The following is a 288,358-nucleotide window of genomic DNA, read 5'->3' as shown; positions in this document are numbered from 1 at the left end:
TCAAATTGTCTAAAAGACCATACCACGGGTCAAATAACTATTTTTATTATTGAAAGTTTGTGTCCAAAGCACAAGGACATGCCAAGTCTTGTATATAACCTTCTTTACTCAATGCATTTCACACTGAACTCAACACATGGTACATAATGCATGTTAAATAAATCCAGTGTTAATTATACCTTCATACGTTAGCAGTCTTGTGGCATGAATTCACATGTATTTAACATTTTTGTTTGTTTTTAAAGGAACTATTACGTGAAAATTACTATATTGCGTTTTTTACCTTAACCTAATCCACTGGGCAAAGTTACGTCTAGTAATCCACCGGAGCTCTTTGCAGACATTGAAAAAACGTCCACTTAGTTGAGATGTAGTGTACACTACACATCTTGATTGTAATGGTGACAAACTATAGCGAAATAAGATGTTAATGTATTGTTGCGACTATGGATTTATTTTTATGGATAGAAAAGTTGCAGAAAAAAAAAAAAATTAGAAAACTAATCCTGACGTCACAAACAGACATCAAGATTTTGGATATGCATCACATCAATGGCGACAATCAGAACAAAAAAGGCTGTAAAATAAGGATGAGTTTGTGCTATGGAGCTCTTTTGATTGTCACCATTGTTGTGATGCATATGCTAAATCTAGAAGTCTGTGTGTGTGAGTACTTGATCCTTTTACTCAAATTATTTCCAACGCATTCATTTTGTCCATCTTCAAAATAAGTAGCTATTATGCTCCTGGTGCGTGTTAAAAATATCAAACAAAACTTATTTTATGATCTCAGATACTTACTATGTGATGATTTTCTCATCACCAACAAAGAGCTGATAACACCTGAGCTCTCTTAAATTAGTATTTCCTCGCCAGGAAAACAGCGTTTTAAAATACACGGTTAAAGCAGCAAAAGACAAGCTAACACAAGAAGTAACTGGACCAAGATCCCTACTAACCAAACACTTTCCACCACAATGGTGACTTCAAAATAATCAAATATCAACATTTAAACCTCTGTTAATTCTCAATAAGTGCTTCTCTAGATGTCTGACAGAAATAAAGTCACAGAACCTTCTAAGGAGGATCTGTGAACGTCTATATCGGACGTACAGAAGACATAAAAAAACATTTAATTTTTTTTAAATTAAAACATTTAATTTAAAACGGGTGCTGCAGCATAAATGATGGTGTGTGTGCAAGATGGGTTAAATGTAGAGCATGAATTCTGAGTATAAGTCTCCATACTTGGCTGAATTTCATGTCACTTTTTTCACTTTAAAATTGTGTATGCTTATAGATAATAGGCCTTGTGTTCAGTAAACAAAAATATTTTGTTCTGATATTTTCTAGGTTAACATGACTATTTTTGTTGTGACAACTTGTGATATTAAGTTATTATTTTAAGTTGGGGGGACTTTAGTCCCCGTTTGTTAAGTTTACTCAAAAAAGCGCTTGCGATAAGTTGCCTTATTTTTTTAAGTTGATCCAACTTTTTTTTTTTTACAGTGAGTCAAACTAAAACTGAAATGAGACATTGTAAAATAAATAGTACAGCGAATAAATTAAGTAATCATAACAATCATAAAAGGCAAAGAAAACACATTTTTTCTGTACATTTCTAAATAAGTTGCATTAAAAGTTAACAAATCTTTGATTAATATGAACATTTCAATTAAAAATGTGTCTACCTGTATTATTAAATACAATTCTAGTGCATTTAATCAATTAACCTTTTCGCACGTAAGTTCTAAAATAGTCAGACCAGCAGTCTGGCGTGAGTTTTTTTCTGCGACCATTATTTTGCAATCAGTCGCGTTCTAATTTCCATGGAGACGCATGAACCTTGTCATGTGACATTTCAGTCAAAATGGCGCGCACACAATGGATAACCGTCTGCAGGTGAGTAACGTTAGCTTGAATATTTCGCTTTATTTAATTTTTTTATTCAAAACCTCTCAAATAATTTGTTAGCGTGTACCGATTATGGTTGAAATGGTTCTGTTTGCTGCCCCCCCCTCCTTCCACTGCTGTGAACTTCGCTTGCACATGGTACTTTGCATCTCCCCCAGAAACGCCGCGTGACAATTGTTGCATCTCCCCCAGAAGTGCCGCGTGACAATCGGTGCATCTCCCCCAGAAACGCCGCGTGACAATCGGTGCATCTCCCCCAGAACAGCCGCGTGACAATCGGTGCATCTCCCCCAGAAATGCCGCGTGACAATCGGTGAGTATTAGTATTTAGTTGTTAATTTTATTCTGAAGCATCTAGAATTATTTACAAGCATGCAATAAATATGAATAAAGATTTTATGTCATAAAAATTATCTTGTAAAATGGACTGCTCAAAAATGTGGTCGTTCACGTCATTACGATTTGTTTGTCTATTTTGCATAAGTTATTGCAAAAATGTTCCATAATCCGTGCATTCAGGGGGTAAAGTCAGGGTTCAGTTGAATTGATACGTTATACATAACGTGAATATAACAAAGCACATATTTGACGTTAAATCAATTTTCTTGTTTGTTTTAGTATATTGCTCACCGAGTTTTATATCTCTCAATTGCAAAGCAAATCAAAAGATGCCATGTTAAAGCAGAGTAAAGCTACATGGCATGACATTGTTAAATGATATTTTCCTAGCCTACAAAACATTTGAGTAAGCTAATAAGTGAAGTGTGACCATATAGTCTATACAATTATTATATTAATATATGTTCACACACATTTTTTTTTTGTTGTTGTTTAAAGCGCTATATAAATAAAGGTGACACCTCACTTATCAGCTTGCTCAAATGTTTGTATAGGGAAATATAATTTGATGATGTCATACCATGTAGATTTCATACCATGTAGTGAGAGATATGTATAGCATATGCACAGCTGCACTACTTCCTGAACTTCAGCTAGCTCCTTTGTTTTCTGTCTGCCATTATTGGACAAACTGATTAATCCAGGTGTGCCTGACCTAAGGAATCACAGCAACAATAATCCGACAAACCTGGATTAATCAGTTTGTCCAATAATGACAGACCGGAAACAAAGGAGCTGGCTGAAGTTCAGGAAGTAGTGCAGCTGTGCATATAGCCCAAAAAGAATGTATGTTTTGGGCTTCATGTATGTTTTATTAAAATGTAAGGTAAATGTTTAATACAAACTATTATACAAAAACGTTTATTATTACTATTACAAAACAGAAAACAAATATATTTACAATGACTAACAATTAAAATAGTATCATAAACAAACACAAAATCTGTAAATATACTCTGACTTTTGGTAAATGTTTTTGTTTAAAACAAACTATATTATACATACTGGTACCTTTTATATTTAATAATATAATTACAATAAATTATAAAGTATCATCATAAATTCATTAATATAGGCTACTCTGACTTTTTACAGGCTTAATAATGCTTCATGAAAACCAGTCATCATATCAGCTTTGTAAACAAATATATGTACAATAAATATTAAACAAAAAACTATAAATATACTGACTTTTAATAAATGGTTTTGTTTAAAGCAAACTATTATACACAATAATATGATTACAATAAATAATAATTAACAATGTATCATCATGAATTAATATACTCTGACTTTTTACAGGCTTAATAATGCTTCAGTGTGTGGTACTCCTCAAAACACGGGACAGCACACAAGGGAGTGTTGCATGGCACACACATGTGCTTGGTGAGGCGCCTCTGCTTGCCCTTGCGTGTGCTGGAGAGGCAGACCTTGCAGTGCCGCCTGGTCTTGCTGCCCTGGGAAGAGGTCTGAGGGACTTCAGATGGGAAATGCCTGGCTGTAAGGCACAGAGGAGTGTCCAAGGCAGGACGCCCGCCTTTGGTTGGACCTCGCAATGTGCTGTACTCCTCCAGCAGCCCTCTCATCAGGTTGGTCCTGAATTGTAAGGAGGTGATTTCCTTTCCTACTCATAGTAGAGCACATCAATAGGAAGTGAGGAGAAAATAATAGTATGTGACCGTGTGGTCTGTTTATTATTGTGAATTTGTTAACACTTTAAATTACATTAATTAAAAATGTTAGCACTTTTTATCTTGTTTATATTTATTTGTATCCATTTCTCACCAGTAATTTGCCGGTAGACGATGTGGCTGTTGAGTAAAACCGTGTCGAGTACATGAAAAAATACTTTCTTGTACCACTTGGTAGACTTTCTGGTGCATTCATGAAAACCAGTCATCATATCAGCTTTGTCCACTGCACCCATCTTTTTGTTGTACTCCAGCACACAGACTGGCTTCATCATTGGTTGCCCAGTGAGGTGATCCAGCTTGCCTGTGGCTGCCATACCAGTTGGATGGACTGTGGTAAGGACATGAACATCCCTCTTGTCATGCCATTTTACTGCCAACTGTGACCCATTCTCTTCGAATTCCACCTCACCTTTTTTCATCTTGCAGGTGAACTTTGGCATCCCTTTTCTGTTTCCGCGCACAGTCCCACAAGCTCCAGTGCCAAGTGACAAGAGGTGCTGGAAAAGTGTGGGACTACTGTACCAGTTGTCAACATATAGAACATGACATTTGCTTACGTAAGGTGCTAAGAGTGTCATCACAACGGACCCAGAAATCCCAAGTCCTGGGTAATGTTGGATGTCAGTGGAGGATCCGGTGTAAATGATCATGTCCTCCACATAACCAGTTAGCACATCACACAAAACAAAAAACTTGATCCCAAATCTGTGCCGTTTGGATGGAATGAACTGACGAAATGCCAGCCTGCCTTTCCACTTCATCAGAGACTCATCCACACACAGATCCCTGTATGGCACAAAAATGCGACGAAAAGAGGAGGTGAGCGCAGTGAATATGTGTCTAATTTTTTTCAGCGGGTCATTGGAAACTGCTGTCGCATTGTTTGCAAAGTGAAGACAGCGGAGGAGCAGAAGGAAGCGATCCTGTGAGAACAAAGACCCAAAAAATGGGGTCAAGAGCATGGGGTCTGTGCTCCAGTAATCACGAAGTGATGGTTTTTTGATCACACCCATTAAGAGAACTGACACTAAAAATGTGTACATTTCAGGGATATTTGTTGGAACCCATTTAACCAGCTTCCCTTTCATTTCCTTCTCTTGCAAGTCAGAGGCATAGCGGTTTGTTTCCTCCACAATTTCTCCCATGACATCTTCCGTTAGAAACAATTTAAAACAATTTACCTCACTGGGTGATTCTGGTGGATTTTGCACACCACAGTGCTGGTTGTTAAAATTGCCTGGGCCAGGAGGATAAAAAAGGTTGGTTGCCTTCCACAACGAGTTTAACGTTATCTCTTCTGCCTCATTAGGAACTGGTGTCATCTCTTCATCTTCAAAGTTGTCTAGAGCTTCAAGATTTGGGGGAAGATCCTCATCACTGTCACTCTCTGCCTCGCTGTCAAAAATCTCCTCATCAGAATTAAAAAAAATGTCCTCAATTTCCTCATTTGTCAGTTTTCTTCTTTTAAATGTATTATCTGTCATTTTCTCTTATGTTGGTGAGCTGGATTAAAGTTGTGTCTTTAAATTACAACAAAGGCGATTGTGAGGTAACGGTGACGTCAGCTTTACATCAGTTATCAGCGGGAAAAAAAGACTGCAATCCATGACAGTTAAAATATTTTTATTTTTTTATACAAAATATTTACAAACTTGTAGTAATTAACATCGTTAAATATATTTAAGTTAACTCCTAATGTGGTATTAATACTTGGTGAAAAAAAACATCATGTTTGTTGATCGGTAAGTTATCACGTGACGGGCTATGGGCGCCGCCATTATTTGTTTACAACGCTGATGGAGAGTTGGACTTAGAGCCTGCTGGATTTACAACATGCAAGATCATCCATGTTTCCCGGAATAAATGACTGTAACCCCCGCTTCACTGCATCTCACGCGACGCTCCTGCTTGACGCTCACACGCTGCTCCTGGAGTGAATGCACTCATTGATTAACATGCACGCACGTCTGAAAAAATACCCGCTGTTCACGCGTCGCTGACACTTGTGGTGTGAAACAGCTGTTATCTACAAGGTATGTGTTTGACTTGAATAAATATTAATATTACATGTTTAAAATGTTCTTTTACTGTTATAAATATGAGTGTGCAATAACAACCTGTATTTCTGTTATTGTGTAGTGTAATTTAAAGTGAATGAAACATAAAATAAACATTAAAATACACTGAACAGTTGTGATAATAATTGTAGCTGAGCACGTCTGTCTCTGGCTCAGTGCCAGTCAAAGCGGGAAAGCAGTGAAAGCTAAAGTTTGAAATTTTGAATTTAGCAGTTGATCACGTGATTTACTGAACGTTCTAATCACACCGGTGTGATCATTCGCTCCAGGGACCAGCCAAGACTGATCACACCGGTGTGATCGTACGTGTCAAAGGGTTAATAGCAGAGTGAGCAAGTTTTTGGATATGGTAAGTTTACACTTTTTTAGTGAATAAAGTACCACATTCGTATTCGTATTCGTATTCGTATCGTATTGTTAGGATGGATAGACAAAATGTTATGTTTTCCTTGCTTCTAGAAAATCCTCAATGTCTGCTTTCTGACAGCTTAATTTGTCCGTAAACATTTAATTTTAACATGGCTTTTAGCACTATGCATTGTTAAAGTTTTGCTTTCACCATGGCTAAGCCAGTAAATGTGGTGTTTACATGAATAATTATCATATGAGTTTATCTTATGGTACAAACCCAGAGTATCTGTATCATGTTTTTTTTTTTTTTTAATCACAAGAGGGGTGTATGGTGTTTTATGTCCCAGAATAAAACATGAAAGTATCTTGAGCTTGTGTGAATCATGGACCTTATAGGACTATACCTAAAATATCATTAAAAAACCCATTGACTCTGGACAATGGAACCGTAAGTGCTAAAATGCAAACTCACTTCCGGGTTTTTGCCTGCAAAGTGACATTATAGGTCCATTAGCTCTGTCTAAAGACAGCACAGCAAGAGCTCAGAGCAAATGTGTTTATCTCAGGTCTCAATCACTGAACAGCACTTTGAGAAGCTGAGCTCTCCTATACAAACCACAGTTGTCACAGTGATTTAAACTAGTTTGCCATTCTCAACAACACAACGCGGAAAACAGGAGAAGCAAGTAGAAACAATGCATACTTTTCAATCCAAAAATTAATATTTGCAATGGATTTACTGTAGTAACACTAAATCTACCTAATTAATAGTTTATTATGAAACACTCGTTAAGCAATTAATTTCCATTTTTCTGTGTATGTGTATGGACTCAAACCCATTAATTTGTATCATGCGCTACTACTCGGTGCATTACCCCAACCAAACCCACTGCCTGCACTGAATAACACTTGAACATGATACGAGTGTTAATTATCAACTTTTTTATTTTTTCAAAGTTAAACATAATTTTATGAGATTATTCTCAACATTTTATCTCAAGTTATTTTTCTCTCACACAATTTAACATATTTTTTCATAATTTAATGAGTTTGTTATTAACATTTTATGAGTTTAATCATTATTTTATCTTTAGTTTTTTTTCTCAAAATGTAATGACTTTATTTTCTAAATTTTATGAGTTTAACCTCAACATATTATATCTACTTTTTTCTTGAAATGTAACTTTAATCTCAAAATGTGTTTTTATTTATTTATTTATTTTTATTGCTTGACCCTAATCTTTTTCTGTACATTTATGGTGATATTTTTGTTTGTACTACTTTGACGAATCGCCTGCTGCAGATAGAGAGTTCTCAAAGGGTGAGGCAGGTTTTGCTCTGATTATAACAGACAATTCAATTATTCCTTCAGTTATAATTCCTCGGCAGTCACCACATGTATTATTTTATGACATTTGTTAGGTTTAAATTCTCTTGTGTGTATTTATTTCTTACACATCTCATTTCAAGCCTCTGCTGTTAATTCAAATTTTAGAGCTAGTCTTTTATCTCAACTGTAACAAACATAAACCTTCATTTATTTCCTTTACATTTACATTACTAATTTTATTAATCTATATACAAGTTGATTTTCTGTATTCAAGTATATTTTATAGACCCGGGTAGTTTTCATCAGTCTTCTAGATGTGTTGAAAAGTTTCACTTTTTTTCCAGATTTATCCAGATCTGGTATGATATGCTGACTTTTATGTGTGTGTAGTCTTATTGTTTATTCAGACCACTATTCTCTTATTGGGCTTCACAATTTAAAAGTGCACTATTCTGTTCGAAATTGTTTTTGTTTTTTATAAATATACAGTAGTACAGTATAGTTGATAAAGATTCTCATTATTATACTGATGCAATCTAAGGTGGATATGAGCTTGCTCATCAGAACACAACTGCATGTTTTTCTCTAATTAAAAACTGTTATTTGTTTCTTCTTCAGGTGTTTCTGGTGTTGATACAGACAGAGTGCCAGTGAAGGAGGGAGATTCAGTCACTCTACACACTGGGGTTAAAACAAACCAACAAGAGAGAATTAGATGGTATTTCAATGACACTCGCATCGCTCAAATCACTGGAGATCTCAGGAAGATCTGTACAGATGTTCAGTGTAATGAAGGTACTGAGAGATTCAGAGACAGACTGAAGCTGGATCATCAGACTGGATCTCTGACCATCATGAACATCAGAATCACAGACTCAGGAGTCTATAAACTTCTGATAACCAGCAGCAACTTCGACATTGAAAAGATCTTCAGTGTTATTGTAGATGGTGAGTCAGGTTTGAAAGGAACTTTCGTACATGTAAATCACATCAATGATGTGTTATTAGTTATCATTTTGTTGTGAAATTTAGCAGTGATGTTTGTTCTTCCCTGTATATTAATTTAAATAGAGTATATAGATGATTTAATCAAAAACAAATTTTCTGTTAAAGTGGAATGTGTAGGCTTGGATATACATTAAGTTCAGTTTCATTCACATTTTTTCCCCATTGGTTGTTAGTTTTATCAGTTACTTTTTACTAATCATCGGTTAAAATAACCAAATACTTAATTGCACAAAATGTGAATAAATGTTGCTTTGTGTTTCAGATGTTCCTGCTGCTGGAGGACATGAAATGAAGAGAAAAACAGTGAAGGAGGGAGAATCTCTAACTTTACATTCAGATGGAGTAAAACAAACTAATGATTTAAAGATGTGGTATTTTAAAACCATTCTCATTATTGAAATCACTGGAGATCAGAGTAAGATCTGTACAGTTGATCAGTGTAAAGAGAGATTCAGAGACAGACTGAAGCTGGACAATCAGACTGGATCTCTGACCATCATGAACACAAGGACCACAGACTCTGGAGATTATAAACTTAAGATCAACAGTAGAGGATTCAGCATCATAAAGACATTCAGTGTTACTGTCACTTGTGAGTATCATTTTAGTCATTAAGTGTTTTTTCACGTCAACCAATTTTAGAAAACTGATACATTTAAATCGACCCAGTAAAGGTTTTCATTGTGGCCTGTTTGAAGAAGTGAACATTGATTCAGTATATAACTGAAATAAAAACTGTTGAAACTAACAACACACAGGAGTGTCCTGATGGAGAGAAACCCACTGAAGAAACTAACAACTAACAACACACATTCAAAAGTGTTTCATTTAATAAACACTGCTGTTTCTTGTTTTTCTTGCTGTTTTAGCGGCTGTCTTTACAAACCCACAGAGACACCTTTTTCAAATAATGAGTGTCATATAACTTTTTGCTAAATATCAGTCAAAGGTTTTGAAATCGTTGTTTATCAGTCCATCTCTAGTAAAAATGGCTGTCTTCAGCTGTTTCAGATTCAGCTGCTGTTGCTGCTGCTGTTGCTGCTGCTGTTGTTTCTGTTCTGCTGATTGCAGTTGCGTGTGTGCTTTACTGGTACCACAGGCGACCTGCTCAGGGAAAAAACAATGGCAAGTACTGCATACCGATAGTCAGACAAAAATAAATAAATAAACAAATAAAAATGAAATAAACGTTTAAAATACATAAAAGTATGAATTTTTATTATGATTGACCAAAGTACATTTTTGTTTTAGTTCAAGCAGAAAAATGGGCACAGCACAATGATAAGGTAAGATACTATGTACACAAAATCTGTCTCTAAATACCTACACTATGAATTTACACCAGATAGACTTATTTGAGAATGGCTAAGGCTCTGATAAAGTTAAACCAAAATTGAATAAATAACTAATGATGCCATTTTGAACAAAATTAGACTTAAAGTTTGTTTTGTTGTAGTTTGGGAATTTGAAATGACTTACTTTTAAATGGTCTGTTGCAGTTATGCAATAGTTAGGTGTGGCTTCTGGGCTCCTCCTTCTTTGATGTAGAAATCTCCTCCAGTTGATTTATTTTGTGCAGTCATTTGAGATCAGATGTCCGTGGGTAAAACATGAATACCCTGGAAAGCTATTTTATATAAACTAAAGAAATTATTATATTTTGTAAGTATGGAAGAACCTCAAATACTTTCTCCTGAGATACGGACATCTGTTTTCATGTGGGAAGCCTCTTTCTCAACTATATATTTGTAACTCAGATGGGTCGGTAGCAAAATATGTTCTAAATACATATTAATGATATTCACAGTCATGTATCAGTTGAAATGTCTCAATCTTACAACAAGTAGACTAAAGTGTCATAAGTATTCTAAGAGTTTAGAGATATGTTGTTTATTATAGAGGGAAAATAACAATTTAGTCTAATTGAATCATCAATATTTTTCAACAATCATTTATTAAACCTTCTGTGAATTGCTGCTCTTTCTTTCAGGAGAATGGGCGAGACAAACAAAATCTTATTTATACTGATAAAAGGAAATCCACTAAAGGAATTAACAACACACTGAAGGAACTTGATGCAAACACACCCCCTCAACAAAACAAGGAGCCCTTGAAAGCCCCTCATGCAAACACACCCTCTCAAAAAAACAAGGAGCTCCCGAAGGCTCCTGATGCAAACACACCCCCTCAACAAAACAAGGAGCCCCCGAAGGCTCCTGATGCAAACACACCCCCTCAACAAAACAAGGAGCACCCGAAGGCTCCTGATGCAAACACACCCCCTCAACAAAACAAGGAGCTTCTGAAGGCTCCTGATGCAATCACATCCTCTCAACAAAACAAGGAGACCCAGAAGGCCATTGATGCAATCACACCCCCTCAACAAAACAAGGAGCCCCCAAAGGTTCCTGATGCAAATACACCCCCTCAACAAAACAAGGAGCACCCGAAGGCTCCTGATGCAAACACACCCTCTCAACAAAAGAAGGAGCCCCCAAAGGCTCCTGATGCAAATACTACCCCTCAACAAAACAAGGAGCTCCCGAAGGCTCCTGATGCAATTACACCCTCTCAACAAAACATGGAGACCCAGGAGGCCCTTGATGCAATCACACCCCCTCAACAAAACAAGAAGCCCCCGAAGGCTCCTGATGCAAATAAACCCCCTCAACAAAACAAGGAGCACCCGAAGACTCCTGATGTAATTATGCCCTCTCAACAAAACAAGAAGCTCCCGAAGGCTCCTGATGCAAACACACCCTCTCAACAAAAGAAGGAGCCCCCAAAGGCTCCTGATGCAAATACACGCTCTCAACAAAAGAAGGAGCCCCCAAAGGCTCCTGATGCAAATACACCCCCTCAACAAAACAAGGAGCTCCCGAAGGCTCCTGATACAATTACACCCTCTCAACAAAACATGGAGACCCAGGAGGCCCTTAATGCAATCACACCCCCTCAACAAAACAAAAAGCTCCCGAAGGCTCCTGATGCAAACACACCCTCTCAACAAAAGAAGGAGCCCCCGAAGGCTCCTGATGCAAACACACCCTCTCAACAAAAGAAGGAGCCCCCAAAGGCTCCTGATGCAAATACACCCCCTCAACCAAACAAGGAGCTCCCGAAGGCTCCTGATGCAATTACACCCTCTCAACAAAACATGGAGACCCAGGAGACCATTGATGCAATCACACCCCCTCAACAAAACAAGAAGCCCCCGAAGGCTCCTGATGCAAATACACCCCCTCAACAAAACAAAGAGCACCCGAAGACTCCTGATGTAATTACGCCCTCTGAACAAAACAAGAAGCTCCCGAAGGCTCCTGATGCAAACACACCCTCTCAACAAAAGAAGGAGCCCCCAAAGGCTCCTGATGCAAATACACGCTCTCAACAAAAGAAGGAGCCCCCAAAGGCTCCTGATGCAATTATGCCCTCTCAACAAAACAAGAAGCTCCCGAAGGCTCCTGATGCAATTACACCCTCTCAAAAAAAGAAGGAGCCCCCAAAGGCTCCTGATGCAATCACACCCTCTCAACAAAACAAGGAGCCCCCGAAGGTTCCTGATGCAAATACACCCCCTCAACAAAACAAGGAGCACCCGAAGGCTCCTGATGCAAACACACCCTCTCAACAAAAGAAGGAGCCCCCAAAGGCTCCTGATGCAAATACTACCCCTCAACAAAACAAGGAGCTCCCGAAGGCTCCTGATGCAATTACACCCTCTCAACAAAACATGGAGACCCAGGAGGCCCTTGATGCAATCACACCCCCTCAACAAAACAAGAAGCCCCCGAAGGCTCCTGATGCAAATAAACCCCCTCAACAAAACAAGGAGCACCCGAAGACTCCTGATGTAATTATGCCCTCTCAACAAAACAAGAAGCTCCCGAAGGCTCCTGATGCAAACACACCCTCTCAACAAAAGAAGGAGCCCCCAAAGGCTCCTGATGCAAATACACGCTCTCAACAAAAGAAGGAGCCCCCAAAGGCTCCTGATGCAATTATGCCCTCTCAACAAAACAAGAAGCTCCCGAAGGCTCCTGATGCAATTACACCCTCTCAACAAAAGAAGGAGCCCCCAAAGGCTCCTGATGCAATCACACCCTCTCAACAAAAGAAGGAGCCCCCGAAGGCTCCTGATGCAAACACACCCTCTCAACAAAAGAAGGAGCCCCCAAAGGCTCCTGATGCAAATACACCCCCTCAACAAAACAAGGAGCTCCCGAAGGCTCCTGATGCAATTACACCCTCTCAACAAAACATGGAGACCCAGGAGACCATTGATGCAATCACACCCCCTCAACAAAACAAGAAGCCCCCGAAGGCTCCTGATGCAAATACACCCCCTCAACAAAACAAAGAGCACCCGAAGACTCCTGATGTAATTACGCCCTCTGAACAAAACAAGAAGCTCCCGAAGGCTCCTGATGCAAACACACCCTCTCAACAAAAGAAGGAGCCCCCAAAGGCTCCTGATGCAAATACACGCTTTCAACAAAAGAAGGAGCCCCCAAAGGCTCCTGATGCAATTATGCCCTCTCAACAAAACAAGAAGCTCCCGAAGGCTCCTGATGCAATTACACCCTCTCAACAAAAGAAGGAGCCCCCAAAGGCTCCTGATGCAATCACACCCTCTCAACAAAACAAGGAGCTCCCGAAGGCTCCTGATGCAAACACACCCCCTCAACAAAACAAGGAGCTTCTGAAGGCTCCTGATGCAATCACACCCTCTCAACAAAACAAGGAGACCCAGAAGGCCATTGATGCAATCACACCCCCTCAACAAAACAAGGAGCCCCCGAAGGTTCCTGATGCAAATACACCCCTTCAACAAAACAAGGAGCACCCGAAGGCTCCTGATGCAATTACACCCTCTCAACAAAACAAGGAGCCCCCGAAGGCTCCTGATGCAAACACACCCTCTCAACAAAACAAGGAGCCCCCAAAGGCTCCTGATGCAAATACACCCCCTCAACAAAACAAGGAGCTCCCGAAGGCTCCTGATGCAATTACACCCTCTCAACAAAACAAGAAGCTTCTGAAGGCTACTGATGCAATCACACCCTCTCAACAAAACATGGAGGCCCAGGAGGCCCTTGATGCAATCACACCCTCTCAACAAAACAAGAAGCCCCCGAAGGCTCCTGATGCAAATACACCCCCTCAACAAAACAAGGAGCACCCGAAGAATCCTGATGTAATTACGCCCTCTCAACAAAACAAGAAGCTCCCGAAGGCTCCTGATGCAAACACACCCTCTCAACAAAAGAAGGAGCCCCCAAAGGCTCCTGATGCAAATACACCCCCTCAACAAAACAAGGAGCACCCGAAGACTCCTGATGTAATTACGCCCTCTCAACAAAACAATAAGCTCCCGAAAGCTCCTAATACAAACACACCCTCTCAACAAAAGAAGGAGCCCCAAAAGGCTCCTGATGCAATCACACCCTCTCAACAAAACAAGGAGACCCAGAAGGCTCTTGATGCAAACACACCCCCTCAACAAAACAAGGAGCTCCCGAAGGCTCCTGATGCAAACACACCCTCTCAACAAAATAAGGAGCCCGTGAAGGCTCCTGATGCAATCGAACCCCCTCAACAAAACAAGTAGCTCCTGAAGGCTTCTGATGCAATTACACCCTCTCAACATAACAAGGAGCCCCTGAAAGCTCTTGATGCAATCACACCCTCTCAACAAAACAAGGAGCCCCCAAAGGCTCTTGATGCAATCACACCTTTTCAACAAAACAAGGAGCCCCCGAAGGCTCTTGATTATTCACACACCCTCAAAAATACAAGGAGCTCCTGAAGGCTCCTGATGCAATTACACCCTCTCAACAAAACAAGGAGCTCCTGAAGGGTCCTAATGCAATCACACCCTCTCAACGAAACAAGGAGCCCCCCGAAGGCTCTTGATGCAATCACACCCCCTCAACAATACAAGGAGCTCCTGAAGGCTCCTGATGCAATTACACCCTCTCAACAAAAAAAGGAGATCCCGAAGGCCCTTGATGCAATCCCACCCCTTCAACAAAACAAGGAGCCCCCAAAGGCTCCTGATGCAAACACACCCTCTCAACAAAAGAAAGAGCCCCCAAAGGCTCCTGATGCAAACACACCCCCTCAACATTACAAGGAGCTCCTGAAGGCTCCTGATGCAATCACACCCTCTCAACAAAACAAGGAGCCCCCGAAGGTTCCTGATGCAAATACACCCCCTCAACAAAACAAGGAGCACCCGAAGGCTCCTGATGCAAACACACCCTCTCAACAAAAGAAGGAGCCCCCAAAGGCTCCTGATGCAAATACTACCCCTCAACAAAACAAGGAGCTCCCGAAGGCTCCTGATGCAATTACACCCTCTCAACAAAACATGGAGACCCAGGAGGCCCTTGATGCAATCACACCCCCTCAACAAAACAAGAAGCCCCCGAAGGCTCCTGATGCAAATAAACCCCCTCAACAAAACAAGGAGCACCCGAAGACTCCTGATGTAATTATGCCCTCTCAACAAAACAAGAAGCTCCCGAAGGCTCCTGATGCAAACACACCCTCTCAACAAAAGAAGGAGCCCCCAAAGGCTCCTGATGCAAATACACGCTCTCAACAAAAGAAGGAGCCCCCAAAGGCTCCTGATGCAATTATGCCCTCTCAACAAAACAAGAAGCTCCCGAAGGCTCCTGATGCAATTACACCCTCTCAACAAAAGAAGGAGCCCCCAAAGGCTCCTGATGCAATCACACCCTCTCAACAAAAGAAGGAGCCCCCGAAGGCTCCTGATGCAAACACACCCTCTCAACAAAAGAAGGAGCCCCCAAAGGCTCCTGATGCAAATACACCCCCTCAACAAAACAAGGAGCTCCCGAAGGCTCCTGATGCAATTACACCCTCTCAACAAAACATGGAGACCCAGGAGACCATTGATGCAATCACACCCCCTCAACAAAACAAGAAGCCCCCGAAGGCTCCTGATGCAAATACACCCCCTCAACAAAACAAAGAGCACCCGAAGACTCCTGATGTAATTACGCCCTCTGAACAAAACAAGAAGCTCCCGAAGGCTCCTGATGCAAACACACCCTCTCAACAAAAGAAGGAGCCCCCAAAGGCTCCTGATGCAAATACACGCTTTCAACAAAAGAAGGAGCCCCCAAAGGCTCCTGATGCAATTATGCCCTCTCAACAAAACAAGAAGCTCCCGAAGGCTCCTGATGCAATTACACCCTCTCAACAAAAGAAGGAGCCCCCAAAGGCTCCTGATGCAATCACACCCTCTCAACAAAACAAGGAGCTCCCGAAGGCTCCTGATGCAAACACACCCCCTCAACAAAACAAGGAGCTTCTGAAGGCTCCTGATGCAATCACACCCTCTCAACAAAACAAGGAGACCCAGAAGGCCATTGATGCAATCACACCCCCTCAACAAAACAAGGAGCCCCCGAAGGTTCCTGATGCAAATACACCCCTTCAACAAAACAAGGAGCACCCGAAGGCTCCTGATGCAATTACACCCTCTCAACAAAACAAGGAGCCCCCGAAGGCTCCTGATGCAAACACACCCTCTCAACAAAACAAGGAGCCCCCAAAGGCTCCTGATGCAAATACACCCCCTCAACAAAACAAGGAGCTCCCGAAGGCTCCTGATGCAATTACACCCTCTCAACAAAACAAGAAGCTTCTGAAGGCTACTGATGCAATCACACCCTCTCAACAAAACATGGAGGCCCAGGAGGCCCTTGATGCAATCACACCCTCTCAACAAAACAAGAAGCCCCCGAAGGCTCCTGATGCAAATACACCCCCTCAACAAAACAAGGAGCACCCGAAGAATCCTGATGTAATTACGCCCTCTCAACAAAACAAGAAGCTCCCGAAGGCTCCTGATGCAAACACACCCTCTCAACAAAAGAAGGAGCCCCCAAAGGCTCCTGATGCAAATACACCCCCTCAACAAAACAAGGAGCACCCGAAGACTCCTGATGTAATTACGCCCTCTCAACAAAACAATAAGCTCCCGAAAGCTCCTAATACAAACACACCCTCTCAACAAAAGAAGGAGCCCCAAAAGGCTCCTGATGCAATCACACCCTCTCAACAAAACAAGGAGACCCAGAAGGCTCTTGATGCAAACACACCCCCTCAACAAAACAAGGAGCTCCCGAAGGCTCCTGATGCAAACACACCCTCTCAACAAAATAAGGAGCCCGTGAAGGCTCCTGATGCAATCGAACCCCCTCAACAAAACAAGTAGCTCCTGAAGGCTTCTGATGCAATTACACCCTCTCAACATAACAAGGAGCCCCTGAAAGCTCTTGATGCAATCACACCCTCTCAACAAAACAAGGAGCCCCCAAAGGCTCTTGATGCAATCACACCTTTTCAACAAAACAAGGAGCCCCCGAAGGCTCTTGATTATTCACACACCCTCAAAAATACAAGGAGCTCCTGAAGGCTCCTGATGCAATTACACCCTCTCAACAAAACAAGGAGCTCCTGAAGGGTCCTAATGCAATCACACCCTCTCAACGAAACAAGGAGCCCCCCGAAGGCTCTTGATGCAATCACACCCCCTCAACAATACAAGGAGCTCCTGAAGGCTCCTGATGCAATTACACCCTCTCAACAAAAAAAGGAGACCCCGAAGGCCCTTGATGAAATCCCATCCCTTCAACAAAACAAGGAGCCCCCGAAGGCTCCTGATGCAAACACACCCTCTCAACAAAAGAAAGAGCCCCCAAAGGCTCCTAATGCAAACACACCTCCTCAACAAAACAAGGAGCTTCTGAAGGCTCCTGATGCAAACACACCCTCTCAACAAAACAAGGAGCCCCCGAAGGCTCTTGATGCAATCACACCCCCTCAACAATACAAGGAGCTCCTGAAGGCTCCTGATGCAATTACACCCTCTCAACAAAAAAAGGAGATCCCGAAGGCCCTTGATGCAATCCCACCCCTTCAACAAAACAAGGAGCCCCCAAAGGCTCCTGATGCAAACACACCCTCTCAACAAAAGAAAGAGCCCCCAAAGGCACCTGATGCAAACACACCCCCTCAACATTACAAGGAGCTCCTGAAGGCTCCTGATGCAATTACACCCTCTCAACAATACAAGGAGCTCCTGAAGGCTCCTGATGCAATTACACCCTCTCAACAAAAAAAGGAGACCCTGAAGGCCCTTGATGCAATCCCACCCCTTCAACAAAACAAGGAGCCCCCGAAGGCTCCTGATGCAAACACACCCTCTCAACAAAAGAAGGTGCCCCCAAAGGCTCCTGATGCAAACACACCCCCTCAACAAAAAAAGAAGCTTCTGAAGGCTCCTGATGCAATCACACACTCTCAACAAAACAAGGAGACCCAGAAGGCCGTTGATGCAATCACACCCCCTCAACAAAACAAGGAGCCTCTGAAGCTCCTGATGCAAATACACCCCCTCAACAAAACAAGGAGCACCTGAAGGCTCCTGATGCAATTACACCCTCTCAACAAAACAAGGAGCCCCCGAAGGCTCCTGATGCAAACACACCCTCTCAACAAAAGAAGGAGCCCCTGTAGGCTCCTGATGCAATCACACCCCCTCAACAAAACCAGGAGCTCCCAAAGGCTCCTGATGCAAACACACGCCCTCAACAAAACAAGGAGCTCCCAAAGGCTCCTGATGCAAACACAGGAGCTCCCAAAGGCTCCTGATGCAAACACACCCTCTCAACAAAACAAGGAGCCCCCAAAGGCTCCTGATGCAAACACACCCCCTCAACAATACAAGGAGCTCCTGAAGGCTCCTGATGCAATTACACCCTCTCAACAAAAAAAGGAGACCCCGAAGGCCCTTGATGAAATCCCATCCCTTCAACAAAACAAGGAGCCCCCGAAGGCTCCTGATGCAAACACACCCTCTCAACAAAAGAAAGAGCCCCCAAAGGCTCCTAATGCAAACACACCTCCTCAACAAAACAAGGAGCTTCTGAAGGCTCCTGATGCAAACACACCCTCTCAACAAAACAAGGAGCCCCCGAAGGCTCTTGATGCAATCACACCCCCTAAACAATACAAGGAGCTCCTGATGCAATTACACCCTCTCAACAAAAAAAGGAGATCCCGAAGGCCCTTGATGCAATCCCACCCCTTCAACAAAACAAGGAGCCCCCAAAGGCTCCTGATGCAAACACACCCCCTCAACATTACAAGGAGCTCCTGAAGGCTCCTGATGCAATTACACCCTCTCAACAATACAAGGAGCTCCTGAAGGCTCCTGATGCAATTACACCCTCTCAACAAAAAAAGGAGACCCTGAAGGCCCTTGATGCAATCCCACCCCTTCAACAAAACAAGGAGCCCCCGAAGGCTCCTGATGCAAACACACCCTCTCAACAAAAGAAGGTGCCCCCAAAGGCTCCTGATGCAAACACACCCCCTCAACAAAAAAAAGAAGCTTCTGAAGGCTCCTGATGCAATCACACACTCTCAACAAAACAAGGAGACCCAGAAGGCCGTTGATGCAATCACACCCCCTCAACAAAACAAGGAGCCTCTGAAGCTCCTGATGCAAATACACCCCCTCAACAAAACAAGAAGCACCTGAAGGCTCCTGATGCAATTACACCCTCTCAACAAAACAAGGAGCCCCCGAAGGCTCCTGATGCAAACACACCCTCTCAACAAAAGAAGGAGCCCCTGTAGGCTCCTGATGCAATCACACCCCCTCAACAAAACCAGGAGCTCCCAAAGGCTCCTGATGCAAACACACGCCCTCAACAAAACAAGGAGCTCCCAAAGGCTCCTGATGCAAACACAGGAGCTCCCAAAGGCTCCTGATGCAAACACACCCTCTCAACAAAACAAGGAGCCCCCAAAGGCTCCTGATGCAAACAAACCCTCTCAACAAAACAAGAAGCTCCAGAAGGCTCCTGATGCAAACACACCCCTTCAACAAAACAAGGAGCTCCTGAAGGCTCCTGATGCAAACACACTCTCTCAACAAAACAAGGAGCCCCCGGAGGCTCTTGATGCAAACACACCCCCTCAACAAAACAAGGAGCTCCTGAAGGCTCCTGATGCAATTAAACCCTCTCAACAAAACAAGGAGCCCCCGAAGGCTCCTGATGCAATCACACGCCCTCAACAAAACAAGGAGCTCCCGAAGTCTCCTGATGCAATTACACCCTCTCAAAAAAACAAGGAGCCCCCAAAGGCTCCTGATGCAAACACACCCTCGCAACAAAAGAAGGAGCCCCCGAAGGCTCCTGATGCAATCACACCCCCTCAACAAAACAAGGAGCTCCCGTAGGCTCCTGATGCAAACACACCCCCTCAACAAAACAAGGAGCTCCCAAAGGCTCCTGATGCAAACACACCCTCTCAACAAAATAAGGAGCCCCCAAAGGCTCCTGATGCAAACATACCCTCTCAACAATAGAAGGAGACCCCGAAGGCCCTTGATGCAATCAACCCTCTCAACAAAACAAGGAGACCCCGAAGGCTCCTGATGCAATTACACCCCCTCAACAAAACAAGGAGCCCCCGAAGGCTCCTGATGCAAACACACCCTCTCAACAAAAGAAGGAGCCCCCGAAGGCTCCTGATGCGAACACACCCTCTCAACAATAGAAGGAGACCCCGAAGGCCCTTGATGCAAACACACCCTCTCAACAATAGAAGGATACCCCGAAGGCCCTTGATGCAATCAACCCTCTCAACAAAACAAGGAGACCCTGAAGGCCCTTGATGCAATCACACCCCCTCAACAAAACAAGGAGCCGCCGAAGGCTCCTGAAGCAAACACACCCTCTCAACAAAACAAGGAGCCCCCGAAGGCTCCTGATGCAAACACACCCCCTCAAAAAAACAAACCTCCTGATGCAAACACACCCCCTCAACAAAACAAGGAGCTCCCGAAGGCTCCTGATGCAATTACACTCTCTCAACAAAACAAGGAACTCCCAAAGGCTCCTGATGCATACACAACCTCTCAACAAAACAAGGAGCTCCCGAAGGCTCCTGATGCAAACACAACCTTTCAACAAAACAAGGAGCCCCCGAAGGGGAAATCCACTGAAGCAAATAAGGACACACAGAAGAGTTCTGATGAAAAGAAATGCACTGAAGAAAATAAGGACACACAGAAGGATCCTGATGGGAAAAAAATCCACTGAAGAAAATAAGGACACACAGAAGAGTTCTAATGGAGAAAAAAAATCCACTGATGGAACTTACGACACACAGGAGGAACTTGACGTAAAGAAATCCACTTAAAGAAATTAACATCAAACAGAAGAATCCCCGATCGACAGAAATCCACTAAAGAAATTCACATAACACAGAAGGATCCTGATGTAAAGAAATCCACTGAAGAAAACTAACAACACATTGAAGGGTCCTGCTGTAGAGGGTCCTGATGGAAGTGCAACCACTGATGATGCTGAGTCCCTGGGGATGGGAGCAGCTGAAGGGGCAGAACTTAATAACGCTACAACCTCGACGACAAGTACTGCTAAAGGGGAACATGTTAATTAGGCTGAGACCAAAATGATAAAATAAAACATGTTTCATTACATCTTGAAGGTGTTCAGTTTGAGCAGATGGTTTTAGCATAACTGTCAGCGTAAGAGTGCATTTCCTCAGTACATTCAGCATCTGGACCATATTTGCTCTCAACATATTCTCAAAACTTTTGTCTTCAAAGTCAATATTGTGATGTCATCATATTATTCACTAGGGCTGTCACTTTTAGTTCGAAAATCGATTGCACAATCGATCTGACCGACCAAAAAAAGTTTCGAAAATGAAATAGATTTTAATGATATATGTACACTATTAATTTTAAATGAATTAAACAATTAAAAAATATATATGTAACAAAACTCACAAACAAGCAGAAAAAGAAAATAAAGAATTCCGAATGTGCAGTATGCGTTGAGAAAGCTAGACAGAAAAAAAACAGCAATTTTACGAGCCTATAAGACCTCTTATGTTGCGTTCACACCAAACGCGAATAGCGCGTCTGGCCGGAATGATTTCAATGTTAAGTCAATGTAAAGATGCGTTTACTTGCGTCTGGAGGTCTCGCGGCGCGGTAGACGTGAATTCGCCTCATTCGCGCATCTAGTTACAGGAGATTCTGATATATGAAAAGGACCATTGCAAGCTGACAGCGACCGGCTTTTGTGGTGGAAAATTGGCAGTAATACCCCCACCTTGCGCAGCTGTAACGTTACCTGAGTGTCCGTGGGACATCAGTGCGGTCGGAGCGCATCTTCTCAACAGCTGGACATAAAGTGAATAAAAAACACTCCCCAAAATGACCCCAAAAATGTTTATCGACTTGTTTTCCTGTCCAATAAATTTGTAATGGTGTCGGTTACGTTCAATAAAAAAAAGAAAAAAAAAGTCAATTTAAAGTTTCATTTTTTAACAGTTGTTTGAAATGGATTGAATCATTATTTAAAATAATCTTGGAGATTTTTGAATTGCCTGAATCATAAATGCAGCCGAGTTGAAGCCTGCACTGATGTTTTTCTTTTGTTATGGCAGCCGCCCCCTCTGCACATATTTATTTTTTTGCTGTTTGCTGTTTGTCATTCTGCACGAAATTTCATGCCAGTAAATGAGAAATATTGCTGACTTGTGCGTTTCCAGCGCTCTCTTTGCGTTTGTCCGTTATTTGACGTTGAAAAAGGAAATGTCTTTTTTTTTGACATGGAAAATAGATTTTACAATTGATTCAATGAACACTTATGTCTTAAAAATCGAAAATGATTTTTTCACAAAAGTGACAGCCCTATTATTCACCAGACCCACCATGAAATGATATTGACACTTAGAGTTGATCGCATACAGTAATTTCTTTGTAGTAAAGTCATTTAAGCTATTTCAAGTTTTGCTGATGATATTCTCTTGTTTTATGCCTGTGGTAATTATGAGTAAATCATCATAATATCATTGTGTATCAAACATTTCCACCTTAAAGAATAAAGCTGAATTACACTCATTGAGTCATAAGATATTTAATTAATGAAGAGAAGAAAATATGATTACACTATTGCACTATCCATTACACTTTTGTCTTCTTTTTTTCTTGTTGTTTTGTTCCCAATTAATAGATTGGGGGTACTCCCCAAAAAGAAGATGGATGTTTAAATAAAAGAAAAGAAAATGAATGAGTGGGAGGGTAGTAAATGATGTACCAGGTCCCTAAAGACCTGAGGTATGCATTTAAAAGTTAATCACTAGCATTTAGAGTGTAAGACCCCATAACACACTAATCTGCTTTAATAAGATTCTTAGCAATGCCATAATGCAAGATGCAAGCACTTTTAACAAATCATATGCACAAATGAGAATTTGAAGGCGATGCTGATGTGAATGATTCTGGATAAAAACAAAGTCACTGTTTTTGTAGTGAATAAAGGAAGCTGCTGTTGTTATATATTACAAAAAATGCCCATGTCTTTGGGAAGCAAAATACTTACTCCACTAAATAAAGTATGGGATGTGCTCAATGTTAAAGATTTATGAAGCACAACAAGCCACAGAAAAGATCTCAATGCACAATGACACAAACTGGAAGCACAAGCACAGAAAGCCTCCTCTTTATGACAGCATGTGATCCAAAAATTCAGTCTTTTATGCCATTTTGTACTTGAATGTTAAGATAAATTTCAAAATACTGGTTTTGGTGAGTTTTATAATTTAATTGTTAAACTCTGAATTGTAATCGAATTATGAGGCAAGTAAAGATTCAGACCTATAGTATATAGACCTTATTTAACCAGCAGTCCTCACTAATGTTTTCAGAATTCTGACACAGATGCTTTGGCTTTTTGGCTTGTTTGTTTGTTTTTGGTTTCATAGCTTTGTGTTTTCATACATGTAGAATATAATTTTTTGTCCTGACCACACATCTGCCTCTTTTCTGTTATTAAGGGCTCTTTGTGAGAAGAGAACTTTCCTCAAACATTAACAAGTTTAATGGACATTTTAGCTAGCTGGTTTTCTCATTTGGGCACTGCAAACACCCTATTGAAGATACCACACTGTACTGTGCTTCCAGCAGAGGAGAATGCCACTGTAACACAGTCAACTAAATGCAGTAAATGCAATAAGTTAATGCTAGCAAACATTGTATTTTGACAAGGCTATTGACTGAAATCTGGTGTGCTGAAATAGGTTTTGACTTAGTTGTTTAGTAGTTATTTTAAACTATAAAAGTTGGGTGACGTCTTGATTATAGGAGTCTGAGTCTGGGCAGGATATTGATACCAAGGCTCAACTTTACGACTGCACAGGCTTTTAGCTTTCTTAAAACTTTCTAAATGGTGAGCTGGCACCCAAAGTCAGGCTTTGAAAAAATAACTTGCCATGTAAAATGGACTTCCCAATAGTTATACTAGCATATACTCCATAAACTCCAGATCGCATATGGTTAATTTGTAATGTTGCTGTAACAATTAAAACAATTAAATTAAAATGGGAAGAAGGTGGTGGGAACCGGCGGACAATCCAATGACATTTTAATAATTCAAAATAAATACAAAACAGCGCATCAGCCCCTCACGGACGACTGATGCACACAAATAAAAACCAAACACAACTAAAAGCCCAGGCCTGGTCCTCTCTCATCCTTCACTGTCGTCGCTCCAGTTTTATATCCTTCCATCTCCTCTGTGGGACACTAGACCGGTGGGTCGAGCAGGTGTTGCTCATCTCCAATCACTCCACCGGCCTCGCTCGTTCCCACGACTCTCGGCCCCGCCCCACTCATCAGAGTTGCATTGCTTAAATTGGCAATGGTTTTGTGATTTGAATTTATTATGAGTTTGCTGTATGTTTTACTTTAAAATACAAATTTATTGTATTTCCCTCAGCATAATATAAGTCTACCTGGTGGGGTGGTGGGTGGGATTGTATGGTTACAGTCTAAATTAATATGTTGCATTTTGTGCTATACAGAACTGACTACTCAATAAAATAATTGTTCACTAAATAAATAAATAAAAGTGTCTCGTTCCCTACTCAGGGAACTATGGTTACATACGTAACCTGAGACTGTTCCCTTTCGAAGGAACTTCGAACTGCGTCCTGTAGGGGGAGCTTTGGGGAACAGTATACCCACGCCCCCGTGCTGAGGGGAATGCAGGCCAGAATCATGGCAAGCACTAAGTACCAACTCTACCATTTCCATGGGAGTTGCCCCTGGGATGTTTAGACGGCTGTATGTGACAGTACCCCTTTAGGCCAAAAGGCCTAAGCTACATACCCAACTTAATTGTTAGGGCCTCGGCCCAGGGTAGAGCTGAAGGCTTGGAATCAGGAAAGATTCCTTTAAAGGGATACGGCTAAGAACCTAGCATTTGTACCGAGTCTTTCCTGTCACACAGGGGCTACCGCTAGCTTATGCATAAGCTTGTTGAAAGAGCTGTCTCAATAGTTCTCTAGTAGCAACACCCTGTTTAGATAGGTATCCGAGGATACATAGCTGGAGTGGCGCCCAAGATGAACGGGGCTTTTAACAACTCAAGAAAGGGCACGAAGCAACCACGCAAAGCCCTCACCATATAGGATTTTAGAAAGAATGCAGAATGCTAGCGTGCGAACTTACCACAGTGTGGATTTCAGAAAGTGTACAAAGACTACACGTGCACACTTACCATAGCATGGATTTTCAAATACTGTTCTAAGGAGGGGCTCTCGTGGCACTCTGATAGAGCAGCTCATAGATGGAATGTTGCATCTCAAAAACAGTATGATTGAGAGTCATCAACTCGATCTATGGAAACAATACTGGAGCGCTCTGGGGAAAAAAAACTGAGAACTCAGTCTCATATGAGAGGAGAACTCAGAGCTCAGAGTAGTGCACTCATAGGCGACCCTTTTTTGGAAAAAGGGGAGCACTGCTAAATTACCACGAGAATTACCCAAATAGCCCCTCATGTTGAGGGAAGTGATGCTTGAGGTGTATAAACAAATACACACTGGCTGAATGGAGCCCAAGGAACCAAGGTCTAATCATCTCAAGAAAGGGAACGATGCGGAGCACGTAACCCGTATCGTACAAGATTTCAGAAAGTTTGCAGAGTCTTGCGTACAGATGCACGCTTTAAACAAAACAGTCAGTTGAAGATGAAGAAGATAATGACGTGCTCTCCCGGTGCTGATTTATAGTAGCGCCGGTAGTGACGTCGGAGGCTGTCGCCGGCCAACAAGTTGGTGTTTTTTCAATGTATGCTTCAGACACGGGTCACGACGAGGTGTTCCCCAAAGCGCCCCCTAGAGGACGCAGTTCGAAGTTCCCTCGAAAGGGAACCAGTGTATCAAACCAAATATTATTGTAAAAAAAAAAAAACAACAACATCAGCTTGAGTAAACAGATGTATCTAAACCAATATACAGTTGAAAAACAAATGTATACCTGAACCAACCATCTAAACCACAATGTACTTAAAGAAAACGTCTTAGGTTACGCATGTAACCATGGTTCCCTTTCAGTCGGTCACGTTCTACATTATGTCAGAAACAGACTGACAAATGGGATCTCGCCCAAGAGCCCAATCACCTTTGAGTGGTTACAAAATGAGCCAAGGGTACGCCGAGTACCTTGGTCTGTGCAGTTTGCATTGCAAGCTTTTTTTCTTTCTGGAAGTGCACCAGGAAGTGACCAGTTCATGGAGGGCACCTTTAACTGCCCTCGATGGCAGAGCGGCCAAGGGGTATGCTGGGATTCCCCCAGTGGAGTGTTCTGTTGCGATGCAACTGTGTCCTCCGAGGACCTCCGCAAGCTTCCCTCCAAAGCTTGTAAGTTCTCATCCACGCTGTGGCCAAGGCTTACAGAGCTGCAGGTCAGGCCGCTCTTGCCCTGCATGCCATGGCCACCCTTCAAGTCTACCAGGCCAAACTGCTCAAAGAGCTGCACGGGGGCAGTGCTGACCAGGGGTTTTGCAGGAGGCGCGCACTGCTACCAACCTCGCTCTCCGGGCAACAAATGTTACTGCGTGCTCCTTGGGTCAGGTGATGTCAACTTTAGTGGTCCAGGAGTGCCACCTATGGCTGACCCTGGCAGACATGAGGGAGTCTGATGGGACTCAACTGCCCGGTCTCCCAGGCTCCCTCCCTTCAGGTCAACTGGGAAAAGAGCAAACTCTCCCCTATGCAGAGGATCTATTTTCTTGGTATGGAAATAGACTCAGTCGCCATGTTTGCGCAGGTTACGAACGAGCACTCTGTCACTGCTGAATTGCCTGAGACAGTGTCCAGACATGTTGTAGTGTCAACAGATGCCTCTGCCACAGGCTGGGGTGAAATGTGCAATGGCTTCAATGGCATGTCAATTGCCTCGAGTTGCATGCAGTACGGCTTGCTCTGCAACGCTTCAGGGCCCTGCTGAAGGACAAGCACCTTCTGGTCCATACGAACAACACTGCGACTGTAGCATACATCAACTGTCAGGGCGGTCTATGCTCCTGTCGTATGTCGCAACTCGCTCACCATCTACTTTTGTGGAGTCAGAAGCATCTGAGGTCGCTTCATGCCATTCACATCCCGGGTAGGCTCAATCGTGCAGCCAACGAGCAGTCTGCCCCGGGGAATGGAGACCCCACCCACAGTCGTATCAGCTGATTTGGGAAAGCTTTGGAGACACTCAGGTAGACCAGTTTGCCTCTCCAGGAAATTCCCACTGCCAGTTCTTTTACTCCCTGACCAAGGGCACCCTTGGCACAGACGCTCTGGCACACAGCTGGCCACTGGGCCTGCACAAGTACGCGTTTACCCCAGTAAGCCATCTTGCACAGATGTTGTGCAAGATCAGGGAGGACGAGGAGCAGGTCCTCATGGTTGCCCCTTTTTGGCCTAGACAGATCTGGTTTATCGAACTTGTACTCCTTGCGACAGCCCCTTCTTGGCCAATTCGTCTGAGGAAAGACCTTCTTTCTCAGAGAAAGGGTCACCCTCTGGCACCCAAGTCCCGATCTTTGGAACCTACATCTGTGGGTTCTGGATGGGTCATGGAAGGTTTAGGTACCTTGCCACCTCAGGTGGTAGCTACCATCACTTCAACTAGAGCCGTGTCCACCAGACACGCCTACGCTTTGAAGTGGAACCTCTTCGTCACTTGGTGTTCTTCATGGCGTGAGGACCCCTGGAATTGCCCGATCGGGTCAGTGGTTTCTTCAGGAGGGGTTGGAACGAAGGCTGCCTCCTTCCAAAGTTCCCACCACTCCTTTAGGGATCAGGTGGTGAGCTTGCAAGTGCTGCCCTGGAAGAGGCAGACCCAGCCCTGGCGCTGCTCTGTCCAGTACCTGTGCTCCGCCTAACCTAAGGACCTCAGACCAGCTCTTTGTCTCTTACGGAGGCCAGCAGAAGGGAAGGGTTATCCCAATGGATAGTGGATGCTATTGTCCTGGCTTATCAGGCTCAAGACCTGCCATGCCCCCTAGGGGTGAAAGCTCACTCAACTAGGAGTGTAGGCCTTTGGTCAGCCCTGTGTGGGACTAGGTGCTTCTGAGTTTCTTCCTGGGCACTGTCGCATGGCACCTCACTAGCAGACATCTGTAGAGCTGTGGGCTGGGTGACACAGCGAGTTGCAAGATTTTATAATCTCGATGTAGAGCCCGTGTCCTCCCGGGTACTCGCCCCTTCGGGCCAGTAAGGACCCGCTCGGTGTCAATCCACTTACTGTGACATTCCACTCCACGGACTGGATGCGTGCGCTATTCTCCTCAGGTGAGTTCCTCAGTTCAGAACCCTGGGTTCCTCCAGCACTGTTGATGTCCAGCACTTGCGTGCATGCCCTTTGGTCAGCCCTGTATGGGACTAGGTGCTTCCATGTGTTGTGATTCCCCTTTCTGGACAATCCCACGTGGGTATTTCCACTGTAAGTCTCTTCGTAGCATGTGTCTTTCCCTTTGAAGCCCCTTGCCAGCTCTGTCGTTGAAACTTCTACCCTGTGGGCTGGGCACCTCAGAGTTCATGTGTGCAGACAAGCGGATCACTCGTACCGACCGGAAGTGCTCGGCGTCGGCGTCAAGACCATAAACTGGATGGGGAAAGCGTGGAGGGCTGCATGCTAAGCTAAGGCGAAACCCACATCAACCAGCTCTGCCCAGCATCTTCCTTGCCAATGTACGGTCTTTGATGAACAAGAGGGACACACTAAAGGTCTGGACCCTCACACAGAAATGGCTTATGGACTGTAATGTTATGTTTTTCACTGAAACATGGCTCTGCAACGATGTCCCAAACAGCGTGGTGCATACCCTTACATAAAGAAGTTTATTCAAGTGTGCTATTTAGGGGTGTGCCGGTACTAGTACCGGTACCGAACGGTTCCTGGGCAAATTCTAAATGGAAGTGATCATCCGTGACATTAAGTAGTCGTTAGGAATGCACTTTGCTAAAGGAGCGACATCATTTCCTCATTATCTTCAGCTGGGATGTTCCTGTGACAGCGCAGCATGTGTCCGTCAGCATATGTCGCTGTTTTACTGTTATAAATGTTTTTTTTTTTATTGTTGTTAGCATAACCGTTGCAAATAAACATACATTTTATATTTAAATACGTTTTAAAAATATGCTACACTGTAAAACCCGACAAGTAAACTTAACTCAAACCGTTTGAGTAAACAGATTGCCTTGATTTATACCATGTAAGTTTTAAAACTTTGCGATTAAGTAATTAAGTGATTAACTGAGTGATAATTGTGAATTAGTGATGAACAGCTGCTGTTAACAAACAGAATCACTGAAGAAAAGAGAAACACAAGAACTACTACAACTGACTTCAGACACAGCCTTAGATGAAATCAACTGAAATAAAATACATGAAATCTCTCAAGATCTGATTATACAACCCACAAACAGCATCACCAGCTCCACTTATTAATAACCAGACTGACTTTATTTCTGTCAGACGTCTACAGAAGATCTTATTGAGAATGAACTAAGGTTTAGATGTTGATTTATTGTTTCATTTTAAGTAACCATGTTAGAGATCAGTGTTTGTATTACTTGGTCTCTTGACCCGTGATTTCAGTTTTTGTATTTTCTCTGGCTGTTGTAACCACATGTTTCTGAAACATGTTAGTTGCATCTCAAAAGCCCAGAATAAATGTCATTAGCATTTTTTACTTAACCCGTTGATGATAATCATCAAACATTGACCTGTTTGCACTGTAACCTTTGATGAAATGATTGTTGTGTAATTAGTTATATAATATAGTAAAAGTGACTCTGAGCAGTGATTATGTGATAATCAGTTAATATGACGAACTTTCCAAACACTTTGGTCTTCTATGGTGTCAATCAGTCACCACAGACATCAACAATCAGCATAAGAACCTCAACAATGGTGAACATAATAAAAATGAAATGCAGCAGAGCATGCTGGGAGCCATACCCAGCATGCATTGCATGCAGCATGTGTTTTTTTTTTTTTTTTTTTGTCATCATTGTTGAGGTTCATATTCTGATTATTGATGTCTGTGTGTGACTAATTGCTACCATGGAAGAAAGATGTATGTGCATAAAGTGTTCGATAATATTATGTAAACAGATAACGACAAAGTCATCAGAGACTTCCATTATAATAAACTGAACTAATTACGCAGCACTCTTTAGTCAGATTTTGAACTATGAACAGCTCCATAATTGATGATTGTCATCATCAGTAAGCTGCATAACAACCAACACCTGTTAGTATTTTTTCTGGGTTTTTGAGTTATAACAAACATGTTTTAGAAACACACGGTTATAACAGCCAGAGAAAAGACTAAGACAGAAATCAAGGGTCAAGAGCCCAACTAAAGCAAACACTGATCTCTAACATGGTTACTTCAAATGAAACAATAAATCAACATCTAAACCTTAGTTCATTCTCAATAAGATCTTCTGTAGACGTCTGACAGAAATAAAGTCAGTCTGGTTATTAATAAGTGGAGCTGGTGATGCTGTTTGTGGGTTGTTTAATCAGATCTTGAGAGATTTCATGTATTTTATTTCAGTTGATTTCATCTAAGGCTGTGTCTGAAGTCAGTTGTAGTAGTTCTTGTGTTTCTCTTTTCTTCAGTGATTCTGTTTGTTAACAGCAGCTGTTCATCACTAATTCTCAATCAGCACTTAGTTAATCACTTAATTACTTGAATGCAAAGTTTAAAAACTTACATGGTTTAAATCAAGGCAATCTGTTTACTCAAATGGTTTGAGTTAAGTTTACTTGTCGGGCTTTACAGTGTAGCATATTTTTAAAACGTATTTTGCAACGGTTATGCTAACAACAATAAAAAAAATAAAATAAAATAAAACATTTATAACAGTAAAACAGCGACATCTGCTGACGGACACATGCTGCGCTGTCACAGGAACATCCCAGCTGAAGATAATGAGGAAATTATGTCGCTCAAAGTGCATTAGCAAAGTGCATTCCTAACGACTACTTAATGTCACGCACATGTCCTAAGTCCCCACTCCAAGGGGATAGGGATGATCACTTCCATTTGGAATTTGCCCAGGAACCGTTCGGTACCGGTACTAGTACCGGCACACCCCTAGTGCTATTAGTATACTTCTTTTAAACTAAAATGCTCTTTATGTACTTCTCAGAAATATACTTAAAATTACGTTTAAGTATACTTGACTTATACTTACACAAAGTCTAAAACATTTGAGCTATACTCCTAGAATCAGTGTTTTCATTGTTTTATGGTAGAGGGTGCTAGTATGCATATTCTGTACAAAATTTTAAAAAATACACAAGTGAAGAAGAAAAAGAAACACCACCCAGCAGGCACAGTACATCAATGTCACGTCAGGAAGACGTTGGATAAGCACCACACTGCAACAATGGGTGAAATGCATGGCAGCACATTAAATATCTCAAGATCTCAGCAGAGGAGGATTACAACTCCACAAACAGCACTACCAGCTTCACGTATTACTTACCAGACTGACTTTATTTCTGTCAGACGTCTACAAAAGCTCTTATTGAAAATTAACAGGGGGTTTAACTCTAATGTGTTTAATTTCCATAACAGCATACCAGTTAAACACCATAACAGTGATTAGTGTTTCCATTAGTTGAGCTCTTAACACTTATTATGTGTCTTGGCTATTATGGCTGCTGAGACAGTTTGTTTGTCGAGCACATTTGCAGCATCAAAGAAAGCTAACGTAACATGAGATCAAGTGATGGCTGTTACCTGTTAATGGTTTTATAATCATCATGAAATAACCTGATTCACTGATGTTTTTTAATCTAACAATTATGTTGTTCCATTAGTACATTCATATTACAAACCCTGTGTTTCTGCCACATGAGAGCCAGCGGTATGATAACAATGTTAAAATCTTTTAACAAACATGAGCTCAAAAAACCTTAACCTACGCTGACACACACAGACATCAACAATGCGCCATGCGTTTTATACTATGGTGACTCCCAGCATGCATTGCTGCATGAAGCATGTCACCATTGTTGAGATTCATATACTGATTATTGATGTCTATGTGTCTTGAAAGCTTTTCTCCCAAAATGTATTTAAAAATAAAAATCAGTCTGATCTGAGGAAAGAAAGTATTGTCTCTTGAATATTGTTCATTAATAATAAAACTACCCAACTAAAACAAACACTGATCACAATAATGGTGACCAAACATTTTCAAGTAAAACATCAACATCTAAACCTCTGTTAATTCTCAAAAATAACTTTTTTAGACGTCTGCCAGAAATAAAGTCAAACTGGTTAGTAATAAGTGAAGCTGGTAATACGTGTACTGCCATGCATTTCACCCTTTTTTATGTTTTTTTTGGGGGGGGGGGCTGGGGGGGTTATTCCAGCCAAAATTCAGCATCTGCCCAACATTGGAGCTTGACGTCAAACAGTCGTTGGATTTAGACATCAACCTGATTTTCTTTTTCAACCAAAATCCAACGTCTAACCGCTATTATTATGTTTGAGACATCAATCACTGGTCTATGACCATAGTGTTTGTATAAACTGTAGGCAACAACTGGTAAAATGTACATCTAGGTCATAAAAACCATAATAATACCTAAAATATTTTCTTCTCAGCCATGACATCAATTGCTCTTGAGCAAAATCTCCTCATCCGTTGCCTGATTGGAATTTTGCAAGGATTTCTGTGTAGTTAAAGTGTGCATAGCCTGCATCTATTAACTTTTTTTTGTAACTTACCCACATTAAAGTGTTTTAAAAAAGAATGCATGAAGCTAGAATGAAATGTTTTTGTTTACAAGCAGATTCACTGTTCTTTCTTTGTATGTTTTGCATGCACAGATATTTATGTAACACAATTTATACAAATTCAAACCTAAATAAGGGACATAATAGTCTTAAAGTGTGATATAAATTTAACTTAAAGAAAACTTATGGTATACTTGCAGTATAAGTGTACAAAGTATTTAATTAGTAAACTATCAGCAAATCAAGTTAACTTTTATTATAATTGCAGTACAAACTACAAACATAGAGGTAAACTAGTTGTGTACTCAAAGTTTGCTACTGTTATACTTAAAGTATATTTAAAAGTATATTTTATATACTAGAAAGTGGGCTGATTTAGTCCCAAGGAGTATTGAAACAGTACACTTACAAGTATACTACAAGTATACAAGTATACTACTAGAATACTAGAACACTTTGTATACTTGCTACATAAATTTACTTAAAAGTATACTTGAACTTTACTTAAGTAAATTTAAAATAAACTTGAAGTATACTACTTTTTGCTAAGGGTATGGATGGACGCTCTTTCTTCAGGGCTGACAGAGTAGCAGCAACCTCTGGTAAAAACAAAGGTGGTGGAGTATGCATTTATGTAAACAAATCATGGTGTAAAGACTCTGTCATTGTTGATACCTACTGCTCTGATGATCTGGAGTTCCTGATTATAAAGTGCAGGCCATTCTATCTACCACGTGAGTTTAATTTCATTGTTGCTGCAGTTTATGTACCTCAGGACGCTAATGCTAACGTGGCTATGAAAGAACTTTGTACTGCTATTAGCAAATTACAAACCCTGCACCCGGATGGAGCCTTTATTGTTGCTGGGGACTTCAATAACTGCACTTTAAGATCTGTTCTCTCTAAATTTCATCAAAATGTCTCCTGCACTACAAGGGGACATAAAACATTGGACCATGTTTATACTTATGTGACTGATGCCTACAAAGTCACACTCCTCCCCCATCTGTGTCAGTCTGACCACCTCTCTTTGTTCCTGCTCCCCAAGTATACCCCGGTCATCAAATGTTTGAAACTTACAATAAGGACTGTTAAAATCTGGCTGGAAGGTGCCAACTCCACTCTTCAACATCAGTTCCAGCACACAGACTGGAGTGAGTTTGCTGCCCAGGCCACCACAAACTCTCAGATCAACATTGACAATTACACCAACTCAGTCCTGGAGCACATCAACAGATGTGTGAGCAGAGTGACCACACACAAAAAAATAAAAATTTTCCCCAAACAGAAGCCCTAGATGAACAGAGAGGTTCGCCTCCTGCTCAAAGCAAGAGATGCAGCCTTCAGGTCTGGAGACCGGGAGGCTTAAAGCTCAGCCGGAGCCAACCTGAGGAAGGGAATCTGCCAGGCCAAACTGAAACATAAACAGAGGATTGAAGAACACTTCAATTTTTCACCCCCATCATTGTCAAGTGCTTTGTGAAACTGGTTGCATCTCACTTAAAATCCTGTCTCCCTGCTACATTAGACCCATTCCAATTTGCCTATCGCCACAATAGGTCAAAAGAAGACGCCATCTCAACGGCACTTCACTCTGCCCTCACCCACCTGGACAGTCAGAACACACATGTGAGATTGCTGTTCATAGATTTCAGTTCTCCATTTAATACTGTAATCCCCTCCAAGCTGATCTCCAAGCTCAGCTATCTTGGAATCAGCACACCCATCTGCAACTGGATTCTAGATTTTCAGACCTCAGTCTGTTAAGTTAGATAACCTCTCCTCCTCCATCATCACCCTGAACACTGGAGTGCCACAAGGCTGCTCACTTAGCCCTCTCCTGTACTCCCTATTCACCCATGACTGTGTTCCTGTTTATGGCTCCAACACCATAATCAAATTTGCAGATGACACCACGGTGGTAGGTCTGATCAAGCATGACGATCAGTCAGCCTACAGGGATGAGGTGCAGCACCTGGCTGTGTGGTGTTCCACCAACAACCTGGAACTAAACACCCAGAAGACAAAGGCGATTATTGTGGACTTCAGGCAGACTAGGAATCATGCACACACACCCATTTACATCAACGGAGCTGTAGTGGAGCGTGTTTCAAGTTTCAAGTTTCTTTGCATCCACATCTCTGATGACCTCACCTGGTCCCTAAACACCTCCAACCTGGTCAAAAAGGCACAGCAGCGCCTTTCCTTCTTACGGAGCCTAAAAAAAGTTCACCTGAGTCCCAGGATCCTTGTTGAATTCTACCATTGAGAGCATACTCACAAACTGCATCTCAGTATGGTACAGCAATTGCTCCGCATGTGACCGCAAAGCACTCCAGCGGGTGGTGAAAACTGCTCAACGGATCACCGGCACCCAGTTAACTTCCATAGAGAACATTTATCAGAAGCGATGTCTGGATAGGGCAAGAAACATCATGAAGGATGCCTCTCACCCTAACCATGGACTTTTCACCCTCCTTTCATCCGACAGGCGTTATAGGAGCCTACGCTCTCACACTAGTAGGCTCAGGAGCTTCTTTCCCGAGGCTGTGACACTTCTGAATGCCACACCACCAATCTAACCTGAACCTGCTCTTTTTACTGCACTGGTCACAGTACTTTACATACATGTATTTGCACTATTCATATTTTGCACAGACTGCACATGGTTAAAGCTATTACACTATAAACTGTCCATAGTTGTTACTGTACAAGCACAGTAAAATATTTCTATAAAAAATATTGCACTACTGCTATTTTGCATAGAATATATTGTTCAACAATATTTTTGCACACTCATCCAACTGTATTTATTACCACTGTTCTCACGTTCCTGCTGTTCATAATGTATATATAAACCTAGATTGCTCTGTTCATAATGTACATACAATCCCTACATTGCATTCATATTTATATTCTGTATATACTCTGATCAATATTGTATATAGCAACTCCACTGTACATTCTGTATATCATAGCTTTACTTACTCTGCACTTTTATGTAAATAAAATACTATATTCTTGCACTTCTGGTTAGCTGCTAACTGCATATCAGTACTTGTACTCTGCATAATGACAATAAAGTTGAATCTAATCTAATCTAATCTAATAAGGAGGATCATAGGAGGCTCAACCAGAGCTTAAAAAAAAAAAAAAAAAATCTAAAATTAAATTCTCAAAGGCAATCAGGCATTCTCAATGCAATCACATCTCACAGCATGGCTATCTCTCATTTGAGAACCATACACACTCTGTTCAGACATTCAAGAATCAGGCAAGAACAGAAGCCGCGAATGCATCGCATTAAGCTTGTTCAATTCCCCCGAGAGCGAACACGCTCGTGCAAACATTCTTTCTGGCTGCAACAGTGAGTGCATCCTTCTCTCTCGTGAGTCAGACACATATGTGCTTCATACACAAGGTCTCTCGAAGACAAAAAGAAAGAGTATGATGTGTTCTACAGGTTCCCCATTTATATCCGCAGTCGATAATTTGCTTAAGTCATAGACTTCCGCCTGCCAATGTCAAGTTCATTGTCGTTATTTCATTCATGCTTTAACACCCGGTCACGCTGACAGTGTTCCCAAGGCGCCTTCTAGAGGACACAGCGTTGAGTTCCCTTTCGAAAGGGAACAATATATGTACCAACCAATGTATACTTGAAGAAACCAGTGTATACTTGAGGAAACCGTTTATCTCAACCAAGATATGAGGAAACCATTGCATACTTGAGGAAACCAATGTTTACTTGAATAAAAACAATGTATACAGGAGCAAACTCATGTGAATCTGGTCAGACCGATGTATCTAAACCAATATGTGTCTGGTTATGCCAATGTATTATAAACGGATGCGTTTGTCATTAAACCATATATTCAACCAGTGTTTCTTACATGTATAAAAGAACAAACGTGTGTTATACTTATACAGTGTAATCAAGATTCTATTATATAAATATATAGCCTATATATATAAGAATAAAACACAATTGTAAATGACAAGCTAAGAAGCGCATAGGTGTGATTAATATTTAATAATGAACGTTAGCAAAATTTCCATGTGATGATAGGATTAATAAGAACATGTTAGTTGAGTTTATTGGTGATATGCTATTGGTAAATCCCTAATTTAATTAAAATAAGATTTTAGCCATCACAGTAACACCAAAAGATATGACACAGACAAATAGTGACATCCCGGAGGAATATTAATATGAATGAAAAGGTATAAAGTATTGTCCTGTATACGTCCCAAAAAAAATCCAATATTGGATCAGTGTTTTTTATGAACATTTCCATACACAGCTTCAGTCTTTGGTTTCTGCAAGAAAACACAAAATGAATCAGTCAGGAATTGTGTTAATATAATATAATTGTTTTCAGTAGATAAGTAGGCCTACTACTTTTATTTTTCCATCAGTTTTAAACCAAAAGTTGATCTTGTACATCAGGGTGCTTTTTTAAATGTTTAATGCAGCATATGTTTACATTAAACAAAATTACATCAAACACCCCATTCATTACAAAATCTGAAGTTCCCTTTCGAGGGAACTTCGAACTGTGTCCTCTAGGGGGCGCTTTGGGGAACACCTCGTCATGACCCGTGTCTGAAGCATACATTGAAAAACACCAACTTGTTGGCCGGCAACAGCCTCCTACGTCACTACCAGCGCGACTATAAATAAGCACCGGGAGAGCGCGTCATTATCTTATTCATCTTCAATGACTGTTTTGTTTGAAGCGTGCATCTGAAAGAACCGGTAAGGGCGATCTTTCTCTGTTTATCGTGGCGACAACTAGCAAGCGTTTAGACGATGTATGCATCCCTGTCTGCGTTATTTGACACCAGATGACACACGCGATCTTTGCGTCATTTGTTTGGGTGAAGAGCACGCATTTGATGTCTTTGAAGAGGCAATCTGCGTGCATTGTGAGTGTTTTTTCAATGGAAAAATCTCCGCTCTCCATTCGTCTCTCTTCTGAAAGAAAAAGGGAAAAAAAAGGCAGCCATCTTCTTCCCCCGGTTCAGGACATGTCCACGTTGAGGTGTGGAAGTGAATGAGCTCGAGAATACAGGTGGATCTGTCTGAATGGTTTAAAGAGAGACTTTCCCTTTCGCGTTGTAAAAAAAAAAAAAAGAGCGGCGGACCTGCAGGTGGGTTTTTACCAGGTTTCGCCTTCTGAGCTTTTCGGTATTTCCGTTGAGACGGTGATTTGAGAAGTTCAGGGAGTCGAAGGCGCACTGTACTGCTTTCAGATTCTTCATTCCACGAAGGTCCAGGTTTGAGCCCAAATAACATAGGGGTCCTGGCCTGTCTCGATCTGAGGATCAAAGACAGGAACAGAAGGCTAGTGTCGCAACTCGTGCTCCTCCTCCACCTGCGGGCAGGGGTTAGAGGAATCGTGGGTCACGAGGAGGTAAGCAGAACCTAAGGAGTATGATCTAGACGAAATCAACGTTCTCGTCTGAATCAGAGTGATGCCGAGGTATCTACTCATTCCCCTTGGGGATTTTTAACTTCTGCTTTTATCCTCCCCTTCCTAATTCCCATGTAACCACAATCTCTCTACCTGATCGAGGTTAGGTGGAAACCTCTCACATAACAGTTTCCTATGCTGGACCTATAATAATAATAATAATAATAATAATAATAATAATACATTTTATTTGTAATGCGCTTTTCTTAAACCCAAAGCGCAACAGTAATAAAGTAATAAATAAAATAAAACAAAACACCAAAAGCAATACAACAATTCATTAGAGAAAGACAGTCTTGAATAAATGTGACTTAATCAACTTTTTAAAATCACCCAACGTTGGTACACTTCTGACCTGCAGAAGAAGTACATTAGGGGCTTTATATGAAAAGGCTCTTTCCTCCATGGTCTTTAGCTTACATGATGGCTGGTGAAGTGAAAGAGAGTTAGTAGAGCGAAGAGAGCGTGATGGAATATAAGGACTGATGAGTTCACAAAGATACTCAGGTGCAGTCCCATGAAGTGCCTTGTATGTTAAAATGAGAATTTTAAAATCAATTCTCGCATTTACGGGAAGCCAGTGTAATTGTGAAAGAACCGGTGTAATGTGTTCACGAGGAGAAGTACAAGTGAGCATACGAGCGGCATAATTTTGTATATACTGAAGCTTGCTCAACGATTTAGCTGGAAGGCCAGAGAACAAGGCATTACAATAATCTAACCTAGTTGTTATGAGGCATGTATAAGCCTTTCTGTGTCTGCAAAAGAGAGAAAAGGTCTAAGTCGAGCTATGTTTCTCAGGTGGAAAAATGCAGGTTTAGAGATGTGTTTTATGTGTGCTTCAAATGATAATTGTGGATCAAAAATGACACCAAGATTTCACACCTGTGAAGTGGGGATTACCGTACAGGAATCAACAATCAAACTGATCTGCTCGGCCTTACGAGTAGCTGCCACTGTACCAATCTGCATCAGTTCAGTTTTGGAGCTATTCAGCTTCAGGAAGTTGTTATGCATCCAGATACTGATCTCTGCTAAACAACCACGCAAAGCTATTAATGAGCAATGGACATCAGGACTAGTGGTGATGTAAATCTGTGTATCATCCGCATAGCAGTGATACCCAAGACCATGTTTCCTAATGATCTGCCCAAGTGGAAGCATATAAATATTAAATAATATTGGACCCAATACTGAACCCTTAGGAACTCCCTGGCGAACAGGCACGGTATCTAATTTTTGCAGTGTGCACGTGAACACTTTGTGCACTTTCTAAAAATGCACAAGTGGAAAGTTTGCATGCAAGACTCTGCAAACTTTCTGAAATCCTGTACGATAAGGGTGAAGCGCTCCATTTCGTTCCCTTTCTTGAGATGATTAGACCTTGGTTCCTTGGGCTCCATTCAGCCAGTTTGTATTTGTTTATACACCTCAAGCATCGCTTCCCTCAACATGAGGGGCTATTTGAGTGATTGTCGTGGTACCTTAGCAGCGCTCCCCTTTTTACAAAAAAGGGTCGCCTATGAGCGCGCTACACTGAGCTCGGAGTTCTCCTCTCATATGAGAATGAGTTCTCTGTTTTTTCCCCAGAGCGCTCCAGTATTGTTTCCATAGATCGAGTTGATGACTCTCAATCATACTGTTTTGAGATCCAACATTCCATCTATGAGCTGCTCTATCAGAGTGACACGAGAGCCTCTCCTTAGAACAATATTTGAAAATACATGCTATGGTAAGTGTGCACGTGAAGTCTTTGCACACTTTCTGAAATCCACACTGTGGTAAATTCGCACGCTAGTATTCTGCATTCTTTCTAAAATCCTATATGGTGAGGGCTTCGCGTGGTTGCTTCGTGCCCTTTCTTGAGTTGGTAAAAGCCCCATTCATCTTGGGTGCCACTCCAGCTATGTATCCTCGGATACCTGTCTAAACAGGGTGTTGCTACTAGAGAATTGTCAAGACAGCTCTTTCAGCAAGCTTATGCGTAAGTTAGCGGTAGCCCCTGTGTGACAGGCAAGACTTGGTAGAAATGCTAGGTTCTTAACCGTATCCCTTTAAAGGAATCTTTCCTGATTCCAAGCCTTCAGCTCAACCCTGGGACGAGGCCCTAACAACTAAGTTGGGTTTGTAGCTTAGGCCTTTTGGCTGTAAGGGGTACTGTCACAGACAGCCGTCTAACATCCCATAGAGGACGCAGTGTCTCGTTCCCTACTCAGGGAAGTATGCTTGCATACATAACCTGAGACAGTTTTTTCACATCAGCTAAATGGCTGAAAATGGTTTTCTCACAAAAGCAACAGCAAAGACACACGTTGCAGCACATCTACAAATCAACAAATGGCAGCTGAAGCTTAATTTCCCCTCATAATTAGCAGATACAGCTCAAGATGAGAACAGGTAACATGGCTTAACGAATGTGTCGTAATTTCTCTAACATATCTCACATGTCTGTTCATGAGCATCTGATGCTGCAAACTACAGTGAGCAAACTTCAATCAGATTGACTGCAACACTTCTTTTTTGTAACACATTCAGGAATGATCTTACCATTTTCTCTGTTGCTGGTTTACACAGTGCTGAATCAGTTCTGTCTTCCTCTTGGGTGTGGTGGGCTGCATTAATAATAATACAGACATGTTAAAATGACACTTATATCAAAATTTGTGTCTAATGAATATCCATGCAACTTGTTCTCCTGACCTGTTTTTCTACATTTCCTGCAGATGCAGCAGATCACGACTGACACAATCAACAGAGATCCAGCAGCAGAAGGAATCAGCACTATGCAAAAGAAAGGTAAGCCCTGATCTGTAATGGACAATATTTAATAAGCAACAACGCTCATCATAAAAGTTGCTAGGCAATTCAGTCAAAAGTACAAAGGCAGCGCTCTGATATACAACATTAAAGTTGTATAAAATATAATCTTACGAGACTTTGCTCTGGAGCAAATAATACATTACTGACACAAATGACTGCCCTTTAGATTTACCCAAATCACCAGAATACCACATCACTGGAATAAACTGAAATATGGAAATATCTACACAGTAATTGTATTTTCAGTTCAATGTGTTGAGTGAGTGTTTATATGGTGTCACCTCAAACAATAAAATCAAGAATATGTAACAGGCAGAATGGATGATTTTTGCTCACCATAGACAGAAACACTGAATGTTTTTGATGACCATTTCACACCAGTTATATCCAGTTTATAGAGTCCAGCGTGTTGAGTTGTGATGTTTGTGATGGTCAGAGATCCAGTTTGATTGTCCAGCTTCAGTCTGTCTCTGAATCTATCATCAGGAACATCATCATATGTGGAGAAGATTTGTTTCTCTCTATTTATTTCAGCTAAGAGAAAGCTTTCAGCTCCAAATTTCCACACTATCTCATCATCTTCAGGTATTTCAGTAAGATCAGTGTTTAGAGTGACAGTATCTCCCTCCATCACTGACACTGAATCACTAAACACACCTGGAGAATAAAAATATTTCACACTGATTAAGGTAACTACAAAGGTAGACCACAACACATATTCCATTTCCATTAAAATATATATATATATATATATATATATATATATATATATATATATATATATATATTTTTTTTTTATTATTATTATTATTATTATTATTGACAAGCAGATACTTTCTGCCTGAAAATATATTTAGAGTGTAAAATAATGGAGGAAAATTGGACAGACAATCATGCCCAGTTACATAATCATATAAATCTCTTCAAGTAACGAAAGTATCAAATTACTTTTACTTTTAGCATTTAGTAAAAAAAAAAAGAATATAAATAAATAAATAAGGAAGGAAATGCAAGTAACTTTATTTTCGCATCTCTCCTGATCCCTTGCTGAGAGAAATTGGCAGTAAGTGTAGAGGAAGACACACTTCCTTCAGCCTGAGGCTTATTCATTTGACTTTTTTTTCTTATTAAAAGCAAATAAGCAAGCCCAGCCCAGTCCAGGTGACAAAATGTAACACAAAAGTAACATTATGTCTTACTTTCCATCAAAAGTAATTAACACATTTAGTTTCTTTTTAAACAGTAACACAACATCATAATGGATTGCTTTTAAATGTAACTCTCTCCAACAATATTAAGAACGTATTGGACCCTGCAGCTACAACAACCTTCAAGACCCCTCATAATAGCCTAATGACACAGTGTTTTCCATAAATCAACAGAGACCCAGCAGGAGCAACAAAGAGCAACACTATCGAAGAATATGAGACTGGAGGATATGAAGTAGAGTAAAAGAGAGACATTCTGATCTAAAACAATAGACAGAGATCAACTCAGCAAATAAATGCTAATATCACTACTTCCATACCTAGACATGGCTGACAGAGTTGAGTGATGTCCAGATGTGTGGTCTGGTTTCTGATGGGATTGTTGATCACACAGCTGTAGCTGTTTTTCTCCTGATATTCCACCTCCAGAGGTAGAGAGAGACTGATGCTGAGATCAGACACACTGATGCTGGACAATAAACTGTTTCCTTTGTACCAGGAGAGAGTCACATGACCCACATTCACCACTGAACACAACAATGAACAATATGATGATCCTGATGATGATGATGATGATGGTGATGATAAAGAACATTCTCTGGTAATGGCAGGAACAGGCAGACGAGCTGCAAAACATGAGACAATAAACTGAAATATGGATAAATGTACAGCATTTTATTTTCTGTTCAGTGTGTTAAGTGTTCGTATATGATCCAACACCTCAAACTATAAAACAAGAATTTACAAAAGAGAGGATAAATTATGCACCACTGATAGAAACTCTCAATGTTTTTGATGACCACTTCACTCCAATTATGTCTAGTTTATAGATTCCAGCGTGTTGAGTTGTGATGTTTGTGATGGTCAGAGATCCAGTCTGATTGTCCAGCTTCAGTCTGTCTCCGAATCTCCCATCAGGAATATTAAATGTGGAGAAGATTTGTTTCTCTCTACTGATTTCAGCTATCAGAGAGTTGTTAGCTCCAAATGTCCACAGTATGTCATCATCTTGGTGTATTTCAGTGAGATCAGTGTGTAGCGTGACAGTATCTCCCTCCATCACTGATACTGTCTCACTAACAACACCTGAATAATAAACAGATTGAGGTAATTAAATGCTAGACCACTGCAATTAAGAATCTATATAAATATTCCATTTCCTTTTTGACTGACTACCAGAAACTTGCATATAAAGAAAAATGCAATATCAACCTTCCATACACTGCTACCATTAACAGAGAAGAAGAGAAGACAGATAAAAAATTGCAGCAACACTTACATATTTCCTGAAAATATATTTATAGTGTCAAATAAGGGAGTAATATGGCAATATAATTTATGAATATAATGATAGATAACTAGTTACCATATGATACCTCTTTCAGACTGCTTTCTTCAAGTAACTAAAGTAACACATTACTTAAAAATTTTCATTGCAATATCTTCCCTTATGAAACAAAAATATATTGCAGTATATTAGAAAATATCATGTAATATATTAGGCATATATTCTTATATATATTTATTTTTTTCCAATATATTGCAATATATTGAAAGAGGCAATCATTTGTATATTTTGCAATATATTATATAATATATGTATCATCAATATATTATTAAATGTATTCAAATATATAAAATATTAGAAAATAAAAAGGGAAAATAATATATTACAATATATCACAATATATGTTAAGAAATATATTGGTAAATATATTTTCCTTTCGTAAGGGTTAGTTTCTTTTTCAAATAAGTAACAGGTTTCTTTGTTTTCCTCTCCTGACCCCAAGCTGACAGAAACTGGGAGTAAGTGTTGAGGAAGAGGCACTTCCTTCAGCCTGAGGATTACTCAGTTCACTCCTGGTGTGAAACGGCCTCCACAGATGACAAAAATATAACTGTTTGTTTGTTTGTTTGTTTGTTATTAAAGACAAATATGTAAGCCCAGCCCAGGTGACATAAATAACACAAAAGTAACACAATGCATTCATTTCCATAAAAAGTAACTAATCTACACAATATCATAATGCATTATTTTTAAAAATCACTTTGTGAAGAATGTTAAAAACACATTGAACCCCACAGAATCCCTTCATAGAAGCCTAATGCCTTCTACCATAAGTATTATTCTTATTCTTAATTTATCAAATTGTTCATGTAAAAAAGCACATTATCCAACACACAGTTATACATTGGATTCAACTTTTGCAGTCATGTGACTTCCTTTAGGAGATTACTTTAAAGTTATGGAGAGACAGGATTTATTTAAATGTAAGTCTAGTTATTTTTAAACAAAGGTTAAAGATTGGTGCAATAGAATTGTTAGTTAAAGCGTGATTTAATATAGATGTAAGCTTGATCATGAAACCTTATGTTGCAACACATGTAAACTTTAATTTGTTTTAAACGTATCTGTTTTAATGGGAAACCAATGTTCAACATTTATTAAATTAATACATAATAATTTTTACAGATTGAAAAAAAAAAATATATATAAATATATAAAATATATATATAATGAATATACCATATAATAAACACTTACCATTCAGATTCCACCAGCACAAACAGAACAAAACACAAATGAAAGACATTTTCTTCAAAAGTTCACCAGCATATCTAATAACACAATGTGCTGAAAACACGGTATAACTGTCAGTGTGTTGTGTGAATCCTCCCCAACACAGTTTGATCCTCCCACACGCTGTATTTGCATATGATATAATAACGGATAGTGGATCTATGTCCCAACATGCTTTGTTTAATATTGCATTAGGAGAGTGAATGTTGAAATCAGTTATTTGATGTGGTTTTCTATAAAGGTAAATATTTTTTGTGTTCAATGCATTGTTAGATTATGTTGCCAAGATTTTTTGTGATGGTTTAAACTGGCAACATCTACAATGATTATCATGTGGGCTTTTGAGAGTATATCAGACCATAAATATTTTCATGCATATTATACAACATATACACAGCAAAAAATCCAGAGTGAAATTAACTCTGCTGGGAGTACATGTGAGACCACACTCAAGAGTGTGAAAGTGTTAAAATAGGAGTGTTAAATTAACACTGAAGCAGAGTTAAAGTTAATGAGATAATTAAGTGATTAATTGATGAATATGTGACCATTATTGACGAGACTTGATGTTAACATGCAGAATTCAACAAAGATGAAAATCACTATTTTTATGTCACCATTATAGTGGTCAGTGTTTGGTTTAGTTGGGCTCTTGAGCCTTCCTTTTTTAAAGTCAGATTTGGTTTGGCTGTTACAACTGAATTGTAACAAACAGACAAGAATAAAATCAAAACATGGGAATTTGACCTGAATCACCAAACTCAATTAAAGCCTAAGCAGATTTGATTGACCTCATTGATTATAACAACCCTGTGATTGTACAGTACCTGGTAATTAAAAGGATTTCTTGAAAGTTGTTCTGATAATTAAAAAAGCTTGTTTTAGGCACACACATATACATCAAAAATGAGTGTAGGAATCTCAACAACGGTGACAAACAGCATATTCAGAAAAAAAGAACAACTCTAAACATTAGAAAACAAACTACTAAATGTAACATAAAAATCAATAATAGAATAGTAAGAATAAAGGAAATTACTGAAACAATTCAGCTAATAATTTATTTATGCCGCAATGCATCATGGGAGCCATGGATGAATTTTGATAGGTGGCACCCAGAATGCACTGCAACATGCTTTTTTGATTTTCAGCATTGTTGAGATTCACAGGTTGATTCTTGATGTTTGCATGTCTAACTGAAAGACTCTTTTGAAATATTTTTGAACTAACAACTTTTAAGAAATTCCTCGGATTGTATTAAAAATGCTGGAAATACTTTGTTGAAGAATCATAGGACTGCAATAATCAGCAATGTAACTTTAACTCCGTTATTCAGAAATAACAATAGTCTTTGCTTGTCCATCAGTTTTATAATTCAGTTATAACAGCCAATTAAAAGCTGACTTTAACGTTTCAGGGGTCAAGAGCCCAACTAAAGCAAACACTGACCACTATAATGGTGACATAAAAATAGTGATTTTCATCTTTGTTGATTCTGCATGTTAATACCAGGTCTTGTCAATAATGGTCAATCATCCCTCAATTAATCACTTAATTATTTCATTAACTTTAACTCTGCTTCAGTGTTAATTTAACACTCCTATTTTAACACTTTCACACTCTTGAGTGTAGTCTCACATGTACTCCCAGCAGAGTTAATTTCACTCTGGATTTTTTGCTGTGTATATGTATGCATGTATATATATATATATGTGTGTGATATACTCTCAAAAGCCAATCATTGTAGATGTTGCTGTGGATGTTTAAACCAGCACAAAACGTATATATATATATATATATATAAATATATATATATATATACACGTACACAAAGATTTTTTTTTCTATAGCTCTGGTGTGAATGAAGAAAGATTCTAATTGCATTTAACTCAGAGACTGTAAAGTTGTACTAGAACTTCCTGTACAAAGATTAGGTCAAAATCAAGTTCTTAACTATTATACTCTTTAGTTTATGTCTGTCAAAGATTGTTAATGTTTTAATTCCTTCAGATAATTAATTTCCATAACCAAAATACAGCACCAAAAATACAGGCTATACTATACGTCTTTAAACTTGTATACAAACTAAACCAATTATGTAGTAACAGCATTTACACAGCACTTAAAGAACAACACTAATAATGCTGAGAAAAGAATGCGAGGAAACGTCTTACTGCTCGTCATCTGGCTGCAGTGCGTATAGGGAGACTCCCACCAAACATCTCGGTTACGTATGTAACCTTGGTTCCCTGAATAGGGAACGAGTTGCTGCAATAATGTCATCGGTTTGGGGAACACCTGAGGTGTCACGAATGTCTGAAGCCCTTATACCATCACGCCAATTTATTGGCCAATAGCGCTTAGCACCGCCCATATGTACGTATGCTATACATGCGTGCTGAGCGCCATTTCATCAGATTAACACTATGACAAAGGAAGCGCTATCGAAGGTACGGAACGGCCAATGATCGCAGCATCTCATCCTATTCAGGGAACCAAGGTTACATACGTAACCGAGATGTTCCCTTTCATAGGTTCACTTCAATGCTGTGATGACGTCATCTCTTTGGGAACGATAAACCATAACGCCTGACGAGAATCTGCTCAAGCGGAAGAGACCAGGGAGCCAAGAGCCATCCTCACATCCAGATAATTAGAACTTCATAAAAAGTGCTAGGAGAGGACTAACCTGCCACAGCACAGACATCTCATCCAAAGCTCTTAAAAGAGAGCCTGAAAAAGAGCAATTGCTCTTATAAAACGAGGACGCACCTTAGGAGGTGAAGTCACACCCACCACCTTATAGGCTAAAGATATAGTACTATCTGACCCCGCATAGCAAGGGATAAAGCCTCCAACCACTTGCTGAAATGAACAATGTTGAAGCAGCCTAGGATATACTAGGCCTAGGAAGCAGTAAGACTTGACTTCAAAGTTATCTGACAAACTTAAACGGCTCAAATGGATGGGCTGCCAGGCCTTCCAAATCAAAATAAGTCCCATAAATGGATCTGTGCTGGGTGGAAAGGCCTAAGCTGTCACGTCCCTGCATAGTGGAAAACCAGAGGGTGACCTCCTTCTGAAACACCTCTATGGGTAATGCTCAGCAGATATGGCAGCCACATAAACCTGTGGCAGGTCCTTGAGGGTAATGGAGATGTTCACTCAGACCAACCTTATTATGAACAGAATCGTTTGGAAGCAAACAGGTCGACTGGAAGGCAAAAGACTGGTCCTGGGCCATTCTCTGCTAGAATGTCCCCACCCAGAGGTGACGGAGGAGACAAGGAAACCAGAGCGTGCAATGCGCATGCTCGAAGCAAACAATCCACTTCCGCTCAGCCGAACCTAGCCATATGAGACTCACCCAACTGAGGGTGCAAAAGTAAGTCCACTCCTGAGGTCAGGTGACCCTGGACATGAACTGCTCTAATCGACAGGAACCTGGTCTGCATCCAAAGAAGAACACATATCACCAACCTGAAAGGGGCGAGAGTGTAATCCTCTCTGACCAACGTATGAGACCACAGCCATGTTGTCAGTCTTTTACCTAATGTGACAGCCACTCAATTGGCATTCAAGACCAGTTCAATGGAATAAAGTATTGGCAAACTTATTCAAAAAGCAAACCCGAGGAACTCCCTGTGTCTCCTGAGGATCTGGATGCAGAAGCACGCATCCTAGACTGATGGTCACAAACCAATCTCTGGTTCAGATAGAGACAAGATGAGCATCTGAGTCCTTGACATTGCTTACTCCAAGCACAAGGTTTGGACGCAAATCCAATCAACCCAATAAGCTGGATGGTGTAACCATATGACAGCCTGATCCTCCCTCATGAGGCCCCGAGACACCTGAGTTGCGGGATAAACCTCTGAAACAGGAATGGATACTAAATCAGGCATGCCAGCACCAACCACAGAGTGGGGACTTGGATGTCAACATAGGCCCTGCACTAATGGCTTTAGGGCTATCCTCTCCATCTTCAAGCTAAAGCGCGGAGAACAGTAAAATCACTCCGAAACACAACATGCGGCGGAAAAACTGATAACGGCAACAAACTTGTAGGTTGCCCACATTTATACACAGTTCCAGCTCAATGCAACAGCGGAGCTTAAAAGAACAGAGTAATTAATCATGCAAACCACTGCTTTGTAGCATGGAGCACCCAACATCTCTAGTGCACAATAATGCATGCTGTAGTACATAATGTGGCTATTCATGTGAAGCGAGTGTTGGTAGCAAAAGCGCCGCATCAATTCAATTCAATTCAGGTTTATTTGTATAGCGCTTTTTACAATACAAATCGTTACAAAGCAACTTTACAGAAAATTATGTTTCGACAATATTTAGTAGTAGCTAGTAGTTTGTGCACGTTTGACAGGATTTTAGAAAAAAAATAAATAAATAATAATACAAGACGTAGTCAGCTAGACGATGACCTATCAATATTATTAATTAATAGTTATTATATGATGCAGTCACACATGTAGCAATAATTGTTAGTTCTGTTTGTTGATTCAAGGTTAGCATCATCTGGGGTCCTCTGAGGGTCAGCATCATCTCTTCTCAGGTGTTCTTAGTGTTTGGTAGCATGAAGCGCCAAAAACCAATGCGTACTACAATGTCAGCTGTGTAATCCATGATAAAAACGGGTCACATGTAACTAGAGTTGGAAGCATAGATGCCAATCAATGTACTTGCATTCATGCAGTGCAGGAATAGAGACAAGAAACCCCTGTTCAGCTCCAGTCACAATGGCATTAGGATTTTCGTAAAAACAGCTTGCCATAAGAATCTACTCAGATGTGAGCTCCCCCACTGATTTGTTCCAGCTCAAACATCAGCCAAGCTGAAAGACAAATTAAAAGCCGGGTCGACTTATGCTTGGTAGTATGAGGTGCCAAGACCATAATGCACGACAAAGATTGGCTGCAAAATTCTTAGAGTTTGCGCCTAGAAGCAGTACACAAAATAAGTGCTGGAAGTGTAAGCACCAATTCAATGCGCGTTCCTGCATCAGTGCAGCGCAGAAGTAGAGAGAGAGATAGGAAAACATGTCTGCTCAACTTTACAACCTGTGCCATTATAAAATTAATGTTACAACAGCTTGCCACTTAATATTTCAGCTCAATACAGCAGCAGAGCTGAACAAATTTTATATTACTTCGGCAGACCTACGCTCGGTAGCATGAAGCACCAAGACAATGGTGCACAATAAAATATCTGCTGCAGGAACTCCTCAGAGTCTGTGTCTAAAAACAGTACACGAACCAGAGTTGGAAGCTAAGCACCAAATCAAATGAACATGTCTGTATCAGTCCAGCGCAGCCGATAAGGGAGAGGGAGTAAAACCCGCCAGCTCACTGTTATAGCTTGCTATAACCAGGTGAGCTCTTCAACTTGTTTCAGCACGACGCAGCAGCGGAGCTGAAGGAAGTAGTCAGGCAACAAATTATTGGTAGCAGAAGCGCCAATATCACAGTGCACAACAACATCTGGGCAGGACTCCTCAGAGTCTGCGTCTAAAAACCAGTACACGAACAAGAGTTGGAAGCGTAAGCGCCAAATCAAATGAACGTGTCTGCATTAGTACAGTGCAGCAGGTAACGTAAGGGAGAAAGGGAAATTTTTGCCACCTACTCACCATTATAGCTTGCTATAAGAAATATTCTGAAGCACGTGATTTTTTTCACTTATTTGTTTCAGCTCAATACAGCAGCGGAGCTGAAATAAATAGTAATTAGTCAGCAAAATAATGTTTGGTAGCTTGAAGTGCCAAAAATCACACTGCACAACACGTCTGTGTGGGACTCCTCAGAGTCTGCATCTAAAACAGTACACGAACAAGAGTTGGAAGCATAAGCGCCAAATCAAATGAACATGTCTGCATCAGTGCAGTGCAGCCGATAACATACCCAGCTAACAGGGAACGTTCCCAGAATGTTCAATAATGTTCTTTAAAGGTTGTGTAAATGTTAGTACAAAACGTTATTAAAATAATGTAATGTAACGTTCTTATAACGTTATTAATGTTCTTGTAATGTTGAGAGAAAACGTTCTTAGAACAACGTTCTTGGAACGTCTTTTTGACGTTATTTGTGGTTGAAGAACGTTCTCATAACGTCAATAGAAAACGTTCTTAGAACAACGTTCTTGGAACGTCTTTATGATGTTATTTGTGGTTGAAGAACGTTCTCATAACGTCAATAGAAAACGTTCTTAGAACAACGTTCTTGGAACGTCTTTATGATGTTATTTGTGCTTGATGAACGTTCTCATAATGTCGATAGAAAACGTTCTTAGAACAACATTCTTGGAACGTCTTTATGACGTTATTTGTGCTTGATGAACGTTCTCATAACGTCAATAGAAAACGTTCTTAGAACAACGTTCTTGGAACGTCTTTATGACGTTATTTGTGTTTGATGAACGTTCTAATAATGTTAATAGAAAACATTCCTAGAACAACGTTCTTGAAACTTCTTTATGATGTTATTTGTGCTTGATGAACGTTCTCATGATGTTAATAGAAAACGTTCTTAGAACAACATTCTTGGAACGTCTTTATGACGTTGATGAACGTTCTCATAATGTTAATAGAAAACGTTCTCTTTATGACGTTATTTGTGCTTGATGAACATTCTCATAATGTTAATAGAAAACGTTCTTACAACAACGTTCTTGGAACGTCTTTATGACGTTATTTGTGCTTGATGAACATTCTCATAATGTTAATAGAAAACGTTCTTAGAACAACGTTCTTGGAACGTCTTTTTGACGTTATTTGTGCTTGATGAACGTTCTCATAATGTTAATAGAAAACGTTCTTACAACAACGTATTAGTATTTTCTAAATGTTATAGGTAGGCTATTTATCATAAAACTTTCTGGGAATATGTTACTTGCTGATTCTCATAATGTTTAGAGAAAACATTCTTATAACATTCTCAGAATGTCCTGATGTTATTTGTTAAGTTATCCATTAACATAATTTAATAAAAATCTTGCTTGGAACCGGAAAGGATATGATTAAAAATATAATTTAAAGGGTACCTGAGAAAATATTGGTTTGCATAAGAAACTGACTTTACCCTCAATGTTTAATGTACAGGCAACTGTTCTTTTATGCATCAGGGATTGTTAAAAAAAGACCAGAGTGGTTGTCCCTTACAATCAGAATTCTTTTTTCCTTTTGATAGGAAAATTGGACTTACATCGAGACCTGACTATAGCTATAGAAACACAGAAAGGGTGGGAAAAGTTGACAAGGAATAAGTAAAAAGAAAATTCATGTGCTGCTACTCGGTTTTTGTCTTAATTTAAAAGGATCCTAATTTTGAAATTACTCATTAAAATATAAAAAAAATTGTACAACAACAATAATGATTAAAAAATGTGTATTTAAAATTGTGTCATTTGATCACCATTCGCAAACGCTCAAGAGCACACGCAAATCAACCAACCATGGTACCTCGACCAGACAGCACATCACAAGAAATGGTAAGAGTGTGAGGTTTGTTTTCTTACATGAAATGTTAGCTTTATTTATTTATTTATTTATTACCGTGGTTTACAATGTTTATATTTTGTCAGCTAAATGTAGCCTATATTGATTATTTTAGCTAGAGGATTTAATTGCAGTAAAATAGGTAAATCTGGGCAAACCACAGCTGTACAGTTAAAATTTTAATTATGTCTTGGTTTTCTACAAGGATAAATTGCTTGATGCAAAAAAGTGATGATTAAAAAATTGTTTGATGATTAAAAAATTGTTATAACCTACTGGTTATGGATAAACAAGCCAATGTTTTATTTCTATTGTTGAAATATATATAAAAAAAATAGCTTAGTACACAGTGAAACCAAAAATCCCATAACACCTGAATGATTACAGCTAGGCCTACACTTATTTCCAATAGCAGAGACGATATAGAATATTATTAACAACATGAACAAGTACCATTTCATTTTATTTGCTATATGCCAGCCTGGTTCAAACTGAGCATCTTTCTGGCATTGACATAAAAAAATAAAACACATAATTATGAATAAAACAGTATAGGCATTAAGCTCAAGAACACTTCTCAATCAAAAAGTTAAAAGTTTTAATCTAAAATTTAATGCATTAGATTTTTTTTTGCTGTATAGGCTAAATCAAATTATTTTATGAACATAAAATTGGTTTCTTCTTTATATTTTGCTTATATTTACAAAATGAACAAGAATTTAAGAACACACCATTAGTCCAAAGACACATTTATACATGTTTATTTCTGCATTCAACACATGATAACAATTAAGAAAATAACTGAAATTAAGTTGAGCTTGCTATTTATTCTATTACACGAGAATGCCTGCAGGGGAACGGCAAAAACGAATAAAACAAAACTGTTACAAAACAGGCATAAAATTGCGCCACACCGAAATTATATAGGCCTACGCCTACCCTATATATTTATATTTTTAAATAATCCACAGCTGAGAATTGTATTAACTAAAAATCTGATCACGCGCTGTCTGGGAAAAGCTCCGCCCACTGAAAACTAACTAAGATCACCCAGATCACCTCTCGTAACAGACGCCATTTTGTGAGGGTTTGCGGTGTTTCGATCAATTAATGGTAGGTCCAGTTGATTTTGGAAATATCTTTGAATACTACGATGCTATTTGTCTCTGGATACCAATAGCATATTGTAGATGAAAATAATCTACAATATACATTTGAATTGGTACCCTAAGTTTTCCTACGCTTATCCAACGCGTTTGGCGCCATTTCATGAGGCGTTAGAGAACAACCTTGTAAAGTTAGCTATTTTTTATGATGTGAATTATATTAATAAGAATTTGGCTAGGTGGTATATGATATCATGGCAACGATAACTTTGTCGTTGTTAGAGATTTTTCTGTTTCTATCGTATATCGGTACACTTTAGAATAATTCCACACTTTAGATAAACATGCATGAATGAGAAAATTAATAAAAGGGATCGTGTTACCAAGAATTATTAAGCGCACATAAGCTGTTAATAACGATCTCATGCGTTCTTGACAAATGGGAAATCCAGGCCGCGGCTCAAAGCTGGAGCCGGGCCTTCATCGTGTGATCCCGAATTCAAATCTCGTTTGCAGCTTCCACATAAATACAGTGTCAAAATGACCATCGTGTAGGTTTTCACTTAAACACAGTTGGATGAAAACAAAATGTGTGTCATCTGTGCATGGTCTTAAATTGATTGCAGTCAAATAATACACCTGCTGCTGTGGTGTCTGTCTTTAATGTTAATCAAACAACTAGAGACAAATAGACATTATTATTATAACTTTTAAATCTTTAATAAGAACCAGTTTATATTAAATTCGTACAGTGGAGACTAGCCTATATTGTATTATTTTTACATTGTTCCATATCAGCATGTTTACAACGTTAAATAAATCTATTGTACTTTGAGGAACCTAGATATTTAATATAATTGTTAAAGGGACTTTTTTTTTTTTTTTTTTTTTACAAAATTAAGATTTTTATATACCATTTAGAAAATTATGTTGTGTATATATATATATATATATATATATATATATATATATATATATATATATATATATATATGTAAGATTATTTTAATATTAAGGGCAATGGCATAGATACTAGGGATGTCAATTTACACAAATTCCCATGATAGATCGCTTAAATTAACGATCAGTTAATCGATTAATAGCCTTAATACTGCAATATGCGTAAACAGCAGTGGTGTCAAAAGCAAACGGCAACTAAACCCAATGAATTCACAACGATTTATTAAAATATTGTTCTCATGAATGCTATGTAATATAACAGTTCCAATCATAGTTATTATTAATAGTGCATTCAGAGCCGATCCTATACTTTTGGGGGCCTTACGCTAAATTTTAAAAACAATATTACAACTTACATTTGCACAAAACTAAAGGCTGCGAATGCACACACAAACTTAGTTATGATGAAGGTGTAACTCTAGCTGTAAAATGGTCCCAAACATAACTGCGACTCGCTCACAGAAATTTTCCTCATGTCTGCTTTAAATGTTTTGCAGTTGAGCATGCTCGATAAGTTTTAACGATTAAATGTATTGTCAACAATTAATTGATCATCGAATAATTGTTAGCATCACTCTTTGATACACAGCATTCAAAGGTGCACAGTACTTAAGTTTACAATTTCTCTTTTTTCTCATCCACAGAGAGACCGGTGTCCAGATGGAATCTGACTTGGTATGTTCATGACTTTTTTGTTACTTTTTGTGAATGAAATGATTAACAATGTCTTCAAAACAAAAATACAACACACTCTGGAAAAGAGTGAAAAGAGATCAGCAGAAATCTGATTTCTCTCATGTAGACCACACCAGCTCTACTAGTCTGGAGAGCTTTAGTGAGCCCCTTCAGCAAGCACAGCCCATTGAGGGAACACAGAGTGAATTTGAGTGTGATGTTGAAATGCAGGGGGCTCATGCAAAATCAGATTCAAATTCTAATTCAAATTCTGATGATGCAGACTTAGATGACATGCCTTCTTTAGGAGTTAGACTTGCACAGTGGGCCAGTGAATTTCAGGTAAAACACAATGCAGTGGATGGTCTTCTTAAAATTCTCGGTGAACATCACCCAGAGCTCCCAAGAACTGCAAGAACTTTACTTGGAACGTGTGAAAATGTGAACTTAGACATGAAATCTGGGATGCAATACTTCTACTTTGGATGCAAAGAACAGCTCTGTAGGCATTTAAATATGTACCCCAGTGATGATGTTTCCCAGTTAGATTGTCTAGACATTTCGTTGAACATCGATGGCTTACCACTTTTCAAAAGTAGCAGTCAATCACTGTGGCCAGTTTTGTGCAAAATCAATTTGGCTCCTTCCATAGTTTTTCCTCTTGCTCTCTGTTTTGGTGTGTCAAAGCCTAAAAACCTTGATTTTTTGACAGATGTAGTGCATGACCTTAGAGACATTTTACAGAATGGATTGGAGACTGACTGGGGTCGTTTAAGAGTTCGTCTGCGCTGTATCAGTTGTGATGCACCTGCGAAAGCATTTGTCAGATGCACAAAGCAATACTCAGGTTATTTCTGTTGTTATAAGTGCACACAGAAAGGCTTCTGGGATGGCAGCCGGGTTATATACCCAGAGACGACTAATGTAGCTCTGAGAACCGACGCGTCTTTCTGTGAGCAGCTTCAGGAAGAGCACCACCTATCATCTGGGGTGTCTCCTTTTTGCATGCTCCAAATAGACATGATTCAGCAATTTCCTGCCGATTACATGCATCAGTGCTGTCTTGGAGTGATGCGAAAACTGATTGTTTTGTGGTTGCGTGGGAAGCTTAGAACCAGATTATCTTCTGGCCAAGTAAGGGAGATCAGTTCCAGGGTTCTTGGTTTGAGACCATTCATTCCAGACCTTTTTGCAAGGAAGCCACGAGGCCTAGAAGACATTGATCGGTGGAAAGCTACTGAACTGCGACATTTTGCCCTTTACACAGGCAAAATTATGATAAAAGGTGTACTCTCTGATGAACTTTACAGACATTTTATGCTGTTCAGTGTGACATTGGCCATCCTAGCGTGCCCACAACTAGTGAAACAGTACACCTCTTTTGCAACAGATCTGTTGGTTTTCTTTGTAGAGGAAGGCCAAAAGTTGTATGGGGATGAGTTCCTTGTGTACAATGTGCACTCTATGGTTCACCTTGCTTCTGATGCACATGTGTACGGTGGGCTAGATGAGTGTAGTGCTTTTCCCTTTGAAAATTACCTGCACCAGCTGAAGAGGTTGGTACGCTCAGGTAGAAACCCTCTGTCACAAATTATAAAACGTCTTGGTGAAATTGACCAGCACAGAGAGGAACTGAGTAACAAGCCTGCAGCTGTGGTGAAAACACAAAAACCCAACAATGTTTTTGTTCTCAGTGACTTACAGTGTTGTGAGGTAATTTCTCTGGTGGATGCTACAGAGGAACTGGATAGAATGGTGGTTTGTCGTGTCTATGACAGTCTTGAGCCGCTTTTCATGCAGCCATGTGACTCCAGGTTAATTGGTGTTTACAAGGCCCAAGTGAGGCATAGCAGAATTAAAAAATTGTCTCAAAGGCTGTTGGTCAGAAAGGCATTTTTAATTGATGCAGAAGATGATGTCCAGATTGTCCTTACAGTGCTCCATTCATTTTGAGCAATTATCTAAAATCGTTTTCACCTTTTACACATTAGACTGTTACACCTGAATGCTGATTTTTACATTTAGTATCAGCAAATAACTATGCTGTTTTCACAAAATTGTTCAGGGAATCATTTGCCTGAAAATTTAAAATCTTATCATTTACTCACCCCTTATGATGCTCCAAACCTCCAAAAAATTTTCTTCTGTAGACCACAAAAGGAAAAATTTTGAAGAACAGGAAAAAGGAAGTACTCCATATTTGTACATTATTTTCTAAATGTTCTAAAGCTTTACTGTAGCTTTATGAAGAGCAACAAATCACTGTTTCTGAAACCTCTCTAAAAGTCATTAGGCTAATCAATACTGTTTTGCAGTTGTCACAGTTGTCATCTTATTAGTGGATGAGAGATTTAAGAGCAATAGCAAGGTTGGTATTTTTAGCTAATAATAACCAAACCAAGATTTGGTTTAGGTTCATAGAGGCAAAGAACCACCCTACTCAAAGTGGAGACTGGTTGCTTTGTGTTATGGGAATCTTTCCCTGCATATTGTGTGTCAAAATCACTGATTAAACATCTTGGTTTTGGTTGGACTTGGTTTGCGCCTTACTGGCTTTGGTCTGTTGCTCAAGCAAAACTGTCATGTGGCTTCAGAAGATTTGGTATAGTGTACACTTTAAAGGGATAGTTCACCCAAACATGAAAATGATTCCATGATTTACTCACCCTGAAGCCATCCTAGGTGTATATGACTTTCTTCTTTCAGACGAATACAATCTGAGTTATATTAAAAAATGTCCTGGCTCTTGCAAGCTTTATAATGGGAGTGAATGGGCACCAAGTCCATACAGGTGCATCATATCCATCATGAAAGTGTCCCAAACAGCTCCAAAGGGTTAATAAAGGTCTTCTCAAGCGAAGCGATGCGTTGGTGTAAGAAAAATATACATATTTAAACTTTATCGACTAAAATAATTAGCTTCCGGCAGATGGCCGTACTCATCGATTTACAATGGATATGATGCACTTGAATGGACTTCAAAAAAATGGTGCCCATTCACTGCCATTATAAAGCTTGGAAGATACAGGACATTTGTTAATATAACTCAGAATTCAACTCTATTCAACTGAATGAAGAAAGTCATATACACCTAGGATGGCTTCAGGGTGAGTAAATCATTTTTGGGTGAACTATCCCTTTAATGGAGTATTTTTATGGTACTTTTTTCTCTTTATGGAGCTTCTCCCTGCTGTCATTTTGTATTCTTAAAATTATCTATTTATTTATGACATAGAAGAAGGTCATGACGCATGAGGGTTCTTAAATGATGAACATTTTAATTTTTAAAAAAATGTTTGATTTGTTTTGTAATTAGTTAATTGGTAAATGGTGAATTGTAGAAAAGTTAGAGCGGAGTAGAGGCAGTATGCTATAAGAAACTGGCGACACTGAGCTAAAAACTTGTTTATACTTGTGTATAGTCTAAATGTGCAGTATCTCACTTATCAAGGGTTTGGAGCCAAAGGGGTTCTGAGTGCAGATGACTTCAATTGCACTTATGCCCCTTTGGCTCCAAACCCTCAGTATGGTTTCTCTTTCAGAAATATGCTGTGATTAAGTTCCCTCAAGACAACACAGTTGATGATGTGGCTTCCAACTGGCTTGAAGTAACAAAAGAGGTATTTATAATTGGTAGTATATCTGAATACTGTAAATGAATAGTTCACCTAAATGAAAATTCTGTAATTTACTCCAAACCTACATAAATGTCCTTGGTCTGCTGAACACAAAAGAAGATATTTAAAAAAAATGTTTGTAACCAAACAGTTGTTTGGCACTATTGACTAACATAGTGGGGCAATAGTACCCCATACGTTTGTATGAACAACCTTTACTAAATCCAGCTTTTTTCAGCTAATGTACATTTTGAAGGGTTAACATGAAGATCTGCTCTCAACAGGGTATATTTTGCTACTGGCCAAGAAAAATTTTTACTGCCAAAGCAAAAAGAAGAGACACTCCAGATACTACCTTCTGGTCTAAACATGTTGCAGTGGTTCTGGTGTATGCAGGTATTTAGGATGTATTTCAAGTTTTCTAATATATGTGACATACATGGTTTATGTAAGGTCTCTTACTGGTCAAACCAAGCTACCATGTTCCTTCCAGATAGCTATGAGGAAGCCAGACTGAAAGCCAACCAGGCCACAGTGACGTCAAACCTAGAGAGCGATGAGGAACCTCCACAGAGACCAGTACGACCTCCAGCTAGATATATGAGACAGCTGGATAGTGGTAAATACTTTTCTGAAAATTTGACAGATGAGAATTTAAATAGTTTTTCTATGGTTGCTTTTAGGTCTCGACCGGTGTGTGTTTTTCTCTGGCTGATGCTGATGCCAATATTTAGAAATCAGGGTGGCCGATATGTTTGGCCGATTCCCCCCCAACCCCCCTCCCCTTAATCTCATAAAATCTAATAGTTAAGTAATAAGAAATGATACAGAAAATAGCTTAAATTAAACATTTATTGAACAACACAAGCCTCTCCAATCAGTGCACTTATATAATTTAAATAAAAAAATAATTTATACGTTAGATATTAAATACACAAAACAGGTAATCAATATAAACATTTGGATTTATCAAATAAACATTTGGATGAAAGTTTTAGTGCACAAAAACTTACATAAATAAAATAAACAAGAGTAGTGTTACACACAGTAGCACCATGCAGCATTTCTTACTTTTTGGTCTGAAGTGAACAAAAATATAAAATAACATATAAACTTCACTTGAACACTTGTTTTGAGTTATTGCAGGTTACAAGATAGTAATAGGCAATTCTAGTGTTATGGACATGACATTTGCAGTCAAAAACTAAAATATAAATTCTTAGAGAATGCATTTAATACCAATATATTGAACCGTCTTTTTTATAAATTCATAGTGCAGACGTTAAAAATATCAGTCTATACACGCGTTTTAGATGGCAACATATTTTTTTAGGAATTCTGTGAATTACATTGCGCACACCAAAAAGTAATACTACCCACTGAATGAAGAAGGGTTGGATCTCCACAGAACATAAAATATTCATTTTATTTTTCATGTTCGCATTTATGATGAAAAAACAATGTTATGGGTGTGACAGATCTTCGTTATGGACGTGACCGCTTTGAAAGCGGCCCTAAAAGACGCATTAAAAGTTTTCTGTTTTCGGTTTACTCGGTAGCCCCTTTTCGGTATGAGATGTTGTAACAATACCATTATATACTGTTAACTAGGTGATGACGAAGACCCACCACTACCAAAGATGCCACGCATTGTAAGCACACCTAAATGTGAGTTAATTGTTTGAAACATTTTCGCTATCCCATTACATAGCTGCTTTCAGTGTTCAATTAAATATTTATTTAAAGGTTTTTAATTTTTTTTTAGTCACCCCAAGACCAGAATATTTTGGAGAAAGAAGAATGACAAAGTGTGAGTTTTTTGTTCTTTCCTGTCAGCAAATACATTCAGAGAAGACAGAGAATCCTTTGATAATACAGCATTGTGTTCTGTTACTTAATTGGCTTGTCAGTAAATACATACATATATTTCAAGCTGTGGCACCACTCAACAAAATGAGTTCTACTATTACACCACCATTTATTTTTAAATAACAAAAAAGCATCCCTGAATAATTTCCAGGAAACATATTTTTGTATTCTTGTATTTCAGGTCTTCAAAGTGCCCAAGATCCAGAAACCCCCACGTCGGACAGGGAAACTCAACATGAAGGTGGAATAAGACATTTAAATGATTATACTATTTTCACGTGTAGTAATGTAACACTGTTTGTTACTATTTGATGAACATTTTTATTAATTATCTGAAAATAGTTGGTTTATTCTTTTTAATGATAATGACTCTGAACTATTAAAGGTTTATGAAACCCCCTTTTTCTAAAATTTTTGAATTAGTTTTCAATAAAAGACACCTTTGAAATGTCAACACACTTTTATTATGTGAGGATGTTTAGCTTAATATCTCACAAGTTAGTAAAAATGCAATGATGTGTTCATGTATATTTTTGATGTTGAGTACAAATGCAAACATATGACTTATTTGTGCATAAAAATAAACAGATATTATCTGTGTGTACTGTGGGATGTATTATGATCTTGTAAATGTATAATATATTCATGAACTTGTTATTGTATTTCTCACTTTCAGCTGATGTGGCCGCAGTTCCTGCATCAGCCGGGGAAACCAATTTGTGTGAGTACAAGTTACTTATTTTTTCTTTCATTCAAAAGTTTGGTGCCAGTAAGATTTTTTTTCATGTTTTTTTAAAGAAGTCTCTTCTGCTCACAAAGGTTGCATTTATTTGATAAAAAATACAATGATATTGTGAAATGATATTTCAACTTAAAAATTTAAAACTTAAAAACTATTTTCGATATTAATATATTTCAAATTTAATTTATTCCTGTGATCAAAGCTGAATTTTCAGCATCATTACTCCAGACTTCATCCTTCAGAAATCATTCTAATATTATAATAATATAATAATGTACTGTTATATGTTATATATTAAGTCATATCATATTTTACAATGTACAAAATAACTGTCATGCTGTACAGTTTTATACAATGTATAACAAAGGTCCCGCTGTTGTTTATCGCATTCTGTACCTGTGTGGTATATAAAAGGAACTCTATTTAAAGCTGCAGTCTGTAACCTTTTTGTGTTCAAAATTTACAAAATTTATATAATGAGCGAGTACAGCATGAATGCATTTTCCAAACTGTGTTTTTGTCTTATCATGAATCACTACGGTACACCTGTAATAAGTGTTTATATTCAGACTGGTCGGGTCGGACAGCTGTGGAGTAGCACAGTACCTGCGTGACTCGCAATAGACATAAACACAGACAAGGAGCTCCGTCTGCAATGTTCTTTTGCAAGACACATTATTCTGTTAATAAATGCATGTTTATTAACCACTAAAGCGCCAAAAGTTATGCACTGCAGCTTTAAAAATAGAAATTATTTTACATAAATTAAATGTAGATACAGTTCTTTCACCCTGTTTTCATTTTGCATGATAACATGTGAACTGCACATTTCAGACAACACAGAGTTGAAGAAACTTGAACGAGCCATGTTTATTCGACTCGACAAAATGGATCAAAAGCTGTCAGCCATTGAAACTCTTTTAAGAAGTGTTGGCCAGCCAATCGACATTTCTGAGTTCCTACTTAATCCTTGCCGTAGCACACAGGAACTGGATGATTTGTGCATGAAGATGAAGGACAGTGAATACAGGAAAAAAAAACTGTAAGTGCATTTAACAGCAGATTATAGTTGTGTGGTTTTTATCACCTGAAATGTGCTTTGACATATATAATGTAATTTAATTCGAAAGCATGCAAAACTTTTGCAAAGTGCACATAAATATGCACACGAACACAACATATCAGTTTGCATTGCAAACTTGACAGCCTATTCATCATTAATCTAAAGTCAACCAAACAAAAAAAGAAGCATTGCTCAATTTAAGCTGTTGTAGAACACATTTTTGCGCATATGGAGGACTCTGTTTTGCATGGATGTTGGGGCACGAGTTAAGTTGAAGCCCCATTTACATAAATAATAGTTTAGAAACTAAATGTTGCAGCCCAAAATTTAATAGTTTAGAAACTAAATGTTGCAGCACAAAGTTAAAAACAATTGGATTCATGCTGAGGGAGAGAGGTTTCTGGTTTCAGTTTTGCTTTAAATAAATATATTTACATTTGCCTTTTATAATAAATGTTGTTGAATGCAAAGCGTTTCCTGCTTTATGTTCCTTTGTCTGCCCCGGATCCTGTTTGTTGCAATAAAGTGCATGCACGTGGATTCACTCTCTCTGCTGCATTCCTGCCTCAACGTTACAGCTGCTGAAGGACTGCTACACTACAAACCTTCAATAAATTCTTCTCTCCATAAGAACTCTGGTCAAGCTTACTTATTTTATGTATTGGAGAAATCTAATACATTGGCGAGCCACCCAAACCACTGCTCGGCCAAATACAGCAAAGTTCTAACAGTTTTCTCTTCACCATGCAATTTTCACCTGGTGCATCTTGTTTTCCAGGAAAATATGGTAGCTTTTTTAGTAGTCACAGGCTTAATTTTCAGCAATTTAAATGCAAGTGTCCACAGTTATACATGGATTAAGAATGGAAGTATATATCCGTCCCAAAGTAATAATTGCTTTTTTTATTACAGGTCCATCACCTAAGCCTTCTTGGAGGCAAAACACCTGGAGACGCCATCCGGAGGGTAGTCCGAGCAATTGGACTCAACTGTGTTTGGCGTCAATACAGCATGAAGGGACGGAAGGGAAAACGAAATTTTCAGGACCTTAGTATTTGCAGTGTGATCATCCGTAAGTATTACATTTTGTAAGACTCACTGCATTTACATCTGGTATTAAGATGAGTTTTCAGTGATCAGATCGGCCAAGACACAATACCATTTACACTTTGTATTAACATAAATGTCACGCAACGTTTGAGTGCGTTAGGAAGCAAACGAAAAGGATACGTTGGGCAGCTACAATTTTCACTTTAATCCGTGTGTTTCGGTACAATGCAAAACCGTTTAATGCACAGGTAGTTCCAAGTTTTATATTAATGTGCTCTTTTAATTTAAAGGGTGCTAGTGGTGTAACAATATATTGTGTCGCATCAAGACGGACATGTTGACATAATTTTTGTTTGAATTTATCTCTGTGTCTGATTAAAAGTGGACAGAACATGCTAAACGAGCCATAACTTGACAAAAATAACCATCATTTTTAGTCTCCCGGTCAAATAGTGTGCTGCAAACTTTAATAACAGCTTTAAATGGTCAGTGCTGGCAAATGACCCTGGTAAATGTGGGATAATTCACAGCTAGCTGTTCATTACACAATTTTAATGCATGATGCAAAGAGCCAAGAACCGCCCGATACAAATCAGAGTTATTCATCAGTAGCAATATTCATATCAGCAAGGATTATGTGATGATGCAGCTTCATATTGATATATTGACATACACCCCTTCAATGCAATGTGGTCACATGCATTTCTGACTTCCTTCATATGGTTTCAGTGATCTGATCGCAAAAATGGGACTAATGTTCATTAAAGATGTCATGACATGAATATTTTTTTTTCTTTGAGGTACATGTTTTCCCAACATTTTTACTGCAATTCCACTAAACCATGATGTAAACTTCTTTTTAGAGGCTTGCCAAAAGATGCACCCCAAGGTGCCAGTCAAGGTGTTAGAAGAGTGCATTTCTGACACCTTGAAATACGCTCCTCATCGGGATTCAAGGGTCAGTAACATTCCTGCATGTTTTTTTTTTTATTTTCAGGTGTAATCCTTTACAAGGTGTTATTGAACCTTTCCATTGTATAACATTTGTAAGCTACATTTGAATCTTTTGTGATTTAATATTTATAGTACACAAAGCACAGCCTAAAAAACTTAAAGGTTAACATTTATGGAGTAGCCACAGTGTTATTATTATTAAATGTTTATGAAATAATAAATCACCATTAGTAACATCAGTCAATCTGTTCACTTTACAGACGGAGCATGAAGAGACTGGACCACAGACTGGACCGCAGTGCTAGTTTGGCACCAAAACAATATTTACAATACTTGTTCATACCTGTTCATTAAAATGTTGATTTGAAAATATTTGTTGTTTTTTTTTAAGCTCAAATTTACAATAATCATATGAAATGTTCAACTTTTTGATGTGCTGTAAAAGTGTGCAGTTAAATAATTATAAGTGTGCACTTATAATTTACATGGTTGTGTAAAAAAATTAAAGTTGAAAGTTGCGTGAAGAAACATTATTCTAACCTTAAAATAACATTATAACATTAAAGAAAGTGGACATTTTAATGTTCTTGGAATGTTCCAAATAAACGTTCTTTGAATGTTGTATAAAATTTTAGGGGAAATAACGTCCCAGGAACGTTATGCAAACCTCAAGATAACGTTCAAGCAACGTTATGCTAACCTTAAGATAACGTTCAAGCAACGTTATGCTAACCTTAAGATAACGTCCCAGCAATGTTATGCAAACCTCAAGATAACGTTCCAGCAATGTTATGCTAACCATAAGAGAACGTTGCAGCAACGTTATGCTAACCTTAAGATAACGTTCCAGCAACGTTATGCTAACCATAAGATAACGTTCCAGCAACGTTAGGATAACCTTAAGGTAACGTTAAGCTAACCTTAAGATAACGTTCCAGCAACGTTAAGCAAACTGGACATTTTCACGTTTTTAGAACATTTCAAATCAACGTTCCCACAACCAAAATGGAACGTTTGGAAAACGTTCTCAGAACATAACTTTGTTAGCTGGGTAGAGAGAGCGCAAAAACCCGCCATCTCACTGTTATAACTTGCTATAACCATGTGAGCTCTTCCATTTGTTTCAGCTCGACGCAGTAGCAGAGCTGAATGAAGTAGTCAGGCAACTATTATTGGTAGCACGAAGCGCCAAAATAATAGTGCACAACCCTCACCTGCTGCAGGGACTCCTCAAAATCTGCGTCTAAAAACAGTACATGAACAAGATTTGGAAGCGTAAGTGCCAAACCAAATGAACGTGTCTGCATTAGTACAGTGCAGCAGTTAATGTTAGGGAGAAAGGGGAATTTTTAACCACCTGCCTTACCTACTTACCGTTATAGAGAATATTCTAAAGCGCGTGATTTTTTTTTTTTTTACTTATTTGTTTCAGCTCAATGCAGCAGCGGAGCTGAAATAAATAGTAAGTAGTCGGGTAAATAACTTTTGGTAGCTTGAAGCGCCAAATACATAATTCACAAACACCTGCTGCAGGACTCCTTAGAGTCTGCATTTAAAAACAGTACACGTACAAGAGTTGGAAGCGTAAGCGCCAAATCAAATGAACGTGTCTGCATTAGTACAGCTAAGTAGATAACAGAGAGAAAAGGGAAAAAACGCCTGCTCACTGTTATAGCTTGCTATAAGAAATACTCTGAAACACATGAGCTCTTCCACTTATTTGTTTCAGCTCAATGCAGCAGCGGAGCTAAAATAAATAGTAATTAGTCGGGCAAACTAATGCTTGGTAGCTCTAAGCGCCAAGACCATAGTGCATGACTTAACGTCCTCAAATCAGTGCCTCTCATATATATATATATATATATATATATATATATATATATATATATATATATATATATATAATTTTTATAAATTTGAGAAAACACTTTTCCAGGGAGGGAGTAGAGCAACGGTGGATATTATATCAGTAAGCTCGCCTCTTATCCCATAGCTTATATCTACAGCTTGTGTCGCCTGCGAGCTCCAGGGCCTGCTATAGAATATGCATCATCCAATCCGCAGCCAACATAATCGATTATGAGCTTCCGGAGCGGGAAACAGATATGACTAACCACCTGACTCATCTGCTGAGCGCGCGGTCCGGGGAATAGAGCGAGAGGAAAAAGGGGATTAATTCCGTTCTCTCCCTCACTGAACACTCGGGCTCATCGCCGTCACCCCAAGCGTAGGGCTGGGCGATATATCTAACGATATGATCATGCGCATCTAATCAGTAAAGCTGCTTCCGTGATCACCGCTAAAATCTCCATCACCTGCTTATAATTGGAGTGGCATTTAATAGACAGAGCCGTAGATCGCTGACAATGACAAGATGAATCGCCTTCGATAATGAACGCGATATGGCGTGGCTTGTCAGCGATCTACGGCTCTGTCTTTTAGAGGTGGGACTTTCAAGTCTTCTTCTTCCTCTTCTTACTTTTTTACGGCGGATCGCAGACAGATACGTGCATTACCGCCACCTATCTTGGAAATGGACCATTAACACTTCCTATACTATAACCTCTCACCAACATAACACCCTTTATTTACCCGCACAGAGGCTTCATAGAGTTTCATCCGGCGCTGCGTGTTCAGCTCCTCCGTCCACTCTCAGCCCCCATAGGACTTTCAAGTCACAAGCAAGTCTTCAAGTCATATTCAAGTCCTCAAAGGGTTAAAGCTAAAGAGATAATTAAGTGACTAATTAAATGCTGATTGAGAATTAGTGATGAACATCTGCTGTTAACAATCAACATCACTGAAGTAAAGAGAAACACAAGAACTACAACCAGGGGCGGAGTGGCAATCGGGACGACCGCGTCATAGCTAATTATTACCTTAAAGTTGAGCCACTTTCAACTCTCGGATTGATGCTCTGGTCACTCATAACGCAACGTCAAGGAATTTGACGCTCCTTGCAGCTAAGAGAAGCCAGCTTCCATTGAAAATGAATGACTTCCGGTAACTTTGGAAGCTCAAGTCAGCGGTGGTGTGAACGCCTCTCACGTGGCTGTTGTCAAGGTAGCAATTTCCCTGGACCTAAACAAATCAGTCTAACCATAGACCACGTGACCAGTAGCGGTTGCTTTCTTAATATATTTAAAATAATTTTGCAAGGGTTATGACGTTAGTAGTATATATTTTTTAGCAATTATTTTTTTTGACCACCGAGGGTAGTTTACGAAATTTCCCGGTAGATTTTTTTGGTCCCACTCCGCCCCTGACTACAACTGAATTTAGCCACAGCCTTCAACTGAAAAAAAAGTAAAAGAAAAAAAAAAAACACTATGCCACCATAATTGTGGTCAAGGTTTGCTTTAAGTAGTGTCTTGACTCTTTTACTAATTCAAACCAATTTGATTCAAAACAATTGCAATATTGTTTTCGCAGTAAACATGTATGCATTGCTGAGTCGAACCTTGCAGTAACCGATGACCTTATGCTTTTTCTGCTTATAACTCATGATGACTGAACATCATGAAATTGTGTTTATCTTTGGTCCGTGTACCTTCGTATAATTCGTTTTTTAATTTAATATTGAAATCTGAAAAATGAAACAACTGCACGTTTTTCTTTTTTTCATTTGTCCAAACAAAACGAAAAATTAAGACTTCGGCTTCGTTTTTTCGTTTTTATGTTCAGGGACAGAAAACGAATAAACAACTTGAATATCCGATCCCTACATGTGGGCGGTAATGAAACGCCCCCCTCCGCTGATTGGTCAACCAAACATTACAACATAATGATAGTCCTAATGACATAATAGGAGTCCTACGGATTCTTAACGTGTTTATTTCTACTACATTTTATATCTTTCTCTTCATCAAACAGCCAGACCAAAGAATAGCTTGACACAAACCATACAGAGGCAGAGCCTTTTGGTCCTTTGGCACACGGATGCTTTATTGTAGTATCCACGTCTATCAAAATCAGGGACGTGCGGTCAGGGTAGGCAGGGTAGGCAGTGCCTCACCAAAGGAAATGTTGACATTACATTTATTAATTCCAAGAGCTTTATTAATTCACCACATTATTAATTGCATTAATTGTATTCCAAATATTATTTTTTGTAACAAAAACTTTTAGGAATACACATAATATACTCATTTTGCCATTGTTTGCTCCTAAAAACCGTTGTTTCATGCAGGAAATTCAAAAGCCATGGCCATTGAGGCAGAGGTGAGCGGTGCCTCTTTGGTCCATAGAACGTAGTTTATGTAGATTTGCGCATGCGCAGTCAGTTCTCATCAACATTGAGGCGGAGACCGAGCTTGCTTCATGTCACGTGATCTACTCGCTCTCACTAAATCCGCGCGCTTCCCGAATACTAGCATCTAGTATACTTGCATGTCGGTGTGTGCGCCTAGCAGTTTGTAGGAGCGAATAAGCTGTTTTTGTACTTTAAAGCTGTACTGATGACGCAATGTTTTCTGACTGTAGCCTGGTGTGCCGTCACCAGACCAAAGGTGTGTGTGTGTGCGCCGTGGCTGTCTGTGCGCGTTTGCGCATTTTGATGGAGTGACTAGGCTGCCGCGCCGCCTCCTTCTCTGTGTCCCGCACAAAACATTTGTTTGTTGTATAAGTCATAAGATAGATGTGTCCATTAATTTGATTATTAAATTTGATTGTGCATTAGCCCCACATGACTGACTTTGCTGAATGCAGGCAGCGATCTGATAATGCCTGATATGAACTTGGGTTGCTAAATTAACTGAATGAATATATGAACATATATTCCACACATTGATAGGTCACAGCCTACCCATGACAAGATTTCACCGCACGTTACTGATCAAAATCTGTCTGGCAAAGCTGTGCGCCTCTTGTAGCGAAGTGCAGACCGTTTTCAGTTTATGTGAATATCTAGTTATAAATTTAGTTTTAGACAATATACTGCATTTTGAACTATGAGGGAACTTAAATAAAATGACAGATATGAATAGAAATTAGCACATCTATTATTTATCACTTTTCTATTTTGAGTTTTATTCAAAAAGCACTTTATGCAAATTTCAGAAACCATTGGTTGTTGTCCCAAATGTTTACCTTATGCTGTGTTCCAGACAACGCAGATACAATATTATATTTTTATTATATTATATTGCATTATACGAATAATATTATACTTTACATAATAATAATAATGATAATAATAATAATTATTATTATATAGCCTAGAGAGACAGAGAGAGAGAGAGAGAGACAGAGAGAGAGAGAGAGAGAGAGATTATTTTGGGGTCCAATAGGTTGCTGGTTTTCGTGCAAGTCATTTATAGATTATCAGTGTATAATTTTGAAGTATATTTCCTACATTATGTGTATTTTAATTTTTTCTGCCTTTTTAAATTTTTTCATTTATGATTTCATTTAAAACAACGGCAAAAACGTACAATCAAATCCTTATAATCACATTTCACTTGAATAAAGTTTAATTTCTAATCTGCTGATTTCCCTGCAGGTGACCGCATAAATCTTTATTCTTACAATGTTTTTTATTACTATTATTAAATAATTAAAAAGTGCAGGAAAAAATAAAAATACATTAAATTAAATAATTGAAAAAATAAAAAATAAAATAAGTAGGAAATGCAAGAAATATGCTTGGGGGTTGGGGGGCGGTGGGTTCTGTCAATAACTTCCTGACATGCAAGAAAAACAGCTGAAAATCACGTTGCTCTCTCTCTATATATATTTATTTTTTTTATTATTATTATTATTATTATTATTATTATTATTATTATAAAGTAAAATTATACACTATACCATAATATAATATAATATAATATAATATAATATAATATAATATAATATAATATAATATAATATAATTATATATAGATTGTGTGCCTACTACAATTCCGAGCCATTCTATAAGGTGACATTTCATCACTTGACAAACGGATAGAGACTCCTAAGTAGCACTTAAAGCACGTGCGACTGTGTTAACTGTGTTAAGTGCATTTTTGGGAAACGCACATGAAACGATAACGGACGATCGTAAAATGACTCGTAGAAAACGGTCTTCAGCGCTAAAATCGATCGTTATCGAGAAACTCAGCCCAGATTAACGAATGGCTTGACACAAACCGTATCAAGGCAAACCCTACAGAACTTTCTTTTGTGTAGGCATAAATTATGCAACCTACCAGTGAAACATTTAGTTTATCAAGTAAATATTAATTTACTTCGCACCTGCACTATACTTTGTGCACTGCAGCGGGCGAGAATGTATTAGACAAGCGCAGACCACTATTCATTTATGTGAACATAGGTAGTTTTAGACAATAGGCTGAGTTTATTTAATTCATATTGGGTACTGGCCATCTAACTGATAGCATATATATATTTTTTTTTTCGCTGCCCAAGTAACACAACAGCTGTGTGACTCACAGTAGGAGCAAAGAATGGTGTAGGCTATGGTTCCTTAAAGAGCATATTGCAGGTTAAAAAAAAATCTAAATTAATATTTAACCGTGTATGAAAATACCATATAAAAAGATAATGCAGGATTTAAAATGGTTTAAAATGACATAAGGACACCAATTTAGTAGATAAAGTGAGCGTTTCTTTGACTGCTCGTAAAAAACGCTTTTTTTTTCCAACATCGCGTCATTTTACGTCACAAGAGGGAGACGTGTGCTGCTGTGCGCTGCCGCTGCTCAGTGCAGAGTAGGTTGGTATTCAGTAAGAGCGGTTGTAAGTCAGTGTGTTTTCAGTAGGTTTTGTATTTCAATTTATCATCGTCATGGTAAATTATTGTGTTTGTGGAGCTTGCAAAAACTCCAGCCTGTCAGGACATCGAGTCCACCGGTTTCCTAACAAGAAAAAGGACGGTGCTATCTTTCGTGCCTGGGTGCGGTTTGTGCAGGTGAAGAGACGGGATTTCTCTTCCGCTTCGGCTTCGGAAAACGCGGTCATGTGTAGCGTTCACTTCAGATCGGAGGATTATCGTCCCGGCGATATGATGGAGTTCAACATGGGATACCGAAGTAAGAACCGAGTGAGACTCAGAGCTGGTGCGGTTCCTTCAGTGCACGTAGCTTCGGGTTCTCCCGCCGGCGGGAAACACGGTGGTCACGGATCCGTCAGAGATGCAGCTCGACGAAAACGTGAACTGTGCAACGTAAGTCTTTTTTTTTTTTTTTTACATTTACTAACTAACAAATCAGTCAACATAATGATTTAAATAATGAGAAGCAACGTGGCGTGTATAAGTTGTTGTAAAGTACCGCAGCTAGCTTGTTAGGCATAATAACTAATGCTAGTTGCTAGCACAGCTAATTTGTAATTTGTCATGTTTGTTTATAAGGATTTATCAGAAATTGCAAGTAATGAAGTGGGAGATACATCTTCAGCCAGTGCTGCAGTGTTTGTTGCTGACCCAGAGCAAGAGCCTTTCTCTCCACTGGCCCCTCAATCATCTGTGCATCACTTTGGCTCACAGTGTGACCTCAGACCTTCACATCGTTCATCAGGTGGATTAACATTTTACATTAAATATGATGTGCAATGAATGAACTATCCAGTGTCCACAGATCAGCAACTTTAATAACTAGCCTACTAACGTTACAATATTAAATTTCATTTTTTCCAAGAAGCTGTTTTCTTTTATTTGCTTCTAAGAAGAGTCAAGTTACGTTATAGCTCCATCATTGCTCAAAGTAAAAAAATATATTTATGATGTATCATATACATGCTGTTACACAATTGTATAACTGGACTTATTTTTATTCTAGCTGTCCAGGCACAGCCCAAGATGGTCAATGTGGGGACTCGGACAGAAAGGTTTGAGAAATCAACGTCAACTCCACTGCCCAGTCCTGTGCATACCGATGATGAGTCATCCTCTGTTTCATGGACAAACCTGGTGATATGTCATGGATCCCAGAGGGGGAAATGACAAGTGATTCATCTGATGAGGAACCACAGCAGGAATCTCACCCTGACCTCAAGTAAGACTTATTTTTCTTTTATTTAAGTTTTTATATGATCAAATTGTGTCAAGTCAAAAATAATGTTTTTCTTTTTTTTCAGTGCTGCTGATAAGTTCATTGTGTGCCAAAGCCAGTTGATGTCTCTCTTTACCATTTGCCCAGCCTGTTGTGGGGAAACCCAAGGCAATGTTGAGAAGCAGGAGGGAACTTTTGTAAAAATAAAGCAAGTAAGAAACTATTTGTGTTTTCTGGTAGAAAATGATGTTGTAACATAACTTGTATAGTTTGTTTTAATCATTATACTTTGTTGTTTGTATGTTATAGTCATTTTCTGCCTTTCACATACATCTCTTAGGTCTGTGCAGCATGTGGGTATCAGCGTTTTTGGCAGAACCAGCCAATGCTGCATCGCAATATGCCAGCCTGCAACCTATTACTGAGTGGGGCCATCCACTTTTCAGGTTGCATGGCTACCCAGACCATCAGGATGTTGAAGCTGTTTGGGCTTCAGAGCATCAGTGCCAGCACCTATTTTCGCCATCAGCGCTTGTACACGATTCCAACCATCGTGCAGGCGTGGCAGAATGAGCAGGCAGGGATCATCAGAGATCTGAAAGAGATGAGGGGTGGACTGATCCTGTCTGGTGACTGCAGGTAGCACACTTCAGCTTATATCATTACAATGGAAAACAAGTCTAAACTGGATAATATAGTTTAATGTATTAGTTTTTGTGCTTAACCATATGAATTAAACTGTTTTTGACATTCATAGGTCAGATTCTCCTGGCCATTGTGCAAAATATGGCACATAGTCTTTGATTGAGGACAGAATCAACAAGGTTTTAGATCTTCAACTTGTCCAGGTAAGTTAATATTATCAAACACACATATCACCTGTTTAATGTTACACAGTGAGATGACAAAATATTTTTTATAGAGCTCCGAGGTCCCAAGTAGCAGCTGGTGTGAGTTAGAGGGCCTAAAGCGCAGCATAAGTTTTCTGACTCGGCAACATATGCAAGTGTCAGCCCTGATCACAGACAGAAATCGGCAGGTAAAGAAACGCACATGAATCTTGCCCCTGACTCTATTTACAGCTAAAATCAAATGTTCTTGTAATCAATGTGTTTTTTCAAACATTTCAGGTTGCCAAGTGGGTGCGGGAGGAGTTGTGTCCCAAAGGAACAAGCCATTTCTTTGACATCTGGCATATTGGAAAAAGTATGTATCTTGATGAAGGTAGTTTTGTTTATATTGTCTATAATTACATTTTCCTTTTTAACATTTTGTGTTTCTGTTGTGAAACAGGTCTAGGGAAAGCATTGGATGCTGCTGCAAAGGAGAGGGAGTGTGAAGAACTGAAGCTGTGGAGGCCAGCTGTTATTAACCACCTCTACTGGACTGCCGCTTCCACTCCTAATGGAGATGCAGATGTGATGGAGGCCAAGTGGAAGAGCATGGTAAACCACGTTCAGGACATCCACGAACATGGCACTCCTACGTTTCCCTGCTGTGCACATCCACCTCTGGAGGGTGAAGCAAGGAACAAGGAATGGCTGGAACCAGGTACAAAATACTGTTTATTAGGGATGCCGATGCCTATGCCGAGTATCGGATTCGATACTGCCATTTTTGCCAGATCGGGTATCGTATAAGCGCTTTGTGCCGCACTGTATTGGAGCCTTTCATATCATAATACAGTGACTCATTAAACAGCTGTGCTATACTTAAACATTTTTTATAGTAGGCTATAAAATAATTTTTTATTAATGTATTTTACAACAATGCAAAGAGCAATGGGTAAAGTTTTACCAGATTAGGTGTTAAACTTATTCTCTTATTTGTTTCCCACTAAATTATTTTTTTTCTTCCCTAAATGTTCAGATTTTTCTAGATTAAATTTTACTGCTGATTTATCCACTAATGTAGTTTATAATAACATTTTTGTCACAAATTATGATAAATTATTTTTTAGATGTGTTGTTTTTCTTTATAATGAAGTTGTCTGTAAAAAATCCCAACTCATTGTGGTCATACACTCATGAATCATCTTAAAAACAAAATGTTTGTTTATGCAGGATCAACTGTAGCAGTTAAACTGGAGAGTGTAGCTACTATTTAGCTATACTATTTTGGGGGAAGTCGTGGCCTAATGGTTAGAGAGTCGGACTCCCAATTGAAAGGTTGTGAGTTCGCGTCCCGGGCCGGCAGGAATTGTGGGTGGGGGGAGTGCATGTACAGTTCTCTCTCCACCTTCAATACCACGACTTAGGTGCCCTTGAGCAAGGCATCGAACCCCCAACTGCTCCCCGGGCGCCGCAGCATAAATGGCTGCCCACTGCTCCGGGTGTATGCTCACAGTGTGTGTGTGTGTGTTCACTGCTCTGTGTGTGTGTGCATTTCGGATGGGTTAAATGCAGAGCACAAATTCTGAGTATGGGTCACTATACTTGGCTGAATGTCACTTCACTTCACTAGAACAGTGCTGGTAAAGGATGTTCGGCAGTTGTCCCCACAGCATCAGACTTTTTCACTGGAGGCATTTCACTCCCTTATCCTGCACTTTGCACCAAAGCACACTGGGTTCTCCTTTCTTGGGATGTACAGCAGGTAAGTGTGTGATGTGAAAGAATGAGTACTTTCTGAAACTAATGCAGTCTAACACAGCAGCCCAAATTTCATTAAATTTGCAGTAAGCAATGCTTTTTCCCCCCAGTTTTTTACTTCTGGGTTTATTTACATATGCACAACTTGTAATGGGTAAAATGACTTTTTTTTTCTACAGACTTCTCTTGGCAGCCCTACATTTCAACCACAATGGCAGCAGAGAAGTTGCTCGAACCAGTGATGGTGAGGCGTGTTATGCGGTTCGCTACCCAAGGTTCCGCAAAGGTGGCTGGGTAGTCAGTCCTGTTAAGGAAAAGCCATCATATGGTGGGCAGTTTCAGTCAGTTCTTAAATATTAAGCAAGTCAGACCACGAGTTAGCAATGAATGTGATCTACACTTTTGGTTCCTTCTCCCAGCATATGCATCAGCCCTCATAGAGTCTCTGAGAGAGGAATACTCCAGGTCACCACAGGCTCTACGAGAACGCAGCACAGTTTTGTTTTCCACTACACCTGCTCCCCTTTCCAGATCCCTCCAGAGGATCAACAAGGATGAGGCTGTTGGCGTGTATATAACACAGCATTCACGACTTAACATGTTAACGAAATCTTAGTGTGATACCCGAAAGATTGTTAAATTGTATATATGATCATAAAAAGTTTTATACAACAATTTGTGATTTGTTTATTTTCTATTGATTGTCAACAAAATTGAGCCATTCAAAACCTTTATAGAGTCCTCCTTCCTCTGTAAACTGTCTTCTAATGGCTGACACAACACATGCAGGTAAGGGCTTCCTGATGTGCCTGCCCAGAATGCCATAGGCCCAGCGGACAACCTGTCGGTATGCAGTGTAGCAGTATTGCCTTGAGACATGGAAGAAATATCAATATTGATAGTCTTATACCAATGGCATCAAATAGTGTGATATATGTTTTAGCTGCGTTTGTGTTCAGGGGACAGGCAGCTAGCGGATGGTGAGGAGATATAGATGTTTGCGGTATGTGAAAAATGTTTTGGCCTAAAAAACGCGTGAGATCGCTTAGAACATGTCTTTTTAGCTCAAAAGTAATAAATTATCTCTACCATAAACATACTCATGTCTGCTGGCCTGGAGAGGTCCATGCTCCTGTCTGAAGTGCATATAGGCTATCTGTAGCACATATGGGTTCAGACAGCAAGCCTCGAAGCCTGGGTGCAGAGTCAGGCACTGCACATCAAGTCTGGGTGTGACATTTTCCACTAAGGCCCAGTAGGCATCCACCTCCCTGCAACACTGACTTTCCTCAGCTTTAAACATTGCCTCGCATTTCCCACACATGCACCTATGGAACAAAAAATTGTATCAGGAATAAAAATATCTCTCTAAATAAAAAAAGTGTCTCTCGATGAGAAACTGCTAAGTTATATCACGTAACGTAAGTCTGGACGGATATTAATGAGCATGACAAACGCCTGATCAAAGCTTAGTTTCTGTTATTGTAAGTTCCAATACGCCCAGATGACCAATAATATATTTGCTATTAACTGTTATACGATGGTAATAATCTGTACAATATTGTGAGCACAGTTTATATCGTTAGCGAACGTGTATCTATAAGCTAACACTGGTCTCTCACCAAGACACCTGCCCTGTTCTCCACTGGTTCTCCTCACACCACAACTCAATTTGTCTCCTCTGACCGTTGTTCTGTCTAACATTAATCCTGGCCTGTCCCTGCTCTCTTGGCAGCCTAGCAGGTTCATAATTGTATGGCTGTGGTCCGTCATACAAGTAAGTATGAACAATTTCCTCAGCGTCTGAAACGTCATTGCGGTCCATTTTTCCCCCTGTTGTTTGAATCGACCGCTCTCCCTCTTGCTACGTCACGCCCGTCACGCCCATTTTCAGATGCGGAAGTAAAATTTTATCACAAAAACGACTCCAGAAGCCACTGTAGCGTATTTATAATTTTTTTTTTTTAAGAAAATCTAGTTCCTACATTATTTTTCTATACATTGACTCGTTGGGTCTTCTAACCTGCAATATGCTCTTTAAAGAATCACAGTCTTTGAAAGATCCATTATAATAGACAACAATTCACTGACCAATTATCATAGACAGCAACTTTTTTTATCTGAGACAGATTTTATTTCTGAATCAATGAATGAAGCATTTTGAACGAATAGATTGAATAAAAGTCTTCTTTATTAACACAATGAAATACCGCCTCCTAGTGGTGATATTACTTTCATAATTCAAGTATCATTTTCATTTCATTAAAAAAAAATTGTTCATATTTATGTATTAAAAATGTTGTATAAAACATTAATCTTAAATCATTATACATTTGTAATTGCTATGTAAATGCACGTACAGCTGTCTAATCAGCATTAAACTGTAAATACATCTATAAAAGTATCATCTCTGAATACTGATTTAATTGATAACAGCCTATTGTCATATTATTCTAATGTTTTTTTATGTAAAAAATTAACATTACATATGACATACAAAAGGTAAAATGTAAAAAAAAAAAAAAAAAAAAAAAAAAAAAACCTGAAAATCAGGTGCCCTTTATGGGAATGGTAATTTCTGACACTGATCTATGGTTTATTGTTCGAAGTGTTATTTCAGGGTTTTGATATGTTCTTATAACTCAAATGAGTTTACATTCAAATCATGACGTCGAATTCACATTTCACTAAATTCAATCACTGGAACAAGCACTCTGACGAACCATTAGTCCCATGCTAGTGGGAAAACAACCTATGATTTCCGAAATTTGCATAAAGTGCTCTATGAATAAAACTCAAAATAGAAAAATAATATATGTGCTAATTTATATTCATATCTGTCATTTTATTTAAGTTCACCCATGGTTTAAAGTGCAGCATATTGTCTAAAACAAAAGTTATGACTAATGTTACATGTTGACATAAATCTGCGCTTCGCTACAATAGGCTATATTCTCCCCGAGCTGCAGTGAGTCGCACAGCTTTGCCAGACAGATTTTGATAGGTGGGTACTATGATAAAACAGTCGTGTGCCAAACGACCAAAATGATGAAGAGAAAGAGATAAAATGTAGTAGAAATAAACACGTTAAGAATCCGTAGGACTCCTATTATGTCTTTAGGACTATCATTATGTTGTAATGTTTGGTTGACCAATCAGCGGAGGGGGGCGTTTCATTCCCGCCCACATGTAGGGATCGGATATTCAAGTTGTTTATTCGTTTTCTGTCCCTGAACGTAAAAACGAAAAAACGAAGCCGAAGTCTTAATTTTTCGTTTTGTTTGGACAAATGAAAAAAAGAAAAACGTGCAGTTTTTTCATTTTTTTTTTTCATTTTTCAGATTTCAATATTAAATTAAAAAACGAATTATACGAAGGTACACGGACCATCTACGTTTTGATAGTTTGTTTTCCAATTTGAAATGAAATAAGCAGAAAGGAGAAAACAGCCCCTTTATTCGTTTTTTTCGAAAAAACGAGATTTCGGCTTGATTTTTAGTTTTTTAGTTCAGAGGCATAAAACAAAATTTGTTTTCCACATGTGGGTGGTCCTGAGACGCCCCCTTCCGCCGATTGGTCAAGCAAATCTGAGCATGTGACGTCACCAGTAGTCGCTCAGGTCTGTTCAACAAAATAATAGTCCTCTAACGTTACTATGGCTACCGATTCTTAAACTGTGCAGGGCAGGTCCTGTTGGGCTTTCTTCTGTGCAACTTTACGCGTTTCACAGAAATCTTTACATCAGAAATATTAAATATTAGTCTGCCACCAGCCCGTTTTATTTAGCTGTGCGGAGTTAAATCTGTGTGGTGACGCTGCGCTAGACAGCGCCGAGCGGGAGAGGATCACTGACCAGTGTTCAGTCAGCAGTCAGAACTTGGGTACCGATGATGGTCAAATAAATTTTTACTGAAAATGACCCGCGAGTATGATTGACAGGACGATAGCGGAGGCAATTAAAAGCGCACTATAACTTCTGTTAACAAAAACATAAATATATTTTTTTTAATATAAGTGACTTTGTCTTTGTTTTAATCAAATAATTGTGAATCACAAACCGTTTTAAAGGGCGATTTCCAAATATATTTTATTTATTTGTTATAATATGGGTATTTTATGTCACCCGTCTTATTAGTTTTTTATTATTATTATTATTATTATTATTATTATTATTATTATTATTATTATTATTGTACTTTTTTACTGTTGTTTTTTAATTAACAATATTTCATAACAACTTATAAGGATCAAAATCTACAGAAGAGATTAACAAATAACATTGGTGTTGTCATAAGTTAACTAATCAATGGGAAAATTTCCTCACCGGCACAACCCTATTCTTAATGTTGGCTACATGTTACAGATTTAATGTTGAGCACATAATGTTAAAGGCTTCTTAAATACCATTTCACTCGGTTGAAGAGTCAAGAAGGATGTGTTAATTTACTGTAGATTTCAATCTGTCATTAGTTGGTGACCCGGTGTAATTATAATAGCATAAATAAAAACAAATACACGTAATAGGCTATGTATGCCAATAGGCAAAACACATCTGCTTTTCCTCTAGATCACTTTACAGTGTGATGGAAATAAACTTTTCTTAAAGCGTGTTGTTTATCACCACAGCTTTATTGGCACCCTTCTATATGTGTTGTATACTGTAATAGATAATTGTCCTGCAAAATGATGAGGTTTCGTAAAAAAAAACATTGCGAGCAGATGTCGAATTGTGTTTTGAAATTTAAATCAACAACGTGAGGCTTCAGGCTGTCTGATGAACTCTATGAACAAACACCCAGCTTTGCAGTATAGGTGGCACAGAAACAGCATCTGACCTGGCATTTAGATGTACTTTACACACTGTCTATTGCAGCTCAAAGGAGGCACTGTGAATTTACATAGCAATTTCATTCCAAGGGACCGTTCGGTATTTATGGAAGGGGCCACCGGAGGAAAATAGGGGAGGGTCATGTCTTTTTATTCTTTGTTGAGGGGAGGGTCATCCAACTTTTTTTTGTCTAGGGGGAGGATCACCCAACTTTTGTGAAAACAGCAACATCTCAAATTGGCTTGTTTGGTGCATATTTTTTTTTACATTTAGCTCCATGTAGCTCTCGGGGTCTCGGCCCCCCATCGCTATGAGATGCGTCTGACCCAACAAAAATCCAGCGCTGTTGGACAGTGCGCGCGCACTTCAGAGCTGAGAAAAAGTGCATCATGTCAGAACAGAATGCCAATTAAATGTTTACCCGGCAAAGCTTTAAAGCACGAGCAAATAATGAACTTTTATGATTGCGAAATAAGTGCAGTGTCCCGTGAGTGTAACTCTACCGCTGCATTAACATGTGATGTGAATGTACGTCGAGCAGTATAGGTGGCACAGAAACAGCATCTGACCTGGCATTTAGATGTACTTTACACACTGTTTATTGCAGCTCAAAGGAGGCACTGTGAATTTACATAGCAATTTCATTCTAAGAGGCTATTAAATGTGAAGTCACAACATCAAACTACTTTCAATATATATAAAAAACACCAGCAGTTGGTGGCAAGTCACCCTGATAATGATTAAATACCAATTTACTCATTTAGGCTCACAATAAGCAGATTACATAATTATACCATGAAAAAAAATAAACAAAGACATAAAAAGACGTCCACTGGATGTAACTTTGCCCAGTGGATTAGGTTGATGTTAAAATACGCAATATAGTAATTTTCATGTAATAGTTCCTTTAAAAAAACAAAAATGTTAAATACATGTGACTTCATGCCACAAGACTGCTAACGTATGAAGGTATAATTAACACTGGATTTATTTAACATGCATTATGTACCATGTGTTGAGTTCAGTGTAAAATGCATTGAGTAAAGAAATTAGTATACAAGACTTGGTATGTCCTTGTGCTTTGGACACAAACTTTCAATAATAAAATAGTTATTTGACCCGTGTTATGGTTTTTTATTTATTTAGACGACTTGAATAATGTAAAGTTGTGGCCTAGTGGTTAGAGAGTTTACTCCTAACCCTAGGGTTGTGAGTTCAAATCTCGGGTTGGCAATACCACGACTGAGGTGCCCTTGAGCAAGGCACTGAACCACCAACTGCTCCCCGGGCGCCGCAGCATAAATGATGGTGTGTGTGCACGATGGGTGAAATGGAAAGCATGAATTCTGAGTATAAGTCTCCACACTTGGCTGAATGTCACTTCACTTTTTTCTCACTTTAAAATTGTGTATGCTTATAGATAATAGGCCTTGTGTTCAGTAAACAAAATATATTTTGTTCTGATATTTGTAAGGTTAACATGACTATTTATGTTGTGACAACTTATTATTATTATTATTTTAAGTTGGGTGGACTTTAGTCCCGTTTGTTAAGTTTACTCAAAAAAGCGCTTGCGATAAGTTGCCTTATTTTTTTAAGTTGATGCAGCTTTTTTTTTTTTACAGTGTATATATTATAACTTTTTTTACTGCAAATATCCGTAAAAAGCTATGGAAAGCTATGGTAATTTTTTACATAAAATTACTGTATAATTGACAAATATATTTGTTTTTTTCTACCATGATTTTGGTAAAAAAAATACGTTTTCTACTGTAAAATTTAGGGTTACAAAACCAGTATACCGTATTGTCTTTTACAGATTCAACATTTTTTTTACTGTATATTCCTGGCAACCGCAGCTGCCGGTATTTTACCGTAAATTTGACAGTTTTTTTTTTTAACAGTGTAGATAAGGGCCGCAAAGCGGTCTTCCTCCCCTGTTTCCTCGTGAGTCCGTGTAACGTGATCCATACATACCGGAAAACTCATTGTGTCCGCCTCAGATTAGTAAACTGCTCTATATAAATAGATGGCTTAGAACACAAGAATCTCTTTCCGATGGGCAACAGAAGATTAACCTCCTGAAGGAATTAAAATCTGATGAAATGGCGCTCAGCACGCATATATAGCTTACGTACGTATGGGCGGGGCTAAGCGCTATTGGCCAATAAATTGGCGTGATGGTATAAGGGCTTCAGACATTCGTCACACCACAGATGTTCCCCAAAGCGATAACGTCATCGCAGCATTGAAGTGAACTTTCACTTTCGTTTTCACACTTTCACTTTCATTCGTGAGGCGTGGGGTGTAGCAAAAATCGCTTTTATTTTTAGAAAATCTGAGATTTAGAAAAATGAGACTTATATATAATACATAGAATATTATATGTATTTATAGTGCCTTAAGTGTACGGTGACCTACCTTTTTTTTGCAGCAGCAGCAGTAGCGGCTACATTATTAATCTGACATGGAAAAAAATATATAAATGAATATACCATATAATAAACACTTACCATTTAGATTCCACCAGCACAAACAGAACAAAATAGAAATGCAAGACATTTTCTTCAAAAGTTCACCGGCATATCTAATAACACAATGTGCTGAAAACACGTCTGGAAAACACGGTATAACTGTCAGTGTGTTGTGTGAATCCTCGCTGACACAGTTTGATCCTCCGACACGCTGTATTTGCATATGATATAATAACGGATAGTGGATCTATGTCCCAACATGCTTTGTTTAATATTGCATTAGGAGAGTGAATGTTGAAATCTGTTATTTTATGTGGTTTTCAATAAAGGTAAAAACTTTTTTTGTGTTCAATGCTTTGATAGATTATGTTGCCAAGATGTTTTGTGCTGGTTTAAACTGGCAACATCTACAATGATTATCATGTGGGCTTTTGAGAGTATATCAGACCATAAATATGCAACATATGTGTGTGTGTGTGTGTATATATATATATATACACACAAATGTTTTTTTTTTTTTTTTTTTTTTTAACGATTTATATAACTCTGGTGTGAATGAAGAAAGATACTAATTGCATTTTATACACAGAGACTGAAAAGCTGTAGCACTTCCTGGACAAAGATTAGGTCAAAACCAAGTTATCAACTATTATACTCTTTTGTTTCTGTCGGTCAAAGCTTGTTAATGTTTTAATTCCTTCAGATAATGAATGTCTATAACCGAGATAATACAACGTCAAAAATACAGGCTATACTATATACGTCTTTAAACTTGTGGACGAACGAAAGCAATTATGTACTAACAGAATGTGTACAGCACTTAACGAACAACACTAATAATGCGGAGTAATGAACGCGAGGAAACGTCTTACTGCGCGTCATCGTGCTGCAGTGCGTACAGGGAGACTCCCAGCAAACACTTTCACTTTCATTCGTGAAGCGTGGGGTGTACTGAAGGACAGCATTTTAACTAGCAAAATCTGCTTTTATTTTTAGAAAATCTGAGATTTAGAAAAATGAGACTTATTTCTCCCGTGTTGTTTTGGTGTTTACTCGACTATGGTAAGAGGCTTATCTCTCTCTCTACCGGTGCACTTTCGTACTTTTTGTATGATTCTTATTGTAGGCCTATTGTCTATGTAATCTTATTTGGAATCTATTTTAATTTATTATTTATTTATTTATTATTTGGTTGGCCTTTTCCTCATTGTATTGCCAGTTATTTTTTATTTTTATTTTTTTTATACTTTATTATTTGATACCATTTTAAATGTATTATAAGATGTGTATGTGTGTTTGCATATGTGTTTGTTAGTTAGGTTTCATTTATGCTAAATTGGTCATTATTTTGGGTACTTGTGTGTAATCCTTTGGACAAATATTAATTTTGTATTAATTGTTGTAACATTATTATTATTAATAATAATAATAATAATAATAATAAATGTTTGTACAGCATTTTGTGAATGATTCGTGGCCTTTGTTCGCTAATTTCACTTGTCTAAGAAAATTATTCAAGATAAAAACATTGTTATAATTTTCATTATTGTTATAATCTCAAAGCTACTCTGAACAGAACCTTATAATTCCAAGGTTACAAATTATCACAAACATAACAGATTATGCTCATTTAGGTAATGACATAGTATTGACAATCAAGGTTATGCACATTTTTAAACTGGTCCATTTGTGTATAATTGTAGTTCTCTCATCAAGGCAAAAAATTTGACATCTCAAATTGTGTCATTGTGCCATTAATGCAAAGAAACAGAGCAGAATAAAATCTGCATTCATTTGGAAGAAATTGATTAAACATTGTGATTCATTTCTTCTTCAGTTGCCTCTGGTGTTGATACAGACAGAGTCTCATTGTCAGAAGTGGAGGGAAAATCAGTCACTCTATGCACTGGTGCTGAAATAAAACCACAAGACAGGTTCAGGTGGTATTTTGGTGACACTCGCATCGCTCAAATCAGTGGAGATCAGAGTAAGATCTGTACAGATGTTCAGTGTAATGAAGGTACTGAGAGATTCAGAAACAGACTGAAGCTGGATCATCAGACTGGATCTCTGACCATCATGAACATCACAAACACAGACTCTGGAGTTTATAAACTACAGATGAGCAACAGCATCATTATATTCAGCTTTAATGTCACTGGTGAGTTTTATTTTCAGTCATTCTGTGCTTTTCAATTGCACATTTGAACAGAAAACTGCTATATCATTAAAATCAACAGAGTCGGAATGTATGTGTAGGATTGCAGGTATTCCACATAATTTTATTAATTCCCATGCAAATCTGGCAATCGCTTTATTGTAACATGAGAACACAGTCATGTAATCACAGAAAACTGGATGCGAGTTCTCAAATAGGCTTAATTTATACAAATGAGCTTCCTGTCCTCTCAATCTGATATTGCTTGTGCGCAGACTGTGTGCATTCGTGATCTCTCTGTAAAAAAACGCTCTTTTCCACCCTCAACACCACAAATGAGGTTCTATTTAACAGTTATTCACATATTCGTATTCTGTGACAATTTATTTACATTATGTGATTAATGTTTTTTTTTTTTTTTTTTAGTTTTGTAGGTATGGGACTTTTTATTTAAAAAAAAAAAAAAAAAAAAAAAAAAAAAGGTCTATCTTTACAGACGAATGGAATGCAACAATTTTGAAATTCTAAATCTCAAAATCTCGGACTGCAGATAGAACCTCATAATTTCAAGTGGACGGATTATCACAAACTAAATTTTGAGAATTTAGGTAACAACATAGTATTAACAGGTTATATACACTTTTAAACTGGTTCATTTGTGTATTATTGTAATACTCTCATCAAGGTAAACTGTTCGACATCTCAAATTGTGTTCTCATTAATGCAGAGGAACCGAGCAGAATAAAATCTGCATTCATTTGGAAGAAATTGATTAAATTTTGTGATTCGTTTCTTCTTTAGGTGCATTTGGTGTTGATAGAGTCTCAGTGTCAGTGAAGGAGGGAGAATCAGTCACTCTACACACTGGTGTTGAAACAAACCAACAAGACAGATTCAGGTGGTATTTCAATGAAACTTGCATCGCTCAAATCAGTGGAGATCATAGTAAGATCTGTACAGATGTTCAGTGTAATGAAGGTACTGAGAGATTCAGAGACAGACTGAAGCTGGATCATCAGACTGGATCTCTGACCATCATCAACACCAGAAACACAGACTCTGGAGTTTATAAAGTACAGATGAACCATGGCATCATTACATTCAGTGTTAATGTCACCGGTGAGTTCTATTTTAGTTATTCAGTGCTTTTCAATTGCACATTTGAACAGAAAACTTCTAAATCAACCCAATAAATGTTTCCATTGTGGCCTGCTTGAAGAAATGAGCATTCACTCAATATTATAGCCTAACTCAGATCAAATGTATCATCTTCACATGTACATCAAATTGAAAGTTGTCACATTGCGTTTTTCTTCACTTTAGGAATTTTAAACTTTTGAAGTCTCTTGTTAGAAAAAAAATGCTGTTGTTTTTCTTGCGGTTTTCTTGCTTGCTGTTCCTTAAAATCCCTCCAGATGGCCCCTTTATCAAATAAATTAATGGCATTCACCTTTCTATGAAATGTCAGTCAGAAGTATTGGTAAAGTTGTTTATCAGTCCATCTCTAGTAAGAATCACTGTCTGTCTTTAGCTGTTGCAGGTTCAGGTTTGCCTACAGCAGTAATGAGTGCTGGTGTTGTTGGTGCTGCTGTTCTGTTGTTCTGCTGGTTGCAGCTGCTGGTGTGATTTGCTGTTGCTGCAGGAGGTCTACTTAAGCAAATCAAAATGGCAAGTATTGCATACAACTGATTCGACAAGTTTTAATATCTTTAAAAGTTTAAGTATGTATTTGTTATTCTAATTAACCAAAGTAACATTTTGTTTTTATTGTTCAAACAGAAGACATTACATAATACAGTGGTTTTCAACCTGTGGTATTGTAGGTGGGCCGCCAATTATTTTCTGTTAATTTCCAGTCCATTCTAGGGCTGTGCGAAAAAAAAAAAATCATCATAAAATCACGATTTGAGCGTGCGCGATTTCTAATTCCCTTTATAGCACGATTTTCCGCGGCCGTGACCTCCCCTAGTATGCTATCCGATCCAATCAGAATGCATTGCGCCTAGCGTGAGAACAGAACAGACTGGGCATATGCCTAACTCCAGGTTCACAATTTGTCTGGGATGCGCCTTTTTCTGAGCCCATGTTAACGGATCAGAGCATTCACACTGCACGCGGTAAAAGGCTAGAAATAAAAACATGCGAAAATACAGGTAATTAATATCTAACACATGAGCATAGAGAGAACTGTGAGTGCACAGGACGCAGTTTAAGTGAGAGGAGACATGTTTTAAGTGTGCACACTCTCTCCGCGCAGAGCAGCGTGTATCTGAGCAAGTACGTCTGGTTTTGTGACAGTGCAAAATCTGCGTGCGAACAGAGAGATTCGCACTCGTGCATTATTTTAATGTGCTTTCGCGTTATATTTATGCGCTCTCGCTGCTGACCGCATACACATACTGTATACACACTGCAAACACCTGAGGAACCGCTACAATTAATGAGCTCTATGAACAATGCATGGCAAAAAAGAAAAAAAAAGTCCCTCTATACATTTTGTTACATCTTTACTATAGTGATAATTTTGACTTATGTCTGTTCTAGAGACGTTACAACTTTTTGATAAAGCTCTAATTTGTTTTCTTTTGGAAATATGTTTCAAATTAATCCAGAATGAATTTATGACTGTAAAAGTCGGTGTGTGTCACAATCGCAAAATTGATCGAAGAAATCGCAATAGTTTTTTTTTTTTTTTCATATCGCACAGCCCTAGTTCATTCAATAAATAGGCTACAGTTAACAATCTAGCTTCTGAGTACTAAGTTATTAACCCAACAAAAGCGGGGTCAGTAAATTTTTTTTTAAGTGGGCCGCGCAAACATATGTGTGTGGTTTTGTGGGCTGCGAGCTGAAAAAGGTTGGGAACCACTGACATAATACATTAATCAGGATCAAGTGAGACACTATGTGCACAAAATTTCCTGTAAAAACCTATGACAACAGTATGATTTACTGTACATTTACATGTTGCAGATGTGAATCCAGATGCAAGTGCTATTTATTTATTTTTTCCTTTGAGAACTGTTAATTCCTCAATATACTTCAGGTGAAATTGAAGAAGTAGTGTGACATCAGTGTATCATTGTAAACCAAATTAAGCCAATATATATATATATATATATATATATATATATTAGGGGTGGAACGGTTCAACTTTTTCATGGTTCGGTTTGTTTCACGGTTTTAGAGTCAGGGTTTTCGGTACAGTTCGGTATGTGCTATGTTTATGGAAAAACTATACTTTGTAATAAAAAAGAAGAATATTCTATCCAACTACAAGCAACAGCACAAATAAATACAATAGAGTAAAGATACAAACAATAAACAGTGATTTTCCTTTTTTTTCCCATTTTTTTTTAGGCAGGTCTAGCATAAGTTTTTAGGTACATACATTAAATAAAGTAATCAAATGTAAAACAACATTGCATATTGGACTGTATAAATTAAAGATTATTCTTTATTAAAGTTTTTTTAATCAAGAGCAGTGAGTGGTTTCTTTGTTGTTGCTGTTCGATTAATATAAAGACTGTCACTTTAAGAGAATGCACTGATACAGCAGGCCTACGTTCAGCCGGCTATGTCTGCTGTAGTATATTTACCAAGACGGGCATTTTAACATAATTTTGGTGTGAATTTGTCCATTTAAACACAATACTTAAGAGAGAGCTTATATTTGCGCGCTTTCTGAGGCGCGGGTTTACGCACTTCGGATTAGCACATGCACAAATGTTCTCACTGCATGCGCGCGAGCTCGCGTCCTTTGGCTCTTAAATGTTTAAACTGGCAGAGCTTAAATGAGTTTAGTTTAAATACATATTAATGTGTGCTGTTCAGGTCTCATCTGTGTGCGCGCTTTCAACACCTGGGTGATGACTGAATAAATGACTGCTCTCATATTCCAGCATACTGCAATCACATTGAACAAGAGTGAATGGTTGGTCCAGTTTTATTTATTTATTTATTTATTTATTAATTTTTTCTCATCACTATTGTTGTAATGTGTGGGAATCCAGAATGCGCATCCATAAACAGAAACATATATTAGTTGAACCCAGTTTGTTTTACGTGCTAACCATATTACAGATGCTTTGTCAGATTTAAGTTGAACCGCGGTCCCAGCGCGTGCCGAACCGTGTGGGGTAAACCGAACAGTTCAGATTTTTTTTCTGCAAACCGTGCCACCCCTAATATATATTTTATTTATTTATTTATTTATTATTATTATTATTATTATTATTATTATTATTGAGCTGCTGGAGGTTTCTTTTGGAAGTTTAAATCAGCTTGCTTTGAACTACCATTGTTCTGTGGCAAACAGGCAATAGATGGGTAATCTTCTACAGTTGATTTATTCAGGTTAGTCCTTCTAACTGAAAGCAACACCTACAGGGGTTGTTTTGGTGTTTAACGCAGCTTGCTTTAAATCTGTATTGTATAAAGTGCTATATAAATAAAAATGTAATGAATGGAGTGAGAAATTGCTGCTCGTGCAAACATATCCACATTGTTACAATACAATGCTTTCTTAACTGCTGTTTTCTCAGTGCTGTTATTTTTGTTGTTTGTTTATTTTGCTATTGAGAGGAAAGTGCACAGCACATATTTACATATTAATCTAAATGGCACTCACAGCGACATTGGGATGTCCGCAAACAGTATATTGCTGGTCACGTATTTCAAACTTATTGTTACCCCTAAATTTAACAAAGGAAAATAACTTCATCATAAGTACAATGGGGCCTTATTTGGTGGTATGTACTAAATTTGTTAGATATTTCTGTGAGATCTTTACATTCAGAAAGTATCTGAGTGAAAAACTTTCATGTTTGTGTAACTGAATCACTTTTTTTTATAGCAATTATTTGTATTACCATCTGTGAATCTGTATTTTTTTTCTCAGTGTGATGGTAGAGAAGGATTCAATCTGGATGAAACTGGAAGGACATCGGTTTCTCAGTTGGGGAAGCCACAAGAAAGAGGAATGAGGGACATCCACTACTCAGATATGTGTTGTTGATAAATGTTTTTTTTTTTTTTTAACTTTTTATTTTTTTATTTTTATAAATGTATTTATTTATTTTTTGTTTCGTAGTGTAGTGCAGTGTAGTGGTGCTATCTTAAATTTATTAAAGTTATTTCATATAGTAAACAAATTATTTAATATTTCTTTGTATTATATCATCATATTATTCAGACATCTTTGCTCACATTAAAACATATGGGTTAAAGAATGAGTCCACTTCGAGAATGAAAATATCCTGATAAGTTGCTTATTTCTATCTCATCCAAGATTTTCATTTCTTTTTCTTCAGTTGCGAATAAATTACGATTTTTAGGAAAACATATTTTTCTCCATACAGTGGACTTTTATGGTGGCCAGCAGATTGAATGTTAAAAAATGCAGTTTCAGTGAAGCTTCAAAGGGCTCTACACAATCCCAGCTAAAGAGAAAAAGTCTTATCTAGCAAACCTATCTGTAAAGTTATAATATATAGCATATTTATACACTTTTTGACCACAAATGCTCGGCTAGCTCTAGCTCTGTGATGAGCCTGCATCCCAGCACACTCCATTCACATGCTCCACACATTATGTAATCCTGTTGGAAAAGTCAACAACAGCAACAACTTTTATTTATAGAATGAATTTAAACACAACCGAATTTGACCAAAGTGCTTTACAAAGAATAAAACACAAATAAAATGAAAGAGTAACACGGAAATCAACAAAAACAAACAAAGTACAACAAAGTACAGTAAAAAAAAAAACATGAAACATACTAAGGAGTGTTATAAGCCAGAGTGAAAATAAAATATGTTTTTAGATATGATTTAAAAATACTAATAGATGGTGCATGTCTGATAAATGGAGGAAGGATATTCCAAGGCTTCGGTACCGCAGTAGCGCGATCACCATGATTTTTAAGTTTAACTCTAGGGACAATTAGTAAGCCAATGTCAAAAGATCTCAAGGTTCTAGACGGGGTATATGAAAGCAGCAAATCATTTAACTATTGAGGAGCCAGGTTATTGAGGGCTTTATAAACAAATAATATGATTTTAAAATAAATTAATAAATGGGCAATCTAACAATGGCTGAGGTGAACTTTTTTATTATTATGCTGAAGGGGAAGATAAAGCTGGGTATCATTAGCATATAGATGAAAGGAGACACCATATTTTTCAAAAATAGAAGCCAGGGGAAGCAAATACATTGAAAACATCAGAGGGCCAAGGATCTAACCTTGCAGAACACCACAACCAAGAGAAATGTAAGTAGAAACGCGATGTTCTATTTGAACAGTAAAACACCTATTTGACAAATAAGAGCATAACCACTGTAAAGCCATACCACAAAGTCCTACACAAGAATCCAGGCATAACAGAAGAATGTTGTGGTCAACATTATATGCTGTACTGAGTCAGAACATGAGTGTGCCAGCATTTGTCTGAAACAGAAGCAGTTTGATGTGAAGTTCAAAATCCATCAGGTGCTTGTTGATGCTTTGAGGGAACACAATGCATAGTTTCAATGAAAGGTTCAATGAAACAGCATTTCTAACCATCAATCCATTGGCCACCATAAAATTCCACGGTATGGAGAAAAATCTTGGATGTTTTCCTCAAAAAAAAAAAAAAAAAAAAAAGACCAAAGAAAGATAGACATCAACATTTTGGGTGACATATGGGGGCGAGTAAGTTATGAGGATTTTTTTTTTTTTTTTCTGAAAGTGGACTTTTCCTTTAATCAAATTAAATTTTTACATTTGCATTCTACTATGCAAAAAAAAAATGCTACTATGACATTTCTTCAATTAAAATATGGGAAATTAACCATGTAATATATTCATATGCATGAAATATGAGTCATATCATATAATTTTACCAAGTATACCATGTATTAGTCATATAATAATTTAAAAATGTGTAATTTTACTTTAAAAAAATGGGGGGGGGGGTAATCTGTACTTTTACTCCATTATTGTGAGCGACGCTCCTCTCGTTACTTTATCTTAATACAATACAAGTTATAAATGCTTCAGTTTATTCCAAACTCGCCATCTACTTTTCTCTGGGCAATGAGCGATGCCAATTCGCGAATGGTTCATTCTTTTGAGTCAATTCTATTCAAAGGCTTGATCAAACCAGTTGGCAAACCAGTGAATTGTTTCCTGAATGAGCTTGAATGATTCGTTCAGTTCCCTGTTCAGTCGTCTGAAGCGGTACACTCAGAGTTGTAACAGAAAGTTTAAGAACATTAAGAGCGTTGACGATGTAGCTTTGGATCTGCACTGAATTGAAAGCAAATCTGCTAAGGCTATTGTTTGCTAGCGATGAAGATCTGTATTAGATGAACAGTTAGATTGTTGTACGTGTAACTTATAACAGATCATGTAAATACCCTCCAAACCCGCATTAGCTCTGTTCCAGGAGGAATGCCTTTGCCAAGACACCATTAATATTGATACTTCCACAATATTAACGCTTGCAGAAATATACATTTGTTTACAATTTGCAGAACAGACAGAAGATCCGTCATTTGTATTTGAAGATCATGTTCATTTGGTTTGTTATGTTCAGATGTTCAGTAACTTAGTGGTCATGTGAGGAGTTTTCACTCTTCTCTGTGTCAGAGGTTATTTATACATATGTAATACTTTAAAATATAATTTATTTCATTGATACGAATCAGAGTTTTCATTAGCTGTTACTCTCGTTTTCAGAGTCATGATTTTTCCAAAAATAATGTTAATATATTGATTTATTACCAGTGCTGGAAACAGATTTGCTGCTAAATATTTTTTTGGAACCTGTTTAGGAATATTTGATGACTAGAAAGCAAAAAATAACATCATCGATAGAAAATCAACATATTGGGATGATTTCTGAAGGCAGCCTTCACAGTGCCTTTCACAGCCTTCTTTGATCATACTTACCAAGGGTACCAACAGTTCTGTTACGTGTTTTTGGTGGTGTTCCAAATGTGTTTTTGCACAGTGCAAATGAGAAAGGCTTCTTTCATACCACTCTGCCATACAGGCCAGCTGTGTGTAAAACTGGGGAGTTAGTTGTCACATGTACAGACAGACCAGACCTAGCTGTCCCACCTGTGGGACGCTTGGCACTCTTTTTTGTTGTTGTCTTTTTCTCTATAAAATCTTTTAGTAATCATCATACATCATATATCATTTGAAAGCTTAGAAGCCCAAGATACATCCTGTGAAAACCATTTTGAAATCGGACATTGCTTTACCATGGAAATGGTACTTTAAAATCTAATGGCGGTCAACTCCCCCTTAGTGGGCAGGGCCAAGTGTCATAAAACATAATGCATTACGGTCTTCTAGAACCAAAACTTTTTATAATCTTTGCAACAAACATATCATTGGAAAGGTCTGAATCTCAGGATTTCATATTTGGTGGTTATTTTGAGATAGAAGTCAAATTCACAGAGAAATCTAGAGAAAAAATCATTAAGATAAATTCAAAATAGTTTTGATTACTCCCAGTGGCTGTGTGTGGTATGACGCCCTAAATAAAATCTCACAGGAACCTCAATTTTTTTCATATCAACTTCAAATTTATAACATAACTTATTTAGACACAAGGCTTTAATTTTATACCAATTTTAGAGTAAAACCTGTTATGTAAAATATTTATTGGGGAAGTCGTGGCCTGGTGGTTAGAGAATCGGACTCCCAATCGAAGGGTTGTGGGTTCGAGTCCCGGGCCGGCAGGAATTGTGGGTGGGGGGAGTGCATGTACAGTTCTCTCACTGCCCTCAATACCACGACTGAGGTGCCCTTGAGCAAGGCACCGAACCCCCAACTGCTCCCCGGGCGCCGCAGCATAAATGGCTGCCCACTGCTCCGGGTGTGTGTTCACAGTGTGTGTGTGTGTGTGCACTTCGGATGGGTTAAATGCAGAGCACAAATTCTGAGTATGGGTCACCTTACTTGGCCGAATGTCACTTCACTTCCGACTTCCGACATGCAAACTGCCATATATGCATATGCATATGCAAACTGCTACATAAATAAAATAAAATTAAAATAGCACATATTATTTACAGTACATTTAAACTTCTATAACTTTTTGATACTTCGATTTTTTTGAAAAAAATCTACTTTTGCCAAAATCTGCTAATTTTCTTCTTTAAAAAGAGACCAACCTTATGTTTATATTCCAAAGTGTTCATAAATTACAGCAATTTTAGTTTGGATAGTGCACTTTAATGTCTATTTAAAAAAATGGGGGGTGATAGTTAAGTTGCCTTTGGCCTCCTAGTTAGCTTATCTTACCAATATTCGCTTGGATCTGTCATCCACTTTAGATAGACAGTCTAATGTAGGCAATGTGCTGGTGGTGCTATATGCTTTCCACTTCTTAATGATGCTCTGAACAGTACTCAGAGTGATAGTTAAAACCTTTTAAATGTTTTTGTAGCCTTCTCCTAACTTGTGCCTTTCTACAACTTTATCTGGAGGTCTTTTAAAAGCATTTTCTCAACCAGGGTGAATTATCTGCCATTCTATGAAGTACTAACTAAGTACATACTTTACTCTGCTCTTCTCCCACTTTACCGGAGACCTACATTGTTTCGGGAGGAGAGGATGAATTTGCATGTTGTAAATCCCACAGCTCGGATTCAGCGAGAACTAACATGGCGTCGCCTATTAACCAGTATAGATCAACTAAGACAGTCGATATATAAGTGATTAAACAACAAATATATTTAATTGCATGCATTTCAGAATTGGAATATCAGATATTTCATAATATACTGTAGTGAGCATGTTTATGAATATTTTGAATAAAACAGGAAAAACGAAACAAAAGCAATCCATGTGTCATATAGAGCTGTTGCGGCTGCGTTGTTTTACATGACAAGGATGATCCGTCGCCATGAAAAAAATAAGGTGATACATTCTAAAATAACGGCCGCCTAAAAAAAAATAAAAAATGAAAAAAATAATACTGGGGGCTCAGCTAGAATATTATAAGTGCTTTATATAAGATTTTGACTCTACTAACATAAAATACCATAATATGTTTGCAGATATTTAAGAAACATGCTATGTTAACATACTTGCTTTTTTTTTGGTTTGAGAAACCAGTCCACTGCCAATTTACCCAATTGTATGTCAGCCAGTTGGAGCTGTTATAAATATGAATTATTAATATTTCAAAAACATCTTTTTACTTTCACATTTTCGAGATTCCTATCACGCATCCCTGCTGAATTTTATTTTAATAAAAATCAGCATTTGCTGGTTAGGTATGTTTTCATGCTGGTTTATGCTTGTCCTTTGCTGGTTTATCAGCAAGTGTTAGCAAGTGGTTAAGAAGGGTAACCATGCCTGTTTGAATACAGATTCTCTATTCGGGCACATCCCTGCTATCAAAAGATCAAAATAATTTATATAATATTTTTTCAAACACTTGCCCTCCCTGAAAATGGGGCAGGATGTTTATTTATTTATTTATTTTTCTCCTCTATTGCTGTTACTGAGCGTGAGGTGCACTCTTGCAATAGAGTTACGCCTCTTTTTCCCTTCTTTTTCTGTTAACATCATTGCCACACCCATGGACTGTTTTTGTTGTGTTTTCACTCCACATGTGCTACACATAAAAACTGTAAAACTAGTTTTAATCTCTGACTAATTATGTCATTTGGTTCAGGTGTGTCTTTTTATCAACCCTCATTTGCATGTAAACGTTGTTTAGTTCACTGTTTGTGGTCAAGTCTACTACTGTATCTCTACGTGTGCATTATGTGTGTTTGTCTGTGGAATTACCCTATTGTGGATCTATTAAAGACTACTGCATTTACCTTCATCTTCTTTGTGCATTCCTTCACCTTAATGGGACAATAATATTATTATTGTTATTATTTGAACTACAAAATTTTTTTTTTAAATTTGTGAATTGATGCAAATTGCTGCAATACTGAAACTTTCATATATTCTATATTCATTAAATGTAAAGTAAAACATTCAAAAGGCTTTTTTTTTTTTAGTTTGATTATTAGAGTTTACAGCTCATGTAAGTCAAAAATCCAGTATCTCAAAATATTAGAATATGTACATTTGAGTTGAATTAAATGACCATCCCTACAGTATAAAATTATGGTTATCTCTTGTTCTTTGAAACCACAATAATGGGTAGACTGCTGCAGGGGTGGAGTGGGAACAGGAAATTTTGTAGACCACCAGCCCTCGGTGAAAAAAAAAAAAAAACCTTCCTAAAAATATATACTACTGATGTCATAGAACCCTTGCGAAATTATTTTATATATATATATATATATATATATATATATATATATATATATATATATATATATCTATATCTATATATATATATATATATATTTATATATATATATCTATATATATATATATCTGTCTCTATCTGCGCACAAATTATTCTGGGATATGCTACGATCCAAAATGTCCATCAGATGTACACTTCAGTTTCAGAGGGTGCATTTGACATCGATTTCGGAATATGCTGGCCTTTGTCATGCAGGGGTGACGCAATCAGCCTTGTGCAAACATCAAATTCTCCAAAACGGTCTGCAAAGCTTAACATTACATTTCAAATTTGAAATCACCAATAAAATCTGACAACAACTGTCTCATAAATGTTGTTTCTTTTGCTCAAATAGCATAGAAAAAGGTTATTTTTCAGGCTAGATTGGCCAGTGCGCATGTGCAGGCTTAAGCTTGTGTCTCAGAACACTGAGATCTTCTTTAACACAATGGCTTTACAGATTAGTTATAGGCTGTTTTACTCAGAAGGGGGGCTTTATTGGATAGATTGGCCATATTGAGCGTTGCCTTTTTTCACAATCGAGGACTGAAATTACCCATTTTATAAACAGACATATTAGAGTGTGTCTGAGTCGTGCATTAATGTGAGCTTTTATACCAGTGGCTTTAGTGCATTGCAAGGGATGCAGCCAGTTCTCCAATCTCAAAATGCTTTCATGAGGCACAATTAATATAAACACAGTCAGTTATGTCTTAAAATTGATGTTATGGATTAATTAATGCTGTCAGATACAAATCCACTTCAAAATTAAATTGAATTGCTAATTATTATATCTTATTAATATTATTAGACCGTGAAATTGAAAAATGCGAAGCCTGTACAAATTCTAGAAATGGTGAAAAATAATTTGGAATCGTTAAAAAATGGTAACATATTTTATTTATGTATTTAAATTTTATGTGATGCAATCTGGAAAACCCTTCGCATTGTTAAATTTTACCTATTACAAGCTTTATTGATTTATTTTTTTTATTTTTATTTTTGTTACTTACAGTATTTAACCAAGAAGGTCCCATTGAGAGACAATATCTCTTCAATGAGTGAGTCCTGGTCAAGATAGGCAGCAAAAGGCAACATTACAAAGAAATACATATCACCACACAGTGAACAAACATAAAACACAATTTTCTAAAACACAGTAGAAATCCTTGTCAGTTATTAAAACATGTACACTGCTCTATGTAAACAGACTTTAAAATATTTTTAAACTTAGCGAGAGATGATACAGATTCCATATGTAATGTACCTTGAAGCTCATAGAGAGCATAATTAGAAAAAGCATAACGATCTCTGTATGAAAAATCGGCATCTTAAGTAAGAGATTATCTGTTGATCTGGAATTATAAATGTTTGTGCAACATGTCAACAAACTTGATATATTTTTGTTTGTCAGATCAAACAACAGTTTCATACACTTGTAGATAAATGAGACACATGTATATTTTTAGGGGATCCTTTCATTAAGCAGTCCTTAAGTATGTGGTGATTCTAACCAAACTTTAAACTCATCCCAAGGCTCAGAGTTGGAGGTTGTTGCAGGAGATTCCTAGTAAAAGCAAACACTCATCTGATGGAAAAGCACTTAAGACTGGAGATCATTTTCTCGTGGCAATAGGTGCATACTCCACATTATCATCCCCTTTAACAGCCTAAAAAAAAAAAAACATTACACAAAAGACGATAACACTTAAAAATCAAAGAGACGTGTCACTCTCTTAGAAATATATTTTGGACAGACAAATTCCTTATGACATAAGTTATGACATAATTTCGCATGACTACTGTACAAAGGATTGAAATAAGGCCAAATTGGACACTTAAAATCTGGTCTGATGTGTGATTTAGCTTTTGGAGGGTTCAACAGTTTCTGCTTAAGTTACCAAAAACACAAGGTTCAGTCCACTTGTAGAAATGTAATTATATATTTTTTTTTTCAGAAAGGGAAAGATGTTTGATGTGCAAAGTGAAAAAAATATTTTTTCTGGTTCCCAGACACGCTGCTGCTCGGCCCTCCACCGGCTGGGTGATCTCCTCGGTGTTGCCTGGCGGTGGCACTGGACGGCCCTCGGCGGACAGCACGACAATCCTCTGATTTTGGGCAGCCGGCAAGAGTCCCCCGTTCCCTGCTCCTCCCCTTTTAATTGTTCTTTTATAAATGGTCTCTGTTCTCACTCAGATAAAACATGTACACGCTAAAACGTTGTCTTCACATCAATGAACACTAGAAGAGCTTTTTTTCTAATTCAGGTGAAGAGTAGACTTGTCTCACGAAATGGAAGCAAGCTGATTATAGTCAGTCTTCTCTAGTTATTTATTTTAGTTAAATGTCCCTTGTTTATTTGAACAATGCTTGAAACTTGGTATTATGAGCACTCGAGTGTCTATTTGCCTCTTTAAGAATGTTTTTTTTTTTTTTTTAGTTAGTATATGCAGTATATAGTTTCTTAGTTGACAGAGTAATGTGAAAAAAAAAAAAAATTTGTCTTACCAAATTCTCTTCGTTGCTTCTGTGAAATGTCGGATCAGAGTAAATGATCTCTGCTGTATAAGTCTGAACTGTTTTGACAATAATTATAGATGCATTAAAAAAAAAAAATCAAACTTAACTAGATTTGTTTCTGTACAAAAAGCATTAATGTATGCAACTGAAGTTTTAATGCCAGATTATTTTTGACAGCATTAACAAATTTACTTTTAAACAAAACATCTTTGTCATTTAGGAAACTCTTGCCTTCTTGATCAGTTTTTCTGTGTTTCCTGCAGATGCAAAAGATCCCAACTGCAGCTACAATCAACAGAGATCCAGCAGGAGCAGAAATCAGCACCATCAGAAAGACTGGTTGTAAAGTAAAGTTTACATCCGATGCTGTAATCATAGAGAACTGAATGGAAGAAAAAAATATGGACCCACTTTATATTAAGTGGCCTTAACTACTATGTACTTACATTTTAATTAATAATTTAGTACAATGTACTTATTGTGTACATACATGTTTTTACATTGTACTTATATTTAAAAAAAAAAAACTATGTGTAATTACATCTGTATTTAATTTCTGTAATAACATTTATAATTACACTGTTGACCCATACTTTACACCTTAACCCACCCTTAAACTTACCCATACCTCCAACCCTCTCCCTAACCTTACCCCTATCCCACCTCAATAGCAGCAAAAGTGTTTTACAATACAATATGAACACAATAAGTACATTGTACTTATTTTTTTATGTAAGTACATAGTAGTTAAGGCCACCTAATATAAAGTGGGACCAAAAAAATAAAATAATATATATATATATATATATATATATATATATATATATATATATATATATATATATATAATGTCAGTTAATAAACACATACTGTATATAGAGCTGTCGTACCTGAAGATGTGTGACAGAGTTGAGTGATGTTCAGATTTGTGGTCTGGTTTCTGATGGGATTGTTGATCACACAGCTGTAGCTGTTTTTCTCCTGATATTCCACCTCCAGAGGTAGAGAGAGACTGATGCTGAGATCAGACACACTGATGCTGGACAATAAACTGTTTCCTTTGTACCAGGAGAGAGTCACATGACCCACATTCACCACTGAACACACCAGTGAACAATTCTGCTGTGATGAAGATGTTGATGACGATGATGATCCTGATGATGACGAAGAACAGTCTCTGCCAATTTTAGGAACAGGCAGACGAGCTGCAAAACATGAGAGAATAAACAGAAATATGGATAGAGTAAACATTTTTATTTTAACGGTGTAGTATTGAGTTAGTGTTTGTATGATCTGTCACCTCAAACTATAAAACAAGAATTTGTGAATGACAGAATAAATGATCCATACTCACGATAAACAGAAACACTGAAAGTTTTTGATGACAGTCTCGCTCCCCTTATCTGTTGTTCATAGACTCCAGCGTGTTCAGTTGTGATGTTTGTGATGATCAGAGATCCAGTTTGATTGCACAGCTTCACTCTGTTTCTGAATCTCCCATCATGAACAACAGATGTTGAAAAGTTTAGTTTCCAATTGCTGATTTTAACTATGATAGACTTTTCAGCTCCAAATTTCCATGCTATTTCATCATCTTCATGTAATTCAGTGACGTTAGTTTTTAAAGTGACAGAATCTCCCTCCATCACTGACACTGACTGGATTTCATTTGTTTCTGCACCAAACACACCTGATGAACATGAGGAGGTTTTGTCACAGATTAATGCTCATGTTAGTTTACAAATCTTAAAATCAACTATAGTTTTAATCACTTGCATGTAAACTGAAGAACATTCACAACAGCAGCAGAGACAGAAAATGAACAGGGATCTGTTTTAAAGTTATCTGCTGTGGGGCAAAATCCGTGTGTCAAGTTACATAGTTGAATTGTGCTAAATTTAAAACATTTAAAACAAAAATGACCTGATATTTTAAAGCAAATCAGTGGAGGGTTATGGCTTTCTGAATCACCACACTGTAAAACCCGACAAGTTAACTTAACTCAAACCGTTTGAGTAAACAGATTGCCTTGATTTTAACCATGTAAGTTTTAAAACTTTGCATTCAAGTAATTAAGTGATTAACTGAGTGCTGATTGTGAATTAGTGATGAACAGCTGCTGTTAACAAACAGAATCACTGAAGAAAAGAAAAACACAAGAACTACTACAACTGACTTCAGACACAGCCTTAGATGAAATCAACTGAAATAAAATACATGAAATCTCTCAAGATCTGATTAAACAACCCCACAAACAGCATCACCAGCTCCACTTATTAATAACCAGACTGACTTTATTTATGTCAGACGTCTACAGAAGATCTTATTGAGAATGAACTAAGGTTTAGATGTTGATTTATTGTTTCATTTGAAGTAACCATGTTAGAGATCAGTGTTTGCTTTAGTTGGGCTCTTAACCCAATTCTGTCTTAGTCTTTTCTCTGGCTGTTATAACCGTGTGTTTCTAAAACACATTTGTTGTAATTCAAAAGCTCAGAAGAAATGCCATCAGGTGCTAACCTGTACCTAGGTGTAAGTTGTTATACTTTATATTGGTGATGATAATCATCAATTATTGAACTGTACTGAGTCTAATCTCCGATGAAATAGGTGTTGTGTAATTTGATTGATTATAGTAAATGGATGCTAAGAGCCAGTGGTTCTGTAATAATCAGTTAATACAAAGACTTTCCAAACAGTTTGGACTTCTATGGTGTCAATTAGTCACACACAGACATCAATAATCAGAATATGAACCTCAACAATGGTGACCATAAAAAAAAAATGCTGCAGAGCATGCTGGGAGCCATGGATGAGTTTTGTAATACAATAGTACCCAGCATGCATTGCAGCATGTTTTTTTTTCGTCACCATTGTAGAGGTTCATATTCTGATTATTAATGTCTGTGTTTGACCAAATACTGGATTAGAAGAAAAATGTATGTGTACAAAATGTTTAGAAAGTCATTTTTATATTAACTGATTATTACAGAACCACTGGCTCTTAGTGTCATTTTTTACTAGAACCACTTCTACTAATTACACCACTACACCTACTTCATCAAAGATTAGACTCTGTACTGTACGGCTCAATAATTGTGAATAATAATGAATAATTATCATCCCAATATAAAGTATAACAACCTACACCTAGGTACAGGTTAACACCTGATGGCATTTTTTCTGGGCTTTTGAGTTACAACAAATGTGTTTTAGAAACACACGGTTATAACAGCCAGAGAAAAGACTAAGACAGAAATCAAGGGTCAAGAGCCCAACTAAAGCAAACACTGATCTCTAACATGGTCAAATGAAACAATAAATCAACATCTAAATCTTAGTTCATTCTCAATAAGATCTTCTGTAGACATCTGACAGAAATAAAGTCAGTCTGGTTATTAATAAGTGGAGCTGGTGATGCTGTTTGTGGGGTTGTTTAATCAGATCTTGAGAGATTTCATGTATTTTATTTCAGTTGATTTCATCTAAGACTGTGTCTGAAGTCAGTTGTAGTAGTTCTTGTGTTTCTCTTTTCTTCAGTGATTCTGTTTGTTAACAGCAGCTTTTCATCACTAATTAACAATCAGCACTTAGTTAATCATAATTGCAATGTATATCTTCTTTCAGTGAACTCAACTGAATTAAGTTCAGAGTACTCATAACTGTTAGTTTTTTCAACTTAAATGGTTTAAGGCAATCGGTTTCCTCAAACGGTTTGAGTTAACATAACTTGTCAGGTTTGAGTGACGCTGTGTCTGAAGTCAGCTGTATTTCATTTCTCTCTTTTCTTCAGTGATTCTGTTTGTTAACAGCAGGTGTTCATCACTAAACTCAATTATCACTCAATTAATCACTTAATTACTTAATTGCAATGTATATCTTCTTTCAGTGAACTCAACTGAATTAAGTATATCTGTTTACTCAAACCGTTTGAGTTAAGTTTACTTGTCGGGTATTACAGTCAAGGCAATCGGTTTACTCAAACGGTTTGAGTTAAGTTAACTTGTCGGGTTTTACACTGCATGCAGAACATAAACAAAGACATCAACAAGACATCTCAAGATTTCCCATCATAATTCTTAGCAACACCAACAAACAAAACACAATAACTTACTATTCAGACTCCAGCAGCACAAACAGAACAAAACAAACTTGTGAAACATTTTCTTCATTGGTTCAGTGTCTGATCTAATAAAACCTCCGCTAAAAACACTCAAGCTAATGTGACTCCTCCCTAACAGAAATTGACACTCCTTGTTTGCACACTGTATTTGCATATTATATAATGTTTTATTTAATCCAATCCTTGAATTTTAACTTTTTTTTTTAAATGGGTAAAATATTATATATTTTAATTCTATATTTAACACATTTTTGTAAGGTAATTGCCTGTCCGTGTTAAATGGCCAGAAGTATAAGAAAATTGTGGGAGCTGTAGATAAACTACATTTCATGATAAAACCGAGTGAAAGTTTTGTGATTTTTAAATTGGTGTGTATATTTATAAAGTTCTTTTTTTTATATAAATAAACCTGTGCCATCTCACACTATTGTTTTTACTAAGGTTCAGTTTCTGAGTCAGACTGAAAGCTGCTGATGTCTGTTGTTCAGACATGTGGGTTGATCTGTTGGGTGGAGGAGCATCTTGTAGGTGAAAGTACACATTCAGAGCATTTAACTTAGTTAACTGTTGTAGTCGTGTTGTCCTGCTGCATTGAAAAGCTTTTTAAATGTGAAAAATTGTGATGAGGAACTGTGTCTGACTCAGACACAGGTGGTAGGGTGGCAAACATTTAAAATGTGTTGTGTGAGAGTGAGTCCACTAAATGCATGAACCAAAGACCCTTAAATATTTCCCATATGGTCACAAATTTGACTTCAATTAATTATATGTAAAAGCTAAGGAGCTGTCTGTGCTGATAATTTGATGCACATTTAAAAATTCCTGATGCAAAAAATGACGAACTGAGAGCAATCGTATGATTTTTTTTTAGCCAAGCTGTTCAAGAGCTACAAACAAAAATGTATACTTTTATATTTTTGACCAATAGGTAGCACTGTGCTGAAACTTCTCATATATCTCTGGCCATGATTGGTTGAACACAGACCAAATTTGGTTTGAATACACAAAAGCATTGTAGAAATATAGCCTTGTGTTATTTTTGACACAGTTTTCATTAAATTTGATAATGTGCTTTTACAAGAACATTTGGTCTGTTAAAATATTTCAATAGCTTTTTACCAGCATCTAAAGATGAACCTATAATGGTGAAAATGCTTAAGGGAAAATAAACCTCAGATGCACAATTGTCACTTGCTATATCACAAACGAGTGAAAAAAGGAGACTTTCAGGGACTTGTAGGATTTTTTTCCACCTGTTTATCATCCAGCATCAAGTCACTATCACTGGAAGACGACAGAGAGTTTAAAGGGATAGTTCACCCAAAAATGAAAATTACCCCATGATTTGCTCACCCTCAAGCCATCCTAGGTGTTTATGACTTTCTTCATTCAGAAGAATACAATCAGAGTTATTTTTAAACATGTTGAGAGTGGTGTTCCAGTGGATGACTTAGGATGCAGGCTCCGGCGAGAATATGCTAGTCTTGTGAGAACCAAGTTTAGTTTACAGTAAAGGAAAACTAGTCTACTCTAGGATATATATTGAAATCTTCTGACATTTATATTTACGAATCCTGGTTTTGTACTTCTAATTCATGACCTGTGTTTTGTTTTGCGCATTTTTGAAGAAATGAGGTCTGGGCAGCATTTCTCCTTTTTGTTAGTAACTCCCCAAAACTGATGAAAACTTACCACTGCACATTCACATGATACAATAACTATTACAACATTGAATCAACAATCATCAAATGTATTCTTAAAATGATTCTGAGGCATAGGCAGACAAAGAAAACGGATCTTTATGAAAAAAGGATGTGATATCGAACAAGAATAGCTCTTCTACAAGTGTCACTAATGATGGAAATAAGTACTGAAACTTGCACTGGTATCAAGGAATGAGTAATACATATACAGTCGTGGCCAAAAGTTTTGAGAATTACATAAATATTAGTTTTCAAAAAGTTTGCTGCTAAACTGCTTTTAGATCTTTGTTTCAGTTGTTTCTATGATCTACTGAAATATAATTACAAGCACTTCATATGTTTCAAAGGCTTTTATCGACAATTACATGACATTTATGCAAAGAGTCAGTATTTGCAGTGTTGGCCCTTCTTTTTCAGGACCTCTGCAATTCGACTGGGCATGCTCTCAATCAACTTCTGGGCCAAATCCTGACTGATAGCAACCCATTCTTTCATAATCACTTCTTGGAGTTTGTCAGAATTAGTGGGTTTTTGTTTGTCCACCCGCCTCTTGAGGATTGACCACAAGTTCTCAATGGGATTAAGATCTGGGGAGTTTCCAGACCATGGACCCAACATTTCAACGTTCTGGTCCCCGAGCGACTTAGTTATCACTTTTGCCTTATGGCACGGTGCTCTATCGTGCTGGAAAATGCATTGTTCTTCACCAAACTGTTGTTGGATTGTTGGAAGAAGTTGCTGTTGGAGGGTGTTTTAGTACCATTCTTTATTCATGGCTGTGTTTTTGGGCAGAATTGTGAGTGAGCCCACTCCCTTGGATGAGAAGCAACCCCACACATGAATGGTGTCAGGATGCTTTACTGTTGGCATGACACATGACTGATGGTAGCGCTCACCTTTACTTCTCCGGACAAGCCTTTTTCCAGATGCCCCAAACAATCGGAAAGGGGCTTCATCGGAGAATATGACTTTGCCCCAGTCCTCAGCAGTCCATTCACTATACTTTCTGCAGAAGATCAATCTGTCCCTGATGTTTTTTTGGAGAGAAGTGGCTTAGTTGCTGTCCTTCTTGACACCAGGCAATCTTTCAAAAGTCTTCGCCTCACTGTGCGTGCAAATGCGCTCACACCTGCCTGCTGCCATTCCTGAGCAAGCTCTGCACTGGTGGCACTCCAATCCCGCAGCTGAATCCTCTTTAGGAGACGATCCTGGCGTTTGCTGGACTTTCTTGGACGCCCTGAAGCCTTCTTTACATAAATTGAACCTCTTTCCTTGAAGTTCTTGATGATCCTATAAATTGTTGATTTAGGTGCAATCTTAGTAGTCACAATATCCTTGCCTGTGAAGCCATTTTTATGCAACGCAATGATGGCTGCACGCGTTTCTTTGCAGGTCACCATGCAGGTCACCATGGTTAACAATGGAAGAACAATGATTTCAAGCATCACCCTCCTTTTAACATGTCAATTTAACATGCCATTCTAACCCAATCAGCCTGACATAATGATCTCCAGCCTTGTGCTTGTCAACATTGTTAACAAGATGATTACTGAAATGATCTCAGCAGGTCCTTTAATGACAGCAATGAAATGCAGTGGAAAGGTTTTTTTGGGATTAAGTTCATTTTCATGGCAAAGAAGGACTATGCAATTCATCTGATCACTCTTCATAACATTCTAGAGTAAATGCAAATTGCTATTATAAAAACTTAAGCAGCAACTTTTGCAACATTACATTCCGGTCTCATCCTCATGTCCGTAACTGAGACTTGGATCAAACCTGAAGACACTGCCACTCCCGCAGCCTTCTCCACAAATTTTGCTTGTCCCCACACCCCTTGTACAACTGGGAGGGGTGGAGGTACTGGTCTCCTTATCTCAAAAGAATGGAAATTCAGTTCAAAAACAGTTCATTTGAACCGCATGCAATGACTATAACCCACCCTCTTAAAATCCACTTTGTGGTCATTTTTCATTCCCCAGGTCAGTTTGGGAAACTTTTTGGAGGAGTTGGATGTGTTACTATCAAACTTCCCTGATGATGGTACTCCTCTGGTACTGCTTGGTGACTTCACCACCCACCTAGATAAACCCAAGGCTGCTGAAGTCAACACTTTACATGCCTCATTTGATCTCAAGCGAGTGTCTACTACAGCGACTCAAATCAGGCAACCAACTGGACCTCATCTACACTCGCTGTTGCTCCATGGACAACACTAAGTTGCTCCACTGCACACCTCAGGCCGCTTCCTCATAAATGCTAACCTCGCACTTACTCCTGAAGTGGCACACACTCCACCACAGGTCACCTTTCGATGGAACCTATGCTCACTCTCTCCATCTCACCTTTCCTCTATGGTTTCATCCTCACTTCCTTCACTCTCTCAGTTATCGGCTCTGGAAACAAACAGTGCTACTAACACTCTTTGCTCCACTTTAACCTCTTGCTTGGACAAGTTTTGCCCACTGTCATCTAGACCAGCATGCACCACCCCATCTGCCCCCTGGCTGTTCGATGTTCTCCGTGAACATCACTCTAAACTCAGGGCTGGGGAGGAAGGCAGAGAGGAAATGGCATTAATTAAGACTCTCTACTATTGACCTCAGTGTGTATCAGTCCCTCCTCTCTTCCTTCTCTACAAATGTCTTCACTGCTAAAATATCATACTACCGCAACCAAATTAACAACTGTTCTGACTCTCGCACAATTTTCAAAATTGTCTCTTCTCTTCTTCTTCACCTCCAACTCCTCCTTCATCGACTCTTACAGCCAACGACATTGCAGTTTTCTTTAGAATAAGACAAAATAAGACAAGAACCATCAGTGACTAATTCTCCACACCGCTGACTGATAATAACTTCATAACGACTAATATACACTCCCTCTCCTCCTTCTCTCTACTCTCAGAGATGGACGTTTCCAAACTTATCCTGTCCAATCATCCTACAACTTGTCCACTTAATCCTGTCCCCACTAACCTCCTTCAAGCGATTTCTTCTTCAGTCATACCTTCACTTACTCAAATTATCAACATCTCTCTTCACTCTGGAACATTTCCTTTAGCATTTAAGCAGGCTCAGGTAAGCTCACTGCTTAAGAAACCACCTCTAAATCCAACACTTCTGGAAAACTACAGACCAGTATCCTTTCTTCCATTCATTGCAAAGACACTTGAGCTAGTTGTGTTCAACCTACTCTGTATGTTTCTTGTACAGAACGACCTCCTGGACAGCAACCAATCTGGCTTCAAAAGCAGCCACTCAATTGAGACTGCCCTGCTCTCGGTTACTGAAGCCCTGTGACTGTCAAAGTCCGGCCCACATCTGGCACCCGTGGAAGGATGATCTGGCCCACATGCAGCGTGGAATGATGGCCCTTTGGCAGACCGCTCCTGTTTGCCAGATTTGAGCCACAAGCAGACCATGGCAATGCCAAATGTCAGCCAAGAGTAAATAAATTAACCAGATCTGGACCTTATCTGAGCCACAAAATCTGTGTATATATTAAATATGAAGTAATTTCAGCCTTAACAAGCCTGTTAACAAGCACAATCACTGAATCACACTCTCTCTCCAGTTGTGATGGCCGACTCTAGCCCTGTGTCTCTAGACAGGAGGACCACCAGCCCAGCACCACTGCACAAGATGGCCACCAGCCCAGCGCTACAGCACAAGTTGGCCGCCGGCCCAGAGCCACTGCACAAGATGGCCGCCGGACCAGCGCCTCTGCGCAAGATGGCCGTCATGAACTATCCTGTCATTGCCATGGAGGCCATTCAGGAACTTACCGCCTGCCCTGTCATGGCCATGGAGACCATCTACCATCTCATCAGGGCAACGGAGGCCACCCTTAACCTGTCCATGTTCTCTATCTCAGGCTTACCTAACCAGACTTGCTCTCCTGTGCCATCGATCCCACTGTGGTGGTCTTCTGCGCCACCCTGGTGGGCTTCTGTCTCGATTGCACGGCTGTGGTGGTCCTCTGCACTGCCCTGGTTGGCTTCTGTCTCGACCACACGGCTGTGGTGGTCTTCTGCGCCGCCCTGGTGGGCTTCTGTCTCGACCGCATGGCTGTGGTGGCCCTCTGCGCCACCCTGGTGGGCTTCTGTCTCGACCGCACAGCTGTGGTGGTCTTCTGCACTGCCCTGGTGGGCTTCTGTCTCAACCGCACGGCTGTTCTGGTCTTCTGCACCGCTCTGGTGAGCTTCTGTTTCGACCGCATGGCTCCAGTTCCACCTGCTCCACCCTGGTCCTCCGCCGATCCACCTCCCTCCCGGTCTCCCTTTGTTGTTGTTTTGTTTTATTTTTTCACTTCCTGTCTCTGTTTCCCTCTATGGACCTGGCCCTCCGTCCCTCCCCCTGGTCCACCTCCACTGGTCCACCTCCCTCCTGGTCTCCTTGTGTTGTTGTTTTTTTTTTTTCATTTCCTGTCTCAGTTTCCCTCTATGGACCAGTATCCTTTCTTCCATTCATTGCAAAGACACTTGAGCTAGTTGTGTTCAACCTACTCTGTATGTTTCTTGTACAGAACGACCTCCTGGACAGCAACCAATCTGGCTTCAAAAGCAGCCACTCAATTGAGACTGCCCTGCTCTCGGTTACTGAAGCCCTGTGACTGTCAAAGTCCGGCCCACATCTGGCACCCGTGGAAGGATGATCTGGCCCACATGCAGCGTGGAATGATGGCCCTTTGGCAGACCGCTCCTGTTTGCCAGATTTGAGCCACAAGCAGACCATGGCAATGCCAAATGTCAGCCAAGAGTAAATAAATTAACCAGATCTGGACCTTATCTGAGCCACAAAATCTGTGTATATATTAAATATGAAGTAATTTCAGCCTTAACAAGCCTGTTAACAAGCACAATCACTGAAGGAAAGAAGAGAACAGAAAAAGAGACAAGCAGAAACATAAGAACTACAACTGACTTCAGCCACAACCTTGGATGAAATCAACTGAAGATATAAGAAGACATTAAATCTCTGGAGATCTCACCAGAGGAGGATTAAATAACTCCACAAATAGCTTTACCAGCTTCACTTATTACTAACCAGACTTTATTTATGTTAGACATCTACAAAAGTTTTTATTGAGAATTAACAGAGGTTTAACTCTAATGTGTGTCACCATAACAGTGATTAGTGTTTCCATTAGTTGCGCTCCTAACTCTTATTCTATCTTTTGTCTTTTTTGGCTGCTATGACGGTGTGTTTGTTAAACAAATTTACGGCATCAAAGAAAGCTAAAGTGAATTGAGGCCAGGTGATGGCGGTTATCTGTTGATGGTTTTATAATCATCATGAAGGACACTGGTTTACTGATGATTTTCAATCTAAAGCCTCTGTTAATTCTCAATAAAAACTTGTGTAGATGTCTAACAGAAATAAAGTCAGTCTGGTTAGTAATAAATGAAGCTGGTAAAGCTGTTTGTGGAGTTGTTTGATCCTCCTCTGCTGAGATATTGAGAGATTTAATGTCTTCTTGTATCTTCAGTTGATTTCATCTAAGGTTGTGGCTGAAGTCACTTCTTTCCTTCTGTAATTCTGCTTGTTAACAGGCTTATTAAGGCTGAAATTACTTCATATTTAATATACACTGATTTTGTGGCTCAGATAAGGTCCAGTTCTGATTAATGTCTTCACTCTTGGTTGACATGTGGCATTGCTATGGCCTGCTTGTGGCTCAAATCTGGCATACAGGAGCGGTCCGCCCAAGGGCCATCATTCCACGCTGCATGTGGGCCAGTTCATCTTTCCATGGGTGCCAGATGTGGGCTGGATCTGGGCCGACACAATGTGGCTATGTGGGGATCTCTTGCTTCCGGTGTGCATTCGTTACAGAAGGACTCCATCATGCCAAGATCCAGCGGTGTGGGATTTCATATCCGTTCCCCAGTCACCATAGAGGAGCGGATGGGGAGACTTTCAAACTTAACCATCCTCCATCAAAAGGGGAGTGAGGTGGGTGGCTTGGCACAAATGTTCTGGACCATGGCGGTAGGAATGATGAGGCCCTGAAAGACTTTTTCAGCGCCTGTCTGCATAACCCTGTGCTGGAGTGGGAGATGAAGGAGCTGGAGATCCTGGAATTTTGGGGGTTCACCGTGTACCTACAACATCGGTCTCAGTGGGACCCCCCAGCCACGCCTCTCTCTCCAGTTGTGATGGCCGACTCTAGCCCTGTGTCTCTAGACAGGAGGACCACCAGCCCAGCACCACTGCACAAGATGGCCACCAGCCCAGCGCTACAGCACAAGTTGGCCGCCGGCCCAGAGCCACTGCACAAGATGGCCGCCGGACCAGCGCCTCTGCGCAAGATGGCCGTCATGAACTATCCTGTCATTGCCATGGAGGCCATTCAGGAACTTACCGCCTGCCCTGTCATGGCCATGGAGACCATCTACCATCTCATCAGGGCAACGGAGGCCACCCTTAACCTGTCCATGTTCTCTATCTCAGGCTTACCTAACCAGACTTGCTCTCCTGTGCCATCGATCCCACTGTGGTGGTCTTCTGCGCCACCCTGGTGGGCTTCTGTCTCGATTGCACGGCTGTGGTGGTCCTCTGCACTGCCCTGGTTGGCTTCTGTCTCGACCACACGGCTGTGGTGGTCTTCTGCGCCGCCCTGGTGGGCTTCTGTCTCGACCGCATGGCTGTGGTGGCCCTCTGCGCCACCCTGGTGGGCTTCTGTCTCGACCGCACAGCTGTGGTGGTCTTCTGCACTGCCCTGGTGGGCTTCTGTCTCAACCGCACGGCTGTTCTGGTCTTCTGCGCCGCTCTGGTGAGCTTCTGTTTCGACCGCATGGCTCCAGTTCCACCTGCTCCACCCTGGTCCTCCGCCGATCCACCTCCCTCCCGGTCTCCCTTTGTTGTTGTTTTGTTTTATTTTTTCACTTCCTGTCTCTGTTTCCCTCTATGGACCTGGCCCTCCGTCCCTCCCCCTGGTCCACCTCCACTGGTCCACCTCCCTCCTGGTCTCCTTGTGTTGTTGTTTTTTTTTTTTCACTTCCTGTCTCAGTTTCCCTCTATGGACCAACCCTCCGTCCCTCCCCCTTATCCTCCACCAGTCCACCTCTCTCCTGGTCTCTGTGTTCCTTGGTTTGTTCTTTGTGTTCGGTGGAGCATCTGGTACCTGCTCCTTAGAGGAGGGGGTAATGTCACAGTGTCTGGTCTGTGTTTCCTGGGTGTCCACTAGTGGTCTCATTGCCCCATAGTCACCCCACTGCAGGCACTACATTTCCCACAAGCCTTTGTCCCATTCCTTACTATTAATTGCACACCTGTATTCCACTCAGCTGTCTCCACTCTCTTTGTTATCACCTGTCCATATATACCAGCCTGTCTCATTCTGTTTTCATGGAGTCCTTGTTTTCTGTCACCCGGCTTTCTCGTGTTCCCTGTGTTTTTCTTGGTTCTTGTTTCCTTGTTTTGGACTGATTTATGGTTATGACCTCTTGCCTGTCTTTGGATATTGATTTTTGTATTACCCATTAAAACACTGCAATTGGATCTCTCGTTTCCGGTGTGCATTCGTTACAGAAGTAGAAGAAAATAGTCTGAGGATGCACTACTACATTATGAACTAAATTTCATTGTAAAACTGAATTAAAGTTTTGTAATTTTTAAATTGTTGTGTATATTTATCCAGTTCTTAACATTAAAAACAGTTAAAATTAAAATCTGTCTGCCATATCATGTTTCTGAGTCAAACTGAAAGAAGCTGTTATCTGTTGTTCAGAAATGTGGTTTGATCTGTCGGGTGGACTAACATCTTGTAGATGAGAGTACATATTCAGACCACATGTGTTTAACTTTTAGTTGAAGGGTATCTTGTTGTCCTGCTGTATTTAAAAGCTTTTAACCTGTTTCAATGTAAAAAAAAAAAAAAAACGGGGAACTGTGTCTGACACAAACACTGCAGGTAGGGTGCTTTAAAATATGTTGTGTTTGAGTGAGTCCACTAAATGCATGAACCAAAGACCCTGAATTCTTTCCTATCATTCTGGGAGATTCAAATTGTAAATTAAAAATAAAAAGCAATACATTAACCCTTTGAGCGGTACGGTCCCACATATGGGATTCTTATTTCCATGCCCCTGGGAGTATGGTCCCACATATGTGGTTTAGAACTGCGTTTTCGCAAGTTAGCTGGCGCTGAGCCAGAGAGAGATGTGCACTGCTCTTGTCATATTATCATAACTATACAGTTTTCTTAACCACATAATGCCATCACACATTACAAATCATGATCAAGATAATTTTGAAACAAACTTATTTACACATATTTGTGAATCAGAATATCAGATTGTTCGTGACCTGGTAACCAGCAGCTATTGCCTGAACTATGCTAAACTGTTACTCTCCAAACATGATGCAATAATTCAACAAGCAAATAAATGTATCTTGTTCAAATCTGAGTTTTTGTCCAAACTAGCATGATGTGCTAGACACAGTGTTGAAACTGTATATATATACACAATTATTGGCACCCCTAACAATTCCGCTGAAAATTTTAATTGATTTTTTAATATATATATTTTTCTGTAGTTGCTAAAGTTGGTCAGGGTATCTAGGAACTTTTAATTAGTAATTCATGACCTGGGGTATAAATATGACGTGACACAGAGGCCTAATTCTCTTACCCATTTGTCAACATGGCAAAGACAAGAGAACACACCATTTAAGTAAGGCTGATGTGTGTCGACCTTCATAAGTCAGGCAATGGCTACAAGAAAATAGCCACTCGCCTTAACTTGCCCGTATCTACAGTCAGATTCAGAGGAATCATTAAGAAGTTTAAAACAACTGGAACAGTGACAAACAAGGCTGGAAGAGGTCCCAAGTTTATCTTGCCACAACGCACAGTGGTAAGAGAAGTAAAAAAAAAAATCCTAAGCTCACTGTCACAGAATTGCATCAAAGAGTGGCATCTTGGGGTCACAAAGTCTCCAAAACAACCATCAGACGCTCTCCACATGCCAACAAGCTGTTTAGGAGGCATGCAAGGAAAAGGCCTTTTCTCACTAACACTCACAAACGTAAATGTCTGGAGTTTGCTAAGCGGCACTGGGACTTCAACTGGGATCCTGTGCTTTGTTCAGATGAGACTAAGATTGAGCTTTTTGGCAACAAACACTCTAAGTGGGTCTGGCGAAAAACAAAAGATGAGTATGCCTAAAAGCACCTCATGCCCACAGTGAAGTATGGTGGAGGATCTGTGATGCTGTGGGGCTGTTTCTCTTCCAAAGGCCCTGGGAACCTTGTTAGGGTGCATGGCATTATGAACGCTTTGAACTACCAGGACATTTTAAATAAAAACCTGATGGCCTCTGCCAGAAAGCTGAAGATGGGTCGTCACTGGGTCTTTCAGCAGGATAATGATCCAAAACATGTGGCAAAATCTACAGAAAAATGGTTCAGCAGTCACAAACTCAAGGTCCTCCCATGGCCATCTCAGACCCCAGACCCAATCGAAAACCTGTGGGGCGAGCTAAAGAGGAGAGTGCATAAGAGAGGACCCAGGACACTGAATGATCTAGAAAGATTGTGCAAAGAAGAATGGTCTAAGATCCCTCTCTCTGTGTTCTCCAATCTTGTGAAATGTTATAGGAGGAGATTAAGGGCTGTCTTGTTGGCAAAAGGGGGTTGTACAAAGTATTAACATAAGGGGTGCCAATAATTGTGGGACACATGATTTCAAGGTTTTTTTTTCTTAAATGTGTGATTTTTCTTTTACCACCAAAGTAATGTACTTAAATAAAAGGTTGGATTTTTCTCTTTTTTTGCATTTGGGTTCTATGTTGTTTAAAAAAAAAAGGAGAATTCTTAGAAGTCCACGACCACATCTTAAACAGGGGTACCAATAATTGTGGAGGGCACTGTATGTATATATATATATACAGGTCCTTCTAAAAAAAATTAGCATATTGTGATAAAAGTTCATTATTTTCCATAATAAAATGATAAAAATTAATCTTTCATATATTTCAGATTCATTGCACACCAACTGAAATATTTCAGGTCTTTTATTGTTTTAATACTGATGATTTTGGCATACAGCTCATGAAAACCCAAAATTTCTATCTCAAAAAATTAGCATTGATTTTTTTAGAAGGACCTATATATATATATATATATATATATATATATATATATATATATATATATATATATATATTGTAGGGACCCTGTCGAACAGACAAATAAACCTGTGATTCTGTTAAAACTCTACATTCCAAAGACATCTAAAGCTACTCCTCGTAACCATTTAGCAAGTTGTAAAATTGATCAAAGGGATTAACCAAGGCACCCAATTGTCTCAAGAGACATCTAAAGCAGTGATAACACCAAGAATGGTGGTAATCCAAAAATCGAAAAACCGGTTGTTTAGAACCATGCCAGCAAATGGTTTATTGTCCCCTGCTGACCCGGCTTCATTTTTCACAGGAGGATCAATAATGTTTAACTGAGCAACAGAACAAAGAACATTGGATCTGGAAAGGTTCCAGTGACAAACACCTCAGAACTGTCCCCACTTTCCCCCTCCTTTGTAAAATGTTTTCCCAGAAAAATGTGCGCTTTTCATTTGTACAAACAAAAGATCTACAATCTAAAAGAGTTCAAAAGACAATAATTTAAAAGTATGAAAGGGCAACTATATTCACAAATAATATGTGTTATGTATTTGTCACAAATTGGTCAGGCTCATCACCAATCCAATCACAGTGCACCCCATCTCCTGAGTTCTAATCACTGGCACCTGTTGGTAATCCAGACACCCATTAACCACCACATATAAGCACACAACTCAGTCACACAAGTTGTCTGATCTCGTGAATACACAGTGGAATCCACCTCTGATCTAGTTAGCTTTGACTCATTGACTTACTAGTCTACTTCCCTTCTCTCCAGCGAAAATCTCCTCAGATCATCCAAGTATTTCTCCAGAGTCTACACTAAGGTGTGTGCCCCATCACTCTATCTGTCAGCCTGTTGAGTCGCCTATAATAGGATAAGATTGTCAGTCTCCCACTCCATCTCAAGTCTCCTTTATGGATCTGCTCACCTTTCATCTCCCCTTCGTTCGCATTGCTCTTCTGTGTCAACAAACCTGAGTTTACTAACCTTCTGTCTCCAAGTCCGCTTGTTACAGTGTTATATGCTTGACGTGTTTCATGTAATCAGTGCAACTTTAACCCATGTTTTATAACCCCTTCTAGCAGATAATGCTATTAAATTTAAGATATGGAAAGTTTAGTGTAGAATGAAAGCTCTTTTTTATTTGCACTGCTTTGGTTTGAATGAAATGGGGAAATCTGGACTTGTATGCAGGTTAAGAAACTTCATAGTAGTTATTTACAAAACCTGCAAATTCACTTCCACAGTGAATTAAACCGTGTTTTAATGTATGCACGGGAAAGGAACTGTATGGGCTGTGGCTAAGCCCTGCAACAGTGTCTGAATGGCATAGTCACCTCTGGGAGGGACCAAATCGGCTTGCTTTAAAACCAAATGGCACGAACGGATTCTTCGCTTGTTTTGCTTCTGCACCCCCTTGGGCTTTTATCCTTCGTGCTCACGCGCTGTACCATCGAGTGATCCAGTCATCCAGAACTCAAATACTCCGTTAAAACCTCATTGACTGCCAAAAAGTCTAAAGCCGAGCAACGAAACTCCCAGAGCTTCACCATTTGTAGCTAAGGCAACTGACTTCAGCAGATACAAGGCAAACCCCTTTCATCACCACGTGAAAACTAAAGATGTCTTCCAGATGACTGATCTGAAACCAATCCGAGGCACGGAATTACCTGAGACGAGGCAACAAGTGGATCTCCAACTCTTCTGAACACTGCTTTTCAGGGCAAATGCAATTATTACAAACAAATCTTCATTCCTTGGTGAAATGGATGCAAATTGATCATAAGCAGCAAGCACGTCCTTCAGATGAGATGTTAAACCGAGGTCCTGACTCTCTGTGGTCAGTAAAAACATCCTGGCTAAACTTGCCCATTGACCTCTAACCATCATGGCCTCTTAACAATCCCCATATTTGCTAATTGGCTTCATCACTCTGTCTCCTCTCCCCCAGTAAGCTGGTGTGTGGTGGGCGTTCTGGCGCAATATGGCTGCCGTCGCATCATCCAGGTGGATGCTGCACACTGGTGGTGGATGAGGAGATACCCCCTGACAATGTAAAGTGCTTTGAGTGCCTAGAAAAGCGCTATATAAATGTAAAGTATTATTTTTATTATTATTAAAAGAAAAAGGCTATAAATTCATTACAATATTCTCAGGTCATGATTGGTATAACACAGAGCAAATTTGGTCTGAATATGCTAACGCATTGCGGAAATATAGTCTTGTGTCCATTTTGGCACAGTTTTCATTCATTTTGTTGATGTGCTTTAAAAAGGTTTGGTCTGTTAAAAATCTTTTAATAGCTTTTCAACAGCATGGTCTGAAGATAAGACCATATTGGTGAAAATCATTTGGTGGGGGGGGGGGCTTGTTATTCTTAAGAAATAAATCTCATTTTAAGTTTTTGTCTTTGAAATCATTGATTCCACTCATTGCTAGTTTTACTGAACACATTTTATTTGACACAGTTTTCACATTGACAGACAGATGATTGATCCTAGCAGATGCAGCCATGAATCAATTAAATCTATACAACCCGCTAGAAAGGTGAAAATGTATTAATATTATCATCAATATATATGTTGTGTGCATCTCAGTCTTCAAAATCTCAACCCCAATTCACTGCCATAATAAAGCTTGGAAGAGCTAGGACATGTTTAATATAGACTGTATTCATCTGAAAAAAGAAAGTCATATACATACTGAAGAAATGAGGTCTGGGCAGCATTTCTCCTTTTTGTTAGTAACTCCCCAAAACTGATGAAAACTTACCACTGCACATTAACATGATACAATAACTATCACAACAGTGAATCGATAATCATCAAATGTATTCTTTAAATGATTTTAAGGCATTGTCAGACAAAGAAAAGGGATCTTTATGAAAGAGGATGTGATATAGACAAGAATAGCTGTTCTACTAGCGCCCCTATTGATGGAAATAAGTACTGAAACTTGCACTGGTATCAAGGCATGAGTAAATAAGGTTGTGAAAATATATGGACATGTATTTTCTCATACTGTGTGTGTGTGTGTGTGTGTATGTTAATATTAATACAACAGACCCGAATTCATAGTTCATCACAGGAGATTCTTATGCTAACAGAAATATAGTCTACTACTTGATCCTCCTCTTCAAATTTCTGAAAATAACATAATATATAATCAAATATTTTAAATAAAGAACAAAAGTAAAATAAATAATAAAGCTGAATGAAAAAAAGTAACGTCTAGCCTAAATAACAGAAATATGGCCAATAATATATCAAGAACAAGAGTGAAGTGAATAATTTTCTCAACGAATTTGTGTCATAGCAGTTTGATTCAGTGTCTTCTCCTTTTAAATATCTATATTAATTTCTTAATGTATTATTTTCTGCTTTAGAACATTTCATTTTATTCAGTTATTCCAATATTCTAGTGTTTTCTCAGTAGCTTTACAAATGCACTCTAGTTTAAAATATGAAAGTAACTTAATCTAAATCCTTTTATCTTTAGACTCACAATAAAAAATAAAATAAAAACTAACTTACTCTTGTATGCCTGCAATACACAATTAACAGTAAATTGGCTTCTTTTGGAACTATTAGAGAAAGAAAATATATGTTAGTCTTTTATAATACTATGTGATAAATAATTATACAGAGAAAAGTGCACACTGATCTTCATCTGACTCTGCTGAAATGATAGAGACATAATATAGTTTGAAATAAATAATCTTACCAATGCATGTGCATTTCTTTCGTAGAACATTGTCTCATTTATCATAATGACATGAGTGATCTCGTCTTCACAAATCTGAACTGTTTAAACGAGTAATTTACAATGTGTTATTTTAGCACTTCCAAAGTTGATCAGTATCATTTATGCACACAATTAATTAGATATATTTAATATTGCAATTTTAAAAAAGTGCATTAACATACAGTATGTATCACATAGTTACTTTTCAACAAATACTAGCAGAGTGTAAAAAAAAAAAAAAAAAAAAAAAAAAACAGAATTAGCTTTGCATGTGACAAGACCGTTAATCAGGGCAGATCATTGCAAAAAACACTAACCGCACACATTATTTGGAAACGAAATGTTGTTACATTCATGAATTACAGTATATTAAATTACAGTATGATCAGTTGATACAAATGAATAGGAAACACTTGCCTTCTTCATCAGCTTTTCTACATTTCCAGCAGATGCAGAAGATCCCAAATCCAGCGACAATCAACAGAAATTCAGCAACGCAAACAGAGATCAACACTGTCAAAGAAGCTGAGTCTGGGGAATGTATAGGAGAGGAAAAGAGAGATATCCATGTAAGTTATTGCGTCTGAGCTACAAAAATAGACAGAAATCAGCTCAATTAATACATGTTCAATATCACGCTATTAGCAGTGTGATATGGCTGTCTATCAGCACGGCTGATTTGGCCATAGTAATCATAGAGTGCTGATATACTTGTACAACCATGTTGCACTGCTGATGACAGTATATTTATACCACAGTTCGATGGCAGACGTGTTTAAATAAAAAAAAGAGACAACGGAGCATCTTTGAAAACCCTCTTTTGTGTAGAATTACTTCCTTCCACCACAGATTAAAATCTAAGTTAGACAGTTTAACAGCTGATTCCAAGCCTCTGTTACTATTTCTAAAACATCACTTCTGAACTATCAACGAAAAAACATTAAACTAGTTGCTTCATTGAAAGCTTATTGTATTAGTGTATTAAAAGCTCACAATATTATGTAGAGTATTATAAGAGAGATAGACTGAACAAGTCTGAATACCTGCATCTGATACAGCAATCATTCTTCATCTCTATCTCATATTCACAATAAAACATTAGTTTGAATATCTGCTGAGGAAAGCAATATCTTTGTCGTACTATCCTTACATTTGTTAAGGGTGATTTCCAAAGACCAAACTGCTCAGTGCATTTGTTGGCTGCGTCTTACAAGGTGTTGTTGAGAGTAAAAAAAAGACCTTGTTTACAACCCTGTTTCAGTCTCTTTTCGATATACAAGTATTTACTGCTGACTCACTCATAAAAACTCTCTTGTCTCTATCTAATGGCAGAATCATTTCACTAAAAGCACCATCATCACCAAAACAAATTCGATCTAAATTCCAAAAGATCTGTCTGAGCTAAGCACGCTCTTGTCAGCTTCATGATTTCTGAATGGCCACTGATGCCCTGGAGCCCACATATTCCAAACCACTGAATAAAATTTTCATAAAGATGTATTGAAATATACATTTTGAAATTACATTATTTAAAAGTATATAGTGGATTTGGGCATCTGCCATGACACTTGCTGTGGGAAGTGGAGTTATATAAATGGTGAAATGGCTGGAGTTCTGTTATCACTAGCATATCGGATCGCTGGAGAAGTCTAGCAGCCAATCAGATTCAAGGACTAGAAATAACTTTGTACAAACGCTAGTATCACTACTGTCCTACCTGCACATGGCTGACAGAGTTTGCTGATTTCCAGATGTCTGGTCTGGTGGCTGATGGGATTGTTGATCACACAGCTGTAGCTGTTTTTATCCTGATATTCCACCTCCAGAGGTAGAGAGAGACTGATGCTGAGATCAAACACACTGATGCTGGACAATAAACTGTTTCCTTTGTACCAGGAGAGAGTCACATGACCCACATTCACCACTGAACACACCAGTGGACAAGATGATGATAATGATCCTGATGATGAAGAAGAACAGTCTCTGGTAATGTTAGGAACAGACAGACGACCTGAAAACATGAGAGAATAAACTAAAACAGGATACATTTACACAACTTTATTTTCATTTCAGTGTTGAATGACTGCTTATATGATGTCACCTCAAACTATAAAATCAAGAATATAACAGGCAGAACAAATGATTTCTGCTCACCATAGACAGAAACACTGAATGTTTTGGATGTCAGTTTTGCTCCACTTATCTGTAGTTCATAGACTCCAGCATGTTGAGTTGTGATGTTTATGATGGTCAGAGATCCAGTTTGATTGTCCAGCTTCAGTCTGTCTCTGAATATCCCATCAGGAACATCATACATAGAGAAGATGTTTCTCTCTTCTGATTTCAGCTATGAGAGAACTACCAACTCCAAATGTCCACAGTATGTCATTGTTTTCAGGTATTTCAGTAACATCAGTGTTCAGAGTGACAGAATCTCCCTTTATCAATGACACCTCAAACACACCTGATGAACATATATTTTACACAGATATTAAGGTAATTATAAGTATATGACACTATAATTAAAAAGCAACACATATTCTATTTCCTTTTTTTTGACTGCCAGACATATACTTTCTGTCTGATACTGTATAAGTACTTTAGCTCTTGCAGATAAATAACAAAATGCTTTTATATACTTTTACTACTAAAGACAGAATATTAGTATGAAGCAGAGATATGAAACACCGCAGCAACACTTTCAGATTTCCATAAAATATATTTATAGTGTCAAATAATGAAGTACTATCACAGTATAATTTATGAAAAAGGATAGATAACAAGGGCTGGTTGCTCTTCTGTCCCCGTGTTGACAGGAATTGGGAATAAGTGCAGAGGAAGAGGCACTTCCTTCAGCCTGAGGCTTATTCATTACACTGTTTTTAGACAATAGTTAGACAATTGTTAAAATTACAAATGACTTGCTTCTTGTGTCAGATTAAGGCTGGATCTCATTGTTAGTTTTACTTGACCTTGCTGTAAGACGGTCTAGATCCTATCTGTCCAATCATTACAACTTTATTTAAATGGGGAGTCATCTCAGTTATCACCAGTAAAATATGGAGTGCCACAAGGATCTGTCCTAGGTCCTCTGCTATTTTCAATATACATGTTGCCCCTTGGTAACACGGGATCCACTTTTATGCTGTTGATACCCAAATATTTCTCAACAAGACCAGATAAATTATCTAAGCTAACATAGTGTGTTACAAACATATTTCTCATATTTATATAAAATATATTCTCATATTAAATTCGGATACGACAGAGATATTACTTATTGGACCAAAAAAAAAAAAAAAAAAACAGTACCCAGAGTCTCTTGGATTACAGTTTGCAACTAGAAGGATGTACTGATACTTCCTCTACAGTCAAAAATCTGGGCGTTTTATTAGACAGCAACTTCCCCTTTCCCATGTAACAAAAACCGCATTCTTCCATCTTAGAAACAGGCAATTTATGAAACATAAAGCATATGTTTTTCTGATTACATTTTTTAATACATTTTTCTTTAAATGATTTAACTGACAGTCACTACTTATAAGCAACTACTAAGTATCGTAGAAACTTAACCCTTGTGTTATGTTGCGGGTCAATTTGACCCGTTTAGATTTTCTAGTTGTTGGAAATACTGGTTAACCTATGTTTTTTTCTTGCTATTTTGTGACTTTTTCTCATTTATCATCATGAACATGCATGCAAAGCTTAACATGCTGGTGTCTTTTGACATATACAAACAAAATTACTGTTACGTTCGTGATGTTCACGGGTCAATTTGACCCGCATATTTTAACTGTACTGACACAAAATAATACAATTTCTTGGTTATATCTTATTTTATTTTTTTTTATACTTAATGAAGCTAAAAAAAAATTGGATTTTCACACTTATTTCAATACAGAAAAATATTTTGCCAGCCACAGATGGTAAAAATTACTTATCATTTATTTGTTCAAGCTACCTGAAATAATATTAAACATTTTTTTTTTTCTTCATATTTTGTGACTTTTTCTCATTTATTATCATGGACATGCATGCAAAGTTACAACATGCTGTTTTTTTTTTTTTTTTTTACATATACAAGCAAAATTACTATTACGTTTGTGATGTTCGCAGGTCAATTTGACCCTCATAGGCAGCTATTCGAAAGAAACTGTACAGACACAAAATAAAAACATTTATTTCATGTATGTCAGGCATCAACTCCAGTTCTAAAGTGTAAGTGTATCTAAAAGTGCTCTGACCCTAACCAAACACACTTCAAAAAGCTAAATCATGGTGTTCAAAATTAATGGAAAATTACAAATGACAAACCTGAGCTACCCAGAGAGATTCTGAACATGGAGGGCAGAAACGTGCATCTGGAGTCAGACCCACAGAAAATGAAGGATGGCACACAGATGATAGGAAAAAACAGAAGAGATGTGAGGTGTGCCCATCCAAGCACGACAGAAAAACCAGCACCATGTGTGTGAAATGCAAGAAACTCACATGCCAAAAGCACACACTTGCTGTGCACTCATGTCAGAAGTAAATTCTTGACTTTATGAAATTAGTTTACAAAACAGCCAACTTCAGAAAAGTAAATATTTTCATTATACAGCTACATTTAGTTGTTCAGTTATGATGTTCTAAGAAGGATAAAAAATAAAAAAAAATATATATATGCAAAACAAGTCAGCATACTGTTTATTTTCAAATTTTGTCAAAACAAAACAGTTTTAAAAAAAATGGTTAAAAAACATTTTCATTAAATTATACCATCAGATATATTTTTGGGGGAATATTTGACAAATGTTGATAATAAAAGTTTACAGTTTGTACCTGAATCTTTGTTTTTCATAGTGTGATTTTTGAAGAATTGTATTGAATCCAATTAGGGTCAATTTGATCCGCTCCATAAAGGGTGTACACAGAAATCGAACGGTGCACAAGGGTTAATTTTCTGTAAAGTTGATTTGCCACTATTTGTATCTTGAAAAGCACTATGCAAATGTACTTGAACTGAATTGAATAGACAGAGATCAGACCAACAAATAAACATTAATATCACTACTTCCATACCTGCACATGTGTGACAGAGTTGAGTGATGTTGAGATGTGTGGTCTGGTTTGTTATGGGATTGTTGATCACACAGCTGTAGCTGTTTTTCTCCTGATATTCCACCTCCAGAGGTAGAGAGAGACTGATGCTGAGATCAGACACACTGATGCTGGACAATAAACTGTTTCCTTTGAACCAGGTGAGAGTCAGATGACTCACATTCAGCACTGAACACAACAATGAACAATTCTGCTGTGATGAAGATGATGATGATGAAGAACAGTCTCTGGTAATGTTAGGAACAGGCAGATGTGCTGCAAAACATGAGAGAATACACTGAAATGTGGATAAATCTAAACAACTTTATTTTCATTTCAGTGCTGTGTGAACGTTTATATGATGCCATCTCAAACTGTAAAACAAGAATATGTAACAGGCAGAACAAATTATCTCTGCTCACCATAGACAGAAACACCAAATTTTTTTGATGTCAGTTTTGCTCCACTTATCTGTAGTTCATAGAGTCCAGCATGTTGCGTTGTGATGTTCATGATGGTCAGAGATCCAGTTTGATTGTCCAGTTTCAGTCTGTCTTTGAATATCCCATCAGGAACATTATCATATTTGTAAATGATTTGTTTCTCCCGACTGATTTCAGCTATGAGAGACATTTCAGCTCCAAATTTCCACAGTATGTCATCGTCTTCAAGTATTTCAGTAAGATTAGTGTTTAGTGTGACAGAATCTCCCTCCATCACTGACTCACCATACACACCTGGGAAATAAAAGAGATTTTTTTTCAAAGACAATTACAAAGGCAGGCTACTGTAATTAAAAATCAACACATATTCCATTTCCTTATTTTCTATTTATTTTTTGACTGACAAGCAGAACATTTTTTGTCTGATATACAGTAAGTATACAGTCTTTAAAAACTGATACTGTAAACTGCTTACCACTACCAATAAAGAGATATTATTAGTACCAAGCAAAAAAGAGAAAACATTGCAGCAGCACATAGAGATTACCTATGAATATATTTAGCAGCATATTTTAAGAAAAAGGACAGATAACCAGCCCCCACAGGACACATAATAAAATCACTTTAATTGAGTAATTAAAGTAACACATTACTTTGAAATGTACAGCGAAGTTTTACTTTTTCAAATAAGGAAAGCAACCAACTTTATTTTCATGTTAATTAATTGATGGATCTTCTGCCCAAGTGTTGAGATAACTTAACATAAAGTATGAAAGTGCCTTTACAAATGCCCAAAATATAACTTTTGTGTTTTATTTGTGTTTTTTTTATTTATTTATTTTTAGGAAAAATAAATAAGCAAGCCCAGCCCACATGAAAAAAAGTTACACAAAAGTAACGTTAACCATTACTTTCCATACAAACTAACACAATTAGTTACTTTTTTTATAGAGAGAAACACTATATACTATATACTTTCCCTGCAGCTGTAACAACCCATTTGGGCTTAATCCTTATGGTGCAATGCATCGTTAATATTTAATTTTCTTTAAAGTTATCTGTTGTAGAGTGGAATCAATGTGCAACATTTACTAAACAAATGCATTATTACAGACTGATTTTTTTTTTTTTTATGTTTAAAAACATTTAAAATTGTATATTATTTTTTGGTACCTAAAGTAGACTGCCTCACTGACAGTTTTTGTACCTTTTCTACTTTATTACTCTGATATTTAAAAAAAAAAAATAATAATAATAATCAACCATATAATTAAACAAAAAGTTTAGCTTACCAATCAGATTCCACCAGCACAAAAATAACAAAACAGACATTTTATTCAATAGCTTATCTAAAAGCATTTCTAAAACTGCTACTGTTGAAAACTGCAGAGCTGTCAATGTGAATCCTCCCCACTCAGAGCACAGGATGAGCTCCCCCTGCTGCCTTCACTAACAACTCTTCCAGCAGCAACAGACTGTAAAAAACACATGAAAATAATCTTATACTTTAGCTTGCAGTTTGTGGTTGGATGTATTGTTAAAAAACAGTAAATGGTAAGTCGTGGCCTAATGGTTAGAGAGTCGGACTCCCAATCGAAAGGTTGTGAGTTCGAGTCCCGGGCCGGCAGGAATTGTGGGTGGGGGGAGTGCATGTACAGTTCTCTCTCCACCTTCAATACCACGACTTAGGTGCCCTTGAGCAAGGCATCGAACCCCCAACTGCTCCCCGGGCGCCGCAGCATAAATGGCTGCCCACTGCTCCGGGTGTGTGTTCACAGTTTGTGTTCACTGCTCTGTGTGTGTGCACTTTGGATGGGTTAAATTCAGAGCATGAATTCTGAGTATGGGTCACCATACTTGGCTGAATGTCACTTCACTTTCACTAAAATAAAAATCCAAATACAACATTTAAAGACTCAAATTTTGCGCAGCACCCTTGTGTTTTTATTAATTTATTTTTTCATTTTATTTTTTTTACCAGTTGATCTTTTATTTTGTTAGAAAACTATAGTTTCATTGAAAGCATGTTTTAGTAATGTCTATTACAAGATACAAAAAAAAGATACAAAATACAAGATATTTGTACATTTGTGCAGTGAAAATGTGTTGAACAGTTTGGGAATGGAACCTGCAACAGAAACTGTGCCGGTGCATGTGACCACCTTTCTTGATATTGGTCGACTGCCAAAAGGTGGCACTAAATATGACAAGAGACAGTCGCCTTGATTTTTTTTTTTTACACAGGAAAAACCCTGCCTTGAATGAAATGCACGTAACATTTCAAGAAAAAAATTTCTTTTAATTCTGTTAAAATGTTAGAACCAACAGCCTCGTGCATATAGCGTGGTTGTGCTGTGGGTGATCCTTGAAAGTGTCCCAGCTCTAGGTCTGATGCCATCCCCTCCTCTCTCTCCCACTTGTGCGCTTTCTGTACTGTCCTGTATAAATAAAAACAAAATCACCAAAAATAAATACAACTATGATATTTTGAAACTTCTTTAAAGCTGCAGTCGGTAACTTTTGACGCTCTAGCGGTTAATAAACAGGGCCCGGTTCCCCAAAACGTTCTTATCGAACTTAAGTAGTTCTTAACCTACACTCACAGAAATATTTCACCCAAAATTTAAGATTTATGTAATTTTATTACATAACAAATTCCCATTTATATTTTTTTCATAATTTTAACACAAATCTACCAAATAAACTTTATACGATTTATTTTCATTAGGATAATAAAACCTATTTATTTTAAATGCATAATCCTCAGGGTTTATGTAATTAGTTTATGTAAAGTGTAATTATTCTTAATTAATAATACAAAGTTTATTTATTTAAAATACATAAAGTTTATTGTATAAATTGCATAATAATTAAGAGAACTAAATCAGGATAATTAATAAAGTTAAATAACATTTATTTGAATCATGTTTAATGTATGCTTATATACTAAACCAAATTACATTTAGCTGACGCTTTTATCCAAAGCGACTTACAATTGCCACATATGTCAGAGGTCACACACCTCTGGAGCAACTAGGGGTTAAGTGTCTTGCTCAGGGACACATTGGTGTCTCACAGTGGATTCGAACCCGGGTCTCTAACACCAAAGACATGTGTCTTATCCACTGCGCCAACACCACCCCATCTCCAAATTAAACAATGCATCACATTTATGCAATTGTTTCCCCATCTTATAAAAAAAATAGAATAAGACAAACACAAAAACAACTCTATTAGGTTATTTGTGAACTTACCCACTGTGCAAAGTTACGTCCAGTGGACGTCTTTTTATGTCTTTGCAGACGTTGAAAAGACGTCCACTGAGGAGCCAGAATGAAAGTTTTTATGACGTCTTTTTTGACGTCTTCTGTACGTCTGATTTAGACGTTCACAGAACCTCCTTACAAGGTTCAAAACTAGTTCAAAAGTGGTCAGTGGAAATATTTCAACATCATTTAAGGTTCATTTAGACATCATTTATACTGTTTCTGGACCAAATCAACAGTCTCAGGATGCATTAGATTTAGACTCATGTTATTTCAATGTAATTTCCAGACACTGTGTTTGTCCTAAAATCAAGAAAATAAAATAATCTTCATGAAATAATGAAATAACTGATGATTGAGACATTAAATCTCTGAAGATCTCAGCAGAAGAGGATCAATTTACATCAACATCATTTGACGTCACCATTGTGGTGGACAGTGTTTGGTTTAGTTGGGATCTTGGTCCTCATACTTCTTGTGTTAGCTTGTCTTTGGTTGTTGTAACTGTGTGTTATAAAACACTCTTATTGTGGCAGAGAGCAGTGAGCTCAAGTGCTAACATCTTTCTTTGAATGGTGATTAAACTATAGCACAATAAATTATTGATGTTTTGTTGCAACTATGTATTTATTTTCATGGATAGACACTTTGTAGAAATAAAGAATGTACTTATTTTTAAGAAACACATCATGTAGTCACACACAGACATCAAGATTGTGGATATGCATCACATCAATGGTGACAATTAAAACTAAAAAGGCTGGAAAATAAGGATGAGTTTGTGCTATGAAGCCGTTTTGATTGTCACCATTGTTGTGATGCATATGTTAAATCTTGATGTCTGTGTGTGAGTACCTGATGCTTTTGCTCAAAATATTTCAAATGCATGCATTTTGTCCAACTTCAAAATAAGTATTTTGCTCTTGGTGCCTGTACTGTAGAGTCGAAAGGTTTAGGAGATATATACAAACAAAATAACACTTATTTCATGACCTCACATACTTGTAATGTGATGACTTTATCATCACCAACAAAGAGCTGATAACACCTGAGCTCTCTTAAATTTGTCTTTGCTACAACAACAGTGTTTCACAAACACACAGTTATAACAGCCAGAGACAAGCTGACACAAGAAGTATGAGGACCAAGATCCCAACTAAACCAAACACTGTCCACCACAATGGTGACTTCAAATGAATCAAATATCAACATTTAAACCTCTGTTAATTCTCAATAAGAGCTTCTCTAGATGTCTGACAGAAATAAAGTCAATCTAATGAGTGAAGCTGTTTGTGGAGATGTTTGATCCTCCTCTACTGAGATCTTCAAAGATTTAATGTCTTTGATTTGCAGTTGATTTTACCACATGCTCAATCATCAGTTATTCCATTATTTCATGAAGATTATTTTATTTTCTGGATTTTAGGACAAACACAGTGTCTGGAAATTACATTGAAATAACACGAGTCTAAATCGAATGCATCCTGAGAGTGTTGATTTGGTCCAGAAACAGTATAAATGATGTCTAAATGAACCTTAAATGATGTTGAAATATTTCCACTGACCACTTTTGAACTAGTTTTTAACCTTGTAAGGAGGTTCTGTGAACGTCTAAATCGGACGTACAGAAGACGTCAAAAAAGACGTCATAAAAACTTTCATTCTGGCTCCTCAGTGGACGTCTTTTCAACGTCTGCAAAGACATAAAAAGACGTCCACTGGACGTAACTTTGCACAGTGGGTAAGTTCACAAATAACCTAATAGAGTTGTTTTTGTGTTTGTCTAATTCTATTTTTTTTTATAAGATGGGGAAACAATTGCATAAATGTGATGCATTGTTTAATTTGGAGATGGGGTGGTGTTGGCGCAGTGGATAAGACACATGTCTTTGGTGTGAGAGATCTGGGTTCGAATCCACTGTGAGACACCAATGTGTCCCTGAGCAAGACACTTAACCCCTAGTTGATCCAGAGGTGTGTGACCTCTGACATATGTGGCAATAATAATAAGTTAAATAACTTATTATTAAATAATAATAAGTCGCTTTGGATAAAAGCGTTAGCTAAGTGAATAAATGTAATTTGGTTTAGTATATAAGCATACATTAAACATGATTCCAATAAATGTTATTTAACTTTTTTAATTATCCTGATTTAGTTCTCTTAATTATTATGCAATTTATACAATAAACTTTATGTATTTTAAATAAATAAACTTTTTATTATTAATTAAGAATAATTACACTTTACATAAACTAATTACATAAACCCTGAGGATTATGCATTTAAAATAAATACGTTTTATTATCCTAATGAAAATAAATCGTATAAAGTTTATTTGGTAGATTTGTGTTAAAATTATGAAAAAAATATAAATGGGAATTTGTGAATTTTAAATTTTGGGTGAAATATTTCTGTGAGTGTATTCCTTAACCTCTCTCTTAACCTTATGGCACGATTCCCGACACGTTCGTACGCTAAGTATATCTTCTGTAAGTCATACTTTCGTAAGGTTGGTCTGGACCATTCGTAAGCTCTCTCTCAGCGTTGTTTGAGCTCATGACGCTACTGTACAGAAGTCTTTAGAAATCAGCGCAGCGCAGTACAAGTCAAACTATGGTATGTTGACAATGTTGTGGCTCAACAATGATTTTATGTTATTTTTTAAGACTCATAATAAATTATGTTCGCAATGGATACAGGCCTATTTATGAAGTTGACTTTATGTGGTGGTAATTAGCCTATGCTTTTTCGTGATGTAATTTAAGCGAATTGCCAATCAATTTTTTGATAATTAAAATCTGGCAAACAATTTGTCTCTAAATGGCTTAGATCTATAAATGGGTAAGCATGGTGGTGTCCAGTAAGCGACCAACTATGGCAGCGATCCAACGTGTCCTTGCATTGAATCAAAGACGGAGCCAGAGCCTGACGTAGCTATATTAAAAAAAATTTGTCTCCCAAGATAACTCCCAAGATATTATTGAGCTGCTGGAACTTCTCAGACATGCGCTAACGCGGCGGAATTTTGCTTTAAGCCCTGAAGCCCAGCGCTACTTTTTCTTCTTTTTTTTTGCTACAGACAGATTCATCGAGGTCGTGGGAGAGGGCTACGGCCTAATCAAGACCTCTGTGTGAAGGTGCGTCCACACTGTCACCAACGCCCTTCTGCGCCATGCCGGGGATTAGATCCTGGTGGATGGCACACTCATCCCTATTGCCAATCCATCAGTGATTGATCAGGCATAGGCTAGTTAAAGGGAGACGCGGCATACACGTGCAGGTTATAGTGGACCATAGGGGTGTGATATCTGACCTGGTGGCAAGGTCCAGCAAAACTTCAAGTTCCTCTGACGAGAGGCTTGGTGCCCTTTTTTACGTTGCTTCCCCACCATATTCTGTATCTAACTCTCTATCTCTGTTCATTGTAGATAGGTTGCTTTTTATTAAAAACATAAACCAATTGCAATCAATACCGCATTAAACAGAAGTAACTGCAGCTGCTTGCAAATCAATTCTGATTGTAAAGTACTCTACCATTAATATAAAAGTGTATTATATATTTTTTATAAGTCGTTAAACCCATGTCAAGAAGCGGCACAAGTGGCACAACGGGATAAGGAGGGTGGATGATTAGCGAGGCATCCCCGGTTCGTCTAACCGTCACAACATATCATGTGAACATATTACTGACCATTTAATAATTTAATTTATAGTCTATATTTTATTGATAACTTAAACTACGTTAAAATAAATGTTACTGTTATAATTTGAGGAATGTTTCATTTGCATAGAACGTGTTGTCTTTCTTAACGCTGTATTGCACCTTCGTGTGAAGTGGAAAATCGATTCATGAGCAATCAATGCCAACTAATTCAGACTTTGGACAGCGCTCTTGTTACGTCGGACGTAAGAGGCAGCGTGCTAAGAAGCTTCCTAAGGGACACTTCGGAGAACACACTTAGGAACATAAACAACTTTGGTAAGATCTATCTTTTGAGGTCTTCTTAGCGCGCTAAGAGTGAGCGTTATCAGGGAACCGGGCCCAGAACTGCTTGTGTCTTGCGGAAGAACATCATAGCCGGAACTACTTCTCTCTGTTTATGTCTATGAATAATCACAAAGGTACTGGGTTACTCCGTCGCGGTACCCCCGAAGCAATCTAAAATAGTCCGAATATAAACACTTATTATAGGTGCACCCTAGTGATTCAGGACAAGCTAAAAACATGGTTTGGAAAATGGATTCATGGTGTACTCGCTTATTATTAGGGGTGCTCCGATCACGATCGGCCGATCGTTAATGCGCATCTCGTCAGTAAAGCCGGTTCTCTAATCAGTGGTAAATTCCATCAGGTGCGTGATTTCACATAGAGCAGCTGTTACTACACAGAGCCATTGTTAACTGAGAAGCTGCGCAAATCCACGTTCATTTTCAGCGTTTATTTGCGCATCTTCTCATTTAACAACGGCTCTGTGTAGTAACAGCTGCTCAATGTGAAACCACGCACCTGAGGGAATTTACCGCTGATTAGCAAACCGGCTTTACTGATGAGATGCACATTAACGATCGGCCGATCGTGATCGGAGCACCCCTACTTATTATATACATTTTTCTACATTTTGAACACAAACAAAGTTACGGACCGCAGCTCTGGGCCCGGTTCCCCGATAACGCTCACTCTTAGCGCTAAGAAGACCTCAAAAGATATATCTTACCAAAGTTGTTTATGTTTCTAAGTGTGTTCCCCGAAGTGTCCCTTAGGAAGCTTCTTAGCACGCTGCCTCTTACGTCCGACGTTACAAGAGCGCTGTCCTGAGTGAGGGTGCTGAATTAGTTGGCATCGATTGCTCATGAATCGATTTTCCACTTCACACGAAGGTGCAATACAGCGTTAAGAAAGACAACACGTTCTATGCAAATTAAACATTCCTCAAATTATTACAGTAACATTTATTTTAACATAGTTTAAGTTATCAGTAAAATATAGACTATAAATTAAATGATCAAATGGTCAGTAATATGTTCACACGATATGTTGTGACAGGTAGACGAACCAGGTATCCCTCGCTAATCATCCACCCTCCTTATCCCGTTGTGCCACTTGTGCCGCTTCTTGACATGGGTTTAACGACTTATAAAAATATATAATACACTTTTATATTAATGGTAAAGTACTTTACAATCAGAATTGATTGGCAAGCAGCTGCAGTTACTTCTGTTTAATGCGGTATTGATTGCCATTGGTTAATTTTTTCAATAAAAAGCAACCTATATACAATAAACATAGAGAGAGAGAGAGTTAGAGACAGAATATGGTGGGGAAGCAACGTAAAAAAGGGCACCAAGCTTCTCGTCAAAGGAGCTTGATGTTTTGCTGGAGGAGGTGAGCTTGCACAAGGTGACACTGTTTTCCAGCTTTCGGAATAACTTGTGCAACCGCAACAAAAAAGAGTTATGGAGCGACATAGCAAGGAAGATGGCTGCTTGTGGATCAGGCACACCAAGGTCCTGCCAGGACGTCAGGAAAAAAGGGCATGATTTTTCAAGCCAGGTGAAGGTGAGAGGTTCTGCTGTCCGTAGAGGACAGGTGCGGGGACAAGTTCCGTGCAACCATTAACAGCACATGAGGAGAAGGCACTGGCGATCATGGGAGACACAGCCTCACATGGAATCCCTGGGGGGATTGACGTTAGAAGAGGTGACGCTGAACAGGCCTCATGTTCCAGATCAACGCCACCCCCCAATGTGCCATGCTCCCCAGACACCGAGCCACCTGCAGCACTCTCCTCACCTGGCAGCACCGAGTCGGAAGGGTGCACTACGCCACCACCTCCTATAGACACGTCTTCGCCAGGACTTCGCTACACGACACCACGACGTCGCTCCATAATCTCACCATGTCGGTGTAGCGAAGAGTTGGTGAACCTTGAAAAGGAGAAGTTGGTCGTGTTGCAGGACATTCGGCGCCAGTTGACCGAAGGAAATGAGCTTGCTCGCCAGTCTCTGGAGCTGAAGAGAGCCAAGCTGGAACTGGCCAAGCAGCAGCATGCCCTAGCAGGGGCGCAATTCAACAGGCCCTCAATCTCCGTGCCAATCTTGCTGCCAGCTGAAGGTGAGCCAGTTGTTCTTGGTTTATAGATTTTTATGTTCCTATCACAGTTCCTAATCTGATTTTGGTATGTGTTTGTCTTTTATAAATGCTGAGGAACAGTCACACCAGTGACCGTGTCCCTGTTTGTATGCGCATTTTCATTACAAATTTATCATCAACAAGATTTTATGTCATTCTGTTGTGGGATTACAAATTTATAAAATGTTAAATATAGGTTCCAATATAATAGTAGGTAATAAAGCTGACATATCCAAGAAGATCAAATCAAGAAAATCAAGAGTCTGAGATAATGACCTTTTGTCTTTGTGCTCTTCCTCACCAGTCTTGCCAGACTGATTGAATTAGCACCTATGCATTTGAATGACACTGTTATGCTGATGAGATCAAGGCTGGGAAGATGCCAGTGTCGGGCACCTTCCTGATTGCATTTGCATGCTTTGTTTAGGTTTGTCTCCACCTCTGTGTATCCCGCCCCCTTAAAATGTATAAAAACTACAATGTCTTAAGGACAAGTTAGACTTTTGATGACTGCAGCGCCATGCAAAGCGTTCTCAATAAATCCTGCTGAAGATCACCCAAGAGTCTCCTGGTCTTCATTTCTGAGTTCCCAACACTGTCATCCTTAATGAGTCAACAACTGATTCTCTATTGCCATTGGAAACCTATGCATCAAATCTTGCTCTATCTATGAAATACCTTATTTATCCACAAGTAAAATTAAGCAGTGTCAATTTAATTGTACATTCAGATATAAAGACTCATTTGAAGAGGTTGCGTAAAGACATTAGTTTGTAATGTACATTATCTGTAATATAAATGAATGAAGATGAATCAGCAATGTGACGTGGTAATTTGGACATATGCCAACTTTTGACTCCGAAATTCTAACGTGATAAGAGTAAAGCATTCAAATCACACACAGAACATTTAATGGATGCAAGGTTTGAAACTCCCCTTTATTTTTTCAGAAAACTAAAAATTCCATCATAATACAAATCAAAAGAAAAATCCATTCAATCATGGATGATGGCTAATGATAGCTCAGCAAGTTTATCCAAAAGGTAAATATAATTCAACCAAAAACATTTTTGCAATCAAAAGCCGCCTTGCCTCAACCCCGGCAGCGTGCAGGGCAGCCCTCTGTGGAGGATAAAGGACCTCAACTTCTCCCTCTCCATCTTCCTCCTCATCCGCTTCCACTTCCACCTCCTCCTCCTCCCCCTCCTGAATAGGTGTGCCTCCACGCACAGCCATGTTATGGAGTATTAGCGTTGCCACCGTAACTACGCAAGAGCTGTGAGGCTTCATGCGCAGTCCTCCTGCCGACTTGTGCAGGCACCGAAAGCGCAGCTTCCAGATGCCAATTGCACACTCGACAACATTGCGCGTGCGAATGTGTGCAGCATTGTAGGCTCTTTCAGCCCGAGTCTGTGGGTTGGTCAGCGGTGTGAATAAGTATGTTCTCAGAAGGTATCCACTATCCCCGAGGAACAAGCTCTGACCAAACCCCTCTCTCTCTGCTTGTTCACCCACGGCAGAATTGGCCCAGGCAAAACTGTTGTGGGTGCTGCCTGGCCACCTTGCCACCAGGTCGGAGATCACACCCCTATGGTTCCACTACAACCTGGATGTTTATGGTCGCGTATCCCTTTCGCGATATGTACGCCTGATCAAGCACTGATGGATTGGCGATAGGGATGAGTGTGCCATCCACCAGGCCCAAGACTCTGGGGACGCCAGCAATGGCATGACAGCCCTGGTGCACCTCCTGGATCTCATGACGTGTTGCCGGCAGCCGGATGTAATCTCCGGCATGGCGCAGAAGGGCGTTGGTGACAGTGTGGACGCACCTCCACACAGAGGTCTTGCTTAGTCCGTAGCCCTCTCCCACGACCTCGATGAAGCTCCCTGTAGCAAAAAACCTTAGCGCTGCAAGCAGCTGGACTTCAGGGCTTAAAGCAAAATTCCGCCGTGTTAGCCTGGCAAGCGCAGGTCTGAGAAGGTCCAGCAGCTCCATAATGAGCTGTCTTGGGAGGCGAAACTTTTTTAATATAGCCACGTCAGGCAAAATGTCAAAAGGGCTTAAGTTTTGCCGAATAAAAAAATGCACATGGACTAAACGGCTCTGTGGCCGGCGGCGTCTCTGATTCAATAAAAGGACACATTGGATCGCTGCCATTGTTTTGTTATGAGTAAGAAAACTTAAATAAGCATTAAGTTTAAAGTTACATTAACATGCTTTACTTTTAGTCAGCATTTCAGAGTTCTAATGTGTTCCAGAAATATGCATTTCATATGTGTTTGTATTTAGGTCATGGTCACTTTAAGATCGTGCTGTGTTAAATGTCCTATTACGCGATCCGTAGTTGGGAAGAAAATACTCACACACTTCATGTGCTTTTTTAGCGGTTTGCTCGAGTTTATTTTCATGGTGCTTCAATCATCTGTCTACTTCTCATGTCTGACGTAGCATCGTCGGTATGTATACTTTGTTTTGTGAGATTATTCTGGAAGTATTATTTGTTATTTTTGACAATAATTGTAACTTTGTAGAGTGTAATCTGCCGATGGTTTGAACTCACGTCGGCTATGCATATGCTAACTCTCGTGTTCATTTGTTACAAGCTGCATGGTAAAGGTGCTATAATGACCAGAATGTAGTTCACATGTATTTCTTTATTAGTGTTAAAATGAGTACAAACAAAAATGCAACTGTAATTGTGCAAATTAGCCTTTATTCATGTGTTATTTGTCATTGCTCTTTTGTGTGTTGCAGTTTCACTATTTTCCTTAACTCCAAGAAACCTGTGGAACTAAGAATGAATCTTCAGAGTCTTGGTGTGGGGAAAAAGTTTAGCTGGCCGTCAGGATATTAAGTTAACATATCGAGGACGGCACAGTGAAACGACGGCTATCAAGCAAGCGAGATAAAGCAGAGCAGGTTGGAAGCTAGCCGACATGTCGTTGTCACACGCATCCAGTGGACGATCAATGGACCATACTCTACAGCCAAGTGCTACTGGAGCAGCGCGCGCCACCGAGCTACAGGCTAGAGAGAAGAGTTTGCATGAAAATACAGCAACACAGGAGAACCCATACAGTGCATCGTTAAGAACACACTCGCAAGTATGTTGTTCAGTGAGATCCAGTTCATCGTCAGCGGGGTCTGCAGCAGTCAGAGCAAGAGCGAGAGCCGAAGCAGCAAAGGCACGCCTATGCTATGCTGAAGAGGAAGCTAATCTGAGGCTACAACAAGCTAAGTTGGAAGTGTCTATAGAACTGCTAAAACATAAAAAAGAGGCTGCAGCAGCCATTGCAGAAGCAGAGGCACTTGAAGCTGCTGCTGATGTAAAGAGCGAGAAACATAGTTGTGACCTGAACAAAGACTCTGTTCCTTTAGAAGCCTCACAACGCACAATGCAGTATGTGCTTGATCAACTAAAAGAAAGGGATTCAGAATTTAAGTCATGTGATAACGGTGACACACAAGCAAAGACAGCGCCGGTCCTTAACCACAACGTGTCACCTCCACCACTAAAGCCTGAAGCCTGTCCCTTCTATCCACATCAGAACAATACTGCTACACGTAGTCTCATCTCACAGCAGCCTTACATCAGCATGTACGAGGAGAGCCACAAGCAATTCAACAGGATGCTTGGAGACGTAAGTCTACCTCACATCAAGTCCAGAGGTGAGCATGCTTCTCTAGTACACCACTTCAGAACACAAAATCACCACACCCAGCCTCCCCCCGCACACCATGCCATACCGCCAAACTACAACGATGGCAGCTCACACATAAACGACTTTGTCAGGTATCTAGCCCGCCATGAGCTTGTAGCTACAGGCTTGCTTCAATTCAATGACAAACCCCAAAACTACAGAGCATGGAAGCGTTCCTTTTTGACTGTCATCAGAGGCCTTATCCTGGAACCGAGTGAGGAGATGGATCTTCTGCTAAAGTGGCTCGGGAAGGAGTCAGCAGAGCATATTGAGAAGATTAGAGCTATACACATCAATAGGCCAGAAGCAGGACTGGCCATGGCTTGGGAAAGGCTCGAGCAAACATATGGCTAAGCTGAAGCAATAGAAAATGCTCTGTTCAAACGCATTGACAGCTTTCCGAAAATAGTAAACCGAGATGGATCTAACCTGACAAAGCTGAGTGATCTGCTAATGGAACTGCAGGCCGCTAAGGTTGAAGGAGACTTACCAGGCCTGGCTTTCCTGGACACGTCGAGAGGCGTCAACCCAATTGTACAGAAACTCCCGCCTCGTCTCCGGGACAAGTGGGTGATAGCTGGTGCAGCCTACAAGCGTCAAAACCATGTGAGCTATCCTCCCTTTGGCTTCTTTGTTGATTTTGTCAGCGAGCAGGCTCGCATCGCAAATGACCCAAGCTTCAGCCTCATCGGCAACACAGACATGGCCCCCAGGACAGAGAAGACAGCGTGGAAGCCCAACAGACAGCGGGAAATCTCCATCCACAAGACAGAGGTGTCACCCAGAGCCACATCTGACACGGGTGAGCCTCCAACAAAATCAGACGAAGGCGACAAACTGTGTCTGTTGCATAAAAAGCCACACCCTCTCCGTAAGTGCCGGGCGTTCAGAGAGAAGCCCATTAACCAGCGCAAAACACTCCTCAAAGAAAACAATGTGTGCTTTAAATGTCTTTCTTCCTCGTCTCACATAGCAAAGAACTGCAAAGTCAATGTCTGGTGTTTTGAATGTAAGAGCGACAGGCACAACACAGCGCTGCACCCTGGAGCTGCACCCTGGCAGCAGAGGGCTGGTCCTACTGCTGAGCACGGCGGGGAGGAGGATGAAGCTTCACTGCAGTCTCAGGTCACCAACAAATGCACGAAAGTCTGCGGAGGGGAACTCACAGACCGCTCTTGCTCGAAAATATGCCTCATCAAAGTGTTCCCAGCTGGTCACAGAGAAAAAGCTGTGAAACTGTATGCGATCATGGACGAGCAGAGCAACATGTCACTGGTTCGCTCACAGTTCTTTGATGTGTTCAACGACCAAAGTCCAAGCGCTCCTTACACACTGAGAACATGTGCCGGAGTGAAATCATCAGCAGGCAGAAGGGCCAGTGGCTATGAAGTGGAGTCTTTGGATGGAACTGTTCGCGTCTCGTTGCCAAGCCTCATTGAATGTAACGATATACCGAACAACAGAGAGGAGATTCCAACCCCCGAAGTAGCTCTTCATCATGCTCATCTAAGGTCAGTGGCACACTTCATCCCAGACATTGACCCACAAGCCCCCATTATGCTTCTCTTAGGACGAGACATTATCAGAGTGCATAAAGTCCGCAAACAGGTGAATGGCCCTCACAACCTGCCTTACGCTCAGAAGTTAGACCTGGTGGGTCATTGTTGGAAATGTGTGCCTAGGTAATGTTCACAGGCCACTGACAATTAGCACGTTCCATACGAACACCACAGAGCTGCAACGGCCCACTCTCTTTGATGCGTGCCCCAACGTGTTCCATGTGAAGGAGAGGTTCAGCAACACCCAGGCCACCAGTGAGCCTCCAGCGTATCCTGAGGACCAGCCTATCTGTGAAACCGACCACCTTGGATGCACAGTGTTCAGGCGGACCAGGGATGACAACCAGGTGGCTCCCTCCATTCAAGATACAATGTTCATGGAGATAATGGATGAAGGACTACAAAAGGACCCAAACAACAGTTGGGTGGCGCCATTACCATTCAAGAGCCCACGCCCACGGCTCCCAGACAACAGGCCACAGGCGCTGAGGCGTCTCATGTCTCTCAAGCGTAACTTTGAGAAAAAGCCTGAGATGAGAGACCACTTTCTCACCTTCATGGGCAACATGTTTCAGAACGGTCATGCAGAGTTAGCCCCCCCTCTCAGTTCAGATGAAGAAAGGTGGTACTTGCCAACGTTCGGGGTGTATTATCCGAAAAAACCTAAGAAAATCAGTGTGGTATTCGATTCCAGTGCCCAATACAACGGCCTATCACTCAACAACGTGCTGTTAACGGGTCCTGACCTGAATAACACACTACTGGGAGTGCTGATTCGGTTCAGAAGAGAAGCCATCGCCGTCACAGCCGACATAGAACAGATGTTCTATTGCTTCCGGGTATGAGAGAAAGATTGTGACTTCTTACGCTTTCTCTGGTTCCAGGACAATGACCTCTCCAAAGCCATCGTGGATTACCGGATGAACGTCCACGTCTTCGGCAATTGCCCTTCACCTGCAGTGGCTATTCACGCTCTACACAAGTCTGTTCAAGGCAACAAGTTCCACGTCGACCCAGATGTGAAGCACTTCGTGTTGCATGACTTCTATGTCGATGATGGGTTGAAGTCCCTGCCCACAGTTCAAGCTGCTATCAGCCTGTTAAAAAGGACACGGGATGTGCTCTCCAAGTCGAATCTGAGACTTCACAAGATTGCAGCGAACAACAAAGAGGTCATAGATGCCTTCCCATCCAGTGACCATGCGAGTGACCTCAAAGACCTTGACCTCGACACAGACGCGCTGCCGTTGCAGCGCAGCCTTGGGCTTGACTGGAATCTCAAGACAGACTGTTTCCTTTTTAATGTCTCCAGTGAGACCAAGCCCTACACCCGGCGGGGTGTCTTATCCACGATCAATAGCCTCTACGACCCACTTGGATTCGTTGCGCCGGTCACAATCCAAGGCAAGGCTATCCTGCGAGATCTCACGGTGGAGAACAGTGACTGGGATGCGCCCTTACCTCCAGCCATGGAAGATGCCTGGACGTCATGGAGAGCCTCTCTGTCTGAGCTCGCTGAGCTTTCCATCCCAAGGCGCTACACGGAAACCTCACCGTCAGCAGCGGTAAGAAGAGAACTGTGTGTGTTCTGTGATGCATCAGTCAAAGCTATCGGTGCTGTGTGCTACCTGAAAGTGACAGACAGTAATGGCAACAACCAGATTGGATTTGTAATGGGCAAAGCCAAGCTGGCCCCCTGCCCTGAACACACAGTGCCAAGACTTGAACTCTGCGCAGCAGTGCTTGCTGTTGAGTTAGCAGATCTGGTCTCAGCAGAACTAGACCTACAGCTTGATGCCGTAACCTACTACTCAGACAGTAAAATAGTCTTGGGCTATATTTGCAATGAGACCAGGCGCTTTTATGTCTATGTCAGCAACCGGGTGTTACGCATCCGAAGATCCTGCCGACCAGACCAGTGGCACTACGTGCCAACAGACCTGAACCCTGCAGATCACGCAACGTGTTCCGTCCCTGCTGGCCAACTGAAACACACCAACTGGCTGAGTGGGCCAAAATTTCTCTCTAAGCCGGGGCCCAGCATTTCTGCATGCACTTATGACCTTGTTGACCCAACCACAGACCCAGACATCCGCCCTCTGGCGTCCGTCTTAAGCACTACAGCCTCAAACAAGCAACTGAATTCACAACGCTTTGCTAAGTTCTCTGCCTGGAAGTCATTAACTCGTGCAGTCACTCGCCTCGTTCACATAGCCTGTCATTTCAAGACAGCTCACAGAGAGAACAGAGCATGCAAGGGCTGGCATTACTGCAAAGCTGAATTCACAGTTGAGGAATTAGAGAAAGCGTCAACTGTAATCATCCAAGCAATTCAACAGGAAGTCTACAGCCAAGAGATAAAGTGCATTCTAAAACAGGAAAGGATGCCAAAAACAAGCCCTCTCAGAAATCTGGACTCGTTCATTGACGCACACGGTCTTCTCAGAGTTGGAGGCCGTCTTCATCATTCAAGTACGGTGGCCTAGTGGTGCACAACACAACGACATTAAAAAAGCAAACATAAGCTCACAACACAACGACATTAAGCCACAACACAAATACATTAAGCCACAACACAACTAAATTCTCACAACAGAAATACATTAAGCCACAACACAACGAAATTCTCACAACACAACGACATTAAGCCACAACACAAATACATTAAGCCACAACACAAATACATTAAGCCACAACACAACGAAATTCTCACAACACAACGACATTAAGCCACAACACAAATACATTAAGCCACAACACAAATACACGAAGCCACAACACAACGAAATTCTCACAACACAACGACATTAAGTCACAATACAAATACATTAAGCCACAACACAACGAAATTCTCACAACACAACGAAATTAAGCCACAACACAACGAAATTAAGCCACAACACAAATACATTAAGCCACAACAAAACGAAATTCGAGACGTATGTGTAACTTAATGTGTAATCGATTTTTAAATGAAAAACGTGTTTTTTTATGTTTTGATATCCTGATAATCTTAATGTATCGATTCATGAATCGAGCAAAAAAAATTGATAAAATTTGGACCGTTTAGCTCTGCTCTTGTACACAATTGTTTTTCCTCAGGGGGGCTTATGTAAATCCGGTGCTGTGCGGGGAAACCATTGCTCTTTCCGTAGAGCTTTCAAATTGACAAGAGGAGAAGATTTTTCATTTTACAAGAACTTCCCCTGATGACTGTAAATGAATTTCATCGCGCGGAGAAGGGCATTAAACGTTACATCAACAACTTTAGGGTGAGTATTGTTCTATCGTCGTCTAGCAAATCTAGCTAATAAGGCTGGATAACGCTGCTGCACTGACTTGATCAGCTCAAAAATAGCAGGGCTAAGTTAGAGTTTAGCTTTAAACTCCGTCCACCTCATCTTTTTATAACTCGTAAGAGATAGTAGAAATAACAGCAGGACTCCCGGTAATCCACGTTGATTTGCATCGGTGGTTCTGATAGGTGTTTGCTGTGATATAAACTTCTTCACTTGATATAAAGTATTTTAAATACTGTTGCCATTTTTAGATTGCCATGTTGTAATAAATCTTAAAGGACCGTTCACACCAAACTATAAAGAAAACGATAAAGATATTTAGTTTTAAAAATCGTTCTCACTATTTAAAAAAGAGTCCACACAACAGCTATAATGATAAAGAAGAGAAACAATATCATTGGAATTAAGAACTATTTTTTTTCCAGCTGATGAACGATCAAAAACATTGACAGCCAATCAGAATCCTGCTATAACGAGCTCGAGAATGTAAAGCAGCTGACAAGCGTGTGCGCGCTTAGAATAAACAGATTATATCGTTCGCTGCTGTGGACTCTATCGTTATCTTAATAGTTATCATTCATTGTGTGAACGGGGCTTTAGTCTGACAGTTATTGTTATATTTTCAAATTATATTATCTGTAACCTGAAGCTTGAATTAATTGTTCACATTTATATAACAGTTTTCCAGGGATCCCCAACACAAGCATGATAAAGCTATTCAGTAAAAAGCAAAAAAGATCAGAAATGGTTAAGAGAGATAGGGACATCCTTTGAAATATTACTGATCTCTTTACAGTCTATTGGCATCTTTGTAACATTGTATAAAATATTAATTATTTGTCATAATTTATTTTAAATATAGAGTAATTTACAATGTAATAATTTAAAATGCAACTGAAAGTAATTCCAAATGTATCTGAAATCAATTAAATATGTAAACCAATGTTATTATCTTCACAGATTGTTTTAACGGACTCCCATCCATACTGTTGGAGCACTGTAGCAGACAGCACACTATTCAGAAGTGAGAATCAGTGCAGTTCCTCCTGTACAGAGCTGCACTGAAGGGAGCAGAGCTGGCACAAACCTAGAACAATGGTAAGGAAGAGAATTATCAAATTCTTTAATGTATGACATAATTAATAAACTTTGATTAATAATATTAACACGCCCCATTGGTATGCCTAGAGAGTCAAGCCAGGTCCTGTCAGTGGGATGGTGGTCCTGTTTTCAAGAGAGGAAACTCGCTGAGTGGTTAAGCTAGGAGTAACGTGTCTAATATTGCTATTGATCATCTTTTCACATCTTGCTTTTATTCATAATGTATAACATGCCTATTTGATTAGCCCTAACAGAAAAAAGACAAAAACACAATCATAATGATTATGGCTCTATTCATTATGCATGCAACTTGTAATGATGGTGAATTTTTTTTCTTAATGGTCAATTTACACTATACCTTTGTTTTTCATCTCAGGAGAATGTTTACAGTGATGTCACCACTGATGAAAATATAGTAACACACCATTACACTGTCATAGTTATTAGTGTATGTATTTTACATAACTATTAAAACTGTATCAAAGTTTAAAACATTTAATTGTGGATATTTACATGTTTACACTACACTGGTGAGCAAGAAAACATATTAAAATTACATACATTTGCACTTACATAATATTTAATTTACATTTTATATTGTAGTCTGTACAAATAAAACCAAATGAATCCATCCCAAGTTTTTTGTGTAATGCCAGATTTCTCTGTGGAAGATCGACTGAAAGGTGGACCATGAAGAGGGGGAACTCATCGAAGGGCTGCAGAGACTGACACTGTCAAAATAAATGTTAAATAATTATGATACATGCATGTAATATGTGCATTAAAAAGTGAAAATAAATATAACATTTTTTTTCTCTGTCACAAACAATACAATATCAATATTTACCATTGCATTGCTTGTTATTCCAACTTCTCTCCTCGCTGTAGCTGTCCTTGCTCTGGTCACACGAACCATGTGGAATGCAGGTTCAATAACTCTCCAAAATGCCATTAAATGGATCTACTTCTCAAATCTAGATTGGATGAGACATGTTTTCAGAAAATACACACCAAACAATGTAAAAAGATTGTTTGCCTACACTGAACCTGAAGAATACTTAAAAATGTATAATGTATTGACATACAAGTGGAAAAAAGGTAGGTCTGTAAAAAGATTTTAGCTGGGGTTTTAGCTTATTCTCCCTCGTGACATTCTAAACTGTTCTGAATTTATTCTGTGGGGTCTATCTAGATAGCTGACTGACGGTAACATTATTTACAACATTTCTGTATGCCAATGAACAAAGCAAGCCATATGGGTTTACAGCGACATAATGTTGAGTATATGATGACAGCTTAATTTTTTTATTTTTGGGTTAATCATCTATTAACAGGTATTGCCTTGATCCACGGAAGAGGTTTTTAAACAAACAGGCAACCACAGCGACAAAAAATAAATAATGACACTTAAAAAATTCACAATAGGCCTACATTGTGCACGTTAATATAGTAATAAAGGTTTAGATCTTACCTACTGTAGATTCGCATGCTGTTGTCATTCTTGAAGAGGCGCCTGCAGACTGAAGTATCAGAAGTGTTCTGTTGAAATCCTTAAATCTTACATTACTAATTTGAATCCACTTATTTCGAGTTTCTACATCCAGTGGAGAAGTGTGAAAAACCTTTGAGGAGCCTCACAAAACGGGTCACAGCAATAGCTGTGTAAACCACCCTCACAGATGTCTATGGAACTCTTCATTAAATAATTATATTGCTGTGGTATACTTAATTTGTCGTATTATAGCAAAATGTATAAATATTATGTAATATTCATCGTTTATGGATAAAAGTTTGCAGCTGGTAATGCACTCTTTTATTCGCCCTGAGATTTCACAGGAAATATGTAGTCTATTGCCCGTTTCTGCAGACCAACTGCCCCCTAGTGGTCGGGAGCATTTCCGTTGTGTTGTGGCTTAATGTATTTGTGTTGTGAGAATTACGCTGTGTTGTGGCTTAATTTCGTTGTGTTGTGAAAATTTCGTTGTGTTGTGGGTTAATGTCTTTGTGTTGTGGCTTAATGTCGTTGTGTTGTGAGCTTATGTTTGCTTTTTTAATGTCGTTGTGTTGTGCATTACTGGGCCACCGTATTCAAGTCTCAATCAGAGTGAAAAGACTCCGCTGATTATTCCTGGCCAGCATCACATCGCCACTTTGCTCATCAGATACCACCACGAGCAAATTCATCATCAAGGCCGTCACTTTACTGAGGGGGCGGTCCGTTCAGCTGGCTTTTGGATAGTCGGAGGGAAGAAAAGAGTTAGCAGCATCATCCACCAATGCATAACATGCATAAGGCTCAGAGCTCCACTCAGCATCCAGAAAATGGCTAACCTGCCAGCTGATCGTCTCTCAACAGATCCTCCGTTCTCCAGTGTGGGTCTTGATGTGTTCGGCCCATGGAACGTCTCCTCACGCAAGACCAGAGGCGGCTTCGCTCAAAGTAAAAGGTGGGCAGTGATCTTTACGTGCATGAGCATAAGAGCTGTGCACATTGAAGTCATAGAATCCCTCGACACTTCTAGCTTCATCAATGCGCTACGGCGCTTCCTTTCAATACGTGGGCCAGTCAAATACATTCGTTCCGACCATGGCACAAACTTCATTGGTGCCTGTAAGGAACTGAAGATAGCCTAAAACATTGACAGCACTGCTGTAAAGACTTACCTCTCAGACAAGGGTTGCATATGGTCCTTTAATCCCCCACATGCATCCCATTGGGGTGGATCATGGGAGAGAATGATAGGGCTGGCTAGGAGGATTCTGGACGCAATGTTCCTCCAGCTGAAAGACAAGCTCACCCACGAAGTGCTGGTGACTTTCATGGCAGAAGTTGCAGCGATCATCAACGCCAGGCCACTTGTTCCAGTGACTATGGACCCTGATTACTTGTTCATACTTACACCAGCTGCTCTTCTCACACAAAAGACAAACATTGTGCCTGCTCCTGCTGGTGAGTTTGGAGTTGCAGACCTCTACAGGTCACAGTGGCGGCAGGTTCAGCACCTGTCCAACACCTTCTGGGACCGCTGGAGGAAGCAATTCCTCCCAACACTGCAGGCCCGCAAAAAATGGCAGTCCACTCAGCCAAACATTCAGTCTGGAAGCGTTGTTCTCCTTAAGAACAGTCAAGCACCTAGGAATGAATGGCCTCTTGGACTGATTACACAGGCCTTCCCTAGTAAAGATGGGAAAGTGCGCCAGGTTGAGGTGAAGATCATCAAACCAGGCGGGACTAGCCTCTTTCTCAGGCCAGTCAATGAAATAGTTCTCCTTCTACCTCCAGAGGCACAGTAAATGGACTGTGCATGGACTGTGGGGTGACGTGTCTCCACGTCAGCGGGGAGTGTTTTGTTATGAGTAAGAAAACTTAAATACGCATTAAGTTTAAAGTTACATTAACATGCTTTACTTTTAGTCAGCATTTCAGAGTTCTAATGTGTTCCAGAAATATGCATTTCATATGTGTTTGTATTTAGGTCATGGTCACTTTAAGATCGCGCTGTGTTAAATGTCCTATTACGCGATCCGTAGTTGGGAAGAAAATACTCACGCACTTCATGTGCTTTTCAGCGATTTGCTCGAGTTTATTTCCATGGTGCTTCAGTCATCTGTCTACTTCTCATGTCTGACGTAGCATCGTCGGTATGTATACTTTGTTTTGTGAGATTATTCTGGAAGTATTATTTGTTATTTTTGACAATAATTGTAACTTTGTAGAGTGTAATCTGCCGATGGTTTGAACTCACGTCGGCTATGCATATGCTAACTCTCGTGTTCATTTGTTACAAGCTGCACGGTAAAGGTGCTATAATGACCAGAATGTAGTTCACATGTATTTCTTTATTAGTGTTAAAATGAGTACAAACAAAAATGCAACTGTAATTGTGCAAATTAGCCTTTATTCATGTGTTATTTGTCATTGCTCTTTTGTGTGTTGCAGTTTCACTATTTTCCTTAACTCCAATAAACCTGTGGAACTAAGAATGAATCTTCAGAGTCTTGGTGTGGGGAAAAAGTTTAGCTGGCCGTCAGGATATTAAGTTAACATATCGAGGACGGCACAGCCATAGTTGGTCGCTTACTGGACACGATCATGCTTACCCATTTATAGATCTTAGCCATTCAGGGCCAAATTGTTTGCCAGATTTTAATTATCAAAAGTGATTGCCAATTTAAACGCTTTGACATTACAAAATAGCCTAGGCTAATTACCACCATGATACCAAATAAAGTCAACTTCATAAATAGGCCTGTATCCATTGCGAACATATTTTATTATTAGGCTTAAAATGTCCATAACATAAAATCATTGTTGTCATACCATAGTTTGACTTGTACTGCGCTGCGCTGATGTCTAAAGACTGCTGCACAGTGGCGGAGACTATAGCGTCTTGAGCTCAAACAACGCTAAGAGAGAGCTTAGGAATGGTCCAGACCAACCTTACGAAAGTATGACTTACAGAAGATATACTTAGCGTACGAATGTGTCGGGAACCGTGCCATAAGGTTAAGAGAGAGGTTAAGGAATAGTTTAAGAACTACTTAGCGATAAGAACGTTTTGGGGAAATGGGCCCCGATTGGTTGTTTCTTAAAGAGCATATTGCAGGTTAAAAAAAAATCTAAATTAATATTTAACCGTGTATGAAAATACCATATAAAAAGATAATGCAGGATTTAAAATGGTTTAAAATGACATAAGGACACCAATTTAGTAGATAAAGTGAGCGTTTCTTTGACTGCTCGTAAAAAACGCTTTTTTTTCCAACATCGCGTCATTTTACGTCACAAGAGGGAGACGTGTGCTGCTGTGCGCTGCCGCTGCTCAGTGCAGAGTAGGTTGGTATTCAGTAAGAGCGGTCGTGAGTCAGTGTGTTTTCAGTAGGTTTTGTATTTCAATTTATCATCGTCATGGTAAATTATTGTGTTTGTGGAGCTTGCAAAAAATCCAGCCTGTCAGGACATCGAGTCCACCGGTTTCCTAACAAGAAAAAGGACGGTGCTATCTTTCGTGCCTGGGTGCGGTTTCAGGTGAAGAGACGGGATTTCTCTTCCGCTTCGGCTTCGGAAAACGCGGTCGTGTGTAGCGTTCACTTCAGATCAGAGGATTATCGTCCCGGCGATATGATGGAGTTCAACATGGGATACCGAAGTAAGAACCGAGTGAGACTCAGAGCTATCAGCGCTTGTACACGATTCCAACCATCGTGCAGGCGTGGCAGAATGAGCAGGCAGGGATCATCAGAGATCTGAAAGAGATGAGGGGTGGACTGATCCTGTCTGGTGACTGCAGGTAGCACACTTCAGCTTATATCATTACAATGAAAAACAAGTCTAAACTGGATAATATAGTTTAATGTATTAGTTTTTGTGCTTAACCATATGAATTAAACTGTTTTTGACATTCATAGGTCAGATTCTCCTGGCCATTGTGCAAAATATGGCACATACTCTTTGATTGAGGACAGAATCAACAAGGTTTTAGATCTTCAACTTGTCCAGGTAAGTTAATATTATCAAACACATATCACCTGTTTAATGTTACACAGTGAGATGACAAAATATTTTTTATAGAGCTCCGAGGTCCCAAGTAGCAGCTGGTGTGAGTTAGAGGGTCTAAAGCGCAGCATAAGTTTTCTGACTCAGCAACATATGCAAGTGTCAGCCCTGATCACAGACAGAAATCGGCAGAAGAAACGCACATGAATCTTGCCCCTGACTCTATTTACAGCTAAAATCAAATGTTTTTGTAATCAATGTGTTTTTTCAAACATTTCAGGTTGCCAAGTGGGTGCGGGAGGAGTTGTGTCCCAAAGGAACAAGCCATTTCTTTGACATCTGGCATATTGGAAAAAGTATGTATCTTGATGAAGGTAGTTTTGTTTATATTGTCTTTAATTACATTTTCCTTTTTAACATTTTGTGTTTCTGTTGTGAAACAGGTCTAGGGAAAGCATTGGATGCTGCTGCAAAGGAGAGGGAGTGTGAAGAACTGAAGCTGTGGAGGCCAGCTGTTATTAACCACCTCTACTGGACTGCCGCTTCCACTCCTAATGGAGATGCAGATGTGATGGAGGCCAAGTGGAAGAGCATGGTCAACCACGTTCAGGACATCCACGAACATGGCACTCCTACGTTTCCCTGCTGTGCACATCCACCTCTGGAGGGCGAAGCAAGGAACAAGGAATGGCTGGAACCAGGTACAAAATACTGTTTATTAGGGATGCCCAAGCCGATGCCTATGCTGAGTATCGGATTCGATACTGCCATTTTTGCCAGATCGGGTATCGTATAAGCGCTTTGTGCCGCACTGTATTGGAGCCTTTCATATCATAATACAGCGACTCATTAAACAGCTGTGCTATACATAATTTTTTATAGTAGGCTATAAAATAATTTTTTATTAATGTATTTTACAACAATGCAAAGAGCAATGGGTAAAGTTTTACCAGATTAGGTGTTAAACTTATTGTCTCTTATTTGTTTCCCACTAAATTATTTTTTTTCTTCCCTAAATGTTCAGATTTTTCTAGATTAAATTTTACTGCTGATTTATCCACTAATGTAGTTTATAATAGCATTTTTGTCACAGATTATGATAAATTATTTTTTAGATGTGTTGTTTTTCTTTATAATGAAGTTGTCTGTAAAAAATCCCACCTCATTGTGGTCATACACTCATGACTCATCTTAAAAACAAAATGTTTGTTTATGCAGGATCAACTGTAGCAGTTAAACTGGAGAGTGTAGCTACTAGAACAGCGCTGGTAAAGGATGTTCGGCAGTTGTCCCCACAGCATCAGACTTTTTCACTGGAGGCATTTCACTCCCTTATCCTGCACTTTGCACCAAAGCACACTGGGTTCTCCTTTCTTGGGATGTACAGCAGGTAAGTGTGTGATGTGAAAGAATGAGTACTTTCTGAAACTAATGCAGTCTAACACAGCAGCCCAAATTTCATTAAATTTGCAGTAAGCAATGCTTTTTTCCCCAGTTTTTTACTTCTGGGTTTATTTACATATGCACAACTTGTAATGGGTAAAATGACTTTTTTTTCTACAGACTTCTCTTGGCAGCCCTGCATTTCAACCACAATGGCAGCAGATGAAGTTGCTGAAACCAGTGATGGTGAGGCGTGTTATGTGGTTCGCTACCCAAGGTTCCGCAAAGGTGGCTGGGTAGTCCGTCCTGTTAAGGAAAAGCCATCATATGGTGGGCAGTTTCAGTCAGTTCTTAAATATTAAGCAAGTCAGACCACGAGTTAGCAATGAATGTGATCTACACTTTTGCTTCCTTCTCCCAGCATATGCATCAGCCCTCATAGAGTCTCTGAGAGAGGAATACTCCAGGTCACCACAGGCTCTACGAGAACGCAGCACAGTTTTGTTTTCCACTACACCTGCTCCCCTTTCCAGATCCCTCCAGAGGATCAACAAGGATGAGGCTGTTGGCGTGTATATAACACAGCATTCACGATTTAACACGTTAACGAAATCTTAGTGTGATACCCCGAAAGATTGTTAAATTGTATATATGATCATAAAAAGTTTTATACAACAATTTGTGATTTGTTTATTTTCTATTGATTGTCAACAAAATTGAGCCATTCAAAACCTTTATAGAGTCCTCCTTCCTCTGGAAACTGTCTTCTAATGGCTGACACAACACATGCAGGTAAGGGCTTCCTGATGTGCCTGCCCAGAATGCCATAGGCCCAGCGGACAACCTGTCGGTATGCAGTGTAGCGGTATTGCCTTGAGACATGGAAGAAATATCAATATTGATAGTCTTATACCAATGGCATCAAATAGTGTGATATATGTTTTAGCTGCGTTTGTGTTCAGGGGACAGGCAGCTAGCGGATGGTGAGGAGATATAGATGTTTGCGGTATGTGAAAAATGTTTTGGCCTAAAAAACGCGTGAGATCGCTTAGAACATGTCTTTTTAGCTCAAAAGTAATAAATTATCTCTACCATAAACATACTCATGTCTGCTGGCCTGGAGAGGTCCATGCTCCTGTCTGAAGTGCATATAGGCTATCTGTAGCACATATGGGTTCAGACAGCAAGCCTCGAAACCTGGGTGCAGAGTCAGGCACTGCACATCAAGTCTGGGTGTGACATTTTCCACTAAGGCCCAGTAGGCATCCACCTCCCTGCAACACTGACTTTCCTCAGCTTTAAACATTGCCTCGCATTTCCCACACATGCACCTATGGAACAAAAAATTGTATCAGGAATAAAAATATCTCTGTCTCGATGAGAAACTGCTAAGTTATATCACGTAACGTAAGTCTGGACGGATATTAATGAGCATGACAAACGCCTGATCAAAGCTTAGTTTCTGTTATTGTAAGTTCCAATACGCCCAGATGACCAATAATATATTTGCTATTAACTGTTATACGATGGTAATAATCTGTACAATATTGTGAGCACAGTTTATATCGTTAGCGAACGTGTATCTATAAGCTAACACTGGTCTCTCACCAAGACACCTGCCCTGTTCTCCACTGGTTCTCCTCACACCACAACTCAATTTGTCTACTCTGACCGTTGTTCTGTCTAACATTAATCCTGGCCTGTCCCTGCTCTCTTGGCAGCCTAGCAGGTTCATAATTGTATGGCTGTGGTCCGTCATACAAGTAAGTATGAACAATTTCCTCAGCGTCTGAAACGTCATTGCGGTCCATTTTTCCCCCTGTTGTTTGAATCGACCGCTCTCCCTCTTGCTACGTCACGCCCGTCACGCCCATTTTCAGATGCGGAAGTAAAATTTTATCACAAAAACGACTCCAGAAGCCACTGTAGCGTATTTATAATTTTTTTTTTTAAGAAAATCTAGTTCCTACATTATTTTTCTATACATTGACTCGTTGGGTCTTCTAACCTGCAATATGCTCTTTAACGGGAGCGATGTATTTTCTGCAAATGGCAATAGGACCACTGAGAGGAGCCAGAGGAGCTTGATTTTTTTCACAGATTATCTCTCACATATTCTACTGTCAGTACATAATGACAGGTTTAACAAATATGTAAAAAATATATTTTTACAAAAGTTACCTACTGCAGCTTTAACTGTCATCTAACCTCGTCCTCAAATTCATCTGCCTCATACAAACATACTCGTGCCGTATGGATATAAGCATTTGTCCAGACCAAAACTGCATGGCAAAGGTGCTGGTCTCACTGTTATCTACCGTTATTACCTCCAAATCTCTCCTGAGCTTGGAGCCCTCCCTCCGGACAGAACGCCAACTATGCTACTAATTTCTCTACCATATTATATGTTAGTGCAAACTCAGAAGTGTAAATTAAAGACACAGGACACAGAGCTGTGGTTTCACTGCCAGAATCCGTATTGTCTGAACAGTGCACCCCCTCCACCTATAAGTTAACATATTAGCTTGTGAAGTTATGATATAGGTCAGGGATGGGCAGTTTCTGTCCCAAAGGGCCACTGTCCTGCAAAGTTCCGCTCCAACCCTTAACAAACTCTCCTACCTGTAGCGTTATAGTGTTCTTTAGGATCTTAAATAGCTTGTTCAGCTGTGTTTGATTAGGGTTGATTTATATCAGGGGTGTCAAACTCAATTCCTGGAGGTCCGGAGCCCTGCAGAGTTTTGCACTAACCCTGCTCCAACACACATACCATGTAGTTTTCAAATAAGCCTGAAGGACTTGATTAGTTCAATCAGATGTGTTTAATTAGTGTTGAATCTAAACTCTGCAGGGCTCCAGCCATCAGTTTGACACACCTGGTTCATAAACGTCCAGTGTTAAGTTTCCACAGTCTGTGATGATTTGTGGTGCAGTGTCATCTGATGGTGTTGTTCCATTGTTTTTTTGACCAAAGTCACTGCACATGTTTTCCAAGAAATTCTGGAGCACCTAAGTGCATTTTTTAGGATAGCAGCAAGTGTAAATCAAATGTAAGCTAATACAGCCCTAATTACTAGCTCAAATACATTTACTTGTATTCCTCTTATCATATAAAATAAAGTCTGTTATGTTATTTATTTAATTTTTTAATTCAGTGATTTTAATTTGTAATGTTCTACTAATAACCATAAAGTTTAACTGTCATAGAACCAGTGAGAAAAGCTGTATGGCTAGAAACTGCTGATCAACTGAATGTGTATGTTACAGCATATTAATTTTTTTTTTTTCAAATATCTTGCATTAAAGCACGATGCATTAAAAACAATGAGTTGTAGTTTATTTTAATATTTATTTGATTTAAGCTGTATTTTCTGTATTCTTATACTTCTGTATACTATATACAATTTTTGGACATAACACTTAAAATAATTATATGTGAGAGATTCCAGGTAATATCAATATGTTCCTATTGGTAAGTGATAGATGAACTCAGCTTAGCCTGACAGTTTTATCCATAAACACCCACTGTGCAAAGTTACGTCCAGTGGACGTCTTTTTATGTCTTTGCAAACATTGAAAAGACGTCCACTGAGGAGCCAGAATGAAAGTTTTTATGACGTCTTTTTTCGACGTCTTCTGTACGTCTGATTTAGACGTTCACAGAACCTCCTTACAAGGTTAAAAACTAGTTCAAAAGTGGTCAGCGGAAATATTTTCAACATCATTTAATTTAATTTATACTGTTTCGGTACCAAATCAACAGTCTCAGGATGCATTAGATTTAGACTCGTGTTATTTCAATGTAATTTCCAGACACTGTGTTTGTCCTAAAATCAAGAAAATAAAATAATCTTCATGAAATAATGAAATAACTGATGATTGAGACATTAAATCTCTGAAGATCTCAGCAGAGGAGGATCAATTTACATCATTTACATCAACATCATTTGAAGTCACCATTGTGGTGGACAGTGTTTGGTTTAGTTGGGATCTTGGTCCTCATACTTCTTGTGTTAGCTTGTCTCTGGCTGTTTTAACTGTGTGTTATAAAACACTTTTATTGTGGCAGAGAGCAGTGAGTTCAAGTGTTATCATCTTGCTTTTAATGTTGATTAAACTATAGCACAATAAGTTATTAATGTTTTGTTGCAACTGTGTATTTATTTTCATGGACAGACACCTTATAGTAAAAAAAGAATGCACTTATTTTTAAGAAACACATCAGGTAGTCACACACAGACATCAAGATTGTGGAAATGCATCACATCAATGGTGACAATTAAAACAAAAAAGTCTGGAAAATAAGGATGAGTTTGAGCTATGAAGCAGTTTTGTTTGTTTTGATTGTCACCATTGTTGTGATGCATATGCTAAATCTTGATGTCTGTGTGTGAGTACATGATGCTTCTGCGCAAAATATTTCAAATTCAAACGTAGGCTTTTTGTCCAACTTGAAAATAAGTATTTTGCTCTTGGTGCCTGTACTGCAGAGTCAAAAGGTTTAGGAGATATATGCAAACAAAACAACACTTATTTCATGACCTCAGATACTTGTAATGTGATGACTTTATTATCACCAACAAAGAGCTGATAACACCTGAGCTCTCTTAAATGTGTCTTTCTTTGCTACAACAACAGTGTTTCACAAACACACAGTTATAACAGCCAGAGACAAGCTAACACAAGAAGAATGAGGACCAAGATCCCAACTAAACCAAACACTGAAAGTGAAAGTGAAAGTTAAGTGACATTCAGCCAAGTATGGTGACCCATACTCAGAATTTGTGCTCTGCATTTAACCCATCCGAAATGCACACACACAGAGCAGTGAACACACACACACACACACACACACACACACACACACTGTGAGCACACACCCGGAGCAGTGGGCAGCCATTTATGCTGCGGCGCCCGGGGAGCAGTTGGGGGTTCAGTGCCTTGCTCAAGGGCACCCAAGTCGTGGTATTGAAGTCTGTCCACCACAATGGTGACTTCAAATGAATCAAATATCAACATTTAAACCTCTGTTAATTCTCAATAAGAGCTTCTCTAGATGTCTGACAGAAATAAAGTCAATCTAATGATTCCATGTTTGTGGAGATGTTTGATCCTCCTCTGCTGAGATCTTCAGAGATAAAATTTATTTGATTTGCAGTTGATTTTACCACATGCTCAATCGTCAGTTATTTCATGAATATTATTTTATTTTCTTGATTTTAGGACAAACACAGTGTCTGAAAATTACATTGAAATAACACGAGTCTAAATCTAATGCATCCTGAGACTGTTGATTTGGTCCCGAAACAGTATAAATTATGCCTAAATGAACCTTAAATGATGTTGAGATATTTCCACTGACCACTTTTGAACTAGTTTTTAACCTTGTAAGGAGGTTCTGTGAACGTCTAAATCAGACGTACAGAAGACGTCAAAAAAGACGTCATAAAAACTTTCATTCTGGCTCCTCAGTGGACGTCTTTTCAACGTCTGCAAAGACATAAAAAGACGTCCAATGGACGTCAACTGGACATAACTTTGCCCAGTGGGCAAGTAAATATTAATTCTACTTTTAAAAACAAATAAATAATCGTGTAGGAGATTGTTTACTTTCACTTTCACTAGGTGTGCAGTGTACACACATAAAAAAAAAATCCGATTTTAAGGCTTGTTATATAACGCGTACATCAACCCGATCACTTTATTTAGCGTTTATGTAAACACTACAAACAGATTCATCAATCGATATTAATTCAGTACGACCTAAAATGTGCATGCAAACATAGCTGTTTCTAAGCCCTGGTGTGTCAACAACTCGAAACGTTTGTCGACACCAGGTGTCGATCTACCAATCCCGTGTTACTACAGTATGTGCTCCAGACTACGCTGGCGAAGCGAGGTCTTAATCGAAAGCAAAACCAGCCAGTTGTGATTTGTTGTTTTTCACACAAGCCTTGGTTATTTGGGGCTCAAAAGAACTCATGAACTTTCGTTTTCATTCTTGATTCGGACGCGATACAAATATATATGTGTATATATATATACTCATGTTTCAGTGGAAAAAGTGTTGAAAATGAAGATCTTCGTTTTGTTCATTCTGTGTCTACTTTTCATTCCCGGTAAGTAGTTTGTTACAATCTGTCTATCCCGTAATCGTTAATAGAGAATCTGGCTTAGTTTGATTTTGTATCAGGTCTTAAATAATCAGACATGTATTATTTAGACTTAGTTATTCTCGTTTGAAGTAGCTGAGGTCTGATATAGTTTATGAATCATGGTTATGATAAACCTATGAGTCATGTGGGATGTATAAAAACATAAGACTCGTGATGTCACAGCACTTTCGTATATTCTTATATCACTCCTCTAGAAGTGATTCAGAATTATTTGTTCATTTCTTTTTCAGGTGATGATGATGATGATGATAAAAAAGAAGTGTTTGTGATGAAGGGAGATTCAGTCACTCTACACACTGAGGTTAAAACAAACCAACAAGACAGAATTACATGGTATTTTAATGACACTCGCATCGCTCAAATCACTGGAGATCTCAGGAGGATCTGTACAGATGTTCAGTGTAATGAAGGTACTGAGAGATTCAGAGACAGACTGAAGCTGGACAGTCAGACGGGTGATCTCACCATCACAGACATCAGAACTACAGACGCTGGAGTTTATCAACTACAAACTATCAGCAGAAGAATTATTCAAAAGATTTTCATTGTTGCTGTTCATGGTGAGTCATTTTAAAGCATGTTACATTTGCTTAAATCACATAATGCATATGTTTTATTTTTACATTGTTGTTGTTTTTTAAGGGGTCCAAGCACCCAAAGTTCAAAAACCCTATTTGTGTTTGTTTTGATTTTCTTTTTCTTCGTGTTTCTTCTAAATGTTTATGTGCATCAGAAACTGTAAATTGCAGAGACCCCAAATTTGTTCCCAAGAGTGTCCAACGCGGGCACGTCTACTGTATTATAGTTAAGTTGTTTTGTTTTTTTCCCAAAAAGATCCTCCAGCAACTGTCAATTTGTTTTTTAGATGTTTCTGGTGCAAAGACTGACAAAATGAAGACAAAAACAGTGAAGGAGGGAAGCTCTGTCACTTTAGACACTCGTGTAATAAAAAACCCAAATGATGCGATGAAGTGGCATTTTAATGTCGATCTCATCGCTGAAATCACTGGAGATCAGAGTAAGATCTGTACAGATGAGAGATTCAGAGACAGACTGAAGCTGGATCATCAGACTGGATCTCTGACCATCATGAACATCACAACCACAGATGCTGGAGTTTATAAACTAGAGATCAACAGCCACATCCACCCTCACCACAGCATCATCAGTGTCAGACGATTCAGCATTACTGTCACTGGTGAGTGTAATATGGTCAATCAATACACATTCCTTTGCAATAAGTACATTTCAATATTGCTATGTATATATTGTGGACAGCTTGAAAACGTAAGCTGTCACGTATCAGAGTGAAAGTATTTTCAAAATACTGAAGGCATTTCAGGCATTTTCAAAGATATTAGCAAAGTTTGGCATGGTTTCCTTCCCAACTAATCAGAAAGAGTGAAAAGCACTCAACTTTTGAACAAGCATGGCAACTTTTGTTCTCTGTTGTCACATTTTAACGTAAATAGTTTCACTGAAAACTAGGACTGTCGAAAATAACCCACTAACTGTGCAATTATTTTGTGCACAGTAGCTAACCATTATTTTGTATTGGAAGTGCAGGAGCGGCTAGCACCTTTTGTGCTTTCACAATTGGTATCATTTGTCAAGCGCCGCTGAGCCACCACTTGTGTACTGCAAATACAGACGAGTATCGTCCATTACACCACATTTTTCCCAGGTGTTTTCCTCTGACCACTGTCTTTAACTGTATGCTTTGGTTTATGATGGGCAGCAAACTCTGCTGCGATGCAACTGTGTTCCCATCCAACTATCCGACACACATGCATGCATGTATCTTAAATGATAAAAGTAATATTCAAATTAAGATATACCTCTAGATTTAAGCATTTATTTATTTGAAAGGTGGGCAATGCTACTGGCATGAAAACGGGAAAAGCCACACTTAAATGATTTTGTGGTTGACTTTTTATTTTTAGTGTTTTAGTGTTTATTTTGACTAAGAACAATGCACTTTGGTTTTAATTCAGTGTGAGTGGTGCAGCAAAAATAGACGCAGCGAGGGATGAGGTTCCGCTGTTGTGTCCCCACCAATGTCATAAGCAAACATATGCCCTTGGCATTTAAAGTGAAACCTGCTGCAGACTTTGCCATTGATGTTAAACAAAGAACAAAAGAAAAAGAGAAGTCACTCACTGCTTGCTGATTGACATTTGTAGCTTGGATAAAGATTAATCTATTCAATTTATTTCTATGCATATAGAATTAATGTCAATTCATGTCAAGAATGTTATGTCATACAAGTTTGTCAAGACTGTGCAGCAATAAGTACTGTTTATGGCGTGCATTTTTATAATTTAAGCTTCAGGTGTGTGTTCACTTCTCACTGCTGTGTGTGCATGGGTTAAATGCAGAGCACCAATTCCGAGAATGGGTTACCATACTTGGCAAATGTCACGACTTTCACTTACACTTTTATGGGGTGCGTGTTCAATACTGTGTGTAAGTCAAGGCAGGGATGGTGGAAAATTGAACTGGAGATGACCAGTGGAGATGGAGCCATTGGGGCAGGAAACCCAGATGGAGACAAGCAGACTTCTGATGGATCTCCCGTGTTCACCACTGGTTTCCCCAGCTCCTGTTTTCCAGTGCTCCTTTCCAGACTCTCTCTTCCACCTCTATCTAAAAAATATATTGTGTGGTCCTCAAGGCAGTGATTCTCATGCATTATGCATTGTTATCCTGTCATGGTGCAAGCAATCGTATCATCAATGAAGTAAATGAAGCTTGAGAAGCTGTTGTATCTGTCATATTGTGGATATCACCTAAAGTTCACTGGTACAAGCCAATGGAAAGTACCAGTACTGCCCTATGGAGGGCACCTAAGACTCACAATCTGTATTGTTATTGTTATTAACTTTATTGTCCCCCTTAGGGGCAATTTGTTCTACAGCATGATAATTTTTGTACACCACATACAAGACAAACAAATGCATGACATAAAGAGCAGATTAAGAAAGGACAAAAAAAAAAAAAAACTAACTACCTCTTCCTATTTGAATTAAGTAAATTGATAGCATATGGAACAAACACAAAGTTAAATCTGTTTATCTTGGCTAGAGGGACCCTGTACAAGGATCCTGAGAGAAGGTTTGAAATGAATGATAAAGAGGGTGAGATGTGTCAGATATGATGCGATGCACTTTCTTTATCACCTGAATGTCAAACAAATCTGACAACCCAGGTAATTTCACACCCAGTGCTTTACTGCAGTTATTTAAACCTTTGACAGAAAATTCTTTTGTTTCAACTTTAAAGATTCAAACCAATAAATCAATGAAAATGTTAAAATCAATTCAACATATACCTTATAAAAAGCAGTCATCGATGTCTCATCAATATTAAATTTAGCTAATTTCTGCAGAAAATAAAGTCTTTTTTGGCTCATATTACACAATTGGTATGGTCTGCAAAATGTAATTTATTATTGATAATACTACCCAGGTAGTTATAACTTTCGACCAATTCAGTCAAATGAATGTTGACAATAGAACATGGAACTGCTGCCTGATTTTACTGCAGCTCGATGCACTTCCTTTGTTTTCTCAGCATTCAGAAGTAGACTAGTCTCTCGACACCAATTTGCAAAATACTCCACAATAGGTCCGTGTTCCCTCTTATCACCAACCAACAAACTTAAAATAACTGTGTCATCAGCAAACTTAAGAATGTACCTATTCTCAAGCTGACTACAACACTCATTTGTGTAAAGGATGTAGAGCAGAGGAGAAAGTACACACCCCTATGGGGAGCCAGTAGATGTAATTCTAGGGCCTGACAGAACGCTATTAACCCTTACCCTTATTTGTAAGGAAATCTAGTAACCAAGTGGCCAATCTTGCATCCACGCCAAAAATAGACCTAAGCTTGTGAATGCAGAAGAAAAATCTACAAATAATAGCTTTCGCATGGTTACTACAACTCTCCAGATGTTTATACAACAGGTCCAGTAAGATCTAAACTGTAGTTAAATTGCATCGGGTTGAGAAATGGTTTATTTTTTCCAATAATAACTTGTTTACTAGTTTCTCAATTACCTTCATTACAAGTGAGGTCTGGGAGACTTGTCTATAACCTGTCAAACCTTTAGGACAATTATTTTTGTGTTATTATAATTATTTATAATAAGTGTTCCTATAGCTCAATTGGTAGAGCATTTGGGGGTTGGATTCCCCGGGAACACATGATAAGTAAAAACGGATAGCCTGAATGCACTGTAAATTGCTTTGGATTAAAGCATCTGCTAAATGCTTAAATTTAATTTAATTTAAATGTAATAATTTTTTTCTACTGGAATAACAATGGACTGTATCCAAAGGATATATATATATGATTGCTTTTTGAGAAAAAAAAAACACGCAATTTGTCATAGCAAAATGGCAGCAGCTGAATTCAAATAAAACGAGAGCGAGTCTGCAATACCAGGATGACAAAATTAAACAATTGAACACCATTTTGAATTTAGTTTTAATATTTTATTAGCTAATCAAACACAAAGCTTCCACCAAAAAAAAAAACAAAAAAAAATTGTTCAAGCTAGACTAGAGTATAGCGCCGACTGCTGTTACCCAGATGAGCCTGTGTTTTTCGCTTAGGTTGTTATCCAGGGATTTTACCAAGTACAACATGTTCCAATCAACCAATAAGAATTGAGATATAACTTTTCAGGAAATATCTGTTTTAGGCTTACAAATTAGATCAAGGTGCCTCTACCCCTTGTTGATCAGTTATCATTTCCCACTGATTTTAGGAATAAAATATGGGTAGGTTTAGGTTTAGGGGTAGGGATTGGGTTAAGTATATATTTTTGGACAATAATGTTGATCCAGGATCATCAATAGATGTTGATCCAGGAACATGTCTTACTTGGCAAAATCACGGCGACCCTTGTTGTATTTTTACTGTTTACTATGACTTGTAATGAAAACTGCTAATTTCTTCTTCAGGTGCATCTGGTGTTGAGACAGATGGAGTGTCAGTGTCTGTGATGGAGGGAGATTCAGTTACTCTACACACTGATGTTGAAATGAACCAGCAAGACCCAATGAAATGGTATTTTAATGACATTCGTATAGCTCAAATAATTGCAAATCTGAATAGGACCTGTACAGATGTTCAGTGTAATGAAGGCACTGAGAGATTCAGAGACAGACTGAAGCTGGATCATCATACGGGTGATCTCACTATCACAAACATCACAACCACAGACTCCGGAGATTATAAACTACAGACCATCAGGAGAAAAGTCATTCAAAAGATCTTCCATGTTGTTGTTCATGGTGAGTCATTTAACAGCAGGCTAAAAAAGCATGGATCACAACATTATTAATGTATTTATTAGTAGCACAGTAGATTAACTCAAAAAATTATCTTAGATTATCTTTGGGCTGAGCTGCACAGAAATGACTGAACAGATAGTTTTTTCATCTTGAACAGCGCCACATATGGGTTATGAGATACCAAAAGTGCACATTTTGTCTTATAACTTTATTTATAACTTTATAACTTTGAACAGTTAGTCAGAAAATCATGCTCTTCGTGTCTATGGATTCCTTGGGTCATAGCGAATCTGGATATAATAACCCATAATCCAGTTTGTTCTAAACATTTCACAGGCTTCATATTAAGGCCTTTACTAGTAAGACATAGTTTATAGTTTTGTTTCACATATGAGTTTAAGGGCTCGGCCCGTCATAGTCTCTGACAGAAAGGCTGTGTTTGACGCTGACAGAGACTCAGGTTGTTTAATGTGTTTTGAAATGTCCTGTCTTCCTGAATGCATAACTTACATTTCACAAGTATTTTCTACGTCTGTAAATGCTAGAAAGCCATGGAAATATTTCAATTTTTCTGGCAGAAGTGCATTAGCCTTCTGCTTTGGGATTCTCAACTAAACTTTACAGAGAACGAGCACCGCCGCTCACATGTGGCCAAACAGACAGAGTACTTGTAGTTGGACAGTAAATTTGACAATTAGATTTTTAAACCTACAAGCAGGTCTAATTTTGATGAAAGCGCTGACTGTAAAGTGACTGTAATGGGGTAATCAAATTAACCTAACTCAACTCTTTGCTTTTTTTAGTTTAGTGAATTTAACTTCCACTTTTAAAGCCTTATTTTTGTTTTTAGACTGCAATGTTACAATGTTAGAATTAAATGTGATTTTAAATATTTTTTGCACATAATATAAAGGCTTACATGGTTACATTCACTTTATTTTGTTTTCATAGCCTTTTTAATGTACATTCTATTTCTGCTGTTCTTGGCTTGGCTCCACAATCGCTGCTTGCAGCTATATTTCTAATTCATTATTTTACGTTTGCCAAAAAACTATTGTTTTTCAGACTGAAAGCTGAAACATTTGTTTTCTCACCAAAATTGAGCTACAATCAGCTGTTGGTTTGTTTCAGATGTTCCTGCTGCTGATCAAGATGATATTAAGAGAAGTTCAGTGAAAGAGGGAGAAGCTGTTACTTTAGACTCTCATGTAATTAAAAAACAGAATGATGTGATGAGATGGTATTTTAATGAGATTCTCATCGCTGAAATCACTGGAGATCAGAGTAAGATCTGTACAGATGATCAGTGTGAAGAGAGATTCAGAGACAGACTGAAGCTGGATCATCAGACTGGATCTCTGACCATCATCAACATCACAAACACAGACTCTGGACTTTATCAGTTAAAGATCATCTACATCATCCGCCTTCGTCACAGCATCAGCATCTTCAGAATAAAGAGATTCAGCATTACTGTCACTAGTGAGTGTAATTTTGTTTCATGTTTTCCTTTCTCTTTTGTGTAATAGTCAGCTGCCCTCTATGTTGAGCCCTTTGTTCTGTGATGTTGTTTTAGCTGTTGTTCCTCAAACACCCACCAGATAGCACCATTTATCAGTTCAATATCAATATCATTCAACTGATAACCAAAGTAGAAATGTGTAGTCGTTAGAAAAAGATTTTGATATCATTGATTATCAGATGATCTCTTGTAATAATGACTGTCTGTCTATCATTACAGATTCAAGTCTGCTTTTAGGGGTTATAGCAGGAATATGTGCTGCTGTTGGTGTTGGTGTTGGTGTGCTGGCCGCTGGGGTGGTTTGTGTAAAGTACTGTTGCTGCAGAAGGGACCGTGAGAAGAAAACTGATGTTTTGTGAAATATACTATGTAAAATTCATTTGTAAAGTAACAGTGGTATTAAAACAGTTTTATATCAGCAGAATAATATGACCATGCTTTAGGTCAGGGTGTAATGTGTACACTTTAAAATAGTTATCATCACTGTGAGATTGAGATTCTTGCACAAATGCTGTATGTTTCAGAATTTATATGAATGCATTTCTGAATGGAACTGATGTCTTTTGAAAACTATTGATAGCAAGTTTTCTATGATGAAATGTGAAATGTATCATTTTATAAAACTTTTATTATTATTATTATTTATAATTATTATTGCGTGAGTGTGAAAACCTGAACTGTAAGTCATTTATTTTCATTTTGTTTTTGAATATGTTTACATAGTCATTGCCTTGAGATGTATATATATATATATATATATATATATATATATATATATATATATATATATATATATATATATACATATATATATATATACATATATATATATATATATATATATATATATATATATATATATATATATATATATATATATATATATATATATATACATATACATACATATATACATATATATATATATGTATATATATATACATATATATACTGTATATGTGTCTCCTGCAGAAAACCTACATATGCTGCTCTCTCAGTCCATTCTTTTGAAAGCACTAGGGTTATTATAGTAAATTAAAACTGAAACTAAAACCATTCCATTATTATTGTAATAAAATGAAATGTAAAAAAGATTAAAATGTATTTGCCAAAGAAAGCAACATGTCATTGAGTTCAACTTTGATTACTGAAAAAAAGAAAAATCATTACTCAAGTCTTCTGTGTCACATGAACCTTCAGAAATCATTTTGTTATATGATGAAAAATCTCAAAACTTATCCACATACTCAGAGTGTTTTATATCAGTTTCCTCACTTCTCAGGGCAAGATGTGTAGTCCACATGCTCTTCCTCTTTCTTATTCTTTAAAAAAAAAAAGAAAGAAAGAAAGAAAAAAAAAAAGAAAGAAAGAAAGAAAAAAAAAACACAACAACAACAAAAGAACAATCGTATTAATACAAAAATTTGTCTTCATGTTTTTGAAAAAATCACTTATACTGAACGGGGCTGCATTTATTTGATGACCAAACAGGAAAAGCACTGCAATTATGACAGTACACTTAAAAATATATATTCTGCCTCAATATATTATAAAATGTAATTTATTATTGTGTCAAAAAGCTGAATTTAGTGGGCGGGGCTTATTTCTCACAGAAGTAGAGCACGCAATTTCAGCGCAAAGCATATTTTTTGATGTTTTAAAAGAGTTAGGTAAGATGTAAAGAGCAAAACATTTCATATTTAACAACTGTTTTACAAATAAAATGTTAAGCGATTGACAACAATATCCAGGGATGGAAACTATTTTTTTTCTTTTTTCTCAAATATTGAATAAAACATGTAAATTGTTAAATGAATAGAAAACACAAGACCAGAAGTATTTCTTATCCTAGTGGACAGCATAGGTAATGCAGCCTTCATCTGTCAGTTAAAATGGAAAATCACGAGCATCGGAGGAAATCTCCAGTCCTGGGAAGTTTGAAGTGGTCTTTGTGTCCATAAGATATAGGCATGTTAATCATATAGGAAATACTCAACAAATTAAGAGTTTGGTTCCAAAACGCATGAATCCATTTTGATCAATTTGAGTAAAAAGCTTTTGTTGTTTGTTTGTTTTTTACCAAGAAACTGACAAAATTTTAATTGATATTTTCTGTTTCAAAGTTTCACATAGCATCTTTAGGTTATAATAACATTAAAAATTTACATTCAGATTTAGATTTTCAATAATTATTAAAAAAAAATGATGAAAAAACACAAAATAGTAAGTTGATCCACATACGACAGCCTCTGAACTTGATCAATACTAATCTTAAATAAGGCACTGGACTAAAAATACATCAGTCATCGCTCCTAAAATGAAATCAACGCCGGGTCATCTTGCTAATGCTATAAATTAATTACAGCAATAAAATAAAATTTCATCATGAACATACATGGACAACAACATCGCACTAAACCACAGAAATTCCAAAATGATATTTCCTTTACATAGCAACCAGAAGTGCATTCATCTTTGCCATGTTACATTCATTATATATGATGTATTAACAAAAACATTAATGGCATCAATACAAAACATTTACACTGACAAGCTGCGCAATATCGTGTTCATAATCAAATGCGACTCATCTGCGACTATGAACGCAATATTGCATAACTTGTCAGTGATCTATGGCTCTGTGTATTAAATGCCGCTCCATCTGAAAGCACGCGATGGAGATTTATCACAGAACCGGCTTTACTGACAAGATGCTGATGACAATTACATGGCGCCGCCATTACAGTCTAGAGTGTGTGGAATGGTGTGCTTTGATTGGTTGTTACTGTTTACAATGTGTGGAATGGTGTGCTTTGATAGGTTGAGTGGATAAATCGCATTCTGGAGGCGTTTGTCGCGGTTTGGAAAAAAAGGGAGAAAACATGGCGTAATAACTCGGCAGATATTGTATTTTGCATAAAATTAAAAATTGACTTTTCAGTGCCAACCAGATACAATACTGATACTGGCGGAAACTCAATAAAAATAAATAAAAAAGGTGATTATCGCATTTTGGAACCAAACTTTTTAAATATATTCAATAGTACTGGAATGTTTAATAGATTAAATTATGAAATAACATTTGGCCAATCAATAAAAATAAAAAAGGAGGCTTTTATAATTTGCGGATATGGTGCTGGTGTGTGTGAAGGATCATTACAGACAAAAACAAGAATGCAAACTGATCTAAATCTGATTAGCTGGTAAAATCATACAGAGACACATGACATGAATAAATGCTCTTACCGGTTTATGTGCATTTCTTTTGTAAAACACTGGCTCGGTGTAAGTAACCTCATCATCACAAGTCTGAACTGTTTCAACAGCAATAATAAATGGATAAAAAAAAACATCTTAACTAGACCTGTTTCTTTATGTTATTAGGGTTTGTCAAAGCTAAAGTGTTAATGTAAACAGTTGGTTAAATGTTTAACGCTTCACTTTTTAAAAACGGCATTTACAATTTTTTTCTCTCACAAAGTCCCAATAAGTACATGTTTATGATTAAATGTGAAGATACATTACTTAAGATATAATACTTATAAATTAATTGTATATCAAACCCAGATGCATAGCACAAATTAAGTCCTTTGTATTTTTTGTAAGGTTGAAATGTTATTAAGTGGAACATCTGGAACATTATCATTCAATAGAGATGAACAGTGGATCTCCACACAGGTTAGATTATGAAGATGTTATGAAATATTATTAAGATTGTGTTTGTAAAGTGTGGGTAAAGTTGTAGTTGTTTTGATGCAGTATGCAGAATCTATTTTTGTGCTAATGAGATGAGTAAAGAAAGCTGACCAGTGCAGTTATATAGATATAGATATAGATATGTATTCTGACATGAGTGTAAATCCACAGAAACCGCCAAACCCAATAACTACATATTATTATTTCTTTCCATGTCTTATTAAAAGGAACTAAAACATGTTAGCTGCAATAATAATGAGAATATTTGTAATTAAATAATAATTAAAGCTATCAATTAATTCGAAATATTTAGAGAATAATTTTAGAGTATTGTTTTCGAGCACTTGCCTTCTTGATCAGTTTTTCTATATTTCTTGTAGATCCAGAAGATCACAACTGCAGTGACAATCAGCAGAAATACAGCAACAGGAACAGAGATCACCTCTAAATATGATAAAGGTAGACCCTGATCTGTAATGAACAAAATGAGCTGTTAGTGTGACTGAATCTGTCTGTCTGATCTACAACAGTCACTATCATACACCAGCACTGTAGAACTAAGAGATATGTGCTTAGAAAATGAACATTAAAATCAACATCACCATACCTGCACATGTGTGACAGAGTTGAGTGATGTCCAGATGTGTGGTCTGGTTTCTGATGGGATTGTTGATCACACAGCTGTAGCTGTTTTTCTCCTGATATTCCACCTCCAGAGGTAGAGAGAGACTGATGCTGAGATCAGACACACTGATGCTGGACAATAAACTGTTTCCTTTGTACCAGGAGAGAGTCACATGACCCACATTCACCACTGAACACAACAATGAACAATTCTGCTGTGATGAAGATGATGATGAAGATGAAGATGATGATGAAGAACAGTCTCTGGTAATGTTAGGAACAGGCAGATGAGCTAAAACATGAGAGAACGAGAAGGAAATAAATGTATTTCCACTTGTTCCTCATTTCAGTCAATCAGTCAATAAATAAATAAGAATTATTGAACTCATTGTATACATAAAATGATTTGTTTCAATACTAAAGCCACAAGACACGAACAATTTTTGTTGATATGATTTTAGCGTGAAAAATCACTTCATAGCCTTGTCTGTGTAAAATTAAATCTAATTGTACAACTTTGTCACTTTGATCATTTTCGGAATTGTAAAACCCTGATTGTAACAAATATAATTTAGACAACTTCACAGTTCAAATACACAATTTAAGAGAACAATTAATATTCAGAGTGTTTTTATTAAATCATGAGCTTCACATTTCCACTTTTAAATCCTCTAAACATCGATACTATTTATTTCCACTGTAAGCATCTTGATCTTGAAGGGAGGAGATAAAATTAATTATTGCAAATATCAACATTATGCCAAAAATGCTATCAACTGAGCTTAACTTGTATTGAACCTAAAATATTCCTTTAATTAAACAATAATATGTGAATGCTTGAAAAAAAGATCTCTACTCACCATAAACAGAAACACTGAATGTTTTAGATGACAATTTTGCTCCACTTGCTTGTAGTTGATAGTCTCCAGTGTGTTGAGTTGTGATGTTTGTGATGGTCAGAGATCCAGTCTGATGATCCAGCTTCACTCTGTCTCTGAATCTCTCATCAGGAACATCATCAAATATGGAGAAAACTCCAGCCTCTCTATTTATTTTAGCTACAATATATTTTTCTGCACCAAAATACCACAGTACTTCGTCCTCCTCACTTATTTTAATATTGTGAGTGCTTAAAATGACAGAATCTCCCTCCATTAATGATACTGTCTCACCAAACACACCTAATGAACATTGAAAAAGTTTTTTGTCACAGATTAGGTCATTATAGTTTACACACCTTGAAATCAGTTTGTAGTGGTTTTGAATGTGAATTGAAGAACAGCATAAGATATTTAGAACAACATGAGATTTGAACACAGCAGATGAAAATGCTAATATTTAACAATATACCAACAGTAGAGGCAGCTTTATTATTGTGTAATGAAAAAAAAATAATAAAGCCATAAAAATACATTTATAACTTACCAATCAGGCTCCACCAGCACATACAGAACAACAACATGTGAAACATTTTCTTCAACAGTTCAGAGTCTGATCTAATGTCTGTCTGCTGAAAAACAGCAGAACAGTGTGTGCATCCTCCCTCGACTGTTTGACCCTCCTTGTTCACACACACACACACACACACACACACACACACACACACACGCACACACACACGCTGAACGCATGTTATACTGTAGTTACATATAAATGTTCTTAAGACTTTAGATGTTTACATTAGTGAAAAAACATTCTTCATTTTTATAATTTTGAATGTTACATTTTATATTTATTTTCAATTTATATTTGATGTCTATGTTAAGTAGCAAAATGTATTAGAGTATTGTTTGTATTTCAAATGAACAACATCTCGTGGTCCAATAAAGCCTAACTCTAATTTTAAAGGCTCTAGTGATTTTGAATGGGTGTGTTTATATATATATATATATATATATATATATATATATATATATATATATATATATATATATTTTTTTTTTTTTTTTTTTTTTTTTTTTTGGAATAAACAAAGTACACTGAAAAATGGTAAACTAAAAATGGCATCACGTGTATTACAGAGTTTATTCAAGTTTCAATCATTGAACCAACCCAGATACATTCATTTACAAACAACCTAATTTTAAATCAGGGTTAAATCAGGTGAAAATAGATCTTTTATGTAACATTTGCAGGTTGTTACTTCTTACAGTTTACAATGTCTCTCGTCTCACATGACCAGTTTACAGAAATATCCTCCAACACTCACAGCTCAGACTCTGAGTCAAACTGAAACCTGCTGCGGTTGGTTTTCTTTAGAAACGTGGTTTGATCTTTTGGCTCACAAAGCATCTCTTGCATGAGATCGGGCATTGAGAGCGAATGTGTTTAGTTTGTAGGAGAGGGGCTTCTTCCTGTCCTGCTTAAGTCTACGGTAACAACACACCAAGATGAGAAACTGATTTCTCATATTCGTCCTCAAAGCATTTGCAGGTGCACTCATGCAAACATTCATGCAGAAGTTCAGTTTATACAGAACCTTAGGGTTTTAGACTCATTTTATGCTATCTTTATGCCAAAAGAGTTTTATAAAAAGAGATGTAGGCTATATCTTCACTTTATAATGTAACAACAATAATATATACACTCAGTCCTAAAAAAAATGCAAAACAACAACAACAACAAAAAACCTTTGGTGGTTATTGCTATAACAAAGAAGAAGAAGAAGAACATAAGATAACTTCTAAATCTTTTAGTTATGAATCATTTTTCCAGTCTTGAAATAAGAATATTCAGGAGGGACTACAGTCTGTGATCAGCACTTGGTTGCATGAACGCACCTGCATATGCTTCGAGTCGGAGCGCGTAAAGGATGCGGTTTTTGTGGTGATCATGAAGCTGCATATGCAAGTCCATGACACTTTGCCTCTAAACCCAAAACTAAATGTTCATTTGTTTTAACCAATTCACCTCTAGTGTGGTGTAAGGACACATTAGCTGAACTTACTCAAGTTTTACCATTGTTGTAGGAGGTCACTTAAATGCCATCTCACTCACAAATGTGCTATTGTTTATGCAGTATAACTGAACATTTTTTTTTTTAATGCTTTGCAATTACTGAACCAAGTGTTATGTCCTCTGGACTTATTTATCTATCTTTGTGGTGATGTGTTTGTATTGTGCAGTTTCCCTTCTCTCTCTCTCTCTCTCTCTCTCTCTCTCTTTCTATCTTCCTCTCCACAGTGTTGATTGGATGCAGCTGCAAGTGATTATGGGGAGGATGGAGCATGCTTAAAAGCTGAGGAGGATGGCAATGAGAGAGGCGCGTCGGTCATTGGACATGTGGGCTGTTGGTCGATGTGGTTCGGTGTTGTGCGGTGCTGTGTGTGTGCTGTGTGTGTGCTGTGTGTGTGCTGTGTGTGTGCGCGTGTCACCAGAGCTCTGCGGTATTGGTCGCTGCTGTTCTGCCCACCGTCTCCTGCCCCAGACATTCATCGCAGTGGTTGTCCTGGCGATAGCTGTTGGATTGTTGCCGTTTGAGTGAGAGTTCTGTGTTCTAGCTTCAGTGGGTGTTCAGGAGAAAGCTTCAAGTTACTTTTTTTTATTCCATTATCATTTATAGCACAATTGTTTACACACTTATTTATTTGCCAATTTGTAATTCTCCCGTAATTTATTTTTTTTATTTATTTTTTTTTTCTGTGTGTTGTTGTGTGTCTGTTTACTGGAAGCTTATGTCACTAAAACAAATTCCTTGTATGCGCAAGCATACTTGGCAATAAAGCTCTTTCTGATTCTGATTCTGATTCTGTCTTGTTCAGCCAGTCTCATCACTGGAGACTGGAGTAATGATGCTGAAATCATTTACTATTGTTTTATTATTATTTTAAATTGTAGAAATATATCATGGTATTACTGTTTTTATTGTATTTTGGATCAAACCAATGCAGGCTCGATGAACAGAAGTTACTTGTGAACAGAAATGTACAACCATCAGAATAATTCTAGCAGTATTTACCAATGTAGTATTTATTATTCCCCCCCTAAAACAAATTGATGATTGACACTTTGTGATAATGTTTGTTCCAAAAGGCTTGTTTAAATGCAAGAATCTAGTTTATTACATAATAAACTAAACTATTTTATTAGATATTACAAATATAAATTGTGACAAGTCTGTGTTATTGTTGTGGGAATTTTTCAATGATTTGACTGCAGTTTACTGTTCGGTCCAGTAGGTGACGGCAAGAGACTGTTATGAGTCTGTCAGTCAGCAGACTATTCAACCATTTCAGTCCAAAAGACTGCTTTATTCAGGCAATAACTATTTATATCAATCATAGATATTCCAAGAGTGAATCCTGCATGTATATGCAGATGTAATTCCCGAAACTTTGCATGTGGCTGTGTCTTCGCAGCATGAAAAAACAAGTTTTATACAATTCTGAAAGGATTCTATATATATATATATATATATATATATATATATATATATATATATATATATATATATATATATATATAGCATAGAAACCGCACAAGCTATCCCTTTATAATTACTAGAAAGCTGTCACTCATCTTCATCGAGATCTCTAGCACCCCAGAACAAGGCCTGATTATAATTTACGCAAGGAATACAAAAGCTATAGATATATATATAGAGAGAGAGAGAAAATTACCCCTCAAATGTCAATAAAAAGCTTCATCTCCACTTTTTTTAACCTTATGTTAGCTTCACGGAGTGGCGCCAATTAAGCAGTCACATCACCTATGTCCAGCGATTAGACCTGGTCTTTAGAAAAAAAAAATTATAGCGAATATCTAAAACCGACAATATTAGGCTACTGGTTAAAAAAAATCACATCAGTGGTCTCTTGCTGTTTTTTTTTTTTTTTTTTTTGGTCTGTGAAAGCTTAGCTAACGTTTGAATTCATATAATGTCTATACCATATCTAATAAAACCTCAAATTGTAGGCTGATATATGTAATAATGTGAGAAACCGCAGCCATCAAAATAAAATCGTAAACTACATCATTAAGAACTGTTTTGCTCATAAGCGTTCACATTTTTAGACGAAACTGAGGATTATGTACTAACACTATCAAACAGCATGTACGCTGCACTTAACAAACAGCACTAATGCAGATCAAAGAACATGACGACATGTCTCATTCCTCGCGCTGTAGTGTCTTGGGAGTCTCGTGTTATCCTGTACTTTCACTTTCAGACATACCAGGTTCTTCATGCACCAGTACACTGGATACCAACCGCTGTGAAAAAAAATAATATATATATATATATATATATATATATATAATAGCTAACAAGAAGACACAATGGCTTCGGGTTTACTGAAGAGAAAGAACATAGCACTTTATTTCAAAATCTGCATTTATTTTTTAGAAAACCTAATGAAAATGAAGCTGCTCTTTATGCCGCCCTTATTGTTCTGCTGTTTACTCGACTATGGTAAGACATTTAGGCTTAAAATCTTTCTTTCGGTTTTCTATCGATTTGTGCTAACTGAAATTAGCGGTTAAAATGGTGTTTTTTCAGTAAACGGTAGACTACAAACATGCACTTCGTGAGCGCAACAGAAGATGTCAGAAAGGCGAGTCTAGAAGCATTGTTTCAGGGATGGTTTGGTAATCTGTCATAACGGGTTGCATCATGCAGGAGCAGCAGCCCATCTCGGTTTGTCTTATGTTTTTTACAGTATTATATACTGCATTGACGAGGTAAATTGGAAAACATCGTGACAAAAACTTAAATCAGATCCATTCTTGTAGTCAGTACCGCCGCTCCCTACGCAGAGTAGAACAACTCCCAGAGGGGGCACCATCCCAGTTGCTCAAAAAAAAAAAAAAAAAAAAAAAAAAACATGCGCTACTCTCCCGTCTGCGCTCGTGACCGCTCCCACCTCATGCTTGCGGCTGAATGTTCATAATTGATGGATGAACATCTATGCCCGGGTAAATCACATCAGCAATCCGGCGCAGAGAAAGGAAAACTAAAGAAATTAAATAATAATAATTAATAGAAAGAGAGAGAGAGAAAGGGAAATTGCGTTCGCTTCTGTGCGTTTATCTTTTTAGAGTGAGTTTACTTAAAAACAGCGATTGTATCCTCTCGTCGCTGGAAATAATGTAGCGATTCAGTATTTAAACTGTATTTAATAAAAGTCGTGGGGCAACGTTGACAAGTTTATTTTCTCCTGGATGTGTGAGCTGCGCGATTTCCGATATGTGTGTGTGTCAGTAAGCAGCTCATTAATAGGCTACAGAACGATAATTAAAGGCTCTAATGCACACCAGTATATATGTGTGTATTGGGAGCTAGACGACGAATGATGGCGTATGACGTCATGGTAGTGGTGTCCCAATCCTTAGGGGAATATTTTCTCCCCTACCCCTTCACCCTCTGTTTCAAGGGACTAGGGGAAGGGGTATAAAATAGAATTGGGATTGGACCTTAGTAGGGGTTCCTTTTGGTTTAACCCTCTGAAGTCAATAACGCATATACGCATTTTCTCATAACCCCGAAAATAACTTAAATTACACTTCAAGCTTTGATCGTACAGGTAAGAACATCAATCGAATCTGTAAAGGGTCTACTTTTTTGTATACAGACATAATAACAACATAACTTTGTGCACTTATAAAATAAAGATAACAAACAAGGTGGGCTGTCTGCAGCCTTATTGATACAGAAATATATTGTTTTTTTAATGAAATATATTGTAAGTGAGTAAACAAGATGATTTTCACATAATTTAGAAAGAAAAATTATAGTCTACAAGATCCAGTTCTCAAAAGTCCCGGGAACCAATGTTCTGTATGTGTTTTATTGCCTTATTCAAGTGATTAACATTTTTGGTTTTTCACTAACCACGCATAACATTTTTTTTTCTCTCAAAAACACAATCATGATACATGCTGCTCACATATTATTATAGCCCAGTTTGTGCTGATTACAGTAAGATTAGACTTTAGCCATTTAGATATTTATAAAAAACTGAAAAAAGCACAAATGGGCTCCCTCGTCCCCTCCAGCTCCGCCTTGGTCAGTCGTCGACCATTCGTTGCCTCGCGACTCCAGTCCTCTGGCACCGCCTCATACTCTGTGCCTCTGGCTCTGTCAGACTCCTCCTTCCCTTTGGCTCTGCCTCTATCTACAGTTGCTCTGGCTTTGCATCAGTCTTCTGGAGCCCCGCCTTGTTCACCTGAGCCTACAGTTCCGCCTTGGCCCTCTGGAACCTCAGTGTCACTCTGGCTCTCCGTCTGCTCGGCTCCAGCCTGGGATCCTCATACATTGGCTCAGTCTTCGTCAGTTGTCCTCAGGGTGTCACTTAGACCAACTCCACCTTGGCTCCTCCCTCCCTTGACTCCACCCTGGGGCTTCATCCTGGCTGGTCTCTTGACAAATATCTGGCTTCTCCTGTTCCTGGCTTCACCTTGGCTCCTCCCACTCTCCACACCCCATGTACTTACTTTTTGGACTCTTTTTGCATCTGACCCTCTCCTGTTCCACGCTGTACTCCTGAGCACCCACCCTCCCTCCTCAGTTGGAATATGTTATGGAGCGGGGACACACTTTCTTGGGAGGGGGCAAAATGTCACGTGTCTGTTAGCCTGTTCCACTGTGACCTAGTTTCTTTCTCTTGTTAATTATGTCATTTGGTTCAGGTGTTTATCATTCATTATTGTCATTAGCTTTCCTTTATGTGTCATGTTCTGTTCTTAGTTCAGGGTCTGTTCTCATTGATGTGATTTATTTTCCTGTCTCCTGGATTCTCTAATTTAAAAATACTTTTTTTGTCTATCTCCTTCATCCTCGTTTGATTTTACCTCACCAACCTGTAACATACTGACCATACTTTAGTACTGAAGCTATATATTATTTTTTTATATGTTTCACAGGAGAAAAGGCTTTATCTGCATATCTATTTATGTATTTATTTATTTATCCTTGAGCGCTGCTGAATGTTTGCTCCTTGTGATATATTTGTCTGTGAATCCTTCAATTGTCTTCAGTATACTGAAGATGGATCTCAAAATCATACAGTACCTGGAAAGGGTTCAAATATGCAGGAGATGCTGGAAAAATATGTTTAACTCAGGACAAACAAGGGCTTCTTGAACAATAATCACAATAACAACAGATTTTTATCTTTTAGATTGCATGGTTTAAGAATCAACTTTTGAACTGGTTCATTTGTGTATTATTATAATACTTTCTTCAAGGCAAAGTGTTTGACATATCAATTTTTGTCACTAATAATGCAGATGAACAGAGCAGTTTTATTTCATATAATTTTATCAATGGAAAGAAATGGTGAATTGATTAAAATTATGATTAATTTCTTCTTCAGGTGCATCTGGTGTTGATATAGATGCAGTGTTGTTGATGGAGGGAGATTCAGTCACTCTACACACTGGTGTTGAAACAAACCCACAAGACCGATTCAGATGGTATTTCAATGACACTCGTATTGCTCAAATCAGTGGAGATCTAAGTAAGATCTGTACAGATATTCAGTGTAATAAAGGTACTGAGAGATTCAGAGACAGAGTGAAGCTGGATCATCAGACTGGATCTCTTACCATCATGAACATCAGAAACACAGAATCTGGAGTTTATAAACTACTGATAAGTAGCAGCAACATCGACAGTGAAAAGAGCTTCATTGTCACTGTGCATGGTAAGTCACGTTTGAAAGATACTCCTGTAGCCTACAAGTAAATCACACAATGCATGTGTTATTGGTGATAACTTTTATCCTTACCTTTTATATTCACTTACATTGTTTTATCAGTTACCTTCTAACAATCATCTATTTAAATACATCCCAAATTGTTTTTTCACCCACCAGGAATCCAATGTGCAAAGTATTTGGTTTAAAATGTTTTTAATGGCACAAAATGTGAAAAATGTAATATCCACAGTTATGAATACTTTAAACCCCCCCCCCCCCCCCCCCCCAAGATCATCCAGCAGCTGTTGGTTTGTGTTTCAGATGTTCCTGCTGCTAAATGTGATGAAATGAAGACAAAGTCAGTGAAGGAGGGTGAATCTGTTACTTTAGATTCTGATATAGTAAACAAACTAAATGATTTAAAGATGTGGTATTTTAATGGTAGTCTCATCATTGCAATCACTGGAAATCAGAGTAAGATCTGTACAGATGAACAGTGCCCTGAGAGATTTCAATTTCAATTCAATTCAAGTTTATTTGTATAGCGCTTTTTACAATACAAATCGTTACAAAGCAACTTTACAGAAAATTATGTTTCTACAATATTTAGTAGTAGCTAGTAGTTTGTGCACGTTTGACAGGATTTTATAAAAAAATAAAAAAAAATAATAATAATACAAGACGTAGTCAGCTAGACGATGAACTATCAATATTATTAATTAATAGTTATCATATGATGCAGTCACACATGTAGCAATAATTATTTAGATCTGTTGTTGATTCAAGGTTAGGGTCCTCTGAGGGTCAGCATCATCTCTTCTCATGTGTTCTGGATCCAGACTGGAGCTTGTGTAAATCCTAGTTACCACAGGATGTAAATCCCGTGGCAAAACATAGAAACAAAATAGAGACATCATTAGCATAGCTGATGTTCCAACAAAGTAAAATTAGTTTAACACATTAACAGATTCAGAGACAGACTGAAGCTGGATCATCAGACTGGATCTCTGACCATCACAAACACCAAAACCACAGACTCTGGACTCTATACACTACAGATCAACAACAGCAGATTTGGCATCATAAAGACATTCAGTGTTACGGTCACTGGTGAGTATCATTGTAATCATTCAGTGCTTTTTCACTTCAACAGTTTTAGAAAACATGTTTCTAAATCGACCCAGAAAATGTTTTTGTTTGAAGAAGTGAGCTTTCACTCAATATTACAATATAACAGATACAATCCACTGTAAACCCTAATGTTGTCTTGACTTAAAAAAATCAAGTAATGTTGACTAAACATTACTTAAAATTTTGTGTTTTGGCCCTGTCACTTAAAAATATGAGTTAATTTAACTAATTTACCTTCAAAATGCATAAACTTAAAGGAGCATTTCACCCGTGGGAACATTGATCTTCATTGAAAGTGGGTCATATATGTAGTCGAAATCTATTAAAACTTTCGAATTTGGTGCCTTTTTGACCGAGTTATTACAGAAAGTAACTTTAGGGCTCATTTGTATGGAAAACCACAACTCCCACAATGCAACACATTTGCACAGCTCCACAAGCCACTCCCACTAATCCAGAACACCGCTGTTAGGCTGTTAGGCGAAATTGTCTACAAGACATTGAGGACACCGTTAGCGATGTATGGTATTTACGTGCCATAGTAGTAAACAATGCCACAGTAAGCTTTTTTTGCATTAAAAAAGGTACTGCACAAACAGTTTACAGTTGACGTTACGTAACTTATTAACCGGGAATCATTTCGTGATAATAATGCTTGAAGAAATTGTATACATTTCACGAAATGAATAATAAATTAAATTGAAACACTTATTTTACAGTTAGACGTCCATTTGTCCCTGCAGGCTTCGGCTGGCGTTTTCAGTTTACCTTCGGAATTCTGAAATATGTCTCCAGGACGCCTCTGTCCATATGCGGGGCGAAACTAGGATGGTTCACAACGCAAACATCCGTGTCCTTGTCTGCCTCAGACATTTCTTCGAGGAGAAATTGGCATCTTTCAAATTCTTTCAGCAGACGGACTCGAGCTCTGTGTCCGTAGGCGCACAACGAGAGCACAGCCACCACCAGTCCGCACCAGCTCGAGCACGCCCGGGCTCCTCGGACGTGACAGTCAGGTCTCCGGCCTCGGCTGCAGCCGCCGCCTCCTGTTCCTCCTCTGCGCTATATTGTGGCTCGTATAGATAGCCACGAACATCTGTTTCGAGCAACAGACTTTGAAAATCCTCTTCTTCCATATCATGAGTTGTTCCTCCAGCCATTCTCGTAAATCTGACTCCATAAGTGCTTGTTAGCTTAGCTACATAGCTTCCAAACAAGATGGCGGATTTTCATTTTCGTTTCTGTAAGTTTAGTCCCACCCACTGACCTGTAATAGGCCGGTAGGGTGAGTGGGTCCCACCCCCTGGAATAATAATAAGCTAGTGTCTGTAGTCTCTACACTTTTCAATGAATTTTGACTTCCTGCTTATTACGACGCAAAATGACGATTTTTACGTCATAATAAGCAGGAAGTAAAGCAATTAAATCCTTATTTCTCCCATCTCAGGGAAAAACGAAGGAAAAATCCATGATCATTATAATATATGACTGGGTTTCTAACAATACAAAGCTAAATGCAAATGGGTGAAGTGATCCTTTAAGATTTCAAGTGTTGTGAGCTCAAAATCATGAGTAATCCTTTGGAAAAACTCAACGTCACTCTGTTCTTCCTTTTAATGTGATTGGCCATGGGAGGAATTCTGCCTAGCAACAAGAGAACAAAAGCACTGATTGGTGGATTACAAAATTCATCCTTTTGGTCTGTTTGGTTTGCTGAACTACATTTCAAGAGGACGTTTTTTTTTTAGTGTATTATGTTGAGTAACATAACTATTATGGTGAGTAAAGTTATGTAGATATAAAGTTGTTTTGCATGATTTCTACTAGTGAAATATGTTATCCTTGTGGTACGTGATTTTGATATGGTATGATTATTGAAACGACAACTTATAGTATTTGATGAAGTGGCCCAATCGTTTTCCTTTGAGAGAAAGAACATGGCAGCTAAAGTTACTGCTTAAATATCTTCACATGCACATCAATCTGACAGACAAATGCCACCTTATGAATTTTAAACTTTTGAAGTCTATTGTTGATAGAAAAAATAAAAATAAAAATCATAATATTATCATTCAGTTTTCCTCGGAAGACATCTTTTTCTTGTTTTTCTTGATGTTTTAGCAGCTGTTCCTTACAAACCCACCTTTATCAAATAAATTAATGTCATTAAAACTTCTAAATATCAGTCAAAAGTGTTGGTATACAGTAGTTGTTTTTCGGTCCATCTCTTGTAATAATAAGTGTCTGTCTTTAGCTGATCTAGATTCACCTGCTGCTGCTGCTGCTGTTGTTGGCGCTGCTGTTGCTGCTTCTGCTGCTGTTTTTGTTGCTGTTCTGCTGGTTGCAGCTGCTGGTGTGATTTACTGTTGTTGCAGGAGATCTACACAAGCAAGACAAAATGGCAAGTATTGCACCTTTGATTCAACAAGCTGGAATAATGACATTTACTGTGCAAAAACAGTGCAAAACAAACAAACAAAAAAATTGAGAAATAATCTTTAAAAATGTGTTAAGGCATGTATATTTATTATAACTGATCAAATTCAATTTTTGTTGTTTTGTTCAAACAGGAAAAATGACACAGAACAATGATCCCAACCTGGTGAGACACTACATAAACAAAATGTCATTTTAAATCAAATTAGACCATATAATATACCATAACATTTTATTATTATTATTATTATTGTTGTTTTGTTGGAGTTTATTTTGGGAGTTTGTAACAGCTTGCTGTGAACTACCATTGGCCTGTAGTGATTACACCATAGGTACAGTAGGTGTGGTGTGGCTTTAGGGTTTCTTCTTTGGTGTGGAAATTTTCGCCGGTTCATTTACATTTCAGACTACTTTGATGATGTTTTTCTTACCTTTCTGGACATGGACAGTATACCGTACACACAGCTTCAATGGAGGGACTGAGAGCTCTCAGACTAAATCTAAAACAAGCACAGAGCGAGCCAGCCAGGAGTCGAACCTAGAATCTTCTGATTATGTGTGCACTAGGCACACATAATCACATATAGGCACTCAATTTAAAATGTACACATAACGTATCAATCATACTTACAGGTTGTGGTTCGTAGAGCTTGTCAGTTCAAATTAAGAAGATTAGAAGCCAAAGAATATAAAAAGCCAAGATTAGAGAAGCAGTCCTCAGTAAAATGACAAGCACACAACAAAAGGTTTGAACTGTATTTCTGTGCTATCCCTGAACACAGCATCTTCTCAATGTATACACACTAACTAAAGGAAGTGTTTATGGGAAGGTCAGTGTGTTCGTATTTCACAGGCAGGTGGGAATTATGCAAATGTATTACCCTTAACAGGCAAAAGATTCGAACATATGATGAATTGTTAAAGCGATTCAGAACCAACTTTCTCTTTTGAGAGACATCTTTATTTGTCATGCACTCTTTTGATTAACAACTTTGCAGATTGTTTTCTTTTAAGGATTTTTAAACTGCAAAATCTACATTTTTTTCAAAAACCCATGTGACTTGCTCAATAAAGCTCTATTGTATAAAGTGCTATATACATAAATGTGTAATGACTGAAATAACCGAATTGCTTGTGCAAACATATACACATCAAAATAAGATTCTTTCTTAGCTGCTGTTTACCCAGCACTGTTATTTTTGTTGTGTGTTTATTTTGTTATTGAGAGGAAAGTGCACCTAAAAGTACATTAAAACACAGCTCTCAGCACTGCAGGTAGCGTTCGAACGTTTGTAAACTGTACATCGCTGGTCACGTATTTCAAACTTATTCTTACCATTAAAATGTGTAAGAACAATAACTTAACCATGAGTTTTTTAGGAGCCTAGGGGGTATGTATCTGTTTGAGATTTCTGTGTGAAAGTTTGTTTGGTTTCATTAAAAAAATATCCAATAAAAGACCAATAAAAAACTCCAGAATGAAGAACAGAGATCTTTAAATTCAGCATACATCAGAGATGAAATATTGTGTTTAACTGAATCATCCATTTTTTCCACAATAATATGTTTTATAATCTGGGAATCTGTTTTCTTTTTTTATCCTTTTTTTTCAGGAGAAAGGTGAAGAAGCATCACCCCTTCTTCAGCCTAACACTCTGCAGAAAGAAGTTGCTGATAAGCCACTTGTCAATCATGTAGAGACCCCGCAGACAGATGGGACATCCATCGACCAGGCGGGGACCCTGCTGAAGGATGTTGCTGATGAGCAAGCCGTGGATCAGGTTAAGACTCTGCAGACGGGTGTTGCTGATGGGCCAGTTGTCAATCATGTAGAGACCACGCTAAATTATGTTGCTCATAGGTCATTCCTCAATCAAGCTGTGACTCCACAGATGGACATTAATGATGGGCAAGCCTTGGATCAGGTTAAGACTCCGCAGACAGAGCAAAAGGGCCATTCAGTAATCAGGCTGAGAACCCACAGATGAGTGTTTCTAAAGTGCAATGCGGTAATCAGGCTGAGACCCTGCAGATGGTTGTTGCTAAAAGAGTACACAGTAATCAGGTTGAGACCCAACAAAAGGTTGTTTCTAAAGGGCCATGCCATAATCAGACTGAGACCCTACAGCCGGGTGCTAGTAAAGGGGCATGCCTTAATCAGGCTGAGACACTGCAGATGACTTTAGCTAAAGGGGCATGCCTTAATCAGGCTGAGACCCCACAGATGACTTTAGATAAAGGGGCACACCCTAATCAGGCTAAGACCCCACAGATGACTTTAGCTAAAGGGGCATGTCCTCATCAGACTGAGACCCAACAGACGGGGGCTGCTAAAGGGGCATGCCCTAATCAGACTGAGACCCAACAGACTGGTGTTGCTATAGGGACATGCCCTAATCAGGCTGAGACCCCGCAGATGACTGTTGCCAAAGGGTCACGCCGTAATCAGACTAAGACCCCAGGGACAGGTGTTTATGAAGGGGCACGCCGTAATCAGACTAAGACCCCACAGATGACTTTTGCTAAAGGGGCACGCCTTAATCAGGCTGAGACCCTGCAGATGACTTTAGCTAAAGGGGCACGCCCTAATCAGGCTGAGACCCCACCGATGACTTAAGATAAAGGGGCACGCCCTAATCAGGCTGAGACCCCACAGATGACTTTAGATAAAGGGGCACGCCCTAATCAGGCTGAGACCCCACAGATGACTTTAGATAAAGGGGCACGCCCTAATCAGGCTGAGACCCCACAGATGACTTTAGATAAAGGGGCACACCCTAATCAGGCTAAGACCCCACAGATGACTTTAGCTAAAGGGGCATGTCCTCATCAGACTGAGACCCAACAGACGGGTGCTGCTAAAGGGGCATGCCCTAATCAGACTGAGACCCAACAGACTGGTGTTGCTATAGGGACATGCCCTAATCAGGCTGAGACCCCGCAGATGACTGTTGCTAAAGGGTCATGCCGTAATCAGACTAAGACCCCAGGGACAGTTGTTTATGAAGGGGCACGCCGTAATCAGACTAAGACCCTATAGATGACTTTTGCTAAAGGGGCACGCCTTAATCAGGCTGAGACCCCGCAGATGACTTTAGCTAAAGGGGCACGCCCTAATCAGACTGAGACCCCACAGATGACTTTAGCTAAAGGGGCATGTCCTAATCAGACTGAGACCCAAAAGATGACTTTAGATAAAGGGGCACGCTGTAATCAGACTAAGACCCCGCAGATGACTTTAGCTAAAGGGGCATGCCCTAATCAGGCTGAGACCCCACAGATGACTTTAGATAAAGGGGTACGCCCTAATCAGGCTGAGACCCCACAGATGACTTTAGCTAAAGGGGCATGTCCTAATCAGACTGAGACCCAACAGATGACTTTAGATAAAGGGGCACGCCCTAATCAGGCTGAGACCCCACAGATGACTTTAGATAAAGGGGCACGCCCTAATCAGGCTGAGACCCCACCGATGACTTTAGCTAAAGGGGCACGCCCTAATCAGGCTGAGACCCCACCGATGACTTTAGATGAAGGGGCACGCCCTAATCAGGCTGAGACCCCACAAATGACTTTAGATAAAGGGGCACGCCTTAATCAGGCTGAGACCCCACAGATGACTTTAGCTAAAGGGGCACGCCCTAATCAGACTGAGACCCAACAGATGACTTTAGATAAAGGGGCACGCCCTAATCAGGCTGAGACCCCACAGATGACTTTAGATAAAGGGGCACGCCCTAATCAGGCTGAGACCCCACAGATGACTTTAGCTAAAGGGGCACACCCTAATAAGGCTGAGACCCCACAGATGACTTTAGATAAAGGGGCACGCCCTAATCAGGCTGAGACCCCACAGATGACTTTAGCTAAAGGGGCACGTCCTAATCAGACTGAGACCCAGCAGATGACTTTAGATAAAGGGGCACACCGTAATCAGACTGAGACCCCGCAGATGACTTTAGCTAAAGGGGCACGCCCTAATCAGGCTGAGACCCCACAGATGACTTTAGATAGAGGGGCATGCCCTAATCAGGATGAGACCCCACAGATGACTTTAGCTAAAGGGGCACGTCCTAATCAGACTGAGACCCAGCAGATGACTTTAGATAAAGGGGCACGCCGTAATCAGACTGAGACCCCGCAGATGACTTTAGATGAAGGGGCACGCCCTAATCAGGCTGAGAGCCCCACAGATGACTTTAGATGAAGGGGCATGCCCTAATCAGGCTGAGACCCCAGAGATGACTTTAGCTAAAGGGGCACGTCCTAATCAGGCTGAGACCCAACAGATGACTTTCGATAAAGGGGCACGCCCTAATCAGGCGGAGACCCCACAGCTGACTTTAGCTAAAGGGGCACGCCCTAATCAGGCTGAGACCCCACAGATGACTTTAGCTAAAGGGGCACGCCCTAATCAGGCTGAGACCCCACAGATGACTTTAAATAAAGGGGCACGTGCTAATCAGACTGTGACCCAGCAGATGACTTTAGATAAAGGGGCACGCCCTAATCAGTCTGAGACCCCGCAGATGACTTTTGCTAAAGGGGCACGCCTTAATCAGGCTGAGGCCCCACAGATGACTTTAGATAAAGGGGCACGCCCTAATCAGGCTGAGACCCCACAGATGACTTTAGATAAAGGGGCACGTGCTAATCAGACTGTGACCCAGCAGATGACTTTAGATAAAGGGGCACGCCCTAATCAGTCTGAGACCCCGCAGATGACTTTTGCTAAAGAGGCACGCCTTAATCAGGCTGAGGCCCCACAGATGACTTTAGATAAAGGGGCACGCCCTAATCAGGCTGAGAACCCACAGATGACTTTAGCTAAAGGGGCATGCCCTAATCAGACTGAGACCTAACAGACTGGTGTTGCTATAGGGACATGCCCTAATCAGACTGAGACCTCGCAGATGACTGTTGCTAAAGGGTCACGCCGTAATCAGACTAAGACCCCAGAGACAGGTGTTTATGAAGGGGCACGCCGTAATCAGACTAAGACCCCACAGATGACTTTTCCTAAAGGGGCACACCTTAATCAGGCTGAGACCCCACAGATGACTTTAGATAAAGGGGCACGCCCTAATCAGGCTGAGACCCCACAGATGACTTTAGCTAAAGGGGCATGTCCTAATCAGACTGAGACCCAACAGATGACTTTAGATAAAGGGGCACACCGTAATCAGACTGAGACCCCGCAGATGACTTTAGCTAAAGGGGCACGCCCTAGCAGGCTGAGACCCCACAGATGACTTTAGATAAAGGGGCACGCCCTAATCAGGCTGAGACCCCACAGATGACTTTAGATAAAGGGGCACGCCCTAATCAGGCTGAGACCCCACATATGACTTTAGATAAAGGGGCACGCCCTAATCAGGCTGAGACCCCACAGATGACTTTAGATAAAGGGGCACGCCCTAATCAGGCTGAGACCCCACAGATGACTTTAGATAAAGGGGCATGCCCTAATCAGACTGAGACCCAACAGACTGGTGTTGCTATAGGGACATGCCCTAATCAGACTAAGACCTCAGAGACAGGTGTTTATGAAGGGGCACGCCGTAATCAGACTAAGACCCCACAGATGACTTTTGCTAAAGGGGCACGCCTTAATCAGGCTGAGACCCCACAGATGACTTTAGCTAAAGGGGCACGCCTTAATCAGGCTGAGACCCCGCAGATGACTTTAGCTAAAGGGGCACGCCTTAATCAGACTGAGACCCAACAGTCTGGTGTTGCTATAGGGACATGCCCTAATCAGGCTGAGACCCCACCGATGGCTGTTGCTAAAGGGTCACAACGTAATCAGACTAAGACCCCAGAGACGGGTGTTTATGAAGGGGCACGCCGTAATCAGACTAAGAGCCCACAGATGACTTTTGCTAAAGGGGCACGCCATAATCAGACTGAGACCCAACAGATGGGTGTTTCTAAAGGGTTACGTGGTAGTGGAAGTTTGACCAGTTGATTTTACCATCACTAGCACTAGTACATTCAGCATCTGGCTCATGTTCATGATCTCAACCATAATCATAAAACTATATATATATATATATATATATATATATATATATATATATATATATATATATATATATATATATATATATATATATATATATATATATATATTATCAATATTTTAATCACTGACAATTTATTAAGCACATACACCATCAAATTACACTATATTTATTTACTCACATTAAAGCCGTTCAAGCCATTTCGAGTTTTGCAGATGATATTATGTCGTAATTGTGAGGTAAACATATACATATATAAACTAATTAGAAAACTAACAATTTATATTTCGTAATTTTAATTTATATTATGTGTTTATAATTTATAATTTATATTAGTTTTCTTATGTTTTTTTTTTACAATGAATATATTTATTAAGCATATTAAGAAGGTTGATGTCTAACTGTAAAATAAATAATTAGAGGGATGGTAGTAAATGAAGTCTTGCGTCGCTAAAGACACAAGGCATGCGGGTTAAATTATTAAAGGTTAATTAACGGCATTTACAGTGTAAGACCCCATAACACACTAATCTATTTTAATCGGATTCTTTGTAATGTCATTATGCAAGTTGCAAGCACTTTTTCACAGACTATATGCCCAAATGCACATATCAAAAAACACACAGGTACTGAACTGTATCAGTATTTTTAGCTTTGGCATCTTGACAAAACTACAGAGAAACATGATTAAAACACCAGTATGTTGAATTTTAGATGTTGTTGTATTTATTATAGTTGTGAAATATAATGGTTTTTTTTACAGTGTATTATGATAGTGATGTGAACAATTCTGCATAAAAACCAAATAATCTTTTGAAAAGAAATAATAAATAATAAACAAATAAATAAATAAATAAATAAATAAGCCCATTTCTGTTTTTATTCTAAATAAAGCAGGCTATTCTTGTAATATATTTTTTTAAAAGTTAGATATGTTATTAGGAAGCAAAGCACTTGTGCTACTTGTTTCATTTTAGTTTATATTAAAGGAATATGCATGAATGAGAGTTAAGCGCAGTAAGTCATGCACAGAAGTGATCTCAATGTGTTACTTGCACTGACTGACACCTCTCAAACAGCATGTGATCCCGAATTAAGTTTTATTTAGTGGTGTTTTGTTGTTGAACGGTCAGATGCACACAGAATTATTTCAAAACTTCTATCTATAGTATATACACCTTATTTAACCAACAAGCCTCGCTTGTTTGTCAATTATAAACTGCTGTTTTCCAAATGCTGTGGCACATACAAATGCTTTGACTTTTGGTTCATATGTTGTTTCGCATATTTGTGTGTGTGTGTGTGTGTGTATTTTTCATATTTGCAATGTTTGAATGACTAAGTTATATAAATTGAAGAATTACGGTTTCGTCCATACCTCCACCTCTTGTTATATGCCATTTTCTCCAGGCTTCTCACAGGCTCAACAAAAATTAATTATTTTTATTTTTTATATCTTTTGTCTGTTTGGAGGGGTGAATTATTTTTATTTTTTATATCTTTTGTCTGTTTGGAGGGGCTCTTAGTGGGAAGTGCAAACTTTTCACAAACACTAGTTCGATGGACATTTTCATTTTCATTTCAATTTGTTAGCTAAGATGTGTTTTTTTTTTTTTTTTTTTTTTTACGGAAGTTCTCGATAGTGTACAACACCCCATCAGTTATATTCAGGTATATAGTGCCACCTGCTGGTGCAGTTTTGTAACTTCTTAGAGAAAATTAGGTCATTATAACGAGAAATCGACTTTCGTTATGTCGAGAAAACGAGAAAATTAAGTTGTTATAATGAGAAAACGACTCTCTTTATGTCGAGATAACGAGAAAATTAAGTCGTTATAACGAGAAAACAAGAAGGAAAAAAATTGTAATGCATGGCTGCTTAAAACGTACTCGGTTACTAAACATAACCTCGGTTCTCTCTAGAAGAGCGAACGAGTACTGCGTCTTAGCTAAGACGCTACGGGAAAAGTCTCTTTTCACGAAATACTGAAGCAAAAAATTATCCTTAATTTTGTATTTTTGTAAAGCGCATTTGCAGCAGTACACAGCCATAGGCGAGACGGCTCGCTCGCTCACTGGCTTGTTCTGCGGCAACTGCACAGCCTATCGAGCGCAGGCTGATGCAACATCAGACCAATAAGGGTGCTTCGCGCCCTTCTTGCCACTTCCCGCCGAAACGGGTGTGGCCCAACCTATAAAAGGAGCTCGAAAAGGCTGACTCACCTGATTTATTTCATCGCCGAAGCGAACCAGAGTGAATCGTACGCACGGCAGAGAACGCAGTACTCGTTCGCTCTTCTAGAGAGAACCGAGGTTACGTTTAGTAACCGAGTACGTTCTCTTACGAGAGCTCTCTCGTACTGCGTCTTAGCTAAGACGCTACGGGAACCCGATGTAAAACGCCGTGCGCGCAGGGATCACACACCGATAAACCTGAAGCAACGCCCAGGATTTACAGTGCACAGTCACCTGAGGGACTCACAGAGAGTCCGGGACAGAAAAAAGGGGGAAAAACCCTCTGTCCCATATCTAGCAGCATCCGTAGATGCGGCAATATGACATCACACAGCCGAGGCAAGGCCTGACCAATGTGGCAATGCGGGTCTTACACAATACTGCCCATATAACAGTCGGCAGCGCCTAGCGCTCATGAATTCAGAATTCCCCTCAGGGCCCTGATTCTTCTATACCGACAGCAGCCTTGCTTGCAAGGCGGGAACCTCCAGGTTATAGAACCTGATAAATGTAGACGGCGAGGCCCAACCTAGAGTCTGTCTCGAAACAGCCATTCCTTTGGAACGTCCACCGAACAAGACAAATAGCTGCTCCGTCTGCCGAAAGGCAGCAGAGCGAGACACATAAGCTCTTAAAACCCTGACAGGGCAAAGAAGACTCGAGTCTCCATCCTCCCCTGACACCGGCAGGGCAGACAGGGCAATAACCTGAGCCCGAAACGGTGTGTTGAGGGATTTCGGCACATAACCGTGCCTAGGTTTGAGTATGACCCTTGAGTCATTGGGCCCAAACTCCAAGCACGACTGGCTCACCGAGAGCGCGTGCAAATCACCCACACGCTTCACAGAAGCGAGAGCCAACAAGAATACTGTCTTGAACGACAGATGCTGAAGGCTAACCGATTGGATAGGCTCAAAAGGGGGACCCTTCAAGGCCTCCAAAACCGCCGCGAGGTCCCACATAGGGACTGACGGAGGTCTGGGAGGATTCAGCCTCCTAGCTCCTCTGAGGAACCGGATGACTAAATCGTTCCTTCCTATTGACTGACCGGACGCCGTTTCAGAAAACGCCGCGATGGCCGCCACATAAACTTTGAGCGTGGATGGGGCTCTGCCCTTATCCAACAGCTCCTGTAGGAAGGAGAGGACCTCCGTCACCTCACAACTAAGGGGTGAATAACCTCGAGCTGTGCACCAGCTGGAGAACACCGACCACTTCGAGGCATACAGACGTCGTGTCGACGGAGCTCTAGCCTGAGTGATGGTATTTAGCACTCCCCCTGCGAGATCAGCGGGTAACCGTTGAGTGCCCATACATGGAGGGACCACAACTCCGGTTGAGGGTGCCAAATCGAGCCCCTGGCCTGCGAGAGGAGATCTCTCCTCAACGGTACCGGCCATGGGGCGACATCTGCTAATTGCATCAAATCTGGGAACCATGGTTGGTTCTTCCAAAGAGGTGCCACAAGCAGTATTGAACATCTCGTTTCTCTCACCCGTTCTATCACCTGCGGAAGGAGGGAGACGGGAGGGAACGCATAAAGCGGGCAGCACGGCCATTTCCGTGACAGCGCGCTTTCGTTCTTGGAAAAGAATGCGGGGCAGTGAGCGTTTTCGTGGGACGCAAAGAGGTCCACCTCCGCCATGCCAAATCTCTCCCACAACAGCCGAACTGTTTGCGGGTGTAGAGACCATTCGCCCGTAGGGACATTGCCTCTGGACAGCCTGTCTGGACCCAGATTCTGCAGTCCAGGCACATGCACCGCTCTCAGCGAGCGCACGTTGCGTTGAGCCCAAATCAGGAGGCGTTCCGTCAGCCTGTACAGGTTTCGGGACCCGAGACCGCCCTGGCGATTTATGTAGGACACCACGGACATGTTGTCCGAACGGACTACGACGTGGTGATCCTTGATATGGGGACAAAAGCGCGTCAGCGCATTCTCCACTGCCAGCATTTCCAGGCAGTTGATATGATGGAGCTTTTCCCGTTCTGACCATAGGCCAAAGGACGGTCTGCCTTCGAGCAGCGCTCCCCATCCCGAAGTGGAGGCGTCTGTCGACACCATTTTCACACTCGGGGAAGTCCCCAGGCTTACACCTGATCGGTACCAGCCGTTCGCTGTCCAAGGTGCTAGAGCCGCAACACAGCTCTGATCGACCTTGAAATGCAGCCGGCCAGACGCCCACGCTCTGCGCGGCACCCGAGCCTTCAGCCAGAACTGCAGGGGGCGCATGCGGAGCAGGCCCAGCCGCAGAACCGGAGATGCTGAGGCCATGAGACCCAGCATCCTTTGACAGTGTTTGAGCGACACAGTCGCGCCGCAGCGGAAAGAACTCGCTGCGCGCTGAATGCCCATCGTGCGCTCTGGTGACAGTCGCGCCGTCATGGAACACGAGTTCAGAACTATACCCAGAAACAGGATCGTCTGACTGGGGTTCAGCGAACTCTTCGCCCAATTGACACTGAGGCCGAGCTTCTCGAGGTGATCGAGTAAAACAGCCCTGTGGTCCACGAGCTCCGCTCGTGATTGGGCCAGAAACAGCCAGTCGTCCAAATAATTCAGCACTCGTATGCCTCTGAGTCTGAGAGGAGCGAGCGCTGCATCCATGCACCTCGTAAACGTACGAGGAGCTACGGACAAGCCGAATGGCAGGACTGCAAACTGGTATGCCTGGCCCTCGAAGGCAAATCTCAAAAACCGCCTGTGGTTTGACGCTATCTGTATTTGAAAATACGCGTTCTTCAGATCTATTGACATGAACCAGTCCCCTCCGCGAATCTGCGCGAGGAGCTTCCTGGTCGTGAGCATTTTGAAACTGCGTTTCATCAATGCCTTGTTCAGCTGCCTTAGATCCAGTATGGGCCTGAGACCCCCGTCTCTCTTGGGCACCAGAAAGTATCTGCTGTACAGCCCCCCCTCGCTTTGAGCTTGAGACACAGGCTCTACAGCCCCTTTGCTCAACAGTTTCGATATTTCGGCCCGAAGTATGTGTGCTACTTCTGTTTTGACCGTAGTTTCGACGCGCGCTGAGAAGCGCGGTGGGCGTCGAGAAAACTGTAGCGAGTAGCCTCTCTTTATAATGCCTAGCACCCAATCCGAAACCCCTGGAAGCGCTGACCATGCATCTGCATGAATGGCTAAGGGCTGGATGTGACACGCGCTCTGTTGACTGGGCAACGGCGGCGCTCGAGTGTGCTGTGCATCTGAGGCGGGGAGCGCGCTGATCACAGCGGGCAGATCGCTCATCCTCGACCCCGTTCCGGCGCTTAACCGACTGGAGGGAGGCTGAGCGGGTCCCGTGGGACTCAATATATCTGCGAGTAACCGTGGGCTGCATGTGTGCACTTTTACCACTTCCAACTCGCCGTCTGCCTGTGCAGAATGTACGTGCACGGGCCTCGTTTTTACAGAAGCCCCGCGCTGTAAGTGACATAGTGTATGTGGGCACTGGGAAGTGGGCACGTTTACTATGCGGCGCGCTCGACCGATCTGTGTCGATCTTATGTGCGCCAGCCCTGTGTGCAGGGCTGTGCTTACATGCGGGGATGGGCACTGGGTAGTGGGCATCGTCACTGCATTTAAAGCACCATCGGCCGTGGCCGGACGAGCGTGCACGGGTTTCGTTTTTACAGAAACCGCATGACGCGTGTGACATAGTAATTGTGGGCACTGAGGGGTGGGCACGTTTACTATGTAGTGTGCGCGACCGACTTGAGCCGACATTATGAGCGCAGGCCCTGTGTGTAGGGCTGTGCTTACATGTGGAGATGGGCACTGAGGAGTGGGCATCGTCACAACATTTATAGCACCATCGGCCGTGGCCGGGACACCAGAAAAAACGCTGTTTTTGTGAAACATCTGGGTAGCCGTGATAATGGCTTTTGTGTGCAGGCAAGCGGGCACTCGTGCAGGCTTGCGCATTGCAGAAGACACTGAGGCAGTCGCAACTCTTGGAACTGCAACAGCGGCGCGCTTGGGTGAGAGCTCGGCCGCAGCGGAACTCGAGCACCAGGGCTCCGTTATACTGATGTACAACTGATATATTCTTTACTGTAATTATGCTCACTTAAGACTGACTGTGCTTACAAGGCTACTCGTCAAGTCCATTAGTGTGCACCTGCTGTCTGAGACGGTTTTGTTTGTGTGCAAAAACAATCTAGCACAGCGCAAGTACTGCATTGATATATATTGCTCTTAAATGGCTTCAAATTATTTTAATGTTTAAACTGACAAGACTTAAAATGCGTGAGAATTATAAAACTTGAGGAAGCAGCACTGGCCCGATCATTCAGGCAGTTTTGAGGGGCTAAGATGACATATAGTGGGGCTGAAGCCTAAAAAGGGTTTAGGACTGCCCCTGGTATAGCGAGTGTAATTATATTGAAACAAATATATAACCTGATAATACATATATTACCCTGATTCAGTGTAATGGCTGAGCCGGTTTCTGATAGCAACATGCCAATACGTGGTTGGATTCCCGAGCAGTGGCCCAAATCAGTTTCCCCCCAGTGGATTGCTAAAGATTTGCTAGCTCATATTCATAAATAGGCTACTTAAGGGTATGACTCTGAATTAACAGATGCTCGTCCCCACTTTGATAGGTGCTGGTGCCCCACAAGTTGAAAACTCCTGATCTAATTAAGCATCTCACATCGTCACATGCTGCCACAAATTTAGTGGATAAGAATGCTGGTGATAGCGCAGGATGACCATATGCGCCGTTCATACGGGACACGTCCCAGCCAGAATTTTAATATTGCCTAAAATATCCAGGTTTTGCACTGTGCAGGTTGATCGTTGTGTAACAGTCATGAGACCTATAAAGAGCAGAGCAGAGCAGACAGCTCTTTATGCTTTCGAATCGCTTTCACGTGTTTGTTCGTTCGTTTGACTTGAAGCATTGTGGCACACTTTTTTTGGGGGGGGATTTGTGCGCAGTGACGCTTCGAGTCAATCGAACGAACAAACATGTGCGCATAATATTTGCATCGCTTTGATCGTTCCCTCTAGTTGTCAGCTTCTCACACGCAGCCCCACGATTGGTCGATTATGTACAATACCTGCATGTTATTGGTCAAACTTTTCTGGATGTTTTAGGCGTAATTAAAATCCTGGCTGGGATGTGTCCTGTATGAACTGCGCATATGGTCACCCTATGAACTCCAATACCAAAGGAGAAGAGGGAGCCATGACTTCAAAGCAACTAAAACTAGTTTTTCTCCACCACAAACTCCACACAGAATTAGGCCACATCCAAATGAAGACAGAGCTTTCTCTATCCAATCTTTGTTCAATAAAAAGACAATCATTCAGGGTCTGTTCATGTTGGTGCTACTATTATGCGACATACCAGTGTCTGACTAGGGTCAAGATGTGCGGTGATGACATCATCTTGAACTAAATACTTGACTGGGTGTACACACGAAAATGCAAAAGTGTCGTTTTCAGATTTATCCACTCTGGGACCTGGCTTCAAAAAATAGCGGTTTCATACTCCCCAAATGCCGCATCCATCTGGATGAAACGGCAATACGTTACAACATTTTTATGTATACAGATAAAAGCGTCTCCATATGGACAGGGCCTTAAATAAAATAATATCTAGCTACATAGTTGAGGACATGCTGCAGTTGTTGACTGCTGAGCCAGATTCTTTCTGGGCAATCATTGTGATGCATGTGAGAGAGAGGGTATAGCCACCATGCAAAAATACTTTTTCAATGTAGGTAGACACTGAGTGTGCCAGAATGAATAACAAACTCAAAAAGACCCTTGAACACATAGAATACAGTTTATCTCTACAACAGCTGGTATTAGGAGGCACTAAATAAAAGCTTGGTGTAACTGTGCATTCGATAAATCCGAAGCAGCACTAGCATGCAGACAATTCAAGGGTTGTCATACTCATGGCATAATTGCAATTGAGCTTGACAAAATTCACTCACCCAATGACATATCCCATAAAATTACATCAACTGTCATGGATAATGGCTCTTACATCGTCAAAGCCTTCAAAAGATACCAGCCAGTTGAGAAGAACTCTGAGGATTAGATGGCTTTTATGGACATTAATGATGTTTCACAAAACAGTGGTGGTGATGATGATGATGATGGTGGTGAAGTTGTGGTCACTTTGTCGACATATCAGAAATGTGCTGCACAAACTTGTATCATGTACTGATGTTGACAAGTGATTACTGTCAAAACCACTAACAAAAGCGATGTACAAAAGCATTACAACACAATGTACAGGCTTATGAAACAAGGCTAATCGTTCAATAGTGGCTGCAGAGACCATTGCAAAGAAGCTGCTTGTCCCTTGCAGTGAGAGATGGAATTTGTTTTATAATGCCCTGGTTCCAATCTGGGAGATTCCATATGGCTGAGCTGAACACTGTCTCATCCAAATTCAGATTCAGAATGGCAGCCATCACAGAACGAGATCATTAGTTTATCAGGGAATACTCTACTGTCATGAGGCCACTTACAGTAGCCTACACACAGAAAAATGATGGGTTAAAAATAACCCAACTTGGGTTGTTCTATATCCCAACCACTGGGACACTGTTGCACCAGACCAACAGTAGTTAATTTGACCCAGCAAGATGGGTTGATCATTTTTAACCCAACAGATGAGTTAAATATTCTACCCAAACGTTGGGTCAAATTAAATATAATTATGGGTTGATTTAACTACATATTTGTTAAATAGTGTACCCAAATGCTGGGTCTAATTAATTACAATTTTGGGTTGATTTAACTACATATTTGTTATATAGTGTACCCAAATGCTGGGTCAAATTAATTACAATTCTGGGTTGATTTAACTACATATTTGTTATATAGTGTACCAAAATGCTGGGTCAAATTAATTACAATTCTGGGTTGATTCAACTAAATATTAAGCTGGGTAAAATTAACCCATAAACAAGATTAAGTCTAACATTACAGTACAATACACTGTAAAAAATTGTGCCGTTAAATAACAGTAATTTACTGGCAGCAGGGGTGTATCAGCACTGTATCAGCAACTCCACATTTACTGTCTTTATATAAAACAGCAGAAGATCAGATTTTGAGAAAGTAAAACACAAGAAAAAAATCTGGTATTGTTGTTTATAGATTGACAAGAACAATCAATCTGTTATTTCTGATCCAATCCCGTGTCCCTTCTCTTATTGATACTACAGCAAGATAAGAAACACTGCTGAGCCATAAGTTATGAAAGACTGTTAAGAAAACTTCACTCATATATAAAAAAAAAAAAAAAAAAACTTTTGCTGAAATGTAGATAGAAACATCAATAATCAGCGTATGTATCACAACAATGGTGCCAATCCACAAAATAAATAAACAGATAAGTTCTGAACATCACAAAACATGCTACTAAAACTTAAGACAAAAGCAAAATTATAAGCACATAAGAATTCAAGAAAATAAGTGAACAATTCAGGAGCATAATTTATTCATGCCGCAATGCATGCTGGGAGTCATGGATGAGTTTTATCCTGTGCTGGTACCCAGCATGCATTGCATCATAAACCTTTTGATTATCACCATTGTTGAGATTCATATGCTGATTGTTGATGTCTCTCTTTGAGTGTTGCGGACATTGTTGCCTAAAATATTTAAAGCTGTCGTTAAAAAAATATGTTCAGATTATCACATTACGGTTCATTCTGATAAAATTGAAGAAACAAAAAAAATTGTGTAATTCACTCAAATTTTTTCAACACCAAACAACTATTTGACTACTATAGCGACACTTTAACATTATTATATAACATATAATTATGACAGAAACAGCCATAATAACTTGTCCATCAAATTTAATATTGCTGTAACAGATGTACCATAAAGATACAAATACAGCAATTAAACAAAATTTAAAGTACAAAAGTCAAGGGTCAGGAGCCCAACTAAAGCAAACACTGATCTCCACAATGGTGACGCTAAACGAAACTAACATTATCATCTAAATCTCTGTAATTCTCAATAAGATTTTTTGATCTCTGATCTCTGATCTGATAGAAATAAAGTAAGTCTGGTTAGTAATGAGTGAAGTTGGTAAAGCTGTTTGTTGATTGTTTAAATCTTCAGTTGATTTCATCTAAAGCTGTGGCTGAAGTCAGTTGTAGTTCTTGTGTGTGTCTTGTTTCTCTTTTTTCAGTGATTCTACTCGTTAACAGAAGCTGTTGATCATTGTATGAATTCACTCATTAGTGTTCATTCTCTCTGTCAGGTGGACTATATTAGTAAACTCATGTAGGTAATAGTGAATGAGGGTGTAGGGTGTGATTTGAAACACAGCCGCTGAGTGTCGACTTTGAACGTTGTTAATTTACGATATATAGCAGCAGGCTACCTTCTCGAAAATTATGAATACCCAGAATGCACTGTTTTAATGAAAAACAGTATGTTACTGTCGAAATTTGGCCGTTTTTTACAGCGATTTTTAACAGTGTAGGAAAATAAACTGCAATAAACTACCCATATAAAACGGTGAAACTACAAACCTAGATCCGAATACATGCTAGATTTATGCATATTATGCAATAAATACAAATACCTTTTATTATTTTCGCTGGATGAGCAGTCAGGTTCTCTTCTGTGTCGAGTGCTCGGTGTGTGGACTCTGGTGATGATGTGATGATGAGGTTCGAAGCACAAACAACCCATGTGCTGGGTCAACTGATATAAGTTGGGTTGATGGATTTTGACCCAACGCATGAGTTGCACAAAATAACCCAAATTCCATATAAATAACCCATATTGGGAAAAGTATTTAATAACCCAGTGGCTGGGTAGATTAAATAACCCAACATTTTTTAGAGTGTAGAGATTCTTCAGAGAGAAGACAACTGTATCCATGGTCCACATCTACCCACACTGGAGACACTGATATTCAAAACCTTGGAACTGAAGTGCCCTGCGGATCCTAGTTGACTTTCCAGAGGCAGTTGTCACAGTAAGAACTTTAATTTATTTAAAACAGTTATTGATTTATATTTGATTTATTTCTTTATATTCTAGGCTTTACAGTTACAGTATGATATGTGACTAGAGGTGATGGACCTGCAAAGCATTTCGTTCTAAAGAAATAGTACAGATTAGTCATAAACAAATATAATTTTAAACTGATAATAATGTATATGATGCTCTGTGTATGAGTGTGTGAGATAGTACTTGTCATTTTGTGTAGGTATAAACAAATAGTATAATATGTTCTTGGTATTATTTTCATTTCAGGCAATCAAAACAAGATTTGCAGATGTTCTGGAAAGCGAGGATGCTGTCTTGGCTGCTATGATCCTGCACAAGTTCCAACTGCATTAGCTTCGGAAACAGGACAGAAAGTCTGCTGTTGTTTTATTCATATTTATGACACAGACTGCAGTAATGTTAAACCGCTCTCAAACAGAGCAAATATACACATGCAATTTCTTTTCCAGACGTTTATGTTCACAGACATAAATGACCTTGTTTATGTAACTTCTGTGTTTCTGACATAAACTGTATTTGATATTTTAAGCGCAATAAGACATAAAAGAGAACTTAGTTTAGTACTCAAGTTTAGTACTCTCTTCTCTGTTGTTCATAGTCTCCAGCGTGTTGAGTTGTGATGTTTGTGATGGTCAAAGATCCAGTCTGATGATCCACCTTCAGTTTGTCTCTGTTTTTGTCATGTTTTTTTTTTTTTTTTTTTTGCCCTTGGACATCAGCGCTATTGAAAAAAATAAGTCTTACTAGAATTTCTTATTTTAGTTCGTTATTCACCATAACTGATGAAAACTTAATCAGTTAGTAACCACTGAATATTTGTATGATACCATAAACATTACAACAGTGAATCAAAATTTAATTTAATTTATTCTTAAAATGATTCCAAGGCATTGTCAGACAAAGAAAAAGGATCTTTATAAAAACAGGATGTGATATTGACAAGAATAGCTCTTCAATAGCGCCACTGATGATGGAAATAAGTACTGAAACTTGCAGTGGTATCAAGGCATGAAGGGTCGTGAATATATAGACATGCATATTTCCATGAATATAAAAATTAATATCAATACATATTATGTTTCTGCGTTAACATCCTGAACGGAAGCTTGTGAAGGGCCAGGTTCAGAATGTGCAGGTCCATAATTGGTCATAACCCACTACCTTTCTTGGGTGCAATTAAGTAAAGGCTGTAACTTCATATTGGAGTGCTGAGGCTGATACTCGCACATTGTCATCCTTGCCTTATTGAGACCTGGAGAAAGGGGGTAACTGGTCTTTAATTTAATGTTTGGGTACAAACCAAAAAGGAAACTAATGATTCTCCACCCGGCCCCCCTCCATGGGAAAGAGTGATGCCCTCACCATCTCCTAAAGAGCAGGGTCCAGAGTCTCCAGGTCAACCATTACAGGGACACTGCTTGCCCTTGTGCTTTACGGGCCTGGCCGGGGCAGAGATGAGCTTAATCACCTCTGTCTGCACTTTGCAGAAAAATTCAGCCTGGGAGATTGGAGAGTCCAAGAAGTGGTGCTTGTCTGACTCCCTCATATCTGCCAGGGTAAGCCAAAGTTGGCATCCCTGGACCACCAAAGCACAAACCGTATGACCCAGAGACCATACCGTGACTTTCATTCCCATAGGGCAAGGTCCATTGCAGTGCGCAGTTCATGCATCACACCTGGGTCAGAAATACCCTTGTACAGCTGCTTTAGCGCCTTGGCCTGGTAGACCTCCAGGAGGGCCACGGTGTGCAGGGCAGAGGTGGCCTGTCCAGCAGCTCTGTAAGCCTTGGCTGGCGTTGACACTTTGTGGGTCAAGCTGCATCGCATTATTGCGCCCGACCGGGGTGATTTCCACATACACCTAGCTGCCCCACCGTCGAGGGTAGTGAGGACGGAGGAGGCACTAGCTCTGTTTTGGGCAGAAAAAGTTGGCCTTCGGGACCTAGTTACCTCCTCATACACTTCCAAGAAGAATTTAACCAGAGGTTGCTACCAGCCTTCCTCACGGGGACCCCTAGGAACCAATCTTCCAGCCTTGAACGTTCAGGAGATGGAGGGAATTTCCATGGCAACTCAACCCATCCCCCCCCCTTTTGTTAACACTTGAATGTGATTCGTCTCTGTAGCAAGATCCCAATTCATCAGTCACTGACGTAACGTCAAACGTGGCTTATTGAAAGGGAACAAAACAACTTGGAGGTCTTGTATGTCAGCGATACACATTTAGTTTCTTCTGGAATTACAGTGAAGAAATAAAATATATATTACTCTTTTATGTTATTATGTGATGGTTATGCAGACAAAAACACAATCACACACTGATCTACATCTGGCTCACTGTTGAAATGTTACATAGACACAACATATTTAGAAATACATTTTCTTACCAGTGTATGTGCATTTCTTTCATAGAACGTTGGCTCATGTATCATAATGACTCGAGTGATCTCGTCTTCACAAATCTGAACTGTTTGAACAGCAGTGATGAATTAAAACTCAGATGTATGAATAATGGACACAACTCAACTTATTGATTGTTATTTACAATGTGTTATTTTAGGGTTTTCAAAGATGAATCAATAATGCACACAATGCCATGATGAAGAACTAAAAAAAAAAAAAAAAAAAGTTTCATTAACATAATCATGTATGACATTATTTATTTTCAGCCACTACTAGCAGAGTAAAACACTACAAACATATATATATATGGCATCAATAATTCTATGAAGAACCTTAAACATACATAAAACATTTAAAATTTAGAAAAAAAAAAAAAACGTTTAAAATGCTATTGGAAATGGAAAAATAGGACCAAAAATAGTTATTCTGTGGCATCACCAAAAAAAAACACCCTTTTGGAACATTTATTTTTAAGAGAGTAGGTAACACTTGCCTTCTTGATCAGTTTTTGTTTTCATTTCATTTTTCATTTCCAGCAGATGCAGAAGATCCCAAATCCAGCGACAATCAACAGAGATTCAGCAACAGAAACAGAGATCAACACTGTCAAAGAATCTGAGTCTGGGGGTTAAAAAGGCAAGTTAAAAAATAAAGACATTGATGTAAGTTATTGAATCTGATCTACAACAATGCCGGGTGAGTTTTTATCTGTCACCTTAAACTATAAAACAAGAATATATGAATGTCAGGACAAATGCTACTCACGGTAGACAGATACATTAAATGTTTTAGAATACAGTTTTGCTCCCCTTATCTGTTGTTCATAGACTCCAGCAAGTTGAGTTGTGATGTTTGTGATGGTCAGAGATAAAGTCTGAGGATCCACCTTCACACTCACTTTCCATGTTATGTCTTCATCTTCATGTAATTCATTTACATTAGTTTTTAAAGTGACAGAATCTCCCTGCATCACTGACACTGACTGGATTTCATTTGTTTCTGCACCAAACACACCTGATGAACATGAAGAGGTTTTGTCACAGATTAATGCTCCTGCTGGTTAATAAAATCATTTACATTGACAGCAGCAGCAGAGATGCAAAATGAAAGAGGATATATATATATATATATATATATATACTGTAATTTGTTTTAAAGTCATCTGCTGAGGAGAAAAATCAATGTGTAAAGTTGTGCTAAATATTTTCAATACTTAGTAAATAAGTCACTCGTGTCAGTATAAAACCAACTAACTTTTAGTTTTATTATTGACGCTTTTATAACTGTCTCTCATGTTCTCAGGGCCCCTGCACATTTACACTAATGATTTCCATGACATTTGTAGATATTTATGATGACTGCAAAAGTATTATATATATTTTCAAATCATGTAATTATTTATAAATATATTTTTACGTTTTAAAAAATACCACATAGTTCAAACTCAGTGGAAGGTATTGGCTTTCTGAGTTGCCATGAAGGGCAAAAACATCTTCTTTCGCTCAGGAGATTTCCAAGGTTTTTTTTTTTGTTTGTTTGTTTTACACCTTCCAGCCCAGTGTAAAAATTCAGATTAAAAAAAAAAACAAAACCAACAAAAACACTTTATTCAATGAGGTAGAGCTCATAGTAATGATTTATTTGGTATAGACAGTAGCAGATTAAAATTGTCTAATTCTTAACAACTGCAGTAGCTCAGAAACAATAACAACAACAACAAATTGTAATTGTTTTTATAACTTACCAGTCAGACTCCAGCAGCACAAACAGAACAAAACAAACATGTGAAACATTTTCTTCAGTGGTTCAGGGTCTGATCTAATAAATCCTCTGCTAAAAACACTCAAGCTGATGTGACTCCTCCCCTGACCCAGTTTGATCCTCCTAGTTTACACACTGCATTTGCATATGATATGATGTTATATGTATTTAGGTTCTTTAGGCTGATTAAATGAATTTTTATTTTTATTTATTGGTACTGAGCTGCAAAATAATGCAAAATAAAAAGAGAGAATAAGTAGGCTATGTTATAGTCTGGATCCCCGTTTCTAAAAAGGATGTGATATCAAGAACAGTTCCTCTTAAAAAACTTTTGCTACCTCTTGCTAGAGCTTGAAACAACTCCTGACACAAGCACAGTTTATCTACAGGGTCACAGTATATGAGGTCATGAATATATATATATATATATATATATATATATACACACACACATACACACACATAATATTTCACAGAAACCAAAGATATCGCATTAATATTATTTGATTCGAGTTAATTTTTAATCTGTTTGATTAAGTATTTTGTTAGAAAAATATTTTGTCTAAAGCAGAAGTCAAATGGTTTTAAATGAACAAGAATGGAAAATGCCTTCAGCTGCTTTCACACAGACACACAAAAACATTCATCAAACACAATTGTCTAGAAGTAGACACTTTCTCATGGACTAGATGTCCTTTCACCCAACAGGTCAAACCAGAATACAGTTCAGATGTACATAAATGAGACGAAGGCAAATTCTTTTTAGGGGATCATTTCAACAATCAGTCTTTTAAGTATCACACGTGGTGATTCTCACCAATCCTTAAACTCATCCCAAGACTCAGAGTTTGAGGCTGTTGCAGGAGATTCCTAGTAAAAGCATGCATTGACACTGATATGATAGAAAAACACTGAAGACTGAAGATCATTTTCTCATGGCAACAGGTGCATAGTCCACATGATCGCCCTCTTTAACATGCTAAAAAGCAAAAAACCAGCAAGAGATGATGATTCTTATAAGCAAAGAGAAGTATGATTATGTTTCTACTGACAAACAAACACAAGGTTCAGCCCACTTAATTGTTTTACATAATACAAATTAAGTTAATTGATCAAACTTTTTCTTGAGTGTATGACATTTTTTTTTTAACTTACTGAAAGTTGAAGTCTGTACTGTTAATAGAAGGGTTAAAGATGCTTTAGTATACAGAGTAACATAAATTAGGAATAATGTGTCTTACCGATTTCTGTGCATTTCTTTTGTGGAATATCGGATCAATGTAAGTGATCTCTTCTGCACGAGTCTGAACTGTTTTGACAACAATAATAGATGCATTAAAACAACAAAACACAAACTTAACTAGATCTGGTTCTTTGCAATATCTTATTATTGAGGTTATCAAAGTTAAAGCATTAAAGTATGCAGTTAAATATTTAATGTTGAATTATTTTTGACAGAATTAACATGTTTAATTTAAAATGCAGGGTAGCAAGCAAAAGATCCAACTCTCCCTTTAAAATCACTCTCCAAAGCCAAACCTTCAACTGAATGCAATTTAATGCAACACTGCCTCATTTCTCATTCACTGGTGAGGAAACATTACAGTATAAAGCACATCAAATTAAAATTTCTGATTCAGTATATACCAGTGTAATGGAACATGCTGATGATGTATCATGTCTGCACGAACAGGGTGCGTGGAGGTATGCAAATGCTTATGTTCACAGGCAGGTAGGACAGACTATCGTAGTCCTTGGATGTGATTGGACAAACATTTTATGATCCTATACCTTTCACAGATGGTATACATTCAAATAAATATATTCAGGTCACTTAATGTAGTGATTGCTACAGGATGGGAAAACTTTCAACTTTCAACCAGCATAAAAAAAAATGTTTTTGAACCAGATCACCCACCCTGCCTATAACTGTTTAACACATGCACACAAACATGAAGACACACTTAATACAGTATCTCTTTATCATTAAACTTAAATATTATTTATTCATGTTTCATTTAATTCCCTATGATAATCTCTCTCACACATACATTCACTCACAGATAAACACACAAACGCATACAGAAAAGTGTCAGCGCTGCTCTACAGCTGACTTGTAGATACGATATTTTGCAACGAAAAAGCTATGTTATTCAGCTAACACTTACCTTTTTGATTAGTTTTTCTGCGTTTCCAGCAGAACAGCCCGACTGCAGCTACAATCAACAGAGATCCAGCAGTACAGATCCGAACTATCAGAGATCCAAAACCTGTAATAATAATCATTACAGTTTTTTTCAATCGCTAACAAGCACTTAACCATACTTTAGATACCTTTTCTAAACTCTTAACACAGACTCACATCTACAAAACACAATTGGCCAAATGGATAATTTTCTTCTCAAAAACACATTTTGTTAAATATATACTAAATCTTCATTTCAAAATAGAACACATCTTTCTCTGCACACACTAACTTTACCAAAACACTGGAAATCTGATTTAAAATTAAATTATTCTGTCAAAGAATAACACTTGTTTTCACCTCACAAGGTACATGTAGTCAATCAAAGTACACCAGGTTTCAAAATACTGGCTATTGTTGACATTACAAAAACTGCATAGACTTTTAGGTTTCAGTTTCACAGGTATTTGCATGCAAAACATGCAATCCACCGTTTTACACTAAATTTCTTGGTTAGGTACTGTATGTCCAAATGTACAGTAATGTTCACATTCAAAAGCATTCCAGTAAAAAGCATTTTTTTTCCTTTACTGTTTACTGCAGGAGGTACAGTAAAAACAACGGTATGATAGAACAGAAAAGGTTTTACAGTATTGCTTACAGTGAACAAAATATCCATGAAACACATAAGAGCATTCTGAACAAAAAAAAACAACAGCAAAAAGCCAAGATAAAGAGGGGGGAACTAAAAAAAAAAAATCCCAGGCACAAAATTACTGTATCTAATCTCTGTGATCTTCAGGGTTAGGCCACATGTTTTCATCAACATCACATCTGATATTATCCAAGGCGATGCACCTGGGATAAAACCGCTTGGTATGTCGGATCAACCCCTGGCAATCTTGAACTGTGATGTCCCTGCAGCCAGCATCCATGGCTTCAAGGAGGGACATCTGGTCATGTGGCTGATGGTCATAAACCTTCCACCTCCATGCAGAAAAGAACTCCTCTATGGGGTTGAGGAAAGGTGAATAGGGTGGAAGGAAGACACATATCAGTCTTGGGTGGACTTCAAACCATGTTGTTATTGCTTGCAAATGATGGAAAGCCACATTGTCGCAGGTAATTACAAAGGTCCTCATGTTTTCACCCTCCTGATCCTGCTCTGGAACCAGGCGCTGGTGGAGATCATTGAGAAAGGCAAGGAGGCGCTCGGTATTATAGGGTCCAACCTGACATCTGTGAAGGAGTAATCCTGCATTTGCAATTGCTGCACACATGGTAATGTTTGCCCCTCTCTGTCCTGGCACATCAACTGTGGCCCTTTTCCCAATTACATTTCGTCCACGTCGACGCCTTTTGGCCAGATTGAATCCTGCCTCATCTATGTATATGAATTCATGAGGGGCCTGGTTGGCCTCATCCGCACTCGTGTCCACAATGTCCGCGTAATCGTTGTGAGGCTGATGCTATCGATATTGTCAAATATCTCATGGTCCTCCACAATTCTAGTTTGAATTTCATGCAGTTTTATTGCATTATTTGCAACAACCATTTCTACAATGGCAAGCTCTTGATCATTATTTAGGAGCTTTCCTCTTCCCCCAGAGGGCGGGAGACGTTGCATTCTTTAGAGGGACAAAAAATTTGACATATGCATTACTGTATGACCTTATTGACATGTCAAGTGAGAACAGAAACAATCCATGTAAAATGCAATACATACCTGTTGGTTTGTTGAAAGATATAAAGGAGTATAATGGAGGCAACCGTTGACCGCCTCAAGTTGGGCTGCACTCTTTCACCAGCCTCTCTTAGTGAAAGACCATGGTTGATTACATGGTCAATGATAGTGGCACGAATTTCATCACTGACTACTGTTCTTGCAGCCCTTGGAATGCCACCACCACGCATCCTTACACCTCTACCTTGCCCACTCCTTGGCCCTGCTCCTCTCACTGCTCCTGCACCTCTCACTGCTCCTGCTCCTCTCAATGCTCCTGCACCTCTCACTGCTCCTGCACCTCTCCCTGCACCTCTCACTGCTCCTGCACCTCTCACTGCTCCTGCTCCTCTCACTGCTCCTGCACCTCTCCCTGCTCCTCTCACTGCTCCTGCACCTCTCACTGCTCCTGCTCCTCTCACTGCTCCTGCACCTCTCACTGCATCTCTCACTGGGCCTGCTCTTCTCCCTGGTAAGGAGCTAGACGAGTCTCAAAAAAGAAAAATGCACACACTACATTCACATATGCACACACAAGATTCATACATGCACACACATGATTCATAAATACACACACAGGATACACAAATGCGCACAAAATTCACAAATGCAAACACAAAATGTAAAAAGCACAGAAGATTCACAAATGCATACAAAATTCACAAATGCACACACAATTCATAAATACACACACAATTCAGAAATGCAAACAACATTTACAAATGTACTCAAGATTTAGAAATGCACAGGACAAGATTCAGAAATGTATTTCTGATGCACACACAAATATACCTTGATTTACAAACTGCTTGCGGTCTGTGAACTTCACTGCATTTGTGTGTGAATTTTGAGACTCTGACTTGGCTCGACACACAAAAGCATTTTTTTAAACGGGAAATGATCAGCAACCAATCAGATATCTCCCTTGTTTTAGCCAATCACAAGAACGCACCCCACGCGGGGGATTGTTTACATCTAAGCCAATCACATGAACGCGTTCACACAGCGCGATATGCCTGTGTCGCGAGCGCGAGCTAGCGCGGTGGAGTTCTGTCTTTCAGTTGGTTGAGACCTCAACGTGGCTTCTGGCAACGACAGGGGAGCGGTATAACTTAAAGCGTTTAGCTAGTTGTTTAGCTAGCTAGCTGTTTTCGCAACTGGCGCCATTGTATGACGCCATGCGCGTGTACGCGAGGGGAGTCAGACTTCGAAAAACCTGTTTCACATAAGTTAATGTTACAACACAAAATTGGGGCCTATAACTGCACAAAAGCCCGAGCTGCTACCTCGGATTGGGGCGACAGACTCTGTCAAACAGTCACTTAATTCACAAGAATGTCAACTTTATGGAAAGATACTAGCCTGACCCTAGCCAGCTCGCTAGCTTATGTTGATAGTTGCACAATTAAACCGGTTAACATTAACAATTAAACAACATCTCACAACAAGGAGATAACTAGCTAAACGCTTTAAGTTATACCGCTCCCCTGTCGTTGCCAGAAGCCACGTTGAGGTCTCAACCAACTGAAAGACAGAACTCCACCGCGCTAGCTCGCGCTCGCGACACAGGCATATCGCGCTGTGTGAACGCGTTCATGTGATTGGTTTAGAAGTAAACAATCCCCCGCGTGGGGTGCGTTCTTGTGATTGGCTAAAACAAGGGAGATATCTGATTGGTTGCTGATCATTTCCCGTTTAAAAAAAATGCATTTGTGTGTCGAGCCAAGTCAGAGGAGTCTCAAAATTCACACACACGAAGTTCACAGACCGCAAGCAGTTTGTAAATCAAGGTATATTTGTGTGTCCATCAGAAATACATTTCTGAATCTTGTCCTGTGCATTTCTAAATCTTGAGTGCATTTGTAAATGTTGTTTGCATTTCTGAATTGTGTGTGTATTTATGAATTTTGTGTGCATTTGTGAATTTTGTATGCATTTGTGAATCTTCTGTGCTTTTTACATTTTGGCGTGCATTTGTGAATTTTGTGCACATTTGTGTATCCTGTGTGTGTATTTATGAATCATGTGTGTGCATGTATGAATCCTGTGTGTGCATATTTGAATGTAGTGTGTGCATATTTGAATGTAGTGTGTGCATTTTTCTTTTTTGAGACTCGTTTAGCTCCATACCCTGGGCCCCTTGCTCTTACTCTTCCTCGTCCAGACATTACAGTGTTTGTCTTTTTCTGTTTCTGTTTCCAAAAACATCACTCCTCAAAGTCCTCCTTTTATTGTACAAGTGTCAATATAATAGAAAAAAATAACCCCTGCCACTGAGTCTAAGCCAGACTGGAATCAGCTGTGGTTGGCCCAATTTAAACAACATAAATCAGCTGTGTGTCAATTAATCAATTGTTTGTTTATTATCAGCTAAGATATTGTTTTTAAACTGATATCGTTGCAGAAGCAGAGGTTTTTATACTGTATCTAAGGTTTGGAATATTGTTTTTGCTATTGTGGGATATTGTGTGTTAACATTCGTAAATACTTCAAAAACAATCCATAATTTTGTTGGGAGGTATAGCTTGTCTGTTAAGAAAATGTAAGCATTGTGGAAATGTGTTCAATTACTCCATATTGTGTGAAAACGACATGAAATGTGTGAATGGTATGGCCACAATAGACCGATGCTGTGCTAATTGTTTAGAGTTTTGAAAATGTGACAACTGCTTGGAAAAACGCTTGTTAGTCACTGAAAAAAACTGTAATGTGTGTGAATGTGCAAGTTTGATCTACACTAACAGTGAGATTAGTTCAGTACTTGAACATGTATATCAGTGCTGTACCTGAAGATGTTTGACAGAGTTTGCTGATGTCCAGATGTGTGGTCTGGTTTCTGATGGGATTGTTGATCACACAGCTGTAGCTGTTTGTCTCCTGATATTCCACCTCCAGAGGTAGAGAGAGACTGATGCTGAGATCAGACACACTGATGCTGGACAATAAACTGTTTCCTTTGAACCAGGAGAGAGTCACATGACCCACATTCACCACTGAACACAACAATGAACAATTCTGCTGTGATGAAGATGATGATGATGATGATGAACAGTCTCTTCTTATGACAGGAACAGTCAGACAAGCTTTAACGTGAAAGAATAAACAGAAATATAAACAACAATTTTATTATCATGGTGTTGAGTGAGTTTTTATCTGTCACCTAAAACTTTAAAACAAGAATATGTGAATGGCAGAACTCTACTCACGATAGACAGAAACATTGAATGTTTTTGATGACAGTCTCGCTCCCCTTATCTGTTGTTCATAGACTCCAGCGTGTTCAGTTGTGATGTTCGTGATGGTCAGAGATAAAGTTTGATTGTCCAGCTTCACTCTGTCTCTGAATCTACCATTAGGACCATCATATGTGAAAGAGATTTGTTTCTTATCACTGATTTTAACTATGAGAGACTTCTCAGCTCCATATTTCCATGCTATTTCATCATCTTCATGTAATTCAGTGACGTTAGTTTTTAAAGTGACAGAATCTCCCTCCATCACTGACACTGACTGGATTTCATTTGTTTCTGCACCAAACACACCTGATGAACATGAAGAGGTTTTGTCACAGATTAATGCTCGTGTTAGTTTACAAATCCTGAAATAATGTACATGTGAACTGAAGAACATTCGCAAAAGCATCAGAGAAAAAAAATGGACAGGGATATTCACATTTTTTATTATTATTATTATTTTTTTTTTTTTTGTAAATTAATGTCCAAAGTACATTGTTTGTTGTGCTGAATATTTTCAATACTTTTACTGTTGTCTCTCATTCTCTCAGGGCTCCTGCACATTTGGACTAATAACTTTCCATGACTTTTGTAGATATTTATTATGACTGCACGGAAATTCTTTAAAACATGTAATTCTTTCAAAATAGATAAAAAAAGCAACATATTGTACATTTTCACTTTCTGAGTCACCATACAGAATATAAACAAAGACATCTACATTAACTGTAGAGATTTGCGTTCCCTACTTTTTTTATTTTATTTTTTTTAACCATTTTAGTTCTGTGTATATTTCCAGCCCTGAAAACATCAAGTGTTAAATTCTGAAAAAAAGACATGAAATCAATATAAACAGATTTCGTAGTAATGATTTATTTGGTACAGATGAAAATAGTCTAGTTCTTAAAAAAAGCAGTAGCTCAGAAACAATAACAACAACAACAGCAACAAATTTTAATTGTTTTTATAACTTACCAGTCAGACTCCAGCAGCACAAACAGAACAAAACAAACTTGTGAAACATTTTCTTCAGTGGTTCAGGGTCTGATCTAATAAATCCTCTGCTAAAAACACTCAAGCTGATGTGACTCCTCCCCTGACACAGTTTGACCCTCCTAGTTTACACACTGCATTTGCATATGATATGATGTTATATGTATTTTAACTGGTTTAATGGATACAAATCTTCTTTATTTTTAATCATTTAATATACTTTTGTTAGGTAGTTGCCTGATGTGTTAAATGGCTAAAAGAAGAAAAATATTGTGTGAGCTGTGGATGAACTACATTTGAAGGTAAAAACTGAATTAAAAAAATATTGTGATTTTTAAATAGCTTGTGTATATTTATTGAGTTCTTAATGTTAGTGTATGAAAACAACAACAACAACAACAACAACAAAGAAAATATGTAGTCTGCCATCTCAAATGATCAGTGTTACTTAGGTTCAGTTTCTGAGTCAGACTGAAAGCTGCTGTTCTCTGTTCTTCAGAATTATGTTGGGCAGACATACATCTTTTAGGTGAGAGTACACTTTCAGAGCCCAAGTGTTTAATTTGAAGTTGTAGGGGGTGGCTGGGGAGGGGGGTGTTGTCACACGTGTGTTCAAAACTGACCGGACACCTGAAATGTATATTATTACTATTTTTTTTGTTTCAGCAAAGTTAATGTAATATGTTCTTGTTCCATAATATATATATATATATATATATATATATATATATATATATATTTTTTTTTTTTTTTAATTTTTTTTAAATTTTTTTTTTTTTGAGAGAATTGTCTTGTAGTAATTAATATTTATGCAATAGTTATGATAATTTTTCCACCCTGAAAATAGTAAAAAAAAAAAAAACGATTTTGATATTGCAATCTTGATATTAATTTTTAATTATGGCAGTATTTAATAATTATTAATAAGTATTTCATCCTGTCTTGACAGTGTGTCTTGTGGGGCACGAAAAAAGACCTATGTGTTGTCGGTGCGCACCAACACATGGTGATTAATAAGCATCACTTTCCTCAACATGAGGGGCTATTTGGGTGATTCTCTTGGAAGTTAGGCAGTGCTCCCTTTTTCCAAGAAGGGTTCCCTAGAGCTCACTACTCTGAGCTCGGAGTTCTCCTCTCCTCTCTCTGTTTTTTTCCAAGAGTACTCCAGTATTATTTCCACAGATCGAGTTGATTACTCTCAAACATACAAACATTTGGGGGAAGTCGTGGCCTAATGGTTAGAGAGTCGGACTCCCAATCGAAAGGTTGTGAGTTCGAGTCCCGGGCCGGCAGGAATTGTGGGTGGGGGGAGTGCATGTACAGTTCTCTCTCCACCTTCAATACCACGACTTAGGTGCCCTTGAGCAAGGCATCGAACCCCCAACTGCTCCCCGGGCGCCGTAGCATAAATGGCTGCCCACTGCTCCGGGTGTGTGCTCACAGTGTGTGTGTGTGTGTGTGTGTTCACTGCTCTGTGTGTGTGCATTTCGGATGGGTTAAATGCAGAGCACAAATTCTGAGTATGGGTCACCATACTTGGCTGAATGTCACTTCACTCACTTCATACTGTTTTGAGATGCACCATTCCATCTATGAGCTGCTCTGTTAGAGTGCCACGAAAGTCCCTCAGAACATTATTTGAAAATCCATGCTATGGTAAGTGTGCAAGTGAAGTCTTTGCACACTTTCTGAGATCCACACTGTGGTAAGTTTGCATGCTAGTATTCTGCATATTTTCTAAAATCATATATGGTGGGGGCTTCGCCCGGTTGCTACATGCTCTTTCTTGAGTAGGTAAAAGCCCTGTTCATCTTGGGAGCCACTTCCCCTATATATCCTTGGATACCTGTCTAAACAGGGTGTTGCTACTAGAGATCTTTTAAGACAGCTCCTTCAGCAAGCTTATACGAAAGCTAGCGGTAGCCCCTGTGTGACAGACAAGACTTAGAATAAAATGCTAGGTTCTTAGCCATATCCCTTTAAATGAATCTTTCCTGATTACAAGCCTTCAGCTCTACCCCGGGCAGAGGCCCTAACATTTAAGTTGGGTGTGTAGCTTAGGCCTTTGGCAATAAGGGGTACTGTCACAGACAGCCATCAAAACATCCCAGGGGCAACTGTCATGGAAATGGTAGAGTTACTTAGTGTTCACCATTCACCATTCCCTCAGCATGGCGGCATGGGTATACTGTTCCCATAGCGACCCCTAGAGGATACAGTTCGAAGTTACCTTGAAAGGGAACATCTCAGGTTACAAATGTAACCATGGTTCCTTGAGTAGAGAACAAGACACTGCGTCCTCTAGCTCCCTGCCATGCTTCGCATGCAAGCTTCAGACGAAGATTTAATGACGTGTTCTCTCAGTGCCTGATTATAGTTGTGCCGGTAGTGGCATCAGAGGCAGTCGCCGACAAACAAGTTGGTGTTTTTTCAATGTATGCTTCAGACACGTGTCACGACGAGGTGCTCCCCATAGCGACCCCTTAGAGGACACAGTGTCTCGTTCCCTACTCAGGGAACCAAAGTTACATTCGTAACCTGAGACGTTTCTACTGAAGTTCTGCCTATCGTGAAAAATATTGGTGATAAATCCCACTCCCCATGATACAACTTTCAAAATGGCTGATGCACAAAGTGACAAACATACACATATTGACCTACAGAGATCAATCTTATGAATTTTTAGCCAAACTGTTCAGAAGTTCTAAGCAACTGTGCTGAAACTACTCATATATATAATACCAGAACATGAGGGGCAATTTGTGAACAGAAGTCACGCTACATGCCAGCAAAGGCATAGCAAAGACCATAGAATTAACAAGACTTGTCACTCATATAGTTTTGAATGGGGAAAAATGCAGCGCTCAAAATGGCTGCTCTATTGAAGGAAGCCCGACACTCAAACTAAAACAGCTAATTGCAAATCTGTAAAGTCACTGCAGTTGATGTTAGAAGCCCAGGTTGCTATAAAAACTGTCAGCATTCTGAGACATGCGATTAGGACTGTGCATGTGCACTGGTCTAGCCTGAAAAATACGCTTTTTTAACTCATTTGGGCTAATAAGGAACAACATTTATGAGGCAGTTGTCAGATTTCATTGGTGATTTCAAATATTAAATTTAATCCTAAGCGTGTTGAACAGTTTTAGAGAAAATTATGTTTCCCCATTCAAAGAGATATGAGCTGTACTTGCATGTCTGAGAGGCGTTTCAAAGATGGCCGACAAGTGACATGACTTGTCTTAAATGGACTTTGGGCAAAGCAGTGTAACAACTGAAAGTGAGTAAAAATAACTTATGATGTTGAGAACAGTGTTTCTACTGATTTTTAATGTGTTTGTTTGGTGTTTTTCCTTTGTACATCGGAGTTGTTATGCCACTGAAAAAAAAGAAAAAAAAAAAGTCTTGCTAGCATTTATCATTTTAGTTAGTTACTCCCCAAAACTGAAGAAAACTCTATCATTTATTGACCGCTGCATATGTGCATGATAACATAAATAAGGCAAAAAGTGAATTGAACATTGAATTTATTCTTAAAATGGTTTCAAGGCATTGTCAAACAAAGAAAATGATCTTTATAAAAACAGGATGTGATATTGACAAGAATAGCTCTTCTACTAGAACTGCTAATTATGGAAATAAGTACTGAAACTTGCACTGGTATCAAGATATGAGTGTATAAGGTTATCGATATATATAGACATGCAGATTACCATTAATATAAATCTTAATATCAATACAACAGACTCAAACTCTAAGTTAGTCACAGGAGTTTCCTATTAAAAAATGATCAAAAAAAAAAAAAAAGATTAAAGTTTGATTATCTTATCATGGTAACAGGCACATGGTCTACTTGATCCTCCTCTTCAACGCTCTGAAAAAAAGGAATAACTAAAGATATAAAGATATATATATACTTACAAGAAAAAAAAAGAAAAAAAAATTCCTGAATATATCCTGAATGAATGTATGCCATACAGTAGTTTGATTCAGTTTATTTCTCCCTTTTATAAGTTGATTTATTGTCATTTATTTTTAATAATTATATGATTGTACTTTTTTTCTTGCTGTCTGCAACACCTTTAGAACATTTTATTCAGTTATTATATTATTGTAGTGTTTTCTCAGTAGCTTTATAAATGTACTCTAGTTCAAATATGAAAGTAACCTAATCAGACTCCTTTTATTTATCAATAGACTCTAAAGCCACAACTGAAGACAAAAAAATAAACATATAAAAAAGACTTACTCAGAGGTCTTGTATGTCAGCGATTCACATTGAACAGTTTAATGGCTTCTTCTGGAATTTACATTGAAGAAAGAGAATATATATTACTCTTTATTTTACTATATGATGGATAATTACACAGACAAAAACACAAACACACACTGATCTACATCTGACTCACTTCTGAAATGATACAAAGACACACAACATAATTATAAATAAATAATCTTACCAATGTCTGTGCATTTCTTTGGCTCATGGCGACATGATCGATCTCATCTTCACAAATCTGAACTGTTTGATCAACAGTAATGGATTAAAACTCAAATAGATGGATGAATTATAGACAAACTGAACTAGATTGTTCTTTACTACTGTGTTATTTTAGTGCTTTCAAAGTTTAATCACTAGTGTACATAATTAATAATATATATTTAATACAGAAATTTTTAAAAAGTGCATTAACATATGTAGGACATTATTACTTTCAGCCGAGTTTAAACAGTGCTGTCTTCAAAATATCTTCTTTTGTGTTTTATAGAAAAAAAATTATAAAATAGATAAATCTAATTTAAACTTAATTTTTGGGTGCAGGTCACTGGAAAAACCACTAACCAAATACATTATTCAGGAGCTACTGTAAATGATGTTATGTTCCTGAATTATATTAAATTACAATGAGCAATCGTTTGATTAAAATCAGTAAGTAACACTTGCATTCTGCATCTATTTTTCTACATTTCCAATGGATGTAGAAGATCCCAAATCCAGCGGCAAGCAACAGAGATCCAGCAGAAGCAACAGAGATCAACACTGTCAAAGAATCTGAGTCTGGAGAATGAAAAGTAAAGTAAAAGAGAGACATTGATGTAAGTTATTGAATCTGATCTACAACAACAGACAGCGCTCAATGAATAAAGGTCAATATCACCACTCCCATACCTGTACATGGCTGACAGAGTTGAGTGATGTTCATATGTGTGGTCTGGTTTCTGATGGGATTGTTGATCACACAGCTGTAGCTGTTTTTCTCCTGATATTCCACCTCCAGAGGTAGAGAGAGACTGATGCTGAGATCAGACACACTGATGCTGGACAATAAACTGTTTCCTTTGTACCAGGAGAGAGTCACATGACTCACATTCACCACTGAACACAACAATGAACAGTATGATGATGATGATGATGATGATGATGATGATGAACAGTCTCTGGTAATGTTAGGAACAGTTAGACGAGCTGAAAAACATGAGATAACCTGAAATATTAATAAATTTACATAATAATTGTATTTTTAGTTAAGTGTTTTGAACGTGGAGTGCTTATACGATCTGTCATCTCAAACTATAAAACACGACATCACAAATTATCTGTATACTAACCATAGACAGAAACACTGAATGTTTTTGATTTTACACCAATTATGTCTAGTGTATAGAGTCCAGCGTGTTCAGTTGTGATGTCTGTGATTGTCAGAGATCCAGTTTGATGATCCACTTTCAGTCTGTCTCTGAATCTATCATCCGCACCATCATCATATGTGAGGATGGTTTGATTATTTCTGTTGATTTGAGCTATTAGAGAGTTTTCAGCTCCAAATTTCCACAGTATGTCATCTTCACGTATTTCAATAAGATCAGTGTTTAGAGTGACAGAATCTCCCTCCAACACTGACACTGATTCACTAAACACACCTGGAAAATTAACAGATTTTACTCAGATACGAATAATTAAAGGTTTCATTTTTCATTCATGTAAATTATTGAGTCTGATCTACAACAATAGACAAAGATCAGCTAAATAAATAAATCCTAATATCACTACTTCCATACCTGGACGTGTGTGACAGAGTTGAGTGATATTCAGATGTGTGGTCTGGTTTCTGATGGGATTGTTGATCACACAGCTGTAGCTGTTTTTCTCCTGATATTCCACCTCCAGAGGTAGAGAGAGACTGATGCTGAGATCAGACACACTGATGCTGGACAATAAACTGTTTCCTTTGTACCAGGAGAGAGTCACATGACTCACATTCACCACTGAACACACCAGTGAACAATTCTGCTGTGATGAAGATGATGATGATGATGATGATGATGATGATGAACAGTCTTTGGTAATGGTGGGAACAGGCAGACGAGCTGCAAAACATGAGCATTAACTGAAATATGGATAAATGTAAAATGTTCTGTTGGGTGTGTAGAGTGAGTATTTATACAATCCATAACCTCAAACAAAAACAAGAATGTGTAAATTGACAGGATAAATGATCTCTACTCACCATAGACAGAAACACTGAATGTTTTAGATGACCATTTCACACTCTCTAGTTTATAGAGTCCAGCGTGTTCATATGTGATGTGCGTGATGGTCAGAGACCCAGTTTGATTGTCCAGCTTCAGTCTGTCTCTGAATCTTCCATCAAGAACATCATCAAATGTGGAAAAGATTTGTTTCTTTTGACTGATTTCAGCTAAAAGAGAGTTGCCAGCACCGAATTTCCATAGTATCTCATCGTCTTCAGGTATTTCAGTAACATTTGTGTTTAGAGAGACAGAATATCCCTCCAACACTGACACTGACACTGACTCACTAAATGCACCTGGAGAATAAATATATTTTACTCTTATTAAGGTAATTACAGAGGTAGACCACTGCAATTAAAGAACAACATATTTTCCATTTACATTTTTTGACTGACTAGCAGATCTTGCAGATGAAGAAAAATACAATATACACTGCTTTTCTGAACTGCTAACATTAAATAGAGACTGTTAGTGTCAAGCAGACAGAAAAAAAAACATCTTACAGATTGCCTGTAATATATTTATAGTGTCAAATAATTGAGTAAGATGGCAGCATAATTTATGAAACAGGACATATAACTAGGCTGGTTAAATAATTGCATGAGACCTAATCAGACCACTTTCTTCAAGTAATTAAAGTAACAAATTACTTTTAAATTTACAGGGAAATATCTGAGTTATTATTATTTTTTTTTATTATTTTTATTTTTATTATGATTATTTTTTTTTAATAAGTTGCCAAAAATATACATTTCATTAATTGTGGTTCACTTCCATGATTTAGTACAGTGGCATTCACATCAAAACAGGACTTTACCGGAGTGAGCATGGACCGTTCACCAGACAATCTTTTTTAAGTGGACTTGAGTACGGTTCCTTGGTGTGGACCCGAGTTCAACAAACAGCCAAACATACCGAACTCGGAGGTCAAACGAACCTGGGTGTGCTACTCCCAGGGTGTTAAGGAGAGTAAGGGTGCTTTCACACTTGATTTGATTTCCTAGTCCAAACTAGTGCTCCACCCTCACCCTGCCCCTGCTGGACTGAGTTCATATAAATTTTCTGGGTCCGAACCATGGTTCGATTGCATCATCAAGCCTGCATATGTTTACCACGTTGCTTAGAAATCATGAACCCTGATGTCAATCGAACCTGGGTGTGAGACAAAAGTGTGAAAGCACCCTGAAAGAGACATTCATATAAGTTATTGAGTCTGAACTACAACAATAGACAAAGATCAGCTCAATGAATAAATGTTAATACTACTTCGGTACCTGAACATGGTTGACAGAGTTTGCTGATGTCCAGATGTGTGGTCTGGTTTCTGATGGGATTATTGAGCACACAGCTGTAGCTGTTTTTCTCCTGATATTCCACCTCCAGAGGTAGAGAGAGACTGATGCTGAGATCAGACACACTGATGCTGGACAATAAACTGTTTCCTTTGTACCAGGAGAGAGTCACATGACCCACATTCACCACTGAACACAACAGTGAACAATTCTGCTGTGATGATGATGATGATGATGACGAAGAACAGACTCTGGTAATGTTAGGAACAGGCAGACGAGCTGCAAAAAAAATAAGAGAATATACTGATATATGGATACATTTTCAAAAATGTAATTTTCTGTTCAGTGTGTAGAGTGAGCCTTATTTCCTTCAGTGACACTTCATTCAGCCTGAGGCTTATTTATTTCACTCCTGGTGTGAAAAGGCCATTATAGTAGACAAAAATATAACTTTTGTTTTTTTGTTAATAAAACAAATATGTAAGCCCAGCCCAGGTGACAAAAATAATGCCAAAGTAACATTGTTTTCTAAAACAGTAAATAATGTAATTAGTTACTTTTTTATGGAGTAACTTATGTAACCATGTTTCTTTTCTGAACGTTGTCTTTTGTTGTGCTAACATGCTTTGGGGAAACTCCTGTTTACTCTGGTTCTAAAGCCTGATTTCTTCACGTTTGTGTTGCTGCACAAACAAATGGTGTTCAACCTGCCAAAAGGGGTGGAGCCGACTGCTATAAAAGTTGGCTCTGAGTGCCCTTTAATCAGAATTTTTCAACTGAAGAGAAGTGTGCAGCCTTTTAGTACAGCAGCCTGCGCAACACTAGTTCCCTTCTCTCAGGGAACCAAGGTTATGATAGTAGCTGAAGAGTTCCCTTTCGAACAGTCTTTCCCATTGTTTTAACACACTTTGGGGAATGTATCTAATAGTGTCGTAATATAGTAGTGGGTCCCATTCACCTACTTCGAGTGGGTCTCGAACCAGGGTCTCCGCAATGGAGGCTGGCACACCAACAAGGAGGCTAAAGACTGCATCCACTAGTATCAGTGTGCCTTTTGAGATCAGGGGAATGAGGTTTACATTCACAGCACCTACTTGCTGGCCTCTGTTACACTACAAGTGAGTGAAGAAAAAAGCCGCTTTGCAAGCCCAGCTCCAGAGCACTTGCATTGAGGGCTCCTGTAAGCATGAGCTAACAATTCAAGCCTCTTAGGCTGATGACTACATTAAAAAAATCCTACCCACAACAAGGGTGGATTAGGTGAAGTTAAACAGACAAAATCCAAAGTGTCTAAATTTTAAAACCTGGTTAAGGAAGATGGTGATGACCAGTTGGCAGCTGCAAAGATATCACCAATAGAAATCCCGCTGACCAAGCCCAAGAGGGGGCTTTACCTCTGGTGGAGTGGGCCCTCACTCCTATATGACATTGCAAGCCTGCTGAGTCATAAGCCAGTGTTATAGCATCAGATATCGAGTTATTCACATGTCGTTATAGTTGCTGCGTTCCTCTACTGCCAAGGCTCCTGAAAAACGTTTTTATTCCATGCTGCCCCATCAATCTCTAGCTGGATTCGCTCTTCTACTTTCAATGAGAGGAATTTCCATACTTCTTCAACAGACAACTAAAATCCCACTTTCTGGTTGTTAAAAAAGGTACGCTTGTTTAAAATAGTTGCGCTCGATCCTTATGGCTGTGCTGATTTAAAGCTAGCTGTTCTGTTGTGTTTGTGCTGCAAGTTCGGTGATGCAGGTAGTAAAAATTCACTGTGGCCAATCCGTGACCAGCAGAACACACATGACACGTTTCATTACCCCCCCCCCCCAAACATTAACCAAACTGAACCGTACCGTGCTGTACCATGCAGTGGAAAAGTGCCAAATTAGAGTGGATTTGGACCCTGCTCACCCTCTCAATTAGGTAGGGCTAGAAGCTTGATAACTTGTGATTTGTGATCATCTTAGGGACCATATCTTTGTGACGCATAACTATAATCGAAGAAAGGTTCCCAGACCTTCTGTCATCATTCTAAAGTTCTGGCTACACAAGACTGATATTGGAGTGGCTGCATCTTAAGCAGGCCCAGAGGAATAACAGGGGAAGCAGCTGACACGAGGCCAAGTATCCTCTGGAAAGCCCTGAGGGGACATGAACTCCCTAGCCTGAATGACACCAATAGCAACTGAACTGTCAGAAAGCATTCCAGCATGCCTGCATCTAGACTTATAAATGTACCAAAATATTACTGGCTGGCTGGGAGGAAAAAAAGCTCTTGTTAGGATTGATTCTCAACCCAAGCCACTCAAGGTGGCTGAGCAGCAGTGACCTGTAAAAATCATTGAGGTAATTCAAGATGCAGATTATTGCTTCAGAGGGGAGAGAGCCACATCTACACACTATGTAAAACTGTGCGGGTCCAGAGACAGTCCAATTGGCAGGACTGTATATTGATAGGCCACTCCCTCAAAAGTGAATCTCAAGAACGGTCTGTGATGGGGGCTAACGGTCTTTGATGTAATTTATTGAATCTGAGCTGCAACAGTAGACGGAGATCAGCTCAATGAATAAATGTTAATATCAGTACTGCCTTACCTGAACATGTGTGACATAGTTTGCTGATGTTGAGATGTCTGGTCTGGTTGCTGAAGGGATTGTTGATCACACAACTGTAGGTGTTTTTATCCTGATATTCCACCTCCAGAGGTAGAGAGAGACTGATGCTGAGATCAGACACACTGATGCTGGACAATAAACTGTTTCCTTTGTACCAAGAGAGTGTAGCATGGCTCACATTAACCACTAAACACAACAATGAACAGTATGATGATCCTGATGATGATGAAGAACAGACACTGGTAATGTTAGGAACAGGTATATGAGCTGTAAAACATGAGAGTGAGTGTTTATACGATCTGTCACCTCAAACTATAAAACAAGAATATATAAAAAGACAGCACAAATGATTTCTACTCACCATAGACAGAAACACTGAATGTTTTTGATGACCATTTCACACCAATTATCTCTAGTTTATAGATCCCAGCGTGTTCATATGTAATGTTTGTGATGGTCAGAGATCCAGTTTGATGGTCCAGCTTCAGTCTGTCTCTGAATCTCCCATCTGGTACATCATCATATATGGAAAAGATTTGTTTCTCTCTACTGATTTCAGCTAAGGCAGAGTTGTCAGCTCCAAAATTCCACAGAATGTCATCCTCTTCATGTAATTCACTAACATCAGTGTTAAGAGTGACAGAATCTCCCTCCATCACCGACACTGTCTCACCAAAAACACCTAGATAATAAAAATATTTTACATAAATTAAGGTTCAAATATAGATGACTGTAATTAATAAGCAACACATATGCCATTTATTTTTTTTATTTTTATTTTTTGTTTTGACTGACTGACCGATTAGCAGAAACGTCTATCTGACAAACAGTGTTGGGAAGGTTACTTTGGAAATGTAATCGGTTACAGATTCCAAGTTATCCTATTTAAATTGTATAAAGTAGTGGAACTATTTCAATCACTTTATTAAAGTAATGTAACTGATTACATTTGATTACTTTTTGATTACTTTATTAAAATTTCCAACAAATGTTTTCAACTGTTAATCTTTTTAAACGTAATCCATGCAAGGTTGACCTTACAGTAGTATATACTAAAAACCAAATAGGAAATAAAACAGTTATTAAATGTGACGCTTGACCACAAAACCAATCATAATCTTCAATTTAGCATTTTATTAGTTATTGAGCACTCCAGCATGATTATAAACATGAAATTATCGAGCCATGGCTTCCTGTTTCACAGAAATATAAAGAGGAGGGAAAACTAAGCTTAAATTCCTTTAATCATCCATCAAAAAAAAAAAAAAAAAAGAATATATTTCTGATGTGCATCAAAATAAAATTGACCTTCACAAAATTAGTGAAGTGGCTTTAAGACAAAGAGCTAGAGCAGTGAAAATTCCCATTTCCACCATCAGGGCTATAATTAAGAATTCCCAATCAATATAAAATGTTACGAAACTGCCTGGAAGAGGATGTGTGTCTATATCGTCCTAATGTGTGGTGAGAAGAAAAGTTTGAGTGGCTAAAGACTCCCAGGTTCACAGGATCACAGCTGGAGAAATAAAGAACAGTTGAGTCTCGGGGTCAGAAAACCTTAAAAAAAAATGGTCAAACAGAACCTACATCACCACATGTTTTTTGGGAGGGTTTCAAGAAAAATTACATAGCGCATCCAAAAACAAAATAAAGTAATTCAGTTAACAGACATGACTAGATCTTCAAATGGGACTGGCTTCTATGGTCAGATGGAACCAAAAAAAAAAAGCTTTTAAGCAGCAAACACTCAAGATGTGTTTGCAAGAAGAAGCACCAACATGGAGCTGGGAATCTAAAGGGCCTGGAGTGATTCTGGATGAAGGAATGGTCTCTGATCTCTTGTCAGGTGTTCTCTAACCTCATCAGGCATTATAGGAGAAAATTTTGACCTGTTAAACTGGTTACTTTGTTTTTCTCTCCTGACCCCATGTTGACACAAATTGGTAGTAAGTGTTGAGGAAGAGGCACTTCCCTCAGCCTGAGGATCACTCATTTCACTTATGTTGTGAAAGAGCCTTCACATATTTTTATTTATTTATTTATTTATTTTTATCAAAAACAAGTATGTAAGACCACCCTAGGTGACAAAAATAACACAAAAGTGAGATTCAAAGGTAACTAATGTAATTAGTTTTATACACACACATCCCCCTTCATAATAGCTTAATGCCACAGTGTCTTCCAGCACAAGAATTATTATTATTATTATTATTATTATTATTATTATTATTATTAGCAATAACTTTTAATAAGCACAGTATCCAAAACTGTTATATAGTGGATTTTCATACTAAACATTTTAGTTTATTTAGTGCATTAAAAACATAAACAGTGCAAAACAAACATGGTTCCTAAAACAACAGCTTTTGCAGTCATGTGACTTTCTTTAGGACAAGATTAAATCTTAATCTTTACGGTGCATAAAAATCCTTAAATTTAATTTGTTTTAAAGTTATGTTTTAGAGGAAAGTTAGTGTGCAGCATTTATTAAACCTAAATAAATAAATCAGTAAAAAAAAATAAAAAAAAATACTTAACATAGAATATCACATGTATTTTTTAGTACCTAAAGTGTACTACCTGAGTGACAGTTGTTGTACCCTTTCTGTTTAAATGTGGTAGCTACATTATTACTCTGAGAAGGAAAAGAACAACAACATATAATTAAAACTTACCAATCAGATTCCAGCAGCACAAACAGAACAAAACAGAGATGCGAGACATTTTCTTCAAAAGTTTACCAGCATATCTATTAACACAATGTGCTGAAAACACGGTATAACTGTCAGTGTGTTGTGTGAATCCTCCCCGACACAGTTTGATCCTCCCAGTTCACAGGCTGTATTTAAAAAAGCTGGGCAACAACATCGCTTTTGAAAGGACATTTCGGTTTTACTTTCGGGTTCGATTTAACTATCGCGCACTCTCGGTTGGGAATCTAAAGTGCGTCATTTTTTTTGAGAATGTGAGAAAGTTAAAATTTGACGTGGTCGATGGTCGCAGGCATGACATGCGCTGCTTCAAAGCATCTGCTTCATAAGGCGCGCGCTGCAGAGCCGTGACACATTGTAGCAGGAGTCACGTGAAGAGAGGCGCTTTCAGTGCGAGCATATTTGCCGCATCAGAACAATCGTGAATGTGTGAGCAGAGCGCGGAAAATTTGATTTAATTTGATTCCTTAGTGTTTGCTAAACATTCTGTAATTTATTAGGCTTAATAAAACAGCACGGGGTGTATGCCATGCCTAATCGTATTATTAATATACATTAAGTAAGCAAGTTTGTCATTGTAGCAATAATAATAACAATATTATTATTAATAATAATAATAATAATAATAATAATTATTATTATTATTATTATTATTATTATTATTATTATTATTATTATTATTATTATGAATCCATCTTTTGTTTTAGTCCTAAAAAGTGAAAGGTGTATAGATTTAAGCAACACAGACAATTATATTTTCTTGTAAAACGTGATGACATGATCGCTAATTCGAAAGTGAAAGCATCCGAAGGCTGGTTTATAACGGTGGCCGTGAGGTGACTTGTTCGGTTCACTTAGTTTTAACGTTCTGAATACTTTTGTAAATAATAGCGTACTGTAAATGCTCGACATGTACATACAATTTCATAAATGCATACATTTTTATGCACAATTTATATGTATAAATGAATATATTAATTTCTTTATTCAAAATAAAATATTATAATGAATATATCTCTGATAATCCCGGGTTGCTACGGTCACTCAGGTTTGTTTATGCATTAAAAAAATGGACGAGAAATGGATGACGTTCCCTCAATATAGCATCTCGAGACTCGAGGCCACGACAAAAGGATATCGTTACCTCGACAAAATTATCTCGTGGCCACAACGTAATATCACGTTCCCACGAGTTAATATGACGTTCCCACAAATTAATATCTCGTGGCCACGACATATTATCACGTTCCCACGAGTTATTATGTGACAAAACTAAGTAAACCGAACAAGTCACCTCACGGGCACCGTGTATAACATGGCAAAAAATAAACACCTGTTCACGCAATTTAATACATATATATATATATATATATATATATATATATATATATATATATATATATATATATATATATATATATATATATATATATATATATATATATTGAATTATTGATGCAGTTACTGATTATTATATTATTATATATAGGTTATACACGAGGCACACTGAATGCATGTGATATAGTGGTTCTCTCGCGCGGTTGTTGGATTGATGATGTGATTACAGGTAATTAATTGGCTGTGCCGATTATCTGCGCGTAAATATAGATTATCTACACTCCTCCTAAGATGTGTTAATAAAACCTGACTTAAAGAACGTGAAGACGACACGTCTCTACGTCATCGCGCAGCAGTGCGTAGGCAGCCACCCAAGTTACATTTTCACTTTTCATTGGTGACACAACAGTTTGTAATGCACTGATACGCTGGATGCCAACCACCGTAAAACAATAAGAAGACGACACAATGACTTCGGGGTTTACTGACGAGAAATAGCAGCACTATTATTTGCCAAATTCTGCATTTTTTTTTAGAAAACCTAATGAAAATGAAGCTGTTCTTCATTTTGCCCTTATTTTCCTGGTGGTTACTCGACCACGGTAAGATTATATAATATATATAATATATATGCTATATTGAGGGAATATATAAAAAAATGTTTTGGCAGTTTTTTTTCTGGTAAACATTTTTAATTTATTATAACAAATAGCAAAAAATTATATATATATATATATATATATATATTTACTAGATTTTATACACTGTAAAACCCGACAAGTTAACTTAACTCAAATCGTTTGAGTAAACCGATTGCCTTGACTTTAAAACCCGAAAATTAAACTTAACTCAAACGGTTTGAGTAAACAGATATCCTAAAGTTATGTTAACTCAAACCATTTGAGGCAACCGATTGCCTTAAACCGTTTAAGTTGAAAAAACTAACAGTTATAAGTACTCTGAACTTAATTCAGTTGAGTTCACTGAAAGAAGATATACATTGCAATTAAGTAATTAAGTGATTAATTGAGTAATAATTAAGCTTTAGTAATGAACACCTGCTGTTAACAAACAGAATCACTGAAGAAAAGAGAGAAAGGAACTACAGCTGACTTCAGACACAGCCTCATTCAAACCTGACAAGTTATGTTAACTCAAACCGTTTGAGGAAACCGATTGCCTTAAACCATTTAAGTTGAAAAAACTACCAGTTATGAGGACTCTGAACTTAATTCAGTTGAGTTCACTGAAAGAAGATGTACATTGCAATTAAGTAATTAAGTGATTAACTAAGTGCTGATTGAGAATTAGTGATGAACAGCTGCTGTCAACAAACAGAATCACTGAAGAAAAGAGAAACACAAGAACTACTACAACTGACTTCAGACACAGCCTTAGATGAAATCAACTGAAATAAAATACATGAAATCTCTCAAGATCTGATTAAACAACCCCACAAACAGCATCACCAGCTCCACTTATTAATAACCAGACTGACTTTATTTCTGTCAGACGTCTACAGAAGATCTTACTGAGAATGAACTAAGGTTTAGATGTTGATTTATTGTTTCATTTGAAGTAACCCTGTTAGAGATCAGTGTTTGCTTTAGTTGGGCCCTTGACCCTTGACTTCTGTTTTAGTCTTTTCTCTGGCTGTTATAACCGTGTGTTTCTCAAACACATTTGTTGTAACTCAGAAGCCCAGAAGAAAAATGCCATCAGGTGTTAACCTGTGTCTAGGTGTAGGTTGTTATACTTTATATTGGTGAGGATAGTTATTCATTATTATTCACAATTATTGATCCGTACAGAGTCTAATCTCTGATGAAATAAATGTGCAACTAGTAGAAGTGGACCTAGTAAAAATGACACGAAGATTCAGTTAATATAAAAATGACTTCATAAACATTTTGTACACATACATTTTTCTTCTATGCCAGTAATTGGTCAAACACAGACATTAATCAGAATATGAACCTCTACAATGGTGATGAAAAAAACATGCTGCAATGCATGCTGGGTACTATTGTAGTACAAAACTCATCCATGGCTCCCAGCATGCTCTGCAGCAATTTTTTTTATGGTCACCATTGTTGAGGTTCATACGCTGATTATTGATGTCTTTGTGTGACTGTTTGACACCGTAGAAGACCACTCAGTTTGAAAGTCATTCATATTAACTGATTATCATAGAACCACTTCTACTTAGAATCACTTTAACTATATAATCAATCGAATTTTACAACACCTATTTCATCAGAGATTAGACTCTATACAGTTCAATAATTGATGATTATCATGAAGTATAACAACCTACATCTAGGTACAGGTTAACACCTGATGGCATTTCTTCTGGGCTTTTGAGGTACAACAAATGTGTTTTAGAAACACACGGTTATAACAGCCAGAGAAAACAAAAAGACAGAAATCAAGGGTCAAGAGCCCAACTAAAGCAAACAGTGATCTCTAACATGGTTACTTCAAATGAAACAATAAATCAACATCTAAACCTTAGTTCATTCTCAATAAGATCTTCTGTAGACGTCTGACAGAAATAAAGTCAGTCTGGTTATTAATAAGTGGAGCTGGTGATGCTGTTTGTGGGGTTGTTATATCAGATCTTGAGAGATTTCATGTATTTTTTTTCAGTTGATTTCATCTAAGGCTGTGTCTGAAGTCAGTTGTAGTAGTTCTTGTGTTTCTCTTTTCTTCAGTGATTCTGTTTGTTAACAGCAGCTGTTCATCACTAATTTTCAATCAGCACTTAGTTAATCACTTAATTACTTGAATGCAAAGTTTTAAAACTTACATGGTTTAAATCAAAGCAATCTGTTTACTCAAACGGTTTGAGTTAAGTTAACTTGTCGGGTTTTACAGTGTATGCATGCATATCTCAGCCTATAAAACTATTTTCATCCTCAATTTCTGTGTAAAAATGCTTGTGTATATGCAGCCCTGTACTTAAAATACATTTATTTGTTAAATCTTTTATTTATTTATTTTAGATTTTTTTTTATTGAATAATTATTAAAATGATTCCTTAAGAAACTCAGACCAATCAAAATTATTGTTACATGTCAACAAGTGTTGAAGCAACAATGCAAGCTCAGTTATTGTGACTGACTATAAAAATTTGTAAGAGATATGACGCTACAAAGTTGTTTGGCCCATTTTAGCTGACTTCACCCTAAAAACAGGTATTTCACCCTATAATGAAAAAATAAATTACAAATAACTTTCTTCTTCTTCTTCTTCTTCTTCTTCTTTTTTTACAGTGTACAACATTCTACTAAATATTTGTCAAATGTATAGGTAAAGTTATCAGTCCATCATGAGAAAAGAACTCTGTCTGTCTTCAACTGTTTCAGATTTAACTGCTGCTGCTGTTGCTGCTGTTTCTGCTGCTGTTGTTGTTGTGGTACTGCTGGTTGCAGCTTCTGGTGTGATTTACTGTCACTGCAGGAGATCAAGACACAATGGCAAGTATTGCATACAGCTGATTTGACAAGCTGGAATTAGATTTATGTATAAAAAAAAAAAAACGTATTTGTGTATGTATTGTTATAATAACTTACCAAAGTTATTGTTATTGTTCAAACAGGAAATAGGACACACCACAATGATCAGGATCAGGTGAGATATTATGTGCACAAAATTTGTACATTTGTAAACACCTACAGATTTAAAACAGATTGGCATCTTTGAGAGCTATTGCTCCAGTAAACTTCAAGCAAAATCAAAGAACTAAATAGTCTGATGTCATTTTGAACCAAACCAAAGTTTGTTTTGTTGGAGTTTTAAACGATTTGCTTTGAAACACGATTGGCGTGTGGCGTTTATACAATTGGTAGGTGAGATCAGACGTTAAGTAAAAACATGGATACTCTGTGGAACTTCTTTATAGAAATATTGCTACACAGACATTTGTGTGTGTGTTTAATAGTGTAAAGCTTCTTGCTTCCAGAAGTCATAGATCCTCTTCTGACTATTATTAATTCCTCATAGTCATTAGGATATGTCCCCAAAACCTTCAAACTGGCTGTTTTTAAGCCTCTCATCAAAAAACCACAACTTGACCCCAAAGAAATAGTTAATTATAGACCGATCTCGAATCTCACTTTTCTTTCCAAGATACTAGAAAAAGGTAGTATCCTCACAATTATATTCCTTCTTAGAGAAAAATGGTATTTGTGAGGATTTCCAGTCAGGATTTAGACCATAGTAAACAAACTACAGCTAGTCCAAAATGCAGCAGCTAGAGTTTCTTAGAAGAACCAAGAAGTATATTAGAAGACCATATTATCCCGGTCCTGTCCACACTGTACTTTGCTCCCTATCAAACATCGTCAGACGGTCACTACAGTAACCCGGATCCAGTACGTATCCAGACCAGATGGTGGATTGGCACCTAGAAAGGACCTCTACATCCCTGAAAGACAGCAGAGACCAGGACAACTAGAGCCCCAGATACAGATCCCCTGTAAAGACCTTGTCTCAGAGGAGCACCAGGACAAGACCACAGGAAACAGATGATTCTTCTGCACAATCTGACTTTGCTGCAGCCTGGAATTGAACTACTGGTTTCGTCTGGTCAGAGGAGAACTGGCCCCCCAACTGAGCCTGGTTTCTCCCAAGGTTTTTTTCTCCATTTTGTCACCGATGGAGTTTTGGTTCCTTGCCGCTGTCGCCTCTGGCTTGCTTAGTTGGGGACACTTCATCTACTACAGCGATATAGTTGACTTGATTGCAAATGAATGCACAGACAATATTTAAACTGAACAGAGATGACATCACTGAATTCAATGATGAACTGCCTTTAATGGTAATTTTGCATTATTGACACTGTTTTCCTAATGAATGTTGTTCAGTTGCTTTGACACAATGTATTTATTTTAAAGCACTATATAAATAAAGGTGACATGACTTGACTTAAAGCCATATACTATATAAATAAATGTGACATGACTGGAGTTCCAAATTGCAGCTCATGGAAACATTTTCACATCACTACACTCAAAAAAATGATTTTTCAGTTTTGTTTACTTTACCTGAACAATTCATGTTGAATTAATGCCATTTTGGCTATTTTTCAGTTCAACATGATTGTGTCATGTTAAACTGACTTAAAACTGTCACTCGTTGGTTTAACATAAAGTTTTCATTTTGAAAGAACATGTTTCAATCAAGTACCTCAAAATAAGTTTTACAATTCCCATCATGCTTTGCACAGGACTGGATATGGGGAGAGAAAATGTTGAAATAAAGTGTTATTTTATGCAGTTTTTAGTAAAATGTGATAATAAGGAGACTTTTTCATGTCTAATGCTCTATTATGTGGGCATTTTAAAAGACGTTATATTGGTGTATTTTGTGCGAGTTACCATTGTGGTGAAGTGTGGAGCTTGTGGTTGGGTTGAGGACCTGCCAAGTTAGCTAAAATTATAATGTTGGCAATTTTTTCTAGTAGGCAGGACAAAAATGTATATTGTTGACATGGCTTTGTTAGATATATTAGACATGACACAATTAAATGTAGTTAACAGGGCATTATTTTTTAGAGTTGGCATGGCAAAATTAGACCTAGTTAACCTGAAAAGATTTTCTCTATTAGGGATGGCAAAACTTTATCTAGTAGGAATAACACTTTTTTTTTTGAAGTCTTGACTAAATTAATTCAAGTTCATACAACAAGATTATAACAAATCATATCAAACAAATTAGATATTGTTGGAACAATGTAATTAAATTTCGTGGAAAACCTTTCCTTAATTTAATTAAGTTTGTTCAACAAATTTTTTTTTTGAGTGTATGTCAAGATGTTTTAATGTTTATTTTGCACAGCACATATCTACTTGTTCATCTAATCGCTGCTTTCAGCAATGCAGGTGGCATCTGGATGTTTGCAAACAGTATATCGATGGTCACATGTTTCAAACATTAAACCCCTAAATAAAAAAAAGAAAATATGTAACTGTTTGTTTATGGAACTGAACAATCATTTTTTCCCCCACATTAATTAGTTTTACCTTCTGAACTCTGTGTTCTTTCTTTCAGGAGAATAATGAAGAAGAAATACCCTTTATTCAGGCTGAGACTCAGAAAACGGTGTTTGCTGATTGGGCTTCCCTTAATCAGAATGAGACTCCTCAGACGGGTTTTGCTGCAGTGGCATCCACTGATCAGGCTGAAACCTCACCGATGGGTGCTGCTGGAGTGGCATCAACTGATCAGGTTGAGACCTCACCAATGGGTGCTGCTGGAGTGGCATCAACTGATCAGGTTGAGACCTCACCGGTGGGTGCTGCTGGAGTGGCATCCACTGATCAGGCTGAAACCTCACCGATGGGTGCTGCTGGAGGGACATCTGTTGATCAGGTTGAGACCTCACCGGTGGGTGCTGCTGGAGTGGCATCAACTGATCAGGTTGAGACCTCACCAATGCGTTTTGCTGCAGTGGCATCCACTGATCAGGTTGAGACCTCACCGGTGGGTGCTGCTGGAGTGGCATCCACTGATCAGGCTGAAACCTCAGTGATGGGTGCTGCTGGAGGGACATCTGTTGATCAGGTTGAGACCTCAGTGATGGGTGCTGCAGGAGGGGCGTCCGTTGATCAAGTTGAGACCTCACCGATGGGTGCTGCTGGAGGGGCATCCGCTGGTGAGGCTGAATCCTCACCGATGGTTGCTGGTGGACGGGCTTCATCTGATCAAGCTGAAATACTACTAAAAATAATCAGTCAAATTTTTTTGCTATACACTGCAAATTCTAAATAGTAAACCTTACTCAAAAAAAAAAAAAAAAAATTAAATTCTATCTTATGATAGTCTGGAAGCAAGTGGCTGACATAGATTCTGTGAATATCTGTGTTATATGTCCTGCCTACTATGCCATACAAATTGGGTAACAAATAAAGACTTTTTCAGTGAAATCTGATAAATTTATGTTCTTCAACTAAATGTCTATTCACCCCAACTGATAACATAGCCCTTTGGAATGCAACACAATTGTGTCAGCCATTGCTTTGGTAATGCAAGAGTTAAGATGTGGAACCAGATAGGATAAATATATAAATATATATATAAATATATATATATATATATTTCACTATTTTTCAGTAAACTTGTGTTTACTTCCTTCAAATAGCTCTCTTTTGCTCTGCATTTAACCCATCCAAAGTGCACACACACAGAGCAGTGATAACACACACACACTGTGAACACACACCCAGAGCAATGGGCAGCCATTTATGCTGCAGCGCCCAGGGAGCAGTTAGGGGTTCGGTGCCTTGCTCAAGGGTACCTAAGTCGTGGTATTGAAGGTGGAGAGAGAACTGTACATGCACTCCCCTCGCCTACAATTCCTGCCAACCCGAGACTCGAACTCACAACCTTTCAATTGCCAGTCCAACTCTCTAACCATTAGGCCACGACTTCCCCATAATGGCATCCACTCTCTTGGCCAGCTACAGAAAAACTGGTGGCTAGTTGACCCATCCTGAGCAGGGACATCACTCCAGGCATTCTACACCATGGTTCAGAATGTTTAACTAAGAATTTCAGCTCAAGAATGGTTTGTAATTGTAATTAGGCGAGGTGAAAAGAACCCAAGTGCAGCTTTATTTAAACAAGGTAAAATCCAAATCCAAACAAATGAAGAAAGACCTGACTTGGCATGACCCGACTTGACTTGAACAAACTTGACTTGAGCAGACTTTACTTGAACAGAATTTACTTGGCATGGCATGAACAGACTTAGCATAAACAAAAACTCACCAACATAGGTACTGGAATAATAGTCAATGAGAAACAAATGCAACACGAGGTCTATAAATACCAAACAAAGAGGGTCACATGACACAAAGCAACCAATGGGAAACAAGGCACATGACTAAGGCAACTAATCAGAACATGACACACACACTAGACAAGAAAAAAAAAAAAAGGTTTGTTCGACTTCATGCAGCACAGCGCAGGCCAAACACAATCTGACTTGAACCAGTGCATGCCATTTAGGGGTCTGCGTTCTTGGGTGAACATTAGATACCTGTATTCAAATGTTTCACCAAATTCGTTCAAAACGTGGATTAAGAAATTAAATGCCGCTGTGTGTTGCTCAGAGATAAACAGTTCTGATTAGTCTTTATCGTCTGGTTGGCAAAATTGAGAAAAACAGACAACATTGTGTCTAAAACAACACAATATTAACTTCTTAATTAACTGTTAAGATGAGTATCACATTTACACTTGTGTGATACTGCATTTATCCTACTTCTCGTGTGATATTTCTTAACTATGTGATGTACATATGAGACAAAATTTCAAACAGGGACATTTTGCCCCATATCTTGAATTTTAGGGATATTTTCTAGGCTCCATCAAGTTGTTGCTCTGCCTCATATTAGCCATCAATTGACTTATGAAATGGCAGATGACCACATAGGTCTGGGGCAGGGCAAGTGTGTTAAATGCATAAATAATTGTAATGCGTTATTTTTCTCCATAATCAATTAATCTAATAAACATGTTAAATTACCAGCCCTAATATATCCCCACAACAGATTTACATTGGCTGTGTTTTGTCATTATTCTGTTGAAGTTTGAAGCAAATCAAGTAAAAATAAGATGCTGAATTCAAAGCATTTTGAAAATGACACACTTCCTGCTGCCAGTTGGTGGCGCTATAACAGGCATGTTTTCTTTTACAGATGAAATGAGACAAAAAAAGAGTTCCAACCCTATATATATATATACACACTATAACATTAAGAACTGGCATGCTCAAAAGCCTTAAATTTTTAGATGAAACCAAGTGTTATAAACAGCATGTATGCTGCACTTTACAAACAGAACTAATGCAGATTAAAGAACATGACGACATGTCTCATTCATCATGCCGCAGTGTCTTGGGAGTCTGCTAAGTTATACTTTCACTTTCATTCATGACACACCGGTTTTTTAATGCACCAGTACACTGGATGCCAACTGCTGTAAAACAATAAAAATAGCTAACAAGAAGAAGACGCAATGGCTTCGGGTTTACTGAAGAGAAACAACTTAGCACTTTGTTTTAAAATCCGCATTTATTTTTTAGAAAACCTAATGAAAATTAAACTGCTCTTTATTTCACCCTTATTGTTCTGCTGTTTACTCGGCCATGGTAAGACATTTAGGCTTAATATCCTTTTTTTCAGTGTTCTAATGATTTGTGCTAACCGAAATTAGCGGTTAAAACATTGTTTTTTTAGTAAACAGTAGACTACAAACATGCGCTTCATGGGTGCAACAGAAGATGCCAGAAAGACTAGTCTAGAAGGACTGTGTCAGGGATGTAGTTTGGTAATCTGTCATGGCGGGTTACATCATGCAGAAACAGCGGCTCCATACAGTAATTTATGTATTTATTTTGTATTTTATTTTATTTCAGTTTTTTTGTTTTTGTTTTTTTTTTACATCCATTTTTATCTGTACTACATCTCAAAACAATGTTCAGACATTTTATTTCATGACATTTGTCTTTTTGTATATTTGTTTTGTCTTTTTTTGGTCCTTAAAACACTCTTTTGTGTATTTTTTTCTTATATATCTCATCCCAAGCATCTCATCTTTAAGGGGAAATACTTGATATCTCAAACACACCTAATGCGGTTGCCATTAATGCAGAGGAACATAGCAGTTTTATTTAATAGAATCAGCATTAATTGGGAAGAAATGGTGAATTAATTAAAATTATGATTAATTTCTTCTTTAGTTGCCTCTGGTGTTGATACAGACAGAGTCTCAGTGTCTGTGATGGAGGGAAAATCAGTCACTCTACACACTGGTGTTGAAACAAACCAACAAGACAGAATTAGATGGTATTTCAATGACACTCGCATCGCTCAAATCACTGGAGATCTCAGGAAGATCTGTACAGATGTTCAGTGTAATGAAGGTACTGAGAGATTCAGAGACAGACTGAAGCTGGATCATCAGACTGGATCTCTGACCATCATGAACATCACAACCACAGATGCTGGAGTTTATAAAGTACAAATGAGCTATGGCATCATTAAGAAGTTCAATGTTACTGTCACTGGTGAGTATCATTTTAATCTTTTTTTTTTTTTTTTTTTTTACTGATATAAATTGACCCAGTGTAAATGTTTGCATTATACCCTGTTTGAAGAAGTAAGCTTTGACTCAATATTACATTATAATTAAGATAAAATCTATCATCTTTACATGCACATCAAACAGACAAACAATTGACAGTCAGAAGAGTCTTTGCCATCTTATGGATTTTAAAGTTTAAAGTCTTTTGAAGTTTATTGTTAACAGAAAAAAAGTCATAATGTCAGTCAGTTTTCCTGTGTTTCTTACAAATCAATGTAATAAAACTTTTTACTACATGTCAGCCAAAAGTACTAGTAAAGTTGTTTATCATTATCTTATCTCTAGTAATAATGAGTGTCCGTCTTTAGCTGTTCCAGATTCACCTGCTGTTGTTGCTGCTGCTGTTGTTGGTGCTGCTATTCTGCTGGTTGAAGCTGCTTGTATGATTTACTGTTGTTGCAGGAGATCTACACAAGCAAGACATCATGGCAAGTATTGCATTCAGCTGATTCAACAATCTAGAATAATGAGATTTATTAGAGAGAAAAAAATGCTTCTTTAAAAATATGTTACATTATTCATTATTATATTACATTACTCTAAATGACCAAAGTAAAATTTTGTTGTTTTGTTTAACCAGGAAAAATGACACGGCACAACGATCCTGACCTGGTGAGACACTATGCATACAAAATCTGTCTGTTATGTCATTTTAAAACTAATTAAAACAAAACAATATATATACACACACTCAAAAAAATATTATTTTCTTTGCTGTTTATTTATTGAGAAAAATTGTCCAGTGTTACATATCTGTGAGTGGCAAAAGTATGTGAATCTTTGCTTTCAGTATTTGGTCTGACCCACTTTTACAATAATAACTGCAGGTAACATTTCTTGTAACTGCTGATCAGTCCTGCACAATATCTTGAAGGAGTTTTAAACCATTCCTCACTACATAACCACTTCAGCTCTGTGATGTTGGTGTGTTTCCTCCTATGAACTTGCTTCAGGTCCTTCCACAAAATTTAAATTGAAATATGTTCCGGAATTTGACCAAAACATTGTCTTTGTCCTCCTTTAACCATTTATTTGGTAGAATGACTTTGTGTGCTAGGGGTGGTTGTGTTGCTGCATTACCCACTTTCTCTTGAGATTCAGTTCTCGGACAGATGTCTTGATATTTTCCAGCAGAATTTGCTGGTATAATTCAGAATTCACTGTTCCATTAATGATGGCAAGCTTTTCTGGACAAGATGCAGCAAAACAGGCCCAAACCATGATACTACCACCTAGTTTCTCTGATGGGATAAGGTTCTTATGCTGGAATGCAATGTGTTCTTGTCTTTAAACATTACTCTTCTCATTTAAAAACAAAAAGTTATATTTTGGTCTCATCTTTCCTCAAAACATTTCTCCAGTAGCCCTCTGGCTTGTCCGCATGATCTTTAGCAAACTCCAGATGGGTAGCAATGTTCTTTTTGGAAGCATCATGCGTACCACGATTGTTCAGTGTTCCCCTGATGGTTGTCTCATGAGGATTAACATTAGCCAATGTGAGAAAGGCATTTAGTTGCTTAGAAGTTACACTTTTTTATGTTTAAAGGTCCCGTTTTTCGTGCTTTTTTTGAAGCTTTGATTGTGTTTACAGTGTGCAATATAACATGTGTTCATGTTTCGTGTGTTAAAAAACACAGTATTTTTCACTCAATTTACCTATCTGTATACTGTTGTTTTCACTGTCATAAAAACGGGCTGATGACTTCCTTGTTCTATAAAGTCCCTCCTTCAGAAATACGTAACGAGTTCTGATTGTGCCAGTGGTTCCTGTGTTGTGATTCGACACCAGCTTAGAGCAGGCTGACCTCCTGGCAATGCGATTAGGCTAGTTTTGTGGGCAGGATTTGTTTTGAAAACTTGGCAATCCTGATCTGAACACACGTCCTGGAGATGTACTTCTAATCGCAGGAGCGTTTTTACTGACGAGATGCGCATGAAAATCGCATTTGATTTTTTTGCACAGCCCTAGCATCTAGTTAACAAAGCTAAGCAGCGTTGCCCTTTGTGTTATAAGTTACAGAAACTGTTAAACGCACCAACTTAAATAATAAAATACACTTACCGGTTGTGGTCCATAAACAACGCCTTCTCCAGACAAAGAGGGAACTGCTCCATCTTTCAAGAATAATATTTGTGCGAATCCGCCATTAAACTGATTGAGATTGAGGAAGCCGTCCTCAGCAAAATGAGCTGCACATAGTTTTACGAGTTAAACATAAATTGTAACCATTGATCTCTAAGTACAGTGTCCCTGGGAAGGCCAAACAAAGATGATTGGACTCCGAGATGAAAATAACAGCGTTTCGATGACATGGCGACTAACATAAACGCAACTCTTGCTCTTCTCCTCGGAGCGCAACAAGACCACGCCCCCTTTTATGTGTATTCCTGTGGGTGGAGGTTAGTCAAAAAACGTTTCTAGTGACGTCATTACTGCAGGAACTAGAGGGATGTAGTCCAAACTGGTCGTTCGTTGTAGGCGAATTCTGTTAAATAAAATATCTCGCTTGGCATTGAACTTTGAGCTTTAGAATATTATTTATACTCTAACAACAACATTACACACTAACTAAAGTTTAAAACATGGGATCATGAAGAACGGGACCTTTAATACTGTTATGCTGCTTGCTTTAAAGCTCTGTTGTAGAAAGTGCTATATACTGTAGATAAATGTGACATAACTGCAGTGCGAAATTGCAGCTTGTGCAAACATGTCACTATGATAATATGCTTTCTTAACTGCTGTTTTCTCAAAATTGTTGATATTTTGTTGTGTTTATTTTACTATAGAGAGGAAAGTGTTCAGCACACATTTAAATCTGAATCTGAATGCCCCTCTCAGCAGTGCAGGTGGCATCAGGATATTTGTAAACATTATATCGGTGGGGACATATTTCAATCTTATTTTTATATGGAAAATAACTTCACCATGAGTATATTGGGGCCTTAGGTGGTATATATCTGTTTGAGGTTTCTGGATAAAAGTATGTTTGGATTCATTCAAAAATCATCCCATAAAAACCCTAAAAATATTATTCTTATTTAAGAGAGCATTGCTCTTGTGTTGTTTAACTCCAGAACGAAGAACAGAGATCTTAACATTCAGCATATGAAAATAGCTTTAAGATGCTGATATGATATTAAATAAAAATATACTATTCTACTTTATCTTCTGGGAATATGTTTACTCTCTTTCAGGATAAAAGTGGAGAAGCATCGCCCCTTATTCAGACTGAAACTCGGCAGAAGGGTTTTGCTGATGGGCCATCCGTCGATCAGGTTGGGACCCTTCATATGGCTGTTTAAAAAGGTCCACGCTATAATCAGGTTAAGACGGGGCATGCAGTAATCAGTCTGAGAAATGTTTGTATTCATTCAAAAATCATCCCATAAAAACCGTAATAATAATGGACTTATTTAAGAGAGCATTGCTATGGTGTTATTTGTTGTAATGTATATTTTGTTTGTTTCCTGATTTTATTGTATTTGTTATACTTGTATTTCTTTATTGTTTTTACTATAAAAATAGCTTAAGATGCTGATATGATATTAAATAAAAAAATATACTATTCTACTTTATCTTCTGGGAATATGTTTACTCTCTTTCAGGATAAAAGTGGAGAAGCATCGCCCCTTATTCAGACTGAAACTCGGCAGAAGGGTTTTGCTGATGGGCCATCCGTCGATCAGGTTGGGACCCTTCATATGGCTGTTTAAAAAGGTCCACGCTATAATCAGGTTAAGACGGGGCATGCAGTAATCAGTCTGAGAAATGTTTGTATTCATTCAAAAATCATCCCATAAAAACCGTAATAATAATGGACTTATTTAAGAGAGCATTGCTATGGTGTTATTTGTTGTAATGTATATTTTGTTTGTTTCCTGATTTTATTGTATTTGTTATACTTGTATTTCTTTATTGTTTTTACTATAAAAATAGCTTAAGATGCTGATATGATATTAAATAAAAAAATATACTATTCTACTTTATGTTCTAGGAATATGTTTACTCTCTTTCAGGATAAAAGTGGAGAAGCATCGCCCCTTATTCAGATTGAAACTCTGCAGAAGGATGTTGGTGAAGGGCCATACGTCGATCAGGTTGGGACCCTTCAGATGGCTGTTGAATAATCAGGCTGCTATAATCTATAATCAGGCTGAGACCCCACAGACAGGTGTTTCTAAAGGGGCATGGGGTAATCAGGCTGAGACCTTGCAGACAGGTGTTAGGGCATTCAGTAAACAGGTTGAACTACTAAGGTTGAAACTTAGTAGTTAACAGTAGTGAGTTAAGTGTTAACGAATAATTACTTGTTAGTTCTTCAGTAATTATTAGTTATGCAGTAAGTAAGAAACAGTATTCTAAAGTGTTACCCTCTAAAGTGAAAACATAGGGAACCCATTAGTAATTAATGAATAATTATCAAATAGCTCTGCATGACCTATTTCACATCTGAAACAGTAGGCCTATTCTCAGTGAAAATATTGAGAACCCGTTAGTAATTAATAAAGAAGTATTAGATAATTCCGCTACAATTACTAAGAACCCGAAACAGTATTCTAAATTGAAATCATAGGGAATCCATTGGTAATTAATAAATAATTATCAAATAATTCTGCAGGACCTATTTCGCACCTGAAACAGTATGCCTATTGTAAAGTGTAAATAAAGTGACGCCTTTAGTAAATAATAAAGATTTATCCGATAATTCTGAAGGAATTACTTAAAACCTGAAAGAGTATTCTAAAGTGAAAAATTAGGGAACCCATTAGTAATTAATGAATAATTATCAAATAGCTCTGCATGACCTATTTCACATTTGAAACAGTAGGCCTATTCTAAAGTAAAAATATAGTGAAGACATTAATAAATAATAAAGATTTATCAGATAATTCTGCAGGAATTATTTAGAACCTGAGAGATTATTCTAAAGTCAACCTATTAGTAAATAATAATTATTACATCATTTTGACCTAAATAAAATGTACACTCTAAAAAAAAACTTTAAAAGTAATCCGAAACTTTGTAAAATACACGACAACTTGTTTACGATCTTTATTTCAGATGAGAGCATTCTTTAATACAGCATAATTTATTTAATTTAAACATGTATACTGCCCACAATTAAACTAATTTAACAAACATTTTATAATCAAAAGTTAAACATCTATTGTAGAAGCAAACAAAATGCATATTTAATTTCCATTATAGGTTTCTAAGTGGACTGTAACAAATTTGTTACTGTAGTACTTTGTACTTGTCCTTTTACTCAAGTAATTAAAAAAATAATAGAGGGGTACACAGCAAAATTTCCAGTGTTAATTTAACACTCTGAGTATGGAGTCTGTGGACTCATATAAACTCTGAAGCAGTGTTAAAAGTAACACTGAAGCAGAGTTGAAGTTAATGAGATAATTAAGAAGTTAATTGAGTTATGATTGAGCATTATTGAAGACATCTGATGTTAACAAGCATAATCACCAACCGAGAAAAATCACAATTTGTGTGTCACCATTATAGTGGTCAGTGTTTGCTTTAGTTGTGATCTTGGCTTGTGGCTTTTTACTTTTAAAATTTGTTTTGCAAGTCAAGAGCAAAAGTCATCAGGTGGTAATGATTATGTTTTAATGTAATCGTTGTTTGACCTGAGTTACTGAACTAATTTTCAGCGTTTTCTCTAAATAAAACTTCCATTATTGATTGTAACAGCTTTGATTCCACAATGAAAGCGTCCGAATTTTCTATTCATTTTGTAGCCATCTCTTGCAAGTGATTCTGATTTTTTTTTTATTAAAAAGTCTTTATAATAGGCACACACAGATAACAAGTATCTCAACAACGGTGACAAACAGCATATCCAGATAAACAGATCTACTCTAAACATCACAAAACTAGATATTAAAAATTCACATAAAAACAGCAAAAATAAAATAAAGTTAGAATAAAAAGTTAAAAAGACAGTTCAGCTGATAATTTATTCATGCCACAACGCATGATGGGAGCCATGGATGAGTTTTTATTGGCTACAACATGCTTTTGTTGATGGTCACAATTGTTGTGATGCTCACGCTGATTCTTGATGTTTGTGTGTCTAAACTAAAGAATTTTTTCTTTATGTAGAACTAACTTTTAAAAACATGTCATATTGTGCCAAAAATGATGGATTGTTATCTTTTTTCCCACTTAATTTATGTATACATTAATGAAACCTGAACTCACACATTCAGATCACTACATGACAATTAGTTCAAATCACAATCAATAGCACACATGATTGCATTTGCTCTGGTATGTATGTTATAATTCTGTTACCACAACCACACAAAGTCTAAAGTAAACATCTGAAGGTTAAAGATCCCAACTAAAGCAAACACTGACAACTATAATGGTGACACACAAATGTGACCAATCACGGAAAGTAGGGACACAAGTCGGTTCTGGGGCATTTTGAGTTATTCACAGACTCTGAAAGTGTATCCAAGCTTTCCAACGATGTGTAACACATGGAAATCTGATAATATTTGGAGAAGTTGTGGCCATTTGAAGGTAGGCACTCAAAAAAGCTCAAAAAGCAGAAAATAGCCTCTAAAGATTTTGCAGTTCTCACCTGTTCTCACTGCTGCGAGTGACAATGGGGCTCATTTACATCTCATTTAAATAAGCCATACCCCCTGTAAAGCTCCCCCTGTAAAGCTGCTTGGTTGCATAGCGACGACAGACACAACGGGAAAAAACGCACAGCATACTATTAATAATAAAGGAGAATGTGCATTGTGAATGTCAGTAATTTATCTTTTTTGACTTTTATAAAAATGATTTAGAGGCTGAAATATGTGAGTTTTATCTTTTTATAAAAAAATCTTTAATCTTTAAAATGTGGCCATCATTTTTAATGTTATTATTTTAATGTTTATGTAAACAAAAAGTACATATTGATGCTAATTTTATTTGTTATTTGCTGGTTTTCTACATAAAACTTGGTGAATTGATTTCATTGTGTAGCATTAGGACTTTTTTAACAGGATTCTGGGATAACCGATGAGCTATGAGCTAGCTAATAACAATACGTAGATATGGGAAGGTCTAAACATGGACTAAACATGAGATAACGTGTACGTGTTCTTAGAATGAACACAAAACGACAAACTTTGATGTTTATGGAAACTCACCCCGGGGTCTTCTTTGTGGATGTCACCATCTCCGAAGTTTGCACTGTCCGTCTGTTTGCCTCTAAATGTTACGGATTTTCCCCATTTCTCTGTCTTTATCCCCATCAAATGTTACTATCGATATAGCCTCTGATATCTTACGGTCCAACTCGTCTGACGCCAGTCCAATACATTCTTCCTCGTCGTCATCTTCGCTCAGTTGTAGATTAGGGATATTATACAGTCTTATTATGCCGCTTTCATCGTCGCTCAGATCGTCTTCAGAATCAGTGAGCGCGTGTTCATAAGCATCCGGATTGTCGAAGAAGTACTTCAAAACATTTTCGGTGTAACGGCCACGGTTCAGCTCGTCTGCAATCATCTTTGCGGCGTACATCTTCATTGAATTTTGATATCAGCTAGAGCCGGCCAGAGCGCTGCATATTAAGTAGCCAAGTTCCCTTGGAGGATGGGGGCAATAACAAAAGAAACAAAAGCCGGCTTATCCAGTATGGAAATACATACAGACAATGAAACGCCCCTACTGCGTGCTAGAATCTCTGACAAACAACCTGATTGCAACCTCAAAATGTACGCTTTTAAATATACCAATACTGCTATCTCAAACACGGATAGGCTTCTTTGTGATCTCAACTAACAGATTCTGCAAAAAAACGAAAATCACCAATTTTGAAAAAAAACGCTTCTTTCTCCTTTTTCCTCGAAAGTTGTGCTGCCGACTTGTGTCACTGGTTTCCGTGATGGGTCACAAATTGTGGTTTTCTCGTTTGGTGAGTCTGCTTGTTAACATCAGGTGTCTTCAATAATGGTCAATCATGACCCAATTAATTTCTTAATTATCTCATTAACTTCAACTCTGCTTCAGTGTTACTTTTACCACTGCTTCAGAGTTTATATGAGTCCACAGACTCCACACTCAGAGTGTTAATTTAACACTGGAGATTTTGCTGTGTACTTATAATTTTACTGGATTAATATTTTATTGGGGTATCAAGTACTTCATTTGTGGGCCACAGCCTGATTATTATAGTGACTATTTGTGTGTAACTGTTCAGTAGTTATTTTATAGTTATATTTCTTGAAACTTAACTAGTAGATAATTAATAGTAATTCTTCAGGAGGTATGACAGACTATATTAGCTGATTAGCTATATGATATTAAATGAAAAAATTCAATTCTTCTTTATCTTCTGGGAATATGTTGAATTACTCTCTTTCAGGATAAAAGTGGAGAAGCATCGCCCCTTATTCAGGCTGAAACTCTGTAGAAGAGTTTTGCTGATGGGCCATCCGTATATCAGGTTGGGACCCTTTAGATGGCTGTTTAAAAAGGTCACCGCTATAATCAGGCTGAGACCCTGCAAACAGGTTTTGCTACAGGGGCATGGGGTAATCAGGCTGAGAAATGTTTGGATTCATTCAAAAATCATCCCATAAAAACCGTATGGACTTATTTAGGAGAGCATTGCTCTTGTGTTATTTAACTCCAGAACGAAGAACAGAGATCTTTACAATCAGCATATATCTGAGGGGAAACAAGTTTGATTGATTATTTTTTTATTATTATGTGTTTTATCTTCTGGTGAACTAATTTGAAAACGTATTTAGTTTAATTTTGCCAGAAAAAAGTTTAAGAATTTTTATCATATGTTTATGTACAAATTCTTATGTATTGTACCTTTTGTTTGTTTGTTTGCTGGTTTTTATTGTATTTGTTATACTTGTATTTTTTATTGTTTTTGCCATGAAAATAGCTTAAGATGCTGATATGATATTAAATAAAAATATTCTATTCTACTTAATCTTCTGGGAATATGTTTACTCTCTTTCAGGATAAAAGTGGAGAAGCATCGCCCCTTATTCAGGCTGAAACTCTGCAGAAGGATGTTGCTGATGGGCCATTCGTCCATCAGGTTGGGACATTGGGTAATCAGCCTGTGACCCCACAGATGGATGTTGCTAAAGAAAGCGAAAATCAGGCAGAGACCCCGCAGATGGGTGTTTCTAAAGGGGCATGTGGTAATCAGGCTAAGACCCTGCAGCCAGTTGTTGCTAAAGGGGCACACCCACGGATGGGTGTTGCTATAGTGGCACATGGTAATCAGGCTGAGACCAGGCAGACAGGTGTTGCTAAAGAAGCACACCCGCGGACAGGTGTTGTTAAAGGGGCACGCAGTAATCAGGCTGAGACCCTGCAGAGAGGTGTTGCTAAAGGGGCACACCCACGGACAGGTGTTGCTAAAGGGGCACGCGGTAATCAGGCTGAGACCAGGCAGACAGGTGTTGCTAATGGAGCATGCAGTAATCCAGCTGAGACCCCGCGGACAGGTGTTGCTAAAGGAGCAAACCCGCGGACAGGTGTTGCTAAAAAGGCACGCGGTAATCAGGCTGAGACCCCGCAGACAGGTGTTGCTAAAGGGGCACACCCACGGACGGGTGTTGCTAAAAGGACACGTGCTAATCAGCCTGAGAACCGGAAGACAGGTTTTGCTAAAGGGGCACGCGGTAATCAGGCTGAATTTCTGTTGAGCTTATGAATGCAAGTCAAAGTCAGAGGATTTCAGATGAGTCATCTCTGAGGCCGCTGGTGTTTTGTTCAGTGCTCATGTTGACTTACTGAATTCTGCTCTCTTGTGAAGTCATGAATCAGAAACAACAAAGTGCAGATGTGCATACAATGTTAATAGGGTGTTCATTTTACAGTGTAAACAAATTCAGTGATTATAATGGGGGTTGTTGGGAGTTCTTGAACTATAGACATGTGACACAATCACAAATCACAACATCACGTGAATCACAACAATGGTAACAATTAAATTAAATTTATTTTCATTAATTGTAACAATAGCCATTTTATTTGCTCTTTTTTGTGCTACTGCTGACACAAGACAGCAAATAAAATTGGCAAATAAAAACAACAACTTTAAAACAAAGCAACTGCATAATTTATTCTGCGCAATGCAGTCTGGGAGTCAGTGAGTAGCTATACTAAGTCATGAGTAAACCTAAATGAAAGGATCAAGTACCCCCTACAGTTCTTTTTTAGTTACTAGAACTCTTGTGTAAGTTAACTATACTAACTAAGCATTTGTCAGTACAACATACTATTCCTATTTCACTTTACTTAGTTTTTTCAAGTCAATCAGTTTGCATGCTTTTTTTAAGTAAGCCCAACTTATTAGATTTTACAGTGTACAATGAAAATGTTATTAGTAACCTAATGACATACACAACTTTTAATATAATATAGTATATACAGTACAGCCGCTCGCCATACGCAGAATACGCAGTTTGCATAGGGCACCAACTCCCAGGAGGGCACCATCCCATTTACTCAAAAAAAAAAAAAAAACATGAACATATATACATAATTATAGAAAATATGCTTTACTGTGAAGACGATGTGTCATGAGTCAGTGTTTCTCCTGTTCATCACCAGAGAGAGCCATTTCCCATTCTCCCGGACTCATTTACCGCAAACTCTACACACCTGGTCACATACTCACTCACACAGCTGTTCCCCATTGTTACGGTCCCAGACCCTGTTTTTTTTCCACGGCGCTCCCTTAGTAGACAGGTGAAGGACAAGACACCCCATTCCTGCATCCGTGCTCGCGCTCACTCTCACTCTCGTTCTAGCCTCATGTTTGTGGCTGTCGGCTGACTGCAAATAATCATAACTGATGGACAACTTTGCCCTGGAAAACACAACAGTAGTCCGGCGCAGATATAAGAAAAATAAAAAAAGCACAAGATGAGGCCTGTGCATCTCTTTTAGGTAGATAATCCTGTTAAACATCTTTGGATTTTGATAACATTGAGTTAATAATGTGTTTTAATGTCTGTGATAATATCACCGCTGCTTCTGCCTTAATATTCTTTTAGAGTTTTCATGTGTATGAAATTTAACCATAATTACACTAAGAAAAAAAAAACTGGTTCTTGTTGTAATGGTAACTACAAATTAACTGTGGCTTTGATACTTCAAATCACTATGAATAATAATTTACGAAGCATTCAGAATTATTATTTTATTTTTATTATTTTATTTTTGCTGTTGTAACACTTACAGGATGATCAAATCCTTGTTTAATAATGTTTTAATAATCAAACATTTAATTAAAATATCCACTTAATATTTCGTTCTTAGCCACCTTTTTGCGATAGAAATGCTTTAAATATACAATTTACAACCCTTACAAAGACTAATCCTTGTCATTTTTGAATCCTTGAGATTATAAAATCAATCAGACAACTGTATATATATATATATATATATATATATATATATATATATATATATATATATATATATATATATATATTCACCAATTCAGTCAGTCAGCATGCGCACTGAACAAAACACCAGTGTTTCAGCAATGACTGATCTGAAAGCTTCTGATTGGCCATTGCATTCATAAACTCTACAGAATCCTTTATTTATATAGTGCTTTTAACAATACAGATTGTGTCAAAGCAGCTTTACAGTATTAAATAGGAAAATAGTGTGTCAATGATGCTAAATGACAATAGTAAACACTCAAGCAGAGGCGACAGTGGTAAGGAACCAAAACTCCATCGGTGACAGAATGGAGCAAAAAACTTAGGAGAAACCGGGCTCAGTCGGGGGGACAGTTCTGGCCAGAGGAAACCATGAGTTATTTTTTGTCTTTAATAAGCTGAACTCAAAATCTGAACTCGCTAGGCTCAAATCTGGCTCAAATCTGAAATCGCAGTCCGGGAGGAATTGCATTTTGGCTTGGCCTCCCTCTGGTCTAGTGTCCTGGGCATGTGCATTAATCCGTCCCTGCTTAAATGCATACCTTAGGTTTTTAGCGACCCGTGATTTATCCTCCCACTCATTCTTAGCACTCCTCAATGTATTTATTATAAACAATGTAACAACACCAAAAAACAGTATAGAAGAATGTCTGTGTATTATTTAACTTTTTGTAAAAAGGTTTATAGGGTCAGTAGTGATAATAGTACAATTGAATAGGTATATGTTTCTTGCTTAACGATAATTAAATATGACTCAATAACTGCAATTCATTGAAACACAATGACATGATGTTTCCATGATTATTACCACAGGCACAAAACAAAAGAATATCATCAGCAAAACTTAAAATTGCTTGAGTTGTTTTTGAAGATGCCGAAAAAATATATCTTTGAGAATATAGTTGAGATTGTGAATGTAACTGAATGTGCGGGTTAAATACACAAGAGCATATAGAGATCCATTATATATGTCCATGTTAGATATATAGTTCCAAATCACTAAAGACCCCGAATAAATAATAATTATATTGGTGAAACATTCATGCATGGGTTAAAAACATAAATACTGGAAACACACAGTTATTTTCTGGATCCTTTCCGTGCGATGTAACAAAAACTGTGCTTTATATATGAAACTTTAAGTTCTGAATTATAATCGAGTCATGAGGCAAGTGAAGATTCACACCTCCAGTATATACACTTTAATATACCAGGAAACTTCACTTGTTTAGTGTTGATAATTTGGCTTTTGTTTTGTGTGTTATGTATGGATGTATTGTGGCGGGATGAATGAGAAAACAGACCAAAAGCACACTCACAAAGCTCATCACAGTATGTACTGTATGAAGTCTATGTATTTTATTTATTTATTTATTTATTTATTTGTGTGTGTGTGTGTGTGTGTCAATGTTCTGTGTTCAAAGAAATGTTTAAAATTCATATTCTACTCAATTGTATATTGTACACATTCAGTGTGTGAATGACTAAGTTAAATAAATTAAAGAATTGAGTTTCAGTCTATACCTCCACCTCCTGTCATACACCATTTTCTCACGGTTCTCATGGTTTCTTTCAGACTCAGCAAAACGATTATTATTATAAGGGGCTCTTTTTGGGGAGTGCAAACTTTCCTCAAACACTAACTAGTTGGATGGAATTTTTCATGTTAGCTAGCATGAAGAAATAAAGAACTGATTTAATACTACAACAACCAAATAACAAACAGGGAAGAGTTGTTGATCAGAGGTCAATCTGGATTCTTACCCATCATGCATCACTGTAAAACTACACTGGGGTGTGTTCCCCAAAAGCAACTAGCAACACAAGGTTACCGTTAACATCGGAACTTGCGACCATAGTTGGCACAACAGATTGACAGCTAAACACTGGAACTTTGTTTCAATGAGCATAACAACAAATAAAACCTTTTTTGTCACAAATCAATTTGATAACTGACAGGACATTGTAGATGACCCCACACACCCCTCTCACATTAAGCATTTCTTCCCCAATGCCATCAGACTTCTCAACACTCAGAAACTGGACTGAAGGAACACACACATACACACATGCACATATACACACACACGACTGAGCATCCTTTGTCCTCTTTACAATTTTTTTGCAAGTTTTTTGCACACTTTATGTTGCTACACTACATATTACACTGTATATTAGCTGCTACCCTTATATTTACACTTACACTACTTCAGCTACTTATATTGTACTCTTTGCACTATTGTCACTATGTTCACATTTAAACAGAACTGTGGACTGGTTGGCTCTGCACTAGGACTTGCTCTGCCAGTTGTCTGTCCCAGTAGTCGTTGTACTGCCATGTGCTGTCTGCACGTTTGTCTAGTCTCTTGTGGTTCTGTGTTGTGCTGTGTTTGTCTTATGCAGCACCTGGTGGAGAAACATTGTTTTGTTTCACTATGTACTTGTATATGGTTGAAATGACAATTAACGTCACTAAACTTGATTTGACTCGTGAATCCTAGTTGGGTTTAGGCTGTCAACAACTACAATGAATATGATGTTTGTTTTTGAGAGTATACTAGACAATAAACTTTATACTGGCTAGTATACACTAGAACATAAAATAAAAAATATCATTAGAATGTCATAAGAATGTCATTGTTTTTATCTATTTGAAGATAGTTTTGTTTGAATAATATTTCAATAGCTCTGGTGTGAATGCAGAAAGATGCTAATTGCATGTTGTACACAGTAAACACTTGGGATTCTTGTCTTTCTCTCTTCTTAAGTTCTCTCTCCCTGGAAAACCAGGATAAAAGGCCAAAATAAATGTCTCAGCTACACAATAAATGTATAGCAATTATATACATTTGACAGACAGTATTACTGTCTGAATAATTAGGGCATGCAGTGCTCTCTTACTCTCTTTTTTGTGTCTGTGAAAGCTAAATAACGTTTGAATTCACACAGATAATTAATGTCTGGCACCAAAATAATAAAACGCCAAATTATACTAGGCTATATTAATTCATGACGACAAGTCTCATTTCTCGCGCTGCAGTGTCTTGGGAGTCTCCCGAGTTATACTTTCACTTTCAGACACACCGGGTTCTTCATGCACCAGCTCACTGGATACCAGCCGATGTGAAAAAAATAAATAAAAAAAATAGCTAAAGAAGAGGAAGACGCAGTGGCTTCGGGTTTACTGAAGAGAAAGAAATTAGCACTCTTTCAAATTTCTACATTTATTTTTTAGAAAACCTAATGGAAATGAAGCTGCTCTTTATTTCACCCTTATTGTTCTGCTGTTTACTCGACCATGGTAAGACATTTAGGCTTAAAATCTTTCTTTCGGTGTTCTAACGATTTGTGCTAACTGAAATTAGCAGTTAAAATTGTGTTTTCAGTAAACAGTAGACTACAAACATGCGCTTCATGAGCGCAACAGAAGATGTCAGAAAGGCGAGTCTAGAAGCATTGTTTCAGGGATGGTCTGGTAATCTCTCATGACGGGTTACGTCATGCAGGAGCAACAGCCCATCGGTTTATCTTTTGTTTTATTCTGTAAACTGTATTGACGAGATAAATTGGAAAACATCCTGACAAAAACTTAATTCAGGACCATCCATTAAGTAATTTACCTGGCTGTTACTAATACTGTGGAAAATAAATATATGCTTTATAAATGATACAGTTAGGCTATTTTACTTACTAAATATTTGGAAATGTCCCTTTTATTTTGATTGTTTTCATAGTTTCCATGTGTTTATAATATATTTCTTTATGACATTCCATAGTTTATTTTTATTATTATTTTTATTATTATTATAACCCTGGCAATAAGGAGCGTGATTTTACCTTTGACTACCATGATTTAATTTCTTTTCAAAACATACTGTAGGTGGTGGGGAAATAACTGGACAGAAGGTATGAGCAGGTTTCAGGGCCATAGCTGGGGTTTGCGGAGCCCCGGTGCACCCCAGTGGGCCCTGTTTGAAATTGTTTAATTTGTATATTTGTTCTATTCATTTATTTGTGCTATTTACACAATGTTTAAGCTTGTTAAAGTTTGTAGGTGTCCAAGTACAGAAACCAAATAATAAAATGTAAAATGGCACTGCATAGTCTTCAGTGTAAAATAAAATATACAGTCAGACCAAAATGTATTCAGATACCTTTAACATTTCTTACATTATCATAGTTATGCTATAGTTTATTTGTCAGAACAAATTCATCTTGATAATGTCAGAAAACTTTGATAAAAAGGTGTGTAATGGATTACAATCAAACAAAACTTCAGACAACTGTTAATATGGCAATATTTACACAACTATCAATACTTTGTTGACCAGTTATTTAAGCTAAACATGATCAGGTCAAGTGTCTGAATAATTTTTGGTCCCAAATTGTTTTTATCAATTTCACTGGTAGTCCAAAGTATGAAGAATGTTGGGGTATAATATGTCACACTTCGCTTTATTTTGCTGTACTCACTTACATAAATTAACTTTAGGATCCTGCCTGCACCCACTAATAAAAAATGTCAAAAAATTATATCTGATGTCGGAATAATTTTTGGTTTGGCTGTGGATTAATTCTCAGTCTCAGTTATAATACTGAGTCTTGTGTTAGAATGCCTTAAAGTCTTTTGAATGCTTAAATTGGCAAGGCTTAAAACTTGTGAAAATCAGCCAAACCAGCCAAATTCTTATTTTTGATAGTAATGCATATAATTTGTATTTTGCAGTATTTTTTATTATTTTAATTTTTATCCTTAAAACACTCTTTTGTGTTATTATTTCTTACACATCTCATTCAAAGCGTCTCATCTTTAAGGGGAAGTATTTGATATCTCTACACACCTAATGCGGTTGCCATTAATGCAGATGAACAGAGCAGTTTTATTTCATAGAATCAGCATTAATTGGGAAGAAATGGTGAATTAATTAAAATAATGATTAATTTCTTCTTCAGGTGCCTCTGGTGTTGATACAGACAGAGTCTCAGTGTCTGTGATGGAGGGAGAATCAGTCACTCTAGACACTGGTGTTAAAACAAACCAACAAGGCAGAATTAGATGGTATTTCGGTGACACTCGCATCGCTCAAATCAGTAGAGATCAGAGTAAGATCTGTATAGATGTTCAGTGTAATGAAGGTACTGAGAGATTCAGAGACAGACTGAAGCTGGACAATCAGACTGGATCTCTGACCATCATGAACATCACATCCAATGACTCTGGACTTTATAAACTACAAATGATAAATGGCGTCATAAAGGAATTCAATGTTACTGTCACTGGTGAGTATCATTTTAGTCATTCAATGTTTTTTTTTTTACTTTAACATATTTAGAAAACTGATATAAACTGACAGAGTAAATGTTTTGTGTAATTATTTCTTACACATCTCATCCCAAGCCTCTGTTGTTAATTCCAAAACATGGGGGGGGGTAACTGGGAAATGCATTTACACAAATAACAACTTCTGACTGGTCCATCTCTGATGATTGTGCCAGGATAGTTTACAATAGTGGAGCTGCTAAGTGATATAATCGTTCAGTTTATGATACAAGCGTGAAAATTGCCATGAACAGTCTCCATGGGTCACTTGACAAGTAAATTGTTGAAATTTCAAGATGGCGGCCATTTTTCAAGATGTGGTTTATTGGTTTATTTGGTGATACAAGCATGAAAATTGGCATGAGCAGTCTCTGATGGTCATTAGACAATAAGCCACCCACAGCTACTTGAAATTTCAAGATGGTCACATTTTTCAAGATGGCCATCACCTTAGTGGAGCAATTAGGCTTAAGAAATCATTTAGTTGTTTATACAAGCAAGAAAAATGGGTAATTTGAGAAGAAACCGCCCACAGCAACATAATATAGAGAGGTAGTTTGAATGTGTTTTGTCTGACTCCTCACCCATGACCTGTCCAGTTTGGTAAAGCCTGTCAGGAATTTTTTTTTTTTTTTTTTTTTTTACTAACAGTTATTAAACATACACAGCAAAAAAATCCAGAGTGAAATTAACTCTGCTGGGAGTACATGTGAGACCACACTCAAGAGTGTGAAAGTGTTAAATAGGAGTGTTAAATTAAAACTGAAGCAGAGTTAAAGTTAATGAGATAATTAAGTGATTAATTGAGGAATAATTGACCATTATTGACGAGACTTCAGAATCAACAAAGATGAAAATCACTATTTTTATGTCACCATTATAGTGGTCAGTGTTTGGTTTAGTTGGGCTCCTGAGCCTTCCTTTTTTAAAGTCAGATTTGGTTTGGCTGTTACAACTGAATTGTAATGAACAGACAAGAAAAAAATCAAAACATGGGAATTTGACCTGAATCACCAAACTCAATTAAAGCCTAAGCAGATTTGATTGACCTCATTGATTATAACAACCCTGTGATTGTACAGTACCTGATAATTAAAAGGATTTCTTGAAAGTTGTTCTGATAATTAAAAAAAGCTTGTTTAGGCACACAATCTCAACAACGGTGACAAACAGCATATTCAGAAAAACAGAACAACTCTAAACATTAGAAAACAAACTACTAAATGTAACATAAAAATAAATAATAGAATAGTAAGAATAAAGGAAATTACTGAAACAATTCAGCTAATAATTTATTCATGCTGCAATGCATCATGGGAGCCATGGATGAATTTTGATAGGTGGCACCCAGAATGCACTGCAACATGCTTTTTTGATTTTCACCATTGTTGAGATTCACAGGTTGATTCTTGATGTTTGCATTTCTAACTGAAAGACTCTCTTGAAATATTTTTGAACTAAAAACTTTTAAGAAATTCCTCGGATTTTATTAAAAATGCTGGAAATACTTTGTTGAAGAATCATAGGACTGCAATAATCAGCAATGTAACTTTAACTCCGTTATTCAGAAATAACAATAGTCTTTGCTTGTCCATCAGTTTTATAACTCAGTTATAACAGCCAATTAAAAGCTGACTTTAACGTTTCAGGGGTCAAGAGCCCAACTAAAGCAAACACTGACCACTATAATGGTGACACCATTAAAATAGTGATTTTCGTCTTTGTTGATTCTGCATGTTAATACCAGGTCTTGTCAATAATGGTCAATCATCCCTCAATTAATCATTTAATTATTTCATTAACTTTAACTCTGCTTCAGTGTTAATTTAACACTCCTATTTTAACACTTTCACACTCTTGAGTGTGGTCTCACATGTACTCCCAGCAGAGTTAATTTCACTCTGGATTTTTTGCTGTGTACATGTCAATTTAATACCGAGAGGTGGGGAAACAAAAATAAGATTAATAAATTAGCACAGTTGTGGTGCTGAATGGACAGTGCACCAAACATAAGACTGAGCAATGACTAAAACTGAATGTAAATAAGAACAGATCCAGAGGCAACAGTGACTCTGGCTGACACAGCCATGGAACCATGACAAACAGAAAGTATCTCAAACAATACTAAAGAACTAAACTGAAAATGTCACAGTGATAGTCTGGTGACAAAATAAAACATGATGTGTTTTCCCCTCGCCACATCGGCAAAGCCATATGCCTACACCGGTAAACATAGAGGACTAACACTGGCAAAAGAAACATGCAAATAGGTTCTAGCAGGGGCAACTACATAGGCATGTGAAACTGAGTCTATATCTGAAGCACGTACACCTTCCAGTACATGCCTTGTTGCACCCACATTTGGTCAACTCCCAACAACTCCCAAGCAATAGGTGGAAGTGGAGTCCAGAAGACTTTCCACTCTTCGTCCTTTTTAACCCATCCCCAGTCAGATGGGCTCAGCATTTGTGGATGTCGCTTCAATGCCGGTCCCCACACGTATCCAGCCTCATAAGAAGCACGTTTGGCATGGTCTTTGAGTGCTGCTTGAATTGGTGGTCATATTAAGTCATATTGTCTTTGCTTTCTGGCAAAGAGATCAAGCCTGGCCTCGTTCACAGTGGTGACATCGCTGGACCTGTCATACATTAGCACAACAAATCTCTCCAAAGCTTGCAGGTCACTATCCTCCACTGCAGAGGGACATTTGCTTGTACGTATGATGCTGGCAGCCTTTGCTAAGTGAATAGCTGTACTGTATTTGCTTACATCAGAAAGAACAGAGCTGATGTCCTTCTTGAATGCAAGCAGTACATCACGTCCTGCCTTGTGTTCTTCTAGCTCGGGTATGCTAGAAAGCAGCTGCTCCTTCAGTCTGGATGATTTCACATCTGATGATTCGACACCAAGTTGCTGCAGTCATTGCTTGTAGAAAGTGGCTAGATCTGCAAGCTTAAATATAACTGGATCTGTGCCGTCACTTGAGGTCTTCATGTCTGTGATGTAGATGACAAGTTCTGAACAAAAAGAGGGATACCAGTCAAAGTCAAAGTCAAAGTCAAAAGTCAAAGTCACCTTTATTTATATAGTGCTTTAAACAAAATACATTGCGTCAAAGCAACTGAACAACATTCATTAGGAAAACAGTGTCAATAATGCAAAAATGATAGTTAAAGGCAGTTCATCATTGGATTCAGTTATGTCATCTCTGTTCAGTTAAATAGTGTCTGTGCATTTATTTGCAATCAAGTCAACGATATCGCTGTAGATGAAGTGTCCCCAACTAAGCAAGCCAGAAGCGACAGCGGCAAGGAACCGAAACTCCATCGGTGACAGAATGGAGAAAAAAACCTTGGGAGAAACCAGGCTCAGTTGGGGGGCCAGTTCTCCTCTGACCAGACGAAACCAGTAGTTCAATTCCAGGCTGCAGCAAAGTCAGATTGTGCAGAAGAATCATCTGTTTCCTGTGGTCTTGTCCTGGTGCTCCTCTGAGACAAGGTCTTTACAGGGGATCTGTATCTGGGGCTCTAGTTGTCCTGGTCTCTGCTGTCTTTCAGGGATGTAGAGGTCCTTTCTAGGTGCTGATCCAGCATCTGGTCTGGATACGTACTGGATCCGGGTGACTGCAGTGACCCTCTGATCTGGATACAGAATTGATCTGGTGGCCACGGTGACCTCGGAACAAGAGAGAAACAGACAAATATTAGCGTAGATGCCATTCTTCTAATGATGTAGCAGGTGCATAGGGTGTTATGGGAAGTGTTTCCGGTTCCGGTTTACCTAATTAATGCAGCCTAAAAATCCTTAAACGGATTTGGATAATAAAAGCATATTAGTATGTTATGTGTATGCCAGGTTAAAGAGATGGGTCTTTAATCTAGATTTAAACTGCAAGAGTGTGTCTGCCTCCCGAACAATGTTAGGTAGGTTATTCCAGAGTTTGGGCGCCAAATAGGAAAAGGATCTGCCGCCCGCAGTTGATTTTGATATTTTAGGTATTATCAAATTGCCTGAGTTTTGAGAACGTAGCGGATGTAGAGGATTATAATGTAAAATGAGCTCATTCAAATACTGAGGTGCTAAACCATTCAGGGCTTTATAAGTAATAAGCAATATTTTAAAATCTATGCGATGCTTGATAGGGAGCCAGTGCAGTGTTGACAGGACCGGGCTAATATGGTCATACTTCCTGGTTCTAGTAAGAACTCTTGCTGCTGCATTTTGGACTAGCTGTAGTTTGTTTAGTAAGCATGCAGAACAACCACCCAATAAAGCATTACAATAATCTAACCTTGAGGTCATAAATGCATGGATTAACATTTCTGCATTTGACATTGAGAGCATAGGCCGTAATTTAGATATATTTTTGAGATGAAAAAATGCAGTTTTACAAATGCTAGAAACGTGGCTTTCTAAGGAAAGATTGCGATCAAATAGCACACCTAGGTTCCTAACTGATGACGAAGAATTGACAGAGCAACCATCAAGTCTTAGACAGTGTTCTAGGTTATTACAAGCGGAGTTTTTAGGTCCTATAATTAACACCTCTGTTTTTTCAGAATTTAACAGTAAGAAATTACTCGTCATCCAGTTTTTTATATCGACTATGCAATCCAATAGTTTTTCAAATTGGTGTGTTTCACCGGGCTGCGAAGAAATATAGAGCTGAGTATCATCAACATAACAGTGAAAGCTAACACCATGTTTCCCCGATGATATCTCCCAAGGGTAACATATAAAGCGTGAAGAGTAGCGGCCCTAGTACTGAGCCTTGAGGTACTCCATACTGCACTTGTGATCGATAGGATACATCTTCATTCACTGCTACGAACTGATGGCGGTCATATAAGTACGATTTAAACCATGCTAATGCACTTCCACTGATTCCAACAAAGTGTTCAAGTCTATGCAAAAGAATGTTGTGGTCAATTGTGTCAAACGCAGCACTAAGATCCAATAAAACTAATAGAGAGATATACCCACGATCAGATGATAAGAGCAGATCATTTGTAACTCTAAGGAGAGCAGTCTCAGTATTATGATACGGTCTAAATCCTGACTGGAAATCCTCACATATACCATTTTTCTCTAAGAAGGAATATAATTGTGAGGATACCACCTTTTCTAGTATCTTGGACAGAAAAGGGAGATTCGAGATTGGTCTATAATTAACTAGTTCTTTGGGGTCAAGTTGTGGTTTTTTGATGAGAGGCTTAATAACAGCCAGTTTGAAGGTTTTGGGGACATATCCTAATGACAATGAGGAATTAATAATAGTCAGAAGAGGATCTATGACTTCTGGAAGCACCTTTTTTAGGAGCTTAGATGGTATAGGGTCTAACATACATGTTGTTGGTTTAGATGATTTAACAAGTTTATACAATTCTTCCTCTCCTATGGTAGAGAATGAGTGGAACTGTTCCTCAGGGGGTCTATAGTGCACTGTCTGATGTGATACTGTAGCTGACGGCTGAATGGTTGCAATTTTATCTCTAATAGTATCGATTTTAGAAGTAAAGTAGTTCATAAAGTCATTACTGCTGTGGTGTTGGGAAATGTCAACACTTGTTGAGGCTTTATTTCGTTAATTTAGCCACTTTATTGAATAAATAACTGGGGTTATGTTTGTTTTCTTCTAAAAGAGAAGAAAAGTAATCGGATCTAGCAGTTTTTAATGCTTTTCTGTAGGATATGTTACTTTCCCGCCAAGCAATACGAAATACCTCTAGTTTTGTTTTCCTCCAGCTGCGCTCCATTTTACGGGCTGCTCTCTTTAGGGTGCGAGTATGCTCATTATACCATGGTGTCAAACTGTTTTCCTTAACCTTCCTTAAGCGTAAAGGAGCAACTTTATTTAAAGTGCTAGAAAAGAGAGAGTCCATAGTTTATGTTACATCATCTAGTTGTTCTGAGGTTTTGGATATGCTAAGGAATTTGGTTACATCAGGAAGATAACTTAAAAAGCAGTCTTTTGTGTTAGAAGTGATGGTTCTTCCATACTTGTAACAAGAAGTAGAATTTACAATTTTGGCTATATGAATTTTGCACAGAACTAAATAATGATCTGAGATATCATCACTTGGCTGAATAATTTCAACACCATTAACATCAATTCCATGTGACAGTATTAAATCTAGAGTATGATTTCGACAATGAGTAGGTCCTGAAACGTGTTGTCTAACACCAATAGAGTTCAGAATGTCTATAAATGCTGATCCCAATGCATCGTTTTCATTATCAACATGGATATTAAAATCACCAACTATTAAAACTTTATCTGCAGCCAGAACTAACTCGGATGTAAAATCACCAAACTCTTTAATAAAGTCTGTATGGTTCCCTGGTGGCCTGTATACAGTAGCCAGTACAAACATAACAGGGGATTTATCATTAACATTTTTTTTTCTCTGGATAATGTTATATGAAGCACCATTACTTCAAATGATTTATACTTGTAGCCTGCCCTCTGAGAAATCCTGAAAACGTTGTTATAAATTGAAGCAACACCTCCACCTTTGCCTTTTAGACGTTGCTCATGTTTATAACAGTAATCTTGGGGGGTGGACTCATTTAAAATAATGTAATCATCAGGTTTTAGCCAGGTTTCTGTCAAACAGAGTACATCTATATTATGATCAGTGATCATATTATTTACAAAAAGTGTTTTCGTAGAAAGGGATCTGATATTCAATAAGCCAAGCTTTATCATTTGTTTATCCATATTGCTTCTGTTTTTTATTTGTTGAACCTCAATTAAATTGTTAATCTTAACTTGGTTTGGACGTTTATTGTTTTTTCTAGTTCGGGGAACAGACACAGTCTCTATAGTGTGATATCTAGGTGAAAAAGTCTCTATGTGCTGAGAATTAACTGACCTCTGTGACGGGAGGCAGCTAGCAGACAGTCGGTTTAGCCAGTCTGTCTGCTTCTTGACCTGGGCCCCAGTTAGTCAAGTATAAACACTAAGACTATTTGCCATATTTCTAGAGAGAAGAGTGGCGCCACCCCAGGAGGGATGAAGACCATCTCTTTTAAACAGGTCAGGTCTGCCCCAAAAGCTCGTCCAATTGTCTATGAAACCTATGTTATTCTGTGGGCACCACTTAGACATCCAGCCATTGAGTGATGACAATCTGCTATGCATCTCATAACCACGGTAAGCACGGAGGGGACCAGAGCATATTACAGTGTCTGACATCGTGCTTGCAAGTTCACACACCTCTTTAATGTGATTTTTAGTGATCTCCGACTGGCGAAGTCGAACATCATTAGCGCCGGCATGAATAACAATCTTACTGTATTTACGTTTAGCATTAGCCAGCACTTTTAAATTTGCCAAGATGTCAGGCGCTCTGGCTCCCGGTAAACATTTGACTATGGTGGCTGGTGTCTCTATATTCACGTTCCGTACAATAGAATCACCAATAACTAGAGCACTTTCATCAGGTTTCTCAGTGGGTGCATCAGTGAGTGGGGAGAACCTGTTTAATGTTTTGATGGGAACAGAAGAGTGGTGTTTTGACCCACGATTACGCTGCCTCACCGTCACCCAGTTGCCCTGCTGCAGGAGCTCTGTTTACGGAACCGAACAATATACAGGAATCCATGAGCTAGACGCATCCAAAGCCGTATCTAGAGCCCTAACATTCTTACTGTCCTCAATTAAAGTTTGGATGTGTGTCTCTAATTCTGAAATCTTCTCTGTCAGCTTAACTATTTCCCTGCATTTATCACATGTGAATCCCTCATCAGCGACAGAGATAGATAAACTGTACATGTGGCAAGAGGTGCAAAAGCTAAGCTTTTGAGGCACTGCTCTTGCTTGATGGCATTGTGATGGTCTCGTTCTCTGTTGTACAGTCCAACGAGACAGGTAGGGTGGTATTTAAATTCCTGTGCAACAACATCACCAACAATAAGCTTTGCAAGGAGCTTTATGTCGCTTAGATTCCTGGCACATTCATTGACCCTTTCATTAAGTTTAGTCATCATTGCTTCTTGTAAGGGGGACATTGAACTCTCATCTTCACATATAAAGCACAAAGCTTTCGAGGGCTGGGATCATCTTGGCCATGGATATCAGTGTTTGTATGTACATTTTAGAAAACGGATCGGTATTTATTACAAAAATAATAATAATAAATAAATAAATGTACAACTTAAAATCATGTTTCCACACTTAATTCACATCTTCACATTTTATTTGCATGATGAATTGCATGTGTTCAAATCTTTTTTTATTATTAATTTTACACACATTTGAGACAGTCCCTTAATTTGCTCTGTGGATATCTAACGAATATCCAACCTAAAACCAACTTAACCTCACCTACCATCAGCTAGCAGGAGCAGATTAAAGATATGCGAAAAAAAAACCTAACCCAACCAACCCGTTACGGTCAAATATAGTGCTGCTAGCATCCTGATAGGTAGCATATAGGCCTATTGTAAGAACAGAAGTGTTGTGTCGAAATGTGTGTCCTAGTGAAAAATTTGACCAGGGTTTGCTCTTCAACAAATGTTCACAAAGGAGCGCGCAGACATAGAGCAGACGCTGAAGTGGAATAGAGCAATATAGCAGTGCTGTAAATCACCTCCAGACATGCTAGATATTGTAACGTTAACTGAATGCTTGTAAACAGAAGAAATAAAACATTCATGCTTTGTAGGATTCCAGTGGGATTCACTATTGTGATTTAGGTAAGAAAGTAAAACCAGATGAAATTAGTTCTCCAGCCAGTTTAGTGTTAAAAAATGTCAGAACTTTCATGTGACTTTTATTCTTCAATTACAGTTAAAGCATCACTTTATATTTCTCAAGTGAACACACTAACATACTTGTCTTTCATAACTACTTGATAAATTGAGTGCAGACAGGAAAAGTATTTTTAATTCATTTTTTTTTTATTGATTTTCGACAAACCTATTGTTTTGCCACATAAGACATTAATTTATAAAAAAGTTGCATGGATGACATGCAACACAGGGCGTGTCCAAATCCACTTTTAGTATTTTAAAAATATTATGTGCCGGGGCGCATTTTTGGAATAGGTTGTCCCTATTCTCTTAATGAGTAATGGGCATAACATTCAATAAACCAATTAGAGTGTAATCTCCCATTCCCTTTAAGATTGAGATGTGCTCTCGCCATTGCGGATCGCTATTTACATGGCGGAAAAGCTGAACGCTTCTCAAGCGAATAAACCGATCTGCACGTGTGCGAAGTAGATTATCTACGGGACAAGCAGGAATCCACCAAAGCTCCGCACGATGAGACAGTTAAGATGAGACAGCGCTCGCAGCTACTCAGAGGAGAGCCGTGTTCATCATAAGTTGCCATAATTTTACTGGTCATAGAATGGGAAACGTTATATTAACCTGTTAACAGCAGTTTTCTGTGTTCATATATTTGATTAAAGGGTGATTATTTTAATAAGTAACGTGTTTTCTTTACTCGTCTAGTTTTTGTATTTGCAATCAATACGGCCTGTGCGTAGTCACACTTTATTTCTTTGTTCAAATCTATTAACAGTTACACAATTAAAACTGATCTTGCTGCATTAAACTCTATAAAATGTTAAGTTGGTCACAGTGCCATGCACTTAATGCCTCATCTGCGGTCATTCTTCAATTAGGTTCATTAGTTAACATTAGTTAATTACATTAGTTAACATATATAAAAAACATTAATAATAAACAATATTTCCACAGCATTTATTAATCTTAGTTCATGTTAATTTCAGCATTTACTAATGAATTATTAAAATCGCAAGTTGTGTTTGTAAAAATGAATGCACTGTGAACTTACATGAACAATTACTCCATTTTTATTAACATTAACAAAGATTAATAAATTGTGTAATGTATTGTTCATTGTTCATTCATGTTAATACATTATTGTTAATAAATGAAATCTTATTGTAAAGTGTTACCATTAATATTTATTCATCATACAGTGGGATCTAAATGTCTTTTCCAACTTGAAATATACAGTCATGCATCGTTTATTACACAAAATCTGTACCGATATCATGGACCATAAGCATCACTTGGCCCCTGAGTATAGTTTGGGGTCCTATGAGAGTTTTGTCATACTCTCTTAAAAATAAAGGTGCTTCATGATACCATAGAAGAACCTTTTTTCCCTGTCTAAATGGTTTCATAAAGAAACTTTAACATTTGAAGACAATAACAGATTATGAAAACGTCAGAAAGAGATTGTTCTTCAAAGAGCCTTTGACTGAATGGTTCTTTGTGGAACCAAAATTGTTCTGTGAAGAACCTTTTAAGCTCCTTTATTTTTACATTCACACTTTCAGTCAATTCTTCTTAATTAGTAAAATTAAATTTAATAAAAGGAGTTGAATCATGTAGACAACAGGTTAAGTAAAAATATTAAAATTCAATAGCTCATAAATGTAGCAAAATGCTCCTGTTTATAGTTATTTTTCTAGCTGACTTGATGAGCTTATGAACACCGAAAGGTTACTGAGGTTAATATTACGTTGCAATGTTTACAAGCTTTACACGTTTTCCGCAGTTTGAAAGTGTTGTACTGTAGAATCTCTTATAAAATAGCCTACCGTTTGATGTTAATTCATGTTCATTATGTACTCTAGTAGTAAGGAGCAAGGTATGATAGGTTCACGTGCTGCTTGAACTGAGGCACTATTAGCGATCGCGCCTGCCGCATTAGGGGCCGTTCACATGTCGCGTCTTTTGCACGCTCAAGTTCGTTATTTCAAATGTAGGCGCGCGGTAAGCGTGCGTGCTCATAATGGAAGCGACGTGCCCGTTTTTTCCAGGCGCGCCCGTACCACATCGAGTTAAAAACATCTCAACTTTTCAGAATCCCGCAAGCGCACCGCAGGTCATGTGACAAGAACTAACCAATCAGCTTCATCCTTTCCAGTACCAACGTTGAAAGCTCAGCCAAGATGAAGGAACAGCTGATCATAGCTGTATATGGATAGCCATTTTTAAATAAATTTAGTAACAGAGCTACTGCAAGCGATTTTTAGTACTGCAAATCCATTTTTCCTTTGCTGAAATTTACGCGTCTTCATGGAGAGAGCAGGTCATGGTTGCTTAGCAACAGCAGACGCCTCAGGAGCGCAAGAGCCCGAAGGCTTTTGGAAAAAAAATCAGAAAGCGGCGCGCCTAGCGCTTTCAACGCATTTTTAGGCGCGATATGTGAACGGCCCCTTAAAGAGCACCAAAACTGTATTTATTGTTTGAATTTTGTTATGAATTTGGAATAATTTTAAAGCTGATACTTTGTAAATTAAAAAGTAACAAAGCACAAAGCTTTTTGCGATTACTGGATGACAAGTGCACTTCAAATAATGAAGTTCATGCATTAACAGAACACAGCATGGACTGAGATCTTGTTAAGAAGAAGCCTTATGATTATAAACGACAACTGTTAACGATATTGGCAATATCCACACAGATGACAGCTTTACCTGTTGTAGTTTGTTCAAGTTATGAACGAAATAGATGCTGTTTTTCTGCACTTTCTCTTCACTTTCACTTCTCATCATTTCTCTCTCTCGCGCGTTTATCAGGTGTGTGTGTCAGCGCTGCTGCGCGGCAGATGAGGACTGTTTAAACTCTTTTTCCCACTAAAACTTTGATGCGATTCTCTCAATGCGTGAACATAACAAAAGATGTGAATGCAAAACAATCAGGAAAAAAGGCATTACATGCAATTTTTTAAGAGATAACATGTAAATACATAGACCTAGTCGCCAGTGGCGACCTCAGCAAAAACTTCACTCGCATTTTAATATTTATGGTCGCAAATGCGACCGTTTTAGTCGCAGTTTGGAGCCCTGCCTCCAAGGTTTCTATAGATATCACGATATATCGATATCATGAATTCTTATGGCCACAATAACCGTGATATGAAAAATCGAATATCGTGACAGCCCTATAGCCTACACAATAATATTATTTTACACTGTAATCTTTTTGTTTTTTAATATTTGGCATGTTTGTGTGATGCGCATCCCTGTGTGTAATAAGCAAAGTCAACACACACTGTGGACCCGCCCAGAGTCGCATTTTCTACCAATGCGCTCTTTAAATAACAAAAGAATATTGCACCATTGACTTTAGACGTTAGAGCAGGTTTGAGTTGGTCTATGGTGCAGTTTATTTTCAGCTCCTTAAAATAGCAATGCGCAAGTGTAACGATTGTTGTCCCCTATTTGGCCTTAGCACATCCCATACAACTGTCACAGATTTTGAATGGATGATGCACACAAGACTCTGGTTGTCTGTTCTTTCTTTTATTTTCTGCAGCAATGAAATTTGTGTCTGAGGAAAACAACAAAATGTATTATTAGACAGGGTGATAACACTGCAGACATAAACCACTGAAATAAGAAAAACATAAAATGAAGATAACTGTGTATTCCACTAAGCTATCTGATGTTGCATCAGCAGTAGCACGTTAATTTCACCACATGAGTAACAAAGCACAACGATAAGTACTCAACAAAGTATCCATCGGACATATAAACCCATCCAACTCACTGCACATTTCTTGATATAATCACTACAATTGTTTACATAAGGAAAAACTCTTATTAAACACACTTTTATCACTTTTTTTTAAACACCACAAACAGGAGAGAAGAGATACACGCTTACCCGCAGCAGTGTGAACCATTTTCTGCTGAACTACGGTAAGCATGCAAGGACAAAATAAAGAATGTCTCCAATGCATTGACCACTAGGGGGCACCAAAATAACTTTAGATTTAAATTTACCCTCTAATTTCATGGAATTCAACAGCCATTAATATCATAATTAATGTTCTTTTTAACTCCATTACACCAGCAATGCGCCTGAACACACTTCTTTTTTGGTTCATTTGTGTATTATTGTAATACTTTCATCAAGGCAAAGTGTTTGACATCTTAAATTCGCCTAATGGTGTTGCCATTAATGTAGAGGAACAGAGCAGTTTTATTTTATATAATCTACATTCATTGGCAAGAAATGGGGAATCAATTCTAAAATTAATTTCTTCTTTAGGTGCCTCTGGTGTTGATACAGACAGAGTGTCAGTGTCAGTGATGGAGGGAGAATCAGTCACTCTATGCACTGGTGTTGAAACAAACCAACAAGACAGAATTAGATGGTATTTCAATCACACTCGCATTGCTCAAATCACTGGAGATCTCAGTTTTAACTGTACAGATGTTCAGTGTAATGAAGGTACTGAGAGATTCAGAGACAGACTGAAGCTGGACAATCAGACTGGATCTCTGACCATCATGAACACCAGAACCACAGATGCTGGAGTTTATAAAGTACAAATGAGCTATGGCATCGTTAAGAAATTCAATGTTACTGTCACTGGTGAGTATCATTTTAGTCATTCAGTGCTTTTTTTCACTTTAACCATTTTTGAAAACTTTTAAATTGTCCCAGTAAATGTTTTCAGTGTAGCTTGTTTGAAGAAGTGAGTTTTGACTCAATATTACATTATAATTCAAATCAAATCTATCATGTTTTTACTGGCACATCGATCTGACAGTAAACTGATTTTTTTTTTATTAATATTAGTCAGTTTTCCTGTGAACACTGCTGTGTCTGTTGTTGTTTAAGCTGCTGGTCCTTACAAATCAACATACAACTATCTACTAAATATCAGAGTAAAGAGTAAGAGTAAAGTTGTATACCAGTCCATCTTTAGTAATTATGATTGTCTATCTTTAGCTGTTCTAGATTCAACTGTTGCTGCTGCTGTTGCTGCTGTTGTTGGTGCTGCTGTTCTGCTGGTTGCAGCTGCTGCTGTGATTTACTGTTGCCGCAGGACATCTACACAAGCAAGTCAACCTGGCAAGTATTGCATAAAGCTGATTCGACATGCTGGAATAATGAGATTTACTGTGTGAAAAAAGGGAATTTTTAAAAATATGTTAAAGTATGTATATTTATTCTTATTGACCAAAGTATAATTTTGTTGTTTTGTTCAAACAGGAGAAAGGACACAGAATGATTCTGACCAGGTGAGATACTATGCACACAAAATCTGACTTTGATGTCATTTTAAACCAAATTAGACCAAAACAATATGATTTTATTTATTGATTTATTTTTAGTTTTTACATTGGAGTTTGAATACTCTGGAGAGGTGCTTTATAGAAATTGAAGATGTTAATCTGTCAACCTGAAAGCGACACTGACACTGTTTTTCATGTGCAATAGTGTAAAGCTGCTTGCTTTAAAGCACTATTTTACAAAGTGCTTTATAAATTAAAGTGAAAGTCGTGACATTGGGGCTCTGCGTTTAACCCATCCAAGTGCACAGACACACAGCAGTGAGTAGGGTACACACCATGAACCCACACCCGGAGCAGTGGGCAGCTATAGCAAACATATCCACATCGCTATGATAAGATGCTTTCTTGACTGCTGTTTTCTCAGCACTGTTATTTTTGTTGTGTGTTCATTCTGTTTCTTAAGTTTTGTTTCTTTCTTAACGGTTTTCTCAGCAGTGTTATTTTTGTTGTGTGTTAATTTTGCCATTGAGTGGAACATCCACAGCACATACTTGCATATTAATGTAAATGCCACTTTCAGCAGCACAGGCGGTGTCAGAATGTTTGAAAATAGTATATTGCTGGTCACATATTTTAAACTTATTTTTACTCCTAAAGTGAATAAGGAAAAGTACTTAACAATGAGAATATTGGGGCCTTAGGTGGTATGCAACTTCTGAGGTTTTTGTGTGAATGTATGTTTGTTTTCATAAAAAAATAATCACATAGAAACACTAATAATACTTTACTTCCTTAAGAGAGAAGTGCGTTCATGCTGTATTATTTCCCTTGATCATACCCTGAAGACAGGTGCTGCTGGAGGGGCATCCACTGATCAGAATGAGAATATTAAGATGAATGCTGCTGGAGAAGTATCTTCTGATAAGAATGAGACCAGACTGATGGATTCTGCTCAAGATGCATCTGCTGATTAGCCTGAGACTTGAGGTGGATTAGTGTTGCTGAAGGGGCACATGATAATCAGGCTGAAGTGACAAAACACTATTCTGCTATTCTATATACTATTTCTATATACTATTCTATTTCTAGAAGGTTCAAGTGTAGTCCGGTGTTTCCACAAAATTTGGTCCAGGACAGATCATACAGAAGTACCAATGTATGGACCATGTGGGATATCTTTAGAGACTTCCAATTTCTGACTATCAATGACTTAAGTTACATCTTTCGTGGATAGTACAGAACTGGTGGGTTTGTGCCATGTATTCACTGTTTGACAAGTGAATTTCTAAAGCGACACTGGGTCATTAATGAACAAATAATTGAAAGTATGGGATTTCCAGAATAATCATATATCTAAATTAATAAACCATAAATACTTGTGATCAGTTTTTAATTAGGGATGTCGCCTCAATTTAATGATCACTTGAAATTGGAGTCAGATTGAACACATACTTAGACTAAAACTGTAACTAAATCCTGATAGATTCAGAGACACAAGTAAATGATTAATGCACATTAAACCTTTGACCAGGCCACTGCACTAGAAACTCGAACCTATATATTTAACGCTGATTAACCTCTGACTCTCTTAACACTCCTGATTTATTAATAACCATTACAAAAAAAAAAAAAAAAAAAAAAAGATTAAAAAAAAAATGTCATTACCTTTTGAATCTTGGAAGGGTTCATTTTGAGCAGATGATTTTACCACTGATTTTGATGGCAGGCAGCTTATTCACCTCATCCACCATCAAATGACAGTGACACTTACAGTATATTTGACTGCATGCGGTATTTGCTAAAATGGATTTTTAAAAAACAATTAAATATGCATATCACTCTCCTTGTTGTGAATAAACTGTAGGCTACTCTTGTGTGTATATATATATATATATAGATAATATATATAGATAACTTCAGACTTATGTGCCCTCTAGCAATGAATCACAAAGTCAATTTTACTGACTTTTAAATTAAACGTTCCCTATTGGTGGAATGACCTCCTCAACTCAATCCGAGCAGCTGAGTCCTTAGTGTCACAGACACGCCAGGCTCCAACACCACCCAATCACAGCGCACTCCCTCACCTGAATACTGATCACACACACCTGCCTCTCATCAGCACTTTCAACTACCAGCACATAAAAGGCCCTCACTCACTCACTCACTCACACACTCACTCACACACTCACTCACTCACTCACTCACTCACTCACTCACTCACTCACTCACTCACTCACTCACTCACTCACTCACACACACACACACACACACACACACACACACACACACACACACACACACACACACACACACACACACACACACACACGCGCGCGTCTCGTTTGCATATAAGACTCTCCTACCTGCTGACTTTAAGGACTTCCCATGTGATATTTACCTGTCTCCAACGTATCTAAGTTCCCTCCTGTGACCATCGTGAGAGTGTGTGTCTCCCTCATCCTCCTCAGTCTCTCCTCAGTCACTCATTACCGATTCTGCTTGTGTTACTAAACCATTACCTGTGATCTCTCGTCTCTGACCCCTCTGTACTGTAACACTTAACCATTTTCAAGAAATTATTTAACCTGCTAACTTTAGCACTCACTATTCTATTTCTATTCTCAAAATAAATGAATATATAAAAATATCTAACTAGCTTTCTAATCTTTTGGTATTCTATCTGTTTTCTTTTTATTTATTATATTATTTAAATGCCCTTGATATAAGTACTGTGTTAAGCTAAATGAGACTTATAGCACTTGTTTATCATTGCTATCATTTTTTAAGTCACTTTGGATAAACGTGTTTGCTGTGGAGTGTAAATGTAATGTAAATTAATCGTGGGTTATATATATATATATATATTAAAACCCATTTATTATCCAGCGTATATGTTTTATGTGAGCATAGCAACTTGAGTTCTTGCAATTTCTCTGTCAACTTTTAGTGACCTGGACCAGGGGCAGACTGGCCATCTGGATGTTCTGGAGAAGTCCAGAATGGCGGTACATCCAATGGCCTTCGGCCTGCTGGTTCATCATCAAAGAAAAAGTCAGATAAAGTGACGTTGTCAACCTACAAAAGGGGATGAAATCTATTATTAATTATAAGATGTCTTAAATTTAGGGACAGAAAGACACGAATTGCAATATAGGTTCAAATAAAAAAAGGCTATGATTTCACTGAATAAACATATTTCAAAGTCAGGCGCTCTGCTGCCATTACTGGGGAAACGGATAGTTCTGAAAGTGACACCTGCTGGCAGAGAATGAATTTGCTTTTTCAATAAGCCTATTTTTAAATGTGAACCAGTGGATCAACAAAAAGCTAATGCATTATAAAAACCTAAACAATTAAGACACTAAGATATATTTATGTAATTTAATATAATAATGACTAATAATAGCCTTATTGTTTAAATTAATATAATGATTGACTCCTTTTTCTTTGTTTTCTTTTAAATTGTTTAAAGGATGCAATGTGAAATGCAAGTCTTAAAAGGTATTTAAAGCTCTTTAAAATCCTGCAGTTTCCTGGTTATTTTATGGTACCATTTGGAATAACTATTTATTTATTTATTCCTAATAAGCCCTTTTTAACCGTACTCTTATGTTGTTTTGGACCTCTGGGAAATTTGTTTGTTGCAAATTTACAGACAATGGAATTGAGATTGTGACAGGCTGATGTGGACAGAGGACTCAAAGGCAGAGGATTAGATGCAAAGAAAGTTTATTATCCAAAGGTAATCAAAACAAATAAACTGTAACAAAAAAATAGCGAGCCAGTCTCTGGGGATAATCCAACTTCAGTCGGCAATTAGACCAAGGAGGTAGAAAATTGCCTAAGACTCAGCGCTTAAACAGGACCAACAACCTGAGAGTTGAGTGAAACAGAGAGGGACAGTCCTTTTCTCCATGCGTCCTGTGAGCAGGGAAGACACAGGTGAGTTTAACACCACAGAATGACACAACCAGCACCTAGCACACCTAACACATTGAACACCAAAACTATCTACTCAAAACAAGGACTGGACAGAAGAGGAATGTAAAGGAAATGGGTAATCAGTGACAGGAGGGGTAGAAGCAGCCAGTGATCAGCGCAGCTCCACCACCAGATCAGCAGTGATTGCACTGATCACAAGCTGGTGAAAAAAGACATGACACACAGACAGCAGAGGGAGCCAGAGGGCACACTGACCTGTGACAGTACTCCTCCTAGGACTCACCATGATGCAGATGAAACTGGTCAATGAGACCGTGATCCAGAATGCCATGTGTCAGAACCCAGCATCTCTCCTCTTGACCATAACCCTCCCAGTCTACCAGGTATTGGTGACCTCAACCCCTACGCCTCACATCGATTAGTCACCAGACCGTATAAGCCTGCCACCCCTCGACGAGTCTAGGAAGTGTGGGGGGGGCAGTGGTCTGGGGCGGAAGGGGGAGAGTGAATAACGGCCTTGATCTTAGATACATGAAATACCGGGTGAATATTCTTAAGGGGGAGGGGGTTAATTTGAGTCGCACCAACACCGAACGAGCACAAATGGTAAACGGTCCAATGAATTTCGGGTCCCTGGTTTAATTGATAGGAGTCCGCATTGAAGATCCTGAGATAACAACCAGACCTTTTGAACGCACATATAAAGTTGGGGCTTACGTTGGCGGTCCGCCGACGCTTTGTTCCTCTCTCCAGTCTGGATGAGGGCTTCTTTGCCAATCCTCCAAATACAGAGGCTCCTCAGAATGAATGCATGCACGGATGGAACAACAGAATCAGTTTCTTTGGAGGGGAATAAAGGTGGCTGGTAGCCTAAACAGCACTGGAAGGGAGACAAAACCGTAGACGAGAGTTTGTCTTGCATTCAAAATCCACTTGATCCATCAGCTCAAAAATCTGAGGGGGCACAGTTGAATCGCATTCCGGTAGGAATGGGATTTCAGCTGGGCCTCCTTCTGGTCTTGTATCCTGATGACTTAACGATGACTTAATGACTTCCAGTATGGATCCAGAACACCTGAGAAGAGCAACATAATGCAGCACAACATACAGAACTAACAAATATTGCTACAAGTGTGACTGCATCATATAATAATTGCTGTTAATAATGTTCATTGTCTGGTTGACTGTGTCTTTTATTAATTTTTATTAAAATCCCTGTTATATGCACATAAACTGACAGTCACCACTTATAAGCTACTATGTTGAAACATAATTTCCCATAAAGTTGCTTTATAATGATTTGTATCGTAAACAGCGCCATAAAAACAAACTTGAATTAATGTCGTTATAGTATAATAGTTTAAAGTATATGTTTCTTGCTCAACGATTAAATACCTGATAGGGCTGGGCGATATATGAACGATATGATCATGCGCATCTAATCAGTAAAGCTGCTTCCGTGATCACCGCTAAAATCGCCATCACATAATTGGAGTGGCATTTAATAGACAGCAGAGGTGGGACTTTCAAGTCACAAGCAAGTCTTCAAGTCATATCCAAGTCCTCAAAGGGTTAAAGTTAATAAGATAATTAAGTGACTAATTAAATGATGATTGTACATTAGTGATGAACTTCTGCTGTTAACAATCAACATCACTGAAGTAAAGCGAAACACAAGAACTACAACTGAATTTAGCCACAGCCTTCAACTGAAAAAAAAAAAAAAAAAAAACAGTATGCCACCATAATTGTGGTCAGGGTTTGCTTTAGGTAGTGTCTTGACCCTTTTACTAATTCAAAGCAATTTGATTCAAAACAATTTCAATATTGTTTTCGCAACAAACATGTATGCATTGCTAAATCAAACCTTGTAGTAACAGATGATCTTATGCTTTTTCTGCTTACAACTCATGTTGACTTAGACATCGTGAGATAGTCTTCTTTGGATTGTTGACTGACATTCAGCTTTTACCAGAGTTAGGACTTTCAAGTCACAAGCAAGTCTTCAAGTCATATCCCAAGTCCTCAAAGGGTTAAAGTTAATGAGATAATTAAGTGATTAAGTGATGATTGTGCATTAATGATGAACACCTGATTCAAGTCATATCCCAAGTCCTCAAAGGGTTAAAGTTAATGAGATAATTAAGTGATTAAGTGATGATTGTGCATTAATGATGAACACCTGATGTTCTTGAGAATTACAGAGGATCAGATGTTGATGTTTTATTGGTTAAAGTGATGCAACCATAATGGAGATCAGTGTTTGCTTTAGTGGGGCACTTGACCCTTGACTGTCATGTTAGATCTCTTTATGTAGCATTGCATGAGGTGCTGTAAAGCAGAGAGAAGACATTAATCTGTATGTGATAGGTGGTCAGATTACAATGAAATGAACATTAGCTCTATTTAAGTTTGGCATAATCAACCCAGTAAAACTACACTATAGAAAAAAAAAATTAAGTGAATTTTAAATCTACTAAATGCATACAAAATTAGAAAAACTGTATTCTGTAGACACACAAAGACATCAAGAACCAGCATATGACTCTCAACAGTGGTGACAATAAACACAATGTTGCATGCTGGGTAAAACCTTAGTAAAAACTCCCGTCATGCACTGCAGTATGAAAAACTGTCACCACTGTTGAGGATCGTGTGATAAGTGTGTTTGTCTAAAAACCTGAACTGATTGTCTCATTTTGTGTCTTTCAACATTGAAGCATTGTGATTCTTTTTTTACTTCAGTTCAGTAATAGCTGAGTGTCAGTCTACTATCCAAAGATAAACACAATTTCATGATGTTCAGTCATCATGAGTTATAAGCAGAAAAGGCATAAGATCATCTGTTACTGCAAGGTTTGATTCAGCAATGCATACATGTTTGTTGCGAAAACAATATTGTAATTGTTTTGAATCAAATTGGTTTGAATTAGTAAAAGGGTCAAGACACTACTTAAAGCAAACCTTGACCACAATTATGGTGGCATAGTGTTTTTTTTTTTCTTTTACTTTTTTTTTCATTTGAAGGCTGTGGCTAAATTCAGTTGTAGTTCTTGTGTTTCTCTTTACTTCAGTGATGTTGATTGTTAACAGCAGATGTTCATCACTAATGCACAATCATCATTTAATTAGTCACTTAATTATCTCTTTAGCTTTAACCCTTTGAGGACTTGAATATGACTTGAAGACTTTCTTGTGACTTGAAAGTCCCACCTCTGATAGACAGAGCCGTAGATCGCTGACAAGCCACGCCATATCGCGTTCATTATCGAAGGCGATTCATCTGCGATAATGAACGCGATATGGCGTGGCTTGTCAGCGATCTACGGCTCTGTCTATTAAATGCCACTCCAATTATAAGCAGGTGATGGAGATTTTAGCGGTGATCACGGAAGCAGCTTTACTGATTAGATGCGCATGATCATATCGTTCGATATATCGCCCATCCCTAATACCTGATGAATCAATGTCTGCGGTTCATTGAAACACAATGACATGATGTTTCCGTGATTATTACCACAGACATAAAACAAAATAATATTTTCAGCAAAACTTAAAATGGCTTGTATGGCTTTAGTGCAGAGCAGTTACAGTATGTAATCAAATACATGCAAGTGTCACTGTCATTTGATATTTGATGTTGTGAAAAAACGGACAATTATAAAAATAATGTTTTTGAAGACGCCGGAAATTATAGCTTTGAGAATATGGTTGAGATTGTGAATATGTTACTGAATGTGCTGGTTAAAGACACTAGAGCATATAAATATCCATCTGTGTTAGATATATAGCTCCACTAAAGACCCAAATAAATAATAATTATCTTGGTGAAATATTCATGCATGGGTTAAAAACATAAATACTGGAAGCACACAGTTATTTTCTGGATCCTTTCCGTGTGAGCAACAAAACTTTGCTTTATAATTTAATCTTTAAGCTCTGAATTGTAATTGAATCATGAGGCAAGTGAAGATTCACATCTCCAGTATATACACTTTAATATGACGCAGGTATTACAAGGAGAGGGTTACAATGAGGACATAAGCCATGCCCCCCTTTTTCAAAATGCTTATAAATCATACAGAATGAGTTTTTTGAGAAAGTAAAAATGCACAAAGTTTCCTGTGAGGGTTAGGGTTGGTGTAGGGCCATAGAATATACAGTTTGTACAGTATAAAAACCATTATGCCTATGGGATGTCCCCACTTTTCACAAAACAAAGGCGTGTGTGTGTGTGTCAAGGTTTTGTGTTCAAAGTGACCCCTAGTGGGTCGCGGTGGTATTGTAGGTGGGCATCTTTACTATAGTGATAATTTTGACTTATGTCTGTTCTAGAGACGTTACAACTTTTTGATAAAGCTTTAATTGTTTTTCTTTTGGAAATATGTTTCAAATTAATCCTGAATGCATTTATGACTGTAAAAGCATATCGGTGTGTGTCACAATCGCAAAATTGATCAAAAAAATTGCGATATATATATATATATATTTTTTTGTCCATATCGCACAGCCCTAGTTCATTCAATAAATACAGTTAACAATCTAGCTTCTGAGTACTAAGTTATTAACCCAACAATAGCGGGGTCAGTTAATTTTTTTGTAGTGGGCCGCGCAAACATATGTGTGTGGTTGTGTGGGCCGCGAGTTGAAAAAGGTTGGGAACCACTGGTCTAGAGAAATGAAGGACATAATAAATCCAGCAAACCAAATAACAGACAGAGAAGAGTTATTGATCAGAGGTCAGTCTGGATTCTTACCCATCATGCATCACTGTAAAACTACACTGGGGTGCATTTCCCAAAAGCAACTATGGTCACCGTTAACATCGAACTTGCGACCATAGTTGGCACCACAGACTGACAGCTAAATGTGGTTTTATTAACAAAGTTCGGGAGCACGATGAGATAATCATCCAATTTGGCACAGGTGCATCTAATCGTTTAGCTAATCATCTTAAATAGCACATAAGCGTATATATATCCAGTCTTCCTACCTCCTGTCCCATGACAGTTTTTCGGCATCCCTCCTCCACCCCAACTACTCACTTCTAATCTATTTATCCCAAATTAGGGATAGGGGGAGTTATTTGGGTTCGGGCTATGCTCCGGGCCCGGACCCCTCCCCCAGGACAGCACGCCAAAATATGCCTACTATTCGCCTTCAGATTACATGTAAGGGTGAACTCGTGAAACACTGAAACTTTGTTTCATTGAGTATAACAATAAATAAAACCTTTTTTGTCACAAATCAATTTGATAACTGAGGGGATAGTCAGTTTTTCCTGGATATTTACACCGCACGCTGCATACACAAAGCCACAAGCATGATAGATGACCCCAAACAACCCTCACATACGAAGCATTTCTTCTCCAACGCCATCAGACTTCTCAACACTCAGAAACTGGACTGAAGCAACACACACATACACACATGAACATATACACACACACACACACACACACACAACTGAGCATCCTTTGTCCTCTTTACAATTTTTTTGTAAATTATTGCATGCTTATGGTGCTACAATGCTTATTATACTGTTTATTGGTTGCTACTCTTATATTTACACTTACACTACTTCAGCTACTTATATTGTACTCTTTGCACTATTGTCACTATGTTCACATTTAAACAGAACTGTGGACTGGTTGGCTCTGCACTAGGACTTACTCTGCCAGTTGTCTGTCCCAGTAGTCGTTGTACTGCCATGTGCTGTCTGCACGTTTGTCTAGTCTCTTGTGGTTCTGTGTTGTGCTGTGTTTGTCTTATGCAGCACCTGGTGGAGAAACATTGTTTTGTTTCACTATGTACTTGTATATGGTTGAAATGACAATTAACGTCACTAAACTTGACTTGACTAGTGAACCCTGGTTGGGTTTAGGCTGTCAACAGCTACAATGAATATGATGTGTATTTTTGAGAGTATACTTGACAATAAACTTTATACTGGCTAGTATACACTAGAACATAAAATATCATTACAAATGTCATAAGAATGTCATTGTTTTTATCTATTTGAAGACAGTTTTGTTTGAATAATATTTCAATAGCTCTGGCGTGAATGTAGAAAGATGCTAATTGCATGTTGTACACAGTAAACACTTGGGATTCTTGTCTTTCTCTCTTCTTAAGTTCTCTCTCTCTGGAAAACCGGAATAAGAGTCCAAAATCAAGTCCTCAATTAAACAATAAATGTATAGCAATTATATACATTTGACAGACAGTATTACTGTCTGAATAATTAGGGCATGCAGCGCTCTCTTACTCTCTTTTTTGTGTCTGTGAAAGCTAAATAATGTTTGAATTCACACAGATAATGAATGTCTGTCACCAAAATAATAAAACGCCAAATTATACAAGGCTATATTAATTCATTTAAGAAACATATTGGCCACCAAATAAATAAAGAAAGAAAGAAAGAAAAATAAAGTAAAGTAAAGTTTGATTTTTAGACAAAAACAATTATGTACTAACACTTTCAAACAGCATGTGCACAGCACTTTACAAACAGCACTAATGCAGATTAAAGAACGTGACGACCCCTCTCGTTACTTGCACTGGAGTGCGTAGGAAGACTCTAAAGTTATAATTTCACTTTCATTCTTCACAGGCTTCTTAATGCACCAGTACACTGGATACCAGCCGCTGTGAAACAATAATTATAGCTTACAAGAAGAAGACGCAATGGCTTTGGGATTACTGAAGAGAAGCAACTTAGCACTTTGTTTCAAAATCTGCATTTATTTTTTAGAAAACCTAATGAAAATGAAGCTGCTCTTTAGTTCGCCTTTATTGTTCTGCTGTTTATTCGGCCATGGTAAGACATTAAGGCTTAAAATATTTCTTTCGGTGTTTTAACGATTTGTGCTAACCAAAATTAGTAGTTAAAACAGGTTTTTCAGTAAACAGTATACTACAAACATGCGCTTTGTGGGTGCAGCACAAGATGACAGAGAGTTAAGTCTAGAAGGACTGTGTCAGGGATGTAGTTTGGTAATCTGTCATGACGGGTTACATCATGCAGGAGCAGCAGCCCTTCTGTTTGTACTCTGTTTTTACAGTATTCTGTAAACTACATTGACAAGGTAAATTTGAAAACATTCTGACAAAAACTCAGTTCAGCACCACCCTGCTGAAAAAAAACAACAAAAAAAAAAAATTGGAAACCATTACATTACACTAATGGGAATTCTGATTGTTTTAATGGACATTGTAATGGTCCCTGTGGGTCTGTATTGGTAATTTGCTTTCTTCTATTGGATACCATTAAGGACCAATAGAACACTTTTAGAAACTTATGAACTATATTGACTCCAATAAACTTAGTTGTTTCTTTGGAAAACTGTAATGGTCCTAGTGGGTACTGCTTTGTAATGGTTTTAATGTTATAATGGGAATTATGTGGTTTTAATAGACACTGTATTGGTCAAATGGGCTAAATCAACTTCTTTTAGATCAAAAATTGACATTGAAAGTTGGTCTTTGGTCAGATGTTGAATCTATTTTTTCACCTGCTACATTTCTGTGCATGCCTAGATTTTAGAACTATATGTGGTCCGAAATAAACGTGCTTCTGCTAAATTTGGACTAAATTAGATGGATCAAACAAAGCCCAGTTTTCGATATCTATTTTTGGACCAAGCAAAAACCAACGTTCAATGTCAATTTTGGATCTAAAAGAAAGCAATGATGCGCCGAATTGATTTAGTCAAATGATGCACTGTTAAATATATTGAAATATATTTTAAAAATATGAAAAAATACATCAAACATAAAGTTACAAAATTGGTCCTCCTGTACGAATATTCATGCGTATTTAATCTATTTTTTATGTTATTTCTACACCACGTTTACCATTTCTATATTATATTATATTATATTATATTATATTATATTATATTATATTATATTATATTATATTATATTATATTATATTATATTATATTATATTATATTATTAGCGTAAATTCTGCGTGACTTCTAAGTGCTTTAATGGTAGCGCACACTGAACTGGAGCGGAGAAAGTCACCATGGAAACGGGACGGTAGCTCAACTGTCAAGAAGTTGAACGCTGACTCTCAATGTGGTTTTCACTAATTTCAGGTAAGTTTCGGCTCTAAAATTACACATATAGTACGTAAAAGTGTTCCTAACACTTTATTTAATGTAAATTATATGCTTCTGTTTAATATTTACTTTATAGAAATGGTTTAGTATCATCAGAAAAAGTCAGTTAGCATCTCAACTGTAAGGCTAATTACAAGAGACTTGAGCTCTTATTTATGAAAGTTTGGGCTTTTAATGTCACCCTGTGTGTGGATGAGCACTGTATATATATATATATATATATATATATATATATATATATATATATATATATATATATATATATATATATATAGTTAGTGGAAAACTATATATATATATATATATATATATAGTTAGTGGAAAACTATATATATATATATATATATATATATATATATATATATATATATATATATATAGTTAGTGGAAAACTATATATATATATATATATATATATATATATATATATATATATATAGTTTTTTGAAAAACAATAGACTGTATAAAAACATGGACGTAGTGTTCGTGACGTCAACCGTTGGTTTCCGAAGAGAGTTTTTGAAGGCACAGACTAAACACTTGGGGTTTCAGGTCTGACGACATCACGCGGGCGTGGTTTCATCGCAAGGGCAAGGAGCATGCGCAGTTCACACACTCTATGTGAACCCCGCGAAGCGTGATGATGTTGTTAGTATTCTAAGGTTTGTTTAATTTTCTCTGATTTTAAATATGACACACACACACCAAACCCGAGTCAAACTTTAACTCATTAAAAGTAATGCTTCGCGGTTTTTAATATTTAACATCAGATGGCAGATCAGTCATATTTAAAATCAGAGAAAATGAAACAAACCTTAGAATACTAACAACATCATCGCCGCTTCGCGTGATGTCGTCAGACCTGACACCCCAAGTATTTAGTCTGTGCCGTTTTTTTTTGGCAACCAAAAGCTTCACTCCGAGGTAATCGAAAATGGGCAAAAAGGAGGGAGCTGATTGCTGAAGCCACGCCCACATAGCGAGATGGTGGTGTCAGTAGCGGCAATCCACCTGTCACTCAAGTGGCCTCACACTTAAATTAAGGAACTTAAAGGCTTAATATAATTAAAAAGGATTAGTTATAAAAAATAAAAAAATCACCCCCCTAACATTTGTCATGAAGGGCAAAATTAGCTATATAGACCAAAATAATTTTTTGCACCAAGCTGTAAATATGTTTTTTTTTCTGCTGTAAAGATGGGCATTTTAACATGTGGAGTCAATGGGCCTGACTCCCTTTTACAGCCAGTCTCAAACGGCCAATTGATGAATTGCAGTTTTAGTCACTTCCTTGTTGGCTTCACCAGAGAGAGTAGGTGGTTGCCGCTCAGGAAAAACGAGTCAATAAATTTGTATAACACCTGGATCTGCGCCTAACACTCTCATTCACAACTCTCTGAAGACTCGTTCACTTCGCCAGCATCTCGCAGCGAATTTTCATACCACGGACGTTAAACGAGATGGTGGTGTATTCTGAATTATACACACAGACATTCATATGAGGAGTTTAGCAGCAAATCAGTCAATCAGAGAACACATTTTATTTTCGAACATAAAAAATTGACTGAGGTCCGGACCTCGTTGACCTCATAGCTATGGAATTACATTTGGTTCAATAATAATGAACAAAACTTTATAAAACTGAACGTAACTTTTTCAGAAACTATCAAAAATATGCCATTGCAAAAGAAGAAAAACACAATGAAAATGAAAGAAATGAACTCAGTCACACAAATTTAACAGGCTCTTCAAATATGATTCATTCTTTGTTGGTGTTTTTCAAAGATTCGTTTTCGCTAATTGTGGATTCTGAATTCATTGCCACAGATTTCGCTTACGTTTCACAGTTTTTCGTTTGGTGTTTTGACACAAACCTCTCGTGGGGGCGGGCTTAACAGTGATCTACTCTGATTGGATAGTGAGCTTTTGATGGACAGGTGCTCTCTGACCGGGAAGTACAGACGTCACTCAGTGGCGCACATATTGGAAAGCTCTCGCGGTGATTAAATCTGGTCTCTACTGCAAATAATTATTTTTCACAGACAAAGTGACAGACATTTATTTTTAGCTCATACACATGTTCTACCCTGTAAAGAAGTTTATACAAAGATTTAAATCTGACAATGATCTTACATGCTATTTTACAGTTTCTGAAGAAACTGTACACTTATTTTGGTCATGTCACTACACCCAGAAACTTTGGGATGATATTGGTGTGTTTGTCAACTGTAAGATTTTGCCAAGCTTCTCAGTACATACGAAAAACATTATATTTGGGTATTATGTCTCTGACCCCACAAACGAAAAGAACAGTTTTGTTATGAATTAATTTTTTTTCCTAAACAAATTTCACATTCACAAATGCAAATTCTCCAATTTGTTGTTAGTTGATTTATTTGGTGTTCATCATTTTATGGATTTACACTCACCTGTGTCTTTCCTGCTTCCAGGGCGCATAGAGAGAATGATAGCCCCTCTTTGTTTCACTCAACTCACAGGTTGTTGGTCCTGTGTGAGCGCTGAGTCTTGGGCAGTCTTCTACCTCCCTGGTCTGCATCTAATTGCAGACTGAAGTTGGATTACCCCAGAGACTGGCTCTCTATTTTTTTGTTACAGTTTATTTGTTTTGATTATTTTTGGGATAATAAACATTCTCTGCATCTAATCCTCTGCCTTTGAGTCCGCTGTCCTCATCTCAACGTCACAGAATCTACTCACCAACAGTTATGGACACAGCAGAGGAGGATGAGATGTGCTGAGCCCTGATGCAGCAGGTGTTCTTCTAGGTATACATCAGGAGGATATTGTGGCTTCCAGCTGTGCATACACTGAGATCTCTCTCCAGCTTAACCAGCTGGTTGAACGGTTCAATCAGCTAAACACCAGGCCTCCCACGGCTCCTACGGTAACCCCTCCTCCTGACCCAGTTGGATCTACTAGCAATTGCACTGAACCACGGCTCAATCCTCCTGCTCCTTACCCAGGTGAGCCTAAGATTTGTCGCTCATTTTTGTCCTAATGCTCTCTGACTTTCTTGCTGCAGCCGTCCTGTTTTCCTATGGAACAGTCCCAAGGTAGCTTTCACCATCACGCTCTTGGTGGGTCATGTGAGAGATTGGGGAACGGCTACATGGGATAATGAGCACAGCTGCTGTTCCTCCTTTGAGTGTTTCTCAAATGAACTACTCAAGGTGTTTGTTTACTACTCAAACACCCCCACTGGGCGCTTTGAGTGTTTTGATCATGCAGGTTGGGCTTTCTAACTCTCCAGCAGTCTTCCAGGCACTCATCAATGACGTGCTCAGAGACATGTTCAATTGTTTTGTTTTTGTATATATCAACGATATTCAAATTTTCTCATTGAGCGAATGCGATCATGTCCAGCAAGTCAGGCATGGCCCACCCCGGATAGTCGTAGAGCGGTCCAGAGATTTCTGGGGTTTGCCAATTTTTACAGGCGGTTCATTTGGAGCTTTAGTCAGGTCGCCCTTCCTCTGACTAATCTCACCTCCACTAAGAAGCATTACAGTTTGCCCAAAGATCACCCTCGGATGAGAGAATACATCTCTGCGCCTTTTTCTCATCTTTTGACCCCCTCGTAACGGAATTAAGACATTGGGAATAGGGAGTTACTTGCTGTCAAACTGGCTCTGGAGGAGTGGCTGCACTGGTTAGAGGGGGGGGGGGGTCGCTTTATTGTTTGGACTGCCCACAAGAACCAAATACATCTGCACTGCCAAGAGACTAAATTCTCGGCAGGCTAGCTGGGCATTATTTTTTGGGCGGTATAGGTTTACCATTTCGTACCACCCAGGGTCCAAGTATGGTAAGCCCGATGCGTTGTTGCGGATCTTTGAGGCTGAGGCTAGTCCCACCCTCCCCGTGCCCATTCTGCCTCCTGAAAGGGTTGTGGCAGTGGTCACGTGGGGGTGGAATCAAGGTTCCGTGCAGCGTCACACAATGCTGCTATTCCCCCAGGGTGCCCAGAGGGTCTGTTGTTTGTACCCAAGTCAGTCCGAACTAGCACCCTACAGTGGAGCCACTTGTCCAAACTAGCAGCGGTTTTGGTGGCCATCCATGGCGCGGGATGTTCATCAGTTTGTGTCACCCTGTCCAGTTTGTGCTGCGGGTAAGTGCGCCAATCGACCCCCAGCAGGGCTACTCCAGCCACTGTCAGTCCCTTCACGGCCCTGGTTACACATAGCAAGATGGACTTTGTCACCAGCCTATCCCCATCTAGTGGCATGACGGTAGTCCTCACTGTGGTGGACAGGTTCTTGAAAGCAGCTCATTTCATTCACCTTCCCAAATTACCCTCAGCGAGGGAGACATCGACTGTTGTCTTAGACCATGTTTACAATATTTATGGCCTCCGGGTGAATGTGGTTTCTTACAGGTGTCTCCAGTTTGCGTCTAGGTTTTGAACAGAATTCTGTCGGCAGCTGGGGGTGACTGTGAGCTTATCCTCTGGTTAATATCTGCAAAATAATGGGCAGGCTGACCATGCTAACCAGGATTTGGAGAGGGTCCTGTGCTGTGTGGTGTCTGTTAAACCATCGTCTTGGAGTTTCAGATTAACCATGTTAGAATACGAACATAACTCCCTTCCAGTCTCGTCTACAGGGTTTGTCTCCCTTCCAGTGCTGTTTAGGCTACCAGCCACCTTTATTCCCCTCCCAAGAAATCGACACTGTTGTTCCATCTGTGCATGCGTTCATTCAGAGGTGCCTCTGTACTTGGATGTTTGCCAGAGAAGCCCTCACCCGGATCAGCTCAGGAACTTCAACTTCAGGAACTTCCTGTCAGCTCAGGAACTTGATTTCAGACTCCCCTCATGTACACTGGGACCCAAATTTGTTGGACCGTTTACCGTTACTAAAGTGCTCAGTCCAGTGTCGACTCAAATTAACCCCCCTTTTAAGAATATTCACCCGGTATATCACGTATCTAAGATCAAGCCCGTTATTTGCTCCCCCCTTCAGACCCAGACCACTGCTCCCCGCCTACTAGACTCATGGAGGGGTCAATGGAATGGAATAACCATGGAATAACTAAAATTAACTAATGGAACCTCATTCTAATGTGTAATTGTTTAAAAATATGTTCAAGAGTGTTTCACTTTGGTCTGTTACTGTAGGAACATCATCAGTTCCATGCTCCTAAACATGATGTTGAACAAAACAAACTGTGGTTGTTTTACTCATGAACATAAAATGAGTAATGGACAAAAGTTCACATCTGTCAGGAACTTGAATCTGCTCACCGTGCCTGCAAAGTGTTTGATGAATTTGAGCATGATGATGTTTTGTCAACAACTAAGTTTTTGCAACTTTTTTGTAAAAAAAAAATAAAAATAAATGTATATATATATATATATATATATATATATATATATATATATATATATATATATATATATATATATATATATATATATATATATATATATATATATATATATGGAAAATCCCACATACTGGTAATGTGGTTTAAATTATACATTTTCCTAATGAATTTCCCTTCTCTTTTGCAGGTCTAAGCCAGCTACAATGAAGCCACAAATGCAGTTCATAGTTCCTTTATTTCTATAATGCATTCATTATTAATAATAATAATAATAATAATAATAATGATAAATGTCATGTTAAGGTTTTGTGTTAATTCCAGCTATGTTGAGTATTTTGTGAATAATTTAGATTTTAGGTTCATTTTCTTAATTCTTTAGAAAAACAACTTGAACTGTTAGCTATTGAAAGGTTGTGGTGTAGTTTAAAGTAATAAAATCGTATTCTTGACAAAACCAGTGTATATTTGTATTAATAATTTGAATTATTTATTTACTTAATTAATGGCCTCATTACCAGCTATCAGTTAAACATTCAAATCAAAACCAATGCAAAACTGCAACTTAAACCATTAAATATTTTCAAATAAAGACTAATAGAAACTTGTAATGGAACCATAAGAACCAATAAAAAACTGCAACAGAATCCATCAAATATGTGCAAATAAAGATCAATAGAAACGTGTAATGGATCAATCAGAGCCAATACAAAAAAACTATGATGGAAACCATTACATTTGTGCCAGTAAAACCAATAGAAACTTTTAATGTTCATTCTATTTATTTATTTTTGGTATTTACACAGTTTTTCAGCTTGTTAAAGTTTGTAGGTGTCCAGGTACAGAAACCGAATAATAAAATGTAAAATAGCACTGAATAGTCTTCAGTGTAAAATAAAACATATAGTCAGACCAAAATGTATTCAGATACTTTGACGAGTGGGGCACGGTTGAGAGCCATGGGAATGGAGTGAGGCCAGTTGAGTGATTTGGAAATGAGCGTCACCTTCTCCACTCACTGGTCTCAAGTCCCACGGGGGAGATCGGAAGGATACAAAAGAGGAGTAACGACAGTTAAGGACAAGAGAGGACTATGGGCCTCTACCATGATGGTAGCTGAACAAATTCAGAGTTATAGGATTAGTTTTGAGTTGACAAAACCATGATGCTGATCATCAACTTTCTTTGTCAACTCAAGCTTTAATCCTGAGTTTGTGGAGCACATGCACATGAATGTGTGTCATCACTGGTGAACAGCCGATCATGAGCCTTGCAACACAAAGCATATTTTATTTACATCTCAAAAGAGACCCGCCGAGATTCAAAACTAAAGGTTAAGAGATTGAAGAATATGTCAAATTTGAACGTCATATGAAACAGGACAAATAAAATAAATGATCTTGCTATATCAGTGCAGTCACAAGAGAAAATTGTTAACTTGGTTTATACATTTGAAAATATATAGTGATAGAGACTCGGACATTTAAGGTCAGATTTTATTTTTTTTTTTAATTTAAAAAAATATATGTTTATATTACATGAACTACATACATTAATATTTGTTTAAAATAAACTATTTTTAATAACTGTTAAACTAAAATTGTTTTTGTGGAAAATATAAGTAATAATAATAATAATAATATGAATCACAATAATTATATAAATCATAAAATTACTCCGTAATTATCATTAAAGCCAGACAACTTCTATTTCTTTCTTTTTATAATTGTTTTTTATTATTGACCTTTAATTTGGAGCAAGATAAACTGGAGTGACTTTGTGCCAGACGTGTCACTTCTCTCACATCTGATTGGTCCAACTTCACTTTGAGATCTCTAACCTAGAACATAAGCTGCCCCGGAGCAGGTTAGCCCTGGAGTGTAAGTTACTATGGCAATGAATGCCGCTAAAAACCAAGCCACATACGTGGTACCTAAAACTCAGGATTGGTGCAAACTAACCTGAAACTTACCTGGCTAGCCAGCTAATCTAGCTGCCTGGTACAGTTCCCAGGTCTGGGTTTTATTTTGTGTTTTGGTTTTGTTTGGTTTTGTGCACGGCAGTCGTCCACGAGGGGCAGTCGCGCTGTTTTGTGTTTATTTTATTAAAATTGTATTTGAATGTCCGCCGGTTCCCGCCTCCTTCTTCCCGAGATTATGAAGTTTGTAAAGTGTTAAAGATACCTTCAACATTTCTTACATTATCATAGTTTATTTGCTATAGTTTAGAACATGGCAATACAATACAACAAAAATAGTTAAACTGTCAGAATAAAGTCATCTTGATAATGTCAGAAAACTTTGATAAAAAGGTGTATAATTACAATCAAACAAAACTTCAGACAACTGTTAGTATGACAATACTTACACAACTATCAATACTTTGTTGACCAATTACATGGTCAGGTCAAAGTGCCTGAATAATTTTTGGTCCGAAATAGTAACAGTTTCACTGGTAGTCCACAGTATGAACAATTTTGGGGTATAATATGTCACACTTCGCTTTATTTTGCTGTACTCACTTAAATAAATTAACTTTAGTATCCTGCACCCACTAATAAAAAATGTCAAAAATGTATATCTGATGTCTGAATAATTTTTGGTTTGGCTGTGAATAAATTCTCAGTCTCAGTTATAATACTGAGTCGTGTGTTAGAATGCCTTAAAGTCTTTTGAATGCTTAAATTGGCAAGGCTTAAAACTTGTGAAAATCAGCCAGGGGCCTTTATAATTGTTATCACCTTTCACTCACTAGTGACGGCCCTGTTCTGCGAAGCCAAACCAGCCAAATTCTTAAATTTGATAGTAATGCATATAATTTGTATTTTGCAATAATTTATGTATTTATTTATTTTGTATTTCTTTTTTTGCACAACCATGGCAAGGCATTTATGGAGAAACTATACCTCAAAACATTGTTCAGACGTTTTATTTCATGACATTTGTCTGTTTTTTTTTTTCTTTTTTTTAATTAAAATTATGATTAATTTCTTCTTCAGGTGCCTCTGGTGTTGATGGAGACAGAGTCTCAGTGTCAGTGATGGAGGGAGATTCAGTCACTCTACACACTGGTGTTGAAACAAACCAACAAGGCAGAATCAGGTGGTATTTCAGTGACACTCGCATCGCTCAAATCACTGGAGATCTCAGTTTTATCTGTACAGATGTTCAGTGTAATGAAGGGACTGAGAGATTCAGAGACAGACTGAAGCTGGATCATCAGACTGCATCTCTGACCATCATGGACATGAGAAACACAGACTCTGGAGTTTATAAAGTACAAATGAGCAATGGCATTATAAAAGCATTCAGTGTTACTGTCATTGGTGAGTTAGTCATTCATTATTTATTTTTTTACTTGAACATATTTAGAAAACTGATATACACCGACCCAGTAAAGGTTTTGTGTAATATGTTTTACACATCTCTTCCCAAGCCTCTGTTGTCAATTCCAAAACATGGGGGGGGGGGGGTAACTGGGAAAAATGCCAATGTTTTACAATATAGTTTTGCACTACATTTACACAAATAACTACTTCCAACTGGTCCATCTCTGATGATTGTGTCAGGGTAGTTTAAAATTAGTGATTTTATGTACATTTTCGAATTATATATATATATATATATATATATATATATATATATATATATATATATATAGGGGATGATGCTATTTAGCAAATGTTCACAAAGGAGCGCGCAGACATAGTGCAGACGCTGAAGCAGAATAGAGCAATATAGCAGTGCTGTAAAACACTTCCAGACATGCTAGATATTGCACTGATTATCTGAATGCTTGTAAACAGAAGAAATAAAATATTCATGCTTTGTAGGATGACAGTGGAATTCACTATTGTGATTTAGTTGAGAAAAAAAAATTATTAAGTAAAACAAGATCAACTTGAAATTACTGCTCCTGCCAGGGCCTTACTGTTCAAAAATGTCAGAACTTTCATGTGACTTTTATTCTTCAATTACATTTTTACATGGTTTAAATATGCAGGAAATGCATATACTCTGTTTAACTGCTCAGGACAAACAAGGGACAATTATCACAAACAGAGCATTTTTTGATCTCGGTAGAAATGCAGTATTAAGAATCAAGTTAAACTTATTATTATGGTATTCTCAATAAGGCAAAGTGGATGATCTCTCAAACACACCTAATAGTGTTGCCATTAATGCAGAGGAACAGAGCAGTTTTATTTTTTTTATAATCTGCATTCATTGGGAAGAAATGGGGAATCGATTAAAAATGTTATTCATTTCTTTTTCAGGTGCCTCTGGTGTTGATACAGACAGAGTGTCACTGTCTGTGATGGAGGGAGAATCAGTCACTCTACACACTGGTGTTGAAACAAACCAACAAGACAGAATTAGATGGTATTTCAGTGACACTCGCATCGCTCAAATCACTGGAGATCAGAGTAAGATCTGTACAGATGTTCAGTGTCCTGAGAGATTCAGAGACAGACTGAAGCTGGACAATCAGACTGGATCTCTGACCATCATGGACATGAGAAAAACAGACTCTGGAGTTTATAAACTACAGTTGAGCAATGGCATTATAAAGACATTCAGTGTTACTGTCACTGGTGAGTATCATTTTACTCATTTTTTTCCACACTTTTTTTCATAGTTTGGCTGGTCCTGTGACTTATAGTGTGAATAATGTTTTACTCATTTTACTTTTTCACTTTAACCATTTTAGAACACTAAAATTTTCGCAGTAATTGTTTTCATTGTAGCCTGTTTGAAGAAGTGAGTTTTGACTCAATATTGCATTATAATTTAAATCAAATCTATCATGTCTTTTACGGGAACTTGAATCTGACAGTCAACACACTCTGTCTTTGTCACTTTACAGATTTTAAACTTTAAAGCTGCTGGTCCTTACAAATCAACATACAACTATCTACTAAATATCAGAGTAAAGAGTAAGAGTAAAGTTGTATACCAGTCCATCTTTAGTAATTATGATTGTCTATCTTTAGCTGTTCTAGATTCAACTGTTGCTGCTGCTGTTGCTGCTGTTGTTGGTGCTGCTGTTCTGCTGGTTGCAGCTGCTGCTGTGATTTACTGTTGCCGCAGGACATCTACACAAGCAAGTCAACCTGGCAAGTATTGCATAAAGCTGATTCGACATGCTGGAATAATGAGATTTACTGTGTGAAAAAAGGGAATTTTTAAAAATATGTTAAAGTATGCATATTTATTCTTATTGACCAAAGTACAATTTTGTTGTTTTGTTCAAACAGGAGAAACACTGTAAAAAAAAAAAAAAAGTTGCGTCAACTTAAATAAATAAGGCAACTTATTGCAACCGCTTTTTTGAGTAAACTTAACAAACGGGGACTAAAGTCCAGCCAACTTAAAATAACTTAATATCACAAGTTGTCACAACATAAATAGTCATGTTAACCTCAAAAATATCAGAACAAAATATTTTTTGTTTACTGAACACCTATTATCTATAAGCATACACAATTTTAAAGTGAAAAGTGACATTCAGCCAGGTATGGTGACTTATATACAGAATTAATGCTCTACATTTAACCCATCTAAAGTGCACACACACAGCAGTGAACACACACCCTGAGCAGTGTTCATCATTTATGCTGCAGCACCCGGGGATTAGTTGGGGGTTCGATGCTTTGCTCAAGGGCACCTAAGTCATGGTATTGCCAGCCCAAGTTTCAAACCCACAACCCTAGGGTTAGGAGGCAAACTCTCTAACCACTAGGGCACAACTTTATATTATTCAAATAGTCTAAATAAAAAAAAGACTAAAACACGGGTCAAATAACTTTTTTTATTATTGAAAGTTTGTGTCCAAAGCACAAGGACATACCAAGTCTTGTATATTAACTTCTTTACTCAATGCATTTTACACTGAACTCAATACATGATACACAATGCATGTTAAATAAATCCAGTGTTAGTTATACCTTCATACGTTAGCAGTCGTGTGGCATGAAGTCACATGTATTTAACATTTTTGTTTGTTTTTAAAGGAACTATTACGTGAAAATTACTATATTGTTTATTTTAACATCAACCTAATCCACTGGGCAAAGTTACGTCCAGTGGATGTCTTTTTATGTCTTTGCAGACGTTTCAAAGGCGTCCACTGAGGAGACAGAATGTTTTTATAAAAATGTCTTTTTTAAAAATGTTTTTTATGTCTTCTGTATGTCCGATATAGACATTCACGGATCCTCCTTACAAGGTTTTGTGACTTTATTTCTGTCAGACATCTAGAGAAGCTCTTATTGAGAATTAACAGAGGTAAAAAATGTTGATATTTGATTCATTTGAAGTCACCATTATGGTGATCAGTGTTTTGTTTATTTGGGATCTTGGTCCAGTTACTTCTTGCTTTGGCTTGTCTATATCGGACGTACAGAAGACATAAAACACATAAAAAAAGATGTCATAAAAACATTCTGTCTCCTCAGTGGACGTCGTTTTCAATATCTGCAAGACTTAACTTTGCCCAGTGGATTAGGTTGATGTTAAAATACGCAATATAGTAATTTTCATGTAATAGTTCCTTTAAAAACAAACAAAAATGTTAAATACATGTGCCTTCATGCCACAAGACTGCTAACGTATGAAGGTATAATTAACACTGGATTCCTTTCACATGCATTATGTACCATGTGTTGAGTTCAGTGTAAAATGCGTTCAGTAAAGAAGTTAATATACAAGACTTGGTATGTCCTTGTGCTTTGGACACAAACTTTCAATAATTAAAAAGTTATTTGACTCATGTTATG

At 38.3% G+C, this 288,358-nt stretch overlaps 5 protein-coding genes and 2 long non-coding RNA genes across 7 annotated transcripts; 3 read left to right on the top strand and 4 right to left on the bottom strand.

The window, feature by feature from the left end:
* Window positions 1-8,377: 8,377 nt before the first annotated feature.
* LOC132159335 (uncharacterized) lies at window positions 8,378-9,389 on the top strand (the record flags this gene model as incomplete). Its single annotated transcript, XM_059568848.1, has 2 exons — window positions 8,378-8,714; window positions 9,037-9,389. Coding segments are annotated over 2 exons (690 nt in total), but the record flags the coding sequence as incomplete, so codon positions are not given.
* Window positions 9,390-14,640: 5,251 nt separating this feature from the next.
* On the top strand, window positions 14,641-18,231 carry LOC132159334 (uncharacterized). Its single transcript, XM_059568847.1, has 2 exons — window positions 14,641-14,970; window positions 17,599-18,231. Exons 1-2 carry the CDS (start codon window positions 14,641-14,643, stop codon window positions 18,229-18,231), a joined length of 963 nt encoding a protein of 320 aa, XP_059424830.1.
* Window positions 18,232-97,354: 79,123 nt separating this feature from the next.
* Window positions 97,355-98,548, bottom strand: LOC132160378 (uncharacterized). The gene is made up of 2 exons (XR_009438000.1): window positions 98,464-98,548; window positions 97,355-97,624 (listed from the first exon to the last, which is right to left on the bottom strand). It is a non-coding gene; the product is annotated as an uncharacterized LOC132160378 (long non-coding RNA).
* Window positions 98,549-98,581: 33 nt separating this feature from the next.
* On the bottom strand, window positions 98,582-208,876 carry LOC132159333 (SLAM family member 5-like). Its single transcript, XM_059568846.1, has 4 exons — window positions 208,716-208,876; window positions 207,714-208,049; window positions 99,366-99,680; window positions 98,582-98,841 (listed from the first exon to the last, which is right to left on the bottom strand). Exons 1-4 carry the CDS (start codon window positions 208,762-208,764, stop codon window positions 98,582-98,584), a joined length of 960 nt encoding a protein of 319 aa, XP_059424829.1. The 5' UTR covers window positions 208,765-208,876.
* On the bottom strand, window positions 117,526-120,184 carry LOC132160369 (uncharacterized). The gene is made up of 3 exons (XR_009437991.1): window positions 119,896-120,184; window positions 117,968-118,709; window positions 117,526-117,577 (listed from the first exon to the last, which is right to left on the bottom strand). It is a non-coding gene; the product is annotated as an uncharacterized LOC132160369 (long non-coding RNA).
* On the top strand, window positions 155,591-163,085 carry LOC132160268 (uncharacterized). The gene is made up of 6 exons (XM_059570014.1): window positions 155,591-155,765; window positions 156,053-156,382; window positions 156,688-157,020; window positions 160,793-161,125; window positions 162,257-162,607; window positions 162,867-163,085. Exons 1-6 carry the CDS (start codon window positions 155,720-155,722, stop codon window positions 163,004-163,006), a joined length of 1,533 nt encoding a protein of 510 aa, XP_059425997.1. The 5' UTR covers window positions 155,591-155,719; the 3' UTR covers window positions 163,007-163,085.
* A 4,040-nt stretch (window positions 208,877-212,916) lies between the features above and the next one.
* LOC132159332 (SLAM family member 9-like) lies at window positions 212,917-219,843 on the bottom strand. The gene is made up of 3 exons (XM_059568845.1): window positions 219,534-219,843; window positions 213,946-214,200; window positions 212,917-212,945 (listed from the first exon to the last, which is right to left on the bottom strand). The coding sequence occupies exons 1-3, from the start codon at window positions 219,826-219,828 to the stop codon at window positions 212,917-212,919; spliced, it is 579 nt and encodes a 192-aa protein (XP_059424828.1). The 5' UTR covers window positions 219,829-219,843.
* Window positions 219,844-288,358: the final 68,515 nt, after the last annotated feature.

This window comes from Carassius carassius, chromosome 16 (genome assembly GCF_963082965.1).
Source record: "Carassius carassius chromosome 16, fCarCar2.1, whole genome shotgun sequence".
NCBI lineage: Eukaryota > Metazoa > Chordata > Actinopteri > Cypriniformes > Cyprinidae > Carassius > Carassius carassius.
Note: the sequence above shows the minus strand (reverse complement) of the source record. Positions and strands in the feature narration are given on the sequence as shown.

Coding starts and splice junctions, on each gene's coding strand:
- LOC132159334 (XM_059568847.1), top strand. CDS start 14,641: ATGCAATCACACCCTCTCAACGAAACAAGGAGCCCCCCGAAGGCTCTT. Junction 14,971..17,598: donor AAAACAAGGAGCCCCCGAAG/GTTCCTGATGCA, acceptor CAACAAAACAAG/GAGCCCCCGAAGGCTCTTGA.
- LOC132160268 (XM_059570014.1), top strand. CDS start 155,720: ATGAAGATCTTCGTTTTGTTCATTCTGTGTCTACTTTTCATTCCCG. Junction 161,126..162,256: donor CTTCCATGTTGTTGTTCATG/GTGAGTCATTTA, acceptor GGTTTGTTTCAG/ATGTTCCTGCTGCTGATCAA. Junction 162,608..162,866: donor ATTCAGCATTACTGTCACTA/GTGAGTGTAATT, acceptor CTATCATTACAG/ATTCAAGTCTGCTTTTAGGG.
- LOC132159332 (XM_059568845.1), bottom strand. CDS start 219,828: ATGGAGGGAGATTCTGTCACTCTTAACACTGATGTTAGTGAATTACAT. Junction 214,201..219,533: donor ATTCAGTGTTTCTGTCTATG/GTGAGTAGAAAT, acceptor CATGTTTTTCAG/CTCGTCTAACTGTTCCTAAC. Junction 212,946..213,945: donor CAATCCCATCAGAAACCAGA/CCACACATATGA, acceptor TTTTGTCTTCAG/TTGTGGCTTTAGAGTCTATT.
- LOC132159333 (XM_059568846.1), bottom strand. CDS start 208,764: ATGTTTCACAAGTTTGTTTTGTTCTGTTTGTGCTGCTGGAGTCTGACT. Junction 208,050..208,715: donor GTGCTGCTGGAGTCTGACTG/GTAAGTTATAAA, acceptor CATGTTCATCAG/GTGTGTTTGGTGCAGAAACA. Junction 98,842..99,365: donor ACTCTGTCACACATCTTCAG/GTACGACAGCTC, acceptor CTATGATTACAG/CATCGGATGTAAACTTTACT.